The sequence below is a fragment of the Stigmatopora nigra genome, chromosome 10 (genome assembly GCF_051989575.1).
Source record: "Stigmatopora nigra isolate UIUO_SnigA chromosome 10, RoL_Snig_1.1, whole genome shotgun sequence".
Taxonomy (NCBI): domain Eukaryota; kingdom Metazoa; phylum Chordata; class Actinopteri; order Syngnathiformes; family Syngnathidae; genus Stigmatopora; species Stigmatopora nigra.
In genome coordinates this window covers 8,474,131-8,761,577 of record NC_135517.1, presented here as the reverse complement: position 1 = coordinate 8,761,577, position 287,447 = coordinate 8,474,131, and the positions used below count along the sequence as shown (strand labels likewise).

General features: G+C 38.0%; 8 protein-coding genes, 1 long non-coding RNA gene and 1 other non-coding gene across 27 annotated transcripts; 6 read left to right on the top strand and 4 right to left on the bottom strand.

Moving 5' to 3' along the window:
* Positions 1-1,733: 1,733 nt before the first annotated feature.
* Positions 1,734-13,158, bottom strand: LOC144202859 (protein kinase C delta type-like). Its single transcript, XM_077725919.1, has 17 exons — positions 12,921-13,158; positions 8,509-8,639; positions 8,017-8,289; positions 6,646-6,814; positions 6,043-6,074; positions 5,840-5,925; positions 5,337-5,466; positions 5,112-5,212; positions 4,639-4,720; positions 4,391-4,512; positions 4,134-4,307; positions 3,895-3,986; positions 3,744-3,806; positions 3,479-3,617; positions 3,182-3,370; positions 2,727-2,855; positions 1,734-2,579 (listed from the first exon to the last, which is right to left on the bottom strand). The coding sequence occupies exons 2-17, from the start codon at positions 8,615-8,617 to the stop codon at positions 2,421-2,423; spliced, it is 2,049 nt and encodes a 682-aa protein (XP_077582045.1). The 5' UTR covers positions 8,618-8,639; positions 12,921-13,158; the 3' UTR covers positions 1,734-2,420.
* A 3,178-nt stretch (positions 13,159-16,336) lies between these two features.
* On the bottom strand, positions 16,337-41,025 carry fgd5a (FYVE, RhoGEF and PH domain containing 5a). 2 transcript variants are annotated; one of them, XM_077727094.1, is made up of 21 exons: positions 40,910-41,025; positions 36,436-39,082; positions 31,865-31,979; positions 31,337-31,395; positions 30,934-30,964; positions 28,273-28,424; positions 28,037-28,193; positions 24,547-24,637; positions 24,383-24,433; positions 24,213-24,271; positions 23,470-23,541; positions 23,312-23,380; positions 20,878-20,961; positions 20,702-20,781; positions 20,481-20,577; positions 20,114-20,251; positions 19,840-19,942; positions 19,620-19,756; positions 18,872-19,000; positions 18,531-18,685; positions 16,337-18,165 (listed from the first exon to the last, which is right to left on the bottom strand). In XM_077727094.1, the coding sequence occupies exons 1-21, from the start codon at positions 40,917-40,919 to the stop codon at positions 18,129-18,131; spliced, it is 4,473 nt and encodes a 1,490-aa protein (XP_077583220.1). In that variant the 5' UTR covers positions 40,920-41,025; the 3' UTR covers positions 16,337-18,128. The 2 variants fall into 2 exon arrangements, with proteins under 2 accessions (XP_077583220.1, XP_077583221.1); XM_077727095.1 differs by having other exon boundaries at positions 18,899-19,000.
* Positions 19,223-19,294, top strand: trnae-cuc (transfer RNA glutamic acid (anticodon CUC)). The gene has a single exon. It is a non-coding gene; the product is annotated as a tRNA-Glu (tRNA).
* A 12,426-nt stretch (positions 41,026-53,451) lies between the features above and the next one.
* On the top strand, positions 53,452-61,089 carry tmf1 (TATA element modulatory factor 1). Its single transcript, XM_077726929.1, has 17 exons — positions 53,452-54,001; positions 54,087-55,507; positions 55,578-55,681; positions 55,985-56,111; positions 56,259-56,364; positions 56,451-56,593; positions 56,900-57,066; positions 57,422-57,578; positions 58,010-58,102; positions 58,184-58,340; positions 58,490-58,682; positions 59,089-59,158; positions 59,233-59,325; positions 59,416-59,520; positions 59,815-59,973; positions 60,091-60,216; positions 60,303-61,089. The coding sequence occupies exons 1-17, from the start codon at positions 53,866-53,868 to the stop codon at positions 60,441-60,443; spliced, it is 3,498 nt and encodes a 1,165-aa protein (XP_077583055.1). The 5' UTR covers positions 53,452-53,865; the 3' UTR covers positions 60,444-61,089.
* Positions 61,090-61,269: 180 nt separating this feature from the next.
* Positions 61,270-70,119, top strand: eogt (EGF domain-specific O-linked N-acetylglucosamine (GlcNAc) transferase). Its single transcript, XM_077727097.1, has 16 exons — positions 61,270-61,341; positions 62,334-62,567; positions 62,783-62,886; positions 63,361-63,469; positions 63,692-63,786; positions 63,847-63,951; positions 64,348-64,454; positions 64,773-64,876; positions 65,159-65,251; positions 65,500-65,571; positions 65,722-65,808; positions 66,370-66,438; positions 66,825-66,886; positions 67,730-67,849; positions 68,125-68,227; positions 68,792-70,119. The coding sequence occupies exons 2-16, from the start codon at positions 62,349-62,351 to the stop codon at positions 68,936-68,938; spliced, it is 1,596 nt and encodes a 531-aa protein (XP_077583223.1). The 5' UTR covers positions 61,270-61,341; positions 62,334-62,348; the 3' UTR covers positions 68,939-70,119.
* Positions 70,120-82,522: 12,403 nt separating this feature from the next.
* On the top strand, positions 82,523-99,469 carry tafa4b (TAFA chemokine like family member 4b). 2 transcript variants are annotated; one of them, XR_013327720.1, is made up of 7 exons: positions 82,523-82,613; positions 83,231-83,346; positions 87,819-87,974; positions 93,578-93,702; positions 96,771-97,021; positions 99,136-99,194; positions 99,394-99,469. XR_013327720.1 is itself a non-coding variant. In XM_077727096.1 (5 exons), exons 1-5 carry the CDS (start codon positions 82,558-82,560, stop codon positions 96,780-96,782), a joined length of 465 nt encoding a protein of 154 aa, XP_077583222.1. In that variant the 5' UTR covers positions 82,523-82,557; the 3' UTR covers positions 96,783-97,523. The 2 variants fall into 2 exon arrangements, 1 of the variants encoding a protein (XP_077583222.1); XM_077727096.1 differs by lacking the exons at positions 99,136-99,194; positions 99,394-99,469 and having other exon boundaries at positions 96,771-97,523.
* Positions 99,470-112,816: 13,347 nt separating this feature from the next.
* tafa1b (TAFA chemokine like family member 1b) lies at positions 112,817-192,893 on the bottom strand. Of its 2 annotated transcripts, XR_013327534.1 has the most exons (6): positions 192,301-192,893; positions 189,639-189,763; positions 126,024-126,164; positions 117,758-117,882; positions 116,755-116,846; positions 112,817-114,143 (listed from the first exon to the last, which is right to left on the bottom strand). XR_013327534.1 is itself a non-coding variant. In XM_077725599.1 (5 exons), exons 2-5 carry the CDS (start codon positions 189,760-189,762, stop codon positions 114,126-114,128), a joined length of 408 nt encoding a protein of 135 aa, XP_077581725.1. In that variant the 5' UTR covers position 189,763; positions 192,301-192,893; the 3' UTR covers positions 112,817-114,125. The 2 variants fall into 2 exon arrangements, 1 of the variants encoding a protein (XP_077581725.1); XM_077725599.1 differs by lacking the exon at positions 116,755-116,846.
* suclg2 (succinate-CoA ligase GDP-forming subunit beta) lies at positions 122,338-262,609 on the top strand. The gene is made up of 15 exons (XM_077725598.1): positions 122,338-122,479; positions 122,604-122,692; positions 188,319-188,434; positions 214,202-214,305; positions 223,423-223,565; positions 230,045-230,186; positions 235,064-235,163; positions 235,374-235,464; positions 236,632-236,784; positions 237,194-237,283; positions 237,904-238,000; positions 238,680-238,841; positions 240,167-240,309; positions 255,004-255,124; positions 261,481-262,609. The coding sequence occupies exons 5-15, from the start codon at positions 223,482-223,484 to the stop codon at positions 261,591-261,593; spliced, it is 1,296 nt and encodes a 431-aa protein (XP_077581724.1). The 5' UTR covers positions 122,338-122,479; positions 122,604-122,692; positions 188,319-188,434; positions 214,202-214,305; positions 223,423-223,481; the 3' UTR covers positions 261,594-262,609.
* Positions 262,610-274,493: 11,884 nt separating this feature from the next.
* Positions 274,494-278,288, top strand: LOC144202704 (uncharacterized). Of its 15 annotated transcripts, none has more exons than XR_013327538.1 (7): positions 274,494-275,338; positions 275,510-275,595; positions 277,233-277,276; positions 277,385-277,466; positions 277,524-277,611; positions 277,678-278,044; positions 278,120-278,288. XR_013327538.1 is itself a non-coding variant. In XM_077725601.1 (4 exons), exons 1-4 carry the CDS (start codon positions 277,202-277,204, stop codon positions 278,232-278,234), a joined length of 264 nt encoding a protein of 87 aa, XP_077581727.1. In that variant the 5' UTR covers positions 277,013-277,201; the 3' UTR covers positions 278,235-278,288. The 15 variants fall into 15 exon arrangements, 2 of the variants coding, with proteins under 2 accessions (XP_077581727.1, XP_077581726.1); XR_013327543.1 differs by having other exon boundaries at positions 277,233-277,337; positions 277,535-277,611; XR_013327540.1 differs by having other exon boundaries at positions 277,233-277,337.
* Positions 278,289-279,403: 1,115 nt separating this feature from the next.
* Positions 279,404-281,115, bottom strand: LOC144203419 (uncharacterized). The gene is made up of 3 exons (XR_013327686.1): positions 280,954-281,115; positions 279,574-279,645; positions 279,404-279,500 (listed from the first exon to the last, which is right to left on the bottom strand). It is a non-coding gene; the product is annotated as an uncharacterized LOC144203419 (long non-coding RNA).
* Between the last annotated feature and the right edge of the window lie 6,332 nt (positions 281,116-287,447).

The following is a 287,447-nucleotide window of genomic DNA, read 5'->3' as shown; positions in this document are numbered from 1 at the left end:
AATCGACCCACTTTCGATAACTCCTAAAGCATCTGTCGCGACTAAGCTTTCCGTTTCGTTGCGTAACGTGCAACCTAATTGTTTCGGTCAGCGCATTTATACTCGAGTTGCTCAGTTTCTATATTTCCAACACTATTGGACCAACTAGCCAAATGTTGCAAAACATGAAGGCATCGCGTGACAATCGATTGGGAATGAAACGAGCCAACAGCATTTTAATGGCAAATGTTGCACTTGTGTGCTGCACAAAGATCTCAAGTCGGGGGAGGCATGGGAGGAGAGGGGGAGGAGGGCAAAGAAAGCAAGAACACGGGTGCGGAGGAAACTGCTGCAAATATGTATACCAAAAACATGCATTCTACATTTCAAGTTCATGCGTTTCTTGTCTGAAACTTGCAGTTCCTTTACATGTGTTACATTATGTTGATGTATAATTCTTTCCCACGGAAACACGACATAAGAGCAAGGCTGCTTACAAACAAAAGAGGAAAAATACATATCTGCATTTATTGGAAGCACAACACTGTAATAAATCCGAGCTGCAGTAAAGCAACTCGATCTTGCACCAATGGCAGGAAACAATGTCATTTGTGTTTTGGTGAAAACTCCAATTAGAGCGAATGTTTGGGGCTTCCAGTAGAACACAAAATAAAATGCATACAATCCAGATTTAAAAAAGAAGAAGAACATATCCCTTTTTAAGGGCAAGTGACTATTTGGGTAATAAAAATAACTTGACTTATACATTATCAATTATTGCACATCTTAGAAATTGTATATTGCTATTATTTGTATTTTCCTCTTTAAATAGTATATATACATTTCAATAATACATTTATAACACGTTAATAAAAACAATGCCATATTAATAAAATCATAATGAATAAAAACTGCACATTGTTATGAGACCCATTGTGACTGTAAAGTGGTTGTTTAAAAAATGCATTTACAATTTTAATAAATAATTAATAATAAAACAAAATTACACTAAATTAAAATATAGTCTATTGTTCTAGCCTCCAATAACATGTTGAAGTTTCTGTAAATCACAACATACGTATTTAAGTACCATTGATAACGACTGACGTCAAATTCGTTTAAACATCGATGAGTGCCTGTGGATGCTCATTTCATCAACTGCAGCCTCCACCAGTCAAATGAATTGGACGTATAGCGCCGTCAATGGCAGCCAAAGTGTTAAATGGGTATAAATACTATAAAGGGACTTTAGGAGAACTTGATGGAGTCTTTGCCTGATTTGTGTAGGATAAATTATCACACATTGTGCAAAAGACATATGAACCCGGGTTTGGAAAGTGTGGGAGTCCACTGTAATTGGGATTTGGTTTTGATTTAAACCCTGATGCTCTTAAAATGGTTAGAGGTTGTCAAGGGCAGATCGGGTCACTGCAGCAATGTCTGCTTGCTCGCTTGTCATCGACTTGACGTCGAACCAGTGCGTGCAGTTACAACACCTGGCCGTAGGAGGGCAGCAGAGTAAACAAGTCTGCCCTACATAATTCCCTGGGGTATAAAACTATTCAAAAGGCCACTTTAGAGAGAATTTATAATATATAAATGTACCATTATATTTCAAGGACAAAAAAACTACATCTCAATTAGAGATTCTAAGAATGTGCACTTTGTCATGTCCCACAAAGAACAAATCTATTGATCTGCATGAGTCAGAGCCAATCCAGCATGTCTAGCTGAGTAAATGAGGAAAAAAATGATAGATAAATGGAAATTTTATTTATAATCACGTGTAAAATAATTAAAAAATGTACACTTTTCATTCAAAAGAAGCACTTTGCCCACTTAAAGTTCATAATGCTCATTAATATAAATACAACAGGTAGTAGTATCATTCAGTTTTTCGAACATTGATTTTTACCAGTGGTTGTGTTTAATGTCGTCTACGTGTGCAAGTTTAACACAGCTGAAAACTGAAAAAGAATAAATTAAATCATTTTCTTTTTAGGACATTTCATATTTACAATATTCAGCTCTTTTACAACATCTCCAGTATTTAAGTCAGTGCAGGAAGTCAGGAATTGACTTAATTGGTGTAATTTGCAAGGAAATTATAATCAATCAGATACGAGCAGAGTAGTGCTATAATGTCGACAATAACTACATATAATTTCTTTTCCAAGGCCTATTTAACATACAGTGATTGAGTCAGGAGTGATTACACTAGCAAAACAATGACACAAACAATAAGAAATAACCCTTCAGTTTTGATTATACTTAAAATGATATCTGAAGTCCCTTCATTACTTTGATAATGTTTTCTTCTCCCCTTATTGAGGTATTCAGTAAAATTCAACCATAAAAATGAAGGCATATAGGCCAGTGCTTATAACAGACAGAAAAAAAGTCAGCGACTGTGGCTAAGAAGTGGCCATTTTGGTCTTTTTTCATTTGCTTATCAGGTGTTCCAATTTAGGGTTGACAAAGGAAAATCCAAAAAATGCTGACTGATCCATAGATTCGATGAGGTTCTTGTCACCATGAGAAAGTCGAGGCTTTTCACTTAAGAACTCTCTGTCAAAGTTGCTGCAGTCACTTGGGGATTTCTGTGGACAGCAGGACTTTGGTTACCACATAATAGCGTACTGAGAAAAGTGCAAAACATGCCGGTGCCAAGATCGGGCTTGACAAATGTATTCTACGTATTCTGGGGACAGCACAAAAACATTTATGGATATCTGAAAGGTTCCTACCACTTTGGGCTTGAAAGGAGGCTCCTCTTGTCTCTTCTCCAGAGACGGCCAGTTGATACTTTTGAAGAAGGGCTCTGCACGGATGTTCCCAACAACACCAAGCCTACGAGTCGGATCTCGCTCAAATAACTGCAAAAATTATGGGAGGGGAAATACATTTTAAAAGGCAAAAAAAAAACTTAGAGTTGTGTTGATACATTATGGTTGCATGAACATTGCAAGGGACTTATAAAAAATGTGTAAATCATATGTTAATTTGGTATTTTAATTGGTCGTAAAGTACAGTGGGGATGAGTTAGTGCCTTTGCTTGAACATTTTAGGTTAAGGGATTCTGATTTTGGCTGTTTTACATTATAACTTACCTTGACCTTTTGTGTTACCAACTCAAATATCCAAATCACAACACTTTCTAACGTTCTACCAAAACACATCTAGAAAGAAACAGTATCATTACCAGCTCAAGCAATTTCTTGGCTTCCTTGGTTATCCACCGAGGAAAGTGAGGGGTGTCTGACCGGATGGACTCAAACAGCTCATCTTCATCATCCCCTTGGAAAGGTGACTGACCAATGAGCATTTCATACAGCAGCACGCCAAAAGACCACCAGTCTACTGAGAAGGTATATTTGTGTCCCAAGAGAATCTTCCATGAGTGATGAGAAAAGCAGGAAAATAATAAATTAATGCTGCATTTTTTTTTTCCCAGAACTTTTGACCAACTGCTATTTACAGGCACAATAATATGAAATACCTCTGGTGCAATATAGTCTGGTGTCCCACAGAACGTTGAGGCCCGGACATCTCCAAAGACATTCTCCTTACACATGCCGAAGTCTGCTATTTTGATGTGCCCATCCTTGTCCAGCATCACGTTATCCAGTTTCAGATCCCTATGTGGTATTAAAAAAATAATCCTGCTGTATTTTCAAATATCTAACATCAAGACTAAATAGTACATATATGTTCAAAATTTGGCAATGCAGTAAAATATGTAAAACATTTACTACATTTGTTACCTGTAGATTATTCCTTTTGAGTGAAGAAACTGCAGCCCTACTAATATCTCAGCAGAATAGAATCTAAAGGTTGGAATGCAATACAATCATACAATTGGACAATGTTCTTGGACAACATGATGATAAATAATCTCTTCGATTTGGCACATACGTGGCTCGGGCTAGATCAAAACGGCCTTTGTCTTGGATGTGGAACATCAAGTCGCCTCCATTGAGATACTCCATCACAAAAAAGAGATGTTCCTGGGCAGACAATGTGACCTTGTTAGCTCATTGTTGCAGATAAATCATAGTTCCAGTATAGAGAAGCGAAACAGTTGTCAGACAATTTTCTTGGTTTCAAGGGGTTCAAATAAGCACATAAATCCCAATTTTTGATGTTATGCTCACTTTAGACTGGAAGGTAGAGTAAAGGTGTGTGAGGAAGGGGTTTTCCCAAGCAAGGGCAAGAACTCGTTTCTCCACCATGGTACACTCGACGTCATCATCCATAAGAACCACGTCTTTTTTGAGAACCTTCACTGCATAGTACTGTCCTCGGCCCTTGAGCTCAGCCAGCAGGACCTGAGGAGGCAAAGTACTAACCAAGTAAGATCACCCATCCTTATTTAGTCAATACATTGATATGAAGTGAAAGACCCACTTACTTTGCCAAAGCTTCCTTTGCCCAAAACCTTATGGAAGACCAGGTGGTTGAGGGTGAGGTGTGGCCGCTTAACAGAGGGTGCAACTGAACTCGAGCTGTCGTTCACTTTCCCATTTTTATCAGCTAAGACACATTACATAACAGAGTGAACATAAAATTAAGAAATGCTGTATTTAAACAATTAACTAGAAAACTAAAATATAATTAAAAACAAATCTAATGTCTTAAACTGGTATGACAAAATCTTACCACCAGGGGCCGACCCTGCACTAAGGTCTTGGTAGATCCCAATTTCCTCTGTAGCGGTGGCGTCAGACTTCTTCAAGGATTTCTAGGATGCATAAAACAATTATCATGTATAGTTAACAGTGGTTTACAGCACATCACTGGCAAATCTATATTCCCATTTCCTGTAAGATTCGTCTAATTGACTGATCAGCTCAAATATGTAAAAGCTCTATTACTGCAACAACCAACGAGTCGCTAAATCCTTTATCTGCTCAATTCCCACATTAGTGCAGCCAATTGACTAGAAATACATTATACAATGTGTAAACCATAAGTACAAAAACTATATAAGGGAATTGATATACTCTATATGGTATAAAATAGAATGCATTTTTAGTCATGATTATACTATGTGGTGTAATCAGATATCAATTGATGGTTGTTTACTCCATACATAAAAAAATATAATGTGGTAAATGTCACTTGGTGCAAACCTTGGAGACTTGAGAAAGAGCCTCAGCAAGTAGCTTCTGGTTAATTCCACAGAGATTGGCCACTTTTTTCTGACAATAACTATGAACGTTCATACAACAGTCTGATAAGAATTAAAACAACAAAAAAGATTTATTAGTGATGTTGAACTGTGGATCAAAATGTCAGAAATGCGAGAGATTATTTCATCTCAAAATACTGTAAAGAAATTATTGTGCTGGCCTCACCTTCACATTTGAGGCCCTGTTTGTAAAGACCCCAGAGCAGACTACCACAGTGGTCACAGAAGGTGGGGCTTCTGTAGTTATAGAACTTGAAGCGATGTGGCATATCAATCTTGAAGCGCTCTTTCTTGAACTATGCATAAAGGATGCATACCCGGAAATTAGATCAAGTGAATGCTACAAAGAAGTACACTTTTTGCCTTTGTTTAACTTGAGTGAGACATTTTCATGTAGGTTTGAAGGGTTGCATGCGTGCAGTCATAAAAAGATATATAGAAATAATAAATAAGACCCTCTAAGGAGCTTGAGAATGCCCAGCCCAGGCATGACCCCCCCCCAAAAAATCCTTATTGTGCATTTAAGTCTGAACCTAGCATATTATATTGTGATCAAAATGTCTTACATTCTAAATGAAGTGAGTTAGATTGTTTTTTTAAATGAAAATAATTCCTGCCACAATAACCAATATCAGTAGGAAAAGTACAGTAAAATACTATTGGCCTCACCATTGTGTCACGACTGTTTGCTGCAGTTCCGGTGCACCTTCCAATGATCTTTTCGATGCACTTCTTGTGAATTGCGGCATTGCATTCTGTGTGGGTAAACACGCGAGTAATATATTTTAAAGATGTGAAAGCAATTTTAAAAAAAAATACATGCACCAACTGTCATATTACTGTGAGTAGTGAGGGGTAGTGTAAATACTCACGTCTGCATTTGTAGCCTTGCCTTTTCAGACCCCTGAGTGGAGAGAAAACAAAGCATTTGAAAATCACTGATTAATATTCTTTCAGTATAACACAGTGTTGCTCTGAACCAATACAACTTATGAAAATAATTGAACATGTTAATTTGATACTCCTCTGACAATTACAGACAGTTTTTGCTCAAGCTGCTAGATTTAATCTCAATAAGAATCAATGCCGTTTTTAATCAGTTCATAATGTTGTGGACTGTGAGTCTGCATATTTGGGATCATAATGACTCATCATACCAAGACTGTTATAAACAGGATCTACAATGTTTGACCAACGACCTGATGCGTTTCACATCTTAGAATAATAGAAGAAGCTTTACCCACATAATACAATGAATAAGAAAAAGAACACAAATAAGATTTGCTGAAAAAGTTGACCTCTGATATCACATTCAAGGAGCTCTCGCTTACAGTAGTTGGAATGCGACCAGACCGGGTGGATTTCACAGTTGATTCAATTTTGTTACAAAAAAAATGTGTCTTTGCCGTTTCCATCCTTTTTTTGTGTTTAAATATGGGGGAGGGGGGGGGGGGTTCAGGAAAGGATGCACTCACCAGAGAAACTCTCTGCACACAGAGCAAAAAGTAGGCTGGTGGAAAAAAGTGGCAGAAAACTCATGATTCTTGATGACGTGAATCCTGGGCTGTTTGAAAGCACCCCTCCTCTTGGTCAGGGTTACGAGTCCATCCTCTGGAGAAACTCTCACAGATGTTTTGTTTTGTGCTGTAGAATAAACAACAATAAATATAGATGAACAAACAAATAGTTCTATTTTTACTGTTGTTTGAAACACTGTTGTTTCTTAACAGGTCTTAGACACAAATGTATGAATTTTAATGTAATATTCTACATTAGGGTGAGCAGATTTTTAGTCCAGCTGAACATTAGGACACTTTTTCACCAATCCACTATCTGACCCGTGTATTCAGTGGAATTGTAGGTCAGAAACCTCACTAGTTAATCTATCTGTGCTTGTTTGAACAGAACAAAAACAAGGACCCACAGCGCCCTTTTTGTGAAATAATTGCCCACCCTTGTGCGAGACATACAAAGTTGGAAAATGTTTAAGACCAGGGAATACCATCACATAAAAAATTACAATGTTGATAAGTGGCTGATGCAAGTCTACAGCTTGGGGTCAAAAGTCCCTTGGAGAAGTTGGTGTAAGGCGTGAGAGAGGTAAACAATACAGCCCGCAACTATGGCGATAAGGAGAGTGGGCGGGTGAATGGAAGCACTTTGTCAGAGAAAGAGTGCCTTCAGAGACCACTGATTAGACTGAAAAGTGGAATGACGTTTAAGATAATCTCCTTCCTCTTTGCCTCCGAGTGACAGCTGCTTGTGTTTGCACAGTGCTTCCGCAGTAGGAGCCAAGAAGGGAGCAATATAGGAGAGAGTGAGGGAGGAAAATGGGGAATAGTGAAATAAAAGGGCAAGAATGCTATTTTCATAACTAGTAACAATATTCAGTGTTGATTTTCAAGAAACTAAGGCGAATATTTAGGGAGTTAATGAATATTCTTAAAAAAAGATGGCACAAATTCTTAATTGTATTTTGTTTTTTTACATGACATCTCATAGCAGTGGGTAATGAGGCATAGTTTCTAACGTGACCTCAAATGATGTTTGGACTAAAAACCCTGCTAGCTCAGCTCACTGTAGATTAGATAGTGATTTTCAATTTTACTGCAAGTTAAATGAGCTGTTTACCGCTATGCATGGTCAGTGGCATATCCTTAGCCCAATTAAAATGATGCTAAACGTGAAACAAGGACACGTTTCAGAGATCCATTGGTTGTTTCGTAACTAGGTTTCAGTTTTAATCATGATTAGCAGATACATTTTTTGTTGCTTTATTTTATTTTATTTTTTTTAAACCTCTTGTTGGCGTTTCTAAAACCCCGCGACAAATGAAGATGACCTACTTGCATCACTGTCCTCCAGGAAATACTGTACAGCAATTTGGACTTTCCCTGATGGGATCAAGTCCATCCAGAATTCAGCACGACCATTGGTCTTGGATGCCTTACAGCGTTCTGCGAGCACAGACACATCAACAGCAGCCTTTGCCAAGGCCTCTTCAGCGTTCTGCATCAGAACCACTTCCAGAACACGACCCTCATATATATGAGCGTCGAAAGCAGATTTCCATGATGGATACATAGTGGGCTTCTTCTGAATCAGTGTTTTCCCTCGTTCTGTGGAAAAATAATTGTTTAAGTTTGTGAAGAATAAATAATAATAATACTAATAATAATAAACAATCTGATGAGCACTGCAAAAAGAAACTAACAGGCCCTCAAAGTCACCCTTTAATGATACTGTCTGGTCTGAGGTTAAGATTTGATGCTCTATAAAACTGTTTAAATAAATCTGATTGTTATTTCACACGTTAGGAGATTTATTGCACATAGTACCTGTGCTGACAGACTCTTTCATCTTTATGGCACAAATCGGGGGTTCAGAATGAGCAGGCAGGTCACCCACATCATATGCATTGAAGGCGATGCGCAGGAAGGGTGCCATGGCAACAATTCACCTCAGCCTCCTGGGGAAACAGAATGGGAATTACTTTCGGTAAACCAAAGTATTCATCATCACAAAAACACCTCTTCCAGTAATCCCACAAATCTGTGTTTACTGTTTAAGACACGCCCTTAAGTTTCTCCAAGAGAGCTCGACGCCATTATAACTCACATAGTGATCTCATTTGGAAATACAATACAGAAGTAATGTAGTCCATAATGAACCGCAAACATAGTTCAAAATGCAAGAGTTTTCCTTTGAATTCTGTACAAAAAAAGTGAAAAACAAATACTGGTACTCGTCTACTGTGGGGTGGAGGAAGTTGTGTCCCCAAAGAGGGTGGATAAACAGAGTGTAGTACATGCATGGGGTAGGGGCAGGGCAGGAAAACATTATGCGAGACTCCTGAGAAAAGAAAACTTAATGATACAACATTGCTCCTAAATGTTGAGTCCGTTTTTGTGTGTGTCGGGGTGCGACTGCATGTGTGCGTTTTCCTGCAAAGTCAACAACTTTTCTCAAGAATTTGAACATGTGAACGGATGAACTGCGTGCAGATAAAAGCTTTGTTATGCATTGAATTTGTGGAAATTGTTCTTTTGAAGGGGACATTACAAGTCAAAACCAGTCTGACAGGTGGTTTAACGTTGACAGCTGCTCATTTGCACGTCAAAAGAACACACAACGTGCAAAAGCAACTCATGGAATAAATAACATTCTTTCCAGAAACCTGAATAACTACATTGGAAAAGTGTTACTGTGCTAAAAGCACTTCATGTTCCGCGAAAAGACACATCGAAACAAAATATTTATGTTGTTTATCAGCTGTAAACCATTCAGCAAAACAACTTAAGGGCACTCCATGAAATAGCCCAGTGAGCAAATTGCAGACGAATAAGTTAGAAGTCAAACACACAGCACAGCAGTAACATCACAGTACCAAAAAAAAAAAAAAATAGACAGCATATTCATTCATTCATTGATTTTCTGAACTAGTTATCCTCACAAGGGTCATGTGGGGTGCTGGAGCCTATCTTAGCTGACTTTTGGTGGCCAGCCAATCGCAGGGCATGAGGAGATGGACAAGCATTCAAGCTCATACTCATACCTAGGTGTAATTTAAGGTGTTCAATCAGCCTACATGCATGTTTTTGGGATGTAGGTAGAAATCGGATTATGCGGAGAAAACCCACAAAAGTCAGGGGAGAACATGCAAACTCCACACAGTAAATCCATCGGTATACTACGCATTGATGCTCACTTAGCTAATCATTGGTATACTGTAAAGGGATATAACCAAAATATAAACAAAAAGTGCTCAAGACTGAGCAATCTAATGAACGTAAGTCATAAGTAAGCTTCTCTCCTGTGTTAGAGTAACCTACTCCCTTACTCAATGTCAATAAGCCTCCTTTCACATTATATTGTATCACATTGTAGGACGCTCAAGTGTAAATCTGACCCAATCAATAATGGCAAAATGCCCAAAAGCTTATTTGGTTTCAGTGTCCCGGTACTTTTCATGCTGCTTCAGCACAAGCCTGTCACTTTGTTCATAGCAAGACCAGCACTCTGTAACTCAAGTGAAAATATGTAAGGTGGGAAATTCATTTCACCCAAAAATGGAAACTTGAAAAGGTTGTCCAAGGCCCCAATCTCGTGATAAACAAATGTGTTTTACATATTTATGTCACAGATGTAATTCTATTATTTTAATGGTGGTGGCTTTTTGTATGTTATAATGAATACAAAATATAATTATAATTTTCAACCAAAATTACAAGCCAAATTACATAGATCCCAGCACACAAAATCACCATGACATCTCAGTGTAATCAACATTTTATACATAAAAAAAACACTTAAATTGTTCTCAATTTTTTTTTATACAAAGTTGCTACACAAGCACAGCTGCTGACACACATGCATGTAAAAATACATAACTTCCTCTTTCTTAAGAGCAAAGGCCTAGTTGCTATTGTGGCTGTATGACCATCTCAACCAGAATGTGAAATAAAATGTATGTTGATGAGGCACAACCAATGTTAAGTTGCTTTTTTTCCCAGAAAGACTTTTTGGGCTGATCCTAATAACACAACCACTGTGTGTTTATCGGAAAAATAGCGTTGGGGCTTTTTCCTTTTACTGTTGCAGACGAGGAAGTGGAAGTATGTGACAGAATGAAAGACACTTCAGACAGATGCCTGACTCCCTGAGGAAACACCAGCTGACGCTTATTTATTTAAAAAAAAAAAGAAGAAGTCAAAGAAGGAGAGAAACTGCGAATTGACTGGCCAGCGATTCCGGCCCCCGCCTGGTGCCCATAGTTAGCTGGGATATGCTCCAGCACCCCCCACGACCCTTGTGAGAATAAGCGCTTCCAGAAAATCAATTAATGAATAAATGAAAAAGAAGGAAAAATAGCTGTGCTTGACAATGGTCATATAACCTGGTGTGAGTTCACGGGTAAGTATATATTTACATACATACACTCAATAGACAGGTCCAAACATTCTCTTGAACATCTACAGGAACAACTTTCTTAGCAAAGTCTACTCTGAAAAGGCAAACCAAAAATGTGTTATAAGTGTACAAATATATGAATGGTCGTCAAGCTTTTTACTGCAGCACAGCGGTACATAATATAGCCACACACTAATAACCTTGAACAAAGCAGCCTTTAATGAATTTCAGCAGAGAGCAGCTTGACAGAAGCAAAGCCCTCCCTTCGTTAACTAAGCAAGATTAATGTCAAACACTCATTCTCGTTGCCCACACGCAACACGCAGAGACACAGAGGTCAATAAAGGTCAGTAACATGAACCGGAATGTACATAAAAGTACGTTGTTCCCAGATAGCAAATTAAAAATTGCTGTTATACAATGGAGCAGTCCTTTATTATACGACAGTTTATAGGTTGTTTCTAACTCCTTTGCCAGCTTTTTGACAGGGTGCCAAACCTGCTATTCCAGCAGAGCAGGTACCCCCCCCCCCACTCAGTTTTTCTGCATGCTCATCAACAACAGTATGCATACTTGCCCCATTAGAGACTTTTAACATTTGAGCTGGGTGTCTTTAAGCATACAGGTGAATCACTGTAGCTGATCCCAAGACACATTTTCAAGGTAGAACTTTACACAAGATTTTTTATGTGGCAAAAAGGCTGACTACTGGACCGATAGCTGGAAAGCACCCTCAATTTGAGAAGCTATAAGTTGTTCAGGATACCATAATGTATATTGACATGACAGTGCCTACATGCAGATATTAGATGCAAATTTTACATACAAATCCAATATTTTTTAAATAATTGTGCTGCTTCCAAAAGAATCAGCAGTGGCGCGATAAGGAGAAAAGATTAATAGGAGTGAGACACTTACAGATGATGTTAGTAATAGAGAAAATGCATCCAAAAAATACCACGTTTACTAATAGAAGGGGAGGAAATGTTAAATGTGAGCACTGAGGGAAATTGGTATGAAGTCTTTTTGGGATATACTTCCAAGGTGGAACTTGACCTGAAGTTTAAGGTGGCAGAAGGGCAAAGAGTTAAATGATCATTGGGGAGCAACCTCAATTTGAGAACCTCATAGATCTTCTGGATTCCACAATCGAATATTGACAAGACACTGTCTGTAGGCAGATAGTATTACGTACAAACATCGTGCTTCTAGAAGAACTGATTTAAAGGAATGTGACTCTTTCTAAAGAAGGTAGATAAAGAGAGAATATAATGACCAAAAGACACCTTCAATACAAATAGAAGATTTGTTAAAGATGAGCACTAAGGACAACTGGTTTGAGTTTTTCCTAGTTTATTGAGAAAATATGCCTGATCAGTTGAAGTACTCTCTAAATTAATAAATGTATTTATTTTTTGAACTTTAGTGACATTCTCTGTTTTATCATCGATTCAAGTAGGACTAAAGTCACGCATTTTGCCTCACCATGCAAACTTTACCTTTGTCTTCATCGGGTACGTTTCTATTCAGAGCTTGGATGCATTTCAAAGTGAAAGTGTACAAAGTTATAGAAAGCGTCACTTGCTGCGGTTGCCATAGGATGCGACCTGGCACTAGTAGGAATTTATAAAGCAAATACTCCTATTTCTAGTGAATGTTTAAAGGGAGTCATTTTTTTCTTCATACGAAAAGAAAAGATCAATTTCAATTAAAAGAAGGCACGCATCAAAAATAAATCCTCTCTTCTTCCCGTAGGCAAACGTGATTTGTTGCCGTTTGCAATTTATTAAGCAAAATAAAACTCTGCATTAAACGCTGCAATGAGAAAAGGGCGACTTACCGCTTACGCCAAATCGCAAAGTGTCACGCGATGGCGAGTTTCCTCTTTGAGAACACTTATCGTCCCCGGGCAAAGTCAACTTGTGCACTAACTCTTCTGCAGTGCTCTAAAGCTGCCAGTTTAAAAACAAAATGTGATGCGGATAGTTGAAAAAGGCTGCATGTGTGTGTCGCTTAACTGGCTTCGTGTAGTGCGTCTCTAGTGTCGCCCAGCTGCGAAATGCTGTCACTTTGCGGTGGCTCCGCACTTCTAGCAAGTCGGAGCTATGACGTCATCCAGGTGCTTTCCATGACAAAGAGATACCTGTAAAGATCATTTATATAACACTAGATGTCTGATGCGCGCCCAGAGTCAATGCAGACAAGCGTCTTCACATATAATACGTCACAATAATACAAGTTTAAAATATTTTAGTGGTGAAAAATCACTCTTTCCAAACTTTGCAATGGGTGGCCCATTGGTTATTGTGTTAGCCTCACAGTTCTGGGGTCCTGGCTTCAAATCCAGGTCGGTCCACCTATATGGAGTTCGGATGTTCTCCCCGGGCCCTCGTGGGTTTCCTCCAGGTACTCTGGTTTCCTCCCACACTCCATTATTTTGAATTTTAACTCAGTCAACTACATAACAGTATTTGACACTTATGACCTTATTGATTATGATCTAAATAATTATTTTTTTATGATTATAGTATTTTATTTACACTGAGAACAGGGATTCAAGTCATTGAGTGCTTGTACAAATGTTACAATATAAAGAAAGCTTCTTTAAAGTTTCTTGCACAACTTCCCATCTGTAGTGGAATTGAAAGTATGATCAAAACGCTTAAAATAGGTCACTGCACGCTGTATTGTGTGTTTTACTGTAAGCGTGTTTGTTTCACCCGCAGTCAACATAGACACATTCAGTGGGAAGATCCAGATCGTCACGCATTTCTAAAATGGCCCTGCCCACATAATTTCCACTGCCCTACTCCTGCACAAAGCAAAGTGGTCAACATGTTGCCGAGTCATCATCCCGCACCCTCCAAATCTGTACAACTATAAGAGGGAATGGAGCAGTACATTGAGATGGTCTGTCTCAGCGCCTAATGAGCTATTTATAGTTGTGAAAAGATCATAACAACGAGCCATATTTAAGTTCCATAAGATGTAATATTGGCAAAAGTTGTCAAATCCAAACAGTGACTCACCAGAATTACTTAGAAAATAAAATTGAAATGAATTGAGTTCATTTTTTTTTACTGCAGTTAATCACAAAGTTTGTCACTGCAACAATTATTCTTGCTATCAATGCAAAAAGCATTTACATTTTTTTCCCCTCTTTTGGACAACTCATTGCCCTGTCAAACAATTGTATTTTTAACATACTGTACTTTTCATCGTGTCTTCAAGACCTGCTGCTCCATGTGTTCCCCGCTCATAAAAATAATTACATTGAATACAGTAATTATCTACGCAAGAGAAGTGTACTTTTTGTTTGTGTGTTATCTGGAAATTCATTTGCTAGCATCTCCACACGAGAGGTATGCCTTCTTGTTTCTCACAATGTACCAACATAACCGGTTTGTGACTCCTGTAAATACAATAATTTTTTTTCCCATCTCAAATCTGACGAGATCTCAACTTGTGCTACATCTTAGGTCAAGGGTGTCAACTTGATTTCACGTGGGCCGGACTATATTATATATTATATTTAATTTTTTTTTAATATAAATGGATTAAAATAACTGGATTAAAACCCTGAATATCCATTTTTTTATAGATCTAAAACAATGTTTGTTTTAGCTTTATTAAAATATATTTTTAGATCTTACACAATTATTTTTGAACTAAAAACAGAGAAAACAATTATTAAAAATGACAATTTTTGATTTTAAAGAGGGAAAATCTGGAAATGTAATATACATCTATACTCACACAGCAAACAGAACTATATGTCTCTTTTTTACACAATTTGACCACCTCGATTATTAAACCAGTAATCCAAAACAGAAGACATGCTGTTATATTTTTAAGTAAAATATGTAAAATCTAGTTTACAACACCCAAAATAGAGCACTGGAGAGAAAGAAGGATTGTGTTTGGATTGCTGCAACCTGGAAACTTTCTAACCACAGTATCTTTGTGTTACCTATATGGACTGCTCAGACTAAGGAAGAAAGGACCCTTTCACCTTTCCGAGTGAATGTTGATTGGATTTTCCAAGAGGACCAGTAAAACTTTAATAAGGTGTACCGTAGGGTTTAGTCTAAAAGGCCTGGACCAATAGAGGACGAGTGTTTTTACTTTTGAAGTTTTTATCAGTTTAGCATCGAGGTTAATTGCAAAAACCACATTTGTGTTCAGAAAGCTTTGTCATCTGGTTAAATGTCCCGCTCAATAATATTGCAAATATTGCAAAAAGTAAATGTCAACAATTAAATTTAATGCTGATATGATTAATTTATGATAGTAGTGCAACATTTTCTGACATCTGGGGAAAAAGTTTGAAAGGTAGTTTCATTCAATAACGCCTCAAGAAAGATTAATACCGGTTTTGCCAGTCGTTTACTTTTAGTTATAGTGCACTGTACTGCGGAAGTACAGAATGGCTCAGTCACACACCATTCCTGGAAATTACAGGCTTTTTAAGTATGCATTCATTGTTTGCGGTGGCATTCCAAAGAGCCAACAAATTGTATATTGTCAAAGACATTAAAAAAAGTCTCATCTGTATGTCTATGCCCCTTTAACATGACTAAATTAAAATGACTGCACTGCATTTTAACAATGACAGACATAAAAAGATGTTGCTTAGCAGGGTGTCTTACATTATGATGGGTATTTTACTGGACACGTGCATGACTCTTTCTGTTAACCATAATTATATGACTTCTTGCAAGATGACATCAAGGAAATTTCCATCTTTTCATAGCTAAAAATTTCTGGAAAATTCTATTGACAATGGAATCTGATGGTTGCAAAAGCAAACTACTGTAATCGCTATTGTCAAGTGACTTAAGTGGCAGGAAACATGCAGTATGCAGGTTACTTGCCAAAGAAAAGAAAATTTGAATTGAAACATGTTTTCTTTACCAGCATGGAGGCAAAAAACAACAACATTTTCTTTTGAATCATCCATGCAGCATTTAAATGACCCGTGATCTCTAGTCTTGTTAAATTTACTTTGTTGATATTCTGCCCCCAAGTGGATGCACGAAAATCTACCCCAACACAATGCATACCTTTTGTTCACCTTTTCACCCTTTGGTTGCTCCGTTCCAACACCACACGTGCCATATTTTGTGTGGCAGATCCAGCAGCACACTATAAAACTCAGAAAGAAAATCAACACATTTCAACTAAAGGGAAAACATCTTTTGAGATGTGCTATGACACAAAACATTTTGTTTGCCATTTCTGACAGAAAACAGAAAGAACATTATGTACTTTCTTAAGAGTTGAGTTTAATACGCATCTATTTACATAAAATGTACTTTTACAATCCACAGTATTCGAGAGGTACAATCTCATGTAACAATTGAAGGCCAGCAAAACAAAAAGGTAGAGAAAAAAAAAGAACAATTAAAAAGCGGAAATAAACATGAGCTTCACTCATTCGGACTCCAGTTTGCTTTCTACATTTCCTCTGAGAAAATAAATAGGTCAGGACAAAATATAATGTAAGCAAATGTTTAACAAAAAATCAAATGGGTGACAAAACAAATACAGTCCATTCTTCAAGAATTTAGAAGATTCTAGCTGCTTTTTTTTGAGCATTTCTAAGGCAGGCTTCATTACAGGGGACATAATGTGAGTGATTTTCTCCACAAAATCCTGCCTAATCTTCTGATTTTTTAATGGATTATTATATGGTTTGTCTTAAAACAGACCAGATTTACATTGCTATGATTATATTTAGATATAAAAAAAAAGTTTTTTTTTAAAATGTTGAGGTTAATGATAAACCAAGCCAATAGGAAATCATTTGAAAACATTTTGCTACTTCTAATTATAGGCTCTATTGACTGTACTATTATGTTTATTAAATAGCACAAACGTAAAATTTGCCCAACGAGTGATGAGGCTCATAGCATCCATCTGCCTGTATATTTTATATTTTAACCCGATACAGAATTTTGCCTGGAGAACATAAATTGCCAAATGGAAACAGAGACTACTCTATAGATTTAGATCAGCCCCTAAATCAAACAAAACAAACCGACCGCAGGTGTAAAAGCACCCTAAAAAAATGATTCACGTTACAACTTGAAGGGATTGTGCACTCTCAGAATCTGAATATTCGACATCAGCATTTTTGTCATCAAATTGAAATGAGCAGTAAATATACAGCTTCAAAAATCGCACAATAATATATACACTAGATACCTAGACTGTAAATGTAAATTTTAAAAACACTAAGCAACTAGAATTTATAACAGTGGATTGAAAAGAAGCACACTGTTGGTGTAGGAGTAGTACAGTATTGACTAACATTGTACAACCATAATTCAATATTAGGCACATTAATTATTAAATGAAAATTGCACTGAATGCCAAACGTGGAAAGAAACTGGCACTGGATTTTTTTTTAAATTTCAAAAATCTACAAATACAAAAAGCGTTCATTATTACAGAACGGTTGTTTGGAATATTACATAAAGGATACTGTATATGTATATTTCACTCTTCATGGTTTATATAAATTTACTTCAAAAGTTGTAAAATTCCCATTTATTTTTGTAAGCGCTCTCAAATATGATGCATTTAAAACCTTGATTGGCATGTTCATTTTTCCTTTTTTTTGCAATGAAGCCTCAGGCTTCAGGTGTATTATGTATGTTTATAAAATGTTCACTATGATATCTACTTGCTGATCACAATCCATAATGCAATAAAACATCATTTTCAAGTAGAAAAATATAGCCCTGTTTGAGAGGTGTTTAGCAGGAAGGATTTTTTTTCTTAATATCTGTTGTGAATACAATTTAAATGTTAATGTTGTCTTTGCTGTGTTTGAAGATTGGATCCTCACTGAGTTTTGGTTTGTGTGGGAGTTAAATCTTAAGCTGACAAAGAAGTTCAACTTTTACTTCCTTACCGAATTGCATTTTAGCTGTTTTTTCCCGCTCTTGAGATAAGTTGATATGGATGAAGGTTCCTTGCTGAGAAGATACATATTATGCTCCATTGACTGTCCATTGTCATAATGTCTTACACTGTGCTGGTGCTATAAAACTGTGGCCTCCTCAATGGCGTTAACCCATCTGGAAAACACACACACACAAAAAGAAAGAAAGAAAATAAGACTAAAATGACTAGAGCTATAAAATATACATTATTTAATCATTTTGGTTTTTTAAATCATTCTTTAAAATATATAATCCTCACAGTAAAAACAAAAAGGTGATGAAAAGAAAAGCCTTTCGTGAAGACGTTTACATCCAAATAGGGTAGTTTATCCACAAATCTCACATATTTCATGGGTGTCCATTCCTTACATGATAAACAACACATCATGACATGGTGATCTTGCCTCGCTAGTCCTTCCAGGTTCTTATTCTTTTGAGCTGATATCCTTCATTCCTAGTATTAAGTTAAAGGTCATGTCAGGAAGAAGAGTGACACCGACCTGCGTGCTGTGTGATGATCATCAGCCCTGAACGTGTAGTACAGGGTTTTCTTGTTGTAGAGATGGAACACATTGCTACTCTCATCTCCCTCGGGCCTCTCAGTCAGTTTGACAGTGAAACCTTGCACAGGTAGACTCTCAGAAGCCACTTTATCCTAAAGGTAGAGAGAGCCAAGGAGGTAAATGAAATCAACTTGCAAATTGAATGAGATGACATCTTGTTGACAGAAGTGCAAGGGCAAGAAGAATCCCATAAAAAGTCTATAGAAAAGAAGCTTGTGTGAGTGAGTAAACATGTGCAACTGAGTTGGGCTGGTGTGGGAGACTCTGTGCCCCCTCACCTCATGAGTTGTGAAGGTGTAGAGCACCTTGTCTTTGAGGAGGAACCACAGTCGCTTCCATTTCTTCTTGCTCTTCTTTCGGCGCTGTAACATGCCACTCATGGTGGAGCCTTCCACCTCAAGAGGCAACTAAAAATGCACAGAGAAAGTTTCAATGATATAACTTGATCAGAATATGACAACTGGTAGTCAATCTTATTTTATTCCCCCCCAAAAGTAATTGTGCCTGTGTTTCTTAAGTCAAGTATAAGGTATTCAGCGAGATCTATTGGCTGTACTTCTGCATAACGGCCAGTTGCTGCCCTTGCGGATGCCATGCATAGCATTCAGCAGACATATGAGGCATGCAACTCCCTGGTGGTCTAGTGGCTAGGATTCGGCGCTCTCACCGCCGCGGCCCGGGTTCGATTCCCGGTCAGGGAAGGATTTGTTTTGAAGTATTCCATGTTTTATAATAAATCATCTGCTTGACACCGTAGCTCACACTCGAACATTCATCACATGGTGTAGTAGCTAGATAGAGGTCCTCAAGGGACTCTGTGGGTGCATATTTATGTTCCAACTGATCCACCAATAGGGTTTCTGCTCAACCAAGAAGCAACTCACCGCAATCTTGACATAACAGATTTATGAAATGGTTTCCTCTTTGGGGGTTCGAATGAAAGCCTGCACCCACTGTGGCCCGTTGTGGGATAGTTTTCCCACCCCTGATTAGTATTTGGGCATCACGTGCACAAATGTAACACACCTGATTGAGTGACGATGTGCTCTTCCTGCTCCTCCATAAACTCGGAGTCTGTAAGCTTTGGAATACCGCGGAGATAGGACGACTGGCCCGATGAGTGGGCGGACTCGTGTTGCCGCATGCCCCTGACACACTGCCACCTAAGATTCAAAACAATCAATATACATTTCTAATGACAATATAATTTTAATAAACCTTTAAAAGCTTGTATGTTAAACTTCACCTCTTTTCCGGAGCTCGGAATAGCAATGGTTACAGACTTTGGCCACCCTGTCTTTGAGGTACTTGAGTGGATATCGATTCCTTGAACAAGCTCTGCACACTACCTGTAGGATCACAATACAAAAACATTACATAATATATGAATAATCTGGTATCAAATTAATGAAAAACTGGAGCAATGCAATAGTCAAAAGCCTGAAAGACATTTTCACTACACTCTAGTCTTGCTCTTAGCAAAAAGTCTACTACAGAATTACAATGCTTGCAAGTCTAACCTTGCCACAGGCATTACAGTGATGTCGTCTAAGAGTGAGGCTGAAGTCAGAGGTGCAGTTCATACACATCATCACATGAGCCACAGGGACCAGAACAGGAGCAGCTTCACCCAAGTCCATCCACAGTTTCTCACGGGCCTGTTAAAGCATGCATTGAATACATAAAAACACTGGTTAGCAAAACAACATGCATTTAAATGATCTTGATATAAAGATGATTTGCTATTCCTGTTAATAATGAAAATAATATGTTGTAGAGCACCAGGATGTGTGCTTTTCTTTAAATGTTTATTTTAGATCATATCTGCTAGTTTTAACTAAACTTACTACCTAAATATTGATATTATATGTAGTACTTCAGTGTCACCTCATTACAGGGTCCGCCAAATGTACAGAGTCCTGCAGCGTGGTCTGCAATAGCTCGGCTCAATGTATGGAACCAGTCCTCTCGTTCCCCAACCGAGCTGACAAAGGAAAAACAATGTTCAATATAAAAATTGAGCAAATGAGTAAAGTTGAAACATTTTTTTTTGTATATGCTGATATTTTTTTTTTGCCAGCAATTGTTTCAGATTGAGTTTTATTTACCTAGCGGAGAGTATAATGGTGATGTCAGAAACCTCAATCTTAAGGCAGTTCAGCACATTGTCAAGAACAGGTTTGCTCACCTATGTGTGTAGATGTACAGTTGTGAGTTAAGTCAACAAGTTTATATTATCCTATGAAACAAATATTATATTGTGTTACACACAAAAAAATCTTACCTTCATTCCAGACAGGGACAGTGTGTTTTTAAGCCTATATTTTCCATCTTGCTGTGGGTAGGTATATAGCATTATATCATTCATCTGATGTTGGATAGAGAGAGACACACACATTATGGTAATGCATTTCCCCATTATAGAACTTTGTAGTAGCACAAAATGACCACAAGGTGCTGATAAAACTATAAAGATATTTAAGAAATCATCAAAAACCATTGGTATTCGTTTATTTGTGTGCATAACATTCCTGGAAATTACCACATTCATAAAGATTATGAATTAATATTAGATTTATAAAACGGCAGTCCTCAACCTGTGTGCAGGTTAAGTGCACAGCAAGATAAGGCAATAAAGTTGTTTATTTGCACGGAAAAGTAGAGCATTGTTATTCCCTGAACACACCAAGAGCCCATTGTGTTGTGCATGAGAGGTATTTCATTTCTCCCCCTTCCAAATAAAGAGATGACATAATTGGTCACACCTAATGTGCGTTCTAAACATCCGCTGGGGCCATAAAGACAGCATCCAGGAATTCTCCACCCTGTGCTGGGTTCCAGGCCTCCCTTAGCTCTCCCAGAATTCTCAAACTACACTGTCAAGGAGGTTTGGGTGGGACAGGCCACCTTCAACACAGCACAACAACCAAACACGCCAGGGAAAATGTTGCCCCGGCTGATGGCCTCTCAAGAAAAACAATACATGATAACCAACCTGACCTACCTAAGTCTGTGAACTCGGGCCTGCTTGCTCCGCCACCACAGTTACTAAAACTCCCAGTCTATTGTATTGCTGTCACACTCATTGATCTTTCATCTTCTTCCTTGGGTCCTTTTTGCATTGTTTGATTTGTAAAAATGTATTCCCTGTTTATAAAGCAACTTATGCACGTCCTTTGGTGGAATCTCTACTGATTTATTAGCAAATCACCAGCAATATTCAATACTACTTGCCGTGAGTTCTGATTTCAAAACTTTAAAAGTATAAAGCACTATCCTATTCTAAAATAATATAAAATGTGATCAGTAAAAAGCATGAGTTAAAAATGATTTAGAGGAAGCAGCAAAAAAAACAACCTCTTTCCACATTGGTCAGCAGCAAACTCAGTGTAATAGATCTAAGTGACAAAATGACAGTATATCTCCATGAAATATGAACAAATATGCAGTCTCCTAATGCTAAAATCAGATTTGTGTTACCCAGTCTGAAGTACATAGTAAACATCTCTCTCTCTCCCCCTCTCTCTGCCGAGCTTGGCATGAGAACTAACTAATTACAAACGAAACAATAGAGTGGGCTTCTCTATTTCATATGATGTGTTTGTCTAACACCCCACACCCATCCAAACTCTTCAACCTTCCCCTCCCTGCATTCTATGGGGTGTCTGGCCTTCACTTTGCTGTCAGTCTCCTCCCAATACACAGGAAATCAGCATCCAGTGACCCACACCAAACATCCTGTAAGGAAGCGAGACTTTGGAAAACAAGTTCGGAGAGGGGAGGAGATTGAAGAGGGAGGCCCCTGCTTGTGGGTGGGGTGCCCAGTGGACATTTTACAACTTTGGCCATGTGCCCTTTGCATAGTTGCAAACAGACCTCTGTCTCAAAGTCGCCCATATTTTTGTGGCTCATGTTAGTTTCGCCTTCAACAGGTGCTCTTCACTAAGAGGTCAAAAATGTCTTGCACAACACAACCTACTTTTAAGTGAGCATTCATTTTGGCTTTAAAATGCCTACAATATATATTATGATCAGACAGTGAAAGTTTACCTCAAGATGTGGAAGTCAGTGTGAATGTGTTTTTTTTAATAAACTGTACCCTATAAAAACACCATGTTGTACTAAGAAATATATGACAATAAGTATACTACTGCTTGGCACCAAATGATACATGTTGATTTTGAGTGAATAAATTATTTTTCCAATTTGTTGACCATATATACATTTTCCATTTATTGTGGTTTACTTTAGAGCCTATAATAAACATACAAACAACAAATTTGTTCTGAACTACACATTGCATGAGTGAATTTAGGACTGGATGGGGTGTTTAGAAGAAAATTTCAGTTTAAACAATTTGACCTCACTTGGCCTGATCACATCTCACTAATTAACACATTAAATCTAGTTAAAATCTTGTGTGTAGTTGCCAAGCAACCTCCAACCAAAGATGCATTGCACACTGTCAGGAAATAGTCATGGGCAAAAAGATAGATCACTATAAAACTGCAAATTGTCTTTTTACACAACAGAGTGAGGTGTTAATTAGTGAGCATTGCGTTCATGCAGGCTGGGACCACAGCTCTTGTATAGCTGCAAATCTCAACAAAGTTCCGAAATAATTACCTTAGTATTTAGATAAATGAGTGGTGGCAAATGGCAAATGTTTAAAAACATTTTTTTTTTTACATCTTGGAATAAAGTTAAGAAGGAGTTACCAGAAAAAGGTGTCTGGGCTGTCTGCTTTTTCTCGAAACCTTCATGAGTGTTCCCTCTTTAACAAACATCTGTTAATAGAATAGACACACAATCGTTTCAGTAATAATGTGCTTTTAGCTTCAATGTAGAGGGGATCTCGTAGAGAGATTACGCTCACCCTGCCAGCCTTCACGAGGTCCTTCTTGCCTTTCATGCTGTATTCTATGTGGACCATACGCAGCAAGTTCTCCTGGGAGTGAGCAAAGAGATTTTGTGTGACTATCAAAAGGAGGAGAAGTAGAATGAAACTGCCCTTGTTTGTTTATGAATGAAAGAGAGGGAGGCGGAAAGAGTTGTGATAGGGAAGACTAGATAGGGGGTGGGGGGTGTGGAGATAGAGGGTGCTTGGATGTACCCCGCACTGTCAGCCCATGTGTGTGCGTGAATGTCAGTGCAGTAGGATAAAGAGAGACGAAGAACAACGTGCGCCGCGCCGCAATCTTGACAGCGAGAAACCCCTGAGACACAACATTCTGAATTATCGCCATAAAGATTCATGAGGGAGGCTGTAGATCTTGTTCAATTTAACAAAGCTCCCCTTTGTCAAGATACACCTGACACTTTTACATGAGCTCTACAAGAAAAAAAATGAATTTTCCTAACTGACACAGCAGTATCTTTGATGTGTTTATCCTTTGTGCTGGGTTTCTAGTCCATAAAATGTATTTGTATCTAAGAAATTAAAGATTTTTTGGGGTGATGCTCAAACAAATGACAATTCGTTGTGGTTGGATTTTTAATTTAAATGAACTTCTTGTTTTTTTTTTTTATTGGTGGGAACATTAATATGCTATATTTCAGAAATTATCATAAAAATAATGATAAAGCTCATTTAACCAGATTTATTTCAATATATCTTACCCCTTGTTTAAGATTGTCATTGGCCTGGTCCGCCACCTCTGATACAATCACTAAGGCAGCTGAAATAGAAACAGAAAAAGAGAAAGAAATGAATCACTATAAATTAAGCATATCAGTAAGTGATGAATTGCAACTTTATATTGTCTATATCCTAATATCACAACTTTTACCTTGTGTGTCCTCATATTCTTTAGAATCAGGTGAAAGGTTGTTGAGGTAATCTGGATGTAGTCAACAAGAACATCACATATTTTCAAAACTTTTACTGGGACCCCAATGGTCATATCATGCTTGAAACTTATTTCATAGATACATGTGATAGATACACAGTTACCTGTGAGCAACATGCGATATTGCAGAACTCTCACTAGGATCTGTAGCAGCTGGTGCTTCAGTGGTACTTCAGCAGCATCTGGACTTTTCCTCTGCAAAAATTTAAAATAATAATAATAAACAAAACATATTTTTCCTTTATTGAGCATTTTTGAACAGTAGAAAGTGCTACTAATATATAACACAACAACCGTTTTAGGAAGAATGCATCATCAAAAAGTGTTGATTTGTCAGCATCCTAATTTGTCTCATGACTACTGTTGACGTGCCCTAAAGTGAGGCAAACACCTGTCCATCTGAACTCAGAAGCATGGTGCCCATTTACCAGACAATTAGCCTAGATTCATAGGGACTTGGACTCGAGTCACAAATTTGATGACTTGGACACAGACTTGACTCACTTATACAGCCTACCAGTGTCTGTTTAGTGGGATTTGGCTTGGTGGAATTATCTCATGTGAGCGTAGTTTCCTTATGATTGCCCATTGTCATTCATCTCTCATGTGACCCAGGTATTTCTGATTGTCTCATCAACCCAAGTCTATTTATTTAACCCCAGTGTGTTTATCCCTTGTATGCCCACAAAAGCATATAGGTTAGTTAACCTGTCCAATATGATGTGCGACAAGGTCAGGAGGCAATTGTGCTGCTTAAGGTGACCTTCCATTCCGCAAGACAAGAAAACTGAAAAGAAAAATCCCATTCTTCCCTGATGATTCATTTGGTAGGACAAAGGGGGTAGAGAATCCAGATAGTATTGGAAAATCAATCAGTGTAATTGTTTCTGACAGGTATTTACACCCTAAGGGGGAAAACATGCACACACCCACATTTTATATATGTCATCTCCGTAGGGGAAAGAAAAAGATATTTCTCAATTTTTTGTTTTTCATCCATTTTTTTCCTGACCACGACAGTAGGAGAACAGAAATTCCAATTCTGGATTAGAAAACTGAATGGTTACCCCACTTTCCACTAGAGCATCTGCTCTCCTCATCGTGTCGCATGTAAATTTTCATCCAATTGACACTTCTTCAGAGAAATTAGTTTGCTGATGCGTGCCAGAGATGATAATTAGCATTTGGCTTGTTCGGGCTAGTGATCAAGAGATGAAGAAGAACGATGCTTCACGCTGTGATGCAGACCCACAGACATCCGCGCAAACAAGCGCAGCCAAACTAACGTACCTTTTCAAGCCTCTTTCACAGCCAGCTGATTTTCTGTCTGCACACACAAAACTGATCTAATTGGGGAGTTGTAAAGAAGTGTGCTCCTATAATGACTTTTTGTCCGCCTCATTGCCCAGCTACCATGAGTAGCGAGGGATTCACTCCAAATGCTTATTTTTTCTCTCTCACTCTTCTTCCACCTGCTGCACAGCTCCCCCTTGCCACCTTGACCTTCTTACACATGACAAAACAAGCCAACTTTGCAGAAACCTAGTCGTGCACAAGCTGGGCCACTTAAAAATAGATTCATAAAAGCAGCTTCACTAAATCCATTACATTTGTGTCACCCTGTGGTGGCCAATGTTTATAGATGGTGCAGCAAACAAGGAACTAGCTGTGGAGAGGATGCTCTAATCCTGTAAGGGCTAACTCTGATCTGATCGGGGTCTCGGGCTACTTCATCACTGTCACCACATCCACAATGAAATTACTAACACTTCTATTCCCGGGCTCAGCTGCACAATCAGGGTTTGTAGAGTAGATTTAAAAAGAACGATGGACAAGAAGTTAAACCTGTAGAAATCTATGAAAACAATATATAATTGAATATAGCCTTGTCTTTGGGGTGGTCCAGTATATCCAGTGACCCACGTTGCTCTCCCTTGGTGCTACTTTTCTTTCATTAAAGAAGGCTCACATCTCCATGCTAGTCCCAAGGCGGTGCTTGACACAACACAACATCTATCACTTGCTTTCACGAAATACATTAGGCCAACAAAAGGATGCAAAATAAACACATCGTTTATTTACAATGTAGGTTACTCTATATGCATATGCAAATGTAGTGGCAAGTATACTGTAAAACATGCCTCTGGTTAAGTCCTCTTTTTCAAACATATAATCCCTCACTGCAATGAAAATGAACTGGCCTTTGATAAGGTAATGTCTTTTCATGCATTCACCTTTCTCTTTATCACTTCATTTACTGCAGGTGCCAATTAGTCGGACTCAAGTTCATGAAGCTTAAATAAAGAGGTTAATTAGCCCCAACTTTTATTAAGGTTATCAAAAGACATGGTCTCAGCTGATATAGACCAAGTGTGGAAAATGTTCTTTTTCCAAGGATAAGTGCCAACTAAAATATTTTAAAGATTATAACATATACTTTGGCTACTGTGCGTAAACGTCTTCTCTTTATTCCAGACAGTCTGGTGCAATTTTTCAAAAGTAATACTAAAGACTTTAATGTATTCCGTAGTTCAATTTTAATGTTACTACTACAATGAATTGTTGTTATTAAAAATCACCCAAAATATGATAAATATGTTTTTTTATTCCTCTTCATTTTGTATTTTATGGCTGGTGCAGCTAAAAGTCTGATACAACTTATAGTGCAAAAAGTACATTACATACTATATTCCAGATTTTAGGTGTTCATTAGATCCATCTGTTTGAGTGGATTACTTTAGATCGCATTGCATCAAGGAGGTATAAACTTGTTTTTTTTTCTTCCTTTAGAAAGGGGCAGCTGCTGTTAAATATTCATGAGTAGAAACAGTTGGTGCATTGTCCACTTTCTTTCCAAACTAGAAATACTTGGAAGCACTGAGTCAACAAACATCCAGCAAATCAAAGTATGTGAAGGTACTGATGTGAACAGTCAAATGCAGTTAGCTCTGTCTAAATAGTGACTCTATTCTCCAGACAGCCGTACAGCTGCATGGAAATGAGATTCTGACGAGGTTATCTTACTATCTCACTATCTTAATATTCTGTCTTTTTAATGAATGTTGCCAATGTTTTTTATTACAACCGCTGTGCACGTTTGCTTTTCAATTTTTGCCAAAGAAAGACTATATAGGGAAAATACATTGAATAGAGGAACCAATAAAAGTGGCAAGCCGATTTACCAATTATAACCTTTCTTGTCTGATTCTTTACAAGAGACAACAAATGGATTACTGACCAGATAAAGAAACTGAGTGAGAAAGAGAAAATGTCAGTCCCATTGAAAGGTGCACACAAAAGAGACATTTAAGGTCAACTCTGATGGAAGAGTACAAAGAATAATATCACCAGAATGACTGAACAAAGCAATGTCCCTTGACCAACAGGGAAATTTGGTATGCTTCAATAAACACAGTGAAGAATTTGGTTAGAACATATGCAGCCTCACAATTAACGGTTCTGAGTTTGAATGACGGCTCAGATTACTTTTTTCTTGTATCAAAAGGGATAGGCTGTAGTCTACCAAGGCTTCAAGAGGTCCAATGTCATATAAATAGATAAACTATTACAAGTAAATGAAATTAGGTAACCAACCTCAAATTCCTTAACGGTGCTAGCAAAGGTTGGATTGACCTTGCAGCTCTCCTCCAAAAGAGCCATGCTGCGATCATACTCAGAGATGAAGGTATCAAACACCTTGAAGTCGTCCTGATGTGACAAGAGCACGTCCACCATTCTCTGGCCTTCCTCCCTATGCATGAAATGACATTGGAATATGTTAAAAAAAACTGATTATTAAATCCCATGGTCATGTTTATGGTACTGTGTACCAGTGATCGATGCGCCCCTGCAGCTCAGTGAGGATTTGGCTGTGGAAAGTTAAGACCTGAGGAAGAACACCCAAGATCTCCTCCAATCTCTGATCCTCCACTATCGGATCCCCGTCCTCGTCCAAAGCCTCAGCCACTGCTGGCCTGAAGTCCTTCAAAATACAAAAATGAACCAAAAAAAGGTGATGAAGATAAAGTTGATAAGATAGTATAGGAACGAGGAAAGGGGGGAGCAAGGAGGAAAGAGGGAGAACGTGAGACATTAAAATGTACATGCACTGACCCTAAATTTCATGTATAAATAAATCATGTATATAAAAAAATTGCCAGTCCAATTATGATCAAATTGTATATGCCTAGTACACACAACCAGATTTAACAAAAAATAATGGTAATCGGTTATTCTGTTGAAAAAAGGAACTCAAAAACATACGTATATTATACTTATTGTTTTATATTGTAATGGAAATAGTGCTCAACTTTGACTAAGATTATTAAAAATGTAGTGTTTTTATTGACATTAAAACTATGTTCATAACAGCAGTTTCTTTTATATTGAACTTAGATTTTTACTTTGCAGGTGTAACTAATGCCAGTGAATGTTGAAGTATGAGGGTGGAATAGGAAGGAAAACAGGAGGAAGGTCAGGTCTTCCTAAACATCCTTCCTGCTGCCCTTCCTCCAATTTGGGCTCTGTCCAGGCATTCAGGAAAGGAGGAACTGTCTGCAAAGACACACTACCAGGTGTTGCATAATGGCCTTGATGCCACAGTATTGTTTTGCATTCAGAGCGGAATCTACTATACATTTAGCATCTGACTAGAAAAGAACAGAAAGTTCCATTATGTCTTAGAATTCAAGTGAATTAACAGGCAAGTGTCTCTTCTACAAAGGAATTAGACGCAATCAGTAAAGAGATTCAAATTAAAAACAATTCTGTAAGAGAAAAAAAAAGGCTGTCTGACAATCTGACTTCATCCAATTATTTGTCTTAGCAACAGGCTTTGTGTAATAAGGCCATCAATTTGGACAGAAGTTTTGTATAACGCCCAGATTTAAAGATGTCCCAGCTGGCTGTAAGATAATGTGCTGCCACTTAGTGCTATAAGCCGTTCGTCTTGCACGATTGAACTTGTTCACGTTAGCATTCATCACATCTGCCAAAGACAAGATCAGCTACTAGATGATTGTCTCCTACTTTTACACATACTGACACATGTTGTGTGACCTACTATATCCCCAATTTGATTTTAAGAAGATTGTTACACTTGGCTGCCAAATTATTCTTCCAGAGGTCACCAGTATCAATTAAAAACAGACAAATAAGCCTCAAATGTTGAAGCTGTTGTGTGAAAAGTCCTTTAAAAGAGGAGCACGGCTTCCCTTCCTTCACAGAGACAAGGTCTGGAAATTCTTTGGGCTCTTGTTATTCCTTATCAGACAATGGAACAATAGCTCATATGAGTCTCAAGCTCAACCCCCCAAAAAACAAGCATGTTGAGCCACTGCTTGGCTTCCAAGCTCAATGACTTCATTTTATGCATGGCACTTTGTTTGTATCCAACTATTTTAACAGTACATGCCGAAGAGGACCAAGATTTAAAGTTCTAGACAAATATTGCTTCAGTAGCCCTCTCATTTCATCTCGTAAATGTAGAAATGATAATCAGTTTATGGTACTGGAGTACCTTTTATCTGAATATATGCGTCTGGAATTTGAATAACGTAAAAGTGTGGCTTTTAGTCTTTCCTGTGCAGCCTTGAGGTCATTAGTGGGTTCTCTTGTATAATATTTGCATTTTTAAAATTGAATGTCATCAAATTCCATGCTAATATATATATATATATATATATATATATATATATATATATATATATATATATATATATATATATATATATATATATATATATATATATATATATATATATATATATATATATATATATATATATATATATATATATATATATATATATATATATATATATATATATATATATATATCTTGCTACAATACAAGCATGCATGAGCTTTGGGTGACCTTGTTCAAGATTAAAAGGCACATCTGACTGAGAGTCTCCTCTGAATTCACTGTCAACCTGACAGATTTTAACTCATAGCCATGAATTAAAATTCATATACACCTTTTTACAAAGCATTTTTTTTGTTAACTTGTTACAATAGCTACGTATACGTCAACATATGTACACCATTTGCTCTTTTTGGGGTTTCTAGTACCTTGCAAAAAATATTAAGCATGTGCTCGAACAGATTATGGACTAAAATTTAAGGCACTTAATTCATGTTGAAGACATTTAGGACAATTTTCCTCATTTTTATCTTCTTTTGCCGTGACATGGCCAGTTGCCCAAATACTTTTATCCATACTGTATATCACGTAAGGACAATATCGGCAGGCGCTGTAAATACACTGCCAAACTTTACAACTGACCACACCAGAGCACAATATGTTAACTTTGTCAAGACCAGGAAATAGATTGCACTGCAACAACATTGATAAACTTTAACAGTGCTTACAGCAGGGGGAGAAGAGGCAGACAGAGGCTTGGGAGCAGACTTGCATGATAAAATGTTATCAGCGTTTTTCCCTTTTTTTTTTCTTTTAAGAAAATGGAATAAGGGGAGAAGGTTTTTACCTCTTGAAGGTACTTGAGGGCACTGACATGTCTGAAAAAGATAAAACAGAAATAAGAACTCTTGTGGAAATGACAGTTCATGTGAATTTTGAGGCTGGTTGGTGATATAAAATAAAGAATAAAGCCACCAGTACTTAACAATGTGATGCAAATAGGTAAATAACACAAGACACATTTTTGTAGAACAGAGTGCTGTTTTGCAACGTGCACAAATTGAAGCAATGTTAATCTCATTACAAGATCTATACATTATGTATGATGAAACCACATTAGAGGGTTAGTTAAGTGGAAAGCAGAGTGAGGATGAAACAGTTCCTCTGAATGCAGCTTGCTAGTTTATCTCACACATGGGTGACATTACAACAGGCAAAACATGGTGTGATGACACCATGGCGATACTCACAGTCTTTCTGAATCGACAAGCTCCTTCGCAACGTAGAACGCTCGAGAACGGCCGTCAGTCTGTATGAGAGTAGTGACAGATTAATGCTAATATTTAAAAGATATTTACTGCTCTGAAGCATCATCAGCAGTGATGATACAAAAACAAATTCCACATAAAAAAAGTATATATACATTTTTTTTTTGCTCTGCTGTCAGAAAAAGATTGATTATTTCATTAAAAAGTAGCATAGACATCAGGGCCCTCTCAAAGGTGGCACTTTAAAATACGAATGCATTATGTATGAGTGTGCAGTACCAGGGACAGCAATGCAGCTATTTAATCTAATTTTATATAATCAAAAGGGCTCAACACATTACATTGAAACCATTTAAAGGGATACTGGCAGGTTTCCTGTACTTTATCTGTATTATGTTTTTCAAAGGGGGGAAATTTCCAAAACAATTTCTCATAGATTAAATGTAATAATTTATTGTGAAAGCCCGTCTATAAGGTCATCTTCCGGGCGTATTATTTCCCACAACATACTTGTCGATCATAGGCTTGCTCCATGGATCCTTCTTCTTCTTCTGAGGTACGACCATGGTCCTCCTCAGTTGACCCAGCAGAGACTGAGCTAAGGGGGAAAGGCTCAGTGTAGGCACTGTAACATCAGGGAAAAACAAAAGCACAACATACTGAGAGGGAAATCAATCTTGTTTGTACCTTAATTCGATATTCTAAAAAAAATGCACTTAAAGTTAGGACTCTAAAACAACAAGTGTGATCGTGTGTATAATGGTTGTATTTTTTTATGTGCCCTGCCATTAGCTGGTGACTCGTTCAAGGTGTTGTACACCTGTGAATTGAAGTCAAGTGGGAGTAGCGCCGTCACACCTGCCACCCTGGTGAGGATAAGTGGCATCCAAGACGGATAATGGATAGCGTCTCTAAGCATTTTCACTCTTCACATGCAGCACAGTGCCACACTATAATCCCCTTCCCAATTCATCACTTTACCGATGACACACTTGTGTTTGTACAGTGATAATCCTTCAGCGTAGTGGAGCAAGGCTCTAGGGGTCTCACTGTGGGTCAGTTCTCTTATAATCTCTCTAATGCTACCTAGGGTAATTATTAAGGTTGTCTGAACCGTTAAAAGCCATTTAGTGTGTTTGATCAAATTCCCCTAACAAGGTTGATGATTGGAAGATGATCTAAAACCAGCAATAAGAGAGCTGACCACAGCAGAATTATTACAGATAAACATTCACCGCATCATTTCATATGGCTGCAAGCGCTTTCACAAAGATCTTCCATCTCCAAAAATGTCTGGGCCGTATAAATCAACTGTATAGTCTGTTTAATTGCTGTGATTGCAGTGCTGTAAAACTGCAGTCCATCATACAAAAAGCTCTTTCTAATAATTAAGCCGCATAAGAGAGGAGATGTTGGTATTATTTTCTCATTTATTACAAATTTGTGGCCTCATAATGAATAGAAAATGCGGTCTTTTAAAGCTCCACTGTGTATGTCACAAAATATTTCGTACTTGAGCACATTTTAATTAATTATTCCAACACACAGAGGCACACACTCTGTTGGGTGGTCTACTATTGGCGTTGAATCCCAATATAGACAAAACAGTTTGATCTCCAGGGTGACGTTGAGTTTCTGAAGGAATTTCTTTAAAGAAATACATCAACTTTCTAAAAACACTGTCATGCATTCATTAGTTTTCCACACCGCTTAACCTTGACAGCTGACTTTGGGCGAAAGTCGGACTACACCTGGTCAACAGTCTGTCATGGGGCCCATACAGAGATAGACATCCATATGCACTCACAAACACACACCCACTGAGTTGGAATCTATCCCACACTGCCCTCACCGAAGTCAGATAAATGAACCACTACACTATCAGGTGGCTTTCTTCACTCATGTTTGTTAACAAAAAAAGTGAGAAATGCTCACATACTGTAAGAAAAAGACCAACTGGCAGGCAACATGTGAACAGAACAAAAAGACAGAAAAAATGGTTGACGGTGCAGTAAAAAGAAAGGATTCAAACCGTCGTAATGATTCCTACAGGTAAAACAATGTACATATGGGACAGAATATGTTAAATAATTCCAAAGAAATATTATGGAAACACTGTTAATCTACTGTGTCAAATTTAGAGGCCAAATTCCCTTTCTTTAAAAAAGAAACCTACATTCAACTGACATTATTGGATTATACCTGCAATATGCAAGTCAGAAGAATTTAAATATATATTAATTGCAACCACAATCCCCCATACACACATATGCACACACACACATACAAACACTTTTAATGGCACTATTACGGAAAATAGGCCCAGCAAGAATAGGTGTTTCTGCTGCTGTAGAAAACACGAGCAAAACTGATGGGGGAATTGTGAAAATTGAATGCTTCAGTTTTATATTGCTAGTTCTTTTTTCCGACGATAATGTGTTGCCTGTGGCGGTTGTGTTTTTAATGTGATATTGTATGGTGTTCTAATAATACAGTGCCCTGACTTCTTGTCGTACTACCTGTAATATACTTTGAGTGCCGTGAAGGTGCAAAGGCGCTGTACAACTACAAGTCCATTTACCATAACAGGTAACAGCGTGTGATAAATCCACATCATGCAGCAAAAAAGGGCTACATGCTGTGTGCAATATTGTAACTTTGCAGTTTGCAACCTGTCCTCATGGGTCTACTCAAAGCAAATATGTCACAAAAGAAAGGTTCCATAAAAAGCAGCACTTGAAAAGCAGACACGGCATTATTGGAATACTCTAAGCACCTTCGGTCCACCACCATGGTGACTCCCTTCTTCCACACATTCATGCAATTTGTCATTTATGTCTCCCTCTCCTTGTCTCCTGTCCAACCCTTGTCCTGCATTTCCTGTAAACAGCCTTTAGGCTAGACATTTCCTCCCCGGGGATGACCTGGCAATGACCTAAGAATGCCTGGCACCGGGCCTGGTGAGCCAGCGACACACCCCATCCACCACCGCACCATAGAGCCACCACCCAGTACAACAATACACATAAGGGAACTCCTTCATCCCGTATCACTATGGCCGCCATGGTTGGGATTGGCACAGAAAAGGTTTTAACCCATATTAATAATTATGAAATTAACACTGCATAAGGTGAAACCCTTATGCAGTGTTAATTTCAGCACATTTTCTTAAAGTGAAAATTACTAAAACTGACACCTGGGGACAATTTATGGTTTCAAAGTTGAATATGAGCACAAGTAACACGCTTTTTTTGGCAAACTGCTTTTTACTGCTCATATTTTGCCACACTGCTAATTGGCAAGCGGAGGGGGCTTTCTTAGCGAGTGTGCCATCTTTGACAAAGTACACCCGCATTTTACAAACACACACACACTTGCTGAATAATTCCTTGGCTTATACTGGGTTGAGCCATTATTCATTAGTAAGTTTGAACTTGAAAATTGAAATGAATATGACTATTTAAATAGCCTGATACAGTCAGAGCAACGTTGTAAAACATGCAGCTCTGTCACCATATTGTAAATTCTTTTTTACCAAGTGCCAGTCTGGTGGTGAGATTAAAGTTTAGGATAAAACATACCCACAAAAACTGTGGCTGTATTCTCCAAAATATGTGCTGAACCTTTCCATTCAAATAAACATTAATCAGCCCCTCTAGAGCCACTAAAGTGTGTCTCAAACAACACAAGGCTCTCGAGGGAAAATGTGTTGAAGTGAAGAGGATAGTACTAGAGTACTGGCTTTTGCATTATAGTGAGTGCTGCAGGTGAGCTTATCAATTCAGAATGTGCCACAACAATAACATCCCCTAGAGAAAAGGAGCAGACACAAAAGTATATATGAATATGGTAAAAGTAAAATACTGAGATATACTATGTAAATTTTAAGGTGTATATGATTGAATGGTGTGATTGTGTGTTCCCTTAAGCAGAAATGACCATAATCTTGAAAACACACCAATATGATCTTTATGTATTTTAGGTAGTTCTCTACAATGAAATGTATTTTTTGACCACACATACATCATCAAGCACTACTATTTTATTAAGAATGGGAAAGATTGTGGCTTCATTGCAACTAGAGCTTGCGGTCATGCTGAGGTAATTTGACACTGTCTGACCGCAGTGATTCTTCACTCCATCACCCACTGCCGTAAAGCCATTGGTCCCCCAAGGGTGCAATGAATGAGCGGCATGCATGAGGGTGGTACTTTAATAAAAGCATTTCTAAACTTAACCATAAGTGCTGGGTACAAGAGAGCAATTAGAGGCAAACTACTCATTGTACCTTCTTTCCTCTTTCTTTCAACTATCCTTCTATGTTTTGTCACACCCACCCATGCTTCATCTATTAGCACAGTCCTCTTTTTTCCTTTCTTGTGTGGAATATGCTCTTTTACAGCCAATACTCTTCTCTGGCTCCCCTCCCCCTGACTTTTAATTGCACCTAATCATGACTTTATCTCCTGTGAATAATCTTTGCTTAGCGAGCGATTGCTTATATGTTTTATCATTGAGGCAGATACACCCGAAGTGACCTCTAAAACATTATCTAAATCCCCCCCAAAGGGCTATCCCACAAACCAGCTGGGTGCTCATCTCTCATTTAACAGACTCTTACAGAAGCTAGATTTAACTCAGCTTTGTGCAGGATACTTTAAGAATGCAAAACACGTTATTACGCTATAAAAGGGTCAAGAGTGCAATTTAAACGATTCTTACAATACTACACAATGGGTAAGCACTGACTATTGATTTGAAAAGATCAATCCTGATAAATGCCTTCTAACATGATTCACCGGCATAGGTAAATTACACGCAGCTTGGTTTTATCACCAAGAAAAAAAAACAGAGGGTAAAGTTCCGCTGTTATCAACTGTGTTTTTCTACTCATTCTATGTTAATGGAAATGGTTTTATAGCCCAAATTAAAAGAGTTACAGAGGTCTAAGGATTTTTCATAGTAAATCAGTTTACAGACTGTGAGCATGACAAATAGATATGAAAACAGTCCACATAGTACTCCTTGGCTCAATAACAATGAGGTAATAGTACAGTAATTTTAGTGAAAACATTACATACCTTTCAGGGTCTGCTTTCAAAGGTTTGCTGTCTATGCCGGGGAAACTATTCATGTCAACATATCCATCATTCTCATTGCAGGGGACTGTCATGCGATTTGGATCTTCAAAAAACTCTGTAACAGTGTGCGATCTGGCAGGTCTGCCTGGAATTTGTATGTTCTCATAGTCAGAACTCATAGCAGGAATATTTTCATAGTCAGAAGTGTCAGCACTAGGGAAGGAGATTGAGCGGGGTTTGGTTAAAGGCAATGGCATGGCAGAGCGTTGAGACCGTTCTTCAAAAGACTCAACTCTGGAAACCCCTCTGCCATAAGCCTTCAGGGTACCTTTCCTTCTCTGAGGATCTTTGTATAGGACAAAAGTTGATGGCACGTCTGAAGAACACTGCTGGGGATTTACCATATGAGGAGAGCTTGAGGTACTTCTTCGGTCCAGATCAATGACCCTCGCGGGGCCATGATGACTGGACTCAGAAGAAGACCGAGAAGAACGAACAGAACCATCACTGAAACCTTTTGAGTCTGTCTTCCTCTTGAACTTGAGAGCTAGAAAACGTTTGAAGGAAATTTTCTTCTTCTTAAATTTGTCATCAGGATCGTGCTGGATCAAGACCGATGGGGAGCTCTTAGTTACTGGTCTCTTTGTGATATACGCTAATTCAAATGGTGGCGGTATGTCCGCTAGGGAGGTTGGGGTTGAAACCCCACTGGATGACTGGTGGCTACGTTGAGAGAAACTTCCAGAAGATGTCATAACACATGGAAGAGAAAGAGTGTCATCTTTCCTCTTGATCTTAATGTCGTCATTCAAAACTTGTTCAGCCAAGGACAATTCGGGACTCCCTGCAGAACGGGAGTACAAAAGGAAGCGGCGAGATTTTGTAGATGGGACTAGGGAGGTGTCCCTAGCTGTTTCAGACTGGATAATTGGCTCACTGTTCTGATCCAAGGACACTGTGTAGTAGTCATGCGTTTGATATTCCGTGCCTGTCTCTTCGGGCACAGTTTCTGGAACATAACCTGGAACTTTTCCAGAATAAGAGCGAGAACGTGTCACAATTGTCTTCCTATCTAGGTTCAAAAAGTTCTCCCCTTCAGAGTCGAAGCCAGCTTCCTCATAAATATGCTCGTCACTTTCTGAGTCAGTGTCCTCATCGAAAGGCACAATATGACAATCGAGTTCCTCGATGTCTTCTTCAAACGCCTCTGTGGTGTGGGCAAATACCACCCTATTGGTTAGCTCTGGTGTGCGGCACAGGTCTAGGTCTTTTGGCACAGTGATGTTGCATAACCTAAGGCGAGGTTGGCAGCTATTTCTTTGACTGAGGAGAGCCTGATCTCGTTGAGCTGTTCTCTCTTTCACAGTTTTTCCTTTAACTTGTTTCTTTTCTGGCTCATCCTCGTCATCGTCATCACCTATTTCCACATAATCTTCTGAAGAGACACATTCTAACTGGTCAAAGTCATCGGCTTTTGGACAGGAAGAATCATCAATGTCTGCGTACTCATCTGCTGACTCGGTGTCTTTTGTTTTTTCGCAGTGCTGATCCAAGTGTTCCTCAACCTCTGCTTTATCTGTGCATGTTTGCTTATCTTCGAGTTTATCTACGTCATCTGATGAGACATAGAAAGGCTCAGGGGTTGAAGCCAGTGGTGCTTGGTGATCATTAGACTGATTTTCATCAGTTTCATCCTCCCCCCACTCTGGGTCAGCAGTACAGTTTTCGTTTGGTGGAACAGATTCAATGACAGAATATGGGCCAAACACATCTTCCGTGCTGGAGGTGAAACGAAAGCAACCGGACACATCTTTGGTGGCCCGTTCTGGTTGCCATACTTCAGCCTCTCCACTTTCAGGTCGATCACAAGACCCACATGTGTCACTGGTTTCATCTGTTGGGCCAATCACATCATAGGGATACTCCTCGGTGACTGTTGGAAGTGTGCGGAATCCAAATACAAATCTTCCAATTTCCAGCTCATTGTTATCTGAGGGTAAGTTGAATTCAACACAGGTTGTCTCGCCCATACTCAGTGAATACATTTGATCAAATGTTTGTTCATTTAGGTAATTGTCATTTTTTTCATTCAACACTTGTTTATTCCTTTCCTCTGCCTCACTATTTATATCCTCCTCATTTTCCTCCGTGGGAGACATGAGAACAAATCCATCTTTGTTTTGGTTCTCATCAGGTTGATTTGAGTCTTTGTCAGGATCCTCATTGTCAGGGGTATCTTCAATCAAACCATTATTTGGTGTAGCTGTGTCTTCAGCGCCAAAGCTCTCAATATCATTATCATTATCCTTCTTTAATATTTCCACACAGTGTGTTTTCGCCTCTACTTCTGTTACATCTTTGACCTCTTTGTCTGTTTCAGTTTTTAACTCATTTTCCTGGTCCGAAGCAGTGTTCTTACTAGGATTTGTTTCCCCATTAGAGTGCCACAGGTCTCCATTAGAGAGGCTCTGTGTGGAGCATTGCTCGTCCTGTCTTACGAATGCATAGAAAGATTTGGGCTTGGGTGCGACAGGAGGTTTTGACCCATCTACTGTAGGACAAGGCCTTTGCATCAGCTTGGACTGCACTTTGATGGTTAAATGACTTCGGACCTTTGGTCGAGGGTTTTGTAGCGGGTTTTGGAAATCTGCAAAAAGAATAAATATAATGTCAAAAAAAATCCTGCAATGAAATTGAAGCCTTTTTATAATTAGGGCACACAAATATAAATATGCTTGTTTCTCTAGGGAAAGACCCATGTCCTGTCCAGTAGTCAGTGACATGCAAGGTACTACAGGGAAGATTATCAGCAGAAAAACCCACAGAGCCAAAGCGTACTTAAGGAAAAACAATAACATCTCCCTGTCTGGGAAATAACACTATTAGGGATCACAATCAATGGTAGCTCGTCAGGTTTCAAACTCCACAAAGATAATATGTAGAGTACAGTATAGGAATATACTAAAAATACAAAGGTGATAGCTGTGTGCATCACTGAAGTTTAGAAGCATCATGAAACACACTCATTCCTAACAAATTGTGCACACCCCTTGCAGCTTCCTGTTATTGAGCACCTGCCGTGACGCACATCCGATTAAAAACTATCTTTACGTATTCGTGTTCTTGTGAATTACTGAATGTCTTATTTTAGGGACATTCGTATCTATTATAAATAGAGACAAAGCAGTAGTCTTGTCTGCATTTTTTTGAATAAGTCCACACAGGATGTCCATGGGAAGGACATTAGCAAACCCAGTCACTAAGAACGTCTAAGAGTACACATTTTCACTACACAAATGGACTTCCTTCTCGTCATTCTTTCACTGAAAGCACATAAACACACACACACACACACACACACACACACACACACACACACACACACACACACACACACACACACACACACACACACACACACACACACACACACACTTTTGCTGAAAAGGCTCTTTGAGTGTCAAAGAACAATAAAACAAAAGAAAAACGAGTGTCCAAGGCTGACAAAGCATCCAACTGCAAACAACAGGATATGAATTATGCAACCAGAATTCAAGAAAAGCAAATGTTTGAAAATCAAAAGAAGTGAAAAACGGGTGGGCTGTGATAAATCCAAACACAGGATATTATTTCAGCCAATGTCCACAAAAAATCTTACTTGTACATGCATAAAAAAATACTAACATATTCAAGATTTTGGGAAAGCTTACAAATAAACAATTGCCCAATGGTATTGTTTGTGACAAAAGTTATATCATCCTTATTTTCACATTTAACCTGCAGATGACCATGTGTAAAGAAATTAGGGCTGTTTTGCACCTAAGTCCAAGTGACCTAAATATGTGGATCAACCAATACTGAGTCCAGGTCCAACATTTTGGATGGACGGAGGTGGAAAAAAAGCCTATTGAAATGCAAAGTACTAACATATACTTCTGATATTGTCACTGTTGCATAACCTTATTGTTAGTTTTCCACGACAGCTATCATAATGTTTTCCTACCTGCAGTGTTTCCTAACTGTCTCTGGAGTGTTGCATATAAAAATAGCATATACTCTTTATAAATTGTTTATTTGGCTTTATCCTTGCACGTTTGGATAATTGCATTGCTTCTTAGATTTTAAGATAAAAAGTTTCTTGAAAACTCAATTTTTTTCCACCCGATTCTGATCCTATAAAAATTATGTGATTGGGCCTAATTACCGATCACGTGATTGGGGAGCATCCCTAATATACATGTTAGAATAATAAAAAAAATAAAAAAAACTGAAAAATCTCAACAGATTTTTAAAACTAATTATCAATGTAAGTGAGATCACTGTGAAAGAATGCCTTTAGTATTGACTCTAAGTGCTATTTTTACAATACAATTACATTTCAAAAGCTTTCACAGAGATATACTAAATTTCACAACTCTGTATCTCAAGCTCAAGATTGACATGAAAGTAATCCATGAATAAGCTTACAACCAACCTGTGTTCATTGTGGGACATCATCATCCACGAGAACCGATAGTTGCGCTCATTCTTCTCCACACTGACTGCATTCTCCACAAAGTTAATCCACGTACACGTTGGTGGGGAAAATCAGATCGCCTCGTCTTTGCCTGTTGAACGGTATCAGATGATGATGTTAATGATGATGCGCCTTTACGCGTGAAAAAGCAAATGCGCGTTTTGCTGGTGCGCACCGTGCGTGCGTGCGTGCAGCCAGCCAGCCAGCCAACGTCCACCTCTTCTAGTGATGATGCTCCACTCAAGTGAAGCTCAGTGTGCAAACGGGAGCTACTGTTTGGCTTCCTCGCTGAGGCAGGACTCCACCTCACACACGTATTACATTACAATCACATACATACGTGTCTCAGACCTCTTGAACACGTGACACATTTGACTACTATTAGAAAAACATTAAGTAAATAATGCTCACGGGATTTAATAAACATTAAAACAATGAAAACAATAATTTACTAATTTCCTACTTAATCTAAAACTTAAAGTGTTGTTTTAAACTCTGACGAGAAACAAACCTAAAAAGTACTTTTGTTTAAACACATGGATTATTTGTTCAAGACTGATATGCATTTGGCGTTTTAAAATGAAAACATCCTTATACATACCAGTTCATTTTCTTATTTTTTTCTTTCTTTTCTTTCCTTCGATTTCTTAATTATTGCTGCCCATCCATGGTACACATGGGGACTGTGGAGGATGCTGGAACATATACCAGCCAACTATGAGCAGCAGGTGGGGGCGAAAACCTTGAATTGTTATGCAGTGGTCAGTCTCCATAATTCTAGGATTTGGGAAGAAGCCAATGTATAGATGGGGAAGAACAGAAAACACACAAATCATGCAAGCATATGGGGCACTGAAGATAATGGGCTTAATTAGGCTACAAAAAATAGTTAGATTGTATTAAGGTTGATACTTGTGCAGTGAATGATCAATAGAAACCAGTTATAACTGCCTGATTGAATGACTGCAACCCTTTAAAAGGCACTCTTCATAACAGGAAACCGCTCTCCCTGTTTCCTGCACAACACGCTACACTTCCTTAGCAACAGATGGGAAAGGTTGGCAATGTTAACCCCTTAAGGAACCTTTCTCACAGACCTTTCTCATAATTAGTGAGACTTGCTTATAATGTGGGAAAGTCTTTGTGGTTAACCTCAAAAGTAAGATTTTGTTTCACAATCTCTAAAATTGAAAAATCGGCATGTAACGGTTAAAGGAAAGTTTTTAATTCTATTGAAATATTCTCTGGTTGTCTATACACAACACAGTTGTTTGTTTTCCTGTATTTCTTTTTACAGTTGTCATTGTGAAATAGTATACAATAGAAATAGTGGCAAAGTTGTGGGTTCATTTATGGCTCTAAGAATAAAATCCTTTTTCTTTTTTAATGGATGACTAAAACTAGCTCTCATCTGTGTTTTTATGTTTTTGTTCTTGTCTTCTGTTGACACCCGTAACAGTTAGTTGACCCTTTTTGCTCTCGTTTGTCCAAATGTGTTTTGCTTTCATAGGGTGTGCAAATAGATCCTGTCAAGCATATTGTGTCATGCGCCTGCTGAAAAGAATGGCTTTAGGAGTAAATATCCCTCCAGATGTGGCACAGACGGTCAAAACATGTTTTTTGGACAGAGGACACAAATTTCCCGGACCGCCCGTGTTTGGCCCCTGTGCTATATCACTCCACCTGGAACATGACACTACTGAAATAGAGCAGAATTGTGATATGGGGAAAACAGGCTGTGGTGGCACGGAACAAAACAACGAGTATATCTCTATCCTCAGCCTGGCTACCCCCACCAAGCCAAATGGGAAAGGGCTCAATGAAAAAGGTCAGCGACTTGTCCTTAGAAGCGAGCCAATCCATACACCTGCTTTGCTACGCCTGCCCACGAGGCTGAATGGATGTGCTGAATGTTTTGATTCTCCTCTGAGACTGGGATAAGATTGACATCTCAGCGCTGGTGATTACTGGAAAACACATTCTCGCCACTGCTCCCTCATAGTATCTGCTCGGCAGGGTTTGAAATCTAATTATAATCTAAGATGTAGACACTTAATCAACCTCTTATGCACACTAGCCAAAGTGCATTAAGCCGAGGCACTGATGATATATGTGATAGTGTAATAAGGTTGACTCTTTAAAGTGACCTGAACACCTTTGTCATTGGATGGCAAAGTCTGTGACTGCTGTAATGGATCGGCTCATTATTGACATGTATTATTGATTTTCAACTACAGTTTTCTACTGAGAGGTGTGTTTTCCCTGCATTTATCTCTTAAAGAGGAAACTATACAGCTTTATCAAAATGCATTTGAAGAGAGCAAGTTTTTCGGACTTCTTCTACATTTTGTTTCTATTTTTTATTCTTGTAATTTGCTTGGGAAACATTAATGCTTGTGGAGGTCGAACTGAGGTGTCATCAATCAAGCAACGAACCATGTTGGTGTCCTAAATTGTAGAAAATAAGGCTCACATTAAATTAATTGTATCTCAGAAAAAAATATTTTTGAATATTGTGACAGTAAAATGTGTCCACATTACAAATGAATTCAATATTTTTATAAGTTAGTTTGTTTTATAGTGCCCCTGTATCTTTCATCTTTTCTCATCTGCTATTATATGCTCAAGAATTAAAAAGTATATTATTGGTCTAATAAATCCTGATATAAAAATGTCATTGGCAATATAAAACCAGTGTCCATGCCAACACTCCCTGAGTGGTCTTAGCATTTATGCACACACATGCACATGCTGTAGAGCATTAAGGTCAGCACTTTGTCACAACACAGAAAATGGAGGTTTAATTCCCTATCGAATCCTTTACAGCTAATCAATGACTGGCAATTGCTGTGACTTTTGCCTTTTCAAACACAAACAGTAATCAACGTCAGATACAATTTAAGACCATTCATTTTGTTATACTTACTACATAAAATCAAAATTGCACCATTGCTTCTTTTTTTGGTCAATCTTTTGCCCACCAGCATTAGACCATTATGTACTGAAAAAAAAGAAAAAAGTGGCACTGTTGCTCTATCACCCTCCGCCCCAAAATACTGTAGTAAAAGGCCACATTGACAACACAATAGCTGTCACACTGCCATTAATTAGCCAAGAATAGGTCAGACTCTGATAACAGACACATTTGTTATTCCTTTTCACAATGTGAAAAAGCAATCCTCATAGCTCAACTGTAAAAACAATGATTTAATGGTTCCAAATAAAAACCAAAAGCACAAGTGTGCAGCTTATGCCCAGCTCTATTGCTCTATATAGTTGAAGGATTGAGTCATAATAATGTACATAATATTCAGGATATGCATTTATAATAAGACTTGCATGTTGTTCAATTTTAAAGGCAAGGGAGAATGATAGAATGCAGATGCTCATGCAATTAAAACACAGCCTTTTGGCTTTTCTAAAGAGGTGTGTTTTACTTCACTCATACACAAGGTCAGGAGTAGGTATTATTGGTACATGGTTTTACTTACACAACTTAATATGGAAGTCCGTTTTGTGCTTTCACTTCATTGCTGTGAAATCAATCGACCTTGAGATTGCATCACATAATTTGAAAATCCTGTCATAAGTCGAAACACCTGATGAAGCAGTTCTATTCATTCAGAAGAATAACATGTTCGTAAATATCGGCACTCCGCAGAGACGAAAACAATGATCCTCATGCGTACAAGAAGGAAAACATATTCCGGGGCTTTCCGACTTCTTCTGACAATGCACATTTTATCATGCTGCCTGTGTGCACAGATATCAGTGAATGATGTGATGATGTTGTGCCATGTGTATATGATGTATAGATATACATAGAAAATCAGCTCCCCACTTTCACTGGTCCAAGGAATGGTTCTTCTTCCGTAAGACCTGCAAGACTTTTGGCTAAGAGATAGGAAAAGCGCTAGTTTCTCCTACGCCCACGATATAAAAATTGTGCTTGGGAGTTCATTTTTTTCTCAAGACTGATATTTATGATTTTATTCTAACCTAACATGCAGTGCATTTTAAAGAGAAAATCCACATGAACATGGGAAGATCACCGCATAAGAATACCTGAGGCAAGCTTGAAACCTGGAACTTTGCCAAATGCAATACCACCACCGTGCCAAAACATAAAAACACAATACACCTACAGTTTAATTCCAATTTCTGCTATACTTTGAGGCAGCTGGCTTCATGCCTTGGGTGCAGCACTTTTATATGTTTTGAACCACACTGTGCCTGATCATGCATTTTATACAACAGCAATGCATGGTTTGCAGTATTACCACAGTCATGTGGTGCGAGACGAGTAACAATAAAAAAGAAGTTGACCTGGTGTGATCTTCAGCCGGTTCACTCATGTGCCGAATGAAAACCAGAAGAGCAAGAGGGACACTTACAATAACATTATCTAAAAGTAATATCTGCCCCGGGTCACATAGTGAGTGTCACTCTAAGCTGATGTCAATCAGCAGCAATGGCCTCCTAAGGGACAATGTGTTTCCATGGGAACCCAGAGGTCAAAGAGGTCAGCTTTGATAAAATGAACCTCAACCGATCGTTATTATCACCTCCACCCATTGGCAGGTTTATATTGCTTGCGCTGTCATTACATGTTGCGGTGAAAATCCCTCGTAGTCCACCTCATGGGACTCACTCTCTCTCTCTCTTCACCCTACCCTGACCCGGGGGTCATTGTCTGCACAGACCTTATATTTGGCGAAATAATTCACCACTGTGGGACCGGCACAATGAGTTAGATTTAACCACAAAAGCTTCAGCTTGTAATACTCAATTATAACGCGTATATAATCGAGGGAGTTGAAAAATTAATATTCAGTTAGTATATAGAGGCATGAGAGGGAGAGCGCCGGGTCTTGTTAATTTATCTTATTTTCTCTATTATATTACGTTAAAGATGTTTTTTTTTTAGTTTAGTTTTAAATTACCTTGTACCCCTCGTAAGGATAAACTGTTCAGAACATGAATGAAAAAATACATTTAATTACATTTGGCTTACCTGTATGAAGTGCAGAGGCTACACAAAAATAACAGGTAATTATACAATGTTTAAACATTTTGTAATTTTCTTAAATTACCACTTGATGTATTTTATAGAGATTTTATGTTGGCTAAATTGCGACAAATACCATCATGAATCAAATTCCCTCTTCACATATGGCATTAAGCTTAGTATCAGTGTCGTTGTGTTACATCAATGATTTCAACATTTTGATCTGGACAAATGATATGAATAAAAATGTGCAAAGAATTCTCAGGGTTAATACCAGGAGCCAAAGATGCCCACTGTGAGAAATTCACATTCTCTTTAAGTCGCTTTATGTGCTTCATTACAAAGTTTGTGCTAACTCAGACATAGGCAAGTCATAAACTGGGATATGTGTTCCTGGGGGCAAAACTCACTGCTGGAATCCTATTCTATTCCTACGCACTTACTGTGATCAACAAAATCACACAGCCTTTGGCTGCATTAGCTTTCAGGACCACCGTTTTCAACCACATCCTCCATCGCAAAGGCGGGTGTAGGTAAATGACATTATCAATACACAGCTGCACTATTTATTTTTCTCAAAAAATGAAGACATGTTTTTTCTTTCTGCATGGTTTTCACTGTGTAGAGAAGGTGCACATCTTGCTAAATTGAACAATAGTGGCTTACTGACAGAAATGTGATGTGCATGCTTGTATTGACAAGAAAAACAGACACAAGAAATGTGTTGTATTAACTAAAAAGGGCAATAATTTCACCCCTTCAAAAATGGATATTTTTCTAGTTTCACAAGGAATTTTCCTTCTGATCAACACAGATTAAGATAATTCACCTCAATTTGTGCACCTGTATGCTTAAGTGTAGAGGACAGGACTGTCACCATCTCATCATCAATGTGCATTTATTACTTGGTAGAATGACAATGCAAGGGCAGTCCAAACACTAACTTGATTATGGTGATGAGTGCCAACAGTGATTCCTGCAAGATGAGTCTGGAAGAAGCAATTCCCAGCAATTAATCAAAACTCATAAATAGCAGTGCTAGTGTCATTGAATTTCCTTTTGCCAGACAGGGACTCAGACAACTTTGTTGCTGCCATTCAAATTTATTCAATATTGGTGATGTATGCGGCTGGAGGCTGACATCATTCATTATATCAACATTTAGTTTATGCTGTGTGAGCAAATCTATGTTAAGTTTACAAGTTTAGCATTTCTATTGGTCTAAAATTGACGTAATGCAGCCTTGAAAACTTGACATTATTTTGCTGTTGGAGGACTACAGAAAAATGCCAAGAAATGATAAGGTTCCTCCTGTGCATGTCAGGGTCAAGGTTCATAAATGACACCTTATTGTATCAATTAGAAATGGTTGTTTGCTCATATGTGAATGACTGATGACAAATGTCAGCTGGAATAAGACTATGAGGATGACTAATTTTGTGGCTGGTGAATGTAAAATCTGTCTCTTAGACTTCTAGCTCTGCATATGATTAACACTGCTGATTAGATCTTTCAACACCAAGCAAAACTGCTGTTGTGAGGAGATTCCCACCTCAATGTGCATACGTCCTTATGTGAAAGTGTGATGTTTGGGAATGTCATCGTGCAAACAACACCATGCCTTCTTCCTTTTTTTCCCCTCATTGCTTACTAGGTATCCAGTTCGCATATTGTTGTGCTTACATTTAGAAACCAAGGTGGGAATTTTACAAAAGCTAGCTTTTCTTTCTGAGACAATGTATGGAGGTAGGCTGATATATGTCTGTATCAAGCAATGGGCTGGTCCACTTGAGACTGGACCCTCAGGGCTGTGTAGGCTTTCTTCTGAGGTGATTTGGTAAACTGCCCTTAAGGGACATCTTTCTTTATGTTTCCTCTTCTAAGCAATATGAGCTCTTTTTTTTCTACCTGCATTTATGCTTTTATCCTCTAGTCTGCAACAGACATTTATCAACATCAGTGTTACCTTGGGTCTAATACAGCCCAAACAAATATATGGCTCCTATCAAACATTGGCTTTAGGCTAACTGTACTGAAAGATTTTCTAATATCACATCTCGAAACACATGGCATAGAAGCTCCATAGACTACCTACTATTACTATTATTATGAAATGTGTTCAAAGGTTACCCGCTGAATTCAAACTATAATACTGCAGCTGCAGGCTCGGCAGAATACAGATACGATGAAGTTGATTGACTAGAAAATAAAGTTTCAAAAGTACCGCTCTTCAAGGGTGGAAAATACTGTTATGGTCTTTTCTCTTAGTATCTTTCAGTGTGTAAGTCATAAAGTGGTGAAAGCTTTGGGAAAATATCCAAGATGGGATGGAGCTGTATTGATTCCTTCATAATTTACTGCACGCTAAATCGTCCTTTTGCCAACAACATTTGAGCATGACAGGATTCCTCTCATAGAACCATTGAGGAGGAATAATGAGGCTTTATTTGGTTTACTTGGTAATTTTAAATTATCACTCACAATAAGTTTTCCTCAAATGCAAGTTAATATTACTAAGCAAGTATTTCTGAAGGCATTACATTTCATTTCTTGTCTCATTAACTTCACGTGACAACCATATTCATCTGTTTCAACACAAACTGCCAGTAGGCTATTTAAAAATAGGTCAAATGATTGGTGGCAAATCTGCCATATTATTATAATATTAAGTGTTATGTGTTCATTTCCCTCGTTTTTTTTCAGACTCATACATCTGATATTCTAGAATTTAATTATTAATCTTTCAGTAATATCAGTGAATCTTATCAGTCCAGTATATTATTAATGTGGTATCTGTAAGAATCTGGGCTTCGGAACTGAGTGTCCTGTTTCAATTCTCACTGCAGAAAAGAAGCATAAAGCTGTTGAAAATAAGACTGCTACTTGACTACACTCCAGGTTCCCCTATGCAAGGCAATGGTTGGTGACTATCCTTTTGTACCCTTCAAAATTGGGAAAGGCTCTGGAATTTGTGTGATACTATCAAGCAGATGTTTTACTTATTCATATAAGTCATATTATTTCTCATACGTAATGATCAATTGGAAATAGCCAGTAACTGTCAGAATGTTTCCATGCATTTTATATTGTATAACTAATGCAGTGCTTTCATTGTGTCAATGAAGGAGGTCACTCAGCCGCTCAGGTATATTAATCATAAAACATTTCAGGGATTCCATCTATAATCCAAGATTTTTGTGCCCAGGTTTACAATCACTGGCAGGTCCATTATGTACTACAGAGAGCAATAAACTTAATGACTCAGCATAATTTCATTTTCTACTTAATTATTAATTTGTTCCTTGGCGGCCCTTCTAGAGGGTCATACATTAGAGGGTCATACCAACCAAATTGACATAGACTTTTTAAGATACAATAATGTAAACTGAACCCAGAATGAATATCTCTACTAAATAGGCTACTATCAAATGAGTCAGGCTTCTGTTTTTTGTTAAAGAGTTTTTGAAGAAGAACCAGTAAATCGCAATAGATCTAGAATGATGATTAAATTCTGAGCTATGATGCACAATCCCCCGGCTTAGTATGGTAATACCTGCCCCCCTGAATCCGACTAGTCTTGGGAAAAACATTGCTCGTACACACTATTTTTATTACCCCAGTGGCTAGTTTAATTTTCTGAGCATTTTGGTGTGCTGTGGCATAAGAATGTGGGTGTCAAGAATGGCTGTCACAAGAGGGATCCTGGAAGACAAACTATAATTCCTCTCTTTAATCAGAGGTGGAAAAGTAGCATAGAGCGCAAAATTGTATTGTTTGATTCAAGATTCTATTTTAGTCATACTCCAAAGTATTAATTACCTAATTTAGTGATTGGCAACCATAGTGAGAATGACACCTCAGCATGGCATGATTGCTGGGGGTGCAACTGTACTTAAATCTGAAACTTCTGATTGTCAGAGCTATAATCTATAATCTAACCCGCATATGCTCGGTTGGTTGTCTGCAATGACCGCAAACAATTACTCACATTGCATTTAAACAAGCTAAATAAAGAATTAACATCAAAAAAAGGAAAAGAATAAACAACGATTAATCATTGGTAGGGCGTAACAAGCAAAAACTCAATGCATACAAGCAAATATGGTGTCATATTTTTATGTGGTGTACTGTATATCTGTAGGATATGTTCTGAGTTTTATTACAATGCAAACAGTATGCATATGTAAAGTATTAAGTTTAACAACAATCAAGTAGATTAATGTTGTTTATGTCAGCATGTATGCACATTTTTCTTTCTTAGTAGTCAAATGATAGGATTATGACCCTGGTGCTGTATAACATAAAGAGTTTATGTTAAGTATAACAATGTATGCACATATGAGGTCGTATCATTACTAGAGTCAATGAAGCATTTACTTCCCACTGCAATGATATGGCCAGTAGGAGGTAGATGACATTTGCAAATATATTGCTGCAATGAGACTACGATAGCAATATAAGTGTCACTGAAACAATTTAAATTTCACAGATAATTAAACTCAAAAGGCCTCCAGTTGCTGAAACAGGTGTTACTATGACACAGATGAGTGGTGTTACTTGCCGTATGTATATTCAGGGGTGTGAGGCCCCCCCCCCCCCCCCCCTGCTAGTTTATATTATCTGATAAAAATTACACCAGTTTTTGTCACGTTATAAATATCTGAAGGACTTGCCAATAGAATAATCTCAATATTTGGAAACGTGGGATGAAAAGTAGAAATTGGAGAGACATAAGTGATGTTGGCAATCTTTTTAAGTCATTTTAAAACTACTGTATGTCCCTAAAATTACATCAGATTGCTAAGCATTTACTGGTGGGTTAAGTGCTTGTTTAAACTCCACCAACTTTTACACAGTTGACATTTAAAAACAAATTCCGTTGTTGACATCATTTGATTATAATTCTGGATTGTCCAAGTGGCTGAAATATTACCATTTTGTCAAACATTTAAAAATGAATATGATCGGGAGGTGCTCAACATTGAGGAAATTCTTGGGTGACTGTTGACAGACTAGATATTCTCTTCTGCGATGAGGGGACAATGGTAATGCAGGAACGGCAAAGCAGGAAGCATGCTGAGGAGGATATGAAATAGGAAGCGCAGACCGGAATAAACGTTGTTCAAAAATGTGTTTGTGTGTGTTGGGTAAGTATTAGGGTTGAGGGGGATTTCCGTTAGTCCGATTTAAGAATCTGCTGCTAGAAATGCCTTTGCTGAGCTTTAAAATGATTGCGTCCATTCATTACATCATTTTACTTAGCACTAAGATCCTATCCCAGCCAACTTTAGGCACTAAGTGGGGGACACCCTAAATTGGTTGCCATTTATTCAACTCTTGCGTTAAAATTGAATACACTCCAAACAATTTCAAATCATGCCATGTTCAATTATTTCACTAATATCCCCCTCACGTTATGTTGCCCACCTTAGACGGGATCAAAATTGAACTATCAGATCATTTGAAAGAGCCCAATCTTTTAAAACACCATGTATGGTGATTACCCTTTTGTTCACACTATGAGACACGCACTAGGATAATAAACCAAGAAGGTATTGTTTTGTTGAGGGTAAATAGAGAACCTAATTATATTGTGAGCAGTGGTAATAAATCATCGGCATCCTAATCAAAGCACCTCTGCAAAGGGAGTCATCAATCATGTTTGTAGAGAACAACACAAATTCAGCTAGTGGCATTCCCATTTTGCTGCATGGAATATGGGACACAGCCCTGTGACACATTATCATTAGTACAATCCAAACCTTTTTGGAGAGTCTGACACAAAGATGTCAAAGGGGAATTTAATGTGAAGACATCCGTGCAAAGTTGTCCATTTAGATTTTAGAAGATAAAATAAGTACAGCAAATTAGAACAATGAAGAGAAGTGGTCATAAAATGTTGTGTTTAACTGAAATTGATGCCACTTTTAAAAACACTAATACTACTCACCATAAGCTGGATGCAGTTGATGGCTGTATGGAATACTTTGAAATTGAAGGCAAGGTCATCTCAAAGTCACCAGGATGACATTCATGATGTCCTTAATAAGGATGGAGGATGACAGATGGCATTTCGTGGGAATCTATACAATCATGTCAAAACTGAAGAATGTTTGGACTTTTGGTTCACGCCTGCCTTGGTTCAGAAATATGTACCTTGAACATATTGACATAAGTATTAGTAATGCAAGTACTTATTTCAATGTAGTATATGTACATTTTTGGTTAAGTGTTCAGAATTGTATTCATAAATATAATATGTAAAGAGTGTGAATTATTACCAAGGCTGGGAGGATCAGACTCAGACACACTTTTGACTTGTGATTGACTCTCATACTTATTACTGTGCAATTGCAAAGTTTGTCGTTATTGAAGCATGCACAATTTCCCAAAGAAATGTGTCAGTTTCGGGTAAACCCTGAAAATAATCAGTTGTATTTTGAGAAGTAAGTGCAATTTCTGACTGCGCACTATTGCACTTTTTTTCCAGATTTCCTAAAACATTTGAGAATTTGGACAGAATGAAAAATGATGTTTGCCTCCTTATTAACATGCATGGACGAACCTCTTAGGTTCATTAATCATTGTGGAATGAGAAATTAAACACAAAGGTTCATTAACTCAATGCCGATGCAGTAAATCACATACTAGTGGGAGCTATCTTCCTTACTAAAGTCATTAAGCTTAATCACAGATTCTCAATTTTATGTCTTCCATTCACACTAGATGCTTCGTGTAACCCTACACTCTGATGGCAGCCCATTGCAGCATATCAAGATTTATTGGCACTTTTTCTCATTTTAAACAGCTGTTATGTCTCATCATTTGTCAAATTTATTGATGTCAAAGCAGTTACCTACTTTTGAGAAATAGAATTTTTTTCCACTAAGACAATTTTAAATAACAAAAATGTTTATTTGCCCTACTGTATAAAAATTCAAACTATTAAATAATTATTTAGGTAAACACAAAAAATATATAATGACATTGGTAGGCTGTCAAAGCAATTAGAGGAGTAAATACAAATAAAGTTAAACATAAAACATGGGGAATATTTACATTTCTGCCTGTGAAAGAAAACACATTTATGCTGCCCCCTGTTGGTGAATTTTTGCTAACACTGCTGTCAAGCGCAGCCTCCGCTTCTGGTGCTAAAACTCAGATTTGACAATTACCCTTTGCAGATCTGCAGTTGATATACAACATAACAGAAATAGTGCCGACACCATTCGTCACAACGATTAGTCAAAAATCAAGTTTTAAAGTTAAACATATTTTTAGTTTTTTTGGGTGATTTGTTGTGATGTGACATTTCTCTAGAATGGCTGTCCTATAATCTCCACTGAAAAGGTAAAACAAAACATACTTTGATGTTTACAGAAAAGAATTACTCATATGAGAATTGTTTTAGAAATACTAATTCAAAAGGCAGCCACAAAGGAATTAAAAAATGGTTCATGCCAAACCTGAGTCAGACGAGGTAGTTTGACGTTATGCTGCTACGTGTACCGGAAGTAATGACATCGCTAATGCAACAAGCTCACTGGTTATGTGCGTCCAAAACAAACGTAATTGAAACCAGGATCGCTTAGATGACGACGATAACAGTTTTGTCAGGTACCGAAGTTTTGATAGCGGTCATCGGAGTACCGTCTATTTTTATTTCGAGCTATGAGTAAAAGCTATTCATATACTAACCTTAGCTAACTAGCAGTGCAGTAGTGAGCTGTCAACAAAGCGCTCCTGACTGACTCTTTTTGCAATACCGCCTCGTTTTCACGTCAGTTCTCGGTAAAATCAAATATTTGCAGACCAAGATGAATTGGATTTTCTGTGGTAGCTGATTTTATGTTTAAGATCCACGCAAAAAGGTGGCGTTAGCTGAATTGTTAGCCGTGTAGGCAAGATGAGTTGGTTTAACGCAACTCATCTGTCCACCTTTGCCAAACAAGCATTAACAACAGCTCAGAAATCAATCGATCGTGTCTTGGATATAAAAGAAGACGGTCAATGGAGTGATGGTACTGTGATGCCGTATGACGGTGGGTTAACAACATTCATTTTTATAAATAAACAGCTCTAAATGATTATCTATTATGTTTAAGCACAATATCTTTTCCTTGTCAGATGTGACTTTGACTGAAAAGTTATCATTAAGTGGAGGATGGGGGATGACCCAGTGGGAAGCACCACCTGAAGAAAAGATTTTGACTCCACCTACCTCTGAAGCCATCACTACACCCGTCACTCGGACTGTTGTGGATGAATCCGAAAACTTTTTTAGTGCCTTCCTGCCACCTGGAGATGTGCAATGTGTCACCTCCTCCCAGGTAGTGTCTGTACCCCCTGCTAAATCCCAGAGGCAGCTTCAGGAAAATGAGAACAATAAGAAAAATGTTTTGTCAATGGAGAAACTAGAGACCCAAAAGACAACGTCTGCTGATTCATCTCACGATTGTCAGACCGATGTTGATGACCAAGTGGTGGAGCTTGAATCCTCGGAGCAGGAAACTGTCCTCCTCCAACCAGTTTCTCCAATTGAAAATTCTGATGACATTTCTTGTAGCCCGGATGAAACAAGGACCAATACAAGCAGAGTGGACCATAACTCAGTCAGTGAAGATTCTGTTGATTCTAACACAGAGTGGTCGCAGATTAAATTGGACTACCCGATTGGAAAAAGTCCATCAGAACCTTCCGAATCTTGTACAGCTTCTACTAAATCTATACAGACTACCCATTCTGATCCTCTAACCCCCCAACCTTCCCCGGATGTACAGCTAGAGCAAAAAGACTCAAAGCCAGAAGACCGTCAGAGTGACACCCCCTCCCCTCCAGTTAGTGCCTTCTCTTCAGGAACATCTACTACCAGTGATATTGAAGTATTGGACCATGAGAGTGTCATGAGCGAGAGCTCAGCTAGCTCTCGACAAGAGACAGGAGAAGGAAAGTCTGGCCTTCATTTGATGCATGGCTCCTTCCAACTTCTTTCCACCTCGGCGTGTGGAGATTTCCCTCGCCTCGAAGACTATCCAAAACTCACAGAGAGTTGCGGTTCATCTTCAGATGCCTTTGAGCGCATTGATTCGTTCAGCGTACAGTCACTGGATAGTCGGAGTGTCAGTGAGATTAACTCAGATGACGAAATCCCTGGCAGTCGGACACTCGCTTCTGTAACTTCGGGTGCTGCGCCTCAAACTGATGTTTCAATGGGTGCTAGTGAAAATCAGGAAGGTGAATTGGTGGAAACTGATTTTTCATTGGGTGCCAGTGAAAAGCAAGAAGGTGAATTGGTGGAAAGGACAAGTGTGGTAAAAGAGGATGAGAACGAGGAGTGCTTGACTGCAGCTGAGAGGGAGCAGTCTTTGGATGAGATGGAGGAGAGTGGACGCAGTGTGACGCCTGTGAATTGTGAACAACCTGAGCATTTGGTGGAGCCAAAACACGAGTTGGAGGCAAACGTTGCACAATCGGATTCCGAGTTTATTCCAGCAAACACAGAGGGAAGCCAAAGTGTCTCGACGGTCCAGATTTTTGAACTCCAGAAGGTCTGATGTAAATAAATATTTTTCCGGGTAAAAATATCAATTACTGAAATGCCAATTTGTGTATCTGTAGGTCATTCAGGAGTTGTCTGGGCGTCTTGAAAAAAGAGAATCTCAGCTGCTGGCAATCAACAAGGACAAGGCTACAGTGGATGAACAGTGTGACAATCTTAGAGAGTGAGTATATCGTGTGCAATGTCATTTATGTGGCTCAGAAACCTCCTAAATTGAATGGTTCTTTGTTCTTTTCAGTGAAGCCTTACATTTATTTTAAAATGATAAAATCACTCATTATTATTCATTAATACTCTTATCCAAATCCTCATTAAACTCATAATCACTATGACAAAATCCATTTGTAGCAATGCATCAAGCCAAATGAAAACAAAGTACTAGTAATGACAAGTGATTTTCAAAGGCTGTAGACTTTATTACTACACTTATGATAAACTTTTACACTACTGGATGTTTCCCCTGCAGTGAAATTATAGCTCTGAAGGAGGAGAGCTCCACAGTTCAATCCTTAAAAGATGAATTCGCACAGCGCATAGCGGACACTGAAAGGAAAGCTCAGCTGGCTTGTAAAGAGAGAGATATAGCCAAGAAGGTAATTTAAAAAAATACGTTATCTACTTGACCTACTGTATACGACGATACACACACTTGTATTTTCTTAACTACTAAATTTCATTTTAAACTAAAAAATCTCCGGGACGTTCCAAGTGTTTGTTTCAAGGTTGGCATATTTTCACAGGAAATAAAAGGCCTTCGAGAAGAACTATCTTTAAGACTCAGTTCCAGAGATACGATGGAGCTCATCAAAGAGAAGGAAGAACAGATCAGAGGCCTGCTGGAAGAAGGTACAACAATTCTCTGTATAATCACTTTATTAAATGGTTGGCACAAAATGCTCTAATGCGTGTTTGATTTTCTATTTGATTTCAAGGTGAAAAGTTATCCAAACAACAGCTTCAGCACGGTAACATCATTAAGAAGTTGCGTGTGAAGGAGAAGGACAGTGACACAAGACTGGTCAAGCAACAGAAAAAAATCAAGGATCTGGAAGATGAAGTTGGACACCTACAGCAGGTCGGCATTATTGAACTGTTAGAAATATTCCTGCATACAAAATCCATTGTAACCAATAGTAAACATGGTTAACATAAAAAACAAAACAAAAACAAAGGCAGGTACATACTGGTAACATTTCAAATTAATTCAAAACAAACAGAAAATTGCACATGCTGTTCTTCATTGTTATTTATTTATTTACCTACTGTTTACTTTAAAGTTGCATGGTCAAAATTATTTTAAAAGTATATTACCTTAAGAAAACCGTGCTATCTGATTTTGGGATTAAAGCAGGATATATTTTCTTGTACACATTTTATTTAGGTATTGGAAGTGAAGGAAGAAGTCGAAAAACAGCACAGAGAAAACATCAAGAAACTGAACACAGCTGTTGAGTGTCATGAGAAGGAACAGAGCAGACTGCAAATCAGCTCCGAGGAACTGCTTGAGAAAAACAGAAGTCTCCAGGCAGCTCTTGATAACTCTTACAAGTAATCACCACTGGTTTACTCAAATATTACAGCAGGGGGAATTATTGTGAAACCTTAGAAATGTCTTTCATTTGTGCATACAGTGTTCAAAGAACTTATTGTAATCTTTATCTAAACTAAGTCTGTAAACAATAATGCCTCACCTATACTTTTTTCTACATTTGGATGGATTTAATAACTGGTTGACCATACTTTGGCAGGAAAAACTTCAAACAAACTGTTTCTACAGTTGCAGATCTTTTACAACAATTATCAGATTTTATTTGTACTTGGATTTATCATTACAAAACAATGCAAGTTGGGCAACATGTTTGATTTTTTTGTGATTAATATATGTTTGTTCATTTTGTTTTAGGGAAATTGCAGAGCTTCACAAAGCTAATGCAAGCAGAGCCAGTGAGGTTCAAGCAGCTGCTCTAAGTAGGGAGATACAGGCCAAAGACTTACAAACTTCAGCTCTTGAAAAGGCTCAAGTGGAGGCCAGGATGCAGCAGGAGGCTCTTGTAGATCAGGTGACACAGAACTGTGCTTTAAGCATGTATTCAACTGCTTACCATACCTTACTGGTAAACATTTTCTTTCACATAAAGGGCTAAGTGAACAGTTAATATCATCACATCAATCCATCGTAGATATTATCGTTTGCCTCTTTGCCCTTTTCTTGACAGTATATTAATACTACAATCTAAAATTACTAACTAAGCCTACTTTCACACTGCAGGTGCATTCTGACTTTTTTGCCCACATGATTCTCATATTTTCATGCATGAATCCAATTCCAGTGTTTTCAAATCCAACCATGACCACTTTCATATGTGTATCTATATTCATTTTAATAAAGTGTAAATTGCCAGTTCACTTAACTGACAGGCAAATGACACTTTCTTAAAATGGAAATGTAAATAGGAATGGCCATTCCAGTAAGGCTCAATTTGTCATGCAGGTGGCTGACCTGAGAATGGCGCTTCAGAGGGCAGAGCAACAGCAGGCAAGGAAAGAAGATTATTTGAGAGAGGAGATCAGTGATTTGCAGCAGGTAATGTACTGATGGACACATTATCCCATTATGTAATTGTAGTTCTCTTTATCCCCCACTTGTTCTTAACTTCTTCCACAGCGGCTCCAAGAGGCTGAGTCAAGAAACCAAGAGCTCAGTCAAAATATGGCTTCGGCAACGAGGCCTTTGTTACGTCAAATTGAGACCCTGCAGGCTTCCCTGGGTGGACAAACAGCATCATGGGAAAAAATAGAGAAGAGCATGTCTGATAGGCTTGGTAAGAATTGCACGTTTGTGGAAAAACATCAAAATGTGCCCAGGATTGTTAATTGTGTAGAAGACAATTCCCAACCCGAAATAATAAAACTAATTAGAGCTATAAATAGGTTGTCTTCTTATTCTGCTTCTCATCTCTTGTGTTCACAGTGGAAGCCCAGGCACAACTAGCTGTTGCAGTTGAGAAGGAACATGCCGCAACAGAAGAATTACTCTCCAATAAGTGCCAGCTGGCCTCGCTTGAGTCCCAGAATTCCTTGCTTCGCCAGGAAAAGGTCAGAGTCCTCACACTTGTGGAGACTGAGAAGAGTAGAAGAGAAAAACTGGAAGATGAAAACAGCAGGTAGGAAAGTACAAATTTAAAACATGTTAACCTATTAGGCCAATATTATTGTGACCCATTATCAGACCAGTTTTTTTTTGTTTAATTTGTATATAGTAATATTTGTGTCAATATTTATTTTCTGTTTCACTTAAGTTCGTGTAATTTTGCAGTTTATTTGGTTGCACAGGAAATTATACCATTATTTATTTATTATATCTGGATCCAGGAAACCCCAAACAACTTCTATATCTACTTATTTTAGTAAAATAATCATAATGTCAGAAAGATGACCAAATACAAATCGTAACGCCCCTGATCAAATTTACCATAGGTTGTATAGAAAGTACACATTTCATTTAGTGATGATAATCTTGATTTTTTTAGGTTTAGATTCCACTGACTGTCTTGAATGATTTCATTGTAGGGAGCATATTGAGTTGGTGAATCTCCAAGGAGAGCACAGTCGCCTGCTTGAAGAAGCAAAGAAAGAAAAGGTATGCTTTTAATATTGCCGTTTTATTATCCTCTCCAAGATGTCTTATAATGTGTCTTCCCTTTTCTGCCACAGCTCCTGCTCACTAATCAACTAGAGATGGAAAAAATGAAGGTAGAACAGGAGAAGAAAAAATGTTACTTGGCACAAGAGGCACTCAAAGAAAAGGTCTGGGGATAGATTTTGAAGAAGCTATTTGTCCACTGTGGCCTCTTAATTTTCTATATTAATGGCGTGCTATTTTTCTTCCTGCTGCAGAGCATAACCCATGATCTCCCAGCTTCTTCTACACCTTCACTGTCCCGCTCAAGCTCCATTAGTGCGCCTGACAACGTTGGTTTGCACTCATCTATGCTTTCACAGGTATACATTAGTTACAAAAATAATACAGTGAGTGTAAGGTTCTCAATTTCTCATATATTTCTTTTTGGGCTCTTTAAATCCTATTTTAAACTACAACTCATTATATATTATCGTATTGACATACCTTTTAATTTTAACTATCCGTCATTCTATAATTATGGGGGAAAATATAGACTCCCCTAGTCTATGTCCAAATTTTAACTGTTACTAGTATCATTTTAAACCACCTAAAATTGAGCCATGCTTGATGTACTTGTTCAGCATGTTCAGATTATTTTTTCCCTCTCTCCAAAGGATGACTCCTCAGACCATACAATGGGAAGTGGAACAATGTCCATGTCAGTGAGTGGAACAAACTTGTATGAAGTCGCCCGATTGTCGGGTGGCTCCAGCATCATAGAGAATATGCAGTCCCAACTCAAACTGAGGGAAGGAGAGATTGCACAGTTACAGGTAGCAATTAACATACATGACTGTTAATCATTTTTTAGGCCATCACTAAATAACCATGAGGTTCTCCTGTCTAATCTCCAATATTATTTTTCCTGAAACATCATTTTTTGTCACTAGCTCGAGATTTGTAGTCTGGAAAGGAGTCGTTCTGTCATGGCAGAGGAGTTGGTAAGACTCACTAATCAAAATGATGAGATGGAGGAGCAGGTGACAGAGATCCCTAAGTTACGAACTGAATTCAAGGTTAGGACTGCCGAAATCGACGTCAAAGATAAACATATGCCTTCTTTTTTAGGGATTTTCATCGTTTTCTCTTAATTACTTTTCAGGATTTGCAGTCGAGGCACAATACCATCTTGCAGATGTATGGAGAAAAAGCTGAAGAGGCAGAGGAGCTAAAGCTGGATCTGGAAGATGTGAAGAGCATGTTTAAAACCCAAATTGACGAACTGCTAAAGAACCAGAAATGAATCTTTTTTACTTTAATTGTATGTAAAATATCCGGTAAATGAGAGAACATAATGACATTGTGTGATGATTTAGAAGCATTCTTTTTAATCAGCATACTTGGATGCTGAATAAGAACAATAATCAAGCATCATCAAGGTTCAAATGATTGCAGATGGGCTAGAAAATGCAGTGCAATGACAAATGCAAATGTAAAGTGCAATGGTTTAAAAATGTTACAGCGGCAACTCTTTCTGAAAACTCTAGATCTTATCCCTGCAACTAGTATTTGAAATATAATTGTTTCCGAAAACTACTTTATAACATCAGGGAAATTTATCGTGAACAATAATTCGAGAGTCCTAATGCTTGACTCAACATTTTTTCTCACGTTCTTTATTGGCCAGCACCTCAGACACTTTAAAATACTTTGTGTTGTTTTACTCCCCATTTGATTTGATAATCATTTGACTTGTCTTGATTGAATGCATCTTATATTGAGATGGTGAAGGTTTTTACACTGCAAATGTTTTGTGAAAAAAATGTACATAGAAATTATATTAATATTTCTTTACAGCATAGATAAACAGTGTTATCTGTTGTTGAAATCAAAATGTATGGAATTCTAACTGCAAATCTGTTTAAATAAACATTTGTGTGGTGGGAAAATTATTCTTGAGCTTCTCACTTTCCTCAATACCTTCACACATAAATGTCTAACGATGAAAATATGTTACAAAGGATTTGAATAATGGGATTTCGACATGGGAATGAGTATATAACCAAAGCGTTGCCCACGAAGTGTAAAACAGCGCCGCCTGTGGTCATATATATTTATTACACGTCAGTTTCCGGTGTTATGGCGTCAGTTACCGGCACCAGCTGCGCTTTATTCGGGCGAGAAATAAGTTTTGCATTCAGGTAAACTTGACCATCTCCTCAGCATATCATATCATTTCGACCCATGTGCATGTAACCTTAATCGTTCAGGATACCGATGTTTTTTCCACACTGGGCTCCCCAGCGTGCAGGTATATAGCTTTGTGTCTGCACGATCTTGCCAATTAGTATACACGTGGAATTATTTTCAATATTCCAGGTTGGATATTTCAGATCAGCTCGAAATACGATCAAATAATCAAACTGATATTACCAATGCACTCTAAAGTGAAACGATCTAATAGGAACAGCCGTATTAGCGAATGTTAGCATAAAGTTTAATATTGGCTCTACATAATCAACATCAATAGTTGGCAGTGCATGAAAGTGGACGATTGTAATTGTATTAACCCATCTAAGCAAGTGGTTATTTTTTCATCCATTCATTTTTTGAACCGCTTATCATCACATGGGTCGCGGGGGGTGCTGGAGCCTATCGCAACTAACAATGGGTCTTCATAGTACCCTACATGTTTTGGGGAAGTGGGAGGAAACTGGAGTACCTGTAGAAAACCCACGCAAGCCTGGGCAGAACATGCAAACCCTGGACCCCAGAACTGTGAGGCTGATGGTCTAACCACTCATGTCACTGACCCACAGGATTTATTGGTAATTAAAAAGAAAACTCATTCTAAGAAGGAGAAAATGGACAGATGTGTAATTGTAGCTTGATGATCACTAGTAAATATTCACCCCTTAAAGTAAGTATTAATGATGAAATTGCATCACTGCCTGTAGCTGCATGAAGCCTGCAACCTTTATTTGCTTTTACATTCGGAGATGTGATTACCTAAACAAAAGTCGGAAAGAGCCCATCCACCAGTGCTTCCTGTTTCTTTATGCGGGTCTCAAAGCTGTTTGGAATGTTTTTCCCACGCATAGCATGCCCACATATTGTCCGGGTGTGGTGTGAAGGGTTATGCTTCTAACCAAATTTACCACCAGTCATTGTTTTCCCTCTTTTTTGACCTCAGGTTTCATCAGCACACATGCTTGCAAGTGTGACTTTTGTTATGCTGCTCCGGACAGTATTGGAGATATTTGTTTTTGCTGTCACTGTGACCAGTGAGAGCAGCAAACAAAAAATAGCAGCACCACTATTCAACTACAGCAGCATTTCTCTGCCTCAAGAGCACATCCCATTTTTCCTGTTCAACAACAAGAAGGTTGCGAAACAGTGCAGCCTTGACCCACTCTGTCCTTTTAAAGTAAGATGTGCATTCTCATAATAGCAATAATATATTGGTCTATTGATGGTTATTTGGAAATCTCAAATACACAATGCCTTTTTGAATATGCTCCTGGAAATGTTGTTTTGTTGGAAGGTTTAAGATGACATGATCATAATATAATTATCTCTGAACACTCATGAACATTTCCAGTACTAAAGTATGTATTGTATTTTTTTTTTTTTTATCAACAGCACATTGCCCTGCTGAATTTGTCCTCCTGTTGGGGTTATGAGAAGAACTGTGATCCAGAAAGCCGTTTCAACTATCCGATCTGCGACAAAACTGACACTGCATGGTAATACTCATAATTTAGAATTTCTAAACATGGGCTGTTTGAATACATAACAAAAAAGTGTGAACTCTCATTGAATGAGCTGACCTCATGGAGACTATCAGTCCTCCTACCCAATCATTTTTAAACCATAATAATGCTTTACATGAATAATTGTATTCTAAGGTATATTGATGATGGTTGATGCTATTGTCAAAGTTATGGATAAAATGTGTCTGCAATCAATGCATGTCTGCAGCAATCTCAATTTGTCTTTCTTTGCCCAATTAAACTCCCCAAAATGGAATTAGTTGACGTGTGCTGCAAATTAAACATGCTTTTTTAATTGATTACAGACCAACTTTCTGCTACAAAATTGACAATCTGCCGAGTGTATCTTCAAGCACTTGATTATACAGTCCTAATTGTTATTATGAACTGTGTTTTCTTGGATCACCATTGTGTTCTGACTTTGAGTTTTATAACTTGTTATGTCAGGGTAAATTCGCTGGAAGCAGCTCAGGACCTTTTCTGGAAGCAGGCTGATTTTGGCTACGTCAAGGAACGACGCTCTGAGCTGCAAACACTTTGCAAGGCCAGCAAGCCCGTAAATCTACTCATTTCCTTACTTTCCCCAGTCTGACTTTACAGGAAAAAACAGCAAACACTACTGTAGAAGCATGCACATTTTATCAAACAACTGCCCTTAGAAAGCACTTAATAGATAGAATAAACAACAGGTAGTTCAACAGTAAGATGAAAATAAAAATAAATAATCATATTAATAATCATAGTGAAAGTCGTAAAACATTGTTGTGACTTTTTCCAGGGTGACTCTTCTTTGAAATGCACTAGCCATGCAAGATTCTGTAAGGCAACTAACCTTTACCTGGACTTGCGGAAACCGCGCAGAAGTCATGAGAGGTAACTTGACTACACAAGACCATCTATTTATTGAAAGTTGATTTGATGTTTATGCTGCAGGTACAAAGAGGACTTTATTCAGAAGGGTGAGATTGGCGGTCATTGCAGACTCAACAAGCAAGCACTTGCAGCAGCTGGCGAGCACAACAGCCCATTGCAGTCATGGTGAGACAGGAGGGCTTCATTTGTTCTGAATAATGTCAGAACTAGATCCAATACTTCTTCATTTGGCCCTCACTGTGTTCTTATTACTTATTTGGATCAAACCACCTCCTTATTTACCAGCTCTTTTGCAATCAACCTGTAGACTTGGCCACATTTGTGTAGTATTACAGCAAAAGCATTATTTGTATTCTTGTGAGGGATTTACAATATTATGCGCTTAATTCTATCTTGTGTTGTTTTCATTGAGTAAACAGAAGACTACAGAGTCAAGTTGCACATTTCAGTCTATAAATGAGAAATCTTGCACAAAGGCTCCATGTTGTCAATGAGTACATTAAGGAGTACTTTATCTACCTAGATTGCTGTGATGCTATATTGCATTGATGTCTTTTGCAGGTATGCAGAACTTCAAACATACACACAGTTGGACTCTAATCCCTTCCACTCAGAATCCTGTGATATTGTAATAGAAAAACCCACCGTCTTCATGAAATTGGACGCTGGTAAGACAAAAAGCAGTTTGTTGCAATATTGAGAAACTTGATCATCATTTAAAAAAAAAAACATTAATTTCTTACACAAAACAGTGTGCCTGAAAGGGATAAACATAAATGGAAAATATTTCTAATGCACTAGTATGTACATGTTCAAGTTTGCATCTTTTGTTGTTGGTCCAAAACTGCAAAGCCACATTCTACTGGCAGAGTGTATAATGTACTAGGTATCATCATTCATTTTTTTTATTGCTGGTATTGTTTGTTGTGATATTTCCTAATATCCAGTCATGTGACAATAATAATTATTATTTTTATTTCCAACAGGAGTGAACATGTATCATCACTTCTGTGACTTTGTCAACCTTTACATATCCCAGCATATTAATAACTCCTTCAGTTCTGACATCAACATAATTATGTGGGACACGGTGGGTACCTGATTTATTTTATTTTTCTTTTCTCTGAATTTAGCTTGGAACATGTTGCCATAAAACACATGAATATGAATAGAAATACTTTAAAATATTAATTAAAAATTACCAAGTTCCTTTTAAATAGCCCTAAGTACATTTTTAAATCACCAGAACAAGAGGGTTGGCTTTGATTAAAAAAAACTCAAGAACATTATTTTTGGAATGGGGCGTCAACTGTTAGGTGAGTTTTATCTTATGTCAGCATCACATAACTTTTTATTCTGTGTGTTTTGATAGAGCTTTTATGAATATGGAGATTTGTTCAGTGAAACATGGAAGGCTTTTTCCCAATCTGACATTATTCATCTAAGGAACTATGATTTTAAAAGAGTAAGTAAAACCTTTTATCAATGCTTTCAGATCTTCCATGTGGTGATAAAAGCTGGTCAAATCTACTAATTTGACCCCTGACATATTCAAACTTAGCACTTATGGCCAAGACTTTACATTTTCGTTTTACATGTTGCAATGACAATAAAGCAAATCAGATCAAATAAACTACTAATCAGTTTGATTTTCCATGTGTGTATATGTGAAAAATACACATTTATTCCATCATTATTGTGTTTTATCCGCAGGTATGTTTCAGAGATGCCTTTTTCTCCCTCCTCCCAAGAATGAGATACGGTCTCTTTTACAATACACCACTTGTGAGTAAATCAAGTTTTTAATGAACTATCTTTCTAAGGTTTGACAATAATACACTGTGCTGAATCTGTCTTTTACAAATTCCAAATTGTGAGTCTTCTCTATGCTGTTTTTGAATTTTTTGATTTTTTTTAAAAAAAATTTTACTGCAGATCTCCAATTGCTACAGTGAGGGGATGTTTCGGGCATTCTCCCAACATGTCCTCCATCGTCTGAACATACTACAGAATGGTCCTATTGTAAGGAGCAAAATAAATTATCAAACAAAAATATCCTTTTGAAAAAATGGGGCCCTCTTCAAACCCTTTGCCTTTCACGGCTTAACCTCATTAAAGTAATGGTAGTCATTGTGATATCTCTTGATAAATTAAATGAAGTATCTAAGGTAAGTAAAGGTTGTGGGTTGATATATAAATCATGTCATGTTATAGCAGCAAAATGACGTCCTGCTTTGTTAATGTTCAAGGACTGGGCTCAAATATTAAGGATTTTGGCCACTCACTTAGACACAATAGATTTGGCAGAAAACAAGTCTTATGCAATATTTTTATCTTTTCCAGTCATATTGGCAATGTCCAATGAGTTATATTTTTCTATTATATGTGTATATTTTTATGAGTTGAACCTTTTTGTAGCAAACTCAACTCTGAGGCTACCTGCTGGTACAAGTACAGCAGGTACAATGTTTTATGTACAAAGTTAAAATAACTTATTTTCAAGTTTTCATTTTGGCAAGGTTTTCATTCAGCATTTTTCAGCTTCACATTTCTTTTATTTCTGAAACTTCCCAATGTTTTTAGGCGGGGCGCATTCGTGTCACCTTGCTGGCACGCAGCACAGAATACAGAAGAATAACAAACCAAGATGAGGTGAATTGAGCTCCTTTTGTCCTTTTCTTCCATGGCTCTTTATTTTTGTCAGCTGTTTCTTTTCTCCTGCCTTGTTGTTTAGTTTGTTACTTAACATCTCTCAAGGCATGGGCTGGGTACTGGTTATACAATATACCAGGTTTTTTTTTGTGAAGTTAGATTTGTTTTTGATCCTCTTAGGATTCCATGAGCAAAGCTAGAGATGAGGATATTTTAGCCCCTAATTGTATCATTTTTAAACAATGCAAAATAATTGGTATGTTTTTCAGCACAAATACATTTGGGCTTTTATAGTTTATCCATTTCAAATTTAAACAAATAGCTGAGCTTGACTTTCCATTCTAATGTCATTCATCAAGCAACTTTTTCTTGTGGTTTTATTGCAGCTTGTGAATGCACTTAAAACAGTACCACAGCTGGAGGTCAGTGTGCATGACTACAAATATAAGTGAGTGATTTTTTTATTTTTTTTGGGCTAGGGAGAGGGAAGGGCTAATAGTCAATTGTGAAATGTTGGACTGCTGGTAGTAAATTTCAATAATTTAGGTTGACATTAGGTTTACAGTTCATTAAAGTTCATTACAGGTTTACAGTTTATTTCAGAGCGTAATTAGGGAGCTGGGTGTATATTATAATGAAATGTTGATGTAATTTATATACCTAAACTTCATCAATACTGTAAATTTAATGCCAACAATGCTGAATTTATAAAAACTAAAGTTATAAAAGAGCTTCATGATTGGTGAGGCATTAATGCAATGACCATAAAACTACCATTATATATAATTCATTTTCCACATCACTTATCTTCACAATCGATAGTTTTTTTTCTAACTATTCTCATCCACTGGAAGGAAAAAAAACACCAAGGGACAGTGATTCTATTGCCTACCCTGAACCATAAGTCACTGTAGAAGGGATGTAAGAATTGGGTTCTGAAGTCATGGATTACCCAATGCATCCTTAAATCTTATAAGGCTGCACCACATCCACTAGAGATTCTCCAACAGCTACACAGGGAGCAGTATTTTATGCTCTGCTGTCAATAATTTTATATCTAGGGAAGAATGGGTGTGTCAAACCCCCAAAGGATACAATAAAATATATAATACTCAAAGAAAATCTTTACTTATTGTTCAAATTAGGCCTAATTATATTCTCAATATGTTGTAAACCTTTATCCACTGTTGATGAACTGCTCATCTGTGCTCTTTAAAACACTAGATATTAAAAGTGTAGCAGTGATTGGTCAGCAGTGAAACTGGAGTGTGTTTTTCTGTTGGTCATTTAGAAATGTTCCATTCCTTGAGCAATTAAAGATCACACACAACTCTGACATCTTCATCGGAATTCACGGAGCAGGACTAACGCATCTACTGTTTCTACCAGACTGGGCTGTGGTCTTTGAGCTGTAAGTAACTAACTCTATGTCTGTGAGTCTGATGGATAGATAAAGAAAAAGCAGAGAACTGAATATGCGATGGTTTGGCCCCAAGCCATTCTCAAAGCTTCGTCTCAGCTACTTGGCTGTAAAATAATGAGCAATTAAACAACAGGCATCATGGTTGAGGGGAATACATTTGTTAGCGTATGTGTTCATGACTCTATGTATGTTAGTGTGTGATTCTAATGATTGTGCAGACTGAGTACAGCAAAAGATGAAAGTTGCCCATCTATCCCACTCAGGTATAATTGTCAGGATGATGGTTGCTATCGAGATTTGGCACGGCTGCGAGGCATTCGTTATGTGACTTCCCACAAAAAGGACGCTGTATTCCCCCAGGACAAGGTAAGAGAAAATTCTCTGACACACAGTCCAACACAGTATATTATTCTCCAACCCTTTTTGAGCTTAGGCACACTTTTTGCATAGGAAAAATGTTAAGGCACACCACTATCTGAAATGTATTTACGGTGTTTTGAAAGCCTAACGACTAGGAGTTGAGTTGAGTCTTTTTTCCTGCTACACTAGTGTTATATATTTGCTTACCTTAAATTTTGTGAACTTTGGGTGGTGCGGTTCATAATTGAGTGCGTGCAATGGTCCAGAAACTAAGGTAGTTGTGTTTTAATAATTCACAACTTTTTGAGATAACTGCTGTATTGACCAAAAGCATTTAGCTCTCATAGTGTGGACTCCAGCTTGCTAAAATTTTATTATATTCCACATTCTCAGTTCTGAATTATGTATTTTCATATTTGTGTTTGTATGTGTATTTAGAAACTAATTTCTGAATTTACTAGAAAAGTTAAGTGTGCAAGTTAGTTGTAGGATGGCACTGTTATTATTAGTATCATTATAAGACTGACGCCACCAATTAACCTTCTCTTCATATGACAATGTCTTCCATAGGGTCACCATCCCACACTTGGAAATCATCCCAAATTTACAAACTACTCCTTTGATGTGGAGGAATTCATACGGATTGTGATGGAAGCAGCAGTTTACATCAGGCAGCATCCCAAATGGCAAAGTCATATCAAGCATGATGAACTATAAAGTCATTAGGTGGGTTAAACAAAGCCAATCTTCATGGGGCATGGTTACACTGGTAAATATTTTTTTTCCAAAAATGTCTATATATCTCTGTAGTCTATCAAATCGTCTTGCCTCTGTTAATAAGCACTGATGAGGTAAATCTGTACACCATGATTCTCGGAAGAGTAATGAGCAGTTGACACGTGGAAAAGTACAAAAAGTACTTCTTCATTACCTCCGCCACAACAGCTTCATTCCACACAGATAAAATCTGCTAATGAGCAGCTGTTCAGCTGTCCCGTAACATGTGGCTTGTTGTTACTTTTGATGAGTGTCACCTTGATTTGAGCATCCTCCGAGCTGTTGACATTTACACCGGAGATATACAATAAAACCACAACATAGCACCGTTATTGAGTAGGAATTTGCCACATTTTGTCACAAAAGGATCGGTACCGTGAGGGAAATAAGGGCCAGGCCCTGCCATGAAGAGCAAAAATAAGAGTAATCGTTTTAAAACAAAACTGTGTATAATTCGCAAGATGACGCCAATGACTAGAGTGGAGTCACTGAAGCACTCAAACATTACTTTTATTTCGGTGTAAATTTAAAACAACAGATCGGTAAGTTTTTCAGCAAAACATGTAGAACTGGAACTACAATTTGACACACCAGCTATACTTTAGTCAGTTAAATCTTGTGTGAGAGAGATTTTTAATCTTTTTGTATGTCTATTTATTTACTGTTTTAGTATTTCTTTTCTCTTTTGCTATAGTTATCTGCAGGGATTGAGGGTCTTGTTTACACTACATCCTCCTTAGCTATTTAAACTAACTCCATGTGATTTCTATGATACCCAGTTAAAGCAAACTAAATATTATTCCTAATTTTATAGAAATGCAATCTTTCTGTCTGATGTAGGCAGCTGGGTTCCTTAACACTTTTATTTTAGCGTATTGCATATGGAATTAGCACAGTCTTTGATTGGCATTATTGTACCAACACTGTTTTAGTTTAGCCTAGTGCATATAGAATTAGCACAGTCTTTTACTGGAATTATTGTACCTTATGATATTAGAGTCAAACTTGATCTTCTCAGAAAAAGATCTAACAAACAATATAAAACAATGCTATCTGAGTTGCAAAGTTTTTAACGTAAAATATACAGAATTTTTAATAAAAGCAAATTCAAAGAACTCTAATATTCTCCTGTCAGTGTTAACTAAACTTGGCTTCAAAGTTTTTTTCCCCCCCCTTCATCATTAAATTGATCATCTTTTTGAAGTCTGACCTTGTAGGAGAAACAAGCTGAACTTTTTTTCCCTGACAGTTTTTGCTGATGCCAGCCATCCCTTTGCCGCTTTCATTAGTTTAGAGAGTTCTGGTTTAAGGAAGAAAGGGACTTTGTGAAAAAGGGCACTAGTTCATAATTTTTTTTTACTGTCACCATAATAAATCTGCATGACCTCAAAAACACTGCTCAGTTATTATTGATGCTCACTAGCCACATGAGGGCAGTACAATCCCACAAATGAGACAAACCCCTTACCCTCCTGGTTTATCATCCACCCCAGTATTGTGTCTCTGTCTGGTAAAGTTTATGAGTTCACATACATTTCCACTGGGTCACGAGACAATAATGTTTGTCAAATGCTATCATCTCGACTTTGCCACTATTAAAGTGCAAAGTGTTGGGCAACAGCCAGCTCTTGCAGGATGTTGTGGCTGAACTTTTTACTATTGACAACCATTCCATAGATGAACACTATTTATGGCCCAGCTCGGGTTACTGCCTGTGACCTCTTGAAGAATGAATCAACACTATTTAGAATCAGAATCAAAAACAGAGTAACAAATATGCCTGCCCTCATTAACCTCTAAGACACCACACAATCTTTTTTTTTTGTTTTTTTGTTTTGGAAAGCCAATATATGCAACCTGAATATATACAGTTTATACTCGCACAAATAAGTAGCTTTGTCTCCGTAGAATGTTTTGGTATTTCTAGTTTTGAATTAATGAAATCGTTTCTGGATCAAATTAGATCAAAGTCTGATGACACATTGTCAATTTTCATGCAGAAAGCACTTCATATGATAATAATGTCTTTCTCTCAAGGTTTTTTCCCCTCTCTGATTTGTTGTTGGTAGCGGCGGGATTTCTCATTTATCCATCATTGCCTGCCGAAACAGTTTAATGATCATGTTTGAAATACCTTGAAAACTCAATGAATTGGAATGAATTACAAACCAATGAGGTTGAGCTTGCATTGATTGCCTTTCCAGACCCCTTGACACACACAAAAAAAAGATGTATATAAATTTGAAGGTGATTAACGAAGGACTATCGATTGAGGTGCGGTTGTATTCCTCCAGTCAACAGCAGTTAACCAGCAACTCTCCCTCTGGGTGAAAATTGTTCGATTTTGGCAGTGTAAGGATAGAGGCTATTTCTCTGATTCATGACACATTGGGGACCCTCAACATCTGCTTTTTTCCTGACCAAACTTGTACAAGTACAAGGAATACCCACCATGTAGAGAAAACCAGTGATTGAACACCTTGCAATTGGATTTAAAACATGTAAAATTAGTTTTGCAATATCATGAGTAAAGTGGCTAGATAAAATGTGGTTTGCTCTATCTAGGCACTCTTAGGGAAACAAGGTAAGTGCTGGCAATGTAAGTTTCCATTATTGTCCCATTTCCTTTGTATACTGTTGAAAACACAATTTAATGTAGTTTCTCAAAGCTGTGTAGCATGCTGTTTTTTTTCTCCAAAAGTTTTACAAGGTTGAAATCTGTAAGTTTCCTCTCTTGAAGTGACTGTTTCTTTGACATGTAGACTCAGAGGAGAGCGGCACAGTGACAGGACAATCTGGTGCTATCCTTGGTCCTGAAACACAATTTATTGCAGTCGTATGGAAACATGTCATTTTCCACGCTGCTTGTCCTCATGAGAATTGAAGGGATGCTGGAGCCTATTCCATCTAACTACGGGCAGTTTGGCAAGGTAAACCCTGTTTTTTTTTTGTTGTTGCATTTTTAAACAACCATTTACGCACACTCATATCCACAGACCATCCAGAGTGTTGGAGTCAATGTGAATTCTATAATGTTAAAATTAAGTGCATTTAAATATTCAAATCTTATGTATGTACACTGATCTAGGACCGAGCAGTTCTGTCGATATATATGAATGTATGAAATTTGATACTTATCACCTTTGGTCATTAGCTCATATCGACCTCGACTAAGTCTTAAAGGCCCATATGGTATACAACACCTTGCAATCAATCGGAATCATCACGTATAGAATATCGCTGGGACGGGATAATTGTTCAGCAAGTCTCTTGGTGCTGAAACAAAGAGACAAGTGTCATTAAATTCTGTTCAAAGGTGTAGAAGGCTGGTTTATATTTACCTCATTCACATCCTAGTAATGATATCCGCCACATGTGCATGAAACACAATCCAAGGGTGGACGGAAGTGAGGTGAAAAATAATGTGATGACTAATTTAGCCACACTACTGCATGCCATTAGGACAACTACCACTCTTGTGTGGAAATATGTAGACATTTAAAAGAAAACAACTAAGCTTTCTATCACAGGCTCCCTCTAGTGAGCCAAGGAATAATCACTGCCTAAGCACAGCTCAGTTGTATTTAAAGTTCATCACTGTCCATCCATTTTCTTTATCACTTATCCTCACTAGGGTCGTGGAAAAGTTAGAACAAACCCCAGCTGACTCAACCCTTTTGATAAGAGGCATCACTCTATTCCTTTCTCGACATTTATAGTGGCCCTGCCAATTTTGTCGCACCCTCCTCGAACCCAATAGGCTACTTAATGCTTCTTGCAAACTCCGTGACATCCTCGGGGCATGTGGGGGTGTGGGAGGCGGTGCAGTGAGAGAGGGGGTACTCGCTGGTGAGCTGGGTGGGCACTGTTGCACGTGTTTCGAATGGAAATGACGGAAGACGCATCTCCATTCTCATGACCAATCGATCCCTACAAACCCGGGCGGAGCGAAGGGAGCACCACTATCGCCACTACTCTATTGTGACGCGATCACTCTTCTCGGCGACTCTAGCAGGCTGTCACAAAGCCACTCAAACTTCTGCGAAGAGTTTGTCTTCCAACTAAACAAGCCGGCTTTTTATTTTATTTTAACCGGAACACCTTATCCTCAATGTGATGCTGACATGGGACTTGGCGAGTCGAGAAGCGACTCCAGTCCGGTACAGTTCTGCGAGGGCTCTTCTTTCTATCTGATCTGGTGGGCTTGGGGTTTCTAAAAAAACATTTAAAAAGAAAAGACAAAACGAAGGATTGCAAGGAAAATACTTTGGGATTTAAAGTGCCTTCTGGATAATTCATTCTTTTCTACAGTCATGATATCCAGTTTGTGAATTTGGGTAAGTTTTTTTCAATATTAGAAAATAAAACCAACCTTATTTTAGTAGACATTTGGGTATTTAGGAGCGCAGATTCTCGCACAATCATTTAAAAAAAGAGATTTGAGTCTCGCCTGCCATGAGATGAATACATACATACGTGCATGCTGCATATACTAGGTAACGTAGTTCATGCAAAACCGCGCACATCCCATGCGTAAAAGCGCACCAGTAACCAATGACATCGATCGAATTATTATGAGTCTCGGGCAAGATTAATGCGGTGTATCCACGCCAGTCATCTTAAATAAACGATTGGCACTTCCGTGCTCTTGGGCATTTATTGAGTGATCTGTGAGTCAGATGATCCGCAAAGCAGGCTCAATTCGTGGCTTGGCTTCCAAATGGGCTGTTGGGAATGGAGATTAAGACGAGGAGTGACAAGTTGCACCGCCGATTTGGGGCATATTGGCAGCGGAATGAGAAACGGTTAGAATGAAGGCGTGTTATAGATGGGACGGACAGATTCTATTGGACGGAAATGATCCTACTCACTCCCTTCGCAGGTTCTCACTGCACGTTAATGTACTCTGTAATCGTGTTTTAATTGTTAGCCGGCCCACCCCACCGACCTCTTTCCCCCTTGCCTATTCTTTGCCCATATCTCTGCTGCCCTGCTGGCTGCCTCTGCAATTTGTACTGTATTGAGAGTGTAATTTCTCCCCCATTGTCTCAACCACGCAGCAGTCCAGAGCGTGTCTTTATTGGGGAAGGGGGTTAGGATGATTGAAAGGGGTGTGTGTGTGTGTGTGTGTGTGTGTGTGTGTGTATCTGTATTTGTGTGTGTATTTGTGTGTGTATTTGTGTGTGTGTGTATTTGTGTTTGTGTGTGTGTGTGTGTGTGTATTTGTGTTTGTGTGTATTTGTGTATTTGTGTTTGTGTGTGTGTGTGTGTATTTGTATTTGTGTTTGTGTGCGTGTGTGTGTGTGTGTGTTTGTGTGTATTTCCAGGGACCTAATTCTCATCGACAGGCACATTAACACTAACTCAGATGTCCCAATCCTGGGGAGATTACAATTTCCGACCCAATCACACATGAACCACACACATACACATGATTTCTCCACTTTTATTGACACTTCATCCATTATCTGTTGCAATATCGACTAAAACAATTCCTACTAGTCAAGTAATATGTGAGTTTTTAAATAAATAAAACATTAGAAAGTAGAAAATAAATTTAACTTCACTGCCATCTTATTTTGTTCCACTCTCAACGTCTATTGTCCAATTTGCAATGGGACACCTTAAAATCCTCTTTGTTGTTTCATGTCTCAGCAGCCTCCCTCTTTATTTATCCAAGTGAGTTCATGATGACTGCAAGGGAACGAGTGTTACGTGCCTTTGCATTTTTTTATGAAGAGTCAGGGCAAAGCAGCAGCAGGGAGGGCATAGGAGGTGAGAGAAATGAAACCAAAATAATTTTGCAAGAGCCATTGAAAGACATGCCACCTGTGTGGTTAATTCTGAAAAGGACACTAATGGAAAATTAGCTGATTTTTGTAGGAGTGTGAGATTTGAGTGATCCTCGATGACTTTGGTTGACACCAGTGCAACAGATTGTAAATCACCTCCATACTCAGTGACACTGACACGAACACACTGTGATGTTCTACTATTAGAACAGGCACATTAGTTTTCATGTTAAATGGAGATTGGACACTTATTTCTCCGTAGCGGCGTCATGTAGCGCCCATCTTGAACACTTTCAGGGTGTCGTTAGTCATGGAGTTATATTTTAGCAAATTCAACATTATGCCTAAATCTACTAAGAGGCGGGTTCAACCAGGTGTTGGTCATTTCACAGACGTGTGGGAGCTCGGATATTTGAAAGAGAATGCTGTTTTGTTAGAGTGAACAGAACTGGCTCATTTCACTGCAAATCAAGCAGGCTGTTTCAATAGCTTTTAAATGTGCCAAACTCTCGTATCATATGATGTCACCAAAGTGTGGAGGGGTATGGAGTAACAGTAATGGTGGCGAAATGTTACTGAAGCACATAAATGTGCTGGCGATAACCACAGGAACTTAAATCTGCTACTGTTCTTGTCTACGTCAAGGAAATATGCCCACTGCTGATCGTTCATCAAGGGGTGAGAGACCTTAGCTCAGTGTATTTATTATAAGAGAGCAGAAGTCCCCACACAAGCAGGAGATGCTTGGCTGTAAAAGATCGATACAAAATCAATGACGGCCTCTCACTCATGTGTAGAGTCTTTTTTCTACCTTAGCCACAAAGATTTTAATTAGACAGAGGTCGTGATTCCTGGAAGTAAACGACCAAAGTTCAGTCCTTGCAATGAAGACTCTTTGAGGTTAGGGATCTTATGTGCTTTCACATCGTAAATATTCGAGCAGGAAATTACAGACCTTAGTTTGTGACCCTGGGCTCAGTCATGCCTGAAGGAAAAATGTTTCCTCTAAAATGTATGTCATGAAAAAGGTTGAAAGAGTTGTTAGATTGTCTTAATATGTTGAAATAAGTAGTAGTGAACAGAAACCTAAGAACCAAACATGTAGTTAGTTGATTCATTTCATCTGATTTTATTTCCTCTGTCGAGTGGAGAAATCACTTCTCCCCTTTCGTTATGAAGTTTTGAATTTCTCTTCGTTTTCACCACCTTGCAACAGCACAAGTGTGTATACCTGTTGTAATGTTGCAAAGAAAACTCTGCAAACTCCTTCTCACCTGCCTCAAGGTGAATTCCTTCACAGTTCCAACTTTGTCCATGATAATCCTCCCTAAGTGATAGTCATGATTGTAATTGAACAGGCAGCCTCTCTTTCCACTGCACTCTATCACCTTGCACGCATCTGCTGCTTCCTCAAGCCTCTGCAGGTATTAAAGTGTGTGTGAGCTTGGGTGACGCCACGTCCCAGTGTGCTCCCCTCTGGCAGCCCCCAGATTTGTCTGTAACTGTGGGTGACGGTGCGACGATTTGGGCTCATGAATAGCTCCCAGCATGCACTGCAGTGTGTTTGTCCACCGTCAAGCCGGGGCGAGAAATGTGCAGCGGTGCTGGAGCCTGGGGCAATCATCACAGCCACCCTCTAACAACGTGGCGGCTTGTGAGCAGAGAGGAAGGTTTAAGTGTGTGAGATGCAGTGCATGAAAGGTGGATGGAAAGTTGGGTGGAGAGGAGGTGAGATGACAACAAAGAAGACTAGGAAAGGACCTCAGGCCCCTCAGGAGAGTTGCATTTGGATGAATGTGTGAGAGAAATCTTTAACAGAGAAGAATATGGGTAGTCAGGACTGAGGGGAAATCTGTCAAGGGAGAGAGTGACTTTGTGTAAATCTGTGTGTCAGTGTGCCTAATGTGCATGTGTGTGCTGGAGGTGATGGCTTTGTAATGAAAACAGCAGGCAGCCAGTGATCGAGGGTCCCTCTAGGTGGCTGACTGATGTCAGTCACCAGTGCTCAGCAGTGTCCCGGGGGAAAAGCAGCTTGGTGAAGACCGTGAGTGTGTGTTGTTATTTCATATTCATTAACATTGCTTATTTAGCACTTTCCCACATATCTTAACTACAATTAAATAGCAGGTGAGTAATGCTTGATCTGCTTTTTTTGCAACTCTGCGTTAGTGAGATTGAGTGTGTGTGCAGGTGTTACGTGCTTGTGGGGCAGAGTGAGAAAGAGCGAGAGAGTGCGGTTAAGAGGGGGCTACATGCCCCACTTGTCTCAGGGGAACATTGTGAACAAGTAGTCATGCTCGGTAGACCCACAGACAAATTAATTCACTTATTGACACTACTGACACGTCTCAGTGACTTTGTAAAATGAACAATTGATCAGGCTTCCTCTCGCACTCTGCTACGTGTCAGTTGTGTCTTTGCCCCTCTCTCTCTTTCTCCCACACTATCATTCTGACCTCTGTCTCTTCGTTGACATTTCACCAAACTGACCACTCACTCCGAGCGAACCCCCTTTTCTTTCCCTTTCATTTACTCTTTTCGCCTTCTCTGTGGAGTTTGCCTTTTCCCTTGGTCTTTTTGGTTGAATGCCATGAAAAGTACATTAATCAAAACAATTATATGCAAGACCATCATAAGCACAAAGTGGTCTTTATTTCCAGCTAATATGACGTATCCCAGTCAGTTGAAAAACAAACATAAATACTCACGAGAATACTCAGTAAGCACTTGGTCTTTGGAGCTCAGGGTCAAGGTCGAGGCTCCATTTGAGAAAAAAAAAAAAGCTAAGAAAAAACACCTGCAGGTGTGCCCTCGAGTTCTATGTATTGATGCTATATACGATGCCTGAAAAGAAATGAGTGGCTATAATATGTGTAACATTTTGAAAATGGCATTGCAAAAAAACTGCCTCAGTTCCCAAGTTTTAGGGGGCCCCAAACGTCTGAGCAGACATTGAATAGTTTCCCATCTCTACTCCGTGTATCATGAAATATCCGTAAGCATATACAAGAGCAATCGCACATAGAGAAAATTAGAATTACCAGAATTCGATTTATATTTGAGCTCACATTTTGAAGGCTTGATTCGGGTAAAAAAAAAAAAAATCTGATTCCATGCATCTTTTCAAAAGGCGTAAGTTCGAAAGCCAAATTGTGACCCACTGTGTCACTCGAAGCTTTTAATCTAGCCACCATTTTTTGTAGAGGAAAGAAAACATTGGGAAGTTTCAGAATAGAACACCAGACAAAATAACTAATGTGGTTAACTCTCGTTCTGCCTATTTTAGTAATAATGAATTTCACATGTGCGTCTGGATGAAATAATTGAAAGAAAAATATCTTTTGTAAATTTGGTGACAGAATTTAAATTTCATTTGAAGAATACGGGCACATAGGAGGCAACGAGAACAAAAGCCTAATAAAGGCAAAGCCGTCAATTTTGCGGAGACCGTTTTTCTCAAATGTTGAAAGACACCCTGTTTTAAAATGTATATGAGGGCGTCATTTCGTGTCTCCTTTGCTTTCCATATTTCTATCCATCTTGCAGTGTAGAGAGACTGACATTTAAAGGCCTTTTATTGCTTTAGTAGAGTGTGCAGGATTTATGGCTCAGGCACATGGCTACCGCACTCTGTCTGTCAGAAGAGCTTGTTCTGATATATGTCAACCAATGCCGGCTGTCTGAGCTTTAATCGACTAACATATAAGGAGGAAACCTGGGACCGGGCTGCAGTTACACTCGTGATGTTGCTGAGCCAGTGTTTATTAGCCAGTTAGTGTTAGTGGCATTGCATCCATAAAACAAATAGCCTACATCTGTGTCCTCTCTTCTGCTGAGTAGCAAATGCTAATAAATGATCATAATGTGGCGAGCATGTGTGGCAGTGTGAATGTAGCAAGCATACACGGGCAAACCTAATCCAAAAAGCATACATTATGAGCCAATCAATATTCACCATCCTGGACTTTAGGTGACACTATTTTCACACTCTGACTGCAACTTATACTGAAGTGTGTCTTGTGTCTTTTATTCTTTTGGCTCTGACCATCAAAAGCTTGTACTAGTGTGTGTGTGTGTGTGTGTGTTTAGTTTATAATTAACCAAAAACTATTAATATGTTACATTAACCTGTGCGTATGAGTCTGTTCCCTATTTTACTATTACTCGAACGTATAATATTACTTATAGTCTGAAAAAAATGGTACTGTGTATGTCAATACTTTTATGGACAAGTGTAAAAAAAGCCGTAATTTCTACTAAGGTAGAAAGAATTGGGTGTATAATCAGCCATTTTTTATACTGCTTGTGTTCAACAAGGTTCAACTTAAGACAATGAATTGGCTTTGTGAATTTACTGTCAGCAAGAACGGTTGTTTGTCTATATGTCTCGTGTGTTTGAGTGACAACCGATCAGCTTGTCTGTGATGATGGATATCACTGATAGACCAATGAAGGACAGCAATAGTTGGTGACACATCCCATTTTACTGTATGTTTCTTCTTTGCATTTATATAATTGATCTGAACCACGTTGCACGTATGCCTTATCTTCACGTAGTGGTGGAGTGCCGTGGGAGCAAACTTTTATGTCGTTACTTTTATCACTTCCATTGATCTTTTTTAATTTAAAAAAATATTTATTTCACAGCTTCGACTTATTAGGGTCAGCAATGAGTTCAAGCTTATCCCAGTTGATGATAGCAAGAAGAAAATTTACTTCATACTGGAGTGTGTTGGTTAATTTATCCAACATGCATAAAGGGTGATGCTGTTTTGTTTTTGATTAAGACCTTTCTAATTGGACAGAAAAGGTCACTGAGACTCAAAGTGCAAGATTAATTTGGATAATTCATGTAAGTGGATTCAGTGTTAACTTTGCAAGTGGGCTCACGGATTGCAAACAGATAATTTTGTTTGGATGCAGGACACATGAATATGCTCGTGGCTAAGGTGCGGGTGTCTCATTGCATGCTAATGAGATTGTATCACTTGTGTAAAATCTTTGTGCAGAAATAGACAGAGGCAGTCACCTGGACTGTGACACTGGTCGAGGGTTCATTTTTGAAGGAGTTAGACTTGTCTTCCATTCTTTGCCAGTGTGTGTCCTTCGTTTTTTTGGCTCTCTTTTGTGTATTTTTTTTTTATCCGTGCACCATATATTCCGCACTATAAGGCACAACTAGAACTTCATTTTTCTCAAAAGCTGGCAGTAGGCCTTATAATCCGTTAAGTCTTATATATCAATCAATTCTGGTTAATCATTGTAGGAAATTCCATTTAGCGCAGCTCCATCGAATTGATGCATAATACAATCCCCTACTACTACTACTACTACTACCACTACTACTACCACTACTACTACCACTACTACTACCACTACTACTACCACTATTACTACTACCCTTACTACTACTACTACTACTACCACTACTACTACTACCACTACTACTACTACCACTACTACTACTACCACTACTACTACTACTATTACTACTACCACTACTACTGCTACTACTACTATTACTGCCACTACTACTACTACCACTACTACCATCTAACACCACTGCTTCCTATAACCAGATGTATATGAAACTTTTTTTATCTATTTATTGTAGGTGCGCTTTATAATTCCGTCGCACCTTTTAGTGCAGAAAATGCAGCAATTAACAGTATTTTTTTTAGCTCCTTAGCATAAAAACCTAAACCAAATTTAAGGCCTACACACACACCATTACATTGGACTCTTTTTAATGAGTTTATCGGAGAACAAATGTGTTAAAAATGCACGGCGTGACCATTCCTTTAAAAAGAGAATAAGAAATGGGCTCCTGTGTTCCCATCCAGCATACCTAATCGCTCAGCCCCACAACACACACGCCATGCATATTCCTACAAAAAGTACATGAATGGAGCCTATAAGCACTGATATGCAAATTATATACACACATACTATATACCACATTGAAATGTGTAAATACTATACATGTTTCAAAGAGGGAGAAAGCTACAGCTTCTGGCAATGAATGTCAGTCAAAGCTCTTTCGTTATAAAGAGCAATAGGCACATTACAGAAAAAGCCATTTATTTTTGTATTTATCATACGGCAGACACATCATCGTATATATTTTTACATGCTTTCTTCTGCCTCCTTCTAACAATACAATCACACCTCTTACAATTTCTCCCCACTAAGATCCCCGTAATCGCTGGCACTGTCACTCATCATCAAAATGCTATTGGAACAATGTCACACTTTATATTTTCCAAGTGTTTCGGTGCCACTTTCTTGCTCTTCATAGTTTCCACACAAACAGGTTTTCTTTTAAATTTGTTTTTGTTATGTTCAGGTTGCATTGTCTCCCAAATCTGTTGATTTTTTTATTTTTATGTATTTATTTACTTTTAATCTCTGCTATCCATATTTTACATTGATTTTGAGTGTGTTTAAATTACTTGAGGATCATCACAGTCTTGATATAAAAAATGACTCTGGCCTTCCAGTGTAAAGTTAAACATGATGTTTTTTATCATCATCCTCCCTGAATTTTACATTAGTTGAAGACCTTTATTGGCAGAAATCGAATTTTAATAGTTGTTGATCTCGAGTACACGAGCCCTGCAATTGAATGGGGGCCACTCCAGCTAGAATAAGTACCATCTGAAACATGACCCTGATGAGGGCAAGTGTTATAGAAAAGTGATCATTACTAGTATAAGGAAAATACATCAAATCTTACTCAGATTTATTTATAACATTGACATTGGTCACTTCATGTTTTACTGAAGTGCTTCACTCTTTCCCCTCTTTCTCTGATTTTGTTTTTGTATCCTTGCCTATTTATTTTCCTCTCTGCTGCTCACGTTGTTAGATTTGTCACCAGCAGGGGTCAGTGGCACAACGTGGACTTCTCATGTTTGGTTTGAGGCTGACACATTTTCTGCAAATTCCATAGAATTTGCAGCAGGCTGAGCTGACTTTTAATGAGGCAGGGTGAATAATGAAGGTCTAAAGAGGGGGAGACATTTAGTTATTAATGCAAATCTGTTGTCATTCATTCCGTTTGCTGAGTTAGTCCCTTTGTAAAGAGAGAAAAGGTTGACATTCTTACAAGGGAATGCTAATTTACTCTGAGTGTGCAACTCACTTGTATTTAGGGAGATTGTCTACTATTTACTTCTGTCTGTTTATTTTAATTTACACTTCAAAGTATGCACAAACATATTTGTGCGCCAATATATGTTTACTGTATGCGTCACATGTCCACGTGAAGTGTTGCAATTTTGCTTTAGGAGCTTTGGGTATTCTTATTTTTGTGGGTTTATGTACACTCCATTTTATAAAAGAGTTAGACAAATACATGTCCACCACATCCATGTTTTTGTTTACAGTATGTACAAAATACATGAATACTTTGTGTGCGTGTAGTAATTTCCAATGTGTGTGAGAGATGATGTCAAGGTATTGTGATGTCTAGAGTGGAGATCATATTGAGCCTGCGGGTAGGTGAAACTATTGTAAACAATGAATCTGACAACCTAGGCCGACACATCTTTTCCCCAGTTTCTGTCTCCGCATATGCATGTGATTCTATGTTAGTGTGTAGACCTTCACTCAAGGCCATCGGAGGCCACTGACGCTCCCTATGGCACATTCGCCTTTCTGACCTTGCATCTTTGTGCTTGCTTATTCCAGGGGCTTCTGTTTGAAGGAAGAAGCAGCAAGAAGCAGCAAGAAGCAGCAAGAAGAGGCAAGCTAAGGTGCGATTGGATGCAGCCATGGCCTGTCATTTATAGAGTGGAAAAGACCAATAAAACGGAAATCAGGTAAATAGAAGTGACAGAAAGAATAGAGATATGGATTGAGATTATTAACATTGATTTAAATAATATACTGAAATGAATGACTTGATACAAATAATGTAAATTTAAATGTGCGCAACATGCCTCATAAGGAGGAATTTCATCATTACACCACTTGGAGAAGAATCTAAAATATTATTAGATTATTTAATATCTTTTATAACCTTTTAAACTAAATTAAGGTAACATTAACATGTGTTTCAGTGTATGGTAGCTACATCAACAGTGCAGTGGAGAAGATTATCTCGGTTCAATAAATAATGTAATAAATAATAGACAGTGAATATTGTATCATGAAAAAAAATACAAAATAAAAATAAACTAAGAATACTAAATAAATTGGACAGGAAGGGGATGATGGGGAAAAAAAGGGAGCACTGTTGTACAAGCTTCTTCGACCTACTCATTTGCCACTTTTGACCACTGCGTACTCACTGCTCACATTGTTTCTACTTGTACAAGATGCAATCTTGTCTCTCTGCTGCAGTGTTGTGCCCTTTGTCTTCATGTTATACTCATGCCCCTTTCCCCTGTTCTTCCATGCCACCCCTGTACCTCATTCCCCTCAACACTTCTTACAGGATGAAACTGTGGGGAAGGTCAGCAAGGCCTTTGCAGATGGCCTACCTTGTTGCCTTGACGATGCTCTGCATTGACATTGTGGCCAGTGGCAACCGCAACCATCGGGGATCGACAGGTACTTGTTGGTTCCCACTTTGAGTCCTTTTAGAAATACCACAAGAGGTTAATTACACTGTCAGTTTAGCGACCTGAGATGTTTCCCATGGCTCAGCCTTCCGACTCTGATTGGAAAAAAAGCTCAGCCAATCTCCCTGTCATGGTCACTTGACAGAATGTAAGCCAGAGCTTTATTTCACAACCATTAAGGAGCTAAGGGCCACATAATATTTTAAAAAAATCTCATAGCTCACCACAAAACAAAAATAGCACAAAAAGTATCAATGGAGTACTAAAATAATGTTGACAACAACAAACTAACTAACCATAAAAAAGATTTAAGGGAGGGTGATGAAGAGTTTTTGTCGGTTCTGGCACAATTTTGTATTTTTAAATATTTTTTGTCATTTTTTTGTGCAAGAAATAACAACACAACATGGAAAACAACTGCTCACATTAACAAATAGTCTTCAGTTAACTTAACATTGGTGTTTTTGAAATTTGGGAAGGAATTGCAGTTTTCTGCACAAACTGGTGAGAAATAGCAGAAGCCCTGACCTCAAAACAATAAGAGAAAGACTTGAAAATAACTGATCTGAAATAGTTTTTCTTTTGGACAAACACTGTTTCCGTAATGATCCAGCCTGCTGTATAAATACAAAAGGCACTTGCTGTCGGGAGATGTCAACACAAACATATCAGTGTGACTGTCATCTGATCTACTGTAAGTACTTTGATACATCCAATACTTAAGTCCACACCTCGGTGAATAATGATCGCTGTTGACTGAGAATATCTCTCAAACTCTCTGATTTTAGGGAGCTCATTATTACCAGTGCCTACAATGTTATGCATCGCAGCCACCTCAGTCAATAATTGCTTTACTTTACTTACTTTACTACTTACTGTATTGCTACTCTTGCTGTTAACAGAATTTATTCTGTATTTATTGACTGTGTAAAAGTCCATTTTATTAATAGATCAGTACAATTGAGTGGAGACTTTTAATTCATTGCTGTTGGTTACATACAGTTAAAAAAATACTTTCTCAAACTTAATTGGGATAATTCCTTTAATTAACTCAGTTGCTTGACTTCTGCCACTTGTGTTTTGCAAGGTGACTTTTACTTTCAGTAGAAATGCAACCATCCTGCTTTCTGGGCAGTAAGTGATGGTGTTATTTTCTCTTTTGATCAAGAGGAGGCTGCCTGCTTAGGGCAGGGATGCGACTAATTGTGGGCCTTGTGTTATTCTGAAGGTCACGTGTGCCCACCTCCTTCTTAGACACCCCTCACAGTAGAAAAAGATCACTCGCTCCCAAACCAAATGAGGCTGTTTAATGAGAGTATATTTTAATTGGTTGAGATTTTAGGCTTGTACACTGCGAATATTGTCTGTGTATAAGTCACACATTCAAATTAGTTTCAGGCCCCAAAAACAAACCTCTTTTGTTACATATTTTGGGGGAAAATACGGGAAGAAGTGACTTCAAATTGTCCTCAAGTGTGAATGTGACTGCGGGGTGGAAACACCTGTGCATTGTCAGGTGGGGTCAGCTACAATTTACCGGCAATTCTTGTGACACTAGGCATAAGAGAAAGAAAAAAATGGACTGTGTACATACATACATGTAGGTTGAAATCACAGTACTGCTGGTGTTTTAGTTTTCACCAGAAGGTGACGCTAGAGTTAAAAACATGCCAGCCTTGAAAAAAATCCTTCTATTTTATACTATGATACACATTGTAATATTTTCTTAACCACATACAGTGACAGTAAAATAAATGTAAACAGGGCAAGCAGATTTATGTAGGAGACGACTTTATCGAACAAGGTTGGCCAAGCGCATGCGTTAAAACTGCATATAATATGGCCTATGTTTTGACTGATGCATAGTGAACATCTGATTTGGTGCAAATCATGTAGCCAATCAGAAAGAATTTGCTGTGCAAACAGAAACTTTGGAAGTTGAGAAAGTTGATGATGTGTTTAAGGACCTATCACCTAGTACAGACACAGACTTAGATCAGAGGATTTTTTAAAATTTTTACAACAAACAAAAAGTGGAAGTGTCAAGAAGGATGTATTTGTCACGTACCCTGATATTTCTGTGGCATCTCCCGAATGAATAACCATTTTTTGCCACTAAATGCAGCTGTTGCATAACCAAATTGTGTGATTTAGTGAAATTTTGTGTTTTTTATGGCTGTTTTCATCCCCCAAAAATATGTTACCAAAATCCATTCTTAGCATACATTTTATGATAGTAATGTCTTTAGGGCGGCTGTTCATTCTCGTGGGCATGCCTGTCACATATTGACAGACACAGATTTTAGATGAATTGCATGATGTGGCTGAGCCCTTGGTTCAAGGTTGGTTTGTTCCCTCATTGTGGTTGTCACCCCCTGTCCTCCGCTTTCCTTTTTTTACTATATATATGCAGGTGCTTATTATGGCTTGAGAAACATTTTCATTTCTATATGGTACACTCTATTACTTTATTATGGTCAGAAGAGAGGGAAGCTCGCAATGCATTTATCTTAAATTAATGAGTGCTGAAAGGTAACAGCGCTCTGACCATGATGCATCCATCCTCCTATACACAATTTTTCTAATTTAGAGTTGGCAGACCTCAATAATGACCTCTCTGCACTGCTATGAAACTAAGTATGAAAGCAACTCAAATATTCAAAATGTTTCTAAGTTCACTTTTATTAAGTCTATATACTATCACCTGATTAGGGTCCTTGTCCTTTGTAAATTTAAATTGCCTATTGGTCTAATGCCGTTATCAGCAGCTTCCATTATCATTCATTTGTGTTTTATTCAAAATGTTACCAGTCTATTAGTTTGTATATGTGTAAATTTGAATGAACTTAACTCTGGGGGTAGGTGTATTAACAAAAGTGCCGGTATGATATCAGATGAGTACTCTTGCGACTGCAAGGGATCAATGTGCAGGCTTTGTGTAGGAGAAAACAAACAAACTTTAAATCAGAAAAGATGAGTGGGGCCATGGCCTGCAGAAATTGAATCCTCTGTAGATTGTGTTTTTTTGGCACAGTTCTGTGTCTGCCGGCAAAGCCCATTGACCTGTGCAGCAAAAGTTCTAGAGAATGTGTAAAGTCACGTACATAAATGACACTTGAGCTCATGGCTCAGTCTTACCCTGGTGTTTACAAGGCTGCAAAAAGGCTTATAGGTGGCAATGTTGCCTGCCGGGTTTGCTCAAGAAATGTTAGAGGAGTCAAGGGGCACACAACAAACCTGAAGATAAGTCAATGGGAATACTTTGGGGAACCATTAGGGCGGATTAGCTTTCACCAATCATTTGCTGTCTAGACATTTTCATCTTCATTTTTTCTCACGTGCACATGAGCTCGGTGTAAAAAAAATAGCTTTATTAGTTACTTTATTTCCTCAAATAATGGCTTCCCTTATAATGCCATATTTTGACATCTGTTCCCCGAATCCTCTTATTTTGAGGTTATTTATTCTCTCAAACACTGAAAAATATTATTATAGATAGATAGATAGTATTTTTGTGCATTTTCAAATTCTAGGATACCTTCAGTATGCGCCTTCCCATTTGGTACCAAGTATTATTGAATAGTCGACACTTTCTCTTCGCTACGTACGCCCCATGATAGTTGATAGAAACATGGATGCACCCCAATCTGTCCATTTGTAGTTGCCCTTGCTCAAGGGTAAGTCAGCCATAGTCTGGATGCAGACTAGTGTCACATTATCTATTTGATCGTCTCTGTAAAACAAAACATTATTATCAAGTCAGCATTGTTTACACATCTCTTTTGGGAAATTTGAGCAGGTGTACATACATAAACCCATTTTCTAGTTTAACTGGAAAGAAAGAAGTGTTTTAGAAACTTCACATACATTAAGCTGTACAGTTTGATCACCAGGCAAGGGCATGTTGTGCAAAATGTACATAAATTTAAAAGCATCATTCTGCCTCGTTACTGTCAAGAGAATATTATAATTAACTTGATATTCTCTAAGGACTTTTGTAGAAATCCAAGTAGCTTGCAAGCATTTTGCATGTGTGGGGTGTCAGATGATATGTAATCATTCTTTTAAAAGGTGACTTTCCAAAACACATAAACACACACTCAGATGGAATTACCACTTTTATTGTTTTGTCCTCCGTCCGGCGACGACAGCAACAGATATATTTAATGAGGGCTTTTGGCAGGGAATAAAAGTAAAGTGTCAGTAAGAGTGTTTACTTTTCAGTTCAAGATTTATGGAGCTCACCTAAAGTAAATCATTTAGTTGCTGTTTTCACAGTCCCTTGTGTAGTTTGTGCCATGCACTTATTATTTTCACATTTACAAATGGATGTAAAGAAATGCTTACAAGTATTGGAATAAACTAAAATCAGATAAGTTTAACTATCAACTGTTTGTCTGCTTCTCTGAAGGTCTGAACATTGGGTAAATACTTACTGTCTCTATATATGTCTTTTTTCAGTCTCTTACCAAGTGAAGCAGGGGACATGCGAGGTTGTGGCTGTTCATCGCTGCTGTAATAAGAATAAAATTGAAGAGCGTTCCCAAACTGTCAAGTGTTCCTGTTTCCCTGGGCAAGTTGCCGGCACCACCAGAGCCAGACCCTCGTGTGTGGAAGGTAAGAAAAAATAAAATCACTTCAAACCTTTAGTGTATAGACCATAAAGTGGTGGCCAGTCTAATGTAAACATGCAAACATCTAGGAACGAAAAACATTCTAACTAAGTGTGTCGGAAAAGTTCGCAAAAGTCTTTTGTTGGAAAAGACAATGACCAGCTTTTCCCTTGGTAGTAATTCAACTCTTTTCAAGTGCATTTTTTTTCATGCTTTGCCAACCCTGTTTCATGCACACTGGAAGCCCCACAACACAAAACCAGTTACATGCTGAGTTGTATGAATTATCCACCCTGAACTATCTCGCCTCTACTTAGAAAGGAAGATATTTCAGCATAGTTACACCAGTTAAGCAGAATATATAAGCATAGCAAATCATAAAGATAGATGGATGTATTTATTTTGCATCTTAGCCTATTATAAGACTAAATGCTATTACAAAATAACACCACAAAAAAACAACACAAACTTAGCAGATCTGCAAGTTCATTTCATGCAATTTCACTGAATAAAGAACTGGATTTGTTGTTTAACCTTTTTGATGAGATCCTAAATAGGAGCAATGTATTGATAATGATGAAACCAGGCAACCGTAGCAGCAATGATTAGTTTTTTTTAATGGAAACTCAGATAAATTAGGCTGTTGATTTAACAAAGTTTAGTAAAAGGACAGGAAGGACACAAATAAGACGCACATGTATACAAAAAAAGGGCTGGAAGAGTAAAAGTCTATGATGAATTAATTTTAGGTGAAGATGGGTGAATATTAATCACTGATTTGGAATTTTGTGCATTCATCATTGTGAGTTTTGCAGTTGATTCCAAATTAACCTCTATATCTCACTGCCTTGCACTTCCAAATACAATCGTCAGCCGCACTCGTTTTGCGAGTCAGGCTTGGCCTCAGAGTTAGCAGGTCCAAATGATCTGTCCTCAGACACACCCAAACAAGTATGCCAGCACCTCTCTCACACGCCTTTGCTGATGGAGAGAGACAAACTTCCCTCTGTTGCCAGCCAGTGCAGAATGGCCATGGTGTAAATGGACTTGCATTATTAATGCTGCTGAAAGAGGAGCAAATGCAGGTCCTATTACTGGCTGTAGGCTTGCAAAGCATAATAGATACTGCACATTTTTTTTCAAATGATCTCAATTCTTTCCCCCCCAAGTAATCAAAATGCTGTTTACTTTACAATAAAATCAGTGATAATTGTTGAATGTGGGAAAGTAAGTGCTCTAAAAATATCAATAACATAAAAATAAATAAATGAATATTCAGAGTACACAGTAATAATTAGATGGCTTTGTTTTAATTAGAGGTAAGATGTAATATAATATTAGTATACCGTTTCAGACAATACACCATAATGAGGAGCTTAAGCAGATGCCCAAATGACCTGTGTGAACTCTCCCAGCCGATCATAAAAGACAGTTTTGAATGGGATCAAATTAATTATAATTACATTTGTGGCATGTGCCATTATATGTAACATAATGATTGAAAGCGTAAAGGGAGAATAGTGTAAATGTATCCATTTTCACTACTTCAATTAGTGCTATATAAAGCTTATAATTACAGTATTACATTCACTGAATGTGGAACAAATCCTAAAAACATGAAGTCTTAGTTCACTAGCTACAATGCTACAGAGTTCACTTACCCCATTTTATTTCAGTACAACTGTTATAGAATACGTTAAATTAAATTTCGGATAAAGTTAATGCAACGGCAATCCCATCAAATCACGCATAAATAGTATTTATATGTAGCGAGTGTTACTGCTCAACATGCTTTGTGTTTTCAATGGTTTAGAGAAGATGAAGTACTTTATTGCTGGAAGTCAGCTTTCTGATGTACGATTTGATCTATTTCAGGTCATATTTTGGTCACAATGCTTGTCTTTCCTCCTAGGAGTACCTAGCTATACCTTTATAATCTATTTCTTGTTGAGTTTTATTCCACACTTGTGTATTCTTGCAATTCACACATGGTTCCTCCGTTACTAAATCATATTAGAAAGAACATTAGATTTCATTCCAAGCACCTAGATAGGGTCACTATGCAGTCCAGTTATGGTGCCTGAGGGTTTTGTGCAAGGTCTACCTTTGGCTGCTTGTCTTGTATACCGTAACTCTACGTGTGCACAAGTGCAGCATGTTACTTAGAATAGCAATGACCTGATATCAAGGGTCCATGACTGATCCCCCCTCCTTCACCACACGCAATCTACTCTATAAACTGCATGCACACAACAGCATGTTTTTTTTTTTTGATGAGGCCTTTGTAAAGTATTAATGGACCAACAGTAGGGGAAAACAATATTTGAGGTCACATTACCGTGTTATGCCTTTACACATGTCCTCATGTGTCCAAATGTGGGATATCCACTCATTCAATTCATTTTTTAACTATAACAAAACAATTCCATTATACTCTCTCTTGTGATAATAAGGGTTACAGGTCATTGAAGTCTCATTATACGCGTAAAACAAATGAATGCCATGACATATTTCATTTTTCATGTTATTGTTTGAAGCAAGGGCAAATTGTCTGATCCTTAAACACATATTCATGCTCGGTTGAATAATTAGTCACTTTTAATCATTCAAATCAAACATTTCATGCTGAAATAATGGAAGCCTGTTTTTTACTGGAGCTGCACATGGATGAGTGGATTGCATATTTGTGGTTTAAAACTGCTATTAAGTGCGCTGGAGTTTTCATTTTTCCACCTGGTCATCTTACCTGTTCTCATTTGAGATGGGCTCTTACTCACCTGGACAAATGAAAGACTTAATTATTTGACTGATGTGCATGAATTGATTTTAAAGACGACATAGATGCACTCCTTACTTTGTCCACATGATGTCACAAACATTACAAACAAAATGCAAGCAGAAACGCTGCAAGAAAGAACTGTTTGGAAATCGTACAGACTTTGCTGTTTGTTTACATGCAAAATGAAGAAAAAATGAATTACTTTTTGATTGACATGTTGTCATCAGTAGGGCGGTTAAGCATATAGCTTTTGGTAACCTCACAGCCCAACATGTCTAAGATCCTCATTGAGTGCAATTTGAAGATGTCTGTAGGCTTCCTGAGGAATTACTGCACACACATTGTTGTACAACAAAACTACAAAATTACCTACAACAAAAGTTGTTGTTTTCTTCACAGAAAAACTGTCACAAATCAGTGATGGTAAATCTCAATGGTCTGTCACCAAGAGGTGCGACTGTTTTACTGAAGAAAAAACATACTAGGTTGCAGAAAAGAGGTTGACGTTTATCGATTTAATATAGGAAAAACTAAACATGGAAAAATTTAATTGCAAAACAATTAACAAAATATTTCAATTAAAGATAACATTGCCCAGATGATTACTCTAGTTGATCTTTAACCTGGCTCGGCAAACCACTATTTTGTCATTAATATGTGGCACTCTATAGATTAAAATCCAATATTTACAGTTAGAATGAAATGTTTCACTCTAATTGTCTCTTGGCAAGTGAGTATGTCCGTGGGCAAGTGTTTATATTCAGACCTGTCGTGACTCGTGGCTACTATTGAGGGAGTGTGTAGGAAGCAAAATGTGGGCATAATATGATGTGTTTACTTGTTTTCAAAATGGCTCTACTTACAAATATGATTATAACTAAATCACAAACCACACAGATGACAAACTTCAACCAAGTTAAACACTCATTTTGGCCATATGCATGAAGCAGTGACCATAAATATCTTCTATAAGCCATTGAATAAAAATAAATGGATGTGTTTCATTCAGATTCAGTCACCAATGTAAAGTTTTCACTTTTTGAATGTTATGCTGTGTAACTTATGCTGTCATGGTACACTTGCCTGATTTTCAGCGCAGGTAGAATAGGTTCAGTAAACTCACTTAAGGTGTGAATGTGAGTGCGGATAGTTATCTGTCATATAAGTGACTACTTACCAGTGCAGCATATAGTCTGCCTTAAGGCAGAAGTCAGTTGTGACCCTACACAATCTAGAAATAGATAAACATTATGCTGCACTACAGGGACTAATAAAGCTGAAAACTTACTGGACTGTAGCGTGCCATGTAGGCACGCTAGGCACTGCTGGGTAATTAAAAAATAAGTACAAGTATACATATTAATCAGAATTCAGACACACAAAACAAAAGCACTACCAGTAATCTGGTTTTTAAAAAAAGTATTATCTCATCTCATTTTCTGAACTGCTTTATCCTCATTATGGTCGCGCAGGGTGCTGGAGCCTATCCCAGCTGACTCTAGGCCAAAGGCGGGGGACACCCTGTATCGGTGGACGGCCAATCCCACGGCTCAAGGAGACGGTCAACCTTGCCCACCCATACCTAGGGGCAATTTAGAGTGTCCAACCAGCCTAACATGCATGCTTTTGGAATGTGGGAGAAAACCGGAATACCCGGCGGAAACCCACGTAGGCCCTGGGAGAACATGCAAACTCCACACAGGTGGACCGATCTGGATTTGAACTCAGGACCCAAGACCTGTGAGGCCGTCACGCTAACCACTCGCTCCACCGTGCCGCGAGTGTAGAATCTACTGGTCCAATTTTGATAGTAATCATCGGACACCTTATTCTCCACATTCCCTGTTAATTCCCTGAGGTAAATAGCTCAGAATTAACTGCTACACACACTACCCTTCTAATCTCTTTGCCATCGATCTGGCAAGTCCACTGTCTGATCTAATCATGACATCACAGACCAAGCGCTGAAGCCTGTTTGCTTTTGGACTTGACAGGCAGTTTTTGGCGTGTCAGGCTGGCCGCGCCCACCCATTATACTCCAGCATGGAATAAGTTGCAAGGAAGTATGTAATAGGGCTCACAGACCATTAGCTCTAAATAACACTCAATGCACTATTATCAGGACCATAATGGAGACATTAACAAGCATTATACAGCCATTGGTTTTTAGAACCGTTAACTGCCTCTAAGATCATGCATCATAACAGCCTGTTAAACGTCACTCTTTGTAAAAGCTATGACTATAAAAGCATGTGACTTCATGTGGCTTTTTTGTTGTCTATTTCCATCATTGCAACTTTGTGCCCACACTGTACAACAACTTTGAACACAACCTTCTTTATTTTCAGTTTAAGACTACATTCCTGGATAGCTATCTTTTAAAGGAATTGTTTAGCCGCATTGTTTGTCTTCTTAATTTCCTTTGTTACCCATTTCCCACTAAAAATGTTTTTGGTGAGTGAGCCAATAAGCCGATTTGCCTCCATTTTCTTTTCTAAATAGAAATATTTATTTCTACATAAAACTACAACTTCACCAATAAAGCATAGTTGCAGGGGCACTGTACAAGTATCAATGCGGTAGAGCTTTTTCATTTTGACGTCAAACAAGTAGAAAAGGAAATGAAATATTCTAAATTAAAATAACAATATAATAGATAATAGATGGATTTACTCTAAAGTTAAGTAATTGTTTGATCTAAATGATTAATGTTATTGTGCTGATACTGTTGTGTTGCATCACCAAAACTAACCCAAACTGATCCAATGTTATATTGCATTTCATAATATCCATTCTCTGACTTCCTATGTCAATCTCTGCTTTTTCAGCCTCCATTGTCATTCAGAAATGGTGGTGCCAGATGCAGCCATGCATGGACGGAGAAGAATGTAAGGTCTTACCTGACTTGACTGGCTGGTCCTGCAGTACTGGCAATAAAGTCAAAACCACTAAGGTGAGACCCTGTGTTGACATTTTATCAGTCATGCAACTATCTTCCTGTCACTCTTATTTTTTTATGTACATCAGTTCAAGAAAGGAACTGTGTGGGAAGTAATGTGTATTGAGCACCATGTTGTTGAACAATGTAAGAATAGCTACGGAATCACCCAAAAAATCTGCATTTTAGCATGATAGTGTTTGATAGTGTAGTGGTTGACTCACACTGCTTCTCTATGGGCAGTGCTGGCTCAGTTCCCCCTGATGGGCTTTGTGGGTTCAGTCATTGTAATTCTTTACATTTGTTAAGCATAGTAATTTTATTCAGAAAAAGTACTGGTAGAACTCAAGTTGACCTAAAAAAAAGATATAAGTCATATAGATCATGGCTTAATAAGTGTGTGAAAAGAGTATACACAGTGGCTGGTCAATATAATACAGTTAAGTTCGTAATAAGTCAATGTTATGAAACTAGAAAGTCACCGTTGTCCTCACAAGTTTACTTGCTAACCTTTTCTTTTAACATTTTTTTGCACAATGCCATCTATAACCACAATACTTTTGTGTAAAGACCTAATGAACTTTACATTACCCTTAAATGTTCTTCCAAAAATATATCACAATGGCCCTTTCAGCTTGATGGAGCTGAGATTGGCTTCAATCTTGAACCAAATTGATTTTTTTCCCTGCCCAGAGTAATAACTGAATTTAACGTACACAACTTCCATATTAATGACATATACATTATGGCAAATGAGGGCTAAACATGTTTAAAAGGGTTAAAAAAAAAAGGCAAACCAACTTTCAAGCTGCTCAGACAAGTGCAATTTAAACACTTATGCGAAACATCATTATCTGTTCTACTTTACAACACAACACTATTTTTGGTCAGGTTGGAGAAGACCATTGCACACTCCAATCCACCAGCACTTTAAGGTCTTAATAAAGATTGAGCTGGCGGGTCCTACTTGGCCGTTTATAAGCTACCGACGTGTGGAAGTTAATTTGCGTCAGCGGCATCTCGGTTGTGAGCTTATTTGAGCGTAGCAGGCAATTGAGAGCAGGTTCACTTGATTTACACAGGTGTGAAGAGAAAGTGTTGTGAAGAAAACCACACTGGCCTTACACGAGTAATTGCTCAAGAGATGGCATAACAGAACAACATCTGTCGCATCCATTAGAGTGCATTATGACTGGCCTTCCGCAGAGGTTTAACAATTATGGGTCATAATTAAGTTGGTAAGTGGGATAGACCAAGGAACAGAGGCTCTGCTGGGTTCCGCCAACCCAGATGCAGAAGATTTAATGACCCCGGGCCCAACAACAACTCTGGGACCAATAGGACAATTATCCTGATCCTGTTGGCACTCCCCCTCCACATCTGTCGGTTTTGTCACTCCTGCCGTGTCACTAAACCATCAGCTGAGAGTGAAAAAGGAGCCTAAAGGCTGATTGCATCCGTGGACGTGATTTGCGTTTGCAAGGCGATTTGGAAACAGTCAACTGTTTCTTGTGAGATTCGGTGCCAGATGTCACCGCCGATGGTTGCGACGAGACATCGGCTCTATGGCAACCGTTTGCAGGGCTCTGCTCTTTCGCTCTTTCTGTCTTGTTATTGTCCTGCATTTCTCCTTCCCCTTATGACCTCCCTTCGCAACCTCAACATTGCATTCACTATGATTATCAGGTTCTGTCCATATCTTTTAACTCCCACACAGAGTCGGTGTACTGTGCAAAGATGTATGGAATTTGTCTTTCCACAGAAACACTGAAAGACTCTTTGTAATAAGAATGTGTTGCAAGATTGTACATTGTAACATAACTTTTTTTGTGGATCGCACATTTGTTACGTTTTATATAAATGGCCATTGTATTGGCAGCAGATGTTTTGTGAAACATTGTTATGAAGATGAAGACCCTTTTTTTCGTTGATCGGAAAGTATTGCCATTATTGCAGGATTATAGTAGAGTTTAGTAGCTTTTTAATGAGCAACATACTATATATACATATACGTCACAAAAGGTGTGTGGGTATAAACAGCAAAAATTGCTTTGCATTTGCAAAGTTCTCACGGAACTTTTTGCATTATTTTTGTTGTTGCATCGTTATTCCCAAATTTAATAGACCAATTTCCCATTAAAAATCCACACATAACCCCTTATGATTAAAACCTGATATCTAAATATATGATCCCAGTCTGTCTTCGTAAAATGATACCATAAGCTTTGTGCACCCGTATTAGGACAGCTTTGCCTGCCCCTCTTTTTACCACCTCTCAGGCTTCATCAGGATGGATGGGGAGTGACGGTCCCCGTATAATAACTAGCTTGGCTGTATGCTTCTGGTCATTGTACTCTTGAAAGAGGAGCATTTGTTTTGGTCTGATGTCAAGAACACCATTGTCTTTGTAAATGTTTGTAGTCATCTTTGGCTCGATCTTGACTATGCTTCCTTCCAACTTTGGCAAACAAGAAGATTCCTCAAACTTGATAATTCCACTGCTATGATTCTACATAGAAACAGTTCACAACTAAGAAATCCATTGTCGCCTTTAGGTCAGTTTGTATTTAAGGAATATTTCTGACATTTTATGGAGGTCACTGCTGGAGGTCGAAAAACAGATTAATTCATGCTTCCTGTTTGTGCTCTGACATGGACCATACAGGTTAGTACACATATGTGTATCAGTATTGGTACATTAACTATAAATTAGTTTTACACATGAAATGATTTGATTTGATTGATTTATGTGGGTGGTCTTAAATTGACTACAATACATTCCATTATGTTGTTTGACTTCAATGTTATTAAATGCCAATTTATTTTAGGACAGTACATGATGTGCAGTTCATTATTTCTTTCCAGGCTCAAAACTTCCTCCAGACTGAATTAAATTGAGAGAAAATACACATTAAATTCTAAAGTTATTCTGTTAGAATGTTAGTTTTATATTCAGATGAACAATGATATTTGGTGAGTCATTGAGTGTTATTCATGAAGTAGGTGTGAAGAATATGTATCCATCTCTTTCAATGTTAAATAGAAATTTGAGCTCTTATTCTTCTTTTCTTTTCTTTTTTTAGGTCACACGATAACAAGAAAGCTGTTGAAAGGAAAAGTGCAATACATCATCTGGACTAGTGACTAAAAAGAAAATGGAAAAATCTGATGTCGGCATACTATTACAAAAAAAAGACAAAGTAAATATCATAATCCTTACCTGTGGTAATGCGAAGACTGCATTGACAATTTCACAGGATGATGAAGGAGAAGATTGACTTTTTAGGTTCAACTGTTGGACGCACAGATGACTGAAACCCATTCTGAAGACTGTGTAAGCATTTCAAAACGTGTTTCTAAGCAAAGCATTTGTGGACACCTGAGCATATTAAATTGTGCGTAGTGCGCCACCGGACACAATTGCAGACCTTTTGTCAACATGTAGAGCTTATATACTGGATCGGAGAGCTAGTGGCTCATAACTAGCAAATTAGATTTAAATTGCTCTTTTGGGTCAAGTGGTGACCACAAAGACTGCTTTGTGAGAGATAATTTGTAGTTCTAATTAGGAATTGCAGTGTAGAAACAGAACAATATATTAAAAATTCATGTATGATATTTGCACTAGCTGAAACCTTGGATATTTGTTTTGTTACTCCCACATCACCCCAAAGAGATTATGCAGAGTTTAAAATTCTTGTAAAACTTCTGACATTTGATGTAGTGGAAAATAGAAGGTTGTCTCGTTACACATCAGAGCGTTTGAAAATGACACCAATATAAACGAGTAAAATACAACTTAGCAAATAGGGACCATGCTTTATATTTTGTTAGTTATAAATATTTATTCAGACAGATCTCAGTTGTCATCTTTTAAAAGGAGATTCATAAAAAGTTCAATCACAGGGTTGTGTTGTCTTTATTATGAATGCTTGTTGCTTTTCCTGTAAGCTTATCAAGCGTATTTGCATAACAACTTCCTGAATGAGGATCATTTGAAACTACCTTTATAAGAAATTGAAGATGTTTGTGTGCGCGGATCGATTTCCCCCAAGAAAGCTGTTCTGCATCAATTTTTCAGAGAGATACCTTAGTATAATTGTGTTGGGTAAAAGCAGTTGAACCCTTTGCAGTCTTGCCACACTAAGGACAACAATGCACACGCAAACAACCACATTAGAGCTCTCAGTGCTACTTCTAATCCCTTGCCCACCTTTACAGTCCTTATTCAGGAGTTAATTTTGCCTTTAAGTATTCACAATTCTATTTTATTTTTCGCTTCAATATACATCCAATTGCTTGCCTTCCCTTAAATGTGTCTAGCTGCTTGTCTGATATGTGAGCGTGTCAGGTCATTGTGTCTCAGGGTTTGGCCACAGGGGACTGCTCCTCTCCGAATGAGACTCTCTGCTTTCAGTCATGCTGCTTTATGAGCTATGATAAATCTGTAGGAGCCTAGTTTGTGTCTTTCCTGCTCCTCTGCTCAGCTCTGTGCCAGAGGGAGCTGAGTGGAAAGCAGGCCTACTAGTGGCAGGCAGCTCCGCATTCTCATTACTGAGGGGCCAGCACAGCGCCAGGCTTCTCTCGGGACCGCTGACACGGAATATTTTTAGGCCTGTGTTGCAGCACAGCAGCTTTGCCACGGTGGCCTCTTCGTGTGCAGTTTCTCAGCAACAATTGTCTGTTTTGAGGGTGTTTTTTTCATGCCCATGTGTCACTCAAGTCTCAACAGTCACTTCAATTTACTGAAGGGGTGGACACACAACTTTGGAGGAGTGGCTCAACCAAGTCTCATAGCAAAGCAACTGTGATATCAAGTAAATGATTCGCATCGAACTATACGAGCACTTTGGTTTCCTCGCCATATTTTCTCTCGCTCTGTCTTCTCTCACTTTCCCTCTTTGTTACTCTCCCCCAGAGGTTTGATGCTCAGTGGATGAGCCTGGCGCCTCGTTTCCATCGTCCTACACGCTATCTGCAGCAAAATCAATATTTGAGAACAATTTGCACTGCTCCCTGTTGGCTTATGTATGGCTATGCGGCTTCGCCTTCAGGTTTTAAAGACACAGATTGTGTCAGAACGATTTTGGCAATCGACCCGAAGGTCAAGGAAGTCTTCACCACACATACATTTAGAACATTTATACAGGAACGTAAGGACAGCAGCAGAAAGAATGCACATCCCTTACTATTTTCCCAGTTAAGTTAGAAAGATGAACAAGGCTTTTGTCGATTAGCCAATGGCATATCATATTAACTTCTTTACCCTTGATAGGATGTGAATTTCAGGCACTGCTGTTTAAGTTATGTATATAGTACATATTGTATGCACTGCTTACCATTGCTATTTCCATGTGCTAAAAATATAACTGCTTGAAATGCATCTGTGTATTATTTACTGAAACTGTTTGCTTTTATCTACATGGTTTGGTGTATGGTGTGACCCAGAGGCCTGAACCCACAGAGAAGAACATACAGCATGTTGAAAATGACTGCAGGATAACATGGTAATGAAAATGGATATTACAAAATCAGCAATACAAACAAAATCAAAGCGATACCGATTTAGTGTTTGAAAGAAAGGACAGGGGATGATTATTTCAAGAAACTCTTTATATGCTTAGGTTCCCAAGAAGGAAGGCACTTGCATTCTTTCTTTTAACAGCTCCAATAGTCTGTAAACATGTTCTTCCAATTTGTATCCAGGGAATGCTTGCCTTCGATGAAAAAGCCCATCTGACAGACAGCAGAGTCAACGCACAATAACTTTCATCAATCAACGGTAATTCACACAATAAATCCTAGGAATTTTGGAAAATGGCCCAATTACAGGGTTTTTTCCCCTTCCCGTCATGGGCTACATTTCTCAGATCTGAATAGAAATACTTCAAACTCCTTGTTCAATCTTTACAACATTGTGTCACTTATCCACATCTAAAAGTCATTTCTTTTTGGTTTCTTTGACAAATTTGCAAATTCTTTGGTGCATCTATGCATATGTTTTTGCACGTCTCTACTTCATCGTGCAAAAATTGAATAGCCCCTTGACCTCATTCCACACCTCTGTGACAAAAGACAAAATATTCAACCACAATACTGGCTTTTAACTGCACAAAAGTTCTTACGCGTGAAATTTTGTCTGAGAGACTAACTTTGTAGTTATCAGAAAATATTATTTAGTTAAATTTTTCCCTGCCAGTGCGTGTAATGACTTAACATCCTGATAGTCGTGTCAAATTAGTAAATTAAATAGCTAATATAAATTATTGGTTACATAAATACAATTTTAGAGCCGATAACCAGCATCCGCGTGTGGCTGTCTTCTGTCACACTGAACCGAATAGATTTGTGGACAGGAAGACAGGGAGCCTCATTAAACCAATCTAAATCTAAACCTAATTTAATGGTACACAGACCTTTTATCATCATTCAATTCACTCCAGACCATAATTCAGTTGGCCCCATCATTCAATGTTCGAGTGCAACTAGTGTAACGGAATAACAGCCATGCGAATCTATTCGCTTCTGCAAATTGTTGTCAGGTGAAAGTGTGAAGATTAATTGCATTAGCCACACTCTCTCACACTGTGTTAAATGTGACAAAAACACTACAACACAGAATAGAAATCAATGAAACTGAGCTGCAAAAAAGTGAAAACAATCAAAAGTGTCATTAAGAGTCATTTGCAGGAGGCCTGCGAAAGGCTGATATTGATGGTAGAGTGAAAAGAGATTCATTAACATCTTCCTCCTCGCTGCTTCCTTTCGCCGAGCCCTTCCTTGCTGTGTCGTCAAACTCACTTATCTCTCCCAAGCAATTAGCCACTGGAGGCTTTATTGACCGGAGTCTTTGTTGTACTAACTGGCTACATTAACATGGCCATAGCCTAGCAGCCTTGGCAGTGCACGTGTCAGTGCCAATGTGAAAAGAACTGATAAAGGGGAGCCCTGCCGTGCACGTGCTTGTGTTTGGAGAATACGGTAGCTACACCGATGCATATTAACAAGCTTATATCATTGTTTGAGCTGGGCACCTTTACTATACAACCGAAGGGTATCTTTCCGTGTCTGTGTGTGACTGAGTATGTGTTTTGTGCGGGCAGGTTGGAAACACTGCAAGCAATTCATACAACCTATTTTACATCACAAAAACCTGAATGTGAAATGCACAGAAGCATTGATAATATTACATTGCGTATATGCATGCGCTCCATCTTGGAATAGAGGCTAGTGTATGTATGCAGTGTATAGGATTACACACATTCTCTCAACAATATGACAAATTGCTTGCAGCTGATGCTACCTACTCTTGCGACACTTGGGCATGGAGAGTGGGAACTAGAGACAGTATATAGGTGTGTGTGTGTGTGTGTGTGTGTGGGGAGCATTATTGCGTGCATGTATCTTCAAAGGGTTAATTTGAAATTATAGTATAGAAAGGGTTAATGAGTGGTCAGCATGCCCATCTCACAGTTCAGGGATTGAGGGTTTAATCCCTGGTAGATTAAGACCCCAATTTGTGGATTTTGCCTGTCTTCTCCATTCCTATATGGGTTTTTCTTAGGTGGGTTTTCATGATGTGTAACAATGGAAAAGGAATCATCAACATTATTGGCATATTTGCAACAAGTAGACAAAACGGTGGTCTATATATACAGCAAGCTCCACACATTTTTATTTTCCTCTCTTAACCTACTCATCTATCAGCCTCTGTGGTTGTCTTCATACTAAAATGGCAGACCCCCCAGCTGTCCAATCATACAGATGTGAGTGGTATGAAGAAGGCGCCTGATAGTCTAAAACAGCTAAATCGCTCTGTAATCACCGTGTTGTGATGGAGGCTCAGCAGGCATGCGAACAGTTGCAATTGGCCAGACAGCGCTTGTAAACAGGAATGGTTGTACAAAAGAGGTAGCCTAAATAATTAATAGGCTGTAAGAGGATCTGGCTTTGAGGGATTTTAGTAGCGCGTGAGTGAGGTTTGAAAAAATATTTTTTGGCCTTAACCTCTGAAAATGTCTTTTATCAAGCCCCCACAATGTCCTGCCCTGGGGATGGCATGTTCACATTTGAATCCTTTCCTGTGTACTCCCACTTTGTCATTTTGTGACGTAAATGGGTGAAATTAGCCTGTCACTGTTACATGAATTAGTCTTTTCCAGTGTGGTTAATGGGTCAAGACCCCTTTCAAACAATGTGGTTAAACAAAAAGAATATCTGCAGTTATCCACAACAATGTGTATTTCTATTGCTATATCTTTAGCCACACACTCAATCAATTTAACAATGTGTGCACAATTAAAACTGGAGTTACTTTATCAATCACAGGGGTTCATAGACATCTTGGTTGAAACCCTTACTGAACGAGAGATTGGCTTGATTTTGATGGGATTTTATGCAACATTCAACTTCATGTTCTTAAGAACAAATACAAACGCTGACTCAAATGTTCACAAATGCAGTCATACTTGCATGGCAAGTCTTCTTTGGTTCCCTATCAAAGACCAGACAAGGGTTTTTAATATTGTATTTTTTGTATCTTCTACTCGTTTTGCGCCTCAACTAATCGGGATCAGTGGGTGGCCTTTTCCCGACAACAGACATGTGTTTGTTTGGCATTGGGTGGGCGGCTTACATCATTGTCCGCCTCATGGCCGCGTACTCCCCTTCGCTGACATGAGGCGAATGCGCTAAGATCATCATCAGAGGAAATTAGCGCAGTAGTGTTGAAAGCGCCCGCTTCTCACAATAGCCAGTGGCCATGCTAAATCATCAGCTTGTCACTTTGCTGGGGTTGACTTCAATTATTCTCTCAATCCGCCTCCAAACCAAATTGCATTATTACAATTATATCCATTGCATGGCATATTGTCTATTACATGAGACAGGGAAGAAGGCAGAGAGAACAATGTATCGGGGATGAGGGGTGGGCATTGTCAACTTGCAAAGCACGTTTCACTCTTCCTTGCTCTTAAAAAGACCCAATTGATATGTTTTCCTCTCCAACTATATTACATAAACCCAGTCTGCGCTTCCTTCACTTTTCCTTCATTGATTGAAATAAGTCCATCGCGGGTTACTGAAAATCACCCACCCGTTTTCCTAATGCTTGTCTTCATTAGGGTTGTGACTCTATTAAGGCTCACTCTGGATGGCCAGATTACCTCATGCCAGATCGGTGACGATTCAGTTTTAGGGGATGTAAAACAGTCATTTACAATCACACCTGTAGGCAGTTGATAGTCTGTAATTAACATTGTATGCATGTTCTGGGGGATGTGTGGTGAAGATATGTAAATGAGGACAAAATAATGTGTTTCTGGGAAAATCAACAGTTTTTCAAACCACAGATCATTTTGGTGAAATTTTTCTTTAGCGGTATACATAGTCCTTCACGGAGGTTATCTGGACCCTGTTTTAACTGTCACAGCTGTCATGCCAACACTGTCAGCATTTATAGGGACGTGGCCCTTCTCATCAGCTGTGCCTCGGCTCACTTCCCAGGCCTTTGCCTTTGATGAAGTCCGAGATGTAATGTAGCCAAGTTCTGTCTCAGGCACTGGCTATTTTCACATCACCACCTGCTTGAGCTGGTAAATCAGACTTCCCGCTAAGAGAGTAAGCACTGCCGCTGGGATGTCAGAGCGTCACACTGAGGACCTCAGGAATCCCACTAACAGACTCGAGTGTGCGGCACTTCAACGTGCTGTTTCATCTCTGTTAGCTCCTTGATGTGTCAGTCATCATTAAAATGATCCCAAAGTGTGTCAGAATAACGTGTAGAAATGTTAGTGATTTGTCTAATTCTGGGATCACAACCTTTTCACTGTGTCAGCTTCTGTATTCAGCAAACGTAAAAAAACAGACAATGGTTCTATTGCTTGTTCCGTGTAAATCAAATTAGAAATCGACACAACAAAAAACATTTTATTCACATTGTGATGAAAAGAAAGAAGAAGACTTTAGTATGCAAGGCCTTGATGTGAAAATTGCATGATCAATTAATACAAACATGAAAAGACACAGGTTTCTTAGAACTGCCTTCATGAGGAAAACAATGTTTTGCCACCGAAAATGACAAAACGGTATGCGCTGCCATTTTTGGGGACAAATGTGACATCCGTTATACCTAAGCTCCTTTGTGTTGGAGACACTGTGCTACAGATTGGGAGACAGTATGTGTCAGAACGCCAGAAAAGACTGCGTTTGTCATTTTCAGCCATGAATATTTCTCAAGTTGACCTCTATGGGCAAAAATTGATAATGCCTGACTTCCACCCCCTACTTTTGTCCCGCTTTTGTGCCTGCCAAGAACACTGCCTCCTTGGCTTGGCAGAAAGTGGCAGTGAAATCCCGGTCCGCATGTTCGTACAGCCAGAAGCCAAACATTGTGGTCCAGCTTTCTCTCTTTATTTTTTTCTGAACGAATCCAGGTATGAAATCTGTTTGTGAAAAGTCATCCACTACATAAATAAAAGCACTGTAGCGCAACAGAGCTTTATACTGACGTCGGGAGCAATAACGCTCTGGAATTCTTATTCTCATATTTAATTGCCTTAAAGAGGATGGCATTTAAAAATGTTTGCTCATACAAATTTTGTCTACTTTCAGTAAATATGCCAATATTGTTGACGTTTCTTTTTCCATTGTTACATGTTATAAAAATCCACCCAAGGAAAATACATGCAGGCATGGGGAGGACTGGCAAAATCTACACACCGGGGTCAGAATCTACCTGGGATTAAACCCCCAATCTCTGAACAATGAGGCGGGCATGTTAACCATTCATTCAGACTGCCACCAGTTTTGCTTTACTGTAATTTCAAATTAGAAAATGTACTGTACTGTTCACTTAGTGTGTTTATATACATGCAATTTCCCAACAGTTCAACCTTTAAAAAAAAGTTATAAACAAAACATGTACTAGTTATGATCGGCAGTGAATATATATTTATGTCGTGTGGTAAATACTATCTCACTGCCACGCCACGAGCTGTACTGGAAAACAGTGTGTTCTTGTTTGTAAGTATGTCCTAGTGTATGTGCTGAAGAGTCTGTCTGAAGTAAGACCTTGGACCCAATTAGACTTGGTAATGATGTGGCCTGCTTACAGCTAAAGCTCTCTGCTAATGATGAATGCAGTTGACGGATGCAGTCCAGGCACAAGTTCAAAAAGCATTTCTGGGCCTTACTCCATATCAGTTTGTCAGCCAGAATGATGTATCATTTATTTAGAGCTTGACCACAGCTTTTGCAGCCGAGTAATCACTCTAAAAGCATTGCTTTGGTAAGAAACCTGTCGAGATGATTTCTCTACAACAGATGTCTTCACAGCTGTTCTGTTTGCTGGGTGCATTGTATTTTCATGTGGGTGTGTCTCAGGAAGAACATTTATTTTAAAATGCAAAACTTTCTTTTCTTCTTGAGGTGTGCAGTTCCCATCTTGTTTTTAGCCTGCTGAGATCTTAACAAGGAAGTTAATGCCAGAAGAAGGAAAGGGCAGTAATGTAGATAATCCACCATTCTCAATAGTTTACGTTTTTTTCCTCTTAATTTATTCCCCATTAATTAACACAAAACAACAAGCCATGAATAAGAAAACAGTGTTACTTTGTTGCAAGGGTCTGCTTTCAGTATTTAATCACTCTGGTTGGTACCCCAATCAAAAGAGCTTCACAGATGTCCTCATTATCGTACATTAGCTGCCATGGGAATGTTGTCAAGGAACTCCATTTCATTTGACTGAGACAACAATTTGTCCAGTCAGGATGCGTTAAAATGGTGAACCCATTGTAACATGTGGTCTATCGATATTTGTCAAAGGCAAGAGAGACATTTTTAAAACTGGTGAACACTAACTGATAGTGGATATCCCCCTAGGAGACAAACTACCTTATCAGAATGCGTGGAAGAACATGGAAACCACATTTTACTGTGGCATTCTTGGATCAACAAGTGATCGCCTTTGTGCACTTGAGTGAGTTTAAGCACAATATCCAGTTGATATATGCGTAATAATTTGCGTTGCCAATAGCAATTATTGGTTATTTTTAAAGTATGTGTACTATTTTTTTAAATAAAAAGTAACATTTGAAAGTAATTATGATTTCAATCTATACTCTAAATTGTAACAAGGCCAGTTTTGTTAATGAGAAAAAAAATATTGAATTGAAAAAGAATAGAAAAATTTGATTGGTAATACAAAGTAAAAAAATCAGGCTCAAGGGATTTATGCAGCAAACAAAAAAAACAGAAAGTCCAACACTGAATGGCTGAAGAAAAATATAAAAGACTTTGGAGTGGCCTCTTCAAGGTCCTCACTTGATTGCAATTGTTGTAGCATATATTTGCCAATGTGGCTGAATTACAATAATTCTGCTAAGAGGTGGGTCCGAACGTCTATAGTTTAGGAGAGTCATTGCAAGTTATCGCTTGATTGCAGTTGCTGATGCCAAGTGTGGTCAACCTGTTATTAGATTTAGAGGGCAATTACTCACATAGAGTAGTGTAGGTTCAGATCTCTATTCTCCTTTAATAAATAAAAACATTCCATTGTGTTTTACTTGTTTGAGAACTGAAATGTAAATTTATGGGGCAAACACATTTTTACTGCAATTGGCTGGCCACCAATTCAGGATGTCCACCGCCTGGTGCCCAAAGTCAGCTACGATAGGGTCCATCACCCCCTGCCACCCTTGTGAGGATAAGCGGTACATAAAATGAATGAATAAACACATATTTATACCAGAAAATGCATCCTTGCGCCACATTGGAATAAGATGTGGGATGCTTACAGATGGTAAAATATGTTTGAAATTCTCATCCACATACACCACGTTCTTTCTCCTTGTAGCAAGATAGAAGAGGATAAATCCTGAAATGTCTTTAATCTGATCACTTCATAGGGATTTCAAGTGGATGTTTGCTCCTCAGGACCACCAAATATTCATGTTTTATTTATATCATATACTGTTGAGTTGGGCTCTTCTAACTGACTTAGCAAGTCACCCCTTTCCTCGCTTCAAATCAAATTAGCTCTGGCTGTGATTAATCATCAGTAGGGGCAACATGTGAAAGGGGGCTGACACCTTATTAATTTTCTTAATTACAACTTGTATGAGGTTCCAGAATCGTCCTGTCTAATTATGCCACCTTTGACTCCCAACTCTTTCAACCTGGCTACACAAATGATTTGTGCAACCGGGAGTGTTTAAATGGATTTCATTTACTATCATAAAGTGTGATTAATGCAATAAAGCCAAAGGTTGGCTTTCAGGCAAAGTCTACCCAGTGGGATTTAGCGCTCGCTGAAAGTAATTTTTGTCTGTGAATAACTCTTTACATTGTTCGACGATCAAAATTTTAACCTCAGAAATAAGTCGTATTTATTTTTGCAACTTAAATATATGACATTATTTGTATAAAATATCATAAACTTCTTTAGTCCTTTTATTGTACTTTTCAAAAACCCAGGTTAGATTATCTTTGCCTTGCTCAGGGTGCAAAATAAAATGTGAATTGTATAAGCAGTTTGACTGATTGGCAACCAGTCCTGCACTTGTACTCCAGCTCGCACCCAATGTCAGATAGAATGGACTCCAACTAACCTATAATAGAAATACATATAGCGGGCTTTACTGTATGCTGTGGCTTTATAAAAAAATACAATTTAATCTTATGGCCATTTTTTCATATGCCTTCATCACTTGGATTATAGTGCAATTGCCAACATTGAAAGAACCATTACATCCCAAGTCAAAACAATTCTGCAGGTTCTCTTATTAAAAAGATAGATTTTTTGGCTGAGTGCACACACACTCTATATATGAATCATAGAAGAAGGTATGTGCAGTTTAATCGATGACACAGTCTAGACCTTCATTTACTAAGGTTTTCAGATGCTGAGAGAATTTAAATAGTTTTGCTCTGAGCACTTGGAGAAAAAAAAGGCACCACGGAGAGCAGTGGCATTGGACTCGTCCCCTGCCTCGGCCTGCAGCATTTTGACTATAGGCGTCTATTTCTAACCTGAAAAAGCTTTCAAATGTATTCCTTTCAAATGTATTTAGAATTCAGAATGTTTTCTTTTTTTCTTGTGTGTTACCTTGTGTTATTCAATGTTGTTGTTACGTTGTACACAATTCATGCCCTCAGGGACATTTGTATTCATGCCATACCTAGCTCAATATTAAGTCAGGCAGTCAGAGTTCAAAGAGTCCAAATGACATTTACTAAAATCGATGGTGTTCAACACTGTTTTGTGTTATAGGGTACAGTGTTTACACAGGACATTATATTACACTGCACGATATAATTATTAATTTTCGGTTGCATAGAAGACGGCACTCTCAAAATTGAAATGTGTGACAGATGCACAAAAAACACATAAAAAAGAGTTACAAAAAGCGCATCACTGAAAATGTATGATAACATAATATTATTGTCCTTTGAACGGGTTAAACCAATTCATATTCAACGCAGGTGTCCTCAAGAAATATAGTTTTTACCTCATGACTTACCATAATCTTCCTTGGAGTAGTTTTTATTGAATAATAATTAGAAATTATTAGTCATTATTTCACGATGGTCAAAGAAACATTGGTCAAAATTATGATTTGTGGACCGCTGAAAATTCTAAAATTTTCAGGTATCATGGTAACATTCTGAATCAAAGTGACTTTACTAGATCATAGAAAAGTGTATTTGTTGTGGGAATTCTGCAATGACCAGATACAAAACCAGAATATCACTCAATAGATAGCTGACCTCTTCGAGACTCTATGCTATTAAGAGAAGAAGAAAAAAATGTGTCATGTTTTTATTTGCTGTTCCATTTGTTTGTCAGTAAGCGGCTTCTTCCCGATTCATAATTGACGGCAAACAAGCAGACAGGTTTGGGATTTATACAGTGGAGAGATGTGGCCTGCCAGATAAAACATGAAATAAAACAATAGGCAGGTAGTCAAGATAGTGTATCGGAGATTTTTGTGGTAATCTTGTTTAGGATAGATTTATTTGAACGAGACATTCTTGTATAAGTGTCAAAGGTGGGAAGAATGAGTAGGAGTACACAACATCGACAAAGTCATCTTTAGCTGTATCTTCTTTCGAAATATCCCATCTTGCAGTCTGCTAAAAAAAAAGGCAGTTTGAATCTTAGAGTGGAAAAAAGCCATATTTGCTCCATATTTGTTCTTAAAATATTCAAAACAACATCTGGAGGACAATAGATTATACCAACAATACATTTCATTGTACTGCTGTTACCTATTTCAGTACAATCCAAATTTTACGATGCATACTTTGAAATTGGGCATAAAAATAAGATAAAAGGCGAAAAATGACATACTGTTTCTCAAGAGGTTTTATTTTCTACGTATTCCAAAATGTGCTCCAAGAAAGCTTTAGCAGAGTTCATAATTAAACAAACCTTGACCTGTTTTACCATTTACATTCTGAGTGGCACTCAGTGTGTCACAGCAGATTAAAATAAATAAATAGATTCCGTGTTTGGGGAGTAAGAAGTACTTCAGTGCCAGTGAGAATCAATGGCTAGCATTTTGAGGAAGGAACACGATTCAATTTGGATTGATGTCTTTAGGAAAAACAAGGTGCGGAAGGTAATACAAGACAGCAATGCTCCGGACAGTCATACCCCATGTACTGTTGTGGGAATAAGATTTAAATTGCTTTTTGCTTCTGTGCTCGTGTTGACATTAAATTCTCGCAGTAGGGGTTGCTTCACTGCCGTCTGAGATAAAGGACTTCATCTGCCCTTCAGTGTGTTTCTGCGCTTGTTGTTACTTAACATTGATTTGTTACTCAGATGTAATTATAGAAGCACCTGTGCAGCAGATTATAGTAATCCATATGAAAAGTCACTTTGGCAACAGGAACCAGATTCAACCAGAAACAACTGTTAGTGTTCTTGGCACTGTGGATACAAAGAGAGCATGCATGGTCATCATTGTGTCTTTATCAAGGAACATTGTTGAAGACTTGAAAGAATGTCGTAGCGCTCCAGTGTGTCATTGACATGTCTGCCATTTCGGCACAACTCAAACTGTTAGAGAAATTCTGCCACCACCTTACAGGCACGCAGACAGAGGAGAAAGATCAGCCATTGTCCTCCAATCAACACCTTTATGAACTCCATAGTACCTGTACCTTTTCTTTAATTTTTTCCCATGTAAAACGACCAATAGTATGAAGAAAAACTTGCAGTTGAATTTGTAGGCAAGGTCATTTTTTTCTGTACATTGTTAAAACTTTCAATTGGACAGTGGGTTCACTGTGAATCGTGCGTGGGTTGGATTGGACTGAAACCACAGTATTCTGTTTCCAGCAGAATGCTGCCTGAAGGCCATTTTGCTGTTGTAGACGACTGCATGGAAAGCTTTACGCTTATTGTCTGCAATGCTCTGACCTCCATGAAAAAAAGTCTGGAGAGAACATGCAAACCCCACACAGTGATGACCCCAGAACTGTCAGGCCGATGCGCTAACCACTCAGTCACAGTGCTGCTTTATTTCAAATACCAGGAAGATGTTTTCAACATTTCAAACTAATACAGGAAAATAACAACAAATCAAATGGTAGAGAACATTTAGGAATATAAGAGCCCAGATACAGCAGTTTTAGTAATGTAATTGTAGCAATGTATTGGAATTAATTTCAAATGTCGGGAGCTAAAGTTTGAATCTCGCTAGTTTGATCAAATGCAAATTCTTGCCAACTATAATTGGTATCTCATGGGTTCCATGTTAATCCATGTCTTGACTGATAATTAGGAAGAAGGAGAAGAGAAGATACTGATAATGCAAGGTTTTAGGCTCCCCCGCTTTTAATGGCACAGCAGGATCTAAGAGAGTTCAGGCTTTCCCATAAGCTATTGCTCAATTATTACCTCTTAAAGATCAACTCAAGCTAAATGAGCAAGGTTTTATAATGTACTCAAAGGGCCCTGGGTCTTACCATATGGTCTAGAAAAGGGCCCCCAACTGTCAGACTCTCCTGGTGTATATTTCTATCGCTTAAGTTCCTTGCTCACCGTCTTGATAGTATGCTTTGAGACAAAACAAACCAACTGATCACTGTACATATAGATGTCCATGCTAGCATCGCTTGTCCGCGCTCGTTTTCACGGTGACAATCTGACAAAGTACACGGAAAACGATGCATCACAGGTTTTTGCACAAACCACAATGCTCTCCGTTCAAACGACGCCAACGCCAAAGCTGATGCGCACATTTCCTTGAAAACATAAGCCTCAGCTCAGGAGAAACAATAATCAATTGAAGAATTTATTCCAATCATTTGTTTGCTTGAAATCTCTGAATAATTCAAAGTTATATATTTGCATCATGAAATTATAAGCAAAAAAAAAAATGAATAGTTAATTTCAGTTAGAAATCATGTTGGCTAAATGGTAATATTTTATGTATTATATCATAAGACGTTAGACAATATGAATTGTCTTGAACATGAGCCAGACCATAGCAGTTTTTTTTTTTTTGTAGATTCGTAGAGTTAGCTTGAAACTGGCCTCAAAGAAAGTTTAATGCGTAGTAAGTGATTAACTTTGACAATGGTGGGTGGCAATCAAGCAAAAGTCTGTAATTAATTTTCATCTATTTCCTCTATCATTTATTCTCATTATAGTTGCAGGTGAGCCGGGGCCAATCAGAGTTGATATCAGGCAAGAGGTTCAGTGCACCTTGAACTGGATGTCAACTAAATGAAGATGTTAATTTCCATGACAAAAAGCTTTTCAGTAATAAGGTAAATTGCTTGTATTGAAGTCACATTAGCAATCATTTAGTCAAGATTTCTATTTGCAAGGGCCCTGTGAATGTTCTTTGTACAGGTACCATTCTCAATGACTTATGATCATAATAACAATAATTGCTCAGCACTCCATTGCCAACATATTTGCCAAAATTACAGCAAAGCAAAGCAAAATTGTTGAGAAATATTGCATTAACGAGCCGACAGACAGTCTAGCAATGAATAAGAAGGCTGTAAAAGCTCTTCAAGCAAATCAAGCTTTTAATATCTGCATAGGACATAATTCACTTGAAATGCCCTTGGAAGTTAGGAACAACTATTAACATAGTTTAGGATTTATGTGCTAAAAGGATCCCGTTGCTGTCAGTCGTTGATTAGCTATCCAGAGAGATGAGGGCGCAGCTAACTCAGTGTCTCCCTAGGAGGTCATTGGGCCTTAATAGATACCACTCTTTTGAAATTCCATTTGTACTTCGATGGAAGGTAGAGGACCATCTACTGTTATCTATTCATGCTGCATTCCCATCTACTCTGCCTTAAATGGAGCAGGGCCTCCCTCAACAGCAAGAGTTACTCTTGTGCATTGAGCTAAAAATTGTACAAAGTAAAAGATGAGGAAAACACACACACACACATACTTTCTGCCTCAAAGCAAAAATCACTTAAAAGTTCTGCAAGGGCAGAAAAATGCCTTTACACTGGGATCAAACATTTGCATAATCCTCATTGCAAGCCACTGGCAAAGTGGTCATACTGAGACCCAGTGGCTAAATTCATCTTCTAATAAAAGAAACACAAAGAAAGGTCATTATTAGGGAAAAATCTCTATCAACTTTCAAATACTCACTCAGAATTTGTCATGTTTGTCTTTTTCAGGAGTTTTTTTTTAACATTTTAGTGAGTTTGTATACTCTGCGAAACTGCAAATATTTGGCAATGATAAATGCACAGAAGCACCGCCACTAGAAGAAATACCTCTCAAATGAGCAGAGAAAGAAGGGCTCAATTTTGAAATTATCTTGCAGTTGGCTCGGAAAGATATTAGAAATCGTTATTTTAATTGCCTGGATGAATTGAATGTATTATTGATAAATTCAGCCTACTAGCAGGGGAATAATATAAATGAAGCACTGCTGGATTGTTTGTGTGTTTACTCCATGTTTGTTTGCCTGGAAGACACAATTCATACTTGTTGTGTATTGGATTTGATTGCGCATTCATTCGAGCAAAAAGTCTATTCACAATGTTAATGCATCATATACATGACAAGATATGACAAAATAGCAAGTAGTTATTTTGCCCATAAATTAGCCACCACAAGAATGGAACTGGAGACTACAAATCAGCGTAGAAAACCACTTTTATTTCTCATGAGGCTCTCTTGTAATGTACTCGTATCTCTACTGAGGGATAGCAGTATTTCTCTTTGCAGTTGTCAATAACATCTGCGTTTTGGAATATTTCACCTGGTTAGTCACAGTCGGATGTGTGTACTGTACATCTACACAGCAAACGTTCACAGATTACTTATGACCACTTTCAGCACACAATGTTCCAAATTAAGTTATCCTGCAGTTATTTTTACAACGGGTGCCAATCTGAGTCGAAACGACAGACTATGTTGGTTTTGTGAGGCAGTTCTATACAGTGTTTTCCTCATCTACATATGCCACTTTGTTCTGACTTGACCTGCATCACTGCAAAATGGCCACTGGCAAAGAATTATTTTTACAGTTGGCGTGATATTTCTTCCACCACAGGGAAATCTTCCTATACATGTAAATGTAGGGCTCTCCACAAGTATGAATTGCACTTTTACTAAGAAGGGAGAAAACAACATACCATTGTGTGCTTGTAATGCTCCGAAAAGAGTCTTAAATATATGTTTTTGTTTGTCGGATCTCTTGTCTTATATGTCTTTCATTTATATAACTATATACAGACAGACATACATGATTTTACAACTTACAAAGAAAACTAGCATTGTTGAATGTACATGCCTGTAAGGTCAAGGAGTCAAATCAAATGTTCATTAAACACAAAGGTGAGGCCAAGAGAAAAGAGCACACCTTCAAGTCACAGACAAAAAAAGAGCATGTTGAGGAATTCCTAATAGACTGCTGATTCTTTCTCACTCCTTGGTCATTCCTGCAATAGCCATCTTGTAAGCAAGTCAAACACAAAGGTAGATATCCACACAGAAAGAAAAGGATGTCAGCGTAAGATCCTGTATTCTCGCTCTTAGTTCCATGTTCAGGTCCTTAGAGCTTCTAAGTGCCTTTACCTGTTAAACAGGAGAGGTGAAAGTCTTCGAATAATGTTCAAACAGCCTCAAAATGACCCTGCTGCAGTTTTCGAGTGACATACAGAGGAAGAGGGAACTAGGGCAGAGTTGGTGGCAAGCTGGCCACAATTGTGTGGATGAAGAGATTCACCAACACGGGGCTCCTTGATCAAACAGGGGATTAGTGTGGTTGGAAATCCTTGGCACCACACGAGCAAAGCTGTTTTATCTTAGAGGATATCCTTTCTGTGTTCTCAGGTAATCCAGTCACCAGCCATGGGTGTAATAGTTTTACACCACTCGTCAGAAGGAGAAAGGGGAGATGAGGGGAAAGGTTGGCACAGAGTTTTGGGATAGGAGCTCGTTGTTAGGTCCTGGGATGAATCTGTAACACAGGGGAGGAAAAGAGAAGAAAAGAAAATACACATGTGCTTAGATGGAATAAAAAAGACGAAAGTGCACACGGATTATACCCTGAGGAATTGCTCGAATGTGTGTCTCACAAACAACGGGAGTCTTTTGAACTGTTTAGTGCTTTGTAGAGCCCTATCTCACCTCTCGGATTCTGCTGTTGCTAAAAACAGACAGCTTAGAAGAAATGAAGCCATGCAGAAAGTGGAGGAGAACATACAGCTGCTTTCATTCAGAGGTGCATACTGTATACAAGGTCGTGTCCTCTCATAAAAACCAAACCATGATTCCATGCTGTCCATCCGTTTTGTACAAACTATACTGTAACTCGGATTAGTTTAGTTTTTGTAGACCCCACCTTGATGGCATGTGGGGTTTACTTTATTAAAATTGATAGATTGGTCTCTGCTGGACCATATTCCGTAGTCATTTTCTTTTTAAAAAAAACAAAAAAGGATCACATCAAATTATTTTACTTGTATTTAGTTAGCTGTTTTCCTTCAGATATATTTAATAGTTCATGTTGTGGTTTCTTCTGGTGATATTATGTGGATATTTGCTTTTTCACTTTTTATCTTATTCTTTGTAGTATTTTGTTCTTGTAATTTGAAAAAAAACACATGTTTTTCAGTTTACAGCTGTATCTCCCCCTTTGATTCCCCTCCAATCAAGTTACCAGGACATACAATTTCCATTCTAGCTCTTTAAAGCAGTTTATTGTTATCTTGTGTGATCAGCATTTGCATTGGACATTAGAGTCTACTCTTTATCTTAGATATGATCCACCAGAGATTCGTTAGCCTAGGCGAGGCTCATGCAAATGCTGTCACTTCAACCTACAAGCTTGTGGGTGGTATATGTGACAGAGGTGTCCTTTGCCTCAGAAAATGATCTATATAGTGGGTGAATTTCAAACATATTGCATTCTTGCCTAGCTTCATGCATTCAGTGGACTCATTAAATTGGCTTTTAATCTCCATACAGTTGGTAGTAGTAGTTAGTAAGAGTAATCTGAGAATAATTACCAAGGCTATTTCTTTACTAAAAATATATCACTCTTTTTTTACTTTTGTCATTTCAGCAATATAATCAGCGCAGGTGTCAAACCGTTCCCACAAAAGACGCATGTTCACCAAAATGTTAACCTGCCATCAGATGAGTGCCTCCAGTTGCTGCTTGTTTCGAAAATAAAAAAGCCAACACATAGAGGTAGTGGCATCACAATGTATGATAACCACTGCAAGCACGTAGACCCGGTAAACAGGTGTTGCATTGCCATCTAGGAACAAATACAAGAAGGTTTCTGACGAGGAGTGTATCAACCAGGTTTTAAAACCTCATAATGTGCCAAGATATCGAGGAGGCAACCAGTCATAAACAAGTAAGTTAATAGTAAATAACCTAAAAGAAAAATGATGACCCGACACTTGTTTCTCATAAGACTTTGAAATTATGTTAATTATGATTGTAAAGCATTGTACAATATTTCAGATCAAGGTTGCACTGTTGACAAGTACCATCACACAAAAAATAATGATTAAATTTCTCCTGAGATTTATCATTGTTTGCTAGCACAAAAAAATTGATTGAAAAAATTAAGCTAAAAGACAGAAAGAAAGAGAAGATGAAAGATGGATGTCAGGCACTGGCTTTGCCTGACTTCTGAAGTGTCCATGCCAATTTCTATAAAATGGGTTGCGGGAAGTGCATGCATGCTTCCGTGTGCCTGCAGCATTGTGTTTCAATAAGGCTTTCTAGAGAAAAATGCTAACCTACTGGTCGGTTTTATTCTGAAAAGAAACAAATGCTGTATTGTGGGCTTTCGAGCTTATGACAGAACAAACACAAATGGAACCATTTGGTTTCAGACAAGGGTGAATGAGGAATTTGGATCAAAGAAGAGAGCAGAGTGCAGGATAAAAAGGCCTTTCCTGGAGAGCGTGGTTTATGTATTGTGCTGATAGCTACTCCAATGAGACCCATGAAAGCCGTTTGGTAAATTTAGAGGCCTTCGGCAAATGCCAAACCTCTGCAATGAAATAACCCAGCTTCGGGTTGTTGAGTACACATGCAAGTAAAGGTGGCCAACAAAGTCAATTTGCTACATTATCGACCACATCAGACTGTAGTGTGCAGTCACATCTGGGAGTACACACAGAACAGTAAGTAGCATGTGAAAGATTACTAATTCCAAATAGGATTGGCGGAGCGGTACAAGGAACTGTTGGCAGACCAGTGCCTAATGCAAAATCATATGAAACAAAGAGAAAGAAATGAGTCATTGCAATATGCACTCAACAGATGGGAAATAGAGGTTTTTGCTTTGGCGCATTGTGTTTTTTTTAAAGATGGAAATGTGCCTACCTTCCTTAAATATGCAACTGGTGCACATATTTACTGTGGGTGGTGGCACATTTCGCATTTCTGTCACGCCTGCCTAATCATGCGCAGCATGTAAACACACTTGATTATTTTGCGCTGAGTATTTGGGTTAATGAGACATCGTTGAAGATGACTTCGTCCCACGTTCGAGTGCCTGACGTTGGTAATAAAAGAAAAAAACACATTGTGAGAGATAGACTAACCTTTACAGAAGCAAGAATGCAGCTCAATTTCGGTAGACGTTTCCTCTGCATTTTGCTTCCAGAAGCTAAAAAGGGGAGTATGGCTGGGTGTTCTGCAAAGAAAGGGTCAAGAAAAAGGACAAATGTGTATGTATTGGATCCAAAAGCAGCCTCAAGCCTTACCAATTGGAAGATTTCATTCAGCCATTTCACCCATACAATTTAGAGGAGTATTTTCATCAATATTTTTTAAAACTTCAAAGAATAGGTTAGGTCTTTCAAAGAGCAAAATTGAGATTAAGATGCATTCTTTTGGAGGGCAACAAAAATTTCACCTACCTTTGCATGCATTAATGACTCATCTATTTATTTCTGCAGATTTTATGCCTACTGAGAACTCTTGGGGCTTTTGTATACATCTGCCAGACAACCTTGGGAAGCCCTGTATACTGTAACCTTCACTAGCTTCCCCCCTACTGTCAAATTAGACTCTACTTCTATTCAAAGTCATTGTCACTGAGCATTTAGAAAAAAAAAAGATTGTGATCGCATTGAGGCAGGGGGTGAGTTGTTAAAACGAATACAAATCGGGTGATCAACCTATCCTGGTGTGCCGATGTACTGGCTTGGTGGACTTAACTCCCTTCATTATTTTTGTATGCGGCGCTCAGCAGCTGCTGAGCTCGCCAAAGGGCAGCAATGAGGAAGAGTGGTTGTTAACTTTATCTGAGAAAGGAGAGGGGCCTGAGGTCCTGCCCACTTTGCTGACCACTTTATGATTGTTTTTGCTTCTACAGGCGCTCAGATAGGTTGCGCACACTGAACAGTCCACCTTGCTTAGCAGTTTCTTTGCATTCTATTAGGACAATTCCTTTGAGAACCAGTCCACCTGCTTTATTGTTTACATGCTACTGACAGTTGACCTGTGCCAAATATACATATACATATAGAAAATGTGTCTACCTTTGAGTATGTTTGTGCACGTGGGTAAATTGTGTTTTTTTTTTTTTGTTTAAAGTCATACCCTTGTGGTCTTGATTTTATTCCCAGAGGAGCACATCCATCCGGAATTGTCAGGTAGAGTTTTGCACTCTTCTCCCTCCAGACATGGCTCCATCTCACACCACCATTTCCCAATTACAATGGATGCTAGTAAAGATGTGAAAAGACAAAGTGGGTTAGATTCCATTCAACAGTAAAGTGCATTTTTAGACATTCCTTTCTTGGTTTACAGCAGTTTGGCGGTTGATGAGCTAATTTTGAATGTCGAACTATGTTGATTCATCCTTGGCCCAGTTAATCACATTTGACGTGATAGCATGATCGTTTTTTCATCCTTTTTGACAGGATAGCACTCAATGTTGGCAACCATCTAGGTCACCATTTAACGATAGAATACGTATAAGCAAATGCGCTGCAAGCAATCACAACGTTAAAGCACATTTTCACACAGCAAATGGTAAACATGATCGCTGGAGGGTATTTGAATGTCTAAATGAGATTGGAGGCAAAGCAGCTGTGAATCAGACCTTTGGATTTCCCCATGGATTTTTACGTTATTCACTAATTAGCTCATGCTGCTCCATTATCCAATAGTCCCACTAGCATGTTTACTTACCATCTTAATTCTCAGACCAAAATATACATTTCACAACAGTAGGATTCAAAACCCACCCTATGCAATATCTCCTTGTTAACCAAAAATGAAAGACAGCTTGAGGATAAATGTTTCCTTAGCTGCATCAAATGATACTGATGCATTAAATGTTGCCTCTCCTCCCAAGAGAGCACACAGGCAACGTGCATATCATTATACTGCCAACTTTGGGGCATTTTTATTGAACAATGTGATTGCTAATTCCACTTGAAATTGAAAAAGCCTATTATAGTTACTCACATTATTTGCTTCAGATGGAACACAAGTAACAGAAAATGCAAATCTGCTTTTGAAACAGATTTTGAATGAAAATCTGTTTATTCTCAAGTGTTTTATAAAAACCAATTGAAGTTGTATTAAGTGCAATATATCACAAATTCACTGAGGGTTCTCACTATTCAATATGATTAATTATTATAATTGTTTAGCCTGCTCAGTTTGTGTGCACACAGGAGGGTAGGGGTCGTGGTCCAAAAGTCCAATGAGCCTGTGGAACAAGCTGGATACTGTAGTATACACAGTTGCCATTACAAGCAAAGTATACAAAAAACAGAGTGGCTCAAGGTAAGAGCAATTGATGTGAGAGAGATCATAGTCTTGGAGAAACTTGCACAGTCTCCTGCATGCTACAGTCAAAGAAAGAACTATCATCACTTAACATACAATACTGCTATGGAGCCCCAGTGAAGGCAGTAGGAAGACTAAAGTCACATGTTGCTCAAGTAGTTGATACATGATTAAAAATAGAAATTGGAAACTGTAACAAGGCTCCCATTGCTGCACTTTAGAGTAGTTTTACATAATCAACATTCATGTTAAAGCATTATTATGATGGCATTTAACTGAATCATTGTAGTGTGAAGTCCCAATTATCCATCCAAATTGAAAGACACGTGTTGATGGCCAATTACTATTTTAATTATGATTTATTGTTTGGAGCTTTACATTGAATTGGTAATTCAATTAATTGTAGTATATTTTTACCAGTATTTGATAAAAAAGTTTATTAGTCCACAAAAAATACCAGAACGTGTATATGTCAGTTCAATGGTGAGAGAGCTCTGATGGACGAACGTCCATCACACGTTCCCCCCTCCGCCAGGTAACAGAATATTTGAACATCGAGAAGTGTGACGAGGAAAATTGATTTCTGTCTGTGTCAAAATGAGGTTACGTGACCATGGGTTTAATGAATAGTTAATGTCTTTTTAACTTGGCACGTTGCGGAGCGCACGCTTGGCTTCCTAGAAATGAATTGCTCCAAAACAAGAAATTTAAGACAGGGCTTTGTCCTTCTCTCTCTAACTCTCTCTCTTTCCATCAAGTGAAGTTTCATTTATGGTTAAAAGTGTGAAAGAACAGCATTAATGTCACTGAAATAACATATCCTGCGCTCGGGGCAATTCAGGCAATTGCTCTCAAAGCCAAAATAAGTTCAAGGCACTCACTACCTACTGTGACTTTGCAATTTAGAATGGCTTTCTGCACTTACCCTGCCTACAATGATATTGAAGAGGTATTCTCCCAAGGTACCATTAAAAAGTGTAATTTCTTTCCATAAATTCGTGTCACGCAATGTTGTAAGGTTTTGTATGAAAAGAACAGGAAGGATGTCAAATCATTTGTATGTGGGCAGACATGTAAGAAAGCATGCCCTATTTTGAATTGAATTGAATGGTTTCATTGTCATTATAAGGTATAATGATATTTAAAGCTTCACCACAAATTGCACCAATAACAACAACAAACAGAGGATCTATACACAAAAAAAGTGTCAAGACAATTAACGTCACTGTAGCAGGACATAAGAGGCTTAGGGAAAGTAATTGGTAGACATGCAAGTTGCAGGTCGACAGGAGCTAAAACTTTTTGGCCAATAGTAAAAAAAAATGATTAGAAATATTGGAAAACAACCAGGAACTAGGGAAAAAAACACTGTCAGTAGTGGGAACTTTGAAGGCACTCTGCACCTTCAGAGAAAGACTAATAACTACTAAAATAAAAGGAGTATAATAGATTTAAAATATTACAAATGAGTGAAGGGCAGATGATTCTGACTGCAATTTTAACTAAATTAATTAAAAAAAAAAGCTTCAAATTGCTTCAAAATTGGATTCTCCTAACTTGCCAGTGCATGTGTGGATCGCTTGTCTATTAAATGCAACCCTCCTCATTACTCCACGCTTCTAGATCAATCTGGGAGTTGTTTACATGTCCTCCATCATGTAGTATTGGAGAGACTCCTCAGAGGAGCCATAAACAAGGAACCACTGATGTTTCCCTCACGTTATAACTTTAGCGCCTCTCCAGTGACGTGTAAAAATGGGGTACGTACAGCTTTTAGACTTTTATTACATTTGAAAGATAAAAAAAAATGAAATGGGCACATGTTGTGATTTGAAAAATGAAAAACCAGGGACGACTCATTTGTGTCACACGTCATTTTCAATTTTCAATTAATTGACGATAACCCACCCACTCCTCTATCCTGTAATAACCTGGTGTTACAATAATTCTCATCCCCAAATTACTACAAGTATTTCTTAGACCCATGAAGATTCAGTGTTTTCTAATCTTTGCGCATTCACAAGTGTATGTTTTATCAGGAAAACATTGACTGAAATATTTCACCCAATCCATTAAGGCGTCCATAATTGGCTCATTCTCATCAGCACAAGCTGCAATTTTCCAAGTTCTAAAAACATTTAACGTCTATAATTGCAGCAAATGGTAAGGCATGTGATTACGATGCACTTTGGAAGAAATAAATGAAAATTATTTTGGCGCTGGTGCTTTGCACTTTACTGTATTTCCAACAAACGTTTCACCATCTGCTTGACCAGCAATACAGCATTTGTAGTATTGCCTTTTCCTCCTTTCACTTACCATTCATGTGTGTCTCCCCCTGGATGTATCTTAAATGTACCATGACAACCTGTCATGCTCGGCTATATGCACCCGCGGCAGAACAGAAGGGTTCATTCCCCATCAGTGATCAGCGATGAGCAGGCATCTGCATGTGCCTCTTGTTGAGACTTTACTGCTACAGCAGCTACATGACAACATGGGGATGTTGCATGTGTGCTGTAAGGACATGCGCCAGCCCGTGTGAGGGATTAATGTGCGCGTGTGAGCAATTTTCACCTTTTAGAGGGTGTCCAAACCATGGCTGGGGGCTTAAATTCCATATACACTGAGATAAGCGTGGCGATCAGCCAAGCTGCAGAGATATGAGCGTTTGACTTGTTAAAAGGGATGTTCTTCACCAAGAGCCTCGTTGGTTGTGACATAACTGGGACATAGTTCTCCTTGTCAAAGCTAATAATCAATTCCCACTACAGGGATAATCTGACAGCAGACCCCTACTGAGCGTGATGCTTCCCCACACACGCTGTCGTCACATCTTTGCATCTTCAGCCAAAATGCTTCAATCGCGACTGAAACAAGGAATTGAAATTTCCCTCAGAAACTGTGTGTGAATGCTGAGAAATCCTACCGCAGAGCCAAATGTCAAAGACAGAACCTGACGGCTGTGAAGCCATCTTTAAACACGTTTTCTCTCCAATGATCACAGGAATTCCTGTAGTAATTTACTACAGTATCATATTTACAATAGAAAACATTGTTTCTTTATTCACTTATTTGTTGCATTGTGGCTTTGCATGTCTAACTTAAATCATTTTGGTTGATGTCTTTTTATTGTTATTTTTAGTAGTATTTTGGTTAGGTACTGTTAAAAATTCTTATCCTGACAGTGTTTATTTCTTTTTTTTGGCAACAGCATGACATCATTTTTCTGACTCCCTAAACCAGTTTGTTTTCCAAATGCCCCTTCAACAACACACCAGAATCATGCAAACATGATTGCTATCATGCTTCTGGAGAGCTGATGAGTCATTTGATTCAGGTGTGGTAGAGCAGGGAGATAGTCAACAAACAAAAGTGTGCTCAAGGACTACAGTTGGTGACCCCTGCTTTAAAATAATGCATTAGATACTGTAAAGTAGTTGTTTTTTTTTCTCCTCTTTATATATAGTGTAATAGGCAATATTACTGCTACTTATATTAGCAGCTGTATCGGAGAACAAGGTATCTTAAAGTGACTACCTATGTGTTTTGATGGTTTGTCAGATATCTAGGCAATAAAAGAAAATCTAAATTACATTTCATTATATATAAAAGTATGTTTTTTTTTATTTTCTTTGTTTTCAAGGAAAGGAAACAATCAGAATTTTGTGATGGGATGGACTGGATCTATGCTTTCATAACTGATGTGTGAATTTCTACTGGACCAAGATAAAGGTAGGACACATCCAGACTTATATTTTAAATGTTTCTTTTTTTTTTACCCTTGCACTAACACAACAATGATACACGCACACACACACACACACACACACACACACACACACACACACACACACACACACACACACACAAAATCTAAGACAGAATTAAAAAAAAAAAGAATATATACATAATAATGACAACAGGTACTTGGTAATTGTTCCCCATGAGTTTATGGAAATTATTGAATTTTTTTATAAAACACCCACATTTGCTGATTACCCATGGGAGTCAATAGCTGAAAAAGCCCGGAACCTCTGTAAAACTTTTAAGATTTTGCAGATTTTCTTTTGTTTTTCTAAAGCCTTTGCACAATGAGATTTATGCTTATCTTTACTATGTGCTTTGATGTTGGATTTAGATGTTCATAAGTGATAAAAACAGCTCATTAGGGGAAACTGTGCATTTGGCTAAAGATAAAGACAAACACTCTCCTCTAGGCTCTGCTTGTGTGTCCAGAACAAATGATCCCTGAAAACAGCCTCTTTTTGAATAATAGCATTTCATTTTTCTAAAATTGTTAATCTGTGCAAGCGTGTAATCTGTATATAGTGCAGTGATAGCAGGTGGCCCCCAGTGGGGTGATAAGATGGAGCTCCTTACAGCCTCGTTGCTCATTCTAGATGGAACATTAATAACAACTGAGGTGTTGGGAAATAGTTCCATCTGGGACATTACACTCACTCTACCAGCTCTGATGTGCACTTGCTCAAGGGAACAGTGTCCGGAAAACTGTTTTCTTTAACAGATCAAAACTGCTCGTTTGTCTTTATATCAATATGTGACAGATGTATTTATATCCCATGTGGTTTTGGCACCAGATGATCATGGTTGAACGTATGGTTCCTAAATGAATTGCCTTCATTAGGAGTTGAGGTCATCTTATTTGTGATTAGTACTGCTGCAATGTTGTTCAGTGCCTTGTCTTTTTTTATTTTTATCACCACTGCACCTATAAGTGCTTGTTAATCGATTGGCTGACTGAAGATTTCTGGCCAGGGGACCCTCACCCACTGAGGCATTAAGTGTTAACAATAGCTTCTATTTCTGTGGCCTGAATCTTCTTAGTGAGGTACTGTTTGATTTGTTTCAGTTACTCAATTTCAACTTGAAACTTTTTCCATGACACTGGAAACATATTTTTATGCCTCTGCGTGATGTAATCACGTAATTTGTTGTTCAGATAGCACAGCAATGGAAATCATTTTTCCCATGATGGAATTGTATTCACGGTAAACTGTTGTGATATACATCTGAGACAAGAACCACATCATTTTGAGAATGAAATGACAAAATAAGCACTGCTCTGGCTTTATGTTCCCCTGTCTCTGAAAAAAGTGGTATCGCTTACTGCATTTGTTCCAGTTATGATGCATTGTGATTTTATTATTACAAAAAAAGATCGATCAATATTTTGATGGTCTGCTTTACACACCTTTTGCCCCCTACCGAATTTCTCTATTGTGGATCATGCCTGGCTTTAGGGCCCCCACCCATCTGGGAGAGTACAGATTGTTATGATTTTAACAGCTAGGGGGTTGTTTGATCAACAAGGTAAAAGTATAGTAAGTTTTTGTTTCGGATTGATTAATTATGCCTCTAATTATGTTTGTTTTTATTAACTGAACCTGATTTCAGTGATTCTAATATTCTCAGCTACTGTGATTGATTCACACATCTTGGGCATTCCTGTGTGCAGCCTCATTTTCTTTTGAAGTTTGTTTTAGAAAATTAGACTGCAATGGAAGAGATGAAAGAAATACAAACATGTTTAATAAATGAAATGGGGAGTAACTGAGTAAAGATATCGATCATGTTGCAAAAGAGAAGTATTCGTCTACTATCACTTATTTCAAAGAACGTGATGTAAGTAGAATTGCTTGCTTGTTTTGCTTGGGTGGATTCGGGATCCTAGGACAAAATCACGCTTATTGGGAATTTTTTTTTTATATGTAGACAGACAGGAAAAATACCACTTTCTCTGAGTGCGAAGTACATGCAAGTCGGATAAGTGTGCAGTGCAAATTGGATTGATTTAGGATTATCAACCAAGATGAAGTCTGGCAAGGTCAGTTCAGATTGAGAACAGGATAAGTGCAGTTGACGATGGCTAAAATTATTCTACCCTCTATAAGGTCGAAGATGTATTGAAGGCCAGGCTTTTAGGCTTGATTCATATTTTAAAAATAATTCTAAGAAGGATAAAATAATAATAGTTATCATGACAGGTCATGGCTTCGTGACTCTTGCAAATTAAGGTTGTAATTCATCTTTGTAATGTGTGCTGATTTAAGCTTGGAGATTTATACTTTTTCAGTATCAAATAAGCTTAAAAGTCCAAAGTAGACAGGAAAAATAAGGGAGTATCAAGGCACAACATAGAGACAACTTATTCATCTAAAAACTAAATATTCCCAGTGTAAATGTTTGCATGTAAAGATCAGTGTCCCGAGGACTGGGCTTTTCATCAACACAGAATGGGTTTTAAAATAAATGCGCCTGATCTCATGGTGAGTTTGTATTCCTTTATCATCCCAAATGTCAAATGGCTAACCAGCCCTGCAGATCTCATTGAATGCTTCTGTCTGGCCCTTCATGTAACAGACCTATTAATGAGGATATTTTTTGGGCCTCTTTTTTTTCCACAAAAAGCATGAAGACTTTGATCTCATGCTCGAATTGAGGTGAAATGATTGCGATAGAGGAACATTACACAGGCTTTGCAGTGTGAGGAGAGAATCGCAGTTCAGTCTCAGTAGGTTTGTGACAAACCCCCCAGCACAAAGAGGTGCCTGATTGTTTTTCTCAGCTGAGGTAATTCAGGTGCACTAGCCTAGAGCTTCTCTGACTTGTTTATCAGTTATTCATTTCCATTAGCCTGCTCTGCCTTGGGCAACGTGATCCGCGACATGCTCCTTTCTCAGATGTTCGCAAACTCTGCATTGGTCACATGAAGGCGTGAACCTAATGCTTGAATGTATATTTATTATTATCACAGAAAAAAACAACAATTTAGGAACTGGATAAGTGCTAATCTCTGTGACTCCCTCACATCTGTTGTCTTAATATTCCACCCTCGTGCAGTGCAGTAGTCTATTTTTAAGCATTTTTTGCTTTTGAAAAAACAATACTTGTATTCAATTTCTTTATTCTGAACCTGGTTCTTAACTACCTGTCAAGATTTTAGTCTTGTAAAAAAATCCAAACCATCTACAGAGATATAGTATTTGTTGCGCATTTCTGTCAATAATGAAAAAAAATGTATGTAGTCCGAGTATTTTCTCACCATCGACACAGGAGGGTTTGTTGCGTGTTGTCCCTGCCACTTTTCCTGGTAAACAAGAGCACTTGACGGTCTGAGAGCGTTCCTCTATGCGATTCTTGTTACAACATCGGTGAGCTGCAATCACCTCGCATGTACCTCCCTCTGTGGACATATGGACAAGAAAAACGCAATCACTCATCAGAAAAATTCAATAACAAATGAATACAAAACAAACAAAAAACTATTCGAAAAACATACTCTCTCAGACAAGGTCTGACGCATTGCAGATAGATAATTGGAAGTACTGTATATGTATAAAATGAGCCCTTGAGTCATTGAGTTGCATCTCGCTCACCACTGGTTTTGCTCATAACTCAGTGACTGAATGAATGAATGAATGAATGAATGAACGATCTCTTTTCATCTCATTTTTTGAACCGGTTTATTCTCACTAGGGTCGTGGGGGGTGCTGTGGCCTATCCCAGTCGACTTTGTGCCAAATGTTCATGAAAATACAGAAATGAAAAAAGGTAAAACATTTTCATCAAAGTTTTCTACTTGATTGTACTTATTCATAAGATAGGGTTATGTGGATAAACAGTAAATTACCCTATGTTTACTTGTTTAGAGTCAATAAAGGAGCTAAACTAGTACGAGGACATCAGAAATGCAGTTGACGTAACAATATTTCATGAAGAGACATTAGATTTTCAACCCTGCACTACATTTGACTCCCTTATGTCTCATACATCAACCACAACCAACATCAATATTGCAATGCTACCTCCATCACATGTTAGCATTTTGATGCATCTATAATGTATCTGATCTGATTTAATTACATAGTATATGCCACTAATGAAGTAGCAAGTGAATGTGTTAGAAATTCCCTGCAACCGGTGAGTCATAAGAGTTGAATGGCTTCCCTCTGAGAATCACGAACACGCTAGACCTCACTAAAACATTAACTCTAAGGCATAGGTTACTTCGCTCTGTGTAAAGGTAGAGCACAATAGTACGGCAGCTGACAAAGGAGGATGTCAAAAAGAATATTCTTGGAAGAAATGGTGATATCTGCCAATTGGGGGTGCCGGGTCAAAACAACAATAAGAGGGATTGCCCGTGGGAGGGAGTGATGAAGACGAGGGGACATGGTGAAATAAGGAAGACAGCGAGAGAACGCTAGAGGACGAGGTGTGTCTCCCTGCCAGGTAGCGGCCATGCCAGTGAGTAATGAGAGAGCCATTGGAAGTGCCCCCTTCACACAATTATAAAGCGACGGGCTAATGCAGGCAGCGGAGCTGCAGGAAAGGGACCCTCCATCACTGCAATCCCCTTTGCTTGCGCCCTAGGAAAAACTCTTTATCTTTTCTTGACAGCCACTGGAACAGACACCTGCGTCCAACAATTAAAGTGGAACCCATCCTAGCGAAGAGGGGGTAAAATAACAGGATTTGTATGTATCCCCTCAGATCTACTGACTGTAGCGCACACAAATTGAAAATAGTCTTTTGTGTCACTTACTTTCTCTCTACAGGGCACACTATTGTGGTAAAAAGACCCACTTATACTCACTGACAACAAGCAGTGTGTTTCTTTGGCTGAAATTGGCTCTTCACATGTTTGAAATGAATTACACAACCGTCCTTCAAGCAGATTTCACAAGTTGGGTTGAGTTTTCGTCTTCCATTTCCATCAACGTCTGCCCTGGTCAGACCATAGGCTACTGAATCTTGGATTAAGAGGCAAACATTGCAGTCCCATTGGACCGCTCTGTCATGCACTATTAATGCACCTCTCACAACACTTGTTAAGGATTTCTGGCCAGAACAAGGCACAACATGGCCTCTAAAAGTAGGAGGGAAAAACTGTCCCTCGAGTGTTAGGCTCCAAACTCACCATGTGTTGTTGGGCTTGTTGAATATTTTACTGGTCGGACTGCTCACTTGCTTTACAGTCCAATCTGAGTAAGCTCGGAGTTTCCATTGCATCATCAGCACAGCAAAAGCTCACATCTTCTACGTCACTTTCCTGGGATGTTTTGTTGATTATTATCACAGACATCCCTAATTCCCTCATCAATTTAATTCTCTTTACATTAGCTGGTTGTCATTTGCGACACATCCTGACCAGCAAATGCCATACAAGGGCATTTCTTGTTTGTAAAATCTGGTATCCCGTCTGAGTATCTGAGCAGCAAACACATACCCTAGTGGGAGACATTCAAGTTTCCATGACTCTCATACAGAGCAAAAGGGAGACTGTATAAACAAGCGTTAAAATAAATAAGCAAAATTGAAGAAAAATCAATAGCGAAGCTCCAAAACATACTTTGGGTGGCTGATGTAGCATTGATTTGTTAAGTGGGACTCCTATATTTGAAGATGTTACTCTGTTTACTGTGTTGATTTGTGAAATAGCTGAATTTATTCACGCTGGATAAAATATGATGCACTTTCTTATGTCATCTAGACATGCTTTAAAAGTGTGCTGAATTTTGATTGATCCTTTTCAGAAAGTAAGAGAACTCATACCTAAGATTGAACCAACTAGTGCCTTCCAAACACATCTCTATTCACACAAGAGCAACGTTCATAAAATGTAGTCATTAACATAAAATGTTACCATTTATTTTCAACGCCTCTTCGACAGGTCGATCCATGCTAACTGCAGGAAAAACATGTCCACCATCTAGTTAGTAAATTTGTCATACTGGAGTGTTTACTTAATTTTTTGTTTTTGTTTTTTTGCACACTAATTGTGCACTGTTTATGCTGTCACCCCATGAGATGGATACTGTCCTCTGACCTTGTGAGACAGTGAAAGGTGTTAAAGAAAACTGCTAAGATGGAGTGGGTAGCTGTGCACTTCAGACTTTACTGAGGGGAAGTGAAGGGCATCGATGGGACCATTGGCTAGTCATTTTTCTTTCAGTGGCCCCACAGTGACAGCAGCCATTGAATGACTGGATGAGGTGATTATGTTTAAGAAGATCAATGCCTCATTGGTTTCATCTTATTCCAACAGCCAATTAAAAACGTCTAATGGGCTAAGGTTGTAAATCTAGGCAATCCATCATACAGTATCATAAATTCTCTAAATTTAGAAGCGTGGGTTCACCAAAAAGAACAATAATTCAGTCTCGTAGTGACAGTAACAATGTACTTAATTGTCTCAAGAAGTCAAAATTGATGTTTGGGAGAATATACATTTATGCTCTAGATTTTAATGGCAAAACAAATCCAAGTCAATCCAAATTCATACATGTACTGTATAACCGTGTTGAAACTAAATTTGGATTTGTATGGTTACAAAAGTTACAATAATTATAGTGTCTGCCTTTTCATCTCGTTTCAGAATACATTTATTGTCAATGTATTGAGTCTATTTCAATTATCAGAGTAGCAGATATGAGGTTTGCTCTGTTTAGATGCATAGTTTGAATAAATGGTCGAGTAAATCATCTCGATAATATGAAATGTATACCAGGAGAATTAGAAAAGGCCAACTTAAGTGATCATACATATGCATATGCTTAATGAAGCTGAAAAGCATTTCTCTATCCATTACTTGCTTGCACGTTGGAACTTCAAGAGCATTCCCCCCGATTACTTAGGATAATGTTTAAACTTGCAACAAAGCATTGTTGAACGTATTCCAAATGAGCTGCTTGCAGGCAATGCCAGAAAACAAGTTTTCATGTTCCTCCTCTTGGCAGCTAATACACATGTATATTTTATCAGGAATTACCCAATCCTCATTTAGCGATGCCTACTTGTGTAACATCACCAGTCAAAATGGATAGTGTAGGAAGATAAATCCCTGGGAGGAGTAGAAATAGACCACACTGGATAATTCTAATTTATCTGTGTTGCTGTGACGTTTGACACTCATCTCCTCAGTAATTATGGAAAAGGGAGGATGGAACAAAATGTATATTTGTAACTTATATCTATGCAGAAGGAAAACTATTGGTATTTTAGTACAGCATATGCTAACTGTTCTTTAGTCCTTGTTATTTTAAATTTTGCTGCCGGAAAAAGAATCACACTCAAACTACTATCAGCAATGAATATTTTAAAGAGGAATTTAGAAGATAGTTGGGTTAGGCTCCAGCAACCCCCTCAATCCTTTTGAGGATGGGTGGTATGGAAGATGACTGAATGAATGAATGATTCCTATTTGGGGCAGCATGTGTTGTTCACTCCTCAATCCCAGAGGTTGTGGGTTTGATTCCCTCACCCTGGTGACCGTGTCCAAGTATTCTTGAGCAAGGTGCTGAACCGCAGGTTGCTCCCACATGCCACAAACAAGTGTGAATGAATAGAAGTCTTGTTGGTGGTGGTCTGTCCCTATGGCTACGGTCTGACAGGATCTTAAAATAACATGAATTGTAATTTTCTTTTCCCCTCAACTGTCGGAGGTGTGCAATGAAATCTAACATTTAATAAGCATTTTGGTGATTGAAACAATTGAAAGGTGACTTTAGGAAGCTATAATAACAAGTCAGTCTTTAGATGTCTCCTCATCCTCCTACGCATTAACATCTGTTTACTCATTAGTCTTCACCACAAATCGTTGGACAGTGATGCCTTCATGTTAGGCATTGACTATGATATATATACACCCTACTCTAGCACTTCTTGTTATTGATCTTCTATGCATGTGTGTCACCTTAGGGCCATGATGTACATAAATTGAAAACAGCGATGAGAAATGCCATGCATAGACCTCAGATAAAAAAAAATCAAAAAAATCAGATAAGCCCTGTGGAGATTGAATGCATGTTTACTGATTGACATTCTAAATTGGATTAATAGACCGTAACATATGAGGTCTAATAGGTAATACTTCAGTCTAGTTTTTGATTTTAACATCAATAATAGAAATACCAATTGTCCAACCTTGTAGGTGACAGCAAAACTGAATCATAACATCATACCTGTAATTAGCAAGGTCATAATTTAAAAGGTGAAACATTCAATTCTGCGTGTAACATTACCAGTAATGACCTCTGAAAAATTACAAAATGAAACAACTTTTATGATGTGTGTTCAAGTGAGCTCCTGTATATTAATGGATTTATCATCAGTCACCCCATTTGAGAGAAATAAAATAGAAATAAAAAGAAAATGCTGATTGTTACTGCATTAATCTTGACAAAGAAAACGCTATAATGAATAATGGAGATGCACAATTAATTCCTGGTGAGCAAGTGAAGATATGATGAAGCATTAATAAGACTGGAAGTGATTATAGTTTTTTTTATACAGATAATTTGATTAGTATAAATAAGCGATGCAAGGGCATGCTGGCCAGAGCCCAGGTCGATTCTTAATCACCTGTATGGGCTTCCTCTTGCAAGCCCGGCGACTCTACTGCTCACATCTTTATGGTTATTAAAGTTAACGATTGCCGTGTGCCTCATTTACCAAAGCTCTATCAATATCAGTTCAGCACCATGAAATTACCCCAGTCCAGAGGGAACAGTGTGACAAAGCGGATTAAGAAGGCCTCTGTAATACCCTGGCATATATAACGCTCTGTGTCATGGACTCGTTCAGGCCCATGGCAAGTGGACCCACTGCCAAGTTCTAGCCTTGTGAATGAGGGCTCGAGGTGGGCTACTTTTGTTTAAATGTCAATTCTAGCTTTTATTAAATTTGCGGTTGGTCAGGAGAGTAGAGAAAACAAATAGCTGGCAGCCACACAAAAACAGAACACGACTTTGTTGAAAACACATTAAAAAGTCTCTGAAGCTTCCCCACAGATGAATCGCAAAAGGGTGGTGATTATAGTTAATATATGCAGGATGTAACCTACTTCGATGGTCTTCAGGTATGCGGGTATTCTTGTATGAATATGGCAGTTACTTTAAATTATGTTGCATATTAAAATGGTGGATCAAGATAAAGAGCGAAAACCACGGTGTGCCATCACTTATACTGCAAATTCAATATTGCGGTGACAGGAGAGTGAAGACAGAAAAAGTGTAGAACTGATCCAGAGAAATTAGTTTACTGTTTGCCTACATTGCCAGACCTATCATATTGAATACCTGAATTTTGAGCAATGTGATATTTTTCTCTTGATAAAAAATGATGAATGATACAAATAACTTATATTTGAAATGTTGTAGTCTCTTTGTTCTCTCACTTCTGTCTCAATTCTCTTCCAATTCAACGTAAACATGTTTATGACGGTGCCTCAACGACTTGATGCTTTACAATATCCCATAGCTGAGTTGGCTTGGCCCAAACTCTATCCAAAGTGCATATGACACAGGTCACTGCGCACTGTAAAATAGAGCTGGATGGTGAAATGAGCAATTAAATTGTCCATTTCAAATAAACTGAAAGTGCCAGTGTGAATGACAGCAATGAGTACCCTTTAGAGGCTGTAATTTGCTTGAAGAAAACATTTTAGCATGCATAAATGATCCAATACAAAGCTTGTTATTTTTTCTTTTTTTTCCACCTATGCCAAAAAGTCAGGGAGAGCAAATAGGGAATCGCGGTGGTTTTTCAGAGGGATTCAAACACGAAGCTATAACAACTTTTTTGATAGTTTTGTGTGACGCTGACTTTGGTATTATCAAACATTTATGACCTCATGCCTTAGGGGGGTGTTTCCCTTTCCAAATCAAGGTTCTAGCAACAGGGGATGCAATAAAACCCACCGTGCCACCCACTGTAAATTTGGAATACTGAGCTATAAAAATAAAATCCAACATGACTGGAATGTTTGAATGAAAAAGAGAGCAGGAATGAGTATTGACATAGAAATCATAGTGACGATAGATCACGGTCATTACACTGCTGCAAAAATAGCACATTTTGGTTCAGGCTGGTGATTTACACTGCAAATATAATGTAATTCTTTGCAAATGTATGTGCATATTTTAAATAAATAGGGAGCTTACACTTGGTTGCAGGGGATACTGGGGCACAAGGGCGAATTTGAGTCAGATGTTGTTGTGGAGAAAAGTAGCTTTTGACTTAATGTCCATTTAATCTTCACAATTGCCCATTGTTTGATGGAAACGTTGACATGCTCTGACTAAATACGAGTGCACTATATCCATAAATATGTAAACACTGAGCACCAACCATTAGAATCATTGGAGAAATGAATTAATTACATTTTATATTTTAATTGCTCAGTTAGTAGTCCATTAGCCAAAAAGTTGGCAATTTAATTCTTGCAGTCAACTATCCACTCTAAAACGTTTGTGTGTGAGCAAAATGCACTGAAACAAAACTTAACGGCTGTATCTCCTCAATTCAGTACTCTTGCATAGTAGATAATTCCCAGCCTTTGGACATAATCTGTTATGTCCAATACATACAATGGATTTTGAAACAGATGAATCAATTAACAGTAGCCTACCACACCTGATAAACTGCAAGGCTTAACATCTTCACTCTACAATACTCTCCACAGTTCACTAAGAATCTCACTCTTAGTGTCTGTAAATGGAGACAGGTGTGCACAGCCACACTTGCTCAATTTGCACCTCATCGGCTTAATCAAGTTGTTCACAAATCTGCCACAGCCATTCTCGATTCTATCCTTTTCATACTAACTTGAGAGACAATTTCAATTTTCTATCTGGCTCAGCTCTATTTCCCTTTTTGTACCGCTTGTGTGTAGCAGCCTTGCCTATTTCCTCAAATGAAGGCACCCCAAAATAATTTCCATAACATTAAAACCAGTTAAACCTAAAATTTCCACTCATTTATCTGTGGCTAAACCTGATTTCACTAGTTCAGAAGCACTGCACTCTGATCTTGTAATCGGGAATCCATTTTGTTGGAGGCCAGCCGTGTATTGCTCAAATGTGTCACGGCTCTTTGCAAAAAAAACTGACACTTGAACACATTGCACCTTCCATAACAGGTTTTCACCTTTTCTGGTCAGATCACTTGCCATCTTATTAACATGGATATTGGCTTTTGGATGATACATTCATGAGTAGATGCGATATCGATCACTTTACTGAAGACTACTTCCACAAGATGATCAGTCTAAGTGCGACTGAAAAAGCGTGAAAATTTGTGTGCTAAACACGAAGAAGTGGTCCTGTCGAATCTGACATTTAGAAGATGACCTTGCTCTTAGTTGCGGCAAGGACATAGAGTGCTGACTGGGGGGAAAAAGAGGCCCATAAAGCTGCTGTGTATGTGTGTGTATGTATGTATATGTATATATGTATATATACATATATTTTTTGAAACAACTTGAGAAAACACTGTGGAATTTGAACTTTTCATTTTTAATAAGGGACAACCAACCTATTGACCAAATTGACCTCTCCCTACACATACAATTAACTATGTTTTTGTAGTGCCACACACCCATTCATCATGAAATTTAAGTTCTGTTTTATTTTTTTTCTTAGGCTTTTTCTATCAAACACCATAATGGACTTTTGTCCCAGTGTAATTTGTCATCAACAGTTGGAAAGTTGGCAATGGTGATAATCTGGAAATCTTTCTGGAATATAGTTTTACAGTTAGTAAAAGGGAATTAGCCCTTCAAAAGACAACACTGACACACACACACACACACACACACACACACACACACGCACACACACACACACAAATACTAACCAAAGCCGTTCTTGCTGCTGCAGTTAATTAATATTCATGTTGGTTGGATACATTTGTATTCAAAATCCAAAATTGTTTAATATTCAATTCCTTCTACCAAAAGAGAATTTTTATGCCTGAATTGAAGATAGAAAATTTGCCCACCCATTCTGGTTTATAGCCATTTTGTGGGACAGCAGCTATTATTCATGGTTTTCATCATTGTTCTTTGAACAAGAATCTATAGACGTTTTAGATCTCAAAAGGGGACTACAGAGAGTATAGCGAAGTGGAGCAATGTGCAGCAGATTAACTGTGGGCTAGTTGACATGAGGCAATGATAATCTATTTTGATATTGTATGTCATGGTGTACTGAAATGGGTTTTTTAACAAATTTAGCTACCTGTGGGAATGAACCATGCTATGACAAATGACTATAATAGAGAAGAGCTAGGCCGAGTTGGCACGCAGTGTTATGGCCTCTGAATGGATTATATTACAAAGATTAGAGAATGGTATTGGAAAAAAAGAAAACATAAATAAATATATATATATATTTTTTCATGTGTGTTTGTGTGTGTATATATATATATATATATATATATATATATATATATATATATATATATATATATATATATATATATATATATATATATATATATATATATATATATATATGTACAGATATATGTATATACATATACGCATATGCATACATATATATATACACATGTATGTGTGCATCTACAGCTCATCCAGCTTCCTTCAGGTGCACAATGTTTGCCAAACGCTTCATAATCTGCTTTATTCTTTAATTCCCCGACACAAAGCTTTGTTGTCCAATGCAGGCTTGCAGAGTAGGATGAATCGTGTATCATGCTTGCCACTTCTGAGTAATGTCTCATGGATTACTAGTGTTTATGTTCTCAAAGTACACCATGCGGTCAATGCATATTTGGTCCATTACACAAAAACAGAAAAACGAATGTGGAAGAAGCCGTTACTTTCGTATTTATTAAACTCTAATAGTCATAAATAAGAAGTTTGAATTACTCATGCCTACAACTACATTCGGATGGCGTACTGACTTGAGCACTAAAGGCCTAAAAGATATCTTGGTTACAGCGTTGGCACTTGAGGCCTTTTATTGTACTTTAACTAGGGAAAAACAAAGTTGCAATTAAATGATAACTTGGACGTTCTTATGGATTTTTCCCCTACTTACCTGTAAACGTAATCAATTAATCAAGGGTGGAATGTGAAAGCATGTGGGTTCACGTCAAAGTGGGCCTGAACTCAATGTGAATGCTAATGCAACTCATGCAGTGTCCAATGAGAGACTAGAAAAATCCTTCTTGAAGCTCATATTGATTTTGTTAATGTACATATTTTATTGTTAGGAGTATATATTCAAAGGGTTTTCCTTTTTCAAAAACTAAGCATCACAATCTACTTTACATTCCGCAATTGTACTGTAATGTCACAACAGGTCAGTTCATCAATTTGGAAAGAGATGCACTTCAGCCAATAAACTGCCAAAATCGTCAGCTTAAGGATGGCCTTTATTATTCATCACTACAGTTTACAGCTTCATTTTATTGGTGATTGTGATGTTGCTGTTGCAAATCCGGACTAGGAGATAAGTGATTGCCGCCTGTCAGTCAGACATGTTGTCTAGAGAGGCAATGAAGAATTTAGGGTCTTCCATGTCTGTTCTACTCCCCTTCATCCATCCCAGTCAACTGAGCACCCATCTTTCCATTCGCCCATCTCTCTCCAAGGTTGGCCGATTAAAGATCTTGCTTAGCATCTCATTCCCTACCCTGATGCCGACATATCTATCTTTCATTCCCAAACTAATCATAGAATGTATTTGGCTCTCTCACTTTGTCTTCAAAGATACCCCCTGCTTATGTGTTTATAAAAATGATTTGAGACTGTAAAATGCTTCCTGGATCACTTCTGACAAAGCTGGCATTTACTAAAAATGGAGCCTCATCTTCAATGAATGCCAGTTTTGTCAGAGGTGCTCATGAAGCGTTTTAGAGTTAAATGCATAACCTTTACACAAAATATTTTCATCTTAGGGCTAATAAATTTTATGTTTTCTCAAATGTCACTTGAAATATAATTTTCAAACATTGATATCATTCCATATATATCTTCCAAGTCACTAAAATTGATGGTCATTCCTAGCTTTCAAGTGCTGCACTAGCTGGCACATTTTGACAGAATGACAAAATGATCACATGGGAACAATCGAATAGAATGATTTTACATAGCATGCTAGCAGACTGCAAATGGTACCAGCTCATTTAGGTTTGACCTCATTTTGTGTTTGGAGGTTTTTTTAGAGGGTGGTGAGAAAGCCATCACTTCTTGAGATGAATTTGTGTTTGGCCTGCTATCATTTTAAAGCAATTTGTTGTGGCATTTCAGAGCACCTTTATTCTCACATTCCAAACCCGTATGTTATCTGACAACTGGAAGCCCAAAATTACCATATTACTGTAATTTAAAAAATGTAATATAATATGAGAGTAGCTGAGGGTGTACACAGTCTTAAATATGGCCCGGCTAACTGCATGGGCAGAAATAATATTGTGGTACTTGTAGCAAGTAGTCTACATACAGCCCACCTTGATCTTTTGAAATAGAGATTGATAGAATTCCAATTGTTGTCTTGACATAATGTTTTATTAACTCCATAATTGTGCAATTTGTGCATTAATGGCAACTCTATTACCGTAATGTGTCAGCACCTATGTGCTCTGATCACAATAGATTGTTATGGCTGTATTGCAAGCTGCTTCCCCCTCACAAATCAAATCAGGGGGCAGGTCTCAAAGCTCAACAACAGATGGTTAGTCATAGTATGAAACTCCAAGTAGTTCCATTTGACATTTTTGTCAAATGTTTGAATCAGTTAACTCTCAGTTATTTATATTCCTACATTTTCAATTCCCAATCAGGAGATTTTGGAGGAAAGAATCCCTAACTCCTTCAACTCTAGCAGACATGGCAGCAGTCTGTATTTAAGTGCTTACAAGATGTTTGTCTGTTAAGAGTCATTACTGTGTCAGATGCCATTTCTGTTCAACAAACCCATATCCGCCTGCTAGATGTTGATGAATCACCTTCAAGTTTGGCATGTGGCCTGTTTGGAATTATTTGTTGATATCCCAAGTGACGCTTGGCACAACATGTTTGGTCTTTGGTTTGCATCAGCTTGAGTCCTCAGATAAAGTAAATGAAGGCAATGAGGGGAAAAGGTTCTATTTTTTGCCCCTTGCAAATCCACTGAACAACTTAGGAGAGGAGCAATATTGTAATAATTAATGGCAATATTGTGGGCAAGCGGTAGCGTGAAAGGGGGCATTTTGCCCAGGAATGACTTGATGACCCAAGGAAGTCTTGTCTTTCCCTTTAAATGTGTAGAAAACTTTAGGAAACCTCCAAATAGAACAAGATGCAGCACAGCGGGTAGATCACGCTCATTAAAAGAGAAGAGGATAATGGTTCTCCACTTAACAACTATTGTATTTCCTTTTCTTATGTGGAAAAAACAGGGGTGGTGAGTCACGGGGAGTAAAAATCCAAGTTAAAAGTAGTAAAGCTTGTTCCTTTTCAACACAGCTTATCCAAGTCATGGTCACGGGGTGACGGAGCCTATCCCAGCTGACTGTTGACATTCGTAGGGCACACATTGAGGCAGACAATCATTCACACTCACAATCACACCACACAATAAAAGAGGCTAATTCAGAAATAATGAAAATCACATAGAGCTCCAGTTTATTGTCTTTCTACCACTGCTGAATACCAAAATAAATGAATCCTTATTACTTTGTGTTTCAAATTAGTAGGCATATGCAGTTTTTGTTCATTTTGCCAAATACTTTATTTACATAGAAAACATTTTCTCATAATAAATTCTCCTCCTCTTGCGGTAGGAAATAGATAAAAGATTAAATATATTTTGTAGAGATCTTATTGATGCCTTCCGGCACACCTAAAGGGTACTTTTTCACTCCCCATTGTTCCAATGCAAGTCAATACTCAACTCCTGTCAACCAACCATTAACCTCTCTCATTTAAAGTAACGCAAAATATGTCAATGAATTAAAGTACTTTATTCATTAATATATATAGGTAGTTGTGTATAACTAGTAATTTAAAAATATTTTTAATTCTGTCTTAATATCTCCTGCAGTTGTTTGGTTGGAGACGACAACTTTCCCCAATGTTTGTTCTTCAATCCAAGTCATTGTTCGTTTGGGTTATCTTTGTTGTACAACTGCCGGAATTTAGACGAAATCGCAAACAGAGGATTAAAATCAAAGAGGCAACAAATATGTGGGAGATGAGTTAATTTGTCTGGTTGATTAGATGACAAGCTCAGATTTGTAGTCATGATCTTTCAGCATTTAGAACAGCAGGTGGCAAGAACACTACTGACACTTGCCTAATCAAAGCAGACAGTTTTCCCAGTATTAATGAATCAGGCAGATAAAGGCTCGCAATAGCCAAATGTCACCAAGATAAATTCCTTCATTTCTTGTAATAAGATGGCTGGAAGTGATTTATCGGAGGTGCACAGCAGGCGCACCGTATAGTAGTGGACCGAGGCAGGAGGCGTAGAATAAAATATAATATGTCACTGAAGTATTTCCTCTGTCTTGGCTAAGTAAGAATGAGCTGCGGGGGTAAACACATCACTCCCAAACCCTCTAAATTTCCACTAAATCTCTTGTTAAAGCATGGTGTGGTTTACGGCTAATTGGTGCCCGACTAAAACTCGCCGGATATATATATATAAATATATATCCTCTCAAATAAATATAGCATACAAAGAAAGAAAGATAAGTGAGTAGGAGAAAATGCAATCCAGTGGCATTGATTGCCCATGCGACCAAGATTAAGAGGTGCTTTCCCCCTCTCTCTTTATTATAGGATCGAGACCTTAGTTCAAGGTTAACGAACTGGTGAGCACTATGCTCACTAATTAATACCAAGCTTTGGTTAGTTTAAAACTGTGAAAAAACTCAAATAAAACTGAAACATGAGGTCAATTTTATTCAAAATATTATCTCCGGTGGTTCATGTTCTTGACCACATGAACTTATTATTACAGGTATACTGATTGTGATAATAATATTTAGACTTGATCCTCTGAGGGTGCAAAAGGCACGTAAAATAAAATGCAATAAGTGCATGCTTAGGGTATATATATATATTAATCTAGAAAATATCCATTATAAGTGAAAATGAGTAGAAATACAATTTCTGATGATTTCAGTTGTTGCAAATGAAAATCTGATCACATTGTTCTCCCACATATAATCAGATGATGTTGGGTTGTAATTTATAATATTCAAGCAAAGACGGGATCATTGCAGGATATATTAATTGGACATGTGACATTATCTATGAAAGTGATCCCTACATTAATTTATTACATCATGAGCACATTCAAAGGCCAGCTCAGAAGTAACTTTAACAATGTGCTTTATTTTATGCATGTGGATTATTTATGTTCGTGCATGTGCTTAGTTGACACTTAAAAATTATCGATCAGGATATTTTTCATTCAGACTCATTTTTCATTACATAGTGAGCTAACTGCAGAATTAAATTGTTATAATAATTGGTATTGTATATTGACTTTTTTTGCTTCTTCAGCCATGATCTAAACTTTCTATACTAAGGCACTTGCATTAACCCCTGAAGAGTATTTGGCCCCTGCCTCATTATCAGAAACTCAGTGGTGCTCTCTAATAATTAATTAAAAATAAATGAAGTAATCCCTAGACTTATGGGCAGTAGAAATCAAAAGGTGATGGAGGAGAGTGGTCTTTAATGACTTAGGAAGGAAGAGTGATGATTAAAAAGCTTGGCCTATCGTGTGTGTGAGTGAGTGTGTATCTCTGGATTTGAACTTGTAAGAATAGATCCAAACATTCCATCTTAATATGCACCAGAGGTCTCATTTGAGGCCAAAGGTCGTCATTTAATTATACCTCAGCAAACACTTAATTATGATGGTGCAGGGGAGCTCACCTTGAGGAAGGACAACTTGGAGACAGGCTTAGGAGCACTCTCTAACCTTTTCAGATTGTGTTCTTTTTTTCTTCTTTCTTTTAAAACACGTTTGTGAGTTGGTGAATGAAGGTTATGTGTTGAGGACCCTGGTTAGTAGTATAATCTCTATTTTCCAGAGGACAACTAGCAAACATTGTTAGGGCATATTTCAATGTTTGTCAGACCGACGTGGACAGATGTAGTTGATTGATATTCCGTATAGCGTAAACAGGATGACAACACAGCCAAGACTAAGTGGTTGTTGTGTAAGTCATTATTCAAAACACAATTTTCTCGGTGGGAGATCTCCTTCTGTCCGGTGTTTCACTTTCGACTGATCAAATCCAAGCTGTGTTAAATTGTACTTTCAACCCCAACTCAGTTGGACCGTTCAGGTCGGCTCGGCACTATTATCCAACGGCTTGAAGCGTAAAGCCCGGTGGAACCGAAGTTAAGAAAAGTTTGAGAATTAGTGCATTATGCAAAATGTCTCATTTTGTGTCACCTCAAATCGTCTCAGAGTGGCAGGCAATACACTAGCACTCGACAGGACGCTTTCCTCTGAGCAGTTGGCATCGCTGAGCTTGAGCATCACCGCCGTCTCGCAGCACAGTGTGTGATCAAATGGCTCACAAAGCAGGCCCTCGCCTCACTCACTTTTCTCTCGATTGGTTTAGTCTCTCTCTCTTGCTCTCTCTCTAGCTCTTGAATACTCAAAGTGTTCCTTGTTCTCAGCATGGAAGAGCATATTCAGGTTGAAAGACATGTCTGTCCCTTCATCTCAGTTAGAAATGAACCTGTTTTTGGCAGAAGTAGACATAGGCTTCTGTTACACTGGAGACGTGTCCCCTTCACTTTTTGAAAGACTTCACTGATTTGAACTTAATAATGAATACGTTTACACTAGTACAAATCATGTCAGAGAGAGAGATTTAACTTACAGTAGATGCCGTCCAGTTAATTGAAGTTGCTGTCTTTTTTGGAGAGATGCATCAATGCAGCTTTTCTGTGAGCAACCCAAGGGAGTAAACGGCACAGCGGATTTCAACAGAGCTTGTCAGTTCTCTAAGTTTGCCAGTCTTAATCAGAGTGGTAAAAAAAATAGGGACTGAACACAGTATGAGATGTCTCAAAATATCCCCCACCCCTCCATTATCACATTTGAAATTTGTTCTAAAGTTTGAAACAGTTCCAAATCTGATAAGGTTAATTTTTCAGAAAAATGTGTGGAAATCTGACTCTCTGCAAATTCCCCTGTCCGCACAAACCTGGTGTCTGGATTAAGTCACATGACACTCATCAATTGTAAGCGTAGTTGTCATATCTAATTTTGGATGCTGGGAAAGGTAATCTTACACAACATGGCAGTGTTTACCAAAATATAATGCTGGTGTTGTATATTAGTTAGGTATAAAACATACTTGATTCTTGCAAAAAAGCAGAAACTAAATAATATGTACTAATCATACTACATTAAATTGTGATTCTTATCTATAATTGTGGCTACCCAATAATCCATTAGAAAAAGCCCAATAAACTAAAAAGAATCGAATGTACACACCTAAAGCTGTGAATATTGTATCATTCTCATATCTGACTGAAGGTTCGCTTCAGTTTGCATCACCCAATTGTGCACAGGACCATGTTTCCAACCCCGTCTGTCAATATGTGTCTCTAAATTACAACTTCACTGTGTTTCTATTTTTGCACTCTAAACTGATGGAGTGGCAAACAGTATGATGGACAGAAGAAGGGTTAGGTCAATAGCAAGTGCATAGTTGAGGTAGAAATGGCTTGAATAACGTGGTCAATTCAAATGATTTGGATGCTCATGGAAAACAATTAATCAAACCACATGTAGAAGATAATGGTCTCTGTTGCTGAACATTTAATCTTCAGTCGTCACGCATTTCAAAATGTGTTTTGACAGATGGAGAACAGTTGGAGATCAGTCAGACCAACTTAAATTGATGGTGTTTGATGACAAGAGCTAAGCAAGATACTATACAGGCTAGTAGTTTCCAGAACAAATGCAGAAAATCCCCCTCGTTCATTTCGACTTGAACATTCATTTCCAATGTTTGGATTTTACGACTGATAAATTTAATCAAATGAATCTCTTCGACATGCACAAGGTGCCTGAAATATTGGCTAAGGAATTAAGAGTGCAAGTTAGGATGCCCTGTCAGTCTTCCAGTGGAGACTAACCTTGAAGTTCTGGTGTCCTAAGATAGCTTGACAGCACATGAAAAGCACCCTTGGAGACGAGACAGTCTGTCTGATATTTCTAATTTGACAGATAGGTGGGAGGGCATGGAACTTAGTCTGTTTGGTCTGCTGTTGAACACTTGAGTGCATTAAGATATTCGCCCATCCACTAAGGTGTGCGCTTTCATTGGCCTGTGTTTCCTGTCAGAGGCTTCTTTTGAAGATGTACTGTCGGTGGCTGGTGAAATCTTTGATAGACTGCAAATTGAAACCTGCTATTTGATATAATCAAAGTGAAAAGTCACAGTCTGACTGGAGCAAACTCTTTTAAAGGTTTGCCCTTAATAGGTTAACAGCGCAAACTACTATTGGCAAAACTTAAACCGTTGCAGTGTTTAGCCTACAATGAGCTAGTTTTACTGAAATAAAGATAATATTTTTAGTATTCATAACAACAATGTTTGGAACAGTATGTTGCTTTGAGAGTGAATTTTCCTTGACCTTTCCATGTAACGAGTTAATATAGTCAAATCTAAGCACAGATGTGATTAGAAATAGTGATTTCATTGCCATTTACATGACCAACAAATTTGGGGAAAAAGAACAAGTCATAAAAATGGGCTGCCAGGACATCACAATGTGTGATTTGTGTAATGGTTCAGAAAATAAGTCATTGGTCAAAAACAAAAAGTTCAACTGAATTTTTTGTAATGTAACCTCAGTCAGCAATTACAGACAGCAAACATTAGCTCTAGTACAGTTGTGTACACACGTGAGATTGAAATATTTGAAAGAAAAAAAAAGCAAGACTGGTTTCTGCTATGTAGTTGTGGCTTTTTGAAGTTCAATGTATGATTCACTCACCATGCAGTGAATCTGATTAAAAGAAAGGTAGGCAGGAAAAACACCATCCAGAGGGATGTGTCAAATCTTGCATGAATTACAAAACGCTTCCTGCTCTTAATGTCTTTATTGAGTGTTGCGCACCCCCTGTGGTTGGCACTAAATGCATTCGTCTTCCACGTGATGGCAATTGAAAATAAGGTGGTAAGTCCTACTATTTTCATTCAGACACACAACCTTATATGCAAAACATATACTACGGGGAGTTACCGGCCCAATGAAGCCGATTTATTGTGAAAAGTTACAGAGTCACTGCTAAATAGATTCCTCAACCCATAAAACCTCAGACAGCATTGACTATGACCTGTGCACTTCTTTGGCAGTCCATAACATTTTTACAATGGTATTATTGCTGCAGCTATAGCCATGCACTGAACACAATATTCAAATTTTCCATTGAGAAATAGTGAAAGGTAGTTTGGAGGCTAGTTAAACTACTTCTCAAGATCAGATCAACGAAATGTTTGAACGTAACACTCAAAAACTTATATGGGGAGTTCGTGTCCTTGTGTAACTTGCGAGATGGGAAGGCGTGGGTGGAAATTACCAAACCAAGCCTGCTCCTTGTCTGTCCCGGGGTATATTTCACTGTTAAGTCAGTGCACATGGATGAGTAAAATATTAATAAATATAACCTTTAGCCCGGCCTCTATGTATTTACTTCCATTTTTTAGTGACCCAAATAAGAACTCGAGGAGGTTTGAATTTCGTTCAAGCACACGTATACATCTTGCAACAATGTGCAGATTTGTGAATAAAGTTTTTGAACTTGAGAAAGCTGACAGCATTTTTCCACTTGCGTCATAATCAAATAACATCATTAAGCAAACATGAACTTAAAAGTAGCCCGAGATATTCACAAATAAAAAATGCTGTCATGATTAATGATAGTGTTGAAAAATACGGCGTATTTCTTTAATGCACATTAAAAGTAAATACAAAATATCAATTTGTCACATTAGGTAGGCTACGTCAGTTTCACTTCCCACATGATGCAACAATTCGCAAAGCAATGGGTGTTTGTTTGATAAATGTGTAGAAAAGTCAACATCCTTTAAATATGAAGTCAATTAAAGTCAAACTTTAGCCTTTCTTTCAGCCTCAAAGCTCACAATCATCCAAATCCAGACATGAAGCGGGGAAAAACGCTCGAGTAACATCAATAAATGCCCGAAAGGCCAGGTCAATCATTGTCATCAGTTAACAGTCTCCAAATAACAGGGCAAATTCATCATGGAGCCTAATCATATTGAACAAGTCCACACCTCGTCTCAGAACAATATCCGCTAACAACATTAGCGGGTGACGGGTAATATGATGTGATTTCCTGCTGTCACACCAAGATGCTGATCGATGACAAGGGAGAATGAGTCATGATTCATGGAAAGTGTTGTCAAACACATCAGGCATACATGGAACCTTTGGCTATTTTAATGAAAAATGTGGTGCCTGACTATTGAAATACCTACTAATTCCAATGTGTGTGTGTGTGTTTAAAGATCTTTTGTGACAGGAATCTATAGCTTTAAATGCCACTGTATCGAACAAAAGTTGGTCATTTTAAAGTGGGACTGATTGATTAGCTCTTTTTTTAATGAATGAAGACCGTTTATTTCTGGGTCAAGAGTTTCAATTAACCTTCAATTAAATGGAGCGGGGCTTGCAGCTTGTTTACACTAAGACAGGCCATCAGATCTCTGTAACCTAAACATGTTTTGTTCTTATGCTTGGTTCATAGTTCCATGTCCTCCTTCTGATTCTATCAACTCTTATTTGACTTGATTTAATAGAGACTTTAAGACCGCTATCCTTTGGTATATTTAACCCCAGTTAATGTTAGGCCTTGGTGAAGTGCTTCTGATGTTGTCCTTAAGTCATTGGATTTTTGTGGAAACCTTTTCTTATTTGGTATAAAACTTTCTATTAATTTCAGATAGTCATACAACAGTCAAAGTTAAGGTTGTCATTTTTTTTGCACAATGTGAATTTTGACTAAAATTACCCAAAGACTTTGAGACGTATGGAGATGCCCCGAGCACACAGAAAATCAGTATGTTTATAGAATTTCCATGGCCAAGAGGCTTGACTGGGCTCAGCCCAGCAGCAGTCTGTGTGTGTTGTCACTTTGCCGGTAGGTGCATTTTTGCCTGTGAGGGCCTTTTCTACCTCACAAAGTCTCTTTAAACGCCTCTCCATCCATATTCAATGGCTCCCTTTTATGCTGGCTACATATCCTATCCTCATTGTCTCTGGAAAGTTGTTATGATGAACAGGAAAGCCTTTTTTCAGGCCAATGCCAAAATAACAGCTCCTCCATCTCCTACCCGGCAAGCCTGGCAGCCCGTTTACAGACAATCTTACCGTGCCAATGCACACAGACTCTTGAGAGATGTGAGTGTGAAAACTGAAGGAACAAAACATACTGTCACCAAAGAAAGGCCACAGTGAACTCATATGGATGGGTAAGCTGTTCACAGCTATTATTGTCTTTGAGAGCATATAATTATCACATCATATATTTACAGTATTCAGCAGAACGGAAAACATATCACAATCCACTAGTACAACAAAAATAGCCTAAACAATGAAATCCAGCTTGCGGCTTTTCAGCAAAAGACAAGCAAAGAGACTCACCATGCTCAGAATATGGCCTTTTGTCTTTCTGTTTCTTGTAGATATGGAATAGAGGTAGTGCAGGAAAATGTTTTCTGAGCATATTGTTGACCTCTCATGGTAGCCCTCTGACAACTTGCTACCAGGTGTTCTTATTTAATAGTCAAGGCCAACGTAAATCCACAAAAATGCCCTCAAGCCCTTCTACTACATCATATCCCGACTATAGTTTGGCACTTGTTGACTTAAAACCTACAGCATAAAAAGGATACAACTTCATTTACAACACATTTTATTGGCTATGGGTGAATGATAGTCTATTCACATCATGTCTTCATAATGTGCAAAATCAAGAAAGGATGATTGCATATTCCTTCGGTCAGGTAAATTTGACTATTTTCAATATCATGTAGTAATTCTAAAAAGCTAATATACAACATATAAGATTCAAACATCATCAAAAACTATATACTACGTATTTATTTTTTAAAGGTAATCAATGTGAAATACAGTTTTTGTCATAATATGATGATGAATGAATTTGTGATTAATTACAATAATTTTAATATTGATCGACATAAACATGATCATTCAGGCCATAATCAGGCGGCACTCAGAATGTAATGCTAAGTAAGTCTCATTAGCCAAATCCTGTGGTGTCATGTCACGTTCCAAATAAAATTTCAAACATGAATAAATAACATTGATGTCACAGGAGAAATAATAGAAGTAGATGACTCAGAAATAAATAGATACAGTCCTCCCTCCTCCAGCTTTGGGCCAGAGAGCTGTCAGCTCAAATGGTCAGCTGGTGGGCGTTCAGCTATTACAACCACTGCATGAATGCCTACTGCAGTTGACTAAAGCACTGGGTTTCACACTTTTCCATCTTCGGCAGCGGCTTGCTCGGCTCAGGTGTAACAGTGAACCTGTCAAACCCCTGGTGAAAGGGCAACCTTGATGGAGGATGCCCTGCGGCAAAGGATGGGCAAGGTTAATGTGCTACCTCTCTCTTGGCGTGCATCAGCTTGTCAAAATTCGACAGAGGACAGAATTCAACTGAATCTTTCATTTCGCTCTATGTACAAATGCACGGCCATGGGGCATAAGCTGAATTTTGGTCAATGCCCTCTTCTGTGAGATATCTGGCGATAGATTTGTTCTTTAAAAAAAAAAAAAAAAACCACAACAACAGCTTTATTCTTCCACTCAATTGTTGCAAGAAATTCTAAAGCTCAGTTGTGAGGGAAGGTGTTACTTTGATTTGTGGGGTTGTTTGTTTAGTTTGGAGGATGCGATAAAAAGACATCAAAACACTTTTTTTCTTCATTATTTGCCAGTGTGACGATAGAGATTGGCTCCAGATATTAAAAATGTAGTATGAGGAAAAATAAAAATGGAAGATTGCAGACATAGCTCCTTCAATATTTGTTCCGGTAATCATGATTTCAGCAAAGTAAAGGGATGACGTGGCATGGATCATTAAACTAAAACTAATTATTTTTTGATTTCAAAGTAAAATAATGTTTTTAATAATGGCAGACCAGTTACTAAAGGACTTTTCCTACATTTGATTTAATTCTTTACATTTTTTTCAAGTTATTACAATTCCAAATTCTTACCATTGCTTTAACTAAAGTCTACCCAACCTTAATCTTATGAATCTAATAAATTCTGCATTTACTAACCATCTTTAAAAATGTCCTTCAACCCAGTGTGTCTCCCAAGAGAATTTCAAACACACAATCAAATGTCATACTATTTAAGAGGTATTATTAAAGTGTCAAAAATGTAAAAACCCAGGTGCTGAAATGGTAATTATTGCAGCACCAATTCAATGAAATGGATGTCACGCTAAGACTTCCAGCCTAAAGGTACAACATTGGAGTTCAACACCAGTCTCCTCACTGTTAGGTCCAGTCTGCTCTATATTAACACCATGTCAGTGAAATTCAGTTAGACAGTAACATGTAACACTCTCTTTTTGTCCTGGGGCTGTATCACACTGCAGGATCATTTATAAATGAGGTGCCGCCCGCAAATTCTTGATAGTCTTCCGTTTTCAATTGTAATGGCTGTTACAAAATCTGACAAAAGCTTTTTATGTGCTTTCAAACTTTTGTCCATGACATATTTTTCCTCATACTAAATAATTGCACCAATTTGCAGTGTGACATGCAATGGGTAGCTTGTTAAATTATGAGAGAGATTTGTATTTGTACAGCAGCCATTCAGAGGAGTGCTTTAACAAACTGAATACTCATTTGGGCTCCCATTTGTGTTGTATTGTATTAAGCTTTTCTATCTTTATACAAGGTGTTCCAACACTGCTCTTGTTACGCACAGATGATGTTTCATATGGAGAAATACTTCAGAATGTTGTTTAAGGAGACTTGGGGATGTTGGACCATTTAGAATGCTAACAAAATTTCTCTATTTATTTATTGAAAATGTTGTCCAGCTATTATGAATGTTGCACAGACCCATGTGAGAAATTATACAATATGTAAATCTATTTTTTCTTTTTTTGGGGCCATTTTTTTCCCGTAATAGCAGAGATAGTAGAAGATTAGCTGCAATCATACACGTCACCGTTAGAATTTAAATGGCAGTTAAGATTAATTGACCAGTAATATAATCATTATTATAGGTGCTTACAATAATATGGCTTATCGTATAGTTTTAACAAAGCTTTTTTAAGAGAATGTTTCTTTAAAATTGTCACCAGTCCTTTCATTAGCGCATTTTTGTTGTTTGTTTTACAGTAGTTGAATTCAGCATAGACGTGAGCATCAATAAACGACCAAGATTTAAATTATCCAATCCTTTAGGGTTTAACAGTCTTTTGAAAGAAACCAACAAGCCAGCCAAGTATATCAAGAATCCGGTAAATTCTGACTAAATCAATGAAAAAAATAATTTGGGTAGTTCTCAGAGTAGTCAGCACTCTATTGTCTTAACTATTCAAGCATTAAAGGAAATATTATTTCTAATGTATATAAATACTAAACATTTTTTAGTCTCAGTTATGGTTGGGGTTTTGACAGTCCACTATCAATGACCTCCACCTGCAGGTCTTTTATGACAATGCTGACATTCACTGTGTCTTGGGATTTTCAAGCTTGTGTAGTCAAAACTAGACATCATAATTGCAATGGTCAGCATTTGTAACAATGCTCTTGGGAAAACAGGTTGAGTTTTTAGTGAAAATGTAGCCGGTCAGCTATCACAGGGAAGCTTTGAGGACTTGTGAATACATCTGGACATGCAGCTGCCAGCAGGGCATGGCAAGGAGCCACCATAAAGGGCATATGCTACTCTTGGGGGCATTCAATAACTGACCTCTGAGAACCATGTCAGCAAATTGGGATTGTTGGGAAATAAATAGGACATTTGAAGGACTGATAGTTTGGATACAATTCATAAATTGAATGAATGGAAAAATACCATTGGATTTGAAAATAGTGCTCAAATTCTCCTTCATTCGCTATTGTGAAAATTAAAGCTTTAAAAGAAGTGAAGGACGTACATATTAGTTGGGCATTACGTTCATCAAGTCAAAATGGAACTTGGGGGAGGTTGTGGGTGTACTAGCACTCTTTACTCCCCCTGGCCCTGATGCGGGACGTTGGGCTGCTCAGAGTCACACTTTAATTTTTCTAGCCCTCGTTTACTTTCATCTTCATTATTTATAGACTTTGGAGCAAAGGAACAATCTCCCTGGCGGTGGCTATTTGGGCTTATGTGCCTGTTCATGTCGTATTGCTCAGGACTTTACTTAATACAGCCATGATCACTCGTTAATCACTGGCCTCACTGGGCTTTCTATATCCGGCTTCCATGCAAACTACTACAAAGCAAATGGCAGAACAATTATGGTTCATGGTCTTGCAAAAAAAAAAAGTCATATCTACCATAAGCGAGGGGGCCAGTATTTGGTTCTGTATAAAGTTATGCTTCATTTGAACTTGAATTTTAAGATTTTGGCATCCAATTTGTAGTGAGATATGACTTAAATATGTAGTGAGATATGACTTAAAAACAATCAACAACATGCAATTGCAATTTTATACAATTTTCCTGCATGGCATCAGGAAAGTGTCAAGCTAATATTTCCAAGCGATAACCACAGTTGGCTTGGGAAACAAACTGTTAAAATGAAAATAGCACAAAAATATAGGGCGATAACACTTTGAATGCCTGGAGATTTTTTTTAAATAAAATTATAATTATAGGTAACTTGAAACTAAATTGCATGAATGCAAAAAGCTAACAATAAATGAATACCTAGAACATTGTGTGCTTAGAGCTATTTAGAAAAAAAGGTTTTGTGTCTTCTTTTACATTGTTTTTTTTCGCAATTATTAACGGAATGTTGCACATTGAAAGTCAACATTCACACAAAGAGCCAATGTGGTGTTGCTGTGGTATAATTCCGCGTAAATGTCAGTCCAGACGAGACACATTGCCGGGCACTGATATACGTTCTCATCTAATAATCAGGTGAAGTTCGGTGATGTATTGCTTGTCAACTTAATTCCATTTGACTGTTCGCGTCTGAGGACCACAGGAGTATCTCAGTGCCCACATATTCTGTGTGTCAGTGGCGCAATGTATTTAACCACATATGAAAGTAATTATTTCTCAAGAATGAACAGAGTATAAAAAATGTGAGGAAGCAATTATGGCCCTATTGAATAAGTCATCCTTCCTGGCAAGAGCTAATTGCATTAAAATGGATTGCGTACAGTCCTCTAGCGTGAACCATTAAGATTAACGCCAGGAGAGTTAATAGTGTGTCATCTCTGAGGCCGCAGACACCTACAAAAGCTCGGCCGCCTTCCCCCTCCGACACAGCCAACATGAAATTACAAAAAGGCAGGAAAAAGTGAGAGTAGGAGGATAGAAAAGTGTGTTCTGTTTCCACCCTCAGCATCTGCTGTCCCAGCTGGGAAAAGACCAAACCTATTCATCAGACTCTACTCTGCTGTCTGCATGTGTTCTAGTCACTCAAAGGTCACACAGCTAGCGCACCAATTTGAAATCCTCTGGCCTGTTTTTAGAATATTCCGTCGCTTCAATGAGACCAATATTTTAGGACAAACTTATTTAAATGCATGTGTGAGTGGGTACATTTATTCGTTGCTGTATCATTTATCAACGGCTATATTCGGCGTACTGGGGCCCTGATGAGGATGTGACTTTTCATGGTTAATAAGGATGACATACTTTGTTGGCTCAGTTATGAAGGTGTGTGAGTGTGTTTGGTTACTTGGGTCTAAAGGATTACACAAAACTCCTCAAACGAACTTTGAAAACTTGTTACCTGGGCCAAGAAGCAATTGTATATCAGCCCAAGCTTTAAGCTTTTTCTTCAAAAAGAAACCCCTTTTCAAAATAGTTGGCTTTTAGTGTTTTCTCAACAGAAATGTCATGTCAATGTGCTCTTGTTTAGCTGGCAAACATGACTTTAATAGAATTTGATGAGAACAACTTCATACTGTTAATGTAGGTGGCATGATTTTAGATTAAAAGATTTTCAGCTGCTGCTTTGCCTTGGGATTTTTTCAACGCAAAAAAACGTGCCGCTGCTCAAGAAAGGTTGGGAAACACTGGTCTAGATGGCAACTACATCCGGGTCTGATGAAATGCCTATGTATTCAGTTGTAAAAGCCCCCCAAATGGCTCAACGTGCCGTGTCATAGTTCCTTGTCAGGCCTTCTGCGCTTCAGCAAGCAGCTAATGCCTTGAAGAAATGGGCTCCCGAGCTTAACATTAATCCCTACAGCATTTCCGTCCTCACTTCCCTCCTTCGTTCCTGTCAGTGCAAATGTAATGTGACACGTACTCTGAAGAACACGGTCCCTTATAATTGTTTACGCCCCGGATGATCTTGAGTCTTGAAAACGGAGGTTATCCATGTGTATGCAATGTGGGCATACTCGAATTTTCAGCAAGCAAATTATCATTAAAGTCTGCTGAGTTCACTTGAAATAAACACATTCACAGTTAAACGATGCGTAAAACAGGTTCTAGAAAAGGGATGTTCCCAAAAAGCCCCTCTCCTGAGCAAAGGGTGTCTCAGAGGTTCTTTCACAAAGCATTTTCTGCTCCATAAATACTGGATGCATTGTAAGAAAAGCCCGCTTTGAGTAACATTAAAATTCGGAACCAATGCTCTCCGTGAAAATATGTGTAGGACTAATGGGTTTATACCAGTCATTCATAAATTATTTATCAGGAGGTGTTTGTGATTCCGAAACGACATAGTCTAAAATGATGAAATATGTTGCCAAGTGTTGTAAAAAATTGAAATCCAAGGGTCTGGTAAGGTGTTAAGACACAAGGAGCTAATTGGGACGCTTCATTGCGCTGCAAGAGGGATAGAGGAGTTTTCTTAAAGTCTCACTTTTTCACTGCATCTTGATAGTAGTGTCAAACTCATTGAACAATTTACTCATGAATAGGCTAATTTGAGCTACGGAAAATACAAGGCCGAATTGCAGCACAGCCAAATTTCAATTTGTACAATTTAGTTTGTATTTTCTACTCTTTCTCATGCTTAAGGCCACACAGGTGAGGTGTATCCTATCCAAACTCCCTCATAGATAGGGGCAATTTAGAGTGTTCAACCCGCCTACCCTGTTTGTTTTTTGGTACCTGGGATCAAACCCACGACCCTAGAACTGCTAGGCCAATGCCCTAACCATTCCTCGTCAGGCCGCAAGTGAACTCATTGAGATTTGTTAGCAGACACAAATCATTAGAACATAATGAAATCCCCCAAAGGTGCTATAGTGGATAACTGTTTTAAAAGCATGAACTGTTTTCAATACATATTAAAATAACTAAATACATTTAAAATGTCATAACCAAAATAGAAAAGGAAAAAAGCTCAGGTTCTTATTGTCGGCAGACTGAAAAATGTTTCTTTCCCCAAATAGAAACTCCAATCCTAACTGAAGGTTTCTTGTGTGTAACCGGCTAACCATTCCCTCAAGCAAAGTCTCCTACTAACTGGATGTGAGTGAGGCATCCAGCTGGCATCCATGCATTTGCAGCTACCTCTCCTGACTCCTCTAGATGTGAAAAATCAGCATCTGTACACCAAGAGGCACTGAAATTCTGGTCTATCCTTGGTGCAAAACTAAAAATGTGCAAACTAAACTTTTGCTTTATTCATTAACATATAAGACTTATTGACACTACAATTCAAATTCCAATTGAACTCAATGGCAAGTAGCATTCCTACGATATCAGTGATTAATCGCGTCCACTGTGAGTGAATTAAAACACAGTTAAATATTAAACAGAGGAGTAATTCTGTTACATTTTAGAAGTACGTGTTTCACTGGCTTACATGATGAATTTCAATTTAATTTTCAGCCCTTTTCCCACTCTCCATTAGAGATTGCATTCAAGAAGCTAAAGTATTAATGGCTGACTGAATTGAATTTTAGAATTAGATTAGAGTTGCTAATACTATGGCAAAAATATGAATGGAAAATGTGTTTGCCTTTTGCATGTGTTGATTTGAATGAACTGACGGCGTTCACACGAAAACCGACACTTAGCGAACACAGTTGCATTCTTGGTAAGTGTGTGCCAAGTGACATCATGGTTTGCAAAGAAGACATTTGCTGCCCACTGCCTGCCATTACAATCACTGTAGAAAAGAACATGCAAATATTTTGTGCACCGATTAAAAATATTTATTTGACCTTGACTTTTGTGCAGAAGAGCTACCTAAACTGTTTGGAATGCAAGCCAACACATTCCTGGACAATAAATGTCATGTCAGTCAAATTCTGGGACACGTCACAGGACAGACTCATTATTCTAACATTTGAGTTTTGTTGCCAAAGAGCACAGCATAGGTGACTGATCGAGCACAAGAAATATGGAAAAAATTCGAGGTGATGATGCCACAAAAATTCCTTTCAACGCTTATATTGCCTGGCAATTCTGTATTGTAGTATCCTGTATTGCCACACTAATGGCGTCGTTACATTGCTAAAAGGGTGACTGTAATTAAGTGTTATGTTCTGAATATATTTTTGTGATCAGGGATTGTTTGTTGTAATAGAAGAGTGGTGTAAACTATCTTAAAAAAGCAACAGACATTTAATGAGGAATTCATTTTCTGAGCCTGTACTTTTAAATGTCATTTTGAATGAGTATCAGATTGGAATGGAAGTGCAAAATAATTTTGACTGGGAGTTAATTTTATTACAAAAAACTAAAAATGCAAGAAGCTCATTATTTTGCCTAATTTGTGTTTTGATTGCTTGATGATGGTAGTTTGATGATGATGATGATGGTAGTCTCAGATGATGATGGTAGTTTCTGCTGCTAGCATTATAATGACCATCACTTATGCTTGCTTATTTCACCAATCATGGTTTTTGGGCAAAAAGACACACTTTAAAACACAGTTTCTATGAAGTGGTAAACTAAAATGTAAGATGTATTTGTTGTATGTGAGGCACGTAAAATGAGAATGTAAGGAAAACATTTCGAAGATTTGTACATTCATTCATTCATATTCCATACTGTGCATCGTCGAAAGGGTTGCGAGGGTTGCTGGAGCCTAACTTAGCTGACTTTGGGCGAAAAGCAGGCTACACCCTGGACTGGTCGCCAGTCAGTTGTAGAGCACACAGACATAAGACAGACAAACAACCATCTCCCCTCACAGTCATACTGCAACCAGTGGCAATTGAGCTCGCACCTGACCGCACCAAAGTCAGACGAGGCGGTTACATCAGGAAGAATTTTGGCATAAGCTTTCTGAGTCAAGATGGTGGCTGTTATCTAAAAAAAACATAAAGGCAGGGATTTTCTTTTTCCTTTTTTTTACCATAAAAAAAGACTATTTGGCCTGTCTCAGACCTACCTTTTAGAAACCCATTAAGCCCAGGGCAAATGGCTGATGGCACAGGAAGGACTCAATAATTCAGGAACTATTGTTTCCTCTGATGTGCCCTGTGCTACCAATTGACTCCTGCTCCTCTGCTGTTTTTCCTCCGTCAGCTTGATGGATCTCCTCACTAAGAAACAACTTGAGAAACTCTCCAAAGACCTCAAGAATATAAATAAAAGCATAGCTTCAGGCCTCAATTGGCCAACCACAACTCCATTATATATGAAAACTCATACAGTATGTAGCAATGTCAGCAAGGTTATACACTATATATAAAACAGACTGGTACACATAGGCTGTACTTTTTGCATAAATCAATCCGATCAGTTTATCAATGGGTGTCCGGAAAACCCTTTTCCCACAGCTTAACTGTCACTCAGTGATAAATGCATTACTAGAGCCCAGTTAGTCTAAGTTGCTACAGGCTACATATACATAGTGAACCTAATAGCAAACACATGTTCCCGCAGTTTCAAAGTACTGTGCTCTCATCTGGAGCGTCACAGTCAAGTCATATCTTTCACCCTTAAAGACCTTATTAAAGTGCTGAGTGTACTCACGTCTCTGAATGGCTCTGACTTTAATGAGCTGATGAACACACCATGAACGGAAGCCACAGTTTTTTTTACAGCAGGTCGGGCATTGATATTGATATTCTTAAAATCCACCAGATTAATTTACTATCCAAGGCTATTGGAATGGGATTTGGGATTGATACAACATGGATTGGACTGTGGGTTAATCTTTATTTGACCTGGCGTCGTGTAGTCATTGCATGATGAACCATCATGATTTGTGTTCTTTGCATGTCCTTCAAGTCCGTTGTTTATTTGCCACTGCAATGAATTTGTGAGATGCGGTGTTCTTCACCGTGGGAGTAATGTAATTATTGCTTTAATTAATGCTTTGAGTGATTATTTATCCCCAGTTGGCAAAGACTAATCCATCCTGTCGATAGTCCAACCAGATCCCTACAGGGTAGCCACCTTGACTGAATGTTTACTGTATAGTATGTGGTGAGGCACATATCAGAGTCCTTGATTCAAACTGTGCGATTCCTTTCCTCTTAGAAGGAGAAAAAAACTCCTTCACCGGCAGCTTGAAACAAAGTACGTATTAGATTCCCCCCGGCACCGTGTGACTCATTGAAGTTAGTTTCAAGTACCCCAAACTATCATCTCGATGGATGACTATACTGCAATTTAGGATGAATACCATCATTTTGGGATGGGGCATATTGGAAGTATTATTTAAGACAGCTAATAAATGTGATGCATGAAAGCTGACACTTGAGCATTTAGTTGAAATAATGATCAACAAGAAAAGTGAAGGGCTTTTTGCAAAGTGCCAGAATGCGATGAGAAGATTAAAATAGCACTCCAATAAAAGGCAAACCAGTGAGAGTGAAGGGAAAAAAATCCTTTTAGTCAAGAGAGGCCCCGGTTGTTCTTTTAGTGGCAACAAACCGGCACTGCAACCACTTGGCTGACAATACATAATGTAAAACGTGCTCACTTTATCATACGAAAAAGATGAATGAGGTACTGTTTTTGGAAGACTTGGCTTTAAGCACATAGCAACATGACCCTTTTCGTATAAGTTGCAACTATATGAGTTCTTAAAGAACTCTTAAAGTATCACAGATGAGCAGAAAGCAGCACAACCACATAACGGCTCGGACTCAGTCTCTCTCCAGTTAGTTGGTTTTGATACGTGGGTGGAAACAGTATATATCTGTGAAGTATATAAGTATAAGTCGTCCAGTTGCAAGTAGAGAAGAAGATCCTAAACTCTGTACAAGGCCAGAGCTTAGATACAAACCCCAAATTTATCTCCTGTGAGGCAGAAAACAACAGTAGTGTCGCCCTATTATATCAAATCACTAGGATTTCTGCTTTCATAAGGAGACATGTTTCCTAAAAGTTTAAAGAACACTGACATTTGGAAAAAGGAACAAACTGGCAACTGTCCAAGTCAGCCGAGAAAAATAAACTGACCTTTATGGGATTGGGATTGTTTTTTTATTTTATTATTTTACCAGCCTAGATTTTTTTAAAGAACATGACTCAACTTAACTCAATTATATTTATAGATAACCTCTCAAAGTGAATTACTGGATCTTACCTAATGGATTTTCATGCAGACATAATACTCGTCCAACATCATTGCAACCACAACTGATAAAAAATAACTACATTATGTTTGCCGACAGTTATAAAATGACTTTTTATATACTGATATGCAATTTTCACCAGTTAAAATACTGGGTTCCTTGACAAATTACGCATAAACATATTTTCGGGAACATACGGATCGGAATTGATCTTTCTTGTTAAAGTTAACCTTTTAATTTACTATCCGTTTGCATCAGGCATGTGTTGCTGAAGCTTTCCTTTCAGTAAAATGAAAGATAATATAAAAAAGACTACTATTTTTACACATGCAGATCATATAACGGAGATGATAGTGTGAATAAATGCATGGATTAATCAGAAACAGTTCTGAGAGTGGTCGCTGCTGATTAGTTAGCACATAGACATAAAGATTATTAGACTATCACCTAACTGTGCCCTCTTATAGGCCATGTCTTCAATTAGCTAGGATGCGGATCTTGTACTTTTTTGTTCAATAGGCTTGGCCGAGGACCAAATTAACACAATCCGAGTTATGAATAAATGGTAGTGTCTTTCTAATGGGTTTTAGTATATTGAAAAATGGCAGTATTCCTATTTGTATGCGTTATGTAACTATGTCAATAGTGTGGTGCCAGATGACATGTATAGGCAAACAAAAATGCCTGATTGCCAGGATAAACTTCTAACCATTGCCAATCAGTCTTCACAGTGAGAGAATGCCCTGACCTTTGAAATCTTTGTGAGTTGAAAGAAGGTCTCTAGCAACAGGATTTCCTTGTTCATCATCAGCAAGTCTTGGTCATAGAGACAATGCTGGTTCTGTGTTCATTTTAATGAGACGCCGTATAAATGCAGAATGGCTTCTTTATTGCATACAACGTAAAGATAATCATCTATCTATGCCAATCACATGTAATGACTTTAAAAAAAAATCACCTGCTCTTCCATCAGATGATAGAAAGTGGAATCATTAAAACCTGTTTTTGGTTCTCACAATGATAACCAGTAACTAGTTTGCAGTATAAAGTCTTGTCCCGTTTTCAGATGTTTCAGCTGATTAGACACGGAAGCAGGGACTTGTAACTCTCTGCTCATTGTGTAGCTGCCTCTTTATTTTGTAATCTGTTGTCTTTCCAAGCTATCTAGAGCATGGTGTAGTGGTGGCAACAGGGAGAAATTGGGGCGTTGGGCGGGATGAAAGCTGGTGGGACCATTTATACATTCTGTTTTGCCTGCGTCACGTCAAAACCCAAAGGCCGCCCATTCCCTCTACATAGAATAGTGGTAACAACAGGAAAACAGTCAAGCCACGCTAACATGTGCATTTCACACACACTGACTGAGGTTTTGAACATCCCAACAGCCCTTGACACAACGACTTGCCTGCTTTCTCACTTTGGTACTTAGCAAGCGCAAACACACGCAGCAGGAACTTAGACAAGTCCCCCAAAGAGATGAAGATAAACAGTTGAAAGATAAGGCACCAACTAAATGAAAACACATGGTAGCTCTGCTTCTTTTCACATGGTAAAATCTGCTCTTTGCTATGTTTTTTTTAGCAGGTAGCAGTACACATTAAAACTTGTGAATATGAATGGACACATACAAAAGGGTGTATATAAATGTTGAAGTGCTATAACCCTCAAAACAAAAATAACAAAAATAAAGGGAACATGTTCTGTTTTTGTACAGAATTGTACCATTAACTTAATTAATCTAATCAGTATTCAATTAGAAAGAACAACTTTCGTGAAGGTAGAAGCAAATGCCAAAGTGAGCCAGAATTTACTCCAGTTCATTCATTTATTCATCTTACATACCACACATCTTCGTAGGGATTGTCGGATCTTATCCCAGCTGTCTTCAGGTGAAAGGCAGGCTACACCCTGGACTGGTCACCAGTAAGCCCTCACCCCTGTCTGGTTTTAGAATTAACCATCACCCAAGATTGGTCATGATAGTGGTCATGATAGTGGTTGAACCCACCTAAATGAGTCAATCGCCCACTAAAACCTGGCTAATAGTCCCTGATAGATTGCGACCAAGGAGAACTGGAACGGAACAGCTTCCACCCAGATCATCCTTGAGAAGTGCTTGCACAGCCCTTTCTTCATTTCGGAGAGCACCAAGCCAAGTGTCTTTTACTCAGAATTCAGGAAAGAGCATGGTTGAGAATAATTAGGTTCCAACAGACTGCACGCTCAAGCACGTTCTGGTTTAGACAGGGCGAGACCCAAATCTTTATTTGCAAACCTTGCATCTTTTATAGGCCATTATCAACGAAAACATGAAATATCTGCCCTTTACAGTCATTGTTTTGGCAGAAACATACCGTTCTAGAATGCTCTCTTCGTAGGTCAACCTGACTGTGGTCAGTATGCACAGGCCGGTTAATTGGCTCTCATTCCACACTAAGAACTTGACCCTTCAGTGAATTTGATAGACATACTTTATACCTGAAATTGTTTTACATGGTCAGTAAATGAGAGGAGTTTAAATATTCTTTTGCGAATTCATCATCTTTCTCAGTGTTGTAGCTAAAATAAACCAATTTAGGATTTATTAGCATATACCTTTAAATTTGGACTTATTACAAGGTTTTCACTCACAGTGGTAGGAGCCCAAACTTTTCAATTTGTTCACATCACAACATATTATGATTTGCATGTAAACAGTTGAAGATACAGATCTCAGTTCTCAGTTGTGAAGGCCATCAGACAGCTTTCATATATTATGTGACCAAGCTGAATGCTTCACCAAGATCTAATTGGTTTCCTAATTGTACATTCTCTGTACTGAACCATATTTGTATGACAGTTGGATCAATACAAGTAATCATGTCCTTGTTGTACATCAGCACGATACACCCCAAGTTCAATCAAATCTTCTGAGGCTGCGTCTTTCTTCTGAAATGGGAAAATAAATAACTTGATATCAGAATACCAGAAATAGATTTGAATGTACTTGTGTCAGAAAAATGTCTGTCTTCCATAGGTAGAATACATCATAGACTTCAAATGAAAGGTGTCTTTCAAAATTGCTCGCTAAAATGTCATGACACATCTATACTTGGAAGGGCAGGAAGAAAGGTGGTTATCTACAAACCAAGAAACAGACTGCATGTAAATGTGCAGGATATCTACTCGATTCATTTCAGAGTTTCCATTTGTTACTATCAAGTTTACAGAAATGATGGCGTAAATACTAATGCAGTTGAGTTTTAAAACATATTTCTCTTGAGATTGTGTCGCTATGAAAACAATGAATAACACTGCACTCTGTTTCCTATTTAGTTTCAGGTTCTTATATGTTTTGAGAACCCCCCCTGTCAGCACCAGGCCCATAGAGTACTTTTCCTTTTAATGTTCTGCACTTTCCAAGCTGCGTGCAGACAACACTTTTTACTGCCTCAAGCAGTTTGGCAGGATTTTGTCTTCATTGGCCAAATATGAATACATAATGTGTTGAATGCATTTTTGCAAGCCCAACATGAATTATTCATACATTGTAAGTTAGAGTATCCCTTTCTCACTCACAAACAATAGTGGACAGCTTACTAACATGATTTGTAAAAATTGCTCAGACCTCTAGTGCAAGCAAGATTTTGCGGTTTCACATTTGACACTCAGTAACAAATTAAAACTGACCAAATAACGTCCTCCAATTTCTAGAAGCACAATGCAAGGAGTGCGGCCTGGAATCTGAGTGGTTAAGGCGTCGCCCTCTGAGTGGGTTCAAATCTACGTTGGTTTCCCTGTGTGGCGTTTTCATGTTCTCCCTGGACCTGCGTTGCTTTTCTCCGGGTACTCTGGTTTCCTCCCACATTCCAAAGACATGCATGGTAGGCTGATTGCTTACTCTAAACTGCCCCTAGGTATGAGTGTTAGTGTGAATGTTTGTTTCTCTCCTTGTGCCCTGCGATTGGCTGGCCACCAATTCCCCCGCCTCTGGCCCAAAGTCAGCTGGTATAGGCTCCAGCAACCCCGGTGACCCTAAGTGACGATGAAGCAGTTAAGACAATGAGATGAAAGGAGACAATGCAAGGAAATAGATTTAAACTTGGAGAAAAATTGCCTTTTCTTGATAGTTTCACACCATTTATGCATTGCCTTCAAAACACAGTAGCTGATATGACCCTGTATCTGTCTTCACGATGAGGAAGGGATGGCAATGGTTGTTGATAAAAAGAAATATGGAAAGTGGAGCCTAAATTTAGCATCCCCATGGGTTTTGGATTGAATGTGGTTGTGCTTCAGACCGTTTTTTTCCGTGTGCAAAAGGATGAAACACTGGCAATGCTGTTTGACAACCATGGCAATTTACAATTTCAGGATTTGCTTCAGTTTTCTCAAGGGAGGCCTAACATTAATCAGATATAGATCAGGATGGCAAATTCATAAGAATGTGTTCCCAAGTATGGCATACTTCACATTGCAGTGTTGGGTGACGGGGAGTTATAGTAAAGTAAGCCTTGCAAAGAGAGGAGTAGTACTTCAAACTCCCCTACTTAAGAATGGCTTACACATACACCAACAGATGTGGTAACAGATATGCTACACAGGATTTCATCTGCCAAAAAATGGTACACTGTTCATTGTGCTTGCTATGGGAGGATTATATGAAATGAATTAATTTAGAATATGCATTTTTTTTTTTTAAATCATGCTACAAATTGCAATGGCTTATTTTTAGAGTCTTTGGGTATACAGCGACTAAGTCATCTAAGTTTTAGGGGAACAAAAGTACAAAACTTTGTCGGCATCACTTTTACAGCAGGGAGGAGAAACAGGTGAAAACGCAATTTATTGTGTGCTATTTGAATCACTTGTAAACAAATCACAATCTTATTAGATTATGCCCAAGAACCCACAATTTAACACCTTTTATTAGGGTTCTTAGTAAATCAGACCCTTTTTAAAGCATTAGCAAGGAAACTTTTATATATTTAAAAAATGCACATCTACAAAACTGGTATTAATAATGGAGGAAATTCAGCCTGCATGCACATACATAATTTGATGTTGCTCTCACTGCATGACTAATAACTTGCTATGCAAACTGGGTTTTATGTGCAAAGGCTGAAACTAAATTTCTTCATAAGATGTGTGTAAATGCTGAGATAGGCTGTTGCTTAGATGATATTTTGGTTGTATGAATATGAAATTTACAACCTCTAAATCTCATGCCACTAGGGATGGCAAGCTCTAATTCAAGAGCAATTTCTTCAGGCTCCGCTAATCAATAAGCAACGGTTCTTTTGACGAGTGGCTCCTCAATTTCCGGCCTGGATTCAAATATTTCATTACCAACTTATAGAACTATTAACTTACAACATGCAGTGGCTTAAAATGCTAGGACCATATAAATATTGTTTCTGTATTTATGTACTGTAGGACAAACAATTACAGTAGACACACTTTTTAAACTGCAGGTTCCCTTTTTTTCTGCAACATAAGTACTGAGTGAACGGTACGCATTTGCTCAATGAAGTTTTTGACACTTCATTTTCCCCTCAGCTGCACATTGGCTCTCACGACTGCAGCGATGCTCTTTCCTGCCATGCAATTTGACTAATCTCATCTGGCATTAAATGAAATAAGACGATAAACTAAAAAAGAAAATCCGCTCCTAACAATGAGAGCTCTGAGAACTGCTTCTTGGCAAAATAACTGGAAACATTTTTTACAGTATATTTCAGTTCCTTCAAAGTAGCCACACTTTACTCAATTACTCTATACATATTTTATATATAAATATAAACATGTATTTTTTCCACGGCAGTATACATATAGTACATTTATTCATCACACCAAGTGAGGGAGAGTTCAGACAAGTGTCATTTGAACCTCTGCAAGTAGAGGTACTGTGTGGGTGCACAGCATGTGAGTGTTTGGATAAATTACAGTCCATACTCTGCAGGTATATTGTTGGAGAGTCCACCTGTGATTAGCTCAGCGGGGGTAAAATGGCTCTGAGGGACAACAATGAAGAGGGCTCATGAAAGGAAAATAACAAGTGCTGTGAAAAGTGGGGCAGTTTGGCAAGTGGCCTGAATATTCATTTAGTGTTTCCTTTTCAAGCTGTCTTTACACTACTGTAAAGGGGGGTTTGCACCAACAGTAGCAATGCAGTTTGCTTCGCAGAAACCCACTCTTTGTGTATGTCCCTGGCAGCAGTGATCGGTCATGATCATTTTGGACTGACCAGCAAAGCATGAGTGAATTTATAGACAAGGTCCAAGTCTAGGACGCAAACTACCAAAAAAAAAGAAAAACAAAGTGACGCAGTGGTTAGAAGCCCAGCAGGACAACTACCACCCTTTATTATTATTTTTTTTTATGTGAGAAGTGATTAAAAGTTATATAGATACCGATGCCAAATAAAAAATGGGAGAGAGTTCCCAAGACTTGACTTAAATTTTTTGTGACCGCAATGTTATGTGAAATAGTTTATTTTTACAACATTTTAAAAACACCACTAATTCATCATGCAGGCTTGATTGTGGGATGTGTGAAGTTTAATATACAAAGCAGAACATTTTGTATAGTAAGAAATAGTGCAAATATAAACTCGGAGGTGAACTTGTAAATTAAAAATTCTATTAAGAAAGAATAATAGATATATTCCGCCATTCTTGTGTGGAGTTTCCATGTTCTCTCCTTGCCTGCTTCGCTTTTCTCCATATACTATTGTTTCCTTCCACATCGCAAAAATATGCAGCGTAGGCTGGTTGAACACCATAAATTGTCCCTAGGTTTGAGTGTGTCCATGAATGTTTTTTCTTCTCCTTTGTGCCGTGCGAATGGCTGGCATCCAATTTGAGGTGTCCACTCCCTAGTCCCCATATTTGGCCTGGGATAGGCAACAGTACCCAGCCGACCATTGTGGGAACAAGCGATACAGCAAATGAATGAATAGTATGCATAATCTTAGCGTAATGGCAGTCCTACATGAAAAATACAAGTCGATCAAGTACAATATACATTGTTTTTATTTAACTACAAAGTTACCAGAGAACCAAAATGAAAAATATACCCTCCGGGGGTGGTTACAGTAGGTTACCTTCAGACATTTTGGTCAATATAAAATGCTCTCTGACATGGCACTTCCTTTTCTTATTTAGAAAAATACTTTATAACACGCCCCTCTGCTTCTTTGTGTCCCTGGCCTCTCCTTGCCCTCTATCGCTTCCTGTTTCCTTGAATCAGCTCCATATTTGGATCTTGCTGTTTGTAAGCTCTCCAGTCACTCAAGTGCCCCGCCTTGAACTGAGGGATCGATAAAGGACCAGGCCTCTTACTGTAATCACTGACCGATTCCCCAAGCCACCATTTGGCTCCGGATCACACGTCCTTTGCATTGAGCACAGTGCTTCGTTTCTTGCAAAGCCTGGTTCAAAAGGTTACAGTGATTACAGTTCACGCGGGTTAAAGCCCCAGAGCCACCTCAAACTTACAGAAGTTTTGACAGATTTCATTATCATCGTTTGACCTGACATCTGAGCATACTTTAGTCAAGTGAAATTAGCCAGGGGAATGGCAAAAGCAATGTTTTTGACGGACAAGGTGTCATCAAACTTTTTTCAGTTTTTGGTCTGTGTATAAAAAAAATACTTATACTAGTGTACTAATCTGAGCTGCATTGACGTGTTAGTTTTAGACCATAATGGTTACATAGTATACAGTTTTGATTTTAGCCAAGAATTTAAATTTTGCATCCCTAATATTTATTATTAAAGCTGAATGAATTTTCAATCTGACTTTGGAATATATATCTATCGCTTCTATATAACAGGTGTGTGCTAACATATGTGTTTACTGAACAGCAATCTTAATTAGCTATTAAGTATGAAACTGTGAACTTGAAGCCCCATTATCTTTCTCAATAGCTGCTAATAGAAGGAAAGAACATAGCACAAAGGGAGGGGAAAAAAAGGAAAATTCCTCAATGGAACAGTTCATGGACCTGCAGTTTTGCAGTTCATAAGTTATCCGTGCATCATTTTGGTATTGTTTAGTTAGTTTCCAATAGCTGAAGGGGGTGCTTCTATAACAATACCTGCTATTAAGTGGAGCCTTCCATTGTGATAGCACCAGTCATTTAGAATAAATCGAGATATTCTGCACAGTTTAAAGAGCAGGTGTGTTCTGTAATTACAGCACAGTCCTTGAGATGCTGAATATGTATAATCAATCATCTCTGAATCATCTGTGCCTTCGACTTCTCAATGCAAATCATCCACAGCAAGCAATATATTTGTGAAGACATGTTGCTCCACTCAATAGCACTCCTGCTATTTCTATGGGCACTGAATCATTAAATTACAGTATAAAATGAAAAGCCTTGAAAGGATGCACACTGTTAAACTGGTGTACTGTCTGTAAATCTCCTGCGGATCCTCATCTTAACTGATTGTGAAGCTGAGGATCAGCAATGGTTGGGTATTCTGTGATGTATGGGCCATTTATTTTACACAATGCTCGCTAATCTGAGGAATTAAGGCAAATGAATATTTAAAGATTGGGAAATATTTGATTATAGCCGCCTGATTCATCATTATGCAGTTCTTACTTTAGACAGAAAGTCCTTGATTGACTTAATAGTTGAATGATTAATATTGTTTGCTGAATCATGCAGGATTTCCGTGGCACATGTTATGTTTTACTTAGTAAAATCTTTTTTGGGGGAAGTGTTGAAATAGCGTTTACTATCTGACGTCTGATTATATGGTGCTGTATTTCTTCAATTGTGAATGCCAGGCACTGTTCTGGTACTTATAAAACTTGAGCATATAACATAAAGGAAATTTATATAGGTCTCAAACATAATAATAAATCTTTATTTTTCTCTTTTGTATTTGACGTAAACCATACTTGATCTTGGTAACTACATTTATTACTATTAAGGCTTTTCTATTTGATAATCTCTGCATATTCTAATTTACACAACACTGAAGCTAACGGGATATTTATTGAGTTGATCTCAGAGGTTTCAGTATGTGCTCTGAAAAAATGGTTGCTTTTTCCACTGCAGTATCCCTGTACTATAAAATTAATAGAGTCCTTTTTTATCAGATGATTTTCTTTGAAGCACAATGGGCTTTGAAAAACATAATTTTCCACCGACTCCCTAATTACACTTCCAAGGCTTGACCATCAAAACATAGTTCTTTTTAAACTATCACACAAGCAGCAGTCTTAGCTTTAAGACACAGTTTAAATAGTAGCTGGTGGTGTATTTGCTTGACAGAGAAAAATACCTATGAGCAGTGCAATTAATTTCACAAGAAGAAAAGGTAAACTGTAAGTAGGTACCAAAAATGTTTTTGTGTTTTATTCTACAAGAAAGAAGGACTAACATAAATCACTATCACAGAGGTTCTAAACCACACCAAAATCTTGTTTTAGCACATGGCCAAGCTGGTAATTTTTCTTTGCATTCCAAATAATTTATTTATTTATTTATTTTAAGAGTAGCAGAATCATAAATGTGGTATTGAATCTTCCTAATCCATTGTGACATTAGGCGCAATGGGTTGGCGTTATAGAAAAATATGAATCTCAATAAGTAATCATCAGGCTGTTCAGTTAAGGAGAGAACTTCACAATACATTCCAAATGACGTCTAAATTATACATATCATCATGCCAAACCATGTCTTCAGGATTAAAAAAGGCAAGGAGAGTTTGCATATATGGTAATAGGGTAGTGGCAGAACAAATGTAATAACTACTTTATGTAAAAACGGCAATATGACAATAACCTGCTCTAAAAACATGTATGGTCACTTGTAAATTTGCTCATGTTTTTCACAGATATGTGAATGTACTACTTTGTTATGATGCATGAGACAAGAGTGTTTAATAAGCTGAGAATTGACGGGCAGATTCACCAAGTGAATACGAACCAATGCCACATGACAAGATAGTAACCGGACGACTGGCTTGCAATGTTTCAGCCAGAAAGACAGCATGCATAAGTATGCTGCATGAATATGCATGTGTAAACGGGATGACACATGAGGAGAATCACTGGAAAGAGCACCCAGCGTGTCCACTTGGTGGTAAATGAAGCGGTAAATACCTCCGCATGTGCATGTCAATGTTAAGTGCCCCTCTTTGGCAGGAAAAGTTAACTTACTTAGCTCCGAGGTAGTAAAAGAGCAGCGCCATCATGCAAGTGAAATTAAAGCCACAATAATGGGAAAAAAGCGCACCCATTTGGTGCTTCACTCCACAACCGTGCCAGCCATTGTAATGACACTGAAAAGCATGTTTAACTTTCTCTTGACATTGGCCAATTCTCATGTTGAATCACGGTAATGTGAATACAGCAGTTTGGTCGTGTTTAACACCCCTGTAGTTAAGAGTAGTGATAGGGACATGGAGCTCGGTACCATCTGTTTCTTTACGATCCAAGGTTTGATTGTGTCTAACTTACTACCCCCAATCAATTCCTTCCAAATGACTGTTCTCAATAGGCAAATGTGAAACTGAGGTAGAAGTCGTAGCTGTAAAGAGCCACATCGACTAGACCATAAAAGACTTAAGCTGTCTCTTCCTAACGTAGGTTATTGGTGCAGCCCATAAGCATTCCTTGTTCAGCATGTTGCAAAGCAAATTAGCTTACATTTTGGAGCCTTTTTGCATCTAAAGTAGGATTCTACCAAAGTCATGAAAGTGAGACTTGCTGTGTCGGGACAACGCTGCTATTTTTGTATCACCCTTCCCTACTTCTGATTTCTCTCACGATCGTTTGGATCTCCCCAACACCAAGAGCCTCCTTGTTTAATCTATCATGTAAGGGGCATTAGCTGGTGAGGGGACCTATTAAATAGAAGCCACTTGCCTGATCTCCTCCCTCACATGTATATAGCTTTTTCAACATAAAACCTTGCTGTAATGTCACCTTTCCAGAAGAGTGGGCTTAAGTGTTGTTGATTAGCAATAATTTGCAGAAACAATATACTTCACTGTGATTTGTTAAACTATAGTTACCATTATTATTGGTTGTGTCTCCTATATGCATTCGAATTAGTGCCTATGATCTTCCACGCTTAAATTACGAAAAGTTATTTTTACACCTGCGAAAGCACAGGTTCCGCACCTTTGCTGAATAAATGTAATTTTGAATAAGATTTTGACAGAAAGGAGTCATATACTAATCAAGGTGCAATTAAGGTTTAGCAAAAGTAAATTGTGTATGAGATAAACAGCTTTATAAGGCAATATTTCTTTTGACTGTAATCTATAATCAGATGAAGCCTTAAAATGACATCAATACCTTTCGCAATTAACATCATTCCAGAAGTGAATTTGTCTCAGGTGAAAGTTTAATTTGAGAACCTAAATTTATTTTTTATAAATAAATCTATAAATAAAATAGTCCTGTAAAATGGGTTTCGGTGAAACATGTAGCAATTACCACAAGAGAAGTTAATTAAATTCTGATTGTGATCCAAAGCGGTCTTAGGAGGTGTCCTTTTCTATTGAGCGCAATTTTATCCCTTCAGTTTACATGCCAAGCTATGGATGTGAGTTATGTATTTGACTTTATCTCTGAGGAGTTTTAACAGATCGTATATCTTGACTATGACAGACATAAGCAAAGTGGTGATCCCAGCATACTGTTCTGCCGTCACATCATTATGAAATGTTGATAGTATGGCAATCGGGAAGTCGAAGCATGTTTGGTTTGCATCCTCCTTACAAGCAGCTCTGTTTATTGATTTGTACTTGGGCTATAAGGGTTTAAGTTTCCTAACGATTCACCTGCGGTTCTTTTCCTCTTTGACCAGAAAGAGCGTACCCTTGGGATATTACCTTATCCTACAACTGTCAGTCTGCTCAGCCAGACTCTGCCGCAGCAAAGCCAAGATACCCTTGAGTTTTGTAAAACACACTTCAGGTTGCACAAAGTTTACAAATGAAATTGCAAAGAGCGATCATTAAGCGTTTATTGATTTAAATTGCTAATGTTTACATGTTACATTCCATTTACGTGTTATCCGATTGACACAAACATTTTCTAAATTTATATGAGCTCAACCATGCCTTCTTTTTCCATTTCTATGCCCTGACAGTCATACAGTAGTTAAATGATGCAGAGTTGCAAAGTTTTGTTGTTCACATTACTGATGAATTCCTGCTTTTCTCATTTAAACCCTTACTGAGGTGAACCAAGCAGAAATCCTCTAGAGCATGGGGCTCAATCCAAATATTATGTCCTTTGGTCAAAGTAGCAGTCTGAAAATAACCAATCAGACATTTTTTCCATTATGTTTTTTCCCACAATACAAGGAAGAAATACTTAAGTTGGGAAAAAAAGAATACATGAAGTTGGAACCATATAAGGCTGGATGAACTACTCAGTAAATTGGTTCACATCTTTTTTTTACAGTTTAACATCAGTAGCAGCACTACAGGGTGTTTTATTAAGGACTTTCATTACATAGTTGTTCTTGGTTCAATATTTTCACCGTCAGAATTGATTTTACTTCATCCATCACATATCTTCTTTTTACTTTCAACAAACATCAGGACTTAAAATACTTTTGACTACCAATTAGTAATTCTCGTTGGAAGCCAGTCCTGTAGAGCTGAGATTATTTCACTGTAGATAATTGTAATTATGGTAATTATAGTGCTGTTTATAAATATAATTATCCACATTCTAATCAGACCGGAGAACAAAATAGCCGAAAACTGCGTTTAAATTGATACAGCCTCCGTGTGAGACTAGAGAGGGTTCATCTTATCCTATGCGGCATTAGCTAAGCGTGATGCGTCTGCTTTTCTAATGGCTGGGAGTCTTGGGGACACAGGTTCCTTCACTGGAAATCTTGCACACAGCGCTACGTCTCTTGGCCCTGATTCGAGAGTGTGGGGACCAGGATTGGCTATTATCTTTCGAGGACTGCTGCTGAAGAGCATTGGGAGGTTGCAGTCAGATCCCCAGGTGCACTGATGTACACAGAAGAAATTGAACAAACAGAAAATAAGTGAGATAGAGGGCTGTCTCTCTGCAGAGCAACATCACAAAACCACCCTTGGCTATTAACTTTACACCCCTCCCTGTTCCAAACGTCTTCTTACCATCATGCAATCCTAAACATTGGGCAGTACATTCATTTAGACAGAGTACTTTGTGGTAAGGGAGGTCATTGGTAAACCAGAACAATTCCTCTCTATACAACATGGCACTAAATGTCTTAACTAACTTATGTCAACCTACTGGAAAGCAAGTGGTAGCTTTTTTCCAATGCATTTTATTCTTCATAGAGTATGAGAACCTGACACTACTCGTGAGCGCATTTACAGTCTTAGCAGTAGCTTGTCCGGGAACACCCGCAGGCAATTGTATAAAGAGACAAAGCTCAGACAAGAAACTACCGATGACTGCGTAGGCTGTAGCAGACAGGCAATGTCAGAGAAGAGGAAAAAGTCACATCTGGTTGTCCAACCCCAAAGTAACTTGCAAATAACAAATTTATCAAAAATAAATCAACATGGCGGCCCTGCAGCGAAGTGGTTAGCACTTCGGCCTCACAGTCCTGGGGTCGGTCCTCACTGTATGGAGTTTGCATGTTCTCCCCGGGCTTGTGTGGGTTTCCTCTGAGTACCCCGGTTTCCTCTCACATCCCAAAATCATGCAGGGTAGGCTGGTTGATCACTCTAAATTGTGATTGCCGTCACCACTGCTTACAAGCCAGCTGTAACCGAGAGGCGGTGGCAGGCTCCAGATGAAAAAAGGCCCTGGGTGGCCTTGAGCACATGTCTCCACTCATCATAATATACCCCCACAGTGAATGGAGAGATGAAGAGTGTGTGGAGGTGTTTGCTGCTGGCTGGAATACATCAGATAGATGAAGAAGACAGATGATTGCATGCCTAAGAAAACATTGTGTCTTATTCTAGGAGTTTATTATAGGGAACGTGCCTGCAGTTAATAACCATGTGTTGTATCCACAGTTCAGTTGAAAAGGCATAAGGAAAAATAAGGAGAAAAGATAAGAAGAAAGGAAAGTAATTTTAAAAAAGAGTATTGAACCGCACTGAGAAGAATAAAGATATTCCAAGTGGGGAAGAAAATCATTCAAATTTTAGGAAAAAATTGTAATCTCGTCAGGAAAAAAAAGGCACAAAATATTATATCATAATTATACGACAGGTAAGGCGGAATATAATACACCTATGAGTCCTATGACAGCAAAGGGTACGATTAAGATCGCCATGTGTGTCAGAAAAAGCATTATAAGCGATAAAACGTATTATGTTATCATTATATGAATATTAATCTTAATAACTAGGTAAAGTGGTTCTATTCAGTTGCAAAATATTAGCAAATTTGCAAAATAATTTTAGTAAACTCCAAATTCACTGAACTATTTTTTTTGAATTATGCTAGGCGCTATAGTGCTTTATTTTTCATTTGGCTTTACATTTTTTTGTTATAGTCCCTTTTTTTTAAATTCCTGCTTAGAAAACATTTAACTGTGATAAAAGACTGTAAATAAAGATGACTAATAATGTGCTCATAAGTGCTAATATATAACTGCTCCAAAGTCACAATTTTTCCAGCAAAACAACTCTTTCATGATGCTTTTTGAACACAGAAAATAAGGCCTACGCTCTAATTTTAATTATAATCCTCACGACAACAGATGGAAATATACATTGCCATCTGTACTATTGAACATTTTTCCTTTATGTGCTATTTCTACATAATTAAGTTTGATTTATTTTCCCCTAATATCTTGTTGTTCCATAACATATCCCTCTAGCTCAAGCAATGTCCAAAACAGTCTACTGTCTGTGGAAAAGATATTTCAGGCCAGTAGTTTTAATAGATTCTCAGAAGATGTGACCTTTGGCGTAGGAGGCAGATCTTGGGGGTGATGGAGGAACAACTGGACCCTGGTTTATGAAATGTTTGCAGGGGGAAAACAGTGGGATGATTGTTTGCTCATTTTTTCTTCGATAATACAGTGGAGCAGGGGTAAAAGTTTTATATACTGCAAATGGAGTCCAGCACAGTGTAAAAAAAAAAACACCTTTCCCACATATCTACCTTAGAGTTCAAATGTGCTTGGTTCAAACCTGGGCTATGGTCTTTTTTTGATACTGTATGTTTAGATCAAGTATGTTATTGAGTGGAGAGAGAATTCCCAAAATGTTCCCCTAAATGATCATCTCTCTATATTACGGTAAATAAGGCCATGGTTGTCTTTTCTTACTTTGAGTAGCATCACTTTTCAGGCCAAACAACAACTCAGATCACAGTCGGGGGGCTACCACAAAATCCGACATTTGTTTATCAATAGGATTTACTAAGATTAATGCACCCTTCATTTTTGGTCGTAGGAAAACTTTAGATTTTATTTTTTAGACCAAACCAAGGACCAATTTATTGAGTGTAAAAGAGGCAAGGAAATGCCGGCCTGTTTGAATGCCAGTTATGAATCATTAAGTAAAAGTACCATTAATAATGCATGGCCTGTAGACCACCAACAAGTCTCGGAGTGGATTCAGTAAACAATTGTGCCCACACACATAGTATGTTTGTGCACCACAACCACAAGACTGACTACCTTCATGTGGCGAATGATATATTCAAAGTCAACCGCACCCTTGTGCTCTATCGTAAACCCCATACTGTATGCTCAGCCCGCCTCACACACATCAAATAAGGGCACATTAGAATCCTTTCGGCTAAATTTTAATTGGTAACATAGAGGGAAATCTGACATCTATTCCCTCCCGGCATAGTCTTGCTGAACCTCATTGGCTTCTCCCGTCAATGGATCCTCCTTTAAGCATAATTACCCCTCTGTCTATGAGCAGAGTATTGGTTTCCTCTAGTTTAGAAGCAGTAGCCTCCTTGTTCCCTCTATCAATCTAGACCATAGATAGGTCACCTCTCCTGAACAGCCACAGAAAGCCTTGAGCTATAATCAAAGTGTCTGTGTGTATATGTGTGTGTGTGAGCATTTGTTGGTGCATGTGAGTCTTGTTCTCATTTGCGTATTGGTGTGTGAGCACATATGCGTGATTTCCTCCCTCTTACACTGGGTATTGTGCATTAGATCAAAGCCACAAACCCCTGTAGGCTTGACACACTCTACCAAGGCTGTAGCAATAGTAAAGAACCGCCGCAGTAATTCTGCTGATACGGTACGGTGTTTTAAAATAAAATAATAAAATAAGAATAATAAGCTGAGTGGGGGAGCGAGCTCTCTTTGCGCAACGGGGGATCACAGAAAATTCTCATTGTTCTGCGGAGGTGGCGTGTTGACAGAATACAGCAGAGGAGGTTTGGGAGAAGAAAGTAATATGTGTTGAGCTATAGATCTCCCCTCGCATGCTTCGCTGAAGTATTTCCCTAAGCAGCGGCGGCAACAAGATTTCTAGGGAGGCTGGAATGCAGTGGGTCACTGATTTGGGAGTGCTTTGCTCGCGGCTAATGGTAAAGCCTAGAAATATTTTAAAATAATATGTCAATAAAACCAGACTTGCCGACATTGATGTTCAAAGTTCCTATAGGAATGTGGGATTGTGGGATTTGTGAAGGATCTGCAAGAAGCTATTACAATTCGATGGAGAGTGAAAACATTTTGTCAATTTACTGTCATTTTACTTCAAACTTTTCAACTCAATACTTTATAAATTGCTCATACTTTACTTAATAGGAAGAGATAACCGGGTTCTGGAGCCCAATCTGAAACCAGATCAAGATCTTACATATGTGTTCTGAATTTGAAACTGGTCTCTAGTATGTGAAGAACAGAGAGTGTGGTATACTTATTGTAAATGATGTGTAGGGATATTTTCATGAATTCTTATATCGCTCTCCAAGAGTGATTTTTTTTTTCTTCTTCTTCAGATCGTACAAGAAAAGGGCATGTGCCCTTTGAGCCTCCTTTTCTTGCTCACCAATTTATTTGGCTGTGATTATGCTCTTTTGTCACATGAAAAGATTCTGTTCTACAATAGCACTATACTTTTCTGAAGAAGGAGGGGGGGGCACCTTTTTAAAGCAATCTCTTTATCACTATCTTTTCTTTGCCAACTTCAGCAAGGTTGACTTGATGAATAATAGAAGAAATTGTGACCTTTGCAGTATGAGTTCAGGGCTTCTTTGGCTTCTGTCTGATCTGATGAGTGCTTTTGATCATAATGATACAGGAGAGCAGAGAAGCCAGTGGTAGACTTTTTCTTTGTTCACACATCTACCTACTTACCCTACCATCAGACTGACTTCCTGACACTGTTTGGAAGTCTCTACTCTCTACTTGTATGACTAGCCAAGACAAAACTTGGTATTCTATAGTGACAAAATAGACATGGTATCAACATAACTGTAATCATGCCTTTAATTTATGGGGGCAATTCCATTTTCTTGAATTATTCTGCAGTATTAGTCGATTTCCTGGTAACAAATAAACCCTGCAAGTAATTAAACAAGGGATGACAATGATAAATGTTTCTGTTAAGGGTTTGTTTTACTCCAATATATTAAACTGGCCTCCGTTCCTCTGTGTCACATAGCTAATCACCCACGCAAAGCTTTTCCACTTTTCACACCTGACAAAGTATTGTCTGTATCTTTGCCCGATGAAGTGCCTCCACATGGAAGTACGGAAATAAAACGCTTCTACCTTGGGGGACAGACAGGAACAACAGGAAAAGTGCGAGGCAGAGTTGACAAAAATGAAAGTGTCATGGTATGCGGGAAGTGGGAGAATGATGTTCTTATTAAAATGAAATGTGTAATCTTGAAAAAAAAAAACAGCATTTCCACAACAGACTTCAACTCAGCTTTTGAGTACCTAGATGTAAAAGGAAATTAAACAAACATGAAAAATCAATCCCTCACAGGAGATAGACTATGGCAATGGATGAGGGGTTAAACCTGGCTTTAAGTGCTCCACCCAAGTGAAGCGTGAAGTAAGGTCAAAATACACAAACGTAATGGTGCAGGCCATAGAGGATTGCCTTGTTCTGAGAGGGGAGTGAAGGGAGCTCATTGTTTGATTACTCTTCTAAAACTGTGATTGGTCTGTTATAACAAAGGATCCGTGACTTTTGTGTAGGGAAGGTTGAACTACTAAGGCAGTGTAATGCTTTTGGCACTAACTAATCTGCTGAGTAATTAACTTTTTCATAATATATCACCTCTTAATTCTCAGTGTTTATACACTACTACGCAGACAGTAATATGTGCATGGGTAATAAATTACACTGCGGAATTACTGATAGCGTGGTCAACACTTCCGCGAAACATCTTTAGTGGGAAGCTAAATTGGCTATGTGATAAATCATTTACTGCTTCACTTCTGTAAATTACTTGAAGTGCTTTGAAGGATAACAGGACTCAAAGTACCACCGTTTGCCAAGGCTAAACATTGTTTGTCTTATATTTGACGCAAAATCTCTGTGAACTGTCTATTGTCAGTTTACAAAGTAATATAATTTGCAAGTTTTGTTTGTTTTATTTTCCAGCATATTTGACAACAGATGACATTATAGCAGTAGAAATAGTCAAACTGTTTGCCCACACAAACTGAAGGCAATGTTATCAACCTTGAGAAAGGACTGATGAATCATTTTGCCACAGATGAGTTAGTTTTCCTCTATTTCTCATTTCCGTTTTTAGCACCGAGAGGAAAGTGATACAATGACAGTCTGTCAAATGTGTTGGTCTTTTTTGCCAAATTGTACTAAGTAATGACTTGTAGTTGTTTAAAACCATCAGGGGATTGGTCATGTGATAAATCGATATAATGCAGACAAACTGATAAGTGTTTCAGTAACCAAGAAGCACCATTTTATAAAAAAAATAGCTTGGTGGTTAGCGTATCAGCCTCACAACTCTGGGGTCCTGGGTTTAAATCCAGGTCGGTCCACCTGCATGGAGTTTGTATGTTCTCCCAGGGTATTAATCCCACATTCCAAAAACATGCATGGTAGGCTGATTGGACACACTAAATTGCCCCTAGGTATGAGTGTGAGAGTGAATGGTTGTCCGTCTCCTCGTCCCCTGCGACTGACTGGCCACTGATTTAGTGTCCCCCGCCTCTGGCCCTAAGTCCGCTGGGTTTGGCTCCAGCACCCTCTGCGACACTACTGACGATTAATTAGTTCAGAAATTGAATGAATGGATAAATAGTTCATGCCCCCCCTGTGTAAAACAATGGCGGATAACTTATATTGTTCTTGCTGAACCTGCATGAGAATCCCCAAATGTAGAAAAAGGACAGTCTATAAATAACCATGCGAAAAAGGGTTGCTCAAAAATTTCTTAATACACAAATCACAAAGTTCCTATTGTAGAACAATGACAACAGAGAATATACTATTTCTACACATAAATTGACTAAATTTCTGAGCACAGCCATTGTGCAACAATCGTAACATCAGTCACTTCACTCGCCTAAAGCACATAAATGCTGATTCACTAGGAACAGGTAAAACATAGCTAAGAAAAAGGCGTACACTCTCGATTTCTGTAGCTTTGCAATATTTTTCTGGCTTGTTTCTTTTTCTGAGAATCAAAATGCAGACTGCTTCATCTCTTCGATCGTGTTTGTTGGGACAGACATCATGTTTATCACCCAGTGGCTTTGCTTGCAAGCAGCACAATCTTTTTATTTTCTCTGTTTTTGTAGCTTTAAGTAATTTGTGTATTTAGATTCTTTGAGCAAGTCTTTCAGAGAGATTTTTATACTAACTCATGTCATCATTGATTAATTAATCATGTAAGATGTAAAGTTCACACAGAATGGTACAAACTATAGTTTTAGAATGCAGTTCTTTTGAAATTCATTATGTCTTTTACAGAAATAACACCATCCATTCAGTCTTCAAGTATAATTTCAAATGGCTTTGATATGATTCTTTCTTGGATTGACTGTGCATTTTCTTAAACTAAAAAATAATAAAACAAGAAGAAGAAAATCTGACTGCCCCACCCCCCAACAGCAGTTTATAAATGTTACGCCACTTTGTTAAACCATCCTCAAAAGAGAGAATCTAGAGAGTATCTACACCAGTGTACTGTAGCCTATCTGACCATGTGTTTCGTCATGCTTCATGGATTCAATCATCAATCATGTACCCTATAGAGACATTGTGTTAAGTCAATTAAGACATGGTTCATTGGATTTGGAAACACTAGTTTTAAGGGAGGATCTGATAAACAATTGTGCCAAATTACACCCACAACATTAACAAATGTAGCATTACAGAGTTTGTTAAAAGACAGATGTGTGGATCTGTTATCCTTTGGTGAATGTTGTGAATAATACAGCACGTATGAAAATACATCTGAGACACTTAAGTGGCAAAGATAAGATAGTCACAGTGATGAATCAATAGTGGCATAGAAGACACTTGACACAGTGTGTGATGTCACACACACCAATGCCATTGCTTTACATGTCATGCACCAGATCATTCTGGATTAATATGCTGGTTGTATTAAGCTTTGGATAAAATGAACAATGCTGTTAAATGCTGTAAATCATTGGATACAGAAGTCTCTGACTTCTGTATCCAATGATTTACAGGGAGGGTAAATTATATCATTCACGGCTTTAAGCGCATATAGGTAATCCGTTTTTTCCACCAACGATCTCACTTTAAGATGAAAAAAAAAGATTAAATAAATCCTATTTGGAGCAATATGTAAATAATAATTGTTACTGTCAGGCTCGTGTGTGTCAGTGATATGACAGAAATTCTGCGCTCAGTCCCGTTTTAAGAAAAAATGGAGTCTAGTATAATTCTGGGAATAATAGAAGCTTGAAAAATATCTTAATAAAACTAAAATCACTTTTTAAAATCCAGGACAAAATGAGTTTATCTCATCGCTAGGTGATGGAAGACACTTGGTGAAGTTCACTATAGTGTAAATGTTTACTGGTTCTGTAAAGCAGAAATTTCACCGTGGTCTGTCTCTTAAATGCCCAATTTCAAAAAGCTGGCCCAGTAGAGCTGTCGGCCATTGTGCAAGTCTAGTTCCGGTATTACACACCATAGCTTAGTCTCTATCTGTTGTTAGGGGAGAAATGTATAATCTCCTATCTGAGAAGTGGGAGGAAAAGAAGGAGGGAATTTATGCCATTATTGTCTAACCTTTTAAAAATGGATTTGGCAGTATGACTAGATAAAGGCCCGAATGGGATCTGCAAAATATATGTCCACCCTGAGATGAAAGGAAGAAAGCAATACAATTATTCTAAAATAGAACGCGAGAATAATATACAGCATTAGCAAGTATGCATTTCTAGTCACTTCTGCGTATAGTTGATGCAATTCACTAATGTATTTTATTGTATCGAACATTTCTGGCAGAAGAACTTTCTTACAACATCAAAATTTGACTTGAAGGCCAATCACTGATGCATTGATTGGCCAACCATTGCACACCAATAGGACTCAAACCTTTACCTTTGTAATGCCACAGGAAATGTTTCCGCAACCGCTCTGTGTCACTAGTGTTATGTTATTTGTATTCTTTGATAGGGTACCATTGAAGGGGAAAATAATAAATTGTGTTTTATTTCCCATCTGTCGGGCTGAGTTCTGGTAGAATCTAGGTGGCTTACTCACGCTGACAATGGCTTGCGCATCTCTATAGCTATTGATAAATATTTCTCTATTTCCTTATCTTGAAGGCTTATGAATACAGTACATTCACTGATGATATAACTTGGCATACAGCTATCCTGAGAATAATAATGCAAAATGAAAACTAGCATCAATTTTAGTGACTCATTTTTTGAATGAGGTTTGTCAAACTCGTGACCACTGGGGCCACTGGAGGCCCTCAGGACAGTATTTAGTAGCCCTTATTCCTCATAAGTCCCATCCATGTGTACAGTGGCACGCAAAAATTTGGGCAACCCGGTTATTCCATTCTGTGTGCATTTTTATGTTTTGAGGTGGGGTGTTTGTCTTGTGTTGTCAAAGAATTGCCATAGTTCCACTTTTTACCCAGAGTGTTGATTTGTTTACTCTTATGTGGATGATGGCAGTCATATTGCTGTTTTAAGACTCAGTTACTCATGAAAAGTATTATAGCTCTGGTTTAGTGCTTCAATACTATATACAAGAAATCTAATTCTACTTCCCTGGCAAAGGCGGCCGTGGCTGTAACTGGGGACTTATGAGCTCTGTGCTCATCTCCTACCAATTCACCTCAGGATGACATGGCTTGTTCTTGCAAGCTTGTAAGACCTGTGTTCACCCTTCAATTAAAGTAGTATAGTACCAACATTAGCACAGCAGACCTCTCAGTAGAGGAACACTCAGACGTTTGCTCCACTTTTTATTGGTGTTGACCAGGCTTTTATTTTCTCAAGTTCAGGACAATTGTGCCATCATTGATTTTAGGCTCAAGTGGTGTATCTGTTTATATTGGGTACTTTCCTATTTCACTTAATTCTTAAAATGATAGTTTGATCTCCATTGTCTTATGTGCAAGATTCTACAAACATATTATGGCTACTTTTATATTTCCTAAGCGAATGTTGTCTTTACCCTCTTAAAATGGAAGTACATCTGTAACCAGCATTGTACACTCAAACATGGGACTATGTCATTTTATAATTTCAAGAAAAATGTTAACTAAGATGAGATGAAATATTTTAGGTCTTTTTTTCTGTTCAGTCTACAAATTTAGTAGAATAATAAATAAAGAAAAATAAATAAAAATTTAATAGAAAGTTTAATTACTGGCACAGTATGTGAATTTATTAACCAAAGTCCATAGTATCTCCGCTTGTAATGTCGGCATAGACCCTAATGCTGTCTGAAAGTCAAATGGAGTGCAGCAAAGTGAGTCGCATTGGGCCTCAATACTCTGACTCCTGACGTGGCACAAAAATGACTGATGGACAGCATTTGCTGCTGGTATTATATGACCACCTTCTGCTTTTGGAATTTGCAATGGGATTCGAATTCCTTTATACTCAATGTTCCAAGTGTTCTTGCACAAAGAACCGGGTACTTTATGTGCGTTTCCCTCCAACCTTCAACTGTGCCATGACCTGTTCATCCTGAGGCCATAGATCATTAAACTTGCACTTACTCGTGGGTGAAAGTACTCTAATTTGGTTCTGCTATGCTAACTAAACTGTCGACACAGAACTGAGCGCACACAGCAATATCTCCTGATGCTTAATAAATTCTTAAAGAGCAGTTGGACTGAAAATGGTATGCGTGTTCTAAATAAAAGTAACTATGATAGAGCTTTCACAATTGTATGCATGTATGAGATTTTAGAATTACAGACGTCTTAAGACATTTTAATATTCTGTTTAAAATACTACCTTAAATGACCTGATAAAAACATTCATTCCATGTAGAAACTGTACAATTCTTAGATCAATAGAGGTCCAGTTTTCTTACACTCCAATTCCAACAACATTTATCACGCATTTCTACTATTCATGCCAATCCATACAGAGTGGGAAAACATCTGATCATGAAAAACTGCACAATTGAAGCTATTTGACTTTATCAGCTCTCAATAATACCGCACATCCTTTTCAGGTAATACCTGAATAGGGTTTTTCAACGGGAAAGTAATAATCCCATTCTCACTCTACACACTTAATAACAGGTAATTTTATGGCAAATCTTACAAAATCATACAATATTCATGTGTATCCACTTTTACATTTTGCAGTGGACAAATTGCCTTTTGTGAATTTTGAATTTTTTTAATTTCTTTTTTGAAAAGCACATCTATTTGGTAAAATCCTAATACAGTTTGCCAGGGTCAATAAGCATGAAGGGGAGGAGATAGAGAGAGAGAGAAAAAGCACCTTTGGGTCATTACGCTACAGACAGTCACATGTAGATGCCATCTCATTCTTCATTCTCCCTCTCCAGCGGGAAGGTATGAGGGCATTGAGCCATGCTCAGTGAAGCTGACATGTGCTGAAGATACTGTAGCAAATGAAGACACATTGCAAAACTGCTGGATACTAATTGTCCTCCCACATTTTCCACAGTCTGTCACCATTGTGTCCAAGGACTGTGCAAGTGAATGGCACATATAATACCAGCAGGTAAAAGGCCTATAGTATTTCTTATTTGTTCAAGTACTTGGCCGTGTTCATCTTATGTGTAGTCGGGTCTTTTTAAAGCCCTGATGACGGCAATTTTTCCAAGAAAATATGTGCCTGCCTCAGCACAGCAGGTTCACATAGACATCCAGGCATATCACAGAAGATAAACAGAACTAAGCCGTTCCTAACAGAGCACCCCGGGTGGAGAATTTAGACAGACTTTCAATCACTCAATGGACAAGCAAATCGAATTTGTGTTTCCATAGTTCCAAACCCAATAATCAATTTTTGTCCAACCGAGGTACGACTGAAGAATCCACATGGACCAAAGTCACCTTGGCAATACGTTGGTTACATGAAGTTAATATTACCTAAATATAATGGAAAGACATGACTACACAAAGTGTACATAAGTGAGACATCATTTCGTCAAGGAAATATCCCATCTTGGTTTTTCTACTTGATAAGAAATTCAGTCTGGAAGGTTTCGCTAACTGTTACTGAAAATGTTTTTTTTTTGTTTGTTTGTTTTTTGCTAGTTGTGTAAAATTCGCAGAGAAACAAAAAAAGGTCTGCCCCCCACCTCTCCAAAAAGAAAAAAAACAGACACGTGAAATGATCGGATTATAGTTGGATGAGAGAGATAGTCAACACAGCCTAATTTGACTGCCATGGAGTGAATAAAAAGAAAGTAAGTCGGCCAGAAACAAAACACTCACGAGGCCCATTTTTCCCCTCTAGAGTGGATTTAAATGATGCCATTGCGTAGCACTGCTGCATCACAATTACCTGGTTCCCTTACTCCATTAACATAAGCTTGCTATTTCACTTTAAAAATGAGAGTTGTGAAGGGCTTGAGGGACACATGGGTGAGAGAGAACCTGCATATGTTATTGTATAAATAAAGATGGTAATGATCTATGACACTGTATGAAAATTAAATGAGGTGAAAGGAAATGGTACAGTAGTAACATTATGTAGTAAAGCACATAGAATTTAAAATAGAACCTGAACGCTAGAGTTTAGCATCATTCATACTAAACTACTAAAATAATAATTTAATTGATGCTAGTATGACATGCTTCAAATAAGAAAAATAATATTGTACTATTCTTAAACCTGACTCTTGATTAACAGAGGTCATAAATGTTGCATGTATATTGATACAATGAAAAGTAATTTGCTCCTGTTTCCCAATTTAGTCCTTTTGATTGAGCATATCTCGTTGATAATGCCCAATGATGTGAAAAGTGGAGAAATGGAACACGAGCTTAGAAAAGTGCCAATTCAACCTCTACTCCTACTGCCGTCTTTCTGGCCATAAAATGCAGTGTAATAGGATTCCTGAGCTTTTCCAGTGACTGCTTCCACTATCACACAGACATTTAAGTGCACTAATCCATGACAAATTGTCTCATCTGATCCATGACGAATCGTCTGAGGGGCTGATAGCAGAGAGGGATGGAAGGAGGTTGCGGGGCAGGGAGGCCGAGCGAGAACGCTGTTTGGCACCTGAGTGATCCGGTAGTTATTGCCTAGTTTTGCTGTGAAAGGCTGCTTTCATTACCTTGTCTGCATGTGTGTGTGTGTCTGTGAGTGAAAATGAGAGATCACAGGGTGTTGATTAGCTCTCTACTGATTCTCAATTTAGCGAGCAGCAATGTACAGTTAGCTGAAAAAAAGCAATTGTAGCTGCTCCATTGATGAAGCAGCGTTTACAAACGCAAAATGCAAGGTCTGGGATTGGTCAAAGCATGTTTGTTCACAAAGATAATATCGTTCAGATTTGATATTAATATTTCAGGATTACATTATCGATAGTACAATATTTCCAAACACTCTCCTAATGTGGTGGACTAGAGCAATCAAAATATTTGAAACAAGTGGGTCGTAAAATGCAGAGACAATAAAAACATTCTAGTATCTCTCCACTTTAAGAATGTCAACCAAAACCAAACACAGTTATCTCCTGTTTGAAGAGCATTTATAAAACAAAGTACCCAATGAGATGGAATTAGATAGCCATTAATTCAAGTACCCCATCCAACCTCACTCAGTTGAATGACTCTCCATTCACCAAGTGACTCTTCAAAAGACTAGAAACTTGACATTGCAATTGACGAGAGCCAAAAAGCATGGCGAGAAACATTATCATGCTTACTGATTTGAACCAAATGTGTGCAAGTATCCTTTTGGGTGCCATGAGTAGAATATTTGAAGCTGATTGTGCATAGTAATTTGAATTTTACCTCATTTGGAGGACAGTGTAAGTCAAACATAAGCAATAAACGAGTTTTGAGTAGTGTTCTTAACATTTTCTTCCCTGTTGTCATGTACGTATGAAAGTAAATGTTATGTATTATTTGAGAAATAGAGAACCTTCCTTTGAGAGAAAGAAAAACCTATAGACTCAGCAACCACATTTTACTAGACAACCGTATTTGTTCATATTATGAAATATTTAAATCAAAATACTTTACTCTGTAAAAAATACAATAAAAGTAATGGCTTGCTCCAATTTTTGCAGTACTCTTATCTATCTCACCTGGCTTATGGAGAAATAAAACGAATAGTGAACATTATCCAAGACATAAAAAAATATATAGCCATACTTAAAGAAATATGATGAAATATTTTATGTTTTCTTTCTTTTCCCTCTTAAATTAAATCTTTCTGATTTCTAATTTAGCACAAGTGACGCAGTTTATAGTTAAACAAATGACAATGTTCTACTTTGTTATATTTTGAATTCATGACTTTATTCAGTATTGCTAGGATAATGTCATTAACATTGTTAACCACCTATATTCTTTTTAAAACATCTGTTTTCTTTACGCTGCTAAATCCGTAAGGCCATGTGTATGATTGCTTGATTCCTGTTAAATGTTTAAGGAAAAAGCAACATCGGTGGGTGGGAGTATGAGCAAAGATGCGCCTCACTTAAAAATAAAATTAAAAAAGCTGCTCATAAATATCCTACCTAATCACAGTTGTACATATTCGCATAATGTTGGCAGTTAATTCTATCAGACATGAAAGTGCTTAAAAAAAACTGCAAAATTAAAATGTAATCTACATTAGCTAAACTTGGCCCCAAAATGTCTTTTTCTTTAAATACATCTGGTTTCATCTCAGCATTATATTTTGTATATTAGAATATTTATTACGTCATGTCGCTCATCTTTCATGCCCAAGCTCCAAGTGCCTGTCAGATAATTTTATTTTCACGAATACCATAAAAATATGACAACCTCAGCATTTATTTACATCAGAATTTAATTTAATCTCGCTGAGCCATAAATTTACCACACTAATTAGTCCCCACACTATAATGAGGATAGAAATTAAGATGATTTAATGGCTTAACAAAACCTCGGACATCTTATGTGGAAAGATGTTCTTGTGGGTACTATATGAAAGATTTCAGAAACACTCACAACAACATCTCCATAGGAGAGGCTGCAAAACAACACAATAAAATAAAAGCCCTTGGACACGTGTATGTTTCTTTAGCTGAGTCACAGCAATTGTAATAATGAATCTGCTTCAACTGTGGAAATGTGCTCTAAGTGGAAAAAGATTTATTTGCATTTCGAAAAAACATTATGACAAGATGAAGAGGAATGTGTATATATTCACCCCTGTTAGGCAAAATACAGCTTCTAAATTAACGATCGGGGTTTCACATTCATATATGTATCTGTCAGGAAAAAGGCAGCCTTTTGATTATAAATTTAAAAAAAGTTGCGTGAAATAAATACAGATGAACATAGATTAGCTTTACAGCTTTTGGACTGGTAACGAGAAGGCTTGAAATGTGTTAAATTTGTTTTAAAAATATACATTAATAAGCTGGAGAACAGTCCTTATTTTTTGGAAAAAAAAGCTACTAATGGCCTGACACAGAAAATTAATAATTCCATGCTCACTAATAGTAATTGTTATGAGGAATGCTGTGTCAAAATGTGGAGTTTTGTCAACGAGGGTCACATTCTGAATTGTATGACCTTAGGGTTCCCATGAAATGTTTTCTTTTTCTTTTTTTTACCACTAACATCATGAGACACCAAACATATACTTCTTTGAGCTTTCCAGTTATTGTTAATTATATTTTGACAGTTTATGCCATCAGAATCCTCTACGATGTCTACCCTGTCTTGGCTTTATTAGCGGACCGGCTGCTGCCAGTCAAAATGGATGTCATTTCAACCTTGCGTCCCCCTTTCCCCCATCAACAAGATATATGTATGTTGTGTAAAAACAAACAAGGCCCGTAATATGTATCGAAATGAATACAGACTGAAGAAAATATGGTTAACAAAACATTTACACCATGCTGCTTCAAAAGAGTTACGGGGCAGTTTTACAGCTGTACACGGACCAGGAATAACGCTCGTCTATTAGATCTGAGACTCTCGTAAACTGAACTGTCAGATTCATAATAAAATAAAACACCAGCTAAAAATGCCGTTATCTTCAGACAGCCCCTCTGGGTATTGATGCACAGCGGATATGCCATTTGTATGCATTCTTTAGCTTAACAATGAGCATTTTCCCTTTTTTTTTTCACTTGCACAATGACGCTTGAGTGAAGCATGTGAAGAAATGACAACTACAATTAGTTTTTTGTGGCACTGACAGATGTACAATAAGACTTGGTCACAATTACCGGCTTCTGATATAATTTAATAGTATGTGATGTCGAACATGGCTTGGGTTTCTAGTGTTTCTCAGCAGTTATCAGTCGAAAACGTTGCTCTAGCAGGAGTATAAAGTGTCAGCCGGGCGTGTGTGTGTCATGTCACATTCAACTCATCTGTCAATGAAGTGGATTATTTCTTGCGAGAGCCGAATTGGCTGCACAGAATCAGGCCGCCATCAATCTTCAGGCAGGCAAGCAGGACGCGAGGGAGGTTAGAGGCTGGCCAGAAAGAGAGCCGCGCTGCTTCCTGAACAGGTGACAAAGCAGTCAGGCGGCTGGTTACTCAATCTCTGCCTCAGTGCACCCATTTGTCATGGAAACATTTGGGATTGCAAAAAATAAAAGATCTTGAACTCATTTTTTTTGCCCATATGCAATGTCAGCGCGTTTTTGCATAGGATGGATAGGGTGATTTTTCTAAGCATTATTCAACAGGACAAGACAACATTTACTCTCAGCTCAACATGACCTTGACAACACTTCCTCAGATAATCACGCAACCTTTCTCTTCTCTCACTGTGTGTTAATTTGTTCATGGGGGATTTCAAATTTAAACTGGTTTAACCTTTTACATTTTCATGACAATGATTTAAGTGACATCTTTTCTGTGCCGCACGTCTTCAGTCATGTCTTTGCATGCTACCAATGACTTAAGGGTTCTATATTCTATAGGCCCAACCTTCACAACACAGCAAAACATTCATCCAGTAATACTTTGGCACTGTAGGCCTCAGACCAAATTACAGCAGAAAGTACATGTGAGGGAAAATGTCCATTCTAGCATGAACAGATTATTTTATTGGACTTTTTCCTTAGTAAATAATTGCAAGTGAAAAAATACTGAACAACTTTTGTTGCGATTTAATTCGACATGATTTCATTGTGAATGCGTGTGAATGCTTGTGTGTGTGTCCTACGCCTGACTGGTGTCCGGTTTAGAATATAATCTGATTTTCACCTAAAGTCAGTTAGGATAGGAGCCAGTACTACACAACACTGCCTAAGATAATTATGCAAAATGAAGGAATAGATATGATAAAATCCTATTGCACACTTGGGTTTCTATTGTGAGAGCAAATTTCTTGCATTATTAATATTTGATATAAGATACAATTCTTGAAACTTTTAACCTTCGAGGCCCGACAGAGCAGAAAAATTCCTTGCCGGACTTTGTGACACGTTCATCTTTCACGGGCAACTTCAAGTAAACGTAAATTTTTGACTCAGACTTAGCCCAGCGGAACACATGACAATTGCTAACCATGCAAAATATGGACGAAATGTAGCTGGATTTATTAAGAAATATTGTTTGGTTTGAGTGTTGGAATTGCAAGCATTGGCATTTTTCTATTTGTGATAAAATTCTTTCACGCTTTCGGGTTATGACACTCAGAAAGAAAGGGTCTATAATTGTAGCATCTGTAGTCTACTAAAAACACTTTTCTCAGAGTGGAGAAGGATTCCAGACATATTTCCATGGAGCCGACAAATGCACTACTTTGACAGGGAGTGATTTGATCATATGCAAATTATCCACTAAGTTATTTGTTTTTACCTTTTTTTAGATATTATATTAATATATATAATGTCATGTCCAGTGAGTGAATACATTACTAGCGATGGTGTAGAACAGAAATGAATGATTTCACTGTAGAATGTTAAACAAGAAGGCATCTGTTTTTCTCACATCTATTTATGGCCTTAGTGAAACTGGAAAGAAACTCATTAGAAAATCAACTCAAATTCAAATATTCATCATAACATTTCAACCTTGGAAAAAAAAAGCATCTGCTTTGTGGCACACAAAATAATAAAAAAGATAGACACTGCCTTAATAAAAGATGTGATGGGGTAAATTATATGGATGCTCCATTTCCGCATGGAAGTTTAAAAAATATGTTTATGCATGTGGTAGTTTTGTGATACAATTTGATTTTATCTTCTACTGTTCACACCTCTCTAATGACATATATATAACAAATTTGATCTTTAAAAAGATCAAAATATGTCCGGAACAAAGCTCTGATATCCTCGGGTGGATCCATGGAAATGTCAAAATTCTGCATTAATGTGCACAGGGTGTGTGGCAGCCTACTCGTCTTCACATTTTGATGCAGTTAGTGAGCCTGACAAGAAACTTCCAGAGTGCTCTGACACGAGACCATCTTGGATGACTCTCTAGTTCCACGCTGAGGTGAGGAAAGCTGACTATTTTTTTTCTCCCTCTGTTTCCTTCTGGGACCATTGCATTATTCAATAGACACTTACTGAGGCTTGGACATCGTTGTACATTTTTGGCAAAAAAGATCCGATTTGGCACAAATGAAAAAAAAGAGTAACAAATGCTGGCAAAGAAAGCCCTCTTTTAATATTCATTCACATCTCTCTGCCGCTCATCCGTCAACCCCTTGTTCCAATTAATACTTGGCGAGTCTCCTACCATATTTTGGATTTTTGGGTGTCAGCTTTTCCATAGTAGTTCTACTGTAAGTCAATTTTCTGACATGCTGCCTAAAGTCACGAGCATTCTAAAACGAGCTTGGATTTGGCTTTGTTTTTTTTTTCTTTTTCTTTCATTTTTGTTCCTCCTGTGCATCAAATGCAATGCATAGCACAGGGAGAACTAAGCAAAAGATAGTGTCTGTTTAACAGTTTCTGGAGAGAATCCCCGCTAATGTCTGACGGTTCAGTAAGGGAAGAAACACTCATTGTTAGAGGCTTAAAGAAAGCCTTTTTGCTTTCGACTAAAGAAGCTCCCCGTACCCATAACACCCCCTTTTACACCATTACCAATGCTGGTAAGCTTTTTCATAATCAGAGAATTAAATCTGCCTGGGCTGCTTCCTTCCTCAGTTGCCCCTGCAGTGCAGAAGGCGTCTGGCTTAATTGCCAAAGGTTTTCATTACAAAAGAGGGAAACATAATTGTCATTTCCATCCCAGGCACAGAGATCAAAGCTCCCATGGCTACCCGCACATTAATAGGGGTTTTTGCCTCTGGCTTGTTGTAGTCATTTGCCAACAAGACACAGGGTGCAATTGTCACCAATTTCTCACCCCTAATCACATACTTGCCCACAAACTTGCAGTAATAGAAGAGTATCCTGCAACACACGGTGTCAAAGTGTGTATCTTTTGGCACATAGTAGTACTACATCCGAAACAAATTAAAGGCACAATTAGTCATGAGTCCCCATTGCTTTTTTTTATTTTTTGTATAGCTGCAAGCTTGGTGAATCATCATGTTATGGTACGCAACTGTTGCAAATCATCCTGACATATTGCAGCAGTCGCTTTTACACAACTAAAGCTGAGAGAAGTCTGGCTGAGTGGAAGAAGTCACATGTATCAAACCAACACTGTGCTGTAACACTCACACCAGACAAAGCGGTACACTTACCCAGGGTGAGAATGTCGGTGCGACCAGGCCGGGCCACATGGTGTTGCTGAATGGTCTGGTAGAGTGTAGCCTGGCACAGCAACAGGAAACTGAGGCTGACCCACATGGCCAGAAAACAGGACATTCTGTGGGACAGCATATTTATACAATTTATCTTTGTGCATATTGACAACATGCACACTTTGCATCAATTAAGAGAGGCTTGTTTTGTATCGGTCTTTGAGTGAGGGCCCATTGAGCCTTGTCATTTGCCCATCATCACTAATTAAGAAGCTAATGTGACTGTCACAATGTGTCACACTCAAGCAAATTGAATTTTAGACAACAAAACTGTGATTTCTTGGCTGTAATACAGAAACCATTGGTTTGGATTGATGCTTTAATATTGGTCGTAAAATTAGATTTGCCTGTCTGTCATTAGATAATCGGTACATTTGGTTATTGTAATTCTGTTGTGACTCCAGACTATCCAAGGTAACAGCATCACCATTCACCCATTTAGGCTCATTTACACACCTTTACACATTACCAGAGTCCATATTCAAACCTTACTTGTTTTGCAACATGAAACAGAAATGTTTGCAATGTGACTTTCAAGAAACACTGTTAAAACTATGATAAGGACTTTACTTTACCAAATATCTTTGTGCCGTTTAGAGTATGGCCGCGTGTTTATGATCTCAAATTAGCTGATTTAAAAGCTTACATTTCTCTGCCAGTCATCTGACTTGGAAAGAGACACAAGCAGCTACCATGACAACTATGTCCAAAAACCATGTGAGGTAAAAGGGACATTTCACAACTTTAGCAGGAAACAGCAGAGCCTTTATAAACCCGGAAAGATCAGTTATTGGTATCAGTGGTAACTTATTGCCCAAAATACTGCAGAAAACTGAGATTTACAACCACAAAGTATAGTTATATAATAACGATAACAATAAACTTCAGATTTTGTTTAGGAAGATATTATGGTCCGAACCCACTTATTAACCACATTGTAAATCACTGAAAACAAGCACCATTGTTAAATGCATAGGATCATTGATTAGTTATGATATAATGTATTCACATTGTAGTTATAGTTTTTTTTTTAATTCTACATCTCATCTCGTTCTGTGTCAGAGAATGGAGACCATCTTTGATGACGTTGAGTAAACCCTCGACTGATTAAAGTCAAATACATAAGTTTCATCCACACTCCAACATACGTGCAATTAAACAATTCTTTCAACCATTTTAAATCGATTCTTTGGACAGGTAAATGCATTTCTACGGATTATTTTGAGGGCCTTCCCAACCTTGCACGTGTTAAACTCAGAAGTGATCAGAAGGCAAGGATTTCTAAAGGAAATCTTTACATCCATATTTTAGTCAGAAATGAGTCATTCAACCGTATACGACACCGTAACATCCAGTCCTTCGGGGCTGAGTGACTGAGTCACATTTATCTCATATCATAAAGGAGGAAAAGATAGAATAACAGGGTTCATCAGGCTTTGTTAATTAAAACCACTCCCTTGGCATATAGTAACACTGCTGTGCTCTGATCTAAAAAAAAATCTTCTCCAGGTCTTGTTAATTTGTGTTACCATTAAGTATACTGCAGTTGGACATTGCTCGCTTGACACAAACTGTGTTTGACAAAGGCTATTGACTAGATGGTCAATTAAGCAATGTTTTTTAATACATTTTACTATACATTTAACTCTCCTGCTTTTTACATTAACAGGAAATATTGTAGGACATTATTACTGAACGTATGACCTAGTACTTTATAGTAACAATATGATATTGCGCAAATATTGATGTTATAGTGTCTGTTTATTCATCAAAACAGGGCCTTCCAAAGGTGAACATAAATCCAGGAAAGTATAATAAATGGATACTGTATTATACTAGGAAAGTAGACCTAATATATGGCATAAAAGTTTATCTTTTTAGTCTAGAATTTTATGTATAATAAATGAATTTATTTGAATCTGAAAGCTTTGATTTGATATTCACCCTCTTTGATAGATTAATAAAGTTTAGGATCAATAACAAACTTCAAGAATGACAAAATTGTTTTTAGAGATTACATGAAAATCTTTGTTGCTTAAGTCAAAGTAAATTACTAATATGCCCTGTTAGATTTGGGAAAAAAATAACTTATTGATTTAGTCAAAATATAAATTATTTGGGTTAAATTTATATTCAATTAGTTTACCCATTAAAGAAAATTGGCTAAGGAAGTGGAAGGGAAAAAAAACATATTTTGGGATCATAAAGTTCACAGAGAAATTATAATATTTTGTAAAACAGAAACAGCCTACTCGAAGACATTTTTTAAGCAGGCAGTGTCTCACCGCAACCAGAGTGCAGATTTTGTTCTCTTCATTCCAGGGTGAAATTGTGTACTTGATTTGAATTAATTAAATTGATGCATGGGGGACTTTGTTAGAGTTTAGGCATTTTCACGAACATCCACAAGCATCATCTTAATATTGACTTTGCGTACAAAACAAAAACAACACAAACACCAGGAATGAGATAATCAATTTTATCCAATAACAGCAATCTAAGAGTCCAACGTGCCAATATGTTTCACAAAGTTCCAGACCTATAAAATCTACCCCAGGACCCCCATTTTAAAAAAAAGCAGAGTTTGGATTCACAGTCTTACCTGAGCAGTAAGTTCAGGAGGACCAAGAATCGGTTGGAATGGCTGCCTTCCCAGTGGGCTCACTCGTCTTTTAATTCATCCATACTGTGGAAACCTGAAATCTCTGCCTGAAATTCCGGATAAGCCAAACCCAGCACACAATTCAGTTTACAAAGGCTTTTCTTTTCTGGATAGTCCCTCTTCTGTAATTGCACCACTCACTTCCTTGGAATTCCTTGGAATCATAAAGTGTCACCAAAACCAGCGCACCCTCAGGTCTGTGTCAGACACTGGTTGGACGAAGCGGCGGCTCATCATGTCACTGCTGTATCAGCTTCACACGTGGAGATGTCTTTTCCTTTCCTTTGGCTTGGCTGTTGCCTTGCTCTCTGTAAGTAGAACTCCTATCTTGTGATGACTGGGAGCTTCTTTTGAACACCCCCACCCTCACGCTCCTTGTCACGCATGCAGCGGAAGGCTCCCGAGGAATGACTGCTCTGTTTTCTCTTGGCCGCGTCTCCTCATTGAGAAGCTGTGAGCCTCAGTCCTCTCTCCAAGCTACTAATAGAGAGTCTGTATCAGAGAGGCAGAGCGCTTGTGTGAGCGAGCATGTGTATTACAACGTACCCCAGCTGGCAAGAGAGAGAAAGAGAGAGAGAGAGAAAGAGAGGGAGAGTTGAGAGAGTTGAATCAAATCGCATGCCTTAAAGTAAAACTACCCACTTCTGCATCAAATGTTCATCAGCAGATGATGCATGCTTTATTAACCCACCCTTCATTACATCCAAGTGCTCCATCTGCAATGATATGAGACATGCAAGTTTAGCCATCGGGTCCATTGTATCATGTTTGAGTCTATTCATGTGCAATAAAGTCTAAGAGGGTGTGGACCGAGGATGAGTGAATATGCCCCTCGCTGTCATCACCCTGTAGCACTTGAGGCTCGAGAGTGAAATATGTTCCGGACATTTAATAGGCGGCAGAGTGCCTCATCAGACATTTGAAATCAGCAAACGGTCCATTAGCAGCTGGCTATGCTGTTTCTACCAGTTTTTGAAGTGTTGATATTGAGTTGGTGTTTTATGGCCAATCCCCATTGAGTTTGCCAAAAAGCTGAAGAGAATGAATATCCATCATTGACTTTGCACTGAAGGGGGGGGGGGGGGGGGGGAGCACAAAACAATTCCACTTCGGGAGCCAAGATTTCTTGGAAAGAGCTCAAGTAAAAAGCTCTTTTCAAAGAGGATTTCACGAAAGATGTGGAAATGACCAGATATTCAGGTTTGACAAAGAAAAACCCAAAATACAAGAAAGAGACCACACATTGTTTTAGTAGAAGTCTGGCCCGACCCAAACCCGAAGTAACAATTGACTTTTTAGGCATGACCTGTAGTCCATGGCATAAAATTCAGGTCGGGTTGGGTTTGGTCGGGCTCGGCTCGAGCTGAGGATCTCACCTCTAATACCAATTAGAAAAGCCGGATTTACACTTGAACAAGCAGTCTTTTCCTGCTTCTTACGTACTTGATTTGTTCTTTCATTTTATTCAGCACTAGACTAAACAGCGTGTGTCAGGACAATAGAAGAGGACAGTTATTCCACTGGCAATTTGGGTTGTCGTTCCTCTCTTCCCAATTTTCTTCCTGAGGGACATTCATCATTTCCAAACAGCTGTTGCCTCAGACTGGGCCACTGCTTAAGCACAGATGAACGCTTATTGGCCAACTCTCCGTTTGGACCTGCATGCTCCTGTTGTTCTATTCATTAGTCTGTTTCCCCCCTCTTTGTTTTTTGTTGTTCTCCAGTTCAGCCCATAGATTTGTGGACCTGTTTCACAGGAACAAAATACAAATTAAACCCCACACACAGACCTGTTCTGTTTTATAAGGTGTCGTAGGGACAACCACATTTGTCAGAAATGCAAAACATCTTTCCACCATCTGTGGAAATGTTTTTACAACTTTTGTTTGGTAGGATTTTTTGTATTACTTCATAAAAGTACTTTCAACTGCAACTCTTTCATCCATTCATTTATTCATTTTCCACAACACTTATCCTCCCATGGGTCCCAGGGGTAGTTGAGGAGAGATACGCCCTGAATTGTGTGCCAGCCATTCACAAGACACAATGAGATAAACAACCACTTGTGGACACACATATCCCCAAGGATAATTTAGAACATTCAATTGGCCTGCCATGTTTTTGGGACTTGGGAGGAAAAGAGACCGCCCAGAGAAAACTCACAAAGGCATGGGGAGAACACATTGGTGATTGAACCCTTGAGCTCTGAACTGTGACGTGCTAAACACTCTCCACTGTTCTGCTATTTATGTTTTTAAAAAGTAAAGATCTGAGTTCTTGCACTTAACTGAATGCTTGAAATATACTCCATAATTTTGATGAGCAGTGTTGGACAAGGTCTCTGTTTTCTATATCAACCACTTTAGAGGAAGGTAAATTTACCCAGTGACACATGGAAATGTTCCGGCAATTAGGGTAAATTATTTTGAAAGTGCAAGCATTGGTACCTTAGTCGCTTTTTAATGGAGAAAAAGAGAAAATGACAGATGAATGAAAATATAAAAGAGGTCATTTATTTCCTTTCAATCAGAGAAGCAGTTTGTTTACTTGTGTTTACCTTCAGGTGTTGATTTCTGAACACATTACTATATATATTTGTTGTTTGGCAAATGTTATACTAGCGAAATGACAGCCCATCTTAATCTTGAGAAATGACCTTTATCCTGATTTATTTGTCTAATTTTAGATTGGCTTTTACTGAGAGTTGGTGTTCGTGTGCAGGTGTATAGGGAGAAATGTCTAAACTGCTTATTCTTGTGGTTGGCATGGTTGCCATGGCAGGAGCCTCCTCCACACCAAACCAGCTGGAAAGGTAGATACACAAATCAAACATTAGCCAAACATAATGAATAACATTCTTCAACACTCATATTTGCATTAACAAAAGATTATTCATGTAACCATCTTAAATTACATTTTGGACTTTCAATAAGAGTGGAATCCATGTTGATCCTTGCTGCAGTCCACCTCCAGTATAAAATGAAGTCCTTGGCTTGGTTTACCCATACTTTCAGTGCATATTGTTTAATTGGAAACCCTGTAGATAATTTGGGTGCATTTTGTGTTTGAAGAAGGTCAGTAATTCTCATCCCAGCTGGGTTTTGTGTCGAGTTGGTTGAGAAGTAAATTAACTACAACATGACTCCACGCCAAGAGATCCTGGCAACAAAAAAATGATGAGACCAATGAGGATGTCCTTTCCTTCTTACTCTAATTGGAACAGGGACAAATGATTTGGTTCCATGCCCAAAGAGACCACCTGTGAAAATGTTTTTTTCAATATATACTAGTATTCAACTGATGAGACTGGAGACTCACTAAGAGCAACACAGCCAGTGATTAAACACGCATTGAGAAATGGGAATGAAACACGCCATTATTCACTCCACAGACTTCGGTGGTTATCCTGTAATATTAACAGACATTGAATTGAATTGAATGTTTGTTATTATACAAGTATAATGTGATTTAAAGCTTTCACCACAATGCACAACTAACAACAAACAGACAAATAAATTATCAATTAAAATAAATCAATAAATTAGATTAGATTAGATAACTTTATTCATCCCATATTCGGGAAATTTCTCTGTCACAGTAGCAAGAGGTTGAGAAAACAGACACAGGAAAATACATCATAGACCTAGATAAATAGGTAATAAATAAGTGAATAAATAAATGATAACGATAGTACTCGGTTGGTTGGTGAGCCAGTGATCTCTTCAAATCAAACTTGCACAACAAAATCGCTTACAAATTTCACGGTAAAGCACTGCCAGTAAGGCATCTAATTCCACTAACATTTCAGCCATCACACTCCAGTCAAGCGTGAATGAAAAAGGGCGAATTGAAAAGGCAAGAAAGAATAAAGATAGGGTCATGAAAGAGTGCACAGGTGAATAGTAGAAAACAGCCAAAGATGCATGAAGTAGTGCAATCATGGGGATTTTCTTCTCTGCACAACAATCTGTTCCCTTTGACAATTTATTGGTTATTTACTGTACCCTTCTAGTTCCATTGGCCCCTTAACTGAGCCCCAATGTGCCACCTACTTCCATAATAATGCTTGTCATTTAGGAGTGCATTTTTGCCATGCAAAAACAAATTATTTATGGATATTCTAGTCATTGCAGTAATTCATTGTTCTTTTTGGATAGGGGGGAAATTTTTGGTTTCTCAGAAAGCTATGAGTTTGATTAGGATATACACAAATTTGGAAGTTTTGAAAAGCAGAATATGACTGGATTAATGATTTTACTCTTTCCTTTTTTTCTGGCCTGCTTGAAGAGCGCAGCATGTTTGTGTTTTGGTATTATTGATTGAAAACGAATAAGACTCTTGAGAAAGTATTCACAAAATTAAGATGATTCCACCTGTTGCCCAAGTGATGATTTAGCATTTACAGTATTTGAGATATGATTCAAGGGAGGCAATGAAGTAATTATATTACCCTTAAGCAAGTCAGAATTCATTATGCTGGCTGTTTTTGCCAAAAAATAATCATGTCAAGACCATAACTTCACACATAAAATTACTGAATATTGCCTGTGCATCCGTCCATATCAACTTTACAAACGACAAATGTGTGATATGTTATAATTGTATTCTTTTGATGAGAAATGGGAAATTTGAAAGTATGAATAAGTTGAATTGTGAAAAAATGATCACATGAGATGAAGTGAAAATTGCAGGAAAATGGCGAGGCATGACAGGCGAATAGACAGGTCAGATTGACAATTTACATCCTCTTCACAAGGTATCAAGAGACATGATTGAATCTAGTCAGACTGAACCCATTAAGGGAGCTTTGCTGTCGAAGGGCCAGGTAAAAAAGCCATTCACTTCTATGCTCTTCTCCAGTCTCTATTAATATTCATGCTCAGGACAACTTATTGAGGGAGAAGAAGCAACAGGGACCAAATCTTTCGACATCCCAATTCGCACTGGCCACCCGTTTACGAGCTGTAGCCAACTCACTCACTTAACCCGGCCACGATGGATCCCATTTACGTGTGATTTACATGGGTCAATATGTCCATTAAATTGGATTTCAATTATAGACATTTAGTTTTTCAAACCACTTACCCTGCGAGCAATCCAAGTAAAACTTTGTGGGGGTGAAATTGCTGCAAACGTTTGTATTTTAAACTTATATATCCTCTCATCTTCCTTTTTTGAAAGTAATGCTGTAAGAGGAAGCTGCTTCTTTTAACATTTTCTTGGAACCTTACCATGATAAAATGACACATTTATTTCACATATATTATCAGAACTGTTCAACTTTTTTTCAGCCTTCTTTTATCTGTTCATGCAATTAATAGTCTTAAACATGTTTTATTTGTATATATCTATCTTTATACAATATAACATTATATTCGTATAATATAAGAGATAATATATCTATATTATATGTGTCATTGTCAACTGATGTGTATTGGTTAAATGCCATCTTCTGCTGCTGCCCGCTTTTTGTTTTTCGTTGAAGAGCCCAGGTGTGATGTTGTGGGCGGAGCTCCCTGCATTACACCTGCATTGCATATCTCGACAGGACAGCACTTAAAGTCAGGCCAGCTTTGACTTTGTATCTGTGTGCGTGCGTGTGTGTTGGTAACCTCTGGCTTGTGTAGGTAGTGTGTGTAGTATAATGGCTATTTTGTTGTAGTTGAAACATTCTCTTGTAGCACCTTTCTCATTGCCTCAGTTACCCTCTGGTTTTTATTCCGTGGACGTTGACCTTTAGCCACAATCACCTTTTGTTGCTTTCTTTCTGGATTCATTTTTGCGTGTATTTTCTCTCTCTTAAACTTTTGTGTATTTGTTTGGACAGAAAAATGAACTTTGAATCAAATTATCCATGTGTAGGTGACTAGTAGAGCTGTTTTGTTGTGGTTCATTGCTGTGGAAGGAAGCAATATTAGATCAAATTAATTGACACTGACTTTGTATGCATTTTTTTCCATGTATTTATTCTACTTTGTGATAACATTTGATCTTTATGTTGTTTTCAGTTTCTAACTCTTAGTGTGTCCTCTCGGTTTGGCTACATTGATTGGGTCCCTGAGGTTCAACAGTCACATAGGGATCATGTTCAAGTTATAAATGTGCCAATTAGCGGGAAGTGGAAGGAGTGGGCTTCGAAAGTAGTACTCAAGTGACTTGTGCAAAAATATCGCTAGGCCATAGATTTTATTAAGGCCACCTTAATGCAAGGCATTGACTTCTCGACGTGGACCAGGATTAGGTCAAATATACTTCACTCGCTAATGTACGTCTAATGGTTCTAATATAGATTTGCCATTAAAGTAGATGAGTATAAATATTGCTGGATTTTAAAACATTTATGAGTGAAATCTAATGCCCTGTCTCAGAAATTATAGGTAACTGCACAATGCTAAAAGTGGCAAATCTATGAACTCAGCATAAAAGGCAGCATTTTTTTACTGCTGTAGCTATAAATCCGTTCCTGGTCTAGTTTGGCAGCTTAATGATGGAGTCGAAATAAACTGTGCATCACTGACTTGTGAATCTCTACCAGCCGTCTTTGACTTGCAGAGAAAGTTGAATGGTAGCAGGACACCCAAACATTTGACGTGACAAATAGAAAAAGGCTTTGGACATTATCTCAATGGAGCCTCTCATCTTATTATCCCTTTCCATACTGTTTAAACAAGAGCAGCTCCTCCATTGTTAGAGTTCTAAAAAGGGTCACACAAAGGTTGGCTGCAAATGTTTGTGTATCCAATGCATCACTGGTCAGGAGTCAAATCACTAGGCCCTGTGCAAATGAACAGAACATGGTAGTAATCAGCTCCAATCTCCTGCTAAATCCTGTGTCCTGACTCATCTATTAAAGCAAGCCACGGAACTTGAGTGCACTAGATTAAAAGGGATGAATTTGATGTCGAGGTTGATAAGGGAGATAGCCCCAGTTTTCTGCAAACATGGAGAGAAGATGTAAAAAGGTGTATAGGGGGCTTTTTGACAAATTCAACCTAATTTGCATAATTACTTATCCACAAAATTGACATTAATGTTTATATTCTCTTTTTCCACATTTGCACAAAAAACCCTTTTAGTACAAGGGAGCAATTACAGTTGTGGTTAACATGCATTAATCATCAGTGTGAATGCATGAGTTGGATTTTTTGTTTTAATATATAGTGCTCAAGGTTCAAGAATCAACTTGACAAGGTTAACCCCTATTAATATAATCCATTATGCCACAGTTGTGATTGAGGATGCACTTTCTTGTTTTCTACCACATGAATTGAGCAATACTTGTTAAATTTCGTGTAATTTTTTATTAATCTATAACTGGTTCCATCATCAACATTTCTCTAATCTTTCCATAAATTTCAGGTCCTCAGTAGTTATTGATGTTTATATATTTTTTACATAGTACATACATTTATACATTTCACCCCCCACCCCCTTAGTTCATATGTCCTATTTATATAATCAACGCCTATAGGCAAGGCTACATATGTTCCTTGAGGAATAATATACTTTCTCAATATGCGGCCTGAATAATTAATGTACCATCGATAATGTAGTGTGTCATCAAAGATCTCTTCCCAATAAATTCATTTCCCTCACAGCTGTAAAATGTACAGTACGTTAGCTGTGCAGAATTGCGGAATTGACATCTCTCAAAGTATTCCCTCCCAGCTTTTTTAAGGCTGAGCCAAAGGCCCAAAACATTTTCATTGTTTATTACAGCCAACATGATATGTAAAAGTATGTAGGAAATGGGAACAAAAATCTAAATTGGAGATCTTTGTTAAAAAAATAAAAATAATAAAAGAGAAACAAATACAATTCATTAAAGTTTACAACTTGGCACACTAAAAAATAGACATTTTATTAAATAGAATGTAGTCATTTGTTCCGTCATATGTTATTTCAACTGTTCAGTGAGAGGCTTTTTTAATAAAACTGATGCTTAGGAGCAATTTTGAAAAGGGAAACGTAGGTCGCCCGTGAGCTCAAAGAGATCAGAAACTCATCTCATTAGAGGGTTCTGACATTCATCGGCTGTCAGATGGCACAACACAGGCAAATCTGGGCTGCTGAACACAGTGACTCTCCACTTAGCTTTACATCCTTTTACTACTTCATTTTCCTGCTACACTGACATCAGAGGCTTATCTGCATATCAAGGACGTGGCTGTCAAGCGGATACATGACTGACGTAATACACAATATTTTTAGCAGGAACTTACATTGAATATGTTTTCATGATGGATCACAGCCAGTCTTTGTTTTACTCAATGTAAGAACGACAAAAGTTGATGGTATACAGTGTGAACAAAGTATTTTTTTGAAACACTCATGTATACGAACCCATAAGATTCATTTATCGTTTACACAAAACTCTCAACAAGCCAATAAAAAAAACTCATGACAGCTCTGCGCTCCAAAAAGCACAGGTCACAGAGAACTACCGCCATTTTAACAGCCAAATCTTATTGGGCTATATTTCAAATAGTAAATGTAGCATCAATCTGTCCAGGACTTGAAAAATTGCAAGAACCACCCAACCCATTTTATTTTAACTTAAGCCTGAACTTTTTAATATAAAACCAGTGAGGGGGGATTAGTTATGCCTATCCCTGTGTGGATGCTGAAAATTGTACTTGGAAGTACTTTTTTTTAACACAGTATCAAGATGTCTGGCAACTGCCTGGCAATTACTGGTAGTTCTATGTGTGCCCTGCCTCATGTCAATAAGGTGACAAGGTATTTCCTTCTCGATACGCCTCTGCAACTTCACATGGATATCAGGACAGTTGGGTTGGTGACACTTGTTAAAAAAAAGTGGAATATAGTGTGTGTTGTGTTACAGAGTAGTGTTTCCCACCCAAGTTTGCCTTTTGAGTGTATTGGAGTGAAGGGTCAATCTGCTCTCAGATTCAAGAGAAGCAACGCAGTTTTCAAAATATGTCCCTAATGGTACCTCATATGTAAGCTTGCCATTATTACGTTTAATTCTTTGCAGTACTTTAACCACTTTATTGTAGCTACAATGTATTTATATGTAGCCTCAGGGTAGAGAAGCTTCATTTGATAGTGAATATCCTGCCCAATACTGATATTATCTCACATTAAATTGTGTTTTATTACGTTACGCTAAAGTCAGATTATACTGAAGCGCGACTGAAGGAGCGAAACAGATTGAATTTCCCACTAAGAGGATGTTATAGGCCAAAGAAATACTACTTCAAGACTCCCTGGGGTGACCCATATTCTTTGCCTTTCACCCTGCACTCTTAATCGAATTTAATAGAATTTGTACACTTTTGGTTTCCCTATCATTGAAGCTAAAATGTCAGCAGTAACGTCGATCTTCCTGTCCTGACGCTGAAGATTTAATTAAGGGTCTCAAGTTGCTCTGGTGATACCAAGAGTTCACACAAACAATGAGGATGTTTAGCTTTACTTGCATTGACACTCTGCATGCTGTCCAAGAATAATAAGGGACTTTTTGTTCCATCTGCCATTAATGATCATCATATATATATATATATATATATATATATATATATATATATATATATATATATATATATATATATATATATATATATATATATATATATATATATATATATATATATATATATATATATATATATATATATATATATATATATATATATATATATATATATATATATATATATATATATATATATATATATATATATATATATATATATATATATATATATATATATATATATATATATATATATATATATATATATATATATATATATATATATATATATATATATATATATATATATATATATATATATATATATATATATATATATATATATATATATATATATATATATATATATATATATATATATATATATATATATATATATATATATATATATATATATATATATATATATATATATATATACATATATATATACATATACATATACATATACATATACATATACATATACATATACATACATATACATATACATATACATATACATATACATATACATATACATATACATATACATATACATATACATATACATATACATATACATATACATATACATATACATATACATATACATATACATATACATATACATATACATATACATATACATATACATATACATATACATATACATATACATATACATATACATATACATATACATATACATATACATATACATATACATATACATATACATATACATATACATATACATATACATATACATATACATATACATATACATATACATATACATATATATATATATATATATATATATATATATATATATATATATATATATTAGATGTATTGATATTGTATTGAATTGAAAACGTTTTGAATATAGTATGTTATAATACATAATATAATTCTATTTTATATCCGTTAATAAATATTCGGTTCTCCTTGAGTTTTTGTTGTTGTTGTTTTCTAGGAAGAACATATTTTCGAGTAACTAAGTTGGTTTAAACAGGACCAAACTTTTTAATTATTAAAAGGAAACTGAGTCCGGCATTTGTGCATATATAGTTGGTGTTGTTTTTCCAGTTTTCCGTTGGCTGACCTGGTCCTTGACACTGGCTGCTGGGCAATCATCATGCTTGTTACTAGCTGATGAATTCATAGCTCCACTGACAGCCTTACACCCACAAGCACTGGCATACTGAAGCTCTGTTGAACACAATTTTTGACCTATTTTAAGTTTCCCATTTCTACGATTGGACTGTGCAGTTTTCGTACATTTTGGCCTGTTATGGAGACAACTAAATTATGAATAATGTATCTTTGTGAGCTGTAGGATCAGTTACATATATACTAAATAATGGTTGCAGGCAAAGGCAGTTTGGTAAAATGTAACATCTCTATTTATTCACATCAAGTGGGAATTGGCAAAATATGAATAGCAATAAGGTGTCACACCTTCTGTCATGTTGGAAAACTGTGATTGTAATGTACACTATGTTCCTTATTTAAAGAGCCATATTGATCATTCACAGCAATTGATTATCAAATTGGGGGAAAACAACATCCTTTGTGGATCAATCTGCGAGCAATTTATTGTCGATTGCAAATTTCTGACCTTTTCTGGCAAATTCCAATTCACTAAATCTCTATGACTCATGTATTGCTTTCTTCCCTGATTAAGCATTCAATAATTTATGTCTACCTGTATGTTCTTCCCTTTTATACTTCATTCAAGTTGGTTATTTGAGTGTAAGAAAAATATTGCAGATAAGCTCATGTTGCAACAAAAGCAGCTTTATTATTTATGAGTGTTCAATGTTCTTTTTTAAAAGCTTTTAAATCAAGATTTTATGAAATGTCATGAAAAAAGAAACTTACTATTTCAATTGACCCATTTTTTTTCTCCAATGAACATACCACATGTTCAGCACCATGGACAGCGCCCCCTCTTTATACCTTAATATTCTAGCTAGATAGATACCTATCTTAGTGGGGGGGAAAACACCTACTATTTTAATATTAAACCTTATGGCTATGATTGTAGATAAGTTGTTTTTATTAAGATATTGCAAAGGGTGCAAAAGCTTGTCAGATATTGCTGATCTCTCATACAAAAGTGCGATGCTGGAAAAGTGCTTGTAAAAAGAGGTCCAGCCGTTGATATAAAACCCCAAACGTGTTGCTTGCTGGACTGATAAGGCTGTTTGTTTTCTCCTACACTCCGGAATGCTAAAATTGACTGGCGCTATCTAAAGCTTCTAGCGATTAGCTGACATGCCAGAGGGTTCATGCTGCAGAGACTAATTAGGTTCATTAACCTGCACTCAAGATAAAAACAATTGCTTTCATGTAATTGAAATGCTGTTTTCGCCCATCCTGTACTTCACCCTTTGGTGCTCTCTTGTCTCATTCTTCACCTGATTTGATATACTTAGCCTTTTCCTGGCCCTGCACCTCATACAGCTGCTCTAATGTAAATCACTCTCACCTTTTTTAATAATTGATTTCATCGTCTCGATCGGATGGTCTTGAAACTGCCATGTCACCAATCAGTTCTTGACATCTTTATGAATAACATTTGCACATAAAAGCGGATCATAGGCGTTCCATCACCACTGTCTCTATTTTTGTAGTTGGGGCATTTTTGGCTAGCTATTTTTGAGTTTTAGATATATTAAGAGGCACATTTGCAAGCACGTGGGCACTCAAATCATCCCACCTTGTAATAATAGCCCCCAAACTATAAATATACCCAAAACACTCATATACTGTAAATAGCACAACTCCTGATCAATCATTTGTCTAACCCTGCAAATGCATACCAGTCAGGGGGATCATTTAATGTTAACACTAATAAGGCTGATAATCTCATCAATCTAGAAAGTTATATAACAATTCAGCAGTTTTAATGCTTCTGCTGTTATGTTAATGACTAAAATAACAGATGTCCGCCTTGTTGTGCTCCGATCAAATTCAACAAGAACAAAGAGCATCGCCATGACTATCATGATAATCCACAACCACGATCAGCAATTTATGAGAATCCTGATGCCTGTATAAATTAGCTTAATGTCTTTTAAAGAATTAAATAAACCTATCCAAGCATTAAGAATCGTTGATAATTTTATGACACCGGGATGTGCTTGGTCAGAGATTACTAAAAGAAGCTGTCCAAGATGTCAACAGTAATAAATTGACTTCAGACTTGCTCTCCCGGTAGCTGTAATTTTATTTGATTTTTTTTATCTCTCTTTTGAGTCTATACCAAATATTTTCTTTAGAAGTATTTCTAAATCAGAACAGGTGCAAGTAGAGTTTGCTGCAAAAAAAATGACTTACCTAGGCCTTTATCTACTGTTTTTTTTCTAAATCCCCTTTTCTACATATCTATGAGGGAGAGTAATATTATTCGAGTTTGCAACACAGCAAGAGCTAAATACAAGTGTGCCCCCTTCTCTATTCGCTTTCCATTTGACTCAATTCTTCCCCGTTTTCTTTTTTTTTTTCCTTATGGGCTTCAGGTGTTTATAATAATAACAAAATAAATGAGTGGTGACGTGATTTGCTTTTTTGTGTGTTTTTCATACAGTGACAGACTCTGGGGTTTGACAGAAAGGCACTGCAGGAACCATTTTAGACCTGTTTGCCCTATGCAGGATTATCGGCGTTTCAACCCGAGGGGGCCAAAGCCCATCATTAATGACCTTTTCAAAAAGAGGGTGAATTCATTGTACTGAGGCAGCAAGCCGTCTATGGGTGTTTTGTTCTCTAAAGTGTTCAGTCTACATAAATCAAAAGGGTAAAGATTTTGATATCTGCCTTTTGGCACATGGAAAATAGTGTCAAGTGTGAAACAGCTGGAGACGTGAAGTAGAAATGTGAATTTAATATTATACACCCACCACACAAATGCATAAAATGGAACAGTTATATCTACAAACACATGGAACATAGTCTTTTGAAATGGGCTAAATGTCTGATAAGGTACTTTCATTGTTTCATATGATTATGAATAAATGAAACAAAACCTGTCAAATAAAAAAAGGCAAATCAACAAGCAAAGGCTGATCACAAAATACACTTTTAATTTAAAAAAATGATGAATGAGTGTTGGTAACATGTCAGATGGACACTTCTTGGAAATACAAAGAATTTTAATGTTTGATAGGTGTCAGTAAGTCAAGAGAAAAAGTCAGATTTAGGACATAAATGAAATAGTCTTCCGAAATATTACAGGTCAGTGTGATCAGGGAGCAGTAGTAATAAATCATGAGCAGAAAATTCACACAGCCTTTGCCTGCCACTGCCCTGAATTTCCATTTTGATCACCTGCATATTCTTTGGCGTTGTCAGAATGGGAGGAGTCAAGCTCAGTGTCAAAGGTGTCAGAAGCACTTTGTGTTGGGAAACACAGCTTGATGTTTGCTTCACTGCGGGTTTCCAAGACAGCAAGACAACAAAAGTGAACACGGCTGTCTGCATTCAGTAGATGCTTGCGTCTTGTTTCTGTGTCGCTCAGTTTTGGATCATTTGAGGTGGTCATTACAAATGAGATTCTTTCATCTTGGATGTTGACTATTAGGGAACAATGAAGCAAGCCATAGACTGCAATAAGGGTCTACATGAGGATCCAAACCTCTGACCATTAGGTCTGTCTACGTGCAATTTAAATGTGTAGCATGCCCGTCAGTGTAGAGAAAGAACAACCAAAGCAGCAGCAACGTTGTTCTGTACGTGGGATGAACTAATGCTCACTGACATAAATAGGTCCTGCATATTTGGTAACACTTTTCCTGCATATATTTGGATGTTTTTTTCCTCCTGTTTCACACAACGACTCTTACAATTTATGTGGATGAAATCTTTTTACAATTGTATTGGAGAAACGAGCAGGATCTTTTAGAATTAAGATCACTTTCACAGTTCTGCATAATAACCTTGCCAGAGCACCTTTTACATACATGACAGATGCTCTAACCATCACTGTTTGGCAGTATGGTGGATTAGAGTTTAGCAGGTTTATATCACTGATAAGAGTTTTGGCTTGGATTGTATTGGCTATGAATCTCAACACTGCTCTGTTCACATGTGCATGTTTGTGTCTTTTTAGTATGTGTCAAAAATCAAATCAAGTGTAAGTTCCATAGCCCAAACTGTCCTATGATGTTTTGACAACTAAACAGCAAGATTATTCATCTGATTGGACATCGTTTATTTTAGGTGACGCAAGCTGACGTTCTTTTAATGCTATTGAACTCCTCTGAGTGGCATAGTGAGTGCATCTATAGATATATGTAAACCTGAAGCCGTACACAGTGCAAAATGGTGTATTTAGTAAAATGATTGCACTTGAGTAAGCCCTTTTTATCTCCCCCCCTTTGCCTTCGCCTCTGCTTTTCTGCTGTCAATATCACTTGGAAGATGAAAGGGCCATTTCGGTGGAATACAATAGAAGCATTTCTGCCCCTTGGCCTAGAAGCGTAGGATCGATGACCGTCAGGCATGCTTTCCTGTAACTATCATGCATGAATAGATAAGAAACAAGATAGATCTGTTGTTCGCTAGCCATAAATGAGGAAAAACGTCAACCTTGTTTTGTCCTTTATAGTTAAGCTCAGTGATTAAGGACTTCTGCTAAATGTCAGGTTTTTTGTCTTACATTGACATTTAGCAGCATTTGGTTGTTTATGCAAGCCCATTCATATGACATTAGACCTCATTATCTTTCTTAGTACACGGAGGCTAAATGAGAAGTGTCTGAGACACACAAGAATTTTTTTAATGGCAGTTTTTAGTCAAAATGTCTGCTACAGCTAAATCAGAAACCAAAAGAAAATGAGAAGGACATAAATGAATTATGTACAAGGTATCATTAAGCAATGTAAGGAGAATGAGGGTAAAGTAATACTAATCAAGAACAGTGTTTAATAGAGTGATGTGCAAAATGATGTCAAGTGTCAATGCTAGAATAAGAAATGCCATGATCATTACTGAAGGAACAACATAAATGGGGAATGATAAATAACTACATGAAATGCCACTATGTATTTATAACTGTCTAAAAAGTTCATGGCAAAAGGGACGATAACTTTGTTCTTTTCTTCCGGTCTTGCTTTGCAATGTTTGAAAATTGGTTTCAGAGTGGATCATTTTTTAAAAAAGAGATGACTAACTGGCACACTGAGGTCTTGAAAAAACCCCACTTAAGAACAAGAATGTAAAATTCCAGGCATGTGTGGGTACCACCTGTCACCATGCCACACTGTATTATATGTAACCTATGTTTAGTGAGACACTATGGACATATTCCATATGCAGGTGGTATATGCTCCAGACAGTCATGATTTCCCATCATGCCTTTGGGTTAAACCTGTCACATTGCTTTGTTTCATCCATTGTCAATCCTTTCTCATGTATATTTCTATGTTGCTTTGACAAAAAGGTATACTGGCAGATGTAGCCAGAGGCAAAGCAAGTGAGCCTTTGATTAAAACGGTACATGTGCACTCATCCTGACAAAAACCTAAAAGCTAGCTGCCTTTTGTGACTGCTTTAAAGTGATTCATGCCGGATCGCTTATTTACCTGCTTTAGGGGTACAGCAATTGTGCATATATTGGGAAACAAAAGTCTTAAAAATGCAGTTGTTGGAAGTCAAATGTTATGACTATTGATGTGAGAACTGTTTTGGGTTATTTGCAGGAATCATTATGTTTGGTCAGATGAGCGGACCTTTTAAATGTACCTGCTATTTGCAAATGAATAACATTAGGAACCAAATGTGCTCTTGTGCTTTCTAAGATATGCACTACAAACAGGACAATCCCAATATTTTCATGTTTTGGAGTCAAATAGACCCATTGCCCTTAGCCATTGCGCCCTGTAGATTGTTTTGCTGATTTGAATAGGCATACGTATTGGAATAAATTAAAATAGCCGGAACACCAGCATACTGGCGTCTTTACTGAGATTAAAAATATATATTTGTTTTTTCACTTGTGGAGTGAGGGAAGGGACAGTCAATTCTGAGATGTTCAGCCCTTCTCCATGTCTAATCTGGACATTAATTTATTAACAATGGATGGTTGGTTTTTCTGCTTTGGTTTTCCTACTTTGGTTTGTGAAACTGCTGCACTTTCATTGCCATTGTTTGGAATATTTTGGATTATATTAACATGACTAATTTCAGCCCTATGGTGGTTTTCTGATGTAAAATTATTGATACCTTGGAGCATTCTGCAGCCGCTGGAAGTATGTGAATCTTTATTTCAAGCTGTGTGATGTTATGTGGAATGTACCAAGTGCATTAATCAAGGTTTAAAATAAAGAAATTAATTCTGCTAATGGTGATCCCTCGTGGTGCAGAGATTCACTGACCTGACTTCAGGAGTGCAGGCGTGGGGTCAATTCCCGCTGGTAGCTGTATGATTGGGAGTACAAATGGTCGTTGTGCCTTATGACTGACTGGCGACCAGTCTAGGGTGTAGTCTGCCCTTGGGCAAAAGGCAGCTGGGTTAGGCTCTAGCAGCCCCACGACCCTTTCAATGTTAACTTCACTAATAACTTGTAAGGAGTGATTTTGTCAGGACTGAACTGTGTCTCATGGGCCAAAGCTATGTGTACTGCTTGCCCACTATCCCTAGCCCATTAACACGGTCTCTTAACCACCCTACTTACTCTACGTAGCACAAAGTGCTTTCCAATAAAATGTATTAATAAAAATAAACAATTCAGATAGAGTATGTGCCCATCTCTGCTGCTGAAGTGATGGTCCTAATATTTGGTTTGTCATCATATTAAATGGAGTATGTTCAAATAGCTGCTGTGTAATAAAACAGACACAAAGTGTCTATGAAAATATTGTCCATTGTTGGATTGATTGGTGGAAAACATTACTAACTCATACTTAAGGTATTTAAGGTCCAATGGTAAATCAGGCCATGTTATGGTACTAATGTATGCAATGCACAAGTTACTGCAGCTGGGAAATGGCTCCTGCAAAATGGGTTCACTGAAAGCTTTACTAAAATGGATTAAAATAGATTAGAAGAATACTGCTTGCTAAAAGCATTGCTGAAAGTTAGTAAATAAGTTAAAATGGTAACTCAGAAACTCAGTAATTTAAAAAAAGAAGCTAAAAGCTTTGCTAAAAGGCTATACAATATTTGGGCATTGTAGGTGACCATCACCATTATAGGTGTAAAAAGGCAAGATCAGAATGAAAGCTCCTCCTTATCAAAAAACTGGAAACCATGAGATTATTTCAGAAGTTTGTGCACTTTTTCAAGAATTCTCAATTTGCTTTGTCCTGTGCCACATCTCTTTTTTTGAGAAAGGAAGGAAGAAAAGAAGGAATATCCGGTTTTTGGTTTAATTTCTAAGGGTTTATCCCCTGGGTACATGAAAAAGAACCCCCGGCAGTTTTAAAGCCTGTCTATGCTCACAGAGACTCATATGCATCCAATCAATGGCTGACAATAACTGTTAGAAATGTTTTTGCTGAATTGAAGCCTAATTGTCTTTGTTATTTCAAACACACGCATGGCACAAATTGATACCAGGTCGAAGAAATAAAATGTTAGAGATCAAATAAAACATTGATAAGCAGGGGACTACTCTTCCCATTGAGCTGATACATGTATAATAAATAAGCCACCACCAAGGACTAACACAGTTGAGAGTGGCGGTCATTCTAGTTTGGAAAACCAGTAATCCATTTTTTAGAGCTATCTTGTGAGAGTAGATTGCTTCTTTTTGTGATGAGTCATTAAAAATGCATTTGTTCCTCCTTCTATGGATTTTAATCACGCTGTATATTTTTATTGCCCTTGCCAATCTTTCAAGCTGCTGTTTGTGAGAAAAAGGCCATTATTTTATTGTTTTATTTGTATGTACTTAAAAAAAATGCCACAATGTGTCTCTGGTGTTATCTCCATTTTACTGTTGAAGCACTTTTTGCCTCCAGTTTGCAAAGTAATTTCCTTTAGGGGTATTTCAGGTGGGGAATAAAATTCAATACCTACATTGGTAACACTGGAAACAGTAAAGTGGAAGGATTGCTGAAGAAGATGGAAGGCAGACAGCCACATGAGTGAGTAGGCAGGCCCACAAAGCACAGGCACAATGCAGGCAGGTTCACGAGTGCAGAGCAGGTTGGATTGCGGGAGGTGCATGAGTGGGTGAAGAGACATATGGGAGAAAGGATGGAGGCAAGAATATGTAGGAGATCAACAATGGTCACCGACAAATTAGAGACATAGGAAACTTGTTAAGCAAGCATTATGGCTAAGCCAAACTAGGGATGAAGAATACTTTGAGATGAGTGGGTGAAAAGATGCTGTGCTCGGCAATTGATCTCAATCACATTTAAAGGTGGCATGAAGATTTAGAAAAATCGAAGGCTAAATTTAACATAGTATGGTCATTGTAAAGGCTTTCCCACTTAACATTTGTCTGTCCATATTTACATATATGTGCGTCCATCTGTCCGACTTTCTGCCTTAGCTAACTTTATCTACCTACCTTGCTAACCAACCACCCATCCACCCTTCCACCCATCCACCCATCCACCCGTCCTCCCATCCACCCATCCACCCATCCACCCATCCATCCATCCATCCACCTATCCACCCATCCATCCATCCATCTACACTATCGATTCAACCATCATCTGTCTTTCTAACACTAACACAGCTCAGTAGGTCTGGATCTATCTCGATACAGAGTACTCTAACTCACATACCACAAAATAGTGCCGGGTCTGCTACGGTATCATTAATTAAAAGCATGTGAAAGCAACTCACTGCAATGCAATAAAGCAGGTTTATAGTCCTCCACTGCCCACATTCTTTTTATCCACTTTTCATCTCTGTGACAAAATGCCCTCTCTGTGCTAAGGTCGTAAGTCTCTGCCTACTGACAGCTCCAACGTTACGACTATGGGGAAGCGGCTGTGGTGAGAGCATTTATACGAAATGGGAGGTAACAACTAGGCTCCTTAAAGTCCTCATGGCAGTCATAGATTATAGCCTTTTCTACTCTTCTCCTGGCAGGCGGGCAGCATGCATCAATATGCATACTGATCAGTTTAGGTAGAGATGAAACAGGAGTACAGCAGGCCGGGATCGTATGACTTGGGTGCTGAGATAAAAAGCAGGTGGTCCTGCAGATGCCGGTGCATCCCTGACGCCTCTCACTCGACTTACTCAATAGATGGTGACAGTGTGAGGTGACTGTCATGACTGGAGTGGGGTATTCACTTTCAACAGCCTTTTGTGTATATAGGCTCTCCCCTCAATCTGTATTTGTCCCTCACTCATAAAATATAGTACGTACTTGCTTTGGTAACTCATGTAATACAATTTCAGTTTCTTCATTCCAGTAAACAGCATGAATTGGTTAAATGATGGATGGAAGACACATGGAAAAATACCAGCGTTCATTGTTCCCCATACTTGTACAATAATTGAACCCCAGAACCCCTCTCAGCACTTCAATGAAACTCCGTCCACTGGATGTCCTAGGGCTTCCATTAAATCCGCAACAAATGACACTGTCGACTCTCTACTTCATTCATAACACAGATAGTTAGCCCCATTATCAGAACATTAGCAAGCGTCTATGTGCTACATTACCATTTTCATCATTTCCCTGATGAGCAATCTCCAGCCATCTGCTAACTATGACATGTGGATGTGACTTTGCTGTAGTCAAATGATTTTATTGGTCGACTGCAAACGTCACGCTGCAGTTGCACAGTACTGCCACAACGACATTGGCAATTGACATGTCTGTAACACGTACCTTGAACAAGTCCTCTGTTTTTGGGGGAAAAAAATGATGTTGTCCTGCTCTTATGTCACATTGACAAAATCTGAAAGGCTTTCAGCTGTAACGTCAATGTGCCCTTGTCTTTCCATGTGAGTGTAGTGGCTCCATCTCCTTTCTTCTGTTGGCTCTGACGTCTGTGTGTGTCGGCACACGCCTGTCACCTTTCTGTCTTCCTCCCAAAGTCTCTTTCTCCCTTGAATGCTATCCTCTGTCCAGGCAGAACCAATTTCCTTTACTTCTGTGTGTCTTTTATGCTCTCTTTCCCCACCAAACACCATTGTTTGGCACCTTTGGAACCTGGCTCTCCTCTTCCCCGTCCCAGAAGGATTAACATATCCTAGACATTTCATAGTGAGGCTGTGATAAAAGACTGTATTCACTTGGTTTCCAAGGGAGCAGTAAGCAGCGTTCACATCTCCCCAAGGTCATGGTAGAGCGCAATTGTTCACTCACCCCAATTCATTTTGGGGTTTTGCCAAGTACTTTGGCATGCTGCTTTCCTTTTTGCGTCACCTAGTAGCCCAGGTGTTCTTTCAGATTGCAGTGTGCGCTCACACAGGCAAATAAGTAGTCTGTAATCAGGTTAGTTTAATGAAGACACATCCCCGTACCCACTTCATAAAAAAGATAACCCCAGGACCAGTTTTACTTATGGCTCTCCGACAAGAAAATAAGTCAAGTGTGACTGAGTGAAGGATTTCACAGTAGAGCAGAGCTGGAGTGAAGAAAGTGAGGTGAATCACAAAGCAAAGCACTTACAAAAAGTCACAATGATCCTATTCTCACTCAGATGACTCGATCATCCTCTGGATACATTTCTCTGGAGATATAATGTGCCAGATAGAGAACCAAATCCCATATTTTCGGACTATACTTTCCACCTTTTTTAATCGTTTGACTGCGCCTGCTCTACTTTACTATGTGTATATTCTAAAGTGCGATTTATGTCTTTTATTCTTTTCATTCTGACCGCCAACAGCTTGTAATATTGTATTTTTTCGACTGGAGTTATCCAAAAACATGTTAATATGTTACATTAACAGGTAACAATTAAGTCTGCTGTTCCCTATTTTTTTTTTCAATTACTTGGTTTGTTCTTGGTTTCTGATAAATTAAAACACTGCCACCGACAATTTTAACTTACTAATTACTTACTGCAAATATGGTAAATAATGGTAAAATATCTTACTATCATTTTCAAATGCTATTAGAATTCCCTTGTCGTCATGTTGGAAATCCATGTGTCTAAAAAAACATTTGAAAAATCAATGGAAGAAACTATTGTGGATGTTTCACACAGTGACATCACCACCCACAGTCAAAAAATAATTAGAGCCATCAGTGGAAGCATTTACAATTCCTGTGGGTGGAAGCTTAAGTAACAATTGACTGAAAAAACTCAAAACCAGAATATATTTGATACTCTCTAAGTCAAGGGTTTTAAGTAAAATAAAAATAAATAAATAAAAGAGAAGATTTACAAAGCATTGTCTCTACACAGGTAGCATGGTGGAAGATTGGCTGGCAACCAATTCCAGGTGTCCCCTGACTGCTGCCCAGAGTTGGCTGGGTTAGTCTCCAGCACCCTCATCGATCCTTGTAAGGGTAAGTGGTAGAGAAAATGAACAAATGTTTCCTCACACTGTTTCTTCTTTCTCAAACAACAATATTGACACAAAGCAAACACAACTATTGCTTATATGCTCAATCTGATTTATTACAAATGCAGTCCTTTCACCCACCTTTCAGGTATATTGTAAATCAAATTTTAGCACCCAATTTCCTCGAAATTGTTCTGCAGGCTGCCTAGCCTTCCTTAGAGTCATGTGGGTCCCATATACCATAACTCCATTCCTAGCCATTTCTCTCCACAATGCCTCTATCAGAGAAATATGGTAATGCGGCACTAAGCACATTTTTCATGTAGTTTGAGACGTGATAACCATCTTTGCTTTCAGTCCCAGGTATTTAGTAAGTTGTTCATGCCTACAAATTCTGGATTTTTATACATATTTATATGGTCTAACATATGGATAGTGTTTAAATTGTCTAGACACGCTTGCTCATATCCCACACTTTTGTTATTTGGAGACAAAGATATGAATGTATTATTTCTAACTTTCACACCATCCAAATTATTGTGACCTAATTTGTCCAACTCGATAGACTGAATGAACTTGATGAGAGAACATTAAAACTGATTTATTAATTCATAAATATATACAGTAAAATACATTTTCAATACTTATGAAAACGTTAACACGAACATGTCAAGAATAGTGATTGAATGCCTGGAGCAACTGTCTGTGTTCAAAACACACACAAAGGTGATATAGAAAGACACAAATAGAAAAGAAGAAAAGAACAAAATCAGGTTAGGTTACACAGGAAAATAAAATTCAAATTTTTGTAGGTGAGTTTGCAAATGGTGAACACATTTTTTTCCTAAATGGCATTTAACTTTGAAGTCAGAAATATTTCTCCTTTCCTGTAAAAAAAAATGAATTGAATTCAGAAATAATATTTGGGCTATTCATAGCTCACAAAAACTACTTGCAAAATATTTAAATGTCTTGGCTGTGTAACTGAGCTATAATTTCTATAATATCAGGATGTCACATTGTTCACAGCTTGACTTACCTACTGTATTTAAATGCTTTATATAGGATATACAACAGGGTGCCACCTGTGTGTGAACTTATGATGTAATATCAGTCATCCAGCCTGAAGGGATGTTAGTGTTATTGTCGGCATCAGAGCTGCCCAGAGTTACCTGCAAGGTGCTATAGGGGTGTCATCATGTTGTCGCACCGTTCACTGAATATTTCTTTCTCGGCCATCGTCATCTTGCTGAAAGAAACTTAGTCCAAACAAGGTCGAATGAAGATCAGCTACTAGTTTCTGTGGCCCTTGTGTATAATATGCTTCAGTCTGTGTGGGAAGTAAATTCTGGCCTCTGCTCTCTCTCCAACAAGCGGGAATGACTATATCTCCCTCGGGGGAAACTGCCATGGGTAGGAAATGTGAGAAAGAAGACACTTTCTCCAACTACTGAACAATGACTGAAACAAGGACAGTGACAAACATGTGTTAAAGACATATTTAAAGCAGCTAGAAAAAGAAAATAAGCTTAATTATTGTATTGGTTAAAAAATGGCTATTACTGGTGATCATCACCTTTCTTATAATTATGAAAATGCAACAGAAGATGAATTGTAAATTTTAAAAAAGCAATAGTAAGTATATGGTATAATTATTTGTGCCTATGTAACCATAACAATCTTAGAATTATATTACACAAATGTTAATGGAATGGCAAAGTAATTAAAAACCTGGCCTCCAACAACGCTTTACTGGGGCCTCTCTACTCACTTGGTATGTTAAGTGCTTTAAAGTTTAAACCTTTTGCTATCTAGGTTATTCATTTGATTGCTTTGGAAGCATTTTAGCTCCTATATTATTTATTCGTTTATATCTATATTGTTAACCCCACATCAGCATCCATCTCACCCTATGTCAGAGAGGAAATTTGCTTCGCTTAGAAAATATCTGAAGGGTGACAAATCAGACAAAGCAATTGAACACAAAGGGTCAATTTATAAAGATCTCAGATTCGATTAAATACAAACCAGGAAAAGAGTCCACAATTGTCTCTTTTGGATTTCGAAATCTTTTTGTCATTGCATTTTTAACAATCCATTCTTGTAAGTCAGATACATTCTCACATGCACACAACCATTCATTTCCACAACACAATAGCATCTTCTTGCATCTTATTACAAAACACGACAATAAGGGGGCTCGCAAATGGAATCATGGTGTACTATATCAAATGCTGATACATAAGGGATCATCTGAGAGCCCAGAACAGCATGATCTTTGAACCATTCACATAAAATGCCTGAGGCAGTACAGCAGGGAGCTGATTTGACTCTGTTGTGAGGTGTTTGTTAGAGTTCCAAAATCATCATAGGGTGTAGAAATCTGGGCTACAATCCCATGAACAACAGAAGTCTTTAAAAAAATAAATCCAGCTACTGATATTTTGAAGTTGTAAACCTTGAAAGACTGTTAAATGAAACATAATGGCTTTTGAGGTCTTAACCACTAATGTTAGGCTCATCCAGGTTATGGCAAAGGCCTTTTGTGTTGTGGTAACTGGCATTCATGTTGTAGCGATTGGGTGTCATGATGTGGCATCTTGTATTGTTGTTCTTTTCTTTTTTCTTTTCAAAGTTTTCCAGAATATGCAGTTCTCCTGAAACATTTTGGTCATCGCAATTTTGTTTCAAAATGACCATCTACTGCCCATTACCTTCAAAGATTTCCAGTGTTTATTATTAACGAATGCTAAAACAGTACTGGGGGTTTGGCACTTCAGTAAAAGTACAGAAGGGCTGAAATTGTCATTCTGAAACAGCTCCCACTTTGGGATGATATCCTGCCTCACAATCTTTCATGATGTGCATTCAGTTCAAAAGTTGAGAAAGTGTTTCTTTAATTAAAAGAGAATTAGTGCATCCTGCAATGCAAATGACTAGGACTATGAAGAAACATTCCCTTATCTTGTCTCCTCTGGGTACATGAGTCTGACACACAATAAATCCATGCTTGACACTGTATTGGTCTAAAAGTAAGCCCTTAGGTTCTCTATGTCCTAACCTTTGAGAGTATACCTCTTGTTCATAATGTCCTCATGAACCAAGATCATATTTCACACTTGAAAACAGTGTACATTTGAGTTCATAATCATAACTGCATTCCGCCAGGGGCCCATTCTCTTTTTTTACGCGTTACTAATCTCTCTTCCTGCATTTGGGTAGAGTATAAATACCCAGTCCATCTTTTTTCTGAATCAACACATTCGGCACAGGTCAAAAATTCAAGTAATATAAATAAAAAAGTAGAGATAAAAAGAGAACAGTAGAGGAACATATTGGAAAAAGCATTAAATACATTTCTAGAAATGAACAGTCTAAGCAAGCTAAGGATAAATGTGATTCCTTTGTTCTCATTTCATGCAAATCAAGGAGACACATCAATGATTTGTGCTGTTACCAGTGAGTGGGAGACAGAGCAAAGCAAGAAGAGGAAGAAAGTGAGCGTAAACCATTTAAGATTCTGGAAGGAACTCAGTCCTCTTTGTCACTAGTCCATCCTTCCCAGGAAGCACAAAGAGCATTATGCATGAAGCCCAGAAGGTGTCTGAGCACGTGCCATGCTGTCTCCTGACTCTAAATAAGTCGACTTGATATCAGATGCCTGGCAATAAACAATGCTGCATGGCACAATAAAAAAAAAACTAGACTAGATCAATGAGAGGTCAGGGGTGTTCATACATACTACTTCCTTTCTTGACCACTTCCTCAGTCCTTCGCCCTTCGACTGAAATGTGACGAAGTGCCAGAATAACTTTCAGAACTGACATCTGCGTCTCTGTGGATAGAGATTTGATATAAAATACCATAGAGAGAGGGAGAGAGAGAGAAGAAATAAAAGATATTTGGTTGCATGATGTCCCTTCAATGGAAAAATCAATGTTCAGATTCCTGTCAATTTTTCCTTGGCTAACAGCTAAAAACATCCCACCACTTTGTTGCACGATTTAGTCAAAGTGAGTTAGGTATGGATGTGTCAAACACAAAAACATTGTCCAGGCTTAAAAAGAAAGTACATAAAACACTCCTGAGTCAGAAGGAATAAAGAAAAAGTCAGTCTGATCCGATGCAGAAATGTGCATGCAGCAACAGGGATAGGGATTCAGCACCTTTTAGAGAAATCAGAAGTTTAACTTTGCCTCGCTTCCTTGCAAGCATTCTCTTCCTTCTGGCTCAGACACCTTGAGTTTGTCAAGCTATTTAGGGATTTAATTAACCAAGTTGCTGTGCAAGATGGAGAAGGCAAGAGTGTCTATTTTATTTTTTCTTCTTCAAAATTCTAGCAATATTCAACTTTAAATCTTCTACCTGACTCATCATGTCGAGCCAATCCACTTAATAGACAATAATTCAGTGACTATAGTCTCCATTGGGTTAAAACATGCTTCTAAGAATCAGCTTCAGTACTCCTCACAGATTTGGAAAAATATTGGTTTTATGTCAAAAAGGTGCTTCAGAATTAGATGTGTTTATCTTCTTGCTAATGACCAGGAAAAGGCCTCCTTAGTATTCTGGCCCCAGCATCTTTTGCTGTGGGTGTCTCCACAAGGTTAATTAGTGTATGGTTCCCTGAGGTCTTTCATGCAATGTGGGATATGTTTGGGCGAGTGGAGGTGCTTTTACACAAACAAGGTTAATGGAGCCTCAGACAACTTCCTCCTCTCTCTCTCTCTCTCTCTTATCCTCTATTATTCACATGTGAATGTGCCTTGGCTATCCCTTAGCCACGATGGCAGAGTGGCAGAATACTTTGGCACTATGCATATAACCCATTACGGTGACTTATATTTACATCACATTGTTTCCGTATTATTTCTTTTTGCAGTCTTAAAGGGCAGCATGGTAAATAGCCAAATATGATTTTTAGTGGGAAGCTCAGGGCTCCATCAACATTTGTCAATGCGCATAAAGACCTATTTTCTTCTAGTAAAAGTGCAAATTGCTTACTGCCCTAAATTATGATTGTCAAAATAAACATCATCATCATCCATTAGTGCTCAGGCGGTGTGTCAGCTTTTTGATGAAAATGATATCCTTCCAGGCTATTATTGCAGGAGTGTATTTATCAACATTTTTCCCGAGAAAGTGGTATTAGCACAAATAATAACACACACAACCATAATAATGCACTTTGAAATCGAACTGCTGAAAAGTCCATCTTCATGGTATTCTCGGGTGGTGATTAAGCAAGCTGGTCCTTCGCATGCGCAAAGCTCTTCTACTCATACCCTTTTTCCTCCTTCTCACACTTATTTGACCTCCATTAGGAACAACATGATTTATCACACCAATATCGCCTTCAGCAGCCTCCTGATTGCTTTGATTCCTCTATTGACATTTCTTACCTTCTCACCTGCATGCATTTTTCATGCTTACCCTGGGACTACACAGATGATCTCCATAAAGATATTTATATAATACTCCATTTTTCATTTGACATGTTTAAAGACAGTTCTATTTTCTTTGCGTATCTTAATTTATATTTTTGAATGAGTCTCTTTTTTGTGGTGTACTTTACGTATGTCAAACTGGAATAGAAACTGTCAGTATCACTCCAAAACTGCACCATATTCAAGAAACTTGAGAATATATAACAATACTCATTACTTCAGATGCCAAAAAGGCTGCAGAGAACTTACATTTATTACTTTTTCATTGCATTGTAGCGGCAATACAATAATGTGTTTGTTCATTGGGTGCTCTGGAAAAAAAACAACTTCCTAGTTCAAGATGAATAACTCTTAGTCTGTTTGAATTGTAATATTTATTGTACATAAGAAGGTTTACTGCTTCTTTGGAGGTCAAAAGAAATGTAGTTGTTGATATTCCAGAGCTGTGTTATATAAAGGCCAGAAGCAGAGGAGCAGATAAAAGTTTTAAACTATGATCTAGTTCCACTTAGAGAGGTAGGTAGGCACAGCCTGTCAAGTTTGTGAAGGAATCTGGCTTCATATATTCTTTCATTTGCACATCTGAGAACTTCCACGGTTTATGCTAGCCTCACTTTGTTCATGCAGAGTGTGAGTAGGGGCCGGGGGGATTTTTACAGTGATACCTTAGAGTTGAGGAGGAGTCCATGACACCACCATTACTTTATGCAGTATGATTTTCTAAGACTCCTGCATTGAGTTTGGTAGCTTTGGATTTGATTGGAATTTATTTAAATGTATTTATACTTCATTAATATGAATGTATATACAACAAACATTGGGGTTCAAAAATTAAACAACATGGGAAAGATTTAAACCTCAATGTCTTAACAATAAGACAGTACAATTGTACCGCTATTCTTGATTCTGTCCTGTTTGCACATTTCTCACACACATAAAAAAAAAGTTTCCAACTAAACTAAATATTTAAAACCACATATAATTGGACAAACGTCACAGGTGTCCTGTTCTTCAGTGGTTACTGTGTGTAAAGGTTGGTATGGGTGGGTGTTTCATGGAACCCAATATGTATTCATAACAGAGAAAAATGTTTACTCTGTCATAATCTCAAAATCCTGAGGAAGGACTCAAGGATGAAAGAAAGGCCCTAATCATACATATGCATAAAGAAATGACATTGGGAACTGAAGGTTTGCACAAAAAAATGATGACGGAATATGTTTGCCATCTGTTAAATAGAGATGTGCTGAATACATGATGGCAATGGCCATCTTGTGGACTGACGATCACTTTTATTTTATTTTCTCCTCTCCTCTTTTTTTCCCCCCACTATTAAATGTCTTATCTTTTCAAGGAGCCCATTCTTGTGGTCTGAGATCTTGCAGTCTTTGCGGTTGACTCAGCAATACTTCTCAATCCTGCCAACTCATTTGGTATTCTATTAAAATATTAACTAAAGTGTGTCTCTTAAGTGTGCAAAGTGTCAAGTCTTTTGGCTAGTTAAAGCCACATGAATCTATTTGTAAACAGGCCTTTACTCTTTGATCCATTGTGTTATCAAATATATATTATTAACTGAGGTGCCATAATTGAAGTATTTGGACAATATTAGCTCATATGGTATTGTAATTGACCTCAGTGATGGTTCAGTGAGTCGAGTTTTATTCCCACTTGCGAGTTGCATGACGAAGGAGCAAAAAACTTGTGCGCTAAACCTAATAAAATATCATTCACAAAGCTGTGGAAATAAAAGACACATGATATTGGGGTGCAAAAGGGGACAGAGATTGACAGTCTCTTGCACACTCTGGGTAGGGTTGGGGGCTTCTTGCTGTGAGCCCTGTCTGTTGTTTTCTGAACTCCCCTGCTGCCATTTAAGTGTGATTGAGGGGTTATTTCTGACTGTAGAGCCTGTTGGGAGCTGTGGTGCTCTGACTCTTGGTGTAATGACTCCTTGCTGAGTGTAAACTGATGATAGATTGTTGGGGGGAAACCACAAATTAGTATCCCCACCTAGACATTGTGTTCTCTCTCAAGGGAAGGGAGGAAAGGGACAATGGCCCAAAAAAAACTGGGTCAAACTTTATAATATGGACTGGGGATACACAATTGTATGAGGGGAAAGAACGAGTGTGTGAAAATCGTTTTAAATGAGCTAAAAAACGTCATTTGGCTGGCGACCAGTCAAGGGTGTACTTAATTTATTTGGGATAGGCTCCAGATATCCATGATTCTTCTAGAGTCAAGTGGACGCATGTTTCACAAAGTGGTCAGAATTGTTCTCACTGATTCAGTTTTTGTTTAAATACATGGAAAACATACACTGTTCTATCAACCAACATATATATACCAAATGAAACCTTTTTTAAATCAAGAAAAGATTGCAAATAATTATTAGCTAAACCTGATTAACCCAGAACAATAAACCGTGGCTCCCTAAAAACAAAAAGGATTTCTTAAATTAGACCAAAATGATGTGCTGTCGATTGGCTTCCTGACAAGGATGTCAACAGCTTCATCTCCACAAGGAAATTTGCCAAATATCTAGTTAAGAAACTTTCTTGTGGTACAGCAAGTTCTTCACTGAATGACTAATTGCTTTGTCAGCTGTTTGTTACACCAGGCATCAACACACATCATAGGAAAAGTGTCATAACACCCTGTATAATGTTGGATCTTCATTAGCGAGAACGAGAAGTGTCGATCTAATACGATTTTTAGGTGCATTTACACATTTTTGTACTAATATAATACCTTTCTTTGTTTAATTTGTTTTTTTTTAAAGATTTATACACTATTATAGTGTCCTTGTAAATGTCCCACTAAACCATGTTTCTCTTCATCTCCCTCTTGTCTTATCTATCCAAATTTGCTGATTCCAAGAGGTTTCAACTCATCTCTCGTTCTGTGCCATAATCACTGCTCTTTATGATCATTTTGCCCTCGATGCCCTTTCAAGATGTGCCATGTAATGAGGGCTCTGGAGAACTGTCTGAGTGGCCTATTTAGCTATTCTGAAAAGATCATCCCACACATCTTGCAATTTATACATAGACGACTCTATGCCAATACCTTGAAGCTAGGAACTGCGATTCTCTACCCTAACCTTGCACACAAGGTCACACAATGATTAGAGCAAAATGCTCAAAAACAAGAGTCAATGAAGGGTATTTGAGTTTTTTATAGCCCACTAATATACTAATTTCAAGCAAACACAAAATAGGATTCTATTTTTTTTTCATTTTTGGCTTGCTGCACTTTCCCTTTATATTTTTCATACATTTTTTTCTGTGTAAACAGCTGCAAAATATGTCACCCCTTCAGCCAATGCAAACATGATTCTCTTTCTAGCCTGAAAACTGTTTTCACTTAAATCGCTTAGTCTGTTTTTGATGTCTAACTACTTATTAGTGTGTGCAATAAAAATGAATTAATTTCCCTTTTTGTGAATAATTCACTTAGCATGTTCACTCAGTTATTCCAAATATGATATAAAGTATTACACATTATAGCCGGTTTGCCTAGAAAAACTACTACATTTGTACTTATTTTTTCTCCCAAGATTGTTCCTCACATTATTGACTGATAGTTAAGCATACGCGACCATTAGTCAAAAGTAAACTATAGTAGTATAGTCCCAAATTGAATTTGCAACCTGTGAACTGTTTTTTCAGTTGCCTAGGAAACGGAGGCGTGTCTGTGACATCATCTTCATGCGCACACTCGGGTGAACATGGCGACATCCATGGCGTCCCAGGCTGCAACGAGGGGTCTTAGGGCAGCCACGTCAAAGCATCTATTTCTTAACAGAATCAAGGTATTGTCTCTTCCTCCTCATCAGAGTGCAGCTTTGCACTCATTTTTAGATTTTTGATGAAGATCAGCCTGTAGTCAAGGTCTCTCGCTACACTTAACGCATGTTAGCGGAGCTCATCGAATAGGGGCATAAAGGTAAAGTGGACTGTGGCAGTCAGATATCAAGTCCATTTATTAACATCTCGTGCATTCTCGGTTGCTATAATGGTGCGATACGTGACTGCATTCACAAGAGCTTGCGTAATCAAAAATGTTAAAGCAGATCATAATAAATCATAATTACATCGTGCGTTTAATATCTAGCACTCTTGATATTATGTGCACTCATCGTTCTTCACATTCAATGACCTTGTCATATTATAGCGATCAGTGGTGCTAAACCTTTGAGTGAAAGCTTCAAGCAGAGATCTGTAAAGAGAAGAGAAGTGCAAAGGTCAAATGTTGCACTTTGACCAATTGTCGACTGATTTGCACTTTGGACCCAAACTGTTCTTATCTGTTCTTTACATAGTTACTGTTAAGTTGATTACTCTTACTCAACCTGCTTAGTATGAGATGACAGTGTGTTTACCCAAAATGTTGTTCGTGCTCACTATAATCTTGATCTGCACCAACGAGCGGTATGATGACTCTTTAATAAAAGTGAATCAGGAGTACCCATGTCCCGATTCACGCAAAATTTATATAAATGTGAAAAAGAAATAACATAGGACAATTCAAATCAAACTATTATTATGTTTTTACAATAATTGAAATATAGTGTTTTTGCAAACTATTGAAACAGTACAGCATAATGTAAATACATTTGTCTTTGTGTTTGGGTAGTTGGCAGCTCTGCAGATGGGTTAGGCTCTAGCAACCCTTGCAACCCTTTCGAGGATGGGTGGTATGGAAGATGAATGCATGGTGGCTTTATCTGTTTATACCATTCCATACACACTCATTCGCATTAAAAACACAGTATTGCCAGCTGAAAAAAAAACAGTTTACTTCTCCTTTAAGGTCCTAAAATCCTGAACTACACATACATTAGATGGCTAGTGGGATACTAATACTGTTGACAAAGTGCCAGTCCACACACCTGTTTCGTGCATGAAAACTATTTTTAGCAGAACGGAAGCTCTCCAGGTTTGCTTACTTTGACAGTATTTATTTATTTAAATTTTATTATGGCGTGAAAGTTTTTTGACTTACTGGTACATTCCTAACATCAAACTGTCAAATGATGATGCGGATAAGATCTTGACAGGAAATGAATAGCCCATGTGCTACATGTATGCCCTCAATGATAAAGTGGCATATGGATGGGATGGAGCCAGGGACACAGCTGGCTTACTGTCTCTTGAGACACTCTCTCTACAGTAATTATCGTCAACTGCACTCTGGGGAAAACCTGACTCACTCCTACCTAACTGCTGCTGGACTTAATACCACACAGGAATGCAGGCCAACCACCAATATATCCTTATTTCACGCACTTTATGCATGCACAAAAAAATGTGTAAAATGTGCGTTAACTAACACAGTATTTGGATATCACCGCATACATATCACATTTTTAGGAGCTTTTTAAATGCCATTTTTGTAGGGAATGTAAGCACAAGAAGCACAATTTAAATAGGGATTTTTTTAACAAGCATAAAACTGAATTTGCAAAGGTTAGATTATTATAACAAAATGGAATTTTTTAAAAACTTTTTACGAAAATCCTTATGTTTTCAATGTTAAGGATTTTCTGATGACATCGATGTGAGAAAGTGAGTAGTTCATACAGATGCTATGAGGGAAAAAAGATAAGCCTCATTTTTATTCAAGCAACATGAAATTTAATTTTGTTAAAGGAAAAAAATCCAAAAGTTATCCCTCTCTGGTGGCATCTATATCTGTAATTTAATTGGGGCCCGCATGAGCAGTGTCTGGTTAGATTAGAATGGATTTAGGTAGGCACGTACATATCAACAGTAAAAAATGCTTACAAAGCTGTACTAGACAAAGTCATGACGTGACAGCACTTTTTATTTGCGTCTTAGTGTTAGCAGGAAGCGTGCAAAGCTACTGCATATTTGGTGTAAAAAGTCATCTCTGACAGAAGTCAAATTAAGATGAGAATAAAGTAACATATAATCTGTGAAAGAATTTTGCTTTTAGCAGACCTGCAGCAAGTGTCTTGACATTCAGGGAGTGATTACAAAATGTCACAGTTCTGCACTGTAGCAGGGATTGTACTTTGGTCTTTGTGGCGATTTTGGTTTAAGGATGAACACTACACTCCTCTACATATAGGCTTAAATGTCATCTTTTTTTTTTATTCATCCATTCTCTTTTATTCTATGCAGTTTGTTCATTTTACGGTCACTGACTATTGGACTCTTATTCCACTTAACTGGCAAGAAATGAAGTTTACACAGGATAGCTGACTAGTCAATCCGGTGGCTTGAAATAAATTAAATTAAATTGATTAAAAAAGAAATAGAACCTTTGATAAGACATCTTGAAAACAAGTTGTGCACAGTAATAAGATTAAATGGAAGAGAGCACTGAAAAGGAGTACGGGAGGACGGGAGTTGGCCATCCGTATTGCAGGGCATCTATTGTACATTTTGGAAGAAATAATGTTTTCATCACAGCCGCTTGTAGTTCTCTATTTTTGTGACATCTGGCTGCTGAGACAAACTGCTGTTTTGGTGCATTTCTTGCGCTGCTATTAAGGATCTGAAAAACTTTATTGTGGACTTCCGAATTGAAATTGCTCATGCCACAATGTCTTTCATAAATCAAAATAATGATCCCCACACAGATAGAGCCATTTCCTCCACCTAGTTTTACAGAGGAGCGTTTGTCATGGACAAATTCTAGTCTTTTTAAATATCTAATCTAAACTTTCTAATTTACAGAGTTTTTATTTCATTGCAGTGTTCACAACAATAATATAACAATAAATGTAGTTCTTTGAGATGGACTTTGGCCTATCATGCCAAGTTAAGATTTAATGACAACATTAACAAAAAACAACAACAGCAAAAGTCTTTTTATATGCCGGGTCATCATCTGTGTCTTTCTTTTAAAGTCTCTGAATGGCTATTCTCATACAAAGTCACAGAAGGGCAAAACTTTGGCAGAATCTGCATTAGACTGCCAAGTCCTTGTCACAGCTGTACTGATCCATGAGAGACAATGAAAAACAGCACCTATTGTATAGCGGACATCCTTCCCAATAGACTTGTTTGGAAGGTCTATTACGGCATTCAGCACAGCATCCTGCAACATCAGGAGAGGAAAGTGTCATATTTCACTGAGAGTAAGCAGTCCAATGTCAAACTGCAGTTGTGGAAAGTCCATCACAATTATTTCCTAATGTTTGTAGTACATTAAAAAGCATAGCCCCCACCAACATACAATGAAACTACCAGTTCCGGCCTGGCGACTAAGTGGTTAGTGCGACAGCCTCACATTTGTGGGCTCGAGGGTTCGATCCTCACTATGTGAAGTTTGCATGTTCTCTCCAGGCTTTCGTGGGTTTCTACAAGTACCCCAGTTTGAGCCCTCTAAATTTCTATGAATGGTTGTCCGTTTCCTTGTGCCCTACGATTGGCTAGCCACCGATTCAGGCTGTCCCTCGGCTGGTACACATAGTTTGCCGGGATAGGCTCCAGCACCCCTTGTCACCCCTGTTAGGATAAGCCATTTGGGGAATTAATGAATGAAGCATTCATTCAAGAGTCAATACTATTTGCAGTAGAAAATGGATGGGTGGAACATACATTTTGAGGGCAAATCACCAAGTCCTTCTACCAGTGATGTTCTGTGTCCTTTGCTGTTCAGAATGAAAGTCACATGCAAACCATTAGGGTAAAGAGAAAAATGGCATCGGTCTGTGAAAGACCTGTAAATACAAGTAGCGCAAGATGAGTAGAGGCAGGAGCGGTAGAGCATGGCCTCCTGGATTTAGATCAGATAGATTTGTATCCTGGTAGGCCAAGTCTAATCTCTTGCAGACAGGCCCGAGAATTAAAAGACCTGAGTGTTGTTTCTAGAAGTATTTAATTAATTAGCCTGGTTATTAAGCTTTGGCCTGTGTAGTATTATTTTAACGGTGCACACTTCACAAGAGATAACAGGAGAAATAGAAAGGCACTGACCAGAAGAAGTGCCGTCTAGAGATAATATATGAAAATGTTGCCTAAAAAATATCAATGCATTTATATATCTGTCGGGACTTATTCCCTTGTGGCATAGATGTGAGCCGATCTACTGTTCACGTGGAAGTCAAAAGCTATTTTGTTACCTTTTCATGTAAACAAGACAAAAACATTTTGAGGGCTAGTCTTTGTGGACCTCATATTATATTTCAAATACAATTATAGTGTCAGGACTTTGTAAGTGTTTGTGCTCTGGTGCGGATTTATTAATTTCTGGGATGTTATTCTCTTTAATGCCACAGGCAATAGAAATATTTTTGTATAAGAGTGCAGTAAAGTCACAGTAATACTGCCATCAAAAATCACAGTGTGACTAACAAACTGTCTTCTTCCGATAAAAGTAAGCAATGGGTCATTTTTTTTCCTTGCTAAGAGTGAAATATTCCCATTCCCATTGTGAGAATCCTCTGACATTTTATATTGCACATGTAATTTATGAAAAAAAAACTTAACACATCACTAGTTCAGGAAATGTCTATTAACTTTGGTAAAGCAGTATTCAAATCTAGTTAGAGCAAACTTTGTCCCTTGTGGGTAGGAAATGTAAATGTGTTATCTTGCCGAGATAGAATGAGAAACTGCCTGTTGTTTGAAGTCCCTGCATTAGCTGTTGCAAGCAGAGGGCTCTCCACCTCTGTGTAAAATATTCAAGACTGAGTCTCATTGAGATACCTTCATTCTCTGCCCATGTATCTCTGCCCATCTTTTTGGACTGGGAAAATGTGGAGTCATCTTTAAGTTCAACTCATTAACATGGGAACAAGCTCTTCTAAAAGCATCTCAGAAAATTACAACCGGTAAACTACCCATGGCTCCAGTAACGGAAAAGTTTATTAAGGCACAGGTTTAAAAAAGCTGAAGCTGTAAATAGGCAATGACATTTGCATTGAATGCACGGACCTATTTAACTTTTTTTACTCACAGAAGTTACAACACTGAAACCTTATTTTTCTTTTCTAAACGCCTAACACCATTAGTAATCAGGTTTTAATAAGGTAATGTAATTGATGATGTTTAGATCTAGTATACAAGCCATATGTCCTCAACAGCGCTGATGGACAATCATGGTAGACCTGTGTCTGTCTTTGCACAGCTGTAATGGTAACAGAATAAAACGCATTGGCGCACATAAAAAGGATTTTTGCCATCTGTTCATGACTTGTTAACAAGACAGACGGTCAGTTTACATACTCAGTATAAATTAATAATTATACTACTGTTCTCATTTATCTAGGTAATTTCATTCTCTTAGCACACCACTGATCACAAGTGGACCCAACTTTAAGATATTTGTTTTCAGCCTTGTCTTTTTCAAGCCACCACACAAAACAGAAGGTTTTCATTCTGTGTAATATGAAACTTTCATTCATTCATGTTTATTTCCAAAACTTTGCTCTATACCAGTGGTCTCCAAACTATTCCACAAAGGGCTGCAGTGGGTTCAGGTTTTTATTCCACCCCCATAAAGACAACACCTTTTCACCAGTTCTTTAAAGACCTGATACAGGTCACTTGAAACTTCCATAATACCTCCAAATAATTGGATCGCCTGGCAGTGAAGAAAATGAATAGAGTTTGAACTTCTTACTCAACAAAAAAAGTTGACACATACAATGCCAACTCCATGTATAATGTTATTCACCCAGCAACTATCTGTACTGTTTCACTTCACAAGGTTTGTGTGCATAGTTACCCTGTTTTACCTGATACGGGCAGGAGGTGGGTTACATGCTTGAATGGTTGCCCACCAATCACAGATTGAAAAAGTTATTCTAGTCAAATGTTAATGTAAGGTTGCTACTGGTGAATAACAGTATAAAGTTGTCACTGGCAAATTTACATGAATTCACTCTCAAAATCTTCTCTATGCTCAGCAACACTGCAGGGACTCGAAAAGCCGGCACGCCTTTGTCTGCCCATCACATTTAAAATTCAATCTCTTTTTAATAGCAACAGCAGCTGGAGCTGACAGGGTCTGTGTCTGCTGATAGTGCAAATATCTCAGGAGCTGTCCTGGTACTCAACCTGGCTTAACGCCTCATTACGAGAATAGAAGAACAATAGACGTTTGGAGGAAGCAGACATGACAAAGTCAGCGAGTGGAGCGAATATGTCATCCGTGCAATTCTCAGTAAAATTAAGACAGGGAGCACAGAAAAGGGGAAATGTTCCCATTAGAGAGTGTGCAGATTTTAGATTTAATATGCACAATTTTATCTTGTTTGGCCGGAAAATCACACTCTCTCATCCTTGACACCTTGCTTGCTTTTATCATTTTCAGTGCAATTGGTCAAGTCCTAAAAGATGGCTGAATCTTCAAGAGTACCAGAGCAAAAAGTTGATGCAAGAGTGCGGTGTGGCTGTCCAACGCTTCTTTGTAGCTGACACTGCCTCTGAGGCTTTAGAGGCTGCAAAGAGACTCGGTAAGTAGTATATACAAATTTGTTGTGTATGCCTGTAATTCCAAATGATACAGGCACTACGATTGCTATTCTATTTTGTCACATTTAAAGTATTTTATAAAATTGCGACTTACACATTTTTAAAATGATGTAGTTCGAACTAACCTGTAGTCTCATTGATGAACACATTGAAATCACATTGTATTGTAAGTAGCATTGCTATTCATTGCATTGCTCTCTTGCCCCGACTACAAGACATGAACTGTTGTGCTTAATCGGAGATGAAGTTTAAATAAGGCTAATCATGTTTTACACATTTCATACTATTGCACCACTACTGTTTTTTTGTTTTGTTTTTGTTTTTAGCTTGATGAGTGTGCCTTCTTGTTTTTTTATTGTGTTTCATCATTCATTCTTTTTTTACGGCCTCTTTTATTCCGTTTTTTACGTCACATGACTTTTCTTTCCATTTAAATTGTGTCCTGTAATTTGCATCGTTACTCCTGCATCCTGAAGTCACACATGCTGTTAAGTGACAGCACAGACAAGTAATTTTATTGCAAAAGTTTTCAAATACATTTTAGGACAGTCTTGAGACACATGGACAGAAATATATTTTCTTTCTCCCAAGTTACTTTTGTTTTTTCCTCTGTCCACTCATCACATCACCCAGTACGCAGCTAGCATGATCTAATTTAAATATCCACTATCTAAATTTCAACTCTGCTGTGATTGAGCATTGGTGAAGTATGTAGTGTCAGGGCCAGCAATGATTTTTCAATGACAGCAAGCTTTGGTAGTACAAAGTTATATAAAGATAAAAGCATCCGTCCTTTTTCCTACTGCTTCAGCCGGGTTGCAAGTTTGTATGCTCCTTAAGAGGCATACTTCAGTCTTTAGTCATGCACTCGCGGAGACTTCCTGGCCTCAAAATGCTTAGATATTCTTTATTTCCACTTACATAAAAGATTCACTCAGTTGGCACCAAAACACACACATGGCGCTGCAAGATTGAGGTCACCATCATATAACACGGCGGTCCCCAACCTCTTTCTCACCGCGGTCCGGTAAAGCTCTTTCTATTTTCTTGCGGACTGGCTAATGAAGAGGGCGACAACTTAAGACAAAATTATGTGGGGTTGGTTGAGGTAGGTGCACGAACGGCACCCACGACGGCAAAAAAAATAAAACAAGTTATAGCAATTATTTATTATTATTATTATTTCAACAACGTTTCTCATTTCAAGTAGGAGATCAAGATTAAAAACGTTAATATTTTTTACTCTGACGGACCGTCAGGTTGGGGACCACTGATATAGCAGACATTCGTAAGCAAAAAAGGCAACAAATAAATAAAATAAAGAGTCGAGAACCAGGTGAGAGGACCGAATTTGGCTGGCAAAGAATCCCAGTAAAGTCCCTCTGAGCTGACTAGATGGGGAACCACATGTGCCAGTAGCTCAAAGTTGCAGGGAAAAAGTTGCTCGGTAAAGCAGTTGAGCAGGCCAACTTTGACTGGCAAGCAAGTTAAGCAAAGTGACAAAAACACTGCTTGTGTGACAGCTTATAACTGTGGAGGTGAAGGGAGAACAAAAAGGGGTAGGTACTTGCATAATATAGCACGGTGCCATGTCACACCATGATCAATATAACTTATTTCAAACAGGCCACACTCCTTTGGTCCCTTGGGCGTCTTTAAGGGAAAACATTTTTAAAAGTATCTTTATATTGTGGTCTAACAGCTTCCTGAACTCCCCAGACTGCTTCCAACTGGAACCACTCTGAATTTGGGTCATTTCTGTGTCAAACTAGCAACTTTTCTCCGTGCTCAATGGGTATCATCACAAATAAACAGCAACCATCCTTTTTCTACTTCTATCTTGTTTATTGTCCTGGGTAAAGTAATGCACATATCCACTAGAAGCAAAACATAAAATGCCATAACCTTGAAAGAAAGTTTTTAATGAAGATACAAGTTAAAAGGTAAAACACTTCACGATTCATTGACTCCAATTGACTTTAATGACACTTTTCAAGTTCTCCTGGGTGTATTAACATTTTTGGCAGATGGGTGACTCAAACAATAATGGCTCATCGTTTTAATTTTTGTGGACCCATACTGGAAGACGCTGACATGAAGCTGTCAAGAAATCAAAGCGCTTGTAATGTATGCCCCAAAGGGACATGAACACAACAGGGACACTTTTAGCCTTCTGTCTGTCAGAAGTTAATTGCCCAAAACCATTACCAAAGTCTATTTGAAATACAAACAGTAGAAACCATTTTACTATACAATTGAACTTTATATCAACCCTTATCTTTTTTCCCCCCAATACTATTCAACTTAATTCCAAAACGAAAATGCAAAGTCCTCTTTTTTTCAATTGGTTGCTTCTGGTCCTCACCTTCACCGAATTCATCGATTATATACAAGTACAAACATTGGACCCGATTGAATGTTTCAGTGACTTTGCAGCTTTTTAAAGAATTCAACATAACTCCCATTGGGTACTTTCATTATTTCCTTTCTCAAAATAAGGCAATGTAACTGTGAAAAGTGCTGACAGTTGTGTTTAGTGCTGAGTTGAATTGGCTTAACCACAGCCCGTTTTTGTCAGAAGTACTGAGGGATAAGATGACCCTCTTAGAGCTTTGTGAGTAGTGTGTTGGTGTGTGTGTCATTGTGCTTCTTATGGAACTGTGTAGCAGATGCCGACTGTTGTGCCCTTTTTAATGATGTTTTTTTTTTACATTTTTTATAAATAGCCTAAACTGCATCAGGCAACAGCTAGTTATCTCTATTTGATTTTGGATATCATTTTATGATTCACACGTAAATGATGAAAATTTCCCCCTGGAAATGATGTTTGGCCTATTCAGCCAGGTAAAGGAACAGAAGGACAGCAGCGTTATCTTAATAGCGCGAATAAATGAGTACAGTGATGGCACTCTCTGTTCCACCAGAATGTTCCCTTAACTCTCTGGATGGACAGATGAGCTCATGTTGCTTAGGAGTTTTTTACCTGTGACAAATCAAGACAAATGATCCTGTATTTCAACCATTGTGTTCAATGCACAATTAGGAGGAAGAGTTTTGGAGGATCCACAATTACTACATTTTTTAAGCCAGATGAAGCTCTCCAATGCTAGGACATAATGGGAAACATGCACGCGCAAGCATTGTTCATTGGACTCGTTTTGGACCTTATGTCACAGCGTGAAGTTGCTGGGTTTTAAGTCTGTGTTTTTGAAAAAGCCATGAATTTGTAATTTGTCCTAACAGCTGTAAATAGGCTTTGCAGGGGTAAAGCTGCCTGTCTTTCATAGAGATGATTTTCGTAAGCAGCTTAGTGTTTCCACCTCCTCATTACGCACTCTAACCTATTCACGTTGATGGTGAGACATGGAATTATTTTAGACACCCATCCTCTTCTATCGAATTAGCATGATATTAATGTGCCAGTCGAAGTAAACTGGAGGCTCATCCTTGATTCAATGGTGCCTTTCATGCCTTCACAACAATGGATGCATGAGTTAAATTGGAGAAATTTTACTTGAAATCTATTTTTGAAACACTGTTGCTCTTTTAGCAAAAATTCATTATCACATTTAAAACAACTTGAAAGAAGGTGATGCATGTGGCGATGGTGTGACTGTGAAATATTTTCATGGGTTTTAAAGAGAGGTTGACTTTAATCACAATGGCCTTGTGTTTAAATTCAAATTTGAAAGGATCAGAGTCATTGTTTTGCATCATTGCAGTGAGAGAGCCTCAGAGTGGTACAATGATAGAATGGTAATTTTTACCCAGAAGTATTTGTTTTACTTGCCCAATTAGCATTTTTAAACAAAGCTCAGCCTACTTATGTGAAGTTTTATTTTATTTTATTTAATGCTACATATGTGAGCCTTTTTTTAGAAAGGTAAATGCTTTAAAAGAATAAGAAAGTGTAAAATGTATCTGTTATTGCTGCTTTTAAATAAGCCAATCTCCAAGTTTTACCACATTAAACATATTCCATTAAGATTTTCTGGACCTGCTGGCTCCAGTATAGTAATAAACATTGCACAACAGTGAGGAATAATTAATCACTCCATAAATGTAATAAGCTTAAGCATACTTTAATTTCTCTCAATGCAACATATTTTGTACAATACCGTAGTAGCTTCAATTGACCGTGTTATTTGTATGAGCACAAATTCAATGGTGTTAGACTATATTACCATCTAATCTACATACCATCTAATAATTAAACCAATGAGCCTAAAAACTAAACTAAACACCATCATTATATGTAAATTGGTATTACGAGCACACATTCATTGTTAAAATTAAAGTTTCAGCCTTATCTACTCTGGTACTGGTTTTTAACCATTTTTTGCAGAGGTTTTGGAGACCCTGTAGGTTCTTGGATTGTGTTTTCATTTTCTCTTTCCTTTGGTTAAGCTTGTTTCTTACCTGCAGGGTGAAGGTGTGCATCTAGCCGTCCACTTTTTTTCCCCAACCCTGCAGAGCCACTTGTGAATGACTAAACCCATCTTAGTTAATAATAATAATAACCTTGCCGTGAACCATCTTTCATCAAATTGCATGAGGACATTGTACGAGGCATAGTAAATTTTCAGCTTGTTGTAGAGAAGTGACAGTAAAGGATTGTTGGGAGATTTTATATGAGAGGAAGATAAAGTTTAAATGCTTTAATTTTAGTATATTAACTGGAATATACAAAACTGCATTTATACGTCAGATTTTATGTATGGAAAGACTAATTTGTGTATTGAATACAAGTGTATGTATTTGTCTTTTTTTCATCCATGAACCAAAGTATGCAGCACACTATAAAAGAATTAAAAGTGCTAAACCTACACCTTACATTCTGTCATTGTTTGTATTTTAGATGCCAAAGAGATTGTCTTAAAAGCCCAAATTCTCGCTGGTGGGAGAGGGAAAGGTGTATTTGACAGTGGCCTCAAAGGTGGAGTGCATCTAACAAAGGAGTGAGTATGCCTGTTGCTTGGTATTTTTAAAAAAAGTCTTGTAAAAATTCCTATAAATAAGTAAAAACAACAAGTCCTATTGTTATATTTTTTCTTCAGCAGGAACATTTTTTACACTTACAAATATAAATCTATTTTGATGCACGACAAATATATAATTTTCTATGTGTTCATTCTCCGTGTTAAAATTTTGGAATTCATCTTCTGCAGCCCAGCAGTTGTTGGTGAACTGGCCAATAAGATGCTTGGTTTCAATCTGACGACCAAGCAGACACCTAAAGACGGAGTGAAAGTAAAAACGGTAAATTGGCCCTGGAAGATTTTTTTTTGGGTCATCCCCAACAATATGTAATTTGATGGTGTGGTTAGATGGGCATGCTAAGCACTCTTCCACTTTATTGCCTCTTTTCCTTCCCCTTTCCTTAATTTCTTCTCTAAGTAAGAGCTTAATGGCAAAATTAGGAAAGTGCACCATACATTTCCTCCACCGATTAGTGTTGGTTATTAAATAGCGCTCTTCATTAAGTGTTTAACATATCCATGTGAAAATATTAAGAGGGATATCTTCAATACATTTTTTTTTATGTTGATGTTAATTGAAACGAGTGGGCACTGCTTTTTACTCTAAATATTTTTGAGACTCTTAGCTTCAGACCTACTTTCCCTTAACTAGACTGCATTCAAATTCAATTAAAAACCGTTTTAGGCAATACCTGGTAAGATCTGCCACTGGCTGGTGTTGAAGGGCTGAATGAAAATAGTCCTTTTAGTCTAAGCTTGGCCAATCATATGACAGCCACAGCTTAGCTGTCAGGTTTCCAATGAAGCTTGAATCCACTCTCAGGCCTTACTGCACCACAGAGCACAGAACGCCCTGCATTGGGAAGTACTATTGCATCTACTACATGGATATGCTGTCAGTGATGATAGAGGGTTGAGCAGAGCTGATGGGAGATGTGTGAAATATTGCTGTGGAATAAGACAATATAGAATAAAAAGAGTGGATTCCAGATGGTTTTATTTTGACACAATGTATACAGGTCTACTGGAAGTTGAATGACTGTAAGAAGGACCGACTAGATAAAAATAGCTGAGGATAGATAAGGCAATTGATCTTATTTTGCAAGTTGATAGTTTGGAAGCACAAGAAAAATAGAACTATACTGTCCCTTAATCTAACCAATTCCCTATGTTCTTCTTCTGCTTTTCCCAATTACCCATGCCTGCTTTACTGTTCTCTTTTTTTAGCTCAGTTTTCTTCAAGTGATTCCGACAGTTTTTCCTTCTGTGAATATTCAATATTACCTATTGTGTATATATTATATTTTTCACGCTTTAATGGGCTTGGCAAATTATTACCCTTCCTCAATCACAGTCACAAGCAATAACCAGCATACTATCACAGATGTTTTATTCTAGCCAACCAGACTGGTGTAACAGCCACCTTGTTACTTTTAATTATGTTCAGGTGATGGTTGCTGAGGCGATGGACATAAGCAGAGAGACTTACTTTGCCATTTTAATGGATCGTTCCTGTAATGGTCCTGTTATGGTTGGAAGTCCCCAGGGAGGTATGGATATTGAGGAAGTAGCAGCCAGCACCCCTGAACTCATTTTTAAGGTACGCCTTTTGCGGTGAACACTCCACATACTATTGTAGTAAAAAGCCTTAAAAATATATATACATGTACATTTAAATGGGTCATTTGCACATACTGGTGTAATACACATTTCTGAGTATGCATACACCTCAACCTTAGTCAAGTGAACTCCAATAGCTTTGCAGTCAGGTCATCCTAGAAGGTTTTGAAAAGACTGTTCATCATCAGTGCCTAATCTGGGCAATATTTAAAGACTACTTAACCAAGGAACTCTTTTTTTATTATTGTAGTTGTTTTATGAAAGTGATATGTACAAATTTTACAAAACATATACCTATGAGACTTGGACATTGTTGTCGAACTTTTGTACAGCACAATCATTTTCAAAAGCAAGCTAATGAAACAGGTTTTTCACTCCCACTCGAACAGGAAGCCATAGATATAGTTGATGGTGTACAAGAGGACCAGGCAGTTCGCATGGCAGCTAATTTGGGTTTCAAAGGAACTCTGCAGAGACAGGTAATCATCTATATGAGGTATTTATGAAAGCGTAATACAGTATGACGCAGACACAATGATATATAACTAATATTTTCCATATACCCAGTTTACACAAAGACTGCTGCATGGTTATTTATAGACAGAAAAAGGTATTCATTTTTTTTAAGACAATTGTACAAAAGTACAATTTCTCCTGGTTCTTTTTCCTTGGTTGTGTTGAAAGATAGAAATAAAATGTAACTGAGTTAACTAAAAATAAATATCACACTTTAATTTTCATCTGTCTGTACAATCAACATTATTTTACTTATTAGGTCCACTTTGTTGAGTGTAATATAGCAATAGTATCTTAATTATACTTGTCGTAAATATCTCATCAAATCTTGGCCCTTCTGCAGCATTTAGTAACAATTGTGATGAGCATACTAAATCATCTGTCTAAAATTATATTTGTTGATGTTTGATCAAAATAGATTTGATCTCAGTATCCAGAACAAAAAAAGAAAACTAAAGACAATGTGACAGTGAAGGTGATCTGCCATGTTTTGTTGTGAATATGGAAGGCTGATTGGTCTTGGTCGGGCCGGCTGCTCAGATCCAAACCATCAGGTAATTACTTTCCTCAATGGACTTTACAGGCAGCAGATCAGATTAAGAGGCTCTATGATCTCTTCTTGAAAGTCGACGCCACTCAAGTTGAAGTCAACCCTCTTGGAGAGACTCCTGAAGGACAAGGTACCTTCTCTTGTTATTCAAATTAATGTATCTTTCAATGTCTTTATTTTGTGTAGGTTGGCTATGGACTAGCTGAAAGATGCATATAGGCTTTATAAAAATGCTTATTTTAAAATACCTTTAAATATTTGTCATTGTTTTTTTCCTGACTGAAGATTTTTGAGGCTATGGTTTAACTTTGTGCTACAAATTAGAATTGGTATTTCTTCAGGTGTGACACAGAAACAATGAGATGGTTTTCATAGGGTAAAATAGGTTTAGTCATTGCTTTGGTTGCATTTAGGCTCCCTAAAATCATTGTTGTTTTTTTTTATTCACATACTTGCTTAAGGAAGAATGTGTGTTGTTATCCTTGAATATTTGAAAAAGTATAACTCCTTTAAAAACCAGGTATTTTGAGTGGGAGGATCTGTACAGACATGAAATTGAAAATTGTTTTAGATTTTAAGTGGAGTGAATATTGCATACAGGAATTCTATAGCAATGGTCAATTATTTTATTCTTTTGAGGCAGCATATAGTCACGCAGCAGCAGTTGATTATTAAGTTAGCCTATAAAGTCACAAAGATTTTTAAAAATGCCTTCTTTTTTTCCCCTCATAATTACCTGTTTGCATGCGACACCTCTGTACAACTAAAGCAAACCCTTACTTTTGTCCGAACTCTTCTTACATGACCAGTGGTCTGCTTTGATGCTAAGATCAACTTTGACGACAATGCTGAGTTCCGTCAAAAGGCTGTCTTTGCCATGGATGACATGACTGAGAGTGACCCCACAGAGATGGAAGCTGCCAAGTGGGATCTCAAATATATTGGTCTGGATGGAAACATTGCCTGCTTTGGTATGAAAAAAAAGTCTATATATTTAGTATTTATAGTAGTAAGTTGCAGATAGATACAAAGTTTTCATACATAGTTTCCAAATTGGTTGCCTTGTTACATAATACGAATACAGTGGATATCAAACGTATTTTTATGTGAAAACTTGGATCAAGATAAATGGTGCATATACATGCATCAAGGTTTATCACTAAAATATCTGATATACTCATGCGTATATACAGTCATACCTCTACTTACTACATTTTCAGATTGTGAAACCTTTTGAGATGCAAATGAGTGCCTCAAGATACAAGACAAAGATCCAAATTACGAAAACGACAGTACATTTCCTATCCATCTTTTTCATTTTGAAAATTTTGTGGAAGCACTGCTTCTTGCATTACAATTTCCCTACACTGTACTGGGCTTTCATTGGTTGTCTCACAACAACCTTCAAGGTTTCTTTGACCTTCATCGTCTGCTTGAACTTAAGATGTGGCTGAGTGCCTTGATGGACTCGCAGTCGACAACAACTCTTCATATTTCAAGATTCTCGTGTGATTTTTTTTTTTTACCGCCATCCGTCGTTATGGGCTTGAAGTTTTGCTTGGAGCAAGCTATTATCGTTGAGTACCTTTGACAAAACAGAAAGAAACGGGACAAATTTGTTGGTATTTTTGTGGGGACCAATTAATTTCGTAAGTAGAAGTACGACTGTATACTCATATTTCACTCTTTTTATGTTGAAAAAGGAAATTATAATGATCTTCACGATAACCTGACATTGGAACTCTGCTAGAAAGACATTTTAATTCCACTGTATATCTTAGTTCCAGTGGGACACGGTGAAGTCCTTACTTAAATAAAGACACTCTGGGCACTATTCTAATCCACATTACCTTCTGACGATTCCAGAAGGGATGCCACCGTAAATAATGTGTTCTAATTAGTGATAATCCACCCAGAATGTCTCTCGTGAATTGGATTGTTAGCGGTCTCATTAAAGACTCACATAATTGTCATAAATCAATGCTTTTTCAGTTTACAGCAGCACCAACAGGTACACCATCTTTTTACCCTCTATTGAACACATAATTTCACTTTGCACTCTTGGTTACTCAAACTCAACTATAATAAAATGTGATGTAGAAATTTAAACATCATGAATGGTAATAGGAAATGGGTGCTATAAGGCTCCATTGGCTGCTTGTCCAGACCCAAGCCAGCCCTTCCACAAGTAGTTTTTTGACAATCAGATTAAGCAGCTTTTGGTTGTCCTTCATATTTGAATTTATTTTCATTATTCCGATATACTAATGCTGATTTCTTTTTAATCTCCTTTTAGTCAACGGTGCTGGATTGGCTATGGCCACATGTGACATCATTGATCTGCATGGAGGAAAGCCAGCCAACTTCCTCGATCTTGGAGGAGGAGTCAAAGAGACACAGGTGTATGAGGCCTTTAAGCTTCTTACTGCTGACCCAAAGGTAAAGAAAGATACTAATCACAGCACATTAAAAATAACATCACTTATACACTTTTTTTATAAGTAGGATAGTCATTGACCCTATTAGGTCCTTTCACGTCTGATTCTGGGATAATTTAAAAATAAATTGAATTATAGGCCACACTCCAGTCTTTAATCTCATTTAAGGCCTGTTCATAAAGTTGTCTGTTCTAGAAGAAACATGCACACAATTAGAGACCAGGTCACAAGGTTTTAATTATCTTTCAGCTTCAGCATGGTAATGTACCCATCCATCCATTAACTGTACTGTCTTGGTTTGGGGTACTTTTATTGAACTCACAAACACAAAGTACCTCCTCATTAAATGTGCGAACGTTCAAGAATTACTTATATTTTTCCATATTCTAATTATATGTTGCTATTACTACTGATATCAATTACAGCAGTACTATAATCTAGAATTATAATATAGAATCATTCTATATTCTTCCACAATAACATTTGTTTTGACTGTTATTCATACGTCTTACCTGCCTTGAAATCCCCACACACCTCAACTGTGTCGCTTGCTTCGATGTCTCTGGCTCATTGTGCTGAGAAGAGAGAAGTAATGTGAGTGCATTGATGATACTAAATGGAAGACGCTTGGCCTGAGATGACAAAGGCTCTTTCTGTTTTTGCACAGTTCCATCATAAGAGCTGACCGTTATTATTTCCTGAATGCAAATGGGAGCAGGGAACCTGAAGGGGAAAAAAATAGGAAAACACTTTCCGAACTTATTGGGAGAGGAAAATACTATGGTCGTTGTCAAGTCATACTGTAACATTTTGTGCAGCATGGGTCAGCAGAGCATTCAGCTTTGTATTTCTATTGCCTTTAGCATGTTTGAAGCGCTCATGGATTTGTTTACCAGACAACAATAAATTGCCCAACTTCCTCCGTAACCACATATTAGAGTGTTTGTGCACAGAATTCCTGAACGCATGGAGGTTTACTTCACTTCTCCTGTAGGCAAAATGCTGGTGAAAGCAGAAAATACCAAATAAGCTTTTTATTGCTTTGTGCCTGTCCAGCAAAGAAAGTGACAGATAGCAATGGCTGCTTTGTCCAATTTGAGATCTATTTTGTTCTCGAGCCTCCAGGAAATGTTATAAACTTAAGCAGTAACATTTTTGTAACAATGACAAACATTTTCTAGCCTTTGACTCAAGCCATCAAAATGTATATTTCTAACCCGTTTTCAGTTCAAGAACATTTAGTCCATGTTGAATCATATCTATTGAGCTAGAGGGATGCCCCACTGCATCTTCCCCAACCATCTTAATTTTTTTTGGCTGACTTCAGTCCATTTATTATTTGCCTTTTTTTCCTTTTACTCTAGACTTTCATCTTGTTAAATCGTATTATAGTCAATGCGAGGAGTCCTATTCAAGTCTATGCCTGCTAGCTAAATCCTCCACCTTCTGCTTTTTCCCTTTCCTATACGGCTACCTTAGGCCATATCTAATTATGGTGAGAAAGTAGTGGTTGCAACCAGAACCAGGTGCATTTGACCATTTCATCAGTCTTCAAATGAAATGACGCAGTTTGCATGATGTGTTGTTATATTGTAACATTATGAAGGAAAGCTTGAAATGAAAACAACATGCCTTACTCACACACATGAGAGTGTAAACATTGAGATTCTCTGTCAAACGCCACACATATTACAATCCGGTAACTTTATTCACAAGCTGAGTCTTTTGGAAAAAAAAAAATAAATAAAGTGACAAGCCTGTGGGAGGCGTTTGGTCCCCTTTGTTATAAACACAAAGGCTAACCCAAAATGAACAGGAGAAAAAAAAAATCAAATGAATCCCCCCTAACCTCAGCAGGATAATTGAGTTCGGTCACAGTGACAAGAATATTAGACAAAAACTAAATGTGGGGCTGGCCATGGAGGTTACATGTATTTAGCCTGTTCAACAATCTACAACAATAGCAGTTGCTGTGTGTGGTTTTGTGCTGAAAGGACAATACGCTGCTGCGTGTTACATTTCACAAAAACATAATAGCTTCCATCACTCTTCCATAATCTGTAAAATCGTTCTGGGAAAACCTGTGATGACATACCCCATAGCATTAGAAGAAAAATCGACAAACTATCATATGGTCATGACAAAGCATTGCGAATGATTTAAACACAAGATGACATAACATTAATACTTTCTTATATTAAAATCTGAGCATAAAAACTTTTTTCAGTCTTATTTACCATGGTAGTCCAAGTCAGTGTTAAAATAATAATTTATGAATGACAATACAATATTAAAATAATCCAAAACAAAATATCAGAAGCACACAGTGAGGAAGGACGCAGAGGTAAGATATTACATATCCAACCCCAATTGCCATTGATCTATAATTTTTGGTTGAATAAAAACCGAATAGGAAGAGAAAAACAGAAATCATGTTCAGCCTGTATTTGATTACCAAGACATGTTTGTTTTTAGAAAGTTATAATTAACTCATAATTTTATAGCTAAAACATATATAATTACTATATTTGAATCTTACTAACAAGGCTAACTTCTTAGATTTCCCCAAAAATCCAGATAAGTTAGTTATAAGATAATGCATACTGACTTTCATTTGTTGGAAGGCTGGGCAAAAAAGGATCAATAGGGTCGCTACACATTCAGACCTCCATTCGTCTTCCGAAGGTTAATTTGAAGAAGTGAAGCGATTGTCTGAAAACTTGCAAGGGAACTGAAGTCTTGTCAGATTGATTTGGCCCTCAGAGAACCTATGTCTCATCTGTCTCCTTCACCATTTCTTATGGGTAGGAGAGTACCTTTTAGTGTATTTTTCATACCAAATCTATTGGTTTTTATGCAACATCATCAGACAGCACATTACTTAACCATCATTTATCCATGAAGACCATGGACTGCTAGTATATTGTCTGCATCATGTCTATCTTCCAATTTGACCCTGTAGATTTTCACACATCGACACACAGTTCCGAAAGGCATGCCTGATTGAGCGTTTCCCCTCTACAACATTCCTTACCTGTGAGACATCAATATAGGATCTGGGATTGGAGTGCCAGCTAATTGAGCTCTGCACTCTTTTTTTCTTCTTAAGCTACATGGAGTGTTTTGATATTGCTTTACCTACTTCACACTTTTCGGCCAAGGGCCACAGCTCTGTCTTTAAATTGGGCCTTTTGTTTCCACGAGGGGGGAACATGACTGTGACTGAGTATTATTATAAAGTCAAGCAGTCAGATTGTGGAATATGAAGAAATACATACAGTACTTTATAGTGTTACTTCAGAATATGTGATACCAATCTTTTCGCTCAGTTTGATGTTGCCTAACCGATACCTTTTCAGTAACTGCAATGAAACAAGATCTAGCTTCTATTTGCATCCACTTTACACTGCTAACTAGGAAAAGCCAAGGGAGCAAATTAAAATTCACTGCAGTTAGTGTCTTTGCAATGCAGCATTGCAAAGCAGTTACCTCCAACTATCCCATGTATTCCGGGTCCAGCTGTCATTCTGTTGTGGTGTACATCATGTGTTGGAAATAATATACAGTAAATGCTGGAGGTGCAATTTTCATCAACATCACAAGATTTTTTTATGGGAGATAAATTCTATATTTATCTTACATACAGTGAAAGTTTAATTGGCTTGTTACCAGTGGTTCTTAACATCCTCTTAATTAAACCCCAGAGGTTTGTTGAAACAGGGCCTCAACATTGTGCCACACTTTGTCGTCATTGCAATCCATCCACCATTTCCTCAGTTTTCTATTCTCTATTTGCATTTTAGTTCTAACAAGCTATTCCATTGAGGAATCCTCTTCTTGGAAAAAGTACTTGTCCTTTCATGTCATATACAGGTGTCAGTTAAATATGACCTGTGTCACAGCAGTCTGACTGCGTATGACAAATGTTACGTCATTTCGGTTTTATATTTCAAATTTAACCAAAGCTGAAAAATAACTGCAGAGTCCTTCATCTCATCCCTATTGATTAGGTCTTCAAAATGTTATCACATTGAGGACCAAAGTGGGTTCCATCCCAGTATTTTGAGAACCATTCCTTCACAAACATCTTCTATCGTGCTAAAATATTTGCAGGAGTAGTGTGGTTTTTAGTCGTGCCCCATTACACCCCCTTGTGCTTATGTTTTCACATGAACTGAGATTGAAGATGCTCAAACATCAGATTGATGAGCTCATTCATGTTCACAGGGCCATCTACTGACACCATAAACACTATACCCTCATTAGTCGTACTGAGCTATTACTGTTGGGTATATTTTGAAACCATTTATTGAAGTTAGGCCCGCCTCATTGAAGTGCAAGTTAATTGTTATGAGAGCAATTTAATGCTCCTGGAAAATAAATTATCTGAGTAAAAAATGTATACCCTGCAAACTAACTCTCAGAAGCTTTGAAAAAAAAGGATGGATGTTGTTTTTAACTGGTCAAAGTTCATTATTTTAGCACAGAGTATGAATCGCTTAATTAACAGAATTCAGGGCAAAGAACACTGATGGAAAACATTCTCTCAAGTTGACACCAAATGTTTGCTAGAAAGCTCTGTCTATAGCATGTGTGTGTCAAAGTGGCGGCCCGGGGGACAAATCTGGCCCGCTTTATCATTTTGTGTGGCCCAGGAGAGTAAATCATGAGTGCCGACTTTCTGTTTTAGGATCAGATTAAAATGAAGAGTATAGATGTATATTCAATTTCTGGATCGTTGGTATATTTAAAAACGGATGAGAGCCGTTAACTAGACGCTTTGTATAAATTATTGCCCATGACCTTCTGTCTTCAGTTTTCCCATGTCCAAATTGTAGCTGTTTGGTGTTTTGTAAGAGCCGCAGTACAAGGGATTCTATTCCGCCTAATTGAATTTTCCAACCCTGATTCAATGTTACCCTCTTCTTTGAGTCACTCATGTCTATATCATCTTGCATAATGGAGAGATGATGAGACTCGCTTGTAGCATTGGCCCTCTGATATTTACTAAGAAATATACCTCTGCCATTAGCCTTTGTATGTTTCAGAACAGGATAGAATGTAACATGAACTGCATAGACACAAGACTAGAGTTAACCCTCTAAGCGCCAAAGTTGCATAGTTGCTGTCATTTAACGAGCCAAAGCTTCGAATTTGGTGCCTCCGCAAAGTTGTTTTTCTTTTGCACATTTGGCCTTTAAGGGTTAATATAACTCACTGCAAACGTTGAGTGCATTTAAATCTCACTATTCTATATTATTCAACTCTGGATGAAGACATTATATGGCATCTATCTTGCCTACTTTGTTGTTCTACATCTCCTTTATCCATATATTACTGTCCCTGCATTCTGATAAGCGAGAGCCAGAACAAAGCATTTGTATCAGCCTGTGTGATCTCCGTTCGATGTCTGGATTGACGTGACAATCTGATGCTAGAAAAATCTGCCATGTTCACTACGGATGGAGACAATGCTGTATGCCTTCGTGCGGTTGTTATCTCAGCCAGTATCTGCTATAACCAGTTGAGGCTGCAGCTAGCCAGATTTGCATCAGATAAACTTAACATTCTCACAAAAAGGAATACAATACTTATGGACCACAGCCTTTTTTCCACACCATTCTATTCAATAGAAAGTGAAAGGTTACATATTGAGAAGAGAATTTATTTGTTACAAATTACATAAGGTAGTATTTTTGGATCGTGGATTGCACAATTTTTATATTCAACGTGGCAATGAAAATACGTGTATCAATGCAATATTTTCTTTCAGACCAAAATTGTATGTTTTAGGCGATTAAGTGAAACCTTTAATGACAGGTATTACAGCGGTACAAGCCTTCGCGTATAAGCCGTACCCTTAAAATTGTTTAATTTTCCAATTTCTCGCATAGTAGTGACAGTCAAAAGTGATTTATTCTCACGTTTTATCTGTTTATCTTTTGTACATTTTGAAATAAATGAACGTATCGGCCACATTGTCTTGCGTTATGGCGTTTCGTCCTTGCAGTTTCGTGCATGTCGTCTTTTTATGCAGTCCTCATTTTTTTCCGACAAATGCAGCTTATTAGCGAGTGAATATGGTATATCACAATTCTATTGTACATGTAACTATATACTACTGACAGCCCTAAGTCAATTTCAGATGTGGGAGATGGTCCTACAGTGTAAATCTTAGCTAATTCAGCGCCCTCTATAAACAAAAAGACAGAGCAAAGACAGCCCATGTGTTTAAAAGTCATGAAAACGGGAGGAAAGGAGAGCCCAAATGGTGGTAGTAGGAGAGTCAGAGGTCTTACACTGATTTCATTGTCCATCAGGACACAGGATGGCCTGCATCAGCCCACAGGATTGATGTTTGACAGAATAATTAGAAAACTGTCTTTGCCTGTAATCACTAGAGCTCATCTTGCAGGAGAAGACTTCCATTTGCTGTCACTGATGCCCTCACGCACACTTACTCACAAACAGCCAGTCCAAGCCATCTGTTGTTGACTGGTAAGTGGGGCAGTGGCTTGATAGAGTGGTAGGATGGGAGTGTCCCTGTTTATTCTTAAAGAAGAAAGAGATATCGTGTGTAGAAGTTGTGGGAGGGGTGGCACGTATGGCACCTTTTCACTGACTCGCTAGAAGCAGCAATGGAGAACTTCAAGGAACTAGGGGTTTATAGCCTGTGTAAACTGATTTAATTTTTACTGCTTTGGCAGTCAGCCTCTAATGTATTTGAGGTAATTTTATAGGCATTCTCACTTGGAATACTAGTAAGGTCCGCGTAACACCAAGCGATGTGGTCACAGTCACTGACTGCTACAGTGTGTGTGGTTTTGAAAATAGTGGTTTTGAATAGCCCACCGATGGACACCAGTTTTCGATAATGATAACTTTTTTTAAGGATAGTTTGACAGAAATGATACCAGCTTTAGGTTGAGAGGCTAAAATTTTAAAAATGGCTCTAAACAATTACATAAATATCAAATATTCTGTTTTGACTGCGGGGCTGATTAGTTGCTAATTGATTGTGTTTCACTTGGAAAAGCAGCGCACATAACACCCACTTGCAGATTGATTCTGGGTGGGGGGCTAAATTGACAATAAATTGATCAAATTAGTCAAACAAGGAGAAGGGTGAAATGTAGACTGTAAACATAGCTGTTTACTTGTAATGTGAGGAGATCCCCATTGCAAATATGCACTCATGCAGTAATTCTCCAAATGCAAGTTTGCTACTGTATCATTCTAAGTGTGAATGCATAATTCATTGTTTTACTATACTGTGGTTAGCATAATTTTACATTTGTAAGACTATTCAGAATGGTAAATAGCATGTGCATTTTTCTCTTTTTTTCGTTCAAGATGCACTATCATCAGGAATTAAATGATTAAAACGGGAAATACATTACTCAATGACCAGTTATATGGTCAAGTATGAAATACATTATATGTTGCCCTTGTCTAAAGAACCACAATATGCAAAAAACGTTTGATCAAATGAAATGAACATTTTGAAATCTTATATAAAATCTTTCTGAACCACCTACAGTGCAAAGGTCACATTATTTTTTTTCCATCTCATGCGCCCTTTTTGACATAGATTAAGGTGCTCGATGAGACCTCTATTGATCTAAAATCTACTCAGGGTCTTTTTTCTCCCCCCCTAAGGCTTTTATTGGTCTGGCTGATCCCTCTAATACCTGAGCAAAACCTTAATGGCTAATTGATATGCTGTTCTGCTCTCTAGAGCTCCATCAAATGTCTTTGGGGCAAAATGTCATCTTTGTAGACTCCTACCGTAAAGATGTCTAAAAATTCCCCTCATTTACATGTGAGCAGATCTATATTTCCATTTGTCAAGACCTTAAAGATTATTGAAACTAACTGTTCCCCCCCAACAATGTTGTTCAATTATACAGACGTGCCGAGTATACATACTACACAGATTTTTTTTCACTATGCTTTGGCAAGTTGAATTTCAGTTCTGCTTGCTTGATTAGGCTTTTCTAGACCTGACAATTTTGCGTATACTCAACAAAAATTCACTAAGTGAATAGAATTACCTGAGAGCCTGGCTTTTGTACTTTGAGTAAGCAAATAGAGCCATCTAAATTTTTGGAGTCCTTAGCAGAGTTGTGTCAGAATAGCACTCATTCCTTTTCAGTAATTGCTGTAGTTTGCTCATTGGTGAGGTTCAAAGACAGTATAATCAATGTAGCAGAAAGACATGTACCATGCTATTAAAAGTATGTCTCCTCCTAGTTATATTTGCTGCTTATTCATCATTATTTCAATGTATCAAGTCATTTTTTTAAGCAGACCATGTATCCTTTTCTATAATGTTTATACTCATCCATTTCTTAACGACGAACATTTTTTTTCTCATAGATTTCAACATTCACAACATTCAGAAAGCACTGTTTCTAAATTTTAAGCCTCAAGTCGTTAATTATCACATCTCTGAGGTGATTGTGTGAAGTTTGTCTGGTTATACACCAGGGAGATTCGCCATCAAGTTTTTTTTTGTTCTGTTTGACTAACAACCACATTGCATTAATGATTGATGATTCACTGCTACTTAAACTGAAAAATATTTGTCCACTGAGATGTAGTTAAAATGGTGTATTACACCTTTTTTTTAAAATGAGAAATGAGCAATGACTGTTAAGGGACTGTTGGCACACAAATAGTTTTCTCAACAGCACCATGTGCTGTTTTTCATGTTGGAAATTAATTAGATGTTATTGTAAAATCAAATGTGTTTGACCTGAAGCCTCAAGTAGGTGAGCACTGATAAAAACGATATTGCTTTGCTAGTGATAGTTTAGACTGCTAATCAACATGCCAATGCTGTGGAAGTGTGAGAGAAAATAGTTGGCCAATAATTTGCCTTGCAAAATACACCCATCTGCCCTTTCAGTCTCTCATTGGCTCCCAGGATCATGGTACAATCTCAAGTGGAATTATTTGGTTAATTGACCTTCTGTGTGCATACATTACAATATTTTAACTTGGGTCAGCCAGTAATATTAGCAACAAGGCAGAGAATGTTGGCTCTTTTATATTTAGCTCCCAGTTTGTTCTATCTGGCCTCTGATGTAATTGTGTGCCAAATTTCCCAACCACCAACTTGCTTTCATGTAATACACATAAGCAATTTTCAAAACGAATGTACCACCTACATAAAATCTCCATAAATGACCTTGCTTTAATGCTCGCTAAATGAAGGTGTCCATATTTTTTGGGTCTACCACCAAAGCCCCCAAGTGCCTCACGGCTGCCTGATGGACAACTATTAACCTGCAGTGAAGGGGTTGACGAATATTTATGTCTGCCTGTCAGCACTGACATGATACCCTCTGGAGATGAATAATATGTCTGTCCTACCTGCCCTACTCCAATTGTTCTTTCCAATTCGCAACAAAATGTGTGCTCCGTGTGTACTTGTGTGTTTAGACCAGGGACCTCTTCATACCCTGAGGTGAGCCTCACTGACATCTGACACACATCCCGTTGACTGCATGAGTCTGTCTCTCCCCACTCATGAGTGCCACCTCTCAATTACTGTATCTGTACACAACAGTAATGGTTGCAATTCCATTATGTGCCCACACCAGATGACCGTTTTCAGTGTTATTGGTCAATACATTTGTGTTAAAACTGACAGGGTGATTTATTAATTTTATTCTTTGGCTTTATGAAAAAGCAAGTGGTCTTTGCACTCAGTATTTTGGCTCCAAAGGGGGAGATTGTAGTTAATGGATCATGTTTGATACTTGGCAGTTACGGTCAACTGATGTAAGAAGCAGCCAGCGAGCTGTCATTTGCTTATGTTCCATCAGAATAATTTTTGGGAGATTATTCAAGACTGTTTACATTTGGAATGTGATGGCACACAAAGTAATATTGTAAAAAAAAACTAAATTGTGTAGAGAAAAGAACACTAGTTAACACTGCCAGTCAAAACACAATAGTATTAGTGAGCTTGCTGACACTGGCAAAATTCAGCATAGCTCAACTTCCTAACATCCCCAATATCGAAGTCTTGCTCAAGACAAGTAATAGTCACCAGTTGCATTAGCTTTCTTACTGTCGAGTAAAACTTGAGCTGCCGCTGTCTGTCAAAAGGTATCTCTGCTTGTGACATCGCCAATCTTTGACATAATGCTCAGTCTGTCTCTCTAGACCCGCAAAGAGCTGTCATGCTTCAGTAGGCCAGATAATTATTTCCCTCTTATCCCTCCTTGCCAGGGCCGGTCTTAGTCTTCAATAGAAGTCAAGGACTGCACCGCTTCCCATCACCTCTCTCCGTCTTCTTTCCTCTCAATCCGTCTTCTTGCATTGGTTTCACTACGCCTCACTCCAAGAATCCAAAGAACCTCTTTTCACGCAGCCTGAGTTTGTTTGTTTAATCTCTTCTTTTCTCTATTAAACCTAAGAGGAGATTTGCACCGGCGTAATAGATTTTCAGTTTTGTAGAGGTTCATGTTTATAAGGTTTCATAAGGAATGTGTCATAGGAGCATCTTTATTTCATGGCCCTTCTTTCTGTGTATATATACTTTTTTAATATCCTTCGTGAACATTTACACTTTGTCTTTCCTCTCAGTTTTCTTACGGACACCCTCTGACTTGGATTTGGTGTAATGCCAGACGGACACTTGAATTCTCACTAAAGAAAATCAACACCAACGCGTAATATTGCTACTACCATGACTCCCCAACATGCGCAGGGTTGCTATCTCTTTTTTTATTTTTATATTTATATATATAAGCCTTTTGTTAGTGTATGCTTCATTTTGCAATACACTAACAAGAACTGAGGCATTAGTTATGAAGGATAGATTTATAAACATTAAGTTTAGATTCATAATGACATGGCTCCAATTTATCTGCTAAATTACTACATCTGGTGAGGGATTTCACCTTTCAGAATAAAAAGGACAGTGTTATATGTTGTATAGAAACAAATATGTCACAGTCAATAAATCTATGGCAGATGAGTAGTAATAGGTAGCCATATAGAAGGGTTTGAATGCAGAAGTACATTGTTATTTCTCTAGTCCAAATGACGTGCCGCTGTTACAGACGTTAACAGCAATTTATGATTTGAGATAAGTGAAAAACATACTGCTTCCATTTCACTTGGGTTGTAAAGTTGACACAAAGAACCACGCAGAAAACATTTTTTGTGTGTGTTTGTGCTTGTTAAACAAATGTTTTGTGGCTTGTATCCACTCCACAATAGCTTCCCTCATTAAAATTAATGCATTTTTCCCGCTCTTACTCCACCTGTGTCAGAATGTGTATTGCATTTGCTGAAATTTCAGCACGGCAAACTCTGTCAGTGCATGTATTGCTTTTCCTCCTCTGCATTAATTGACTTAATGGGAACACAACTGTCATCTTTTAGTAACAAATCTTAATCAAAAATGTAATTGAAAGAAAACATTCATTGCCTACCTCCTTTTTTCTTCCTCCTTCCTAGGTCTGCACTCAGTAAATTCATTCATTAGTTTGTAGGTTATACCTTTTCCAAAATTACTTTAAAAAACATTGAAGAACATTTTTTTTCATATGAGAATTCGAATCTTGCCAATCACTCTGACAGAGTTGCCAACCTCAGTCGACCCCATTTCAGGAGTACTATTGTCCCATTTCCAGGCTTTCTGGAGTGAATGCCATTCATGCTAAATGTAAAAGAAAAATAATAACGTAGGACAATTCAAATCAGACTGTCATTTTCATGTTTTTACAATAATTGAAATATTGTGTTTTTGCAAACTATTGAAAAAGTACAGCATATTGAAAAAGTACAGCATATTGAAAATACGTTTTTCTTTGCGTTTGGGTCCTTCTACGTGCGTTTTACTGTCAGTAATTCCACCCCGCTGTGTTACCGAATTCTTACAGTTTGCAGAATCAAGAAGCCATAGTGATGGTGTGAATCTTGGGGCATTAAAATTGGAAATTTGGGGGATTTCCAGGGTTTTGAGAGGTTGTCTGGGGTCCTGGAGTTTGTGTTGTGTTTTTGGGTAAACTCCAGAAATTCCGGGATAGTTAGCAACTCTGCTAAGAATTTTGCCAGGAATGACCAAGGACACTTAATTGTTGCTCAGTAAAACCGGCAAGCCCATTTTTCCAAGATGGATTATTGCTTGGTGTCATTACTGCCTTATTTTGAAAGTTTGCATGTTAACCTGTGGTTCTAGGGCATAGAGTGTTGATCAAAAACAAATAAACAAGGACTGCCAGGAAACGTGGTGACAGTACAGGCTGTCTACTGAAGATAAGACATAACAATGGACCTTAATAGGCCACAGGGGGACACATATACCAATTTCTCGAACCCTATCTGCTTTCTGGTAACAAAAGAAACACGATGCGCTCCGTTTTTGGTCCCTTCCTGCAGAGAGATTAAGCGTGCTTAACAGGCATATGGGCATGAAAATGTGTATCTGACTGATAATTCAGCAACGCTTGCACCACACTTGAAAGGAGCCAGGCAGAATGAGAACCAACACAATACTTATGTTGCATCCTTGAGTTTAATCTCTAGCGGGAGAAGTACACAGACTTTTCCCCTCATTAGTCTCGTTACAATATGATTTCTTTCACAAGTCTTAATGTTTTGTTTGTGAAGGTCATACAGACGATCACTGATGCACAAAATGACATCAGGAGTGCTTGGCATAGCACTGATTTGTCGTTATTTTTTACTGCCTATTGTCTAGGTTATATAATACTGTATATTGTTGTGTTGAATTTATTAACTAAAATTAACTCATTTTTTCCAATTCGTCTTGAATATACCTTGGCAGCAATGTTCCTTTCTAGTAAACATTTGAATAAGGGCTGATGGCATCCAGGTAGAAAGCAGAGTGTCATGGTAACAATCCCTGATAAATAGCCATTACATTGCCAGAAATGTTGAGAACTCGACTTTTCAGCTTTTTACTTGTCTGACTAAAGTGGCCACAGGTGCACCGAGTTCCTACAAAGTTTGATTTATTATTATTATTATATATATCCCTATTTATTATTACTACTATTAAATATATCCCCATTTATTATTATTATAAATATCCCTATTTTTTATTATTATATATATCCCTATTGTTTTAATATCTCTCTACTTTAAATACTTTAATGATTTATCTAATGTATATATATAATAAGAAAACACAAACTTTGCAGTAAGTCTTCGGCACATATATATTTTTTTCATAAACAGAACTTACCTCTGTGCCAAGCAACATAAATCTCTTACTATGTATCATTTATATACATTGATGTCAATAGGAGACGCATGAATGGAAGAAATATGGTTCGTCCCAAATGAGACAGAATTGAAAAATGGGTTGCAAACACTCACAGAGCAGAACGTTGCTCAGTGAGGTAATAATAAAAAAAATGCTTCTGAATCTATGCTACCTCCTAGTGGCAGTCTGTAAGTTAATGTGAATGTACACTAAACCTAGTAATTTTAATGAACCTCAATATTTCAGGTGTATGGTACATAGACTGTCTTTTTGAAACATTGGCTATGTAAAATTGGTTGGTGGAAGCAGTAATGCTGACTCTGCTGTATGCTTTGCCAGATGTTCAAAAGCATTAGGGGGAAGAGAAGAAGGGGGGGTCTACTGATTTTAGCAGTATGGACTTTGTGGCAATATAGCATTAGTCCTTATAAATTAACTGCCCTGCCTTGGTCCTGTCCTGAATACTCACTCCGATTGATCCACACCATTTCATACGTCTTACCACTTTTAGACCTGGGGAAAAAAAGACTGCATCTTATTATCCAAATTTTGACTGTGTGCGCCCATGACCTCTCATTGCAGCCTCACCTTGAAAAATACACACTCAAAATGTCGAACACACTTGCAGTAGAAACAGATATCAAGCATTAGTGTTTTTCCCCCTCATATTATTAGTTTTAGGGCTTAGTTTTCATTGTTTCTAACTTTTGTCCATCATCATTTAAAAATGACACTGAATGATAGTCAGAAAACAATTTTCCTGATGTCAAAGTTTTAGTGGTTGAGGCTGCACAAAATTCAGAATTTGGTAATACTTTGACTGTCACTTTTCTAGTTATCCAAGTTCCTGAACCACTGTCCCAGTAAACATCATTATCACACGCAGAAAGAGTACATATTCTCAGCATGCAAACAAACACACACACACGCATGTACGAGACACAAACACTTCTTTGCAAATCAGCAATAGCAGATTAGCAGTGATTATAAACCAGCATGGAGGAGTAATCCTGTGTGTTCTGTGTACTTTTCTAGTGAGCTAGCCAAGCTAATTATCAAGTCTGAGATCGTAGGTGTAATCACACACTTTAATGCACAAACTTGCTTTCTATGTTTGTTCAATATATTGATACAACTTGCTGCTGTTTTTATTTTACAAGCAAATTAACTATGCTGTCAAGCTGCCAACACACTAGTTGGTGAAAACTGCCTTGTCTGTCTTTTTAAAACAGATTTAGGAAATGTGGACACCAAAGGGGTACAAGATTCACAAAGTCATTCCCTCACACTAGAAATACAAATCTGTGTGCCAAAATGACTCTGATGAGGATAGAATTACTGATTTGTCACAATTACTGGAATAGCTATTGCTCTCGAATATTACTAAAGCAGAGATCATGAACATGCTCCCCTCTGAAATACCCTCATTCTTTTGCCTGTCAGGTGGAGGCCATCCTAGTCAACATCTTCGGTGGGATTGTCAATTGTGCCATTATCGCCAATGGCATCACCAAGGCTTGTCGAGAGCTGGAATTAAAGGTGCCACTGGTGGTCAGGCTTGAAGGTAGGAAAATAATTCAAAGCAGCGGGTTCAAAATTATTTAGACTGCCTTGTGGTGTTTTTTTTTTTACAATATGATGACCTTGAAGTCACAATAGATCCCAGATATTTCTTGCAACTATTGTCAATTGATGTATATTGTTGTAATTCTGTGCTTACACTGTGTTTCGGGCAACAAAATAGAGAAGGAGCTTCTCACATACACATTCCACAGTGAGCTGGCATTGTGCAAACAATGTCAGCACATTTATCTTCTCGTGCTTATACAATTCATTTTAAAAGTGTTTAAAAGAAAAGTTGATTCAAGCGACGTGTTAGAAATAGGTTTTAAAATGCAGCTTAAATAATAAGGCCATTTTCTTCTCTTTTCATGCTCATAGTATAGTCAGTTTTTTTGTGTTTAACAAGAGCGTGCATATGAATCTTAAAGGTCACCTATTTTTCACCTTGATTTTACCTTTGAAGCCATTATTATTGTAGCTCTACAAGCGTATTCATCTTCATTGCAGCGCAGCTGTCCCAGTACGAACAGCAGTGCATTTCTCTTGTGTCACATTCTGCCGCACTCGTCATTAGCGGTGGCCAGAATAAGAGTAGAGACAGCATTGATATCTCACCTTTCAACCTGTGTATGCTAATATAACCTGGGCAGCTGTGCAGTTTGGAGAATGTGAGTGTGTGGAGAATATGATGGTAAGAGCGACTCTTAAGAACACAAAGAGAGAGTGTGTAGCATCGTTTCCCAACTGTGTCCTCAGATTAGAAAAGGGTTTTGTTGTGTTGGTTTTACAGAAGTGCAAACTGTTCCTAGAAACATAGCTAGAGCTGTACCTTCCTCTGAGAAATAAGACTACATTCTTTTTGTTGTGGTTCTACCTACCCACAGTAGACCTGTAACAAGGTCAGATTCTTAAGAAGATCATTTAAAAATTGATCAGTTGGATTCCGCCCTGGGTGGGTTACTATGGCAGTTTACTGGGTCCATTGATGCTTCAATATGAAAATGTTATATATGATAATATGGAAAATCTTTATTAGAAAAAAAAACATTTTGTATTCTAAACCTTAAAACAATAAAACAGACACTAATATTGTCTTTTTTCACTTACTGTAAAGGATCATGTAATTACATGCTTTATAATCCAATTGTATTTCCATTCATACAAAAAGTGGATTTGGATTTTTTTTCTTCTTTTAGAACACAATGCTAAATCCTGAGGAAAAAAAAGTGCCCAGGGTGTTAAGTAAGAGAAATACAAGAACAAATACATCAGGTGGACTTTTCAGCACACAACTCCCAAGCCTTATTATCTAAGATGACTCACCAGCTCCAGAAGGTCACTGCTGGCTGTTGGCCTAACCATGTTTGCTTGGCCTGGGCCTTATTCACGCTTTAGCTGTGGGTTATTATATCTAGGGTATCAGTCTTGTAGAGAAGATTGGTTGCTAATCAATCAGCTCAGCTCTCTAGGCTGGCTGCAGGGCAGTGGGCACAACCCAACACTCTTCAACAGGATCAGAATGGATTAACTGGCATAGTTTTAATTGGGAAAGGGATTTTAAATGATTTGGCATGACTGCATTGGCCCAAGAGTTGTGTAGTGTTTTTGTGGAGCAGATGGTGGTTGTGATGCAAGCAGAGTTGATTGGGAGAATTGAATGAGTTGTAAGCGTTGTTTTTGTTGTGTGGAAGCATCTAACTAGGCTGCCTCTGATCACTTACTGCAAAAGAAATATAATAAATTATATATTCAGTCGCACGCACATGCTTGAGTAGATGTAACTCAGGTGCCCTCATTGGCCACACTGTGAAGGGAACAAAACGCAAATAGTCTTGAGGGTACACAAACAAAGGTAAATACTTTTTCTTAGCTTTGATCCTGGACTATTAATTTCCTCTATCTGTCTGTTAAACTGCAAAATTCTTCTTGTAAAGGGCTTTGAGATTATTTGTCATAAAAAAATAACTACAATCCATTCCAAACATATACCAATACCATTTCTGGACAAAGTACTGTATGTACTGGTGATGTCCTGATTCAGTACAGTTATTTTTGGAGTTTTGGATTTGCTCACAAGATTGGGTAGGCTCCTAGGAAAACTACATTTTCTTTAGAAACTAATAATTGAGAGTTGAAAAATCAGGTCGGAAGTAAAAAAAATAATAATAATCTGCATAAGGAGATCCTGAGTAGTTACTCCTTCGATTTATGTGATCACTGTGTTATATCATAATATTTAAGAGGTAAATATGGACCTATGTTCAGTTTCAGATCTAACGTCGTTAACCGTGTTTGTCTTCAATAAGAGTCCAAAAAATATTAGGCAACATAAAAGCTAGTAAATGACTGGCAGCACATCAAAAGAAAAATGTATTTGCACTGCTAGCAAGTATCTAGCATGCATTCTGATGAGCATATTTGATGTTTGGCTCGAGGGACGGTCATGGGGAGGAGCACATTTCAAACATTTTGGATGCAAAGCGAAAACTCCTGCTGCTTGCAACTGATAATTATACGTATTAACACTCAATCACAACAAGTATGATGACACCAGGTGAAGAAAGTAAGTGCCTGAGTGGATATTGACACTATACAAACTGGATTTCAAAAATGTATGGATGCAATACAACATTGTGAATAAAAACTAAATTCAATGATGTGTAACTGTGCATAAGGGTCAAGGCCAAAAAAAAAAAAACATATGCGATGCCTGTGATCGCCAAGCCCTGCAACACAAACAGGAATGCTTCTGGAAAGAAAAACACATAATTGGCTCGGCAATACTCCCGGAGCCCATTGTCGGTGAACGCAATCCATGGTGCCAATCGCCTTTGCCAGCTTAAAACTGTATAGTGCAAAGAAGCCATTTCTACAGACTTCCCAGAATCACAGGTGTTTTCTAAGAGTCAGGGGAAAAACAGTCAGTCGTCAGACGAATCACAATTCAAAGTTCTTGATGGAAAGTTGGGCCGTCATGCGCTTCCACACGACTGCATTGTTTTTATTCACAACGTGTATTTTGGGCGAATCCATTCAAATGGGATTTAAAAAAAAAACTTGGCTCAAAGTAAAATTTTTAATATATCTTACTCTAAACCAGCGGTCGGGAACCTTTTTGACAAAGACAGCGACAAACAATTCATATTTTCCAATGTTATTCCCTGTGAGCCATACTACGAATTTAAAATTCAAAATACATACATGTAAACGAGTGTCTTTTCAATTTTTTTTTGTGATTTCACCACTTTTAAAGTGGAAAAAATGAATATTTTTTAAAAGATTCTTATGCTGTTGCCAATCAATGAGGATGCAGTCCAGAAGAGTCTACTGCAAAAAAAAAAAAAAAAAAAAACACATGACGATTAAAGCAATTCTAGAGGTAATATCTCAGTTCTGTCATCAGCGGTTTACATATTTTAGCTCACAGGTTAGCAAAGAGCCAGATGCACTCATCAAAAGAGCCACATGTGGCTCCTGAGCCATAGGTTCCCTACCCCTGCTCTAAACTGACATATTTTTACCAAGTCGGGAGATGATGTTTTTTTTTTATTTAAATCTTTCTTTTAGAATTACAATTTTAGAAATAAGAGTGATAATATTGCTTCCCTGTTCAGGTCTATAAACAAATACGACATCTCCTCATCATCAATTTCAAACCTTTGTCATTTCCACTCCTTAAAGCAGAATGCAACACACACTTAGGGGCTTCCTAGTCAACAAAACTCTTCTCCACCATCTTTGGCACAGCTCCCAACCTTATTATCCAATTGAAATTGAAATATGGCAGCCTGTAATTGACTCACACATTAAAGTGGCATCCCCACAAAAGTCTCGTAAGCTTGCTAATTACAGCCTAGTCACAACAGCAATATATTGTGAAGTGCCAATATATCACAAGACGAACAGCTCAGGATTGTTTTGTAGTGGCTTGAACGGTACACTTAAAGCCTTTAAACCGAGCCGGCTTTTAAGGATGCTGACTAGGCGCATCATTCAGTAGCTTAGGAAGACTTGAAAAGTTATAGGCACATCGTGTCTGTGGGGATTTGAGATTCTATCCATGGCTTGTCCAAAATAAAGACAATTATTGGTATTACGCTATCTCAACTTACAAATATTTTATATGCATTCTCCATCATGCTGTGACCATAAGTAAGGGCTGTACTGCTAAAAAAAATCAATCATATTTGCATTCTTGTGCAAATTTACTTGGAGACAGATTCCAGATGAGAGTCGGTCTCCAGCAGCACCTAGTGGCTGCAGGTGAATGGACACCCATCTCTTTAGTCACATATACATAGTGTGTAATATACAAAAGCCCACACACCCCAGAAACACTCCAAAGAACACACACTCAGAGGAGTTGTCTTTGCTGCTTCTTGTGCTTGTGCTTCTGACTACTTACAGATAAAGTGTGATCAGCTGACTTGGAAAACACACTCACAAAATACTACTCTTGTAAATGTGTCTTCTGTTATCCCATTTGGAGTACACAGCTATGGCAGTGAGTAAAGAATACTGTGCAGAAAATGCATAACATTAGGTGTGTGATATAGAATAGCCATATAACAAATATATTTTTTGTATTGTGTTTTTTTTGGATAGCAAATTGGCTTTAGTCTTATGACAGATTTGATACAGTATGCTCCATCCACTGAATACAAAACCGGACCCACTTTTAAAATTTCTATAAAAAAACTTATATCCACTCAGTGATCAAATCTAGTGGGAGTTTTTGTGTGGATTTGCAAGTTCTCTGACACCATTTCTTCCGATTGTTTCCCATAGCAAGGCATCTCTGTGTTCTTACCGGTAATTAATTACACTGCAAAATTGATTGTTTGCAATTCACAGTGTTTGGAATCACTCATCTGACTGAACTGAAGAGATATAATATGAGGCGTTAAGGGGCTCTGGTAATAGAACTCCTGACAAAAACCCTATTGATCAAGTTGGCGAGACCTCGCGAGCATTTATACTCATCACCTTGGTCATATGAAACCGGCAAGAATAAGGTAATAAAAATGAAAGCTGGGGAGTAGCAAATAGCTTTATAGAACAACCGTCCTTACTCCAGCAGTCAACACGTTTATTAGTAAATACTAGTAAATTATACAGACAAGATTTGTAGTTGTCAAACTGTGCAGGAGAAAAAATATTTTTAAACACATGGATAAATAATAAAGTCTTAAATATGTATAAGGAATGAAACAGTCTTTTTCTGGGTTTTCTGGGTCAGATTTACCCACTGAAAAAGCAAAACTGGCACATATTAGATTTTACAGTTCTACAACTCCATTTCAACAACAAAATTAAATGAATGAATACACAAATAAGACCCTTTTTTTATCACTACGTGCAATAAGCCTTTTTGGCATTATTCTCTATGAACACCTCAGCTTAACAGCACCAGTCCTGTTTTTGCTTTATTTAACCTTTGTGCTCTTTGGCCTCTATCTAATTCACTGATGCGCTGCGGGCTCCCTCGCTGGCTCGCTGTGTCCTTCCGTCCACAGCGTTACCCCCCGCATGTGTTGTGACAGACTTGTCAGCTTTTGTGTTTTGCTTTCATAGAGAGCAGCGCTCAGAGGCAGCCGCTCCAGAGTGTCTGCCTCGTGTGTGGCTCAATTTGTGAGCGCGCTCGTGTGTGTGAGTGTGTGTGTGTGTGTGTCTCTCTCTCTCTCTCTCGGCTCAGATGCTGCTGTACAACAGTCCCGGGCCACCATGTCAGACAGCATCTGTTACCCTCTGTCCATGTTGCAGCCAGCGGAGCACAAACAGACAAATAGTGGCAGTGTTTATAGACAAAGCAGTTGAACTACACCCATTTGTCATTTGTGCGGATTCCCCCGTTGTTACTTGTTGAGGTCCGATAAGGTCATGGTGTGGCCTTCTGAAGCCATTTTTTTCTGTGCAGTGGGCAAGAATATGTTCCATACAGTCCCTTGTTTGGGTTTTTGAGATAGAGTGGCTAGAAAAATAAATGATAAATGACTTGTATGTATGTACAAGTATGTTTGTGCTCAAGATAACTCAAGAGCGGATAAAGTGATTACTATCACACTTGCGGGATATGAAACGGAAGAGCTTATTACATTTTGGGGCAAAGAGATCAATTAATGGTTACAGAGGTAAAAACAATGGCTTAAAATGTATTATTATTTTAGGATTATTTTTTTATTTACTACTATTTTACTCAATTTTGCCATGGGTGATTATATGATCTAAACAGAAAGGGTCAAAGATTAAACAATTATATAGTGATGCTTTCAATTTTGCTGTTTTGGTGGACGTTGGCTCTCTCTGAATGGTCCTCCCATTTCTGATGTTTTTTTTTCTTCTTCTTGTGCCTTTTAGGGACCAACGTGCAAGAGGCTAAAAGGATCCTGAGTGAGAGTGGCCTGCCCATCACGGCTGCAGATAACCTGGATGACGCTGCCAAGAAAGCAGTAGCTGCCATCAAGCAGTAGAAAAGTCCAATCTATCTTCCTTAACAACCTCCAGGTGGCCTTACTATCTTATCTTGTCTGTGTTATGTTCTAGTCGCAGAGCTGACCTCAGGGTAAGAGCTCCTTGGGTTTTTTTGCACAAAAGTTGTCATTACCTTTCCAGATAATCAGATGGTTTATGAGCTACTAAACTTTAGAGCCAGTCATTTCTTCGCCTTTATGCTGATTTACTGCCAACATTTCTCGTTGGCACCTGTCTCACTGTCATTAATTGCTCTGCAAATGAATTACTTCTCATTTCACATCAAGCAAATCGGTGCAAAACGATCTTAGAAACAGATAAGACAGAGAGCCCTAACATTCCGTTTTCAAAGACATATTGTGTTGCTCTGCTTGGTGAAATTGTAGCTCTTTTATGGGAGTTTGATTAGATAAGTCATTTTCATGAAGATGCATTTTTAAGACTCGTTCTAAGAAATAATGCTTCATTTTTATCTTTGATAGCAGTCAGATGCAAGCAATACCATTGTTATAATTTAGTGCTAATGGATTTACTCAGAGACAACGGTAGTGGTAGCAGCCAATGCAAGGCTATTCTCCACTCTTTTTGTCTCCATTATTGCGTCCATCCATCCAATGCCTTATCTATGTCCCTCACATCAAGTACACTTTCTGCAACTGTGCCGTAGATTAAAGAACATTGTGAATCTGAGCCTAGAATTGTGGAAACAATCTCACTTAGCTTTTAGTCAAGTATGTGTAAAAGACAACTTCAGATGTTATATTAGGGCAACTCTCAAAATATCCATCGTTTCTTTCTGTATTTTTTTTAAATCCTTTCTGCGACAGGAATAACAGGCTAATATGACCAAAATTAAATGGGATAAAACGTATGAATATAATATTACAAAAAAGTAGTTCATTCAAACTTTATTGGGTGTAGTTTGGAAGCTATGAAAAAAGATAATCACAAATCTCTTTTCATTCAATGTTTGTCTCTTGGTGTAGGCAAATAAAAATCAATATGGTTTACTACACACACGCTTATTTGGGCTTTTAATTCAATTGCATTAATCTTGATGGCACGCACACCAACACAATGGGCACTTAAACACGTGCTTTTCATCTGACTGGGCCCATACACACCGACCTTAAACGTACACTAAACACGCTACCCAAGTGAGAAACTATTTTGGAAGTCAGAGTGAACTGTAAGAACAGACCTAATCTATTAAGCAGGTTTTAATTTCCATCAGCCCTATCGAAGAGTCATCTAAAGACGCAAAGTTGAGGACGTGTGAGGCTCATTGAGCTTCCCTTATACCTGCCAGGCAAGCCGTAGAAATAGACTGAAGGCTTCAATAATTGCCTTATTTCATGCTCTTGGCCGCGTGTCAGAAAGCTCTCCGCTGATGGATTGGATGGAGGAATTTAAGGCTTGTTAAAGCAGCCTTCTCGGGTTCTGATATTGTTTAATTCAGTGTCAAGCTGGAGGTCACAATGAAATGTGCACACTGATTTACTGGGCAAAATTAGTACCGCTCCATCATATAAATATAGATGAGGGTAAAGAAGCTTTGGAGGTCAGCCTGGAGATGTCTGTCAAGCACCCTTTAAAGTGCATTAAATTGTTTGTAGGTGGGGCCGAGGGGTGTTGCTTTCAATGGCCCTAAAATCAGTTTGGAGCAAAGACTGCTTGTCTAATTAAACTATAATCCAGAGGCACTTTTATTTTCCTTCCTGGATTACTTGGGTCATTTTGTTTTTTTAAAAACTTGTGCTAAAGATAGTCTAAGATAATTGGTAATCCATTGCTGCCAATCCCAGGCAATACATTAATTAATTTGTAACAACAATTTATAAACATGAATTTACAATTGCATCTACTTGTTAAAAAGTACATACAAATCAAATAATTATTATTAATATTATAATTTAGATCTGACATTCACATATTTTGGGTTATGTCACACTGGTATATCAAGTGTTAATATTGTGGCCAACATGATCTAAAATATGATGTCCACCCACATATGAGGACTTGGGGTTTATATTTTGGTTTTTAATTGTTCACCAAAATAGTGACTTTGCCTAAAAGGTAAATTGAATATATTTCAAATACACAGACTGCCCAAAAAAAGAAGTCAAACAAAGAAGTTCATTAAGAAAATGCTGTGTGTGTTACAACTCTCTCAATCTCTAGTTATTATTGACTCTCTGTCAGGGACCAGCTTTTGCTCAATATTTCCCTTCTTCTATCTTGTTGTCGACCACTCATTGAGCGTATTCAGTGTATTCATAGCAGCTGGTTGTTTACACTCGGGAAAAGTCACACAGTGCAGCAAGAAAAAATTGGCCAAATTGTGTTGATAACACGCTTCTTTCCAAAGCGGCTGTCAGCAGATGTCCATAACTGAAAGACTTGGTTGGAATCGATTTAAATTACATTTGACTGCCAGAATTTGAGTGAGGTGTAGACTGGTTTAAGACAGTTAATAAAAATCATCATCGCGCTTCAACAATCTTCATTCTTGCCGTGACAATCTCTTGTTTTCACCTTGTGTCCCAGACGTTGTCACGGTCTACCGCGACATTCAGTCGATAATTATTTTCAATATGGAATACTTAGTTTGCTCGCTGAAGAATCTGAAAATGACCCTTTACTTTTGCTTATCTTTCCACTTAGCCAATAATATTTCCATTGCACAGCAGAGAATCATGATACTAAACTTTCCTGAAGAAAAAAAAGCGTTAAAATATACACATAAGGCAGCAAGAAGTTGTAGATTATTGAACAGTCCTGGACATTCCCGGTCATGGACATTTTTCTATATGTGCCTCTCAGTTAACTGACCTAATCTGAAACTCAATGAGACCATGGGACAGGCCTGTCGCTTCTGTATGTGTGTTCGTTGTGTTTGAAAAACTCATTTAATGCGACCTCTGAAAGGCAAACACTCCTGATTAAAAGAATATCCTAGATGACAGGATAAGGTTTGGAAGCACTTCATAATTAGGTTCTCCAGTGGAAGGCACTCCAGCTGCTGAGCCACCCCGTCTGAAGTTCCAATTAACTAGAAGAATAAAAACCCGATTACAACAAGCGGAGACAATTTATTTTGTTTTTGTGTATTTTGTCTTGATGTGACGGTGAGATTGTGAACTGTGGAATCATCCTAGCCATGTTTGTGTGTGTATATAGTGAAGGTGACTTTGACACTTAACAGCGATAACGGTAACATTCCCTCTAACATCTCATATTAAAATGGAATAAATTAAACCAGCTTGTGCGTGCGTGTCGGGTGCAATCGCAGTCAATGACTCGGTCGGCAGCACGAGCCGCTCGGAAAAATGGTCTGTCGCCTGTGATTTTGCCAGTGACGAGTGGAATACAGTTACGCTCTATTTCACACACAGACCTACTATCTGACACAAGATTTACACACATAAACAACGAAGTCCAAGATACGTACGTAATTTCTGAAAATCAACGTTTATGCCTGTGTTTGCTTGTTGTGAGAAGATAAGACGTTGGTACGTTTCCTCGAAAGAGCAAAGTCGGGACACTCGCTTTGTTGGTAATTGGTATGAGCTGAATGTAACAGGATGACTAATTGTGTGAACTTTGCCGTGAGTTGTTTGACCTCCCGGGGTTTGTTTTCGCTGAGACACAGGCTCGTTAGCCAGCACCCTCTCCAGGGAAAATGAGCAATTGGGACATTCCTTATTAGAGTGAAATTCGAAATTCTCCAGAAATCATCTTATCTGTGTATATTTTTGCCAGTTACTCACTACCATTGACGGCGCCAAACATCCAATCTATTTGAACTGGAATCTCTGGCCATTGACAACAACAGACATTTGATATATTTGAACTGAGAGGGTTCGTTCAATCCCTGCCAGACCCTCTCAGTTCGTTCATTCCACCCCCTCACTGTCAAATTACATTGAATGCCTAGTGCTGTCAATGGCAGACAGTCAGGTAAATGAGTGTCTTGTGAAGATTTTTTTTTTTTTAAATCCTTATTTACGCAAAAAATGGTCAGCGAAAGAATTTAATCTTAATGAAGTTTTTAAAATTAAGCCTAATGCTGCATGTTTTAACTCCTTTTTCACTAGTGACACCGAATATTGTATGCAGCTCTTGCATTGGCGCTGCTTGATGTTTGGTTCCTGTCAGGTAAGTGTGTGTTATCTACATTTGAAAACATTCTAATCCAATACATTTATTACTAGTGTCTCATTTTCATTGTGGAAAAGCTGATGCTTTTTGTCCATGCGTGCATTGGTGAGAGACAGTGTGTAATGTTGACATGACACACTCCTTAAATGAACACATTACCCTCAACCAAGGAATATTTCAAACACTTCCCCTGGTAAAATTCTCCATTACTTGGGTCAATAGAGGGCACTGGGAAAAGAATAACTACACCCGCCTTCTCTGCTGTTTCTACGCACACACAATGTAGTTGACACTTGCTGTCATCCCATCTGATTGCCTGTTAGTGAGTCTCGGCCACCAAGACAAGTGCCCTTTTTCAAAAAAAAAAAAAAAAAAAACATTTTCCCCCGCCATGTCAGATGCGGGGGATATTAATGAATGCACAATGACAGTACTTAAAGCGCTTGGCTGTCTTTGTGCCTCTCCAAATTTTCCCGCGGGTCACTTTTATACGACAGGGAAGAAAAAGGAGATAGCAAAACAAACAGGTGCGGGTCAGAAACTCATCTTCTCTCTCAGATTAAAAACTCATTTTTCAAAGCGGCGCAACGTTACTGAGACTGATTCTCGGGACGCTTCATGCAAATGGAGACTGTTGGATATTTTAGAGGAAGAGATGGTGCTGTGTAGCTCTGTGTCCAATTACCTATGTGAGGATTATTGACGGTAAAGGGCAAAAGGCTGCATTTGCTTCTAAAACACTCTTTGCGACTTCTCGGGACGTAAAGGTCACGCACTCACGTACACGTGTGTGTTTGCTCACTGATGACTTGAAAGTAATTCACGTGGTAAATTGCATTGGAATGTCATGACGAGAGGACATTTTGCGGTCCTTCAAATAGACTTATTTTACGATATGTGCTTAGGTAAGGATAAATCTATGTACGATACAGCTGTTAGAAGTCGAACAAGTTGCACTTAAATACGCCTGAGCATCTCCTTGAAAAGGAAATTTACACCTGCGTCCATATTTGATGTCACAAAATAAAAGGAGGTGAAACCAGAATGAATTCACACCTCATTAAAGCGCTGCTTCTGATGCCTTTTTAATGAAATGCGCCCCAGTAGAGCAATGCCAGACGGCATAAAATGAGAGATTTTATCTGCTGTTTTTCCTCATTAACCTTAAATTATGCAAACCAGCAGAGTTCACTTTCTAGTTTGTGTAGAGCTTTGGCTCACCGCTTCTATTACCAGCCCTCCCTTCCTACTTCCATCATGATGCTAAGTACAAGGCCGTTACACTTGTATAGCTCTCCTCCTTAACAATATACACATTCTTGACTGTATCGCCAATTGCACCCTGGTTATGTAGATAGATCTCTGACTCTTTTGGCTAATTGTTTTTTTTTTTTTTTTAACTTTACGATGACAAAATCGCTAAGTGAGATTTTATACTCCTAAAATGAGTAATATTGTAGTTGGTAAAAACAATTTTCTGATTTTGTGGCCCATCTTCCTAATGGCATTTACCCACGTTCCAGATTATCTAATTTCTCAATGCTTTTCAAATAATTTCCTTTTTTCCATAGATCATTCTTGAATATTTATATTTTTTAAAACAGCATATCAGCTATTACTCACATTTAGGTTTTAGCTAACCCACGTTGACACACATAACCACAGAAGTTGTTTAAGTGTGAATCCCCTATATTACTATAATGTATACAATATATAAAAACAATGTCGTTTTGGTAGATTTGCTGTACAATCAAAGACCCTTTTTTGTTAAATAGGTTTTTAGGTCAGGTTTTGTGAGTGCAGTACTATTACCTTGGATGAAAGTTCAGGTTTTATTTTATCTTTTATTCGTTTCAGGACCGATATTTTTATCTTGTTCTCTATTTTTATCGCCCCAAATGCACATTGTTTCCCTTTTATTATTCTTCAATATAGCACATACAGGCAGATAATTTCAACTGACTGTGGAAAAGAGTTTATGATTTATGTATTATATCCTCAAGTTATAAATGACTTTCCTATTACTTGAACACACATGCTACGTTAGGTACTTAATTTCCCCAATGAGCTACAGCAGATGCATGCGACAGTAGCTCAGTGGCGGGTGATGCATTTGGGGTCTGGGCCTTGAGTGGAAACTTGTACATAGTAGCTTTTCCAGCTTTTAATACCTCCATCGGGTCACATAAGTACCGAGAAAATGTGATATGTTAAGTTGGAGAAAGTGGGAGTCGTATGGTGTTTTTAAGAATAGATACTAGTATTAATATAAGAAACCTAGACGTGCCTTAGTCCACTAATATGATACCTCTAAACAGCATCAAAGCTCTAAAATATAACAGTTCATAACTAATGTATGTATCTCATGACAAGCATGAAAACTATGAATTGACCAACATTTTTATTGTTTGTTTTTTTAGCATTTATTCACTGTTACGGTCTGCTGTGTGTTGGTTAATCATTGATTCCAATAGAAGGGCAAGCCTGACTACAACTTTTGATAAGGTTGCCCTTATTGGAGATTTTGAAATTCATTGATTGTTAAGTAACATGCTGTTGAGACAGAATTACCTGATTTATGTCAAAAGGTGATTAAAAGTAAGTGACTGACTTTTTGCTAATGAATGGGCTCATATTTTTCTCCCTTCCTTTGCATTCTTTTTATATAAATGTCATAGCAGTAGCTTGTTAGATTCATTATTTACATGAGTAGAAAAAGTTACTCAACAGTAAGATGTTGATTATATACAGTGGTACCTTGAGATACGAGCTTTATGTGTTCCGGGACTGAGCTCGTATGTCGATTCACTCTCATCTCAAATCAACGTTTCCTATAGAAATAAACTAAATAGAAATGAATTTGTTCCCACCCTGACGCTCGCAAATGTCCTCAAAATAGGATAACACACAACCACTTGTCAACCTCTTTGGGTGTCTCTTTTCCATAAAATCAGAAAACTCTTGCCACTTTGCTAACATGTTTGATTTCCTTTGTAGGGAGGCGATCTCCCCTTCCACCACCTCCTCGCTATTGAGCTCCCACAATGCTCTGCCCATTGTTTGTAGGTATCTTTACACGAAGGTTCTCATAAGCAACTTCAACTTCTCGCATCAACCACCTGGTTGTGTGCTCGTATTTCAAAATGTGTCTCGTATCTCAAGGTAAATATTTGCTCAGAATTTTACCTGTATCTCACTGTGCTCGTATGTGTAATTTTAAATTAAAATTACTGATTTAGCTGGGAATTATCTTGGATTTTTTGTCTAATATTTGAGTTAATTATTTTTCAGCATACACCAAAGGAGTTACTTATTTGCCCACATTTTGAAAGCATACCATTTTTTTAGAGAGGGGACAAGTATGGACAATTAATGACATTCATATTTATTTTGAAACAAATGACCGGTCACCACCATCCAATTAAGTGTGAATTCCTTACCCAGAAAACTGGCATTGGTGTTTTGTTCTTTTTCCAACAGCAATTTTATGAAGCTCCAAAATTATTTGTTTGCCAACATAAAATGGAACTACTACTAAAAATGAAACATATACTCTGTAGCCGCCACTGCAGAAACGCTGGTCATTAGCATTTTGCATTCTCTTTTTTTTGTTTTTTCTGAGTTCCAAATCTCCTGCCTTCTGAAGAAAGTAATTGGGTAATATGATTGTAGTTATTGCTTTTGGTCTCACTTCTTTGTTGCTCTTCCACTTGCATTTGACACATTTTAGGTGAAGGAAGGATAAATCAATTAGCATCAAAGTAATCTTTGCAATGTGCTGCCTCATAATGTTTGTGCATGTGTGCATATATTGACACTTACACGCCAGGCTTGATGCCAAATAGGCGCCAAGTGATTCGGGCGCCTTTAAATGCCTAATAGGAACTCTTCTCCCTAATTAAGATGCATGAATAATGCAAGTGGTGGCACGCCAATTAGAATTCCATCATTCCTCTGTGACCACGACAGCACACGCATTGGTTTGTTTGGGCCAGTATATGCAGACGATGAGTGCACTAAAGGAATGCACACATCACTACTACACGATAAAAATCAAAAAAGTCTTTTGTTTGGGGGAATATGGGTGAAAAAAAATGTTTACTTCAGCTTAAGAGAAACAATAATTTCCGTCCACATTTCTCTCACCATGGGTGCACTGAACTCTCCATCTATTATGGATTGCACTGCTTTAAGTACACAATTTAATAGCTTAATGGCCCTACAGTTAGTGCCTCCCTTTCATAGGGGTACTTTAATGTTAGTGAACAGAAATAAACTGGAAATTAATTTGCGATATATTACAGCGGGCCTCTCATAATTACGAAAACGTAACCTTTATTGTATTTTACTTACAATGTGTTTAGCACGGTGAGGAAGTAGCTCATTTTCTTTCTCATCGTTTTCTATTCCAAAGCTATTTCACCAGCTGCCGCTACTTCATGAGCTAACAGTGCAGAGGAATATATGTAAATGACTTCAATAACAGTTTCCTAATGGCTAACTAGTTCCATTTAATGGCCCGCACCCCTGTCCACTGTGTGTGTGTGTGTGAGTGTGTGTGTGTGTGTGTGTGTGTGTGTGTGTATATGTGTGTGTGTGTGTGTGTGTGTGTGTGTGTGTGTGTGTGTGTGTGTGTGTGTGTGTGTGTGTGTGTGTGTGTGTGTGTGTGTGTGTGTGTGCGTGTGAGCGTGTGAGCGTGTGCGTGCGTGCGTGCGTGCGTGTATTTATGTACGTACGTATATATGTATATGTATAAGTATATGTATAAGTATATGTATAAGTATATGTATAAGTATATGTATAAGTATATGTATAAGTATATGTATAAGTATATGTATAAGTATATGTATAAGTATATGTATAAGTATATGTATAAGTATATGTATACGTATACGCATATGTATATATACATACATATATATCTATATATATGTATGTACATACATATATATAGATATATATGTATGTACATACATATATATCTATATATATATATGTATGTATGTACATACATAACTGTATGTACATGGATGAAGAAAAAGAAAGAAGCCCGCCCCACTTGAGAGCCCTCGCCCATGTCAGCGTATGTAGCCCCGGGGAAACAGGCTGTGGTTTGGTGGCGTCTTTGTGCCGGGGTTAACCTTGGCTGCAGGCTAAACGCATAGGGAATGTTCTGAGGGGACCTTCAGCCATCAGATGGAGCTTTTCATATACTGCTCCACTCCTGTGGGAGCACTGCCACAAACACAACTATTGATCCACAGTCATACTTGCACACACTCCTCCCATCAGCTTTTCTTTCCTGCTGGCTTCAGTTGAAAAACGTGAGTCTTGTGTGTGTTGTGTCAAGCTAAAAAAAAATATCCTCTGAAGTGGTCACAAATCCCATCATGTAGTATGAGCAGGATCAATGTTTTATTGGTGTCTTGAGTATCCTGTGGACTTTGGCTTTTGCATTATATATCTGTTTATTTTATGAGTTTATTCATAGCCTGACTTGTCATCGAGAGATTACATTAAAAAAATATGCATGGCCTTTTTCTCAGTTTGGCTTTATTCTTGTAATGACCGGGAAAAGCAGTCAACCATTGTGAACAAGTTTAAAAGCATTGCATCATCTGTTTAAAACGGTGCTCACCTGCAGATGGAGCATCAACTCCTCAATTTGCACCTTGTCCAAACTCCCCATGTTCAATTTCCTCTCTCATTACAAGCGTGAAGTCTAAACTCCTCCATTGGTCTTCCTTTCAGGCTGCCGCTGAAGTGGTTTAACAAGGGCAGGCCGTTCACAGTTTCACGTGGCTTGAGCCAAAACTCAGTCATGACAGTAAATTAACAATGAAATTAGGATTGTCGCACTGTGACTCTCCGATGAGTCATCAGGTTTCCGCTGGCGTGCTTCTCAGCACCAGTTCTGACCATCTGGACACATAAAATGCTTTGCTTTCTACTCTTTGCAAATACCACTTGGCCAGTTGAACAGTGAAAAAGTATGCACCTGTAAGGAAGAGTAGAAGTATGCCTTGTTATTGGAGTGTTAATGGTGATGGATTGATGACTGAATGGAGTTTAGGAGTGCAAAACAAGTAATTTGACTGCAGAAGTGTTGCATATACATTGTCATGACCTTGTCGTCTAAGTTTTATTAATGTGGCAATGATTACGTCTTTCTTTTTTTAAATTGAAAGCAGACAAAAGAAATTGGAAAAATGTTGTTTGATTTGAATTTATTTTGCATTACTCCAGAGTCAGTTGTAATTTCTATGTATTTATTGCAGTTTGACTCACTTGAGACAGAAAGGAGATGAGAAAATATGGAGTTGTTTGAATAGTCCACTGTGGCACTTTTCACAATCTCTGGCCCATCGAGTCCCATCAAATATTGTATTACTGCACATTATTCTCCAATTTCTGCGCCCATCAGCCCCAGGACCCAGGGGCCGCACTAACACTGACGGTTGAAGAAATGTTTCCTCTGTAGCCATCTGCGGTGATGGGAGGACATATTGGAAATCAAAGCAGCGGCGGGAGGAGGGTGCATAGTGCAGCCCCCTCGGCTCTGGGCAGACTCATCGTTGACCGGGAATCACTACATCCAAGAAGAGGGCAGCCGTGTCTCGGTGCTGGAGGACAGTTCCTGGCTCCAACATGGCTCCAAGGGCATCCTGGTGACCAAAGACACATGGAAAGCCTTCAACTCTTCTTTGGAAGATACAAATTGCTCTCTATTCTGGAGTGTGATGCTGTGTTGTGTACATCTTTGGATAGGTGTGAATTTAAGTTGATGTGTCATTAGCATGCGGCGCATGAATATTTTTGGTGCTGTTGAAAAATTCAACGGGTTGCGCTTAGGGTTTGCTCAATTGCCCCTTCTACTACCAGTACTGAGCATGCTTGCATGAACAGTGTTAAGACTTAGATTTTAAGGACTAGAGTTCAAAGTTGTTAGTGTTGTGATTTGGAGATGATATACAGCTCATGTGATATATGAATACTGTAAAAAACTGCCATCTAGGGTAGCCATATGGCAACCATTATGCATGAATCTTGCATCCAGCATCAGGTGAAACCTCAAGCAAATCAGTTATTTGTTCTCCATTTTGGATGCAACACACTCCAGTGCGTTTGTGAATGCTTGCTGCATTTAGAATAGCTACAGGTTTGCAATGTTAAGCACTTGGCAAAGCGCTCAACATCGGATACGCTGTCAACTTGTAGGCTCCACTGCAGGAGAAAGGCCATTTTCTGTTGTCAACAGTTAACATGATTGTGAGTTTGTTGTATTAATGTCTAAATTGTGCATTTCTCTAGTGTTTTTGATTGTTTTGATTTTACTTGGTGTGGGTTTAATCTGCAACAAAGAGCCAATGACTACTTTTTTCAGGGGGGGTTAATTCCAAAGCAAGTTTTAATCCAAATCCTGTGATTCAGGTTTTGGATCTGTTAAAACACCTAAGTAATCAGTTGACCAAAATTTGAACACAAATTTCAAATACACCATAAATAGGGACACAGGATAAAAGTATAATAATACTATGACCTGTTATGGGGATTTGAGCTGCTTTTTTTTTACTGAGCTGTGCTTAAAGAAAGAAGGAAAAAAAACATCCTTAAAATCCATGAGGAGATATTTCCCAAGGCCTACATTAAATCTGTAAAATTCAGATGCGATGTACAGTGTCTGGGATTAAGGATGAAGACAATCCAAAGTGCTATAATAAGCAGTGTAGCATTATTTAACCATATTTTGGTTTTAATCTCTTACTTGAAAACCCCAAATACAATAAACTTGTTGTTCTTTCATAGAACTGTATTATGCACACTTAACACTTCCTTCTGGCTTGAAACCCAGGATGGCACACCGGGCACTGTGACAGGACAGGGGAAACCAGTAGGACAGAAAAGGTTAGTAAACGGAAGAACACATTAGGGAGGATGTGAGGAATAGCTACTGTGACCCTTAATAGTGTCCAGGCCTGGAGACCGTGTCAAGGGCACTGTGGACTGCTATAACCAGCCAACATTCCTGGGTGAGTGTATTTAGTTCACGGACTACTCAACGATAAAGTTTCTATCCACTTTGTGTATGTGTGTGTGTCTGTGCAGGACTCACCTGTGACCGACTGTGTTTGCTCTGAGGCAACTCTTTGTCTTTGTGCTGACACTATGTATATGATCGAATGATGAGCTCCTCCACTCTGTCTCCACTGAAACCAAGAGCTTTTACAGCAGGGGTCTCAAACTCCCTTTGGTCTGCGGGCCGAATACAGCTTAATTTGAGATCAAGCGGGCCTGACCAGTAAACTCATTGCAAAATTACATAGAGCTAACAATAAGCCCACTTTTTCCTTTGTATTAGTCACTAATACTAATAATTAGTGCAAAGAATGAGTAAATTATCAAAATGTGTATTAACAGAATTTTCCTTTTACATTATGAACAATATATTATGGACAAGAGAATAACAAGAACATAAATTGATGTCAATTCATGTTGTCTGCACGTACTAGAAAACTGCGCCCCTTAGCGGATAATACAAGAACTACAAATTTTAAAGAAAATTCATTTTTTTTTATTCAATGCAGTTTTCTTCCCCGGGCCATACCAAACCAACAGATGGGTCGGATCCGGCCCGCGGGCCGTATTTTTGACACTGCTGTCAATTTTAAAAATTTACAGCGATAACTTGCACACGCTGGAGCATCACACCGTTTGGGCACACTTTCCATCCACACGCACATCTTGTCTAGTATTGTCTCGTAGGCTGGTAGCCAACGACGCTACTGTCATCGATCGTTACTATTGTCGGTAGACCAGCAAAAATTATCCCCAATTGAATGTATTTTTTAGCGGTGCGTACGGCAATATCGATAAAGGATGACATGCGCATACGCAGATATACCTAGAGTAAATATCGTGGAAGCAAGCATGGAGGAGCCGCATAATAAGAAACCAGTTACCGCGAGTAAACATGCGTCTTACGGTGTTTGTACGGGGAATCATAATCATTTATAAGGGCAGTTATCTGCAAAGGTTGACAGGTATGAAATATCACTTAAATGTCTAGAAGTAAAAAACAAACACCAAAGTGCTTGTCATCACAATGTTCATAATGTGCAATACTACTGTATTTTAAAGGAATAGAGCCCAACCAAAAAGTATTTACAGCTTCCCCCACTGACGTTAGGATGGATACAATGTATTTTTAAAAGTATGAAAGCCCAATCAACACGTATTTACAGCCCCGCCCCACCCATTGACTAATGCATGTTATTATGAAAACAATGTATATTTCTCTTAGTATTAAAGTCCAACCAAAAAGCATTTACAGCCCCCCACACAACCCCATCTTGACTAATGCACGTTATTATGAAAGCAAATTATATTTTGTTGTGTCCTTTTTTAATAGGCGTGCCCGATGCCAGAGTTCAAATAGCCGACGTCAGACGCCAAGAACAGCTGATGAACCCGGAAGGAGGACGGGGCGTGCGTGCGTGCGTTTGTGCACTGCAGACCAGCTAAAAAGTGACGATTTGCCGACGAAATCCTGCCAAACTTCTCACAGAACGATGCTGCACATTTGGTATTGTCATTTGGGGATTTCGAAGCCCCAGTTCTCGTCTTAAGAGTGATTCATTGACGTGATGTAGCCCCACATGTGTGCAGACAGCAAAAATGTTTGCAAACAAATTGGCTACATTGCGTTACCGATCGCCCTTTGTTTAAAAAGAATCTATTCCATTCTATCTTTCAGTCTCCCAACGAGAACCGACTGCTGGGAAACCTCAAGAATGTGGCGAAAACGACCAGAAAGGAGCAGCTTGTCGACGCCATAACAAAGTGAGTGTTTTTAAAATAGTTCTGATTTTCTCTATTTGTATAGTATATAAAAGTCATCGTTCAGTGTTCAGGGCTTTGCGCAATGACTCGCTTCTCATCATGATACATTAAAATTTGTAATGAAAACTTAACTAGTTTGGTATTTTTAAATAGCAAAAACATGTGGATAAGTCACCCACACAAATGCCATTAGTGGATGTGTAAAGAATAAACAGTAATCCCTCAATTATTGCGGTTAATTTAGACCAGACATGGCTGTGATTTTAAAATAGTTCTGATTTTCTCTATTTGTATAGTATATAAAAGTCATCGTTCAGTGTTCAGGGCTTTGCGCAATTGACTCGCTTCTCATCATGATACATTCAAATTTGTAATGAAAACTTAACTAGTTTGGTGTTTTTAAATAGCAAAAATATGTGGATAAGTCACCCACACAAATGCCATTAGTGGATGTGTAAAGAATAAACAGTAATCCCTCAATTATTGCGGTTAATTTAGACCAGACATGGCTGTGATTTTAAAATAGTTCTGATTTTCTCTATTTGTATAGTATATAAAAGTCATCGTTCAGTGTTCAGGGCTTTGCGCAATTGACTCGCTTCTCATCATGATACATTCAAATTTGTAATGAAAACTTAACTAGTTTGGTGTTTTTAAATAGCAAAAATATGTGGATAAGTCACCCACACAAATGCCATTAGTGGATGTGTAAAGAATAAACAGTAATCCCTCAATTATTGCGGTTAATTTAGACCAGACATGGCTGTGATAACAGAAAATGTAAAGTAGGCTCATCCCTATTGAATTTAATTTAAAAAAAAATAAACTAGTGGCAAGTGAGGGAGTAGCTTTTCACATCTTTCTGAAATTACAAAAAAAAATCTGCCATGTAGTGGAACTGGGAACTTAAATAAATATACTTGAAGACCTCGGGACCTTTTCATTTTTAGTTTTAAATGCGGCTTTGACAAAACTAAATGACATGTATGTAACAATAGTAGTGTTGTTTTTGACTCATTTAAACTTAACAAGAGAAAAACAAGCTCTTTGGATATTTTATTTTCTATTATATATTTTTGTAAGAATGACTTAAAAACTAGGCTGAAGTAGGATTTACTATTTTTCATGTAATTTGTACCATTTCCATATTTCCCATCACATGAACAAGATCCCGATTATTTGTTTGTGTAGGACAATAGACTGGATAAGGGCCCTTAAAAATTCGGATCATATTTTCAGTCTCAGCAGCAGACCATGTCTAAATAATTAAGTGTCTTTTAGATAAAAAGCTAAATGTAGGATGCTTTTTTTGTCAAATTTTGACCTGATTAGACTCTATTTTTCATGTAACTTAATCTATTGTGCCCTTTTTGTTTTCCAGGATTCCTGCCTATGTTGGGATAGGCTCAAACCCCCCACATTTTTTGGCCAAACTACCCAGCACTGAAGAACTTTGGGGTGCTTGAGCCTATCTTGACATAGGCAGGAATTCTGAAAAACAAATACATTTGGGGGTTTTACCTTTTATTTTGAAAAATGCATAGACTGGTACTGCCCAACTACCCACCTATGCATTTTTTTCTTCAAAATAAAGGTAGAACCCCAAATGTATTCTTGTGCATTGACCTGTTTTTCAGAATTCCACCAGAGGGGACCAAGTTTGCTAAAAAAAATTCATAAGGTCTTACCTTTTATTTTGAAAAAACTTGCATTGGTTCTGCCTGAGCCCTTCAAAATAAAAGGTAAGACATTATGAATGGTTTTTATTTAACTCTATGTATTGACCCAGAATCCACCAAGGGGACCAGGTTTCTGCCTATGTACAGATAGGCCCAGGAGAACCCAATCTCTGAAGTTTTTCAAAATAAAAGGTGAGCCCTTCTCATTGCTTTTTTAACTAACTGTACTAACTCCCCCCTTTTTTCCAGTTTTCCACCAGGGGGTGGAGAAGATTCGATTTTTTACGATGCTGGAGCACCAACGGGAACCAGTCTATGAAGTTTTTCAAAATAAAAGGTGAGCCCTACTCATTGCTCTTTTAACTAACTGTACTAACCCCCCCTTTTCAATCTTCTCCACCAGGGGGTGGAGAAGATTCGATTTTTTACGATGCTGGACCACCAACGGGAACCAATCTACAAACTTTTTCAAAATAAAAGCTGGAGCTTTTATTTTCTGGATTTCCTGCTGGTGACAGGAAGAATTACTTCATTTTTTCAAAATAAAAGGTGAGCCCTTCTCATTGTTTTTTGAACTAACTGTACTAACCCCCCCTTTTTCAATTTTCGAATCTTCTCCACCAGGGGGTGGAGAAGATTCGATTTTTTACGATGCTGGACCACCAACGGGAACCAATCTACAAACTTTTTCAAAATAAAAGCTGGAGCTTTTATTTTCTGGATTTCCTGCTGGTGACAGGAAGAATTACTTCATTTTTTCAAAATAAAAGGTGAGCCCTTCTCATTGTTTTTTGAACTAACTGTACTAACCCCCCCTTTTTCAATTTTCGAATCTTCTCCACCAGGGGGTGGAGAAGATTCGATTTTTTACGATGCTGGACCACCAACGGGAACCAATCTACAAACTTTTTCAAAATAAAAGCTGATTTCCTGTTTTCCAGATTTCCTGCTGGTGACTAGAGGAATTACTTCATTTTATTCAAGTTTTTCAAAATAAAAGCTTTGAAATGTAAACATGTGTTGGTCTTTATGTAACAAAAAATACAAGTCACAATTAGAGTTCAAAAAATTTATTTACAAGTAAACATTTGAAGTTAAAAATACTTAAGAAAACATTTGTAGATTAACAAAAAACAGCTAAACACTTAAAATATAAAATTTAAAAAGGAAGGATTAACACTTAGAAATAAAATCAGAAAAAAATGGGGGATAAACACTTAGCCAATAAATCCTTAAAAAGGAAGGGGAAAAAATTAGACAAAAAGAAGGGGGGATAAACACTTAGGTAAAAAAATTAGACAAAAAGAAGGGGATAAACACTTAGGTAAAAAAATAGACAAAAAGAAGGGGGGATAAACACTTAGGTAAAAAAATTAGACAAAAAGAAGGGGGGGATAAACACTTAGGTAAAAAAATTAGACAAAAAGAAGGAGGGACAAACACTTGGGTAAAAAATTAGACAAAAAGAAGGGGGGATAAACACTTAGGTAAAAAAATTAGACAAAAAGAAGGGGGGATAAACACTTAGGTAAAAAAATTAGACAAAAAGAAGGAGGGATAAACACGGGTAAAAAATTAGACAAAAAGAAGGGGGGATAAACACTTAGGTAAAAAAATTAGACAAAAAGAAGGAGGGATAAACACTTGGGTAAAAAATTAGACAAAAAGAAGGGAGGATAAACACTTAGGTAAAAAAATTAGACAAAAAGAAGGGGGGATAAACACTTAGGTAAAAAAAATTAGACAAAAAGAAGGGGGGATAAACACTTAGAAAATAAAATCAGAAAGAAATGGCAGATAAACACATGGCTAATAAATCTCTAAAAAGGAAGGGGGATAAACACTTAGCTAATAAATCTTTAAAATGGAAAGGGGATAAAAATTAGACAAAAAGAAGGGGGGATAAACACTTAGCTAATAAATCTTTAAAAAGGAAGGGGATAAATCTTTGGAAAAAATGGGGGAGATAAAAACTTGGAAAATAAAATTTAGAAGAAAAAAACGGAGAGATTAACACAAAATTAGAAGGAAAAAAAACTTAGAATTCTTGCTCCAACATTACATGACAACCTTCTTACCTTAAAGATCTAGTCAAAAAGCTGTGGAAATGAAAGGCTAGTGAAACGTCATCATGATCTAGGCTTTTATTGTATTTGGATTTTCAGAAATACAGACACCATATGATGCAAGAGACATCTTCAAGTGGGCAACCAAGATACCTCAGGCCTGTTGCGTGCAAGAAAAATAGCAAAAGTTAGAATATATAGAGATTCAACTTTTTTGTGGGGGTAGGTTTTACCTTGATCAGTCCCAGTCTCCCCTTCTGTAACCTCAAGAGTGATCTAGGCACACAGAAAGCTGCATCTTGGTGCTAAACAGAGAAAAATTGCACACACAAAAAGCACAAGTTAGCATATATACAGCCTGGAGATTCAACAAGTAGGCTTAGTTTTTTTTTTTTTTTTTTTTAATGGGAAGTACTTTTATCTTGATGCTAAACAGTAAAAACTTGATCTAACCAAGGCATTTGGGGGTTACCAACCAATTACAGCATAGAGATTTCTTACAGGAATTTTAATTTACGATCAAGATAAAGAATGAAAATAAGTTAGTGAGTGCTATTTCCCCTTTTGCAGACAATATACAGACTGAGGTTAACTGCTAGGACAAGGGTGTCAAACTCGGGTTGGTTCGCGGGCCGCAATAAGGTCAACTTGATTTCATGTGAGCTGTACTACTTTTGAAATTTTTAGATATTTTTTCTATTTAAATTGGATTAAAAAAAACTGCATCGAAAGCCCTAAATATTCTGTTTTTATAGATCTAAAACAAATTTTTGAGCTTTTTTTTTCTTCATGAGGGAAAATATCTTGTAATAATTTGTTTTTCATTTCAAAAGGAAACAAAATATTTGGGGGAAAGTGTTCAATATTAGCGTGGAAAACATTTTTTAAGTACATTTATTTTTACATTTTACAATATGCTTTTTAAACTTAAAAACACAAAAAGTAAAAAATGGATTAAAAATACAATTATTGATTGGAAAAAAAGGGGAAGATGAGGTAATATAATCTACATGTATAATCTTCATTTAAATGTGATCCTAACAGAAAGTCAGCACACATGATTTACTTTCCCAGGCCGCACAAAAGACACGGTGGGCCAGATTTGGCCCCCGGGCCACTACTTTGACACCAGTGAGTTAGGAGTAAATTGGCTTAAATTTTGTATACATGATTTTTTTTTTTAAACAGAACAATTACTAATAGGGAACGGGTGTTTGGCACTCAGAATGAAAACGATTACATACAAAACAACAGGAACTAAATCGAGCCCCTGGATGTCATTCTAGAGTGAACACTTACCCAGGAAACTGTTGGTTGATGTCCTGCATTGTTTGATTAAATTTAAAGTCTTGCTACACGACTCAATAATGGAGAGAAAACGGATAACATGCTTTTTAAGTCAAATCGTGACGCTAACGCTAATGCTGACTAGTCGTAACATGTGCCACAAAGCCAGCCGAGAAAAGAAGCCCACACTTAAATCGCCGACGGTGTGTTAAACCTGGCATTAAACTAAGAGATTTGTTAGCGTTAGGGACTCAATTAATTTCTGAAAAATCTCCCGATCGCGTGATAAAAACGCATTTAGGCCAGTGAATTGCAAGATTCCTTACCTCGTTGGCATGCAACTCCATTAGCGTGGTGAAAAAGCGTTCCAAAAGGACGAGGTACTGCGCATGCGCCTAATTAACCCTCCGACGTCGCCAGTAGGCGTAACCACGCCCATTTTTCCCGTCACAGCTCTTGGGTCTGGGTTCGAATCCAGGTCACGTCCACATGTGTGGAGCTTGCATGTTCTCCCTAGGTTAGGTATGTAATAAAATAGAAGCCTTATTATCCATAGTCTTACTTTTGAAGGGGAAAAAAAGCATTACTATACATGCTCCTTTTTAAACAATTCATTATAATAGTAAGTGGCCGGGTGGATGAATGGTTAATTAATTGTGCTCACAGTTCTGATATTGTGGGTTTAATCCCAGTTTCAGCCCTTACTGTGCAGGGTCTTTAAATAAAATGTAAAAAAAAAAAACAAGCATTTGAGCAAATGGCCTTTTTAAAAAAGAAAATAGTCTTAGTATATACTATACAGTACATGGTCTTATAAAAATTAAAAATAACGCCTTACTATATATGGTCTTTTTTCCAAGAAAAAAGCCTTACTATACATGGTCATTTTTTAAAAGAAAAATACTCACTATATATACATGGTCTTTTTTTTAGGCCTTACTACATAAAGGGTCTAAACTAGTCCAAATGTTGAAGTGTTTGCAGTTTTTTGTAATTGTCTTACTTTTCTTTTTTCCTAAGTGCACAGTTCAGTCGAGCAGGCCTACCATGAAGCTTTAATACAAAGTAGCCGTGTCCACTATTAATGAGCTTCCATTAAGCAGTTAAACTCTGTTTTGCAAGTGCCAAAGGTGAGTTTAAGAACCTGATGTGGCCTCTAACGCACGTCAGAGAATTACATAGATGCTCGCTTCGACTTTTCGCTAATTCTCACATCAGCGTACCGCATCGATTTCATTAGTATCGCCTCCTCCGCGATCAATGTCGCGTCCCCTGCTGTCCTGAGTGCTCTCAAAACACGAATTTCTCAGCACTCATCATCATACTGACATGCTTTTAACCAGCTGGTTGTCTCAATCATGAATGGATTTTACTCTGAAGTTGAGAAGAGCTGAATTCTTTGAGAGATACAAATAACGCTTTTGGGGGAAAAAATGCAAAAGATGTGTCGACCTTATATTCCTGCATAAATCGTATAGTTAGCTGTGCCATATATTGTATCGTGTACTACACTGTATATCATATGGTATCGCATATTGTGTAGTGAATTGTATATTCTATTGTAAGGTGTGCCATGTATCTTATATCAAATCGTATTTCATATAATGTGAAGATGTATTATAAATATAGTATAATGTTTGTATTATTGCACTAAATGGTGTCGTATATTGCACCAGATATAAATAATTTGGGGCATATCCGCCACAGAGGTTTGAAAATCTCTATTTGAATGTCATTTGTCTGGTTTTGAATGAGTTTTTTTTGCCCTTGATCTGAAAAAGTGGCGACTTACCCACAAAACTACCCCACTTCTTATTTGTCGACTTGCTGTCACTGTCCCACTCACCTTGTGGCACTGCTGGCACAAGACCTGAAATCCGTCTCCACATTTGCACCCCTCCCAACTCCTGCAAAAGCATTAATATGATTTACATAAAGTGAGTGTGTTCTGTCTTGAGCCAAGGAAGAAGCTGCTCTAAAATAAGCAGCCTTGGTGACAGAACCAATGCGTTATGTGTGGCACAGACCGGCTAGAGCTGGAGGTGTTGCCGGGTGGAGAGCTTGGAGCATCCCTGGGGGCTTGCTGGCCTGGAAATGACACAGAGTGAGGGAAGAGCCCCCACAGCCCAGAATCACTCATCTCATCTGCAGGGGTAGAGGAGGAAGGACAAAGACGCACTGCCCCACCGCAGGGCACAAAAACACAAAAGTGCACACTCAACCTCACTAGAATAGAACATTTAGTGGGTAGGTTTTAAATACTGTAAGGCTTTAGAGGGGGATTAGGCTGGAATGATATGGGCTGAGTGAGCTTTCAGGAAATTCAGGCAGCTTGATCTCTTTGGAGGTGATGATGATGAGTATTTAGTATTCTCGGGCTATTGATGCTCTACAATGACAATGTTGTAACTATTTTTTACAATCATGTAGAATTAAAGATAATCCTGTTCATCACAAAATTGACTTTACAGCTCATTGTGTGATCCCTTCTAATCATTAACCACCTAAAAAGTCACCAGTATGCTACACAATAATGAAAAACACAAAAATAAATACAATTCTAGTCAATAACAGCCATATTTTGATACTGGGGTTGAAACAATGAATGGATTTGGATCAATATAATCATTTATGGAGTGCAATTGTATCTACCAAAATGATAAAATGCACAATAATTATAACTTTGTGCCATTGTGTTTAGACAAAAGATAAAACAATGATGTTTCATCATCATATTTTAATATTGATTGGTATTTTTTTTTTAGTTTTAGATACATTTGAGCTCATTTTGAATTAAATTGGTGGAAGGGCCTTGATTTGAATCATTGTAAAATATCATATAATTCTCCACAGAATGGACAATTAATACCTTAGTTAAATACTTACCACCTCAAAAAAAGATTTATGCCCCCCACTCAATATTTTTCTAGTTTTCTAGTTCTGTGAAATTCCTCCAATGTGTTCCCGACTTTCTAAACAAGGCCAAAATGTCTACATTTAACAGTTTAATCGGAGCATGACCAAAGAAGTCCTTGGAGGAAATAACAGAGATGCACACTGGGAGAATTAACTTAAAACATCCATGTAGCACACACATTTCCTCCCAATTACCACCATGCAAATCATGTAAATCCAACTGTTCGTTGATGCCAAGAATTTCATAACCGTGCATCGCTATTAATTCCTCAGATAAAATGAGTATTGTATTTAATATGCAAAAGGCATTGTGGTCATTACCCGCCTTGTGTTTCATCTGCAGTCCTCCATGTCAGCAGTAATCAAATCTAAATCTTGAGAACAACACATTCCCTAATCAATATAGTGTAAGAGGCATCCTTTGATGGTGAAATTTTAATCTCCATGCCCTCGTGTGTGTCTTAATCTATGTCAATATCCTGTCAGTGTCCCCATCGAGTAAGTCCATTAATTTTTCTTAATGTGCTTGCAGTCTTCTTTCCTTATTTAAAGCCCATCTTTTGTCTTGTATTCTTCCCCAGGTCATTAGAATTGAGTAGAATCAAATCCAATTATACCACACAAGATTGTTAAGGGCAAATAACAGCTACTTTTAGGGGAGAAAATGAGGGAGAGATATGTTGTGATTTAACACCAAACACAAGTAGGACTTAGATGCACCACCTTAAGTGTGATCCAGAGAAGCTGAAGATTGTCAAAGTAGAGGGGGGGTGACGTGAGAGATAAGGGAATGTCAGGAAAGTCATCAGTGGAGCAACACTGACCTCTTGTGGACATATACACTACACTTCTACTGGCCTGAAACGTTGAACTCATTGCCAGTGGCTTTGAAATGGCTTTCTTAAATCATTTGCCATGTGAGTGAGGGGAAATATAAATCAAATACGCTGAGGACCAGAAATAATGAGAAAAAAAAAGAAACACAAAGTGCCGTGCCAATTACTGCCTCTCGTTCTACATTGCTCTTGTAAAAACGTAATCAATCACTTGCGCCTACGTGGACCACCTACAATGTAGTCGACGGCACTCTAACGCCCCACTGCCGAAGTCAAGGAGTAAGGTCACTAAAGACGAGGTCATGCTGTCCTTAATGAAGTAGCTTCAGAGGACCAAGTTGGAAATGCAAAGAGGGGCGAGCGACAGCAGGATTTTTTGACTCATCCATATCCATCAAGACATTCGCCTTTCATTTCAGGAACCCCCCCTGGAGAAAGTCCATTCTCCCCGGAAAGCTTTTTTAGATAGGCACTGGGGATGCCACCTCACGCTCTGAACAGTGCCCCGGGGATCCTGGCAGGCCGAGGCGTGCTTATTAAAGTCTCCCGGCGGGCAGCGCATAACACAAAAGCAAATGCAGGCAGTGTCACAAAGTGTGGGCATGAGTATGCATGCAAAGGGGGGTGTTCATTTTGTCGTGGCAACATCTAGATGGTTAACATTGTTGGCAATGTAAGCACGGTCAGATTGGAACTTTTCTTTTTTTCTAGACGCAAGAAGTAAGGAATATTAGTTGATTACTAAAGTCAAAGCGAAAAACAAACAAAAAAGATAATTCCCAATTCCAATTACACAAAGATTTTTACACTTTTTGTGATTGTCTAAACTCATTGAAGACAACAAAATGCTCAGCTGATTTTAACCGGACGAAAATTCAAATCATAATTAAATTTGGCCCGCAGCAGCTGTAATAGTAAACAGCAGGAGGCCACATGGAAGTCAACGCTAATTAATCTTTAAAAAAAGATGCAGGGCCAACATTGCAACATCTTTAAGTGATGCTGATTTCCTTGATTAATATGTGGATTCACTTTGGATTGAATATACAGTATTCCCTCGATTTTCACGGTTAATCGGTTCCATGACCAACCGTACTAAGTGAATTTCCACAAGGGTTTTAAATTTTAAAAAATTTAAATTTAAAACTTCCCACACCATTAATATTCACTCCGCTTAATTATAAACCTCCCATACACTCCTATATGTAAACTCAGTGAGGATATGACAACTAAATCTCTCCTATCTGTTTACACAATTTAAAACAAATGTAAATAGTACCTATCAGACACTATGTGTGTGTGTTGTCTCACCTCACAGTCGTCTTCTTCTGCCGCTACTAAATGATGTCCTGGCATGCGTGATGTGGCAGTGCAGTCATTCACAGGGTTGGCGTGTGTTAATGGCTCAGGCGCCCCACGCACACGGTTAAGTGATACATCCAGCTGGCTTAATGGCGCACGCAGACTGGACCGAACAGATGCCACTCACTTCTGTTAGCCAAAGTCACCCAGCAATCAGCTGTCTAAGCACCTTGAAATCTCAGCAAGCAAGTAAAGAGGGAAATGAACACTCCATGGGGTGACAAGGTAGAGCTCTGGGTGTCACAGTGGCCACCTTTTGGCGTGATTGCCCTTTTTCTACTCGTTATAGTCAGTCATCTTTCGGCCTAACACTGTGTGTGTATGTGAGTGTGATGCAAGCTGATGCACTATATGACATATTGAGGTAATAAAAAGGCCTCCACAGAGACAATTGTGGCTCAACTAATTAAACACTTACATGGCGGCCTTATTGGAGGTGTTGCCATTGAGTCATCTCCGTAGTCCCATCATCAACTTCAGCATCTCTCTGCCAGCCGGAATCACATAAACCAGAAAAAAAAGAGGAGAATATACAAAGAAGGTGAATTTGCAAGGTCATAGCAAGTATTGTACATTATTTTATGAAGGAAAAAAATCCTTTGTATGCAATGGAAGTATTCAAATTCAGAAGTGAGTGTAATGGTTAAAAAGATACCATGACAATCAGAGAAAGATGGTCTTTACTCTTTAATGGTTGTTTCCAATTGTCAAAAGTAGCAAAATGAATGAAGTTTATCCTGACTAACTGATACTGTTTAAAAATACATCTAAAAAATAATGAAAATATTTGGGGGTGATTGGATTATGACTCCTAAAATCAGGGGATTGAAGCTGTCATTCAAATTGTTGATGAATCCTTTTCCATTTGTTTCTTTTGTGCATTTATCAGCATGTAGTGAGTGTATACAGAATGTCAAACTTACTCAAATGAGGTGTCCTGATGCGGTCTGCTATGCCGTCAGGGTCAACAGGACAAGCAGTTCAGCACCTGTCCCTCGCCTCTGCCTCCTCTCCATATGTTGGCCATTAAATGTAGACACGTGGAGGCAAGTCTGACACACCTGAAGACCTTCGCTACATCTGTTGACAAAATCTTTAAAGAGGCAAATTATTATGGCACAGTGTAAGAGGGCAGATTTGAAGGGGGAATGGAAGAAAAAAAGAGCAAGTTCACTTAAATTTGATTTGATTGACTTAAATTAAAACTCTTTCAATAATTTGCCAGCATCCAATTCATAAAAAAGTTATAATTTAGGTGGTGCAAAGTATTTTGATATAGATATAAGTACAGACAGGTAGGTAATAGTTTAAATATGAGAGGGGAATGGAATTTTTATGAATAATGTATCAATGAAACGTTGCTTAATTGGGGAAACAAAATTGCATTTATTTTGACTATCCATCATTGTCCATGTTCATTGAAATGAGTAAGAGACAAACATGCACGGACAGCATGTTAATTTTGTCTTGTTTTGAATGCCCCAAATGAGCCTTAGACATCTGACGGCCATAATTCCTTCTCTTTTGACACCAGTCTATCAAGATATGTCAAAAGTACTAATTTTATGAAGATACTCAATCGAAATGTTGGAGAGTCATCAGCATTTTTTCCCCAAGTGTACAAGACGTTCCATCCATCGTGATTATGCTAGCCTTCCAAAAACTCATTTCCCAAACTAATAACGACACCATCTGCTCTGTGAGAG

Excerpts from the sequence above, each read along its gene's own strand:
- LOC144202859 (XM_077725919.1), bottom strand. The coding sequence starts at position 8,617 with ATGGCACCCTTCCTGCGCATCGCCTTCAATGCATATGATGTGGGTGAC. Across the intron at positions 6,075-6,645 it reads GTGTGCAGAGAGTTTCTCTG|GGGTCTGAAAAGGCAAGGCT; the intron begins GTGAGTGCATCC and ends CTCTCCACTCAG. Across the intron at positions 5,213-5,336 it reads ACAGGGCCTCAAATGTGAAG|ACTGTTGTATGAACGTTCAT; the intron begins GTGAGGCCAGCA and ends AATTCTTATCAG.
- fgd5a (XM_077727094.1), bottom strand. Across the intron at positions 31,396-31,864 it reads AGCAAGCCTATGATCGACAA|ACTGACGGCCGTTCTCGAGC; the intron begins GTATGTTGTGGG and ends ACTCTCATACAG. Across the intron at positions 19,757-19,839 it reads TTCCGAGCTCCGGAAAAGAG|GTGGCAGTGTGTCAGGGGCA; the intron begins GTGAAGTTTAAC and ends TTTGAATCTTAG.
- tmf1 (XM_077726929.1), top strand. The coding sequence starts at position 53,866 with ATGAGTTGGTTTAACGCAACTCATCTGTCCACCTTTGCCAAACAAGCA. Across the intron at positions 57,067-57,421 it reads GCTCTTGATAACTCTTACAA|GGAAATTGCAGAGCTTCACA; the intron begins GTAATCACCACT and ends ATTTTGTTTTAG. Across the intron at positions 59,974-60,090 it reads GAGAGATTGCACAGTTACAG|CTCGAGATTTGTAGTCTGGA; the intron begins GTAGCAATTAAC and ends TTTTGTCACTAG.
- eogt (XM_077727097.1), top strand. The coding sequence starts at position 62,349 with ATGCTTGCAAGTGTGACTTTTGTTATGCTGCTCCGGACAGTATTGGAG. Across the intron at positions 65,572-65,721 it reads TCTTTTACAATACACCACTT|ATCTCCAATTGCTACAGTGA; the intron begins GTGAGTAAATCA and ends ATTTTACTGCAG. Across the intron at positions 65,809-66,369 it reads TACTACAGAATGGTCCTATT|GCGGGGCGCATTCGTGTCAC; the intron begins GTAAGGAGCAAA and ends CAATGTTTTTAG.
- tafa4b (XM_077727096.1), top strand. The coding sequence starts at position 82,558 with ATGCAGCCATGGCCTGTCATTTATAGAGTGGAAAAGACCAATAAAACG. Across the intron at positions 82,614-83,230 it reads ACCAATAAAACGGAAATCAG|GATGAAACTGTGGGGAAGGT; the intron begins GTAAATAGAAGT and ends CACTTCTTACAG. Across the intron at positions 83,347-87,818 it reads CAACCATCGGGGATCGACAG|TCTCTTACCAAGTGAAGCAG; the intron begins GTACTTGTTGGT and ends GTCTTTTTTCAG.
- tafa1b (XM_077725599.1), bottom strand. The coding sequence starts at position 189,762 with ATGTCCTGTTTTCTGGCCATGTGGGTCAGCCTCAGTTTCCTGTTGCTG. Across the intron at positions 126,165-189,638 it reads CACCGACATTCTCACCCTGG|AGGGAGGTACATGCGAGGTG; the intron begins GTAAGTGTACCG and ends ATATGTCCACAG. Across the intron at positions 117,883-126,023 it reads CAAACCCTCCTGTGTCGATG|CATCCATTGTAATTGGGAAA; the intron begins GTGAGAAAATAC and ends CATCTTTACTAG.
- suclg2 (XM_077725598.1), top strand. The coding sequence starts at position 223,482 with ATGGCGACATCCATGGCGTCCCAGGCTGCAACGAGGGGTCTTAGGGCA. Across the intron at positions 235,164-235,373 it reads GGAGTGCATCTAACAAAGGA|CCCAGCAGTTGTTGGTGAAC; the intron begins GTGAGTATGCCT and ends CATCTTCTGCAG. Across the intron at positions 237,284-237,903 it reads AAGGAACTCTGCAGAGACAG|GCAGCAGATCAGATTAAGAG; the intron begins GTAATCATCTAT and ends TGGACTTTACAG.
- LOC144202704 (XM_077725600.1), top strand. The coding sequence starts at position 277,202 with ATGTATTCTTGTGCATTGACCTGTTTTTCAGAATTCCACCAGAGGGGA. Across the intron at positions 277,277-277,384 it reads TGCTAAAAAAAATTCATAAG|AATCCACCAAGGGGACCAGG; the intron begins GTCTTACCTTTT and ends GTATTGACCCAG. Across the intron at positions 277,612-278,119 it reads GAAGTTTTTCAAAATAAAAG|GGGGTGGAGAAGATTCGATT; the intron begins GTGAGCCCTACT and ends CTTCTCCACCAG.